The sequence below is a fragment of the Centruroides vittatus genome, unplaced genomic scaffold (genome assembly GCF_030686945.1).
Source record: "Centruroides vittatus isolate TY-2023 unplaced genomic scaffold, ASM3068694v2 contig_301, whole genome shotgun sequence".
In the NCBI taxonomy this organism is placed as follows: domain Eukaryota; kingdom Metazoa; phylum Arthropoda; class Arachnida; order Scorpiones; family Buthidae; genus Centruroides; species Centruroides vittatus.
The window spans coordinates 1826126-2072236 of record NW_027121927.1 but is presented as its reverse complement, the minus strand read 5'-3'; the positions used below and the strand labels follow the sequence as shown (position 1 = coordinate 2072236).

The 246111-nt window shown below is 32.7% G+C and overlaps 5 protein-coding genes and 1 pseudogene across 5 annotated transcripts; 3 read left to right on the top strand and 3 right to left on the bottom strand.

Annotated features, from left to right (window-relative positions):
• Positions 1–10219: 10219 nt before the first annotated feature.
• On the bottom strand, positions 10220–11026 carry LOC136972714 (uncharacterized). Its single transcript, XM_067267322.1, has one exon. The coding sequence runs from the start codon at positions 11024–11026 to the stop codon at positions 10220–10222; it is 807 nt and encodes a 268-aa protein (XP_067123423.1).
• A 489-nt stretch (positions 11027–11515) lies between these two features.
• Positions 11516–12322, top strand: LOC136972713 (uncharacterized). The gene has a single exon (XM_067267321.1). It carries the CDS (start codon positions 11516–11518, stop codon positions 12320–12322), a length of 807 nt encoding a protein of 268 aa, XP_067123422.1.
• A 6105-nt stretch (positions 12323–18427) lies between these two features.
• Positions 18428–49932, top strand: LOC136972767 (wee1-like protein kinase 2). The gene is made up of 10 exons (XM_067267404.1): positions 18428–19208; positions 27961–28048; positions 30308–30474; positions 30567–30688; positions 30769–30915; positions 38687–38788; positions 38944–39089; positions 41454–41561; positions 44246–44391; positions 49374–49932. Exons 1-10 carry the CDS (start codon positions 18676–18678, stop codon positions 49498–49500), a joined length of 1686 nt encoding a protein of 561 aa, XP_067123505.1. The 5' UTR covers positions 18428–18675; the 3' UTR covers positions 49501–49932.
• A 1833-nt stretch (positions 49933–51765) lies between these two features.
• On the bottom strand, positions 51766–232198 carry LOC136972759 (inositol 1,4,5-triphosphate receptor associated 2-like). Its single transcript, XM_067267386.1, has 26 exons — positions 232025–232198; positions 216047–216111; positions 211074–211238; positions 209196–209364; positions 205615–205749; positions 193397–193456; positions 188746–188810; positions 175105–175261; positions 174718–174824; positions 139323–139357; positions 139186–139232; positions 133584–133688; positions 131968–132073; positions 127358–127454; positions 123751–124371; positions 116209–116314; positions 112309–112462; positions 95642–95739; positions 92160–92395; positions 78779–78809; positions 76968–77108; positions 76725–76856; positions 70954–71166; positions 58779–59116; positions 52140–52235; positions 51766–52054 (listed from the first exon to the last, which is right to left on the bottom strand). Exons 2-26 carry the CDS (start codon positions 216100–216102, stop codon positions 51832–51834), a joined length of 3693 nt encoding a protein of 1230 aa, XP_067123487.1. The 5' UTR covers positions 216103–216111; positions 232025–232198; the 3' UTR covers positions 51766–51831.
• Positions 219372–221463, bottom strand: LOC136972746 (uncharacterized; annotated as a pseudogene).
• Positions 232199–238471: 6273 nt separating the features above from the next.
• LOC136972744 (G1/S-specific cyclin-D3-like) lies at positions 238472–241471 on the top strand. Its single transcript, XM_067267361.1, has 5 exons — positions 238472–238794; positions 239197–239412; positions 239488–239644; positions 240806–240951; positions 241189–241471. The coding sequence occupies exons 1-5, from the start codon at positions 238570–238572 to the stop codon at positions 241360–241362; spliced, it is 918 nt and encodes a 305-aa protein (XP_067123462.1). The 5' UTR covers positions 238472–238569; the 3' UTR covers positions 241363–241471.
• Positions 241472–246111: the final 4640 nt, after the last annotated feature.

The following is a 246111-nucleotide window of genomic DNA, read 5'->3' as shown; positions in this document are numbered from 1 at the left end:
TAGGATTTCTCTTTCCATAGCCATTTTATAAGTTCAAGTGAGGTTCCAGAAATAAATTGAAAATCTTGATGCACTGTTTTACCAATATACATATTTATTATTCCATTTATTGTTAAAATTTGCATTTTGGCTATAAATAGTTCTTTTCAGTTGTAACAAATAAAATGCATAAATTATGATTTACATAAAGCTTTAATAGAAACATTATAATTTCGAACTTGTATCATGTTCTTTTCATTACAGAAGTTCAAAACAATTTATCTGCCAAAAAACAACAATATTCATTAATAATCAGTTTGCACATTTATATTTATGAAACTATTGCAGCATTTCATTTTGCATGCCTGTATTTAGATTAATATTATTTACATTTTCTATAATTGCATGACATTCTTTAATTCTTCTTTTTACTATATTTATTTTTTTTTAGAAATTACGGAAATCTTGTAAATATCAAAAACTTGAAGTATCCCTAGTGAATATCTATTTAATATGGAAGTATTATTATATAAATAAGAAATTATATGATTCAACTTAGTCTGTAATGCTTCAGATCTGTGAAAAGTACTAAAAACAGATCTGAAGACTCAAAAAAAACTTAAAAATCAATTTAAATTCAGTCAGGACAAATTACAAGTAGAGTTTTGACTATCCAGGGTAATAATGAACTAAAAATACCTTGAATAATAAAATATTTTGATAAAATGGAATATTTGGTAATTTATTAAAATAAACTGGATTTGGATGCATTAACATACAATGTACTATATTTCTAGGTTAAATCTATTTATGAACATAATGACTTTTAAATTATAAAATAAATAAAATTAAGTATTTTTTTTAACTATATTAACCTTTCTTTAATATTTTTTAAAATTTATATTATTGTAAGAAGTCACCAGAGTAAATTTTTTTAAAACGTACTGAGTTTTTTAAGTACTAGACATTGCATGGGTAAGATTTTTTAAATGAACTATACTGTTCTGTGTTCTTTTTTATGGATCAAACATTTTTATAATTCACCCTAGATAAAAATAAGAATCTCAATTAAACAGTTCTAGGTTAATTGGGATTCTGTTTTAGTTTGAAGGCAATTATTTTTATATTCAAATATTTTTTGTGTCAATTTTTTTTACTGACTATAGATATAGAAATGTTCAAGTTAATTTTCAATTAAAACTATGATGATACTATTAATATTTTAGAAAGTTAGTTCTATAATAAGTTTTAAATTCTCAATTTTTACTATTTTAAATCATCATTGTATTTATGCCAATGGACTTTTGGGAATAAAATCCAACTAAAAGATTGTTTCTTTTTATTATTAATTAAAAATTTTTCAAACATAGAAAAGTTAATATTGTTTGATGATACTTATATTAATTGTTAATTATTATCTGAATTATACATTATATAAAAGTAGTATTCTGATTTTAGTATATATTTCAAATAGTAAAAATAATTTTTTGATGTTATATTTTTATATTCATTACATCTAAAAAGAGGTTTATCTTCATAACTTGAATTACCAGATTAAAGTAAAAAAAGGTAAAAATATTCAGTTAACCACTGAGAACAGTTACTTAAGATTTATCATTTAACTGTTCTCAGTGTTATTGTTCTAACAATACTCTTTTTAAATTATTTTTATTATAAATGGAATATATGAAATTATTGTGTGTAACAGAACATTAGCTTTTCGTTTATCTGATTAAAATTGTACAAAGGTAAGAAAATTTGAAGTTTTTGTATACTTATGTAGCTATATATTGTTTACTATTATTTTTGGACTTATCACTGTATGTTTTCTTAGGAATCTTGACTTGACTTTTCTCTCTTTATTTTTTAGTAACTTTAAACTCCAATATGTACTGTACATTCAGTCTTTTCTTTGCTTCAGTTGGAGCATTACATTTAGATAATAATTTAAAAGGTTTTTCTCATTAAATAAAACTTTCTTATTTTTTAAAACAGAAGCTTAACAGTTACATAGCCTTAAAAGTTATCTTTACTTTTTAAGAAAATACACTAGTGATAAAAATTATACTATATGTGGGAAAATTAAAGAAAAAATTTACAAGATTATATTTTTAAAAAAAGAAGAAAGTTTTATTTAATGAGGGAATGAATTTATATTAAAGTAGTTAATGTATTGAATGAAAGAAAGTAAGAAAGTGAATGAAAGAAGAATGAAAGAAAGTAAGAAAGTTAAAAAATGAAATAAATTTCATTTTTTAACTTTCTTACTTTCTTTCATTCTCTAAGACAGTGATTCTCAACCGCTGTGCCACGGCACTTTAGTGGGCTGCAAGATTTTTGAAGTGTGCCACCCTGCGAATACCCATACTTGAGCGACGTCAGACAAATAGTTCAATCGGTTCTCCCTTCCTAGGGTGCGTTTGGAAATTGTCATCAGTGTTACTGGTAATTGCCAATAGTTTCTAGGCGTTTAGAAAAGGTGACCTTTGTAATGCAATTTCATTTTATATTTCATTGAAAATTATTATCGTATTCTATTTTACAAAACATATTATAGATACCATCCCTCAATTAACCAAGTAAAATTCTTTTAAATTTATCTTATTGTTAGTGTGCCACCAAATTTTTAAATTATTAAAAGTTTACCATGACAAAAAAAAAGGTTGAGAATCACTGATCTAAGATTATCAATTCAGTCTTACTTAAAAAATCTTTTTTAAAGAAAAACATTAAGAGAAAAAATTAATTGTTCTTTTATAAAGAAAGACAAATGTAAAGAACTCCAAAAACGTATTATATATTTCTAAATATAATAGATTAAGTCTAAATTTTAGTAAAAATAGAAAAATTTTTGTTATATTGTTATATTTTTGAAGTAAAATTAAATTTTTTATTATATAATGTATATTTGATGTCATTCAGTATGTTTGATTTTTATAATTTTAAATAGTAAACATAATTATTATTATAATTTCTTTATTGTAATAAAGGCAAGCATTGTTACAGGGGAGAATACAATATTCTTTTATTACATGAATTACAATTTTATTTTTTTTTCTGTAATTTACACTAGATTTTACATATTTCCACTAACTAGTGGATCTACATTAATTATATTTAAATACATTTTAGCCATCTTACACAAACCACACACACACACACACACACACACATATATATGTTTTCAATTCAATATAAGGTAATGATGTTAGATCAATATTTACAGAACATATAATTGCTTGTAACTCAACTAAATAACAATATTAGTACTTTGACTAATTTTATACTTATTTAACTCACTAGTCATTTTTCTAAAAATATTATTTATATTATACATTTGATATTTTGTTAAACTGTTTAATTTTATTTGGTAATCTGAGTTTTGATCTAATTGTAATATTTCTATAATATAATTAGATCAAATATAGGTAATTCCGAAGGTAGACAATATATATCATATATTGTCAACCTTCGGAAAATTTTCCACAATCTTTTAAAAGGTGTATTAATGCAAATTCTTTTGTTATACCAATGACAGTGATCTATATATTCATTATTGTAAAACCTATATATTCATTATTAATAAATAATGAGAATTTATTTAATCTTAGTTGCACTATAATTTTTTACTTAGTACATTGTTTCCTGACTGACTGACTGACTAATTTCAAATGAGAATATAGAATTTACTTGATTTGTACTTCTACAGACTAGTAGAACTGACAATTTTAAAACCATATCATATTTCTTTACAAAACAAATGTCTTGTGTCCTGATAAGAAACTACATAAGACATCCCTGTTTATATATGAATTGGACTTTAAAATCATTATTAGTAATCATGTTGCTAATAGAACTAGTGACTAAAGTATTATTACAGAAATTGATTAGCAAAATCTTCACATGAAGATTCTGAACTTTCATCAAGTTTTCTTCTTTGCTGTAACTATAACAGCTATGATTTCTTTCTGTTTTTTCTTGTTGACTTCCTTTACATAGTCCAGTTTTACATTATAAATATCTTTTGGAGATAATGACTGTTACTTATAAAGTCCAAAAGATAATGGAACATCTGTATTATTTTAATCATTTCCTTATTTGATAGTCTGATGACTAGAACCTGAAGGTTTTTTTTAAATTTTTTTTCAGAGTGGTCAGTGTCAAGGCTCTTACTCAAACTGATATAGGATTATAATGCATCATAGTTGCAGTAAGCGAATAGTTTTTTCATCATATGAGAAAATACTTCTGCAAGTGCTATTTGATTAAAATATTAAAAACTTTTTATCACAGGCAGCATTTGATTTCTTTACATGACATTTAAAGGCTTAGATACATTTACCATACTTTCTCCTTTCTCAATTGTCTTTTCAAGCTGAAAATATTGCAGTTTGATGCTGGTGCTTTTTCTGGATAGTTTTTCATTTGTATGACTTTATTTTTTGTAAAATAAAAACAATGATAATGTAACAAATCTCAACAAAAATATTAGTAAGGACTACACCATTTCACACTACATGGTTAATTAATAACTAAAAATATAATGCAACTGGCTAGAAGATAATGTAGTAAAAATATGCTACTAGAACATCACTTTCAGCATAGTGTGTGTAAGCAATTTTTAATTATATACAGAATTAGAATATTGTAAATATTTGTCTTTATAATTATCTAGAGCAAATGTACAATCTAATTCCTCTTGAAATTCTTTTCTTAAAGCAAACATACAGCGATTTCAAAGTATAAGTTTTGACATTAATATAGAGAAAATAAATTCAAAATGTTCCATTCCTTCCGTGTTTTTCATCTATGGTAGATTAGTGTGTCATGGATACAGTTTGAAGTAGATATATATTGCATCTTTGTTTGGTTTTAAATTATAAGTAGCATAATCTGAGTTCATCTATTTAACAAAATTCTTCAGAAAATAGAACTTTGATAAAACAAGATTAACAGTTTAAAGAATCTTGGAGAAATTATTTCTGGATTCTGGTAAACTTTCAAAGGAAAAAAAGTGTCACAATATAGATTTGCAAATGACTAGTTTTATATTTCTGCTAATAAATTCTTCAAAATTGATAAAATTTTCTAAAATTTTTCTTCACTTAGACATTAAAAATTCAACTTAACATTTAAATGAAGAAAAAATTTTAGAAGAAAGAAAACCTTATATCGGATTTCAAACTACATTTATATATGAAAACAATACAATTTATTGTGTAAGTAAATATATTGAATTATAGAAATAATTCATACAATCAGTAATCTTTTACCTGTTCAATATATCTATCTAAACAAAATGTGTGTGTATGTAATAACTACATACAATCATGATCTATGCATACCATTATCATTAATTTAGAATTCTTGTAGACATACATCAACAAATACAATATTTGTAAGAGCTATGTGTCTGTTAAATAAATGACTTGCTACAGATCACAAGCTTAATGAAGCATTTGGCATTAATTTAAAATTCAGTCATTGTGATATTAATTTTTAAGATAAATTATAAAATTAAAAAATATTTATCATAGAAAATGTAATAGGGTTTAACATCAACAATCCTCTTTCTCGATTAAAACAAAATAAAATGATATATTTACATTAGCTATATCAAGTCTCTATTTAGTAATTAAGTTATTTTTGATGTAAGATTTATATATTGTTATTAAGAAATCAAAAGATATATTTTAATAATGTTTTGTATTTTATAAACAAAAATTTTGATTAAATAATTTAAATATTTTCCTATTTGTTATCGTACGGATTCATTCTTACTTAGGACGATGATTTGAAATCTTGTAATTGACCAGATTAAGCTTTTCTGGTCATATGCGTTGTTTTTTATTTGTTAAAAGTGCTTTTTGCTTGGAGAAGAAGAAATCGCTATTCTACGATTATAAAATGATTGGTAAATTGTAAGACGTAGGAGTTTTTGTCGTCTGAATTAAAATTCGTTCGATCGCTTACGTTATTAAATAAAATGTGACCCCTCCGGAAGGCCAACATGGACGAAAAGAAAAGTTGTAAGCACAATAATTCATACACTGCCTTTCTCGTCGTAATTTTCCCGATTACTATGTACTGTGTGTGTATATCACAAAGGAGTAGTCAAATGTTCGGTGGCAAAGAATGTTGTTGGATGACTGCCATTATCCTCTTTACTGGTAACACTTCTTTCTTGAAACTTTTGGATAGCGCCTCGAAAACTGTCGGACCGTGTCAATGGGCCATCGGCAAATTTGAATAAAAGAATTGGAATTTCGGGCAAGAATACTTCTGGACCAGCATTCAGAACTGTGTACGCGCGGTAAGAATTGTTTTCGATGCTTAGAATTAAGGATTCAGTTTGTGATTTCTATTCGAGATTTTCGAATATTGTATAATGTTAATTTTTGTTATTTCCGATAAATAAAGTGTTTATTCTGGTGGCATGGTCACGTCTATTTCAATCCATCTCCATACCTACTCTATTCATCATAATCCGTGTAGTTCGGTAAATGCAGAATTTAAATATATGTAGAGAGAATTAACGGAGTGACGTTCTAGCTGATTTTTGGCTCAAGGAAAGATTGCTGAAAATTTTTGAAGATTATATAAACAAGGTGAACGTAAATCAGGGAAACTTCGTTTTTTCTTTTTAATTTGGGTTGTTTTTTCACGTTGGGATTGCCCATATTCTGGTAGCTGGCTGTATTGTGTGTAAATAATTTTGAAAAATAAAGAAAATAGAAACATGAATTATGTTACCGCCTTGAGTTAGGTAGTGTTGGCCAAATTCGTTTCAACGGAAACAAAATTATCGAGACGTTTTAAATTGATCAATAATGACTATATTTCTACATTCGTAAAAACTGCTGCTCCGGGTATAGTTTTTTTTTTTAATTTTTGTTCAAACTCCGGCACTATAAGATGACCTTTTTTAAAAAGTGCATCCTGGGTTCGACAGTTTCATAGGCCAGGTGGTGAAGGAACGAGATTCCAATTTAAACGTATTTTGGGTCAATGGCATGGCTTTTGATCAATAGCAAGACGACTTGGACAGCGTCATAACTGACTTGTTAGAATATTTAGATTAGAATCATGCGAAGAAGAAAAATGACAGTAATGGCAGTAGACTACATGTAATACAAACTAAAATTTTAGAATACAAGTAAGTTAAGCAGTATTTTAGCAGGTAATCAGCGATACCCATCTGTTTTAGGGGCCTTTTTATGCTCTCTGAGCGGAAAAGGGCCTAAAACCACAAAAAAAAAATCCCATCTGTTTGAATTATTTAATAAGAGAGCCGTTTTAGGTAGAGACCCTAGCAGCAGGGCCAGATCATCGCATAGACAAATGTCTAGGGCTCAGTCAAACTATTTTGAAAAGATTTGTAAATAAGATATTTAAAAAATCAGAAAAGTAAACTAAAGTTTATTTATATACTTACTGTTTTTTAAACTATCTTGGCTTTTATTTAAATTATCGTTTTCAATGTTCAATTTACCTTTCATGGGTAAAATATATTATATTAAATATTAACCAAAAAGGTTAAATTAAACAATATTTTATGGTAATGTTATTGTATAACAACTTTTGTTAGGCATTTAATAAAATAAATTTCAATTTTTTAAAATTTATAAACAAACTGTTCAAACTTTTCTAGAAAAACTAAAATTTATTGTTGAATATTAAATATTTTTTATTAATAAAAATTTAAGATTTGTTTTAGTTTTTCACATTATTTAGTTTTATTTTATTTATTGTTATATATATATATATTTTTGCGTTCTGTTTCTTGTGGGAGAGCGAGGGGGCCCGGTAAGAAGAAAATGCCTAGGGCCCCAAAGTGGGTTAATCTGGCCCTGCCTAGCAGCACATAATATTGGGCCAATATTGGTTGAATATTGAATTACAGCATTGAAATATTGTTTCTAATTTGCTTTCAATATTGAGATGTTAATCTTTTGCGTTTTTGTACCAATATTGTATTGTACCGTGGTATTTGCATAATGATGTACTGTACAACGATATATTAAAATATTTTGTACTGATCTTCCTCAATTAAATGAGGTATCTATTTTATACTTGTTTTTATTTTCCCTTATGATTTTTTACAAAATACATTTCGGGTATATTAACTGTCCTCTTGAATTGTACTATCAGATCATGGAGTCGTGACATTAACAAATTTCCAAGATTCTCTTTAGAACAACTTTGTTATATTAATATTAAGAAGCGAAAAACAATATATGGATATTATATAGATTATTTCCTATGGGATTTTGAGTATATATCTGAACTCGGGGGGATCGAGACGAGTTCAACGATACTCTACTTTTGGACCGGAGGCGAAAAATAAGTAAGTTATCGTATTTACGATTTCTTGCCTTTTACAATGCATTCTACGCCATTTTAGAGTTTTCCAGTAGATGGCGCTACTTGTAGTTCAGTATACGTTTTTTTTTTTTTTTTTGTTCAAGAACTACCGTGAATCAATGAACAGTGACGTTAAACACTGGGCGAGGGAGCACGAACAGTCGAACGCCACCTAATGGAAAACTATAAAATGGCGTAGAATGCATTGTGAAAAGCAAGAAATCGTAAATACGATAACTTTCTTATTTTTGGTCTCCGGTCCAAAAGTAGGGTAGCGTTGAACTCGTCTCGGTGCAAAGTTCAGATTTATATTTAAAGTCCTGAAATTCCATAGGAAGTAATCTATATAACAGCCCAACATATGTATATAATATAAATAAAATATGTAATAAAATGAAAATTGCATTTACAGTAGAGCCGTTTATCCGAAAGCCGATCAACCGAAACGTCGGTTAACCGAAAGGTTTCCAGTCGGACTATGTCGTGCTGAATCGAACGTATTTGATACTAGATTAACTTCTAAAGTATAATTTTTTTGTTTTTATATTTTTCAATATATTTATTTTGTACAAACAAAATAAAGAAATAATTTTTAACGACACAATAGCCTCGATTATTATAAAAATTTTCGTTGGGCTTAAAATCGACGAAAATTCAACGCAAAGCGACACGCAACGGAGAAAAATTTCAACATGGGATAGGTTAAATAAATTTTATCGTACATAATCGGTTATCCGAAAATTAAGTTATCCGAACAATCCCAGTCTCCAATTGATTCGGATAAACGACCCTCTACTGTACTGATCTCTCACCGTCGACTTTGCATCTTAAATCTGGCCGCAAGTCCGCCACACGTCCTGCTTTTACGCTTCGCGATAAGTTCCTTTTTCTTCTGACTGGTCGATATGTTATAGACAAAGTGATTAATATGGGCATTATGAATAATGATCAACAAAATCGGGCATTGTAATAAATTTCGAAAAACAAAACAAGCATCTGATCATTCGCTGAGAGATATTTATTCTTAACACAAACGTTTTCAATCCAATCAATGGATCATCATCAGGCGAAATTCGAACATTACAAAAATAGAACAACAAGTTCAAAATACAAAGATATATAACGGCTAACCAAAACGTAACTAACAGCACAATATCATTTCTAAATACAGTCAAACCTGTTTTTATGCGGGGGATAGGGACCGCATTAAAAAAAACGCATTAAAAAAAATCTCACGAAACTTCACGAATGGCTGTAAATAATAGTTTTCGCAACACAATTAAAAAAATAATTTTTTTATGCGGTCAACAGGGACCGCATAAAAAAAGTCTCACATAGAAAATAACTCAAAACCGTACGAAATAGAATTTATTGACAACAGATGTCAGCACTTGACTGCATCGTCTGGTCTATCGTCTGTTTTACATATTTTTGTCCAGGTGGTGTTTTGTTGACTTAAAAAGTAAATTATTTCATTTTTCGCATATTCATGCAATAATATTACTATAATAAGTGCATTTATGCTATAATAAGTTTATTTAGCTATAATAAGTCAACGTGAGACATGACGAATCGCACGAGACTAGTCGCCAACTATACCGCACAAATTAAAAATTCGCATTCAAAAAAAAATCGCACAAATAAAAAATCGCACAAAAGAACGAGCGCATAAAACAGTTTGACTGTATCAACAAATTAATAAAAATTCTGCTAAAATTAAAATAAAATATTAATATATAACAAACAAAAAGTGTATACAAAATATTAATACCTCTGCCTTAAAAAACAGATAAATAACACTAAATAATACCACTGCTTAATAAGCTGTACAGAGTTTTTCATTAAACTGTACATATTAATAAAGCTACTGCTCTTATTAGAAGTTTATAACTGCATACTTCCATGCGGAAGGAAGCCCCTCGGCATCTCTTGCGTTGATGCAATTCCCTTTAAGCTTGCTTTTATAGATTTCTAATTTCTCGGCCGTTCTTGCCAAGGTCGGGGAGTGGATTTGTTTCAGTATATCTGCTTCATTCCATCTTACTACTGAGCCTTCCGCTTGTGCCATTTGTGACAATACTGTGGCATTAGAACCTTTTCTAACATCATATCTGTGCTCTTTTATCCTAACTCCTAGATTTCTGGTGGTAACCCCGACATAATCTTTACTTATTCCTAACATCTGATTCTCGTATGGAATCCTATAAACGCCGGACCTATCCTCTTTCTTAATTAACCCTTTATCATTTCTAAGAATACTGTACAGATTCGGAGCTCTTTTTAAGATAATCTTTGTATCCTTTATGTGTGCGATTTCTTTCATAATGCTTCCTAAGCGCTTGTTGTACGTAAATTTCGTGTATGAAGATGGACCACGCCCGCGACCAGGTGCTGCATCGGTACCGACTTCTAATTTATTGATAATCCCCTTTAAAACATTCCTCTTGTAGCCCAATGCTTCTGCTACCTGCGTGATTCTTTCTATTTCCGCATCCCTGTCTATAACATTTTCGCAGTATAAAAAAGCCCTCCTAATTAACGCTCTAAACGCTGCTAGTTTATACTTATAGGGATCATTAGAGCCAGCTGGAATATAAAGCGGGCTATGAGTTGGTTTAATAAATACCCCGGTAGATATACGTCCCTCTCTAAAAATAACCTTAATGTCCAAAAAATGTATCATAACAGAGCTTTTTTGCTCTAGTTTTAAGCTTAGGCCATCTTCATTATCATTGATCTTGTCAACGAAGTTGGGACTGTACTGGATTACGAAAATTTGTTCCCTTCTATCAAGATTGAATCTTGCGTAGAAGCACTTTCGGATTTTCTGACCAGAGTAAACCCTGCTTTAGCACATCATAGGAATGCGTTGGTAGAGATGGTTAATCTCGTTTGCTGCGAGTCTTTCTTTGCGTTTGAAGGACAAACGTATAAACAATGCCGAGGGGTCCCTATGGGAAGCCCAATTTCTGGGCTATTGTGTGAGCTTGTTGTCAGTAGGCTTGAGGTTAAAGTTTTGCGTAGTTTCAAGAACAGCATCGTATACTACAAAAGGTATGTCGATGATATATTCATAATTTGGAAAAGCAATCGATTAATTGCTAGATTTATTGACAAGATCAATGATAATGAAGATGGCCTAAGCTTAAAACTAGAGCAAAAAAGCTCTGTTATGATACATTTTTTGGACATTAAGGTTATTTTTAGAGAGGGACGTATATCTACCGGGGTATTTATTAAACCAACTCATAGCCCGCTTTATATTCCAGCTGGCTCTAACGATCCCTATAAGTATAAACTAGCAGCGTTTAGAGCGTTAATTAGGAGGGCTTTTTTATACTGCGAAAATGTTATAGACAGGGATGCGGAAATAGAAAGAATCACGCAGGTAGCAGAAGCATTGGGCTACAAGAGGAATGTTTTAAAGGGGATTATCAATAAATTAGAAGTCGGTACCGATGCAGCACCTGGTCGCGGGCGTGGTCCATCTTCATACACGAAATTTACGTACAACAAGCGCTTAGGAAGCATTATGAAAGAAATCGCACACATAAAGGATACAAAGATTATCTTAAAAAGAGCTCCGAATCTGTACAGTATTCTTAGAAATGATAAAGGGTTAATTAAGAAAGAGGATAGGTCCGGCGTTTATAGAATTCCATACGAGAATCAGATGTTAGGAATAAGTAAAGATTATGTCGGGGTTACCACCAGAAATCTAGGAGTTAGGATAAAAGAGCACAGATATGATGTTAGAAAAGGTTCTAATGCCACAGTATTGTCACAAATGGCACAAGCGGAAGGCTCAGTAGTAAGATGGAATGAAGCAGATATACTGAAACAAATCCACTCCCCGACCTTGGCAAGAACGGCCGAGAAATTAGAAATCTATAAAAGCAAGCTTAAAGGGAATTGCATCAACGCAAGAGATGCCGAGGGGCTTCCTTCCGCATGGAAGTATGCAGTTATAAACTTCTAATAAGAGCAGTAGCTTTATTAATATGTACAGTTTAATGAAAAACTCTGTACAGCTTATTAAGCAGTGGTATTATTTAGTGTTATTTATCTGTTTTTTAAGGCAGAGGTATTAATATTTTGTATACACTTTTTGTTTGTTATATATTAATATTTTATTTTTAATTTTAGCAGCATTTTTATTAATTTGTTGATATTTAGAAATGATATTGTGCTGTTAGTTACGTTTTGGTTAGCCGTTATATATTTTTGTATTTTGAACTTGTTGTTCTATTTTTGTAATGTTCGAATTTCGCCTGATGATGATCCATTGATTGGATTGAAAACGTTTGTGTTAAGAATAAATATCTCTCAGCGAATGATCAGGTGCTTGTTTTGTTTTTCGTATTATTTTCTGCTGAGCACACTGTATGTTGTAATAAATTTCAATAATTTATCAAATTGACTGATTATTATGAATACTGCTATCACCTAGTCAGGCAAAGTGAAAATAAGTTGAGGAGTGATCATACGACATATGCTAGCCAATCGGCACTCAGTTGCGCGTGCGTATTGCGTTTAGTACCGAATTTGACGGCAGTCGCGACTTTTGTGCTCTCGACAGATTCCTCCCGGAGGGGAGCCGCCGGCAGCCCGCCGATTGTTTAACATCACTAGTTATTTATTCACGGTAGTTCTTGAACACACGTATCAATAACTAGTATGTACCAATATATAGTAACGTTAAACAATCGGCGGCTCCCCTCCGGGAGAAATCCGTCGAGAGCACAAACAGTCGCGACCAACGCCAAGATGGTGCACATAGGTAAAAATTTGCCATTTAATTAATATAGTTAATAGTACTTAGTTTTAAAAGATTACATGTTCTTTTTAAAATACTTTGAAATAATTCACAAAAAATAAATATTACTAAATGAAATAAGTGGAGGTTTTTTTAATCAAATTTTAAATTCGGTACTAAACACGATACGCACACGCAACTGAGTGCCGATTAGCTAGCGTATGTCGGATGATCATTCCTCAACTTATTATTATCACTTTGCCCGACTAGGTGATAGCAGTATTCATAATGACCGGTCAATTTGATAAATTAATCAATATTTATTACACTGCCCGCCCTTTTTCGTCATTATTCATAATGCCCGATTAATCACTTTGTCCATAACAGATATAATCTTACTCTTAATAACTCACGATTCTACCCTAACTCGAACTCGTGTTGGTGAATACTGGGTTACTAAATGTAAATTTTAACACTTAAGTGTCATTAATATAATAAAAAATTGTTTTTGAATTAATTTAAAATAGAACATTTGAAAGTGCACGTACGCTATATTATGCTGTGGTGTTTAACTCGACAATAACGCTACGGAAATGACAAAAAAAGATTTGCAATGTCTACGGCAGTGGAGTAATTTCAGAGCAGTTCGAAAGTGGTTCACGAAATTACATTTTGGTAATTTGTCCTTAATAATTAATTAATTAATTAAATTATAATAATATAGGCTAAACCATTGTGGCCATGCCCTATCAAAGCATCTTTAAAATCCTAATGTCCTTCTGTGACAAAAAACATGGCGACTTTGAAAAAGAAAAAGACTTGAAGTTTCAAGTACTGAGTAGAAAATCATCAAGAAATTGTTAAATAATAATAAATGTTTAAAGCTGAGTTGGATATTTATTTAGCATAATATTGCACAATATTCTTAATTAATTAAATACAATCTTTTATAACAATTTTCCAAATCAGCGATCTTATATAATAAGGACAATAATGTAATTATTATTATATAATTTACTAATCAAAATAAACAAATATTATTTTTTAAATTTATAAGGTGAAAAGGCAGGATATATGTAGATTTTTTTAATATTTAGAAAATATACATTTAAAGAATAAAAGAAGTAAGTTTATTTAAAGATCATTTTTATAATAAATGGTTTTGTTAACAAAATAATCATTAAACAAATGTAATATGTGAAGTTGAAAAAATTTAATTTATTAATAATTTTCAATCAATTCATTTGATTATATTGGATTTTATCATTTGTCTTTCAGTCACACTTTAAAAAAAATTTTTTTTGAATAATAAATACAAGATAATTAAACTATAAAATATAAAGTTTGATTTTAATTTTAGCAAACTTCAAACATTTAACGAGTTTATTATATTAACTTAGTCTGTTTCAAGGACCAAATTGTTAGGCGCGAGGTGGCTAAAACAAAGCCACAAGTAGTTTTATCATATAATAAATTCATGGGTGGGTTGATACATCGGATATGATGTTATATACATATTTGAATGAAAGGAGGGCAAAGAAGTATTATTAGAAAATTCACGCCTCCGAGCTCCTATACGACGAATACCCTCACAAAGTCGAAATACCGTTTCACTCTCGTTCTCGAATTTTGATCGCGTCCAGACGAAAAATTTAAACATTTGCATACAATTTCTTCCGAAATACTGCTAATATATACATGCAATACTTTTAAGAATAAAAATGTGTATTATTGTATTTACATTTTAATATGAATAATTATTATTGATTAAAATAGATGTCATTGAAATATTTATATAGCCATAAAAATGATTTTCGAAACCAACTAATACAAAGTCAATTGAGCATTTTTAACATAAAAATGCAATTTCTATAAACGTAAAAAAAATAAAATAAAAAACTAAAATTCATTCAATTTTAAAATAATTTTTCTTTTAGTCTTCATTTTAAATCTTCCAAACGGCTGGTTATTAAAAAATTAAAACAATAAAATCTTTCTTTTCCTTAATTGTTTTAATTTAATTTTTATCAAATGTTTCTATGAAGTCAATAAGATTTTACAGGTTATAATGATATTTTTTAAAAATAATCTTATGATTATTATTTTTTTAAATACTGTGGACGCTTAACGAGCATAATTCGTTCCAGAGTCTTACTCCTAATGCGAAACACTCGTTAAGCGAAACAATTTTTCCCATAGAAATTAATGTGAAATACGATAATGCGTTCCCCGCCGAAAAAATATACTCAAATATTTTATGTATAATGTTTATTCAAGGAAAATTATACAATACACATTGTTATGGAGCATAAATCATCAGCTTTTCTTCTAGCGCGGAATGAATCAACCTGAAATGCAAATTCGATTTGCAGAAAACAAAAAAAAAAAAAAAAACCACAGATAATATGTTTGATAAACACACCAAATGATATGCCAAAATCTTTGGTTATGTAAAGGCTATAATTAAATAATACAAATTAATTAATTTGACTAGAGTTAGGCAGTTATGTTTTCATATCGTATTAAATTTAATAATTATAAATAGTTTTTAATTCAGACATTTCAAAAATTAATTTGGAATCGGTCATTAAATTTAATGACCCAAGAATTTGGCATATCGTTTGGCGTGTTTATTATATAACGGGTTATGGTTGTTGATCTTTATAAGTAATATATGTGAACACACGTTTGGAAAAATATGTGATTACGAGCGACACTAAGATGCTAGTGGAACGAGTGCTAAACACAGACTGATGGAACATGCCACATGCGCACAATTCGGGACTTCATCTCTCCTCATCACTCGTTATGCGAAACATCGCTCGTTAAGCGAGGCAGATTTTTATAAATTGTTTTGCTTGTTATGCGAAATACTCGTCGTGCGAGGTTTCACTGTATATGTCAGTGGTTCTTTACTCTTTTGGACTCGCAAAGCTTCGAAACGTAGACAAATGCAAACGGATGTTAGAATGTGTACCAACCGATTTAGTTCAACCATTTTCAAGCTTAATAACTCCTGTGTTAAACTATCCAACTCGGATTCAAAATCCTGCTTTCCATACAGTCTATCATTTCGTACATACAGAAAAAAAACCGAATTTTTTGCACATCTCGACATTTCGAGGTGCGCTGAGTCCAAAAATGCAAAAATTTGGATGGGGTCATTTTTTGAATGATCGCTACTCTTTTCCTGTTATATATAACAACAGAAAAGTAAAAATTATCATATTGACTCATTACTTAGATAGTATTTTAGCTTTGGAATAAAAAAGTTTCTACATTCTATCTTTATTAAAACTATATTTATTGATGCTAATATTCTGAGGTCACGTGATGAAGTCAGAATTTTCAGGCTTACTTTGTTAACAAGTCCGCCCCTGGTCGGAGTCAGAGTCGAATCGTGAGTCGGAGTCGTGTAAAAATCTACCGACTCCACTGCCTTGGTTAAAGAGTCAGCCTACAGGAGGCAAAATTAAAAAACATACAATTAAACTAAACGCTGAGCAATTTACATTGCGCACAATGTCGCTAACTTAAAATCCCTCTTATTCACTTCACAATATCTCTATCTTTCCTGATAATCTAGCCCCTCAAAATGACCTCCTTCACACACACACCATCACATCTCAATCGACGATTATGACTTCCAGTGCTTGAACTGCCCTAGCTAACTGCATCCGCCAATATTTCAATATCTGGCGCAGCCAATACTCTGCTCTCATCTTCATTGCCACCGATGGCCCCAAAAAACATGTGCGTCACTGCTAATGTGACCACCCGACCGGTTTTCACTCGGACAATCCGAGAATTGACTCACTGTCCGGGTGAACTATTAATTTTGTCCGGGAATTTCGTAGAAATTGTGAAATTATGATGAAACAAAGTTCTTGCAAATATTGTTATAAATTTACACCATTTGAACAACGAAGGACCTCACACTCACTGAAACTCATCTGCCATTCCGCCATGTTACTCTGTTTATGCTGACGTGTGACGCGAAACCTGCATCGCGACCATTTTTTGTTTGTTTGTATGTTACTCCTACGCAAGTCCCTAGTCTCTAACTGTAACCGATTTAGAACCAGCATGCACGTTATTCTTCGCATTGTAAAATGACATTGCGCATGCGTCAGGAAGTTCTGTTCGAACAAACCTGACCTGCCGTCCGGGTCAGCGATTTTGTAAAAATGGCAACATAGTCACTGCTAGTGTTGCCATTTTTACAAGCCGTAACATTGTGGGTGTCGTATATCGACGACACCCACAATGTTACGGCTCACTACACTCTTCACCCAGACTCCATCATCTTTACCGCTAAGGGCTCTTTCCTCCCTGTGGGCACTAAGATGGCCTCTTTTATCAAGCCCATTATGGATTCGGCCAGGCCCACAATGAGGCAGCCGGGTGATGAGGGACGGAGCCCGACATATCCGGACGGACCACCCAATAAAATTCCTGAAGATTTTTCGACCCGTCCGGATTCAATTCCGGGTCACCCAGAGCGGTAGGTTGCCCCCTTGACCGCTCGGCCATCCGGCTCGATGGGCCTGTATTTAGTATACATTCCTGGGTCCAGATTTGTTGCTAATCCGACATGTCGCATTCGTTTTTAAGCAGTTTCTAGCTTCAAAACTGTAAGAAGTTTTTTTTTTAAATCCCGAGACGTTCGAACTGGATTGCTGAAAATTACTTACGATTAGACTCGGACTTCTCTCTGAAGAGAAGTTATCGTCGTCTCGGATTCCAAATTCCCTCATGTGATGGCTAGATGGCCGAATGGTCAAGGTGGCAGCCTACCGCTCTGGGGACCCAGGATCGAATCCGGACAGGTAAAAAAATCGCCAGGAATTTTACGGGGGTGATCAGTCCGGATATGTCGTGCCCCGTCCTCATCACCCGGCCGCCCCATCGTGAGTTCGGCCGAATTTATAATGGGTTTGCTAAAAGAAGCCCTCTTAGTGCTCACAGGGCAGGAAAGTTTAAAAAAAAAACTTCACTCGTGACCTCTGTCCTTTCCGCAGGAGTCGTTTGAATGGCCGGCAGAAAAGACAGAGGATATGGAGATGACTTCTGGAGGTGATTTTCCAACTCGTCTATCGATTTTATTCCTCTCAAAAATTTTTTCCAAAGAAATATAATAGAAATGATTCAAACATTTGTCCTCTCCGTAGATCGAAAGAAGTCTCACTTTCCGCTTTTTTCTTTTTCACCAAAAGAACCAAGACGTAAAGAACGATCCGAAAATCTCGAGTCTTATTTACGGCGAAGACAAAGGAACGAAATTCTTCCGACGTATTTTTAATTTATTAGCGGTCGAAAATCCGAAAATTCTAATTTCGGCCGTTAAATTTCCTCCAGGTGGATACCCTAATTAATATTCCGAACGTCCTCTCTGACGCATTACGTGACGTCAAATATGACGTCAGCTTCGACGATTTCGATTTGTCCCAGTAACGGTCGTCACGTGCGCCTGAGCAAATGAGCGCCATTTTTGTTCGCGGTATTTGTCGACGATCGATGTTTTTCTTCGGTTATTTAATCGTTTCGATTAGTTTTAGTGAAATTCGGTCGGGAAAATGTCGTTGGTTTCTCAGCGAATGCCGATGAGACTGAACTGTTTGGACGAAGTCAGGAAAAGACTGGGTTTCGTCGACGACGACCGAGCTTTAGTCGACCATCCGGACGATGCTTTTAATATTTGGAAAGAAAACGTTTCGCGAGAAGAAGAAGAGAAGAAGGACGATTGCCGATCGGATTTGTGGTCGATGAAGCGTGTTTGTGATTCTCCCAAGAAGAATCGTTTTGTGGGAAGATCCAGGAGACAGAAATCGAAAGAGTCTCACAGTCCTCCGTACAAACCCGTAAGGGCTTTAAGACTATTCGAAGACCCTCAGACTCCCAGAACTCTGTTAGAAACGTCGGAAGCTACGTCGGAAGAGTTTAAGAAGAGATACAGGAGTCACATCGCAGAAGGAATTCGCAGGAACCGTTTAAAATATAAGAACAAGTATCGGAATGCAGAAGCTAACGTCAACCCTTTCACTCCTATGGGAATGCTGTTGAAACCATCCGAAAAACGAAGAAAGAACGATAATTACAGCGCCAATGGGTAAGTTGCGAATTAAATTTTGTTTTTTCTGGATAATTTTCTATTTCTAATACATTTTTCTGCATGACTCGATTGGCGATGACTCAAGAGTAAACAAACGTTTGGTCCCTGTTTGAGTCATCGAGTACCCGACAGATTGTCATGGGTAGTGTTTAAAGGCTCGTTTACAAACAATAAACTAATTTTAACAAAATTACAAAAGATTCTACTTGCGAATTTCGGCAGACAAATAAATTTAAAATATGAAGACTAACACCTTGGTTATCCCAGTTGATTTTGAGTTGTTATTTAAACTTTAATTAATGAAATTAGATTTCCATCAACCTGTGACTGAATTAATTAAACTAACTGAACTAAAGTGACTAAAATGAAATTAATAAAAACTATAATGCTGTCAGTTTTGAATTTGAAATTGTTAGTTATGTAGTGTGAGAGAACAAATATCAGGAGAAATGACAAAGATATCAGTTTATAGTGAGAAATTCTGAAAAGGTCTAAATTTAGTCAAAGCAGTTGTTTCTACAAAATCTTTTTTGGTCATTACTTTGCATTTTATTAAAGAATTGTTGCTTTTGAACCTCAATAAATACAGAATATGACTTTATTACAGTACATGTAAAGAGATTCTTATATAATTCTGCTTTAATAAAGGAGTATTTCATATTTATTCACAAATCATTCAATGAAAAATTTAATAACAAAATATCCTCATTCCCTTTAAAGTTTGGAGTTAAGAAAAAAACAGACTTTCTCTTTATCACTGTATAGCAACTAAAATCCAACTGCAAATGACATAAACAAACATTTAATAGAATTTTTAATATAATTGCAATGAAAATTACAATTTTAGTTTAAGCTAACCATACATTAAATTAGAACTATATTGATATAAAGTTAGTAAAAACCTCAATTATTGAAAAATATTAAATAAAAAGCATGGAAATTGGTTAATTGGTTTGCTATCATAGGTTACCTATGGTAGCGAACATGGCGGCTTGTCTCTGAAACAGTGGGGTCGCACATTCTTACCTAACCTAACCTAACCTATTCTAATAATTTGGTTGGCAATAATTATGGTAATTTATTAGAATAGGTTAGGTTAGGTTAGAACGTGCGTCCCCACTGTTTCAGAGACAAGCCGCCATGTTCGCTACCATAGGTAACATTAACCTGGAAATTAATAGACAAATTGAATATATCATATATTGTAGAGAAATTTTAAAAGTGAGATGTTTTCCATACATATATTCTAAAATGTTTATTTTAACTAAAATAATATGGAGGATATATGGTAAAATTAAAAAAAAACACATTAAAAATAATCAGATGCTATTTGTTAACTAAATAGAAAAATTACCGTATTGTTTCATTTGTAATGATATAAAATTAAAAAAAAAAATTAGAGAAATAATTTCACATTATGATATATTTTTCATTATTATTAAGTTCTGTTTGTAAGTTCTTCTTTTTACCATTATCTAACATGCTTTTTTGAAGAATTTTCTGCCAGATAGAAACTTTTATTTGTAAGTTACATAGTATAATATATGATTTACAAACTTGATGTATACATTGATTTAAGATGACAAAATTCTGAATCATTACATGTTTACAGAATAACAATCATTGTTTTTTTCATTTTTAAAAATGATTTAATAAGTTTCTACAAAATAATATATAATATTTTAAGGCTTATATAAAGTAATACGGTTTTAAGTTAAAAATTAGGAATAAAACTATACAATTTATTTGTATTTCCTGATGACAATATGTTTTACTTAATAAATACCTATTATTTAGCTACGTTTTATATTTACAAAAAATTGTTATATTATTATGTTAGAGATTGAGGTTATTTGTTCTTTTTTAATTTGTTTTATTTAGATTTCAGTTAAACCTTTTGTTTAATATTTTGTAAATAGTAACTGTACTAAATCTCCTTTTTTCTATATTTTAGCGGTACATTATTCAAGTTATTCATCAAAAATTTTTGAAAATTGCATATCTTTTTCTCCATTGATAATTTAATTGATTATTAGTTGTTTGTAATATATCATCTGTTTGTCCAAATTATGTTTGTATTATTCTGTTTTAATATTTCTAGTTTAAAATATTTTGGGTGGTGATAAAAAAATATGTATATATATGATGGATTAACAGACCAACACCCAAAATTTCTGGCATCTTAGGGTGTTTAACGTTGTTATATTTAACTTATACAATATAAATAAAATTTTAATATAAGAAATTATACCTTAATATAATTTGATATCTTTGAATTGTAAGTTATTAAAAATGCCATTTATATTTTTTAATAGTAATTATACCAAAAATTTATCAGGTATGTTTGTTAATAAAACATTATGCTGATTATAAAAATATATTTGTAGACAAAGTATGAGAGAAATTAGATTTATGATGAGAATGAATTCCTGAAGAAAAAAATTATATACAAAAATTGAAAGTATGTCAACAAGAAAGAAATAAAAAATAGTAAAAAACATGGCCGACAGTATTGCATTTAATTTAGAAATAAATATAAAAATACGTTTGTACAAAGATAAATACTTTGCTTCCATTTCTTTTCCGTCATTCGCTCCAGTGACAAGAAAAGAAATGGAAGCAAAGTATTTACCTGTGTACAAATATATTTTTATATTTATTTCTACAAGAAAGAATAGTTGTTCATTTTTTATATTTTATAATATTCATATTATATATAATACGAAATATTGTAATGTAATTATTAATCATTTTTGAGTTATAATGAACATTTTAAGATATTTCTTATATAGCTGTAATAGTGCAGGTATTGTTTGAGTTTAGAACAAATTTTTGAAGTGAGTATTTAAATTGGTAGATTTGTAATTGTCTCATCATTTGTTAACAATTAATGATTTCTATACAGATTTATGCATTTGTTTGGCATTTGTATTTGCATAGGTGCTTGTCATTTTTAAGTCACTCTCATTAAGAAGTGTCTATAAAACATGAATTTACATTTATGTCAGTTCAGATATTTAGGCATTCATTACATTTATGTCTTTCACTTTCAAGTTCATATTTGTCACCAAAACTTTTTTGAGGACGACTTTTGATACCGTCCGTCTGGGACCAAAGCGCAAGCTTAAGCAACTTTTCCGGATGGGCAAGTTTTTTGGCACAGTTTTGTCATGTGGATTTATTACATTTTAATACATTAAATGAAAAATATAAAATATTAGAGAAAAGAGAGAGGTGACAGATTACCAATGTTCCCTCTAATTTTTTTTTTTTGTAGCTGAGGGGAACATGTACTTCTCTGAGCAAAAAATTTTTCTGAGCAGATAGCAATAATCATGTTGCAGACAGAGTGAGAAATCAGTAAACAACAATTCAAATCGGTGTGCATGCTCACCTAAGTGGTGCACAAATTCTCATGAGCAGCAACAATTTGAGCAGTGCGCCGCCACGCAGTTTAGAGGGAACCTTGCAGATCACACAACTACAAATAAATTCTTAACTCTTAAAAATAGGTATTTACAATGTCTAAATAAAGATAATAAAGTTTTTGTTTTAAATATTCAGGAAATTTAAATGGTTTCATATAAAGATTTTCAAATATTTTTGGATTTATTAAAATATCTTTGAGACATCTTATACAATATTAAATTAAGCATTCAAAGATTATTTCTGTTTAATAATTGCATTATTAAATTAGAAAATTTTTTAATGAAAACAGAAAAATTAAGTATAATTTGACAATATGTTATATGTATTTGAATCTGTAGAGGTTTGAATTTTAAAAAATTAATGTGTAGTCATTCTCTAAAAGTATGAGAGAATGCATTTTAATGTGTAATTGAAAAAGATGAAAAACATATGTAAAGGATAAAACTTCAACCAAAAGTGCATCAGTAATAAGTTTTTCTTATTACAAATTAAAATACATTTTTTCATACTCTTTAAAGATCTTATATTTATCACTTACATATAAATGAGATATACAGTACATCTATATATATAGTAGCAAGAGTTAGCTAACACCTGTTGTAGGAAGTGATTGATAATTTTTCCTCTTAATAAGAGCAGGTGGACCAGGATTAATTACCGAACGAGGACTGTTGTTATTCTGTTCTACATAAAAATAAAATATGGCTTTTATTAAATCAAAAGAGAAGAAAAATAGCAGAAACGGTTAGAGGTGGTTATTTATTTAGGAAGCGATTAAAAGTCGTTATCTGGGTGAACGTTTAAACGCCGAGCTTGTAAACAAGCCAACAGATGACGTTTCCCAACGTTTCTTAGTCGACACGTTGTAAAATATCTTAATGGACGTCGACGGTCCGAGAGGATGCGCAGCTGTTCGTAGTCCTGCCCCAACCGATTTTCCCCATTTTGTTTAAGACGGGAGGGAAAATAGCAGCTGCCGTTGTTTTCGACTTTAAACGCGACTTAAAAGAAGAAACACGTAACGTATTTATGCATGGGGATAGCGAACTATTAGTGTCGGTAGGCGAAAGGCATCCTTTGTTTATTTTCCCGTTACGTAATTGAGCCGAATCACGCAAACCGGCACCGTCGGTATTCGGCCTTCTCGCAAATTACGCATCGCTTCCCGACTACTGGGACGGATGGTCCGAAACGATTTACGGCGGATAAATCGTCATAAATATATCAAAGATTAATTCGGCATCGATTCGGAATTTCTTTCAAAAATAAAGTGAAGGGAATAGTTTGCCACGTGTTGCGTCCCACAGACCAGCTGGAAGGTAGGAGCTATTGTCGACGGAAACAGCTGGTCGGATGCAGCTGTTCTCTCGAACCGCTCCACATACGGGATTCATAATAGACTTTAGCCGGAAGTAGCGCTCCGCAAACTTTTTGCAGCACCCGTTCCGGACCCCGAGCAACGACGGTACGGTTATGCGCCGCCCGCGAACTTAGGCACTTTTTAATGTACTCTCTTACCTAGATTTGGATGCTTTTTTTGCTGTCTACCACGAAAATAATGAAACTTTCCCTCCAGTAACTTACTATCGACTCAGAAAAAATCTTGAATCGACAGCCTGTTCCGATTCAAGATTTAATCATGTTTTAATCCGATTTAACTTGGTTCAATTAGGAATCTCTTTAATTATAGCTTGCTTACAAAATGTGCCGCTGGCTAACGTCGGGTACCATTAACGAAGTCCCATTGGTTATACGGAAGTGTTACATTTTGTTTCTGGAAAAAGGAGGGACGTGCCGAAACAAAGAAAAACACGCGACGTCAAAAAATTAATTGTTCTCTCGTTTATTTTTAATATTTCTTTTCTGACTTTTTCTGCCGTTTGATGTATTTTAATTTTATCCTGCTACGTTTAAAAATGGATTTCGAATTTTGAGGGAGACTGGCTGGAAATGGCTTTTTAAAGTAGGCGATTCCTCCCTCCCGGATATTTTTTTCTAAATTTTCTATCCTCTACTATAAAATTCGTCGAGTTTTTTTACTCTCACCTCGTCCGTTACGGATAATTTTTGAAACGCGCATTCCGGCGACAGCACAGAAAGGCTCTTCCCTGGGCCAGGTGCAAAGAGGTTAAATTTCCGGTTCGAGAGGAAGTTCCCGATTCCGTCATAAATAAATGACGAAAAGATATTGTATTGATCTTCCCGACAGCTCGACGCCCTCTATGAAAAAGTTCGTTTATTGGAATGGCGACATTTCACCTTTTCGTTTTACAATCAGAATAAAAAGAACCGATCGGGAAATGGTTTTTTAGTGGCGGCATTTTCCATCGCGAATGGAATTGCCCGTTTGCCGCGTAACACGTAAACGACGAATAGACAGAAGAAAAGAGAAACAGACTGACGATTTTTCCCCCTTCTTTTCAATTTATAAACATAATAAAAATCAACGGTATCCCGAACGCATCCGATTTAATTTGTCTACGGAATCGGCTTATGTAACGTTTTCGTGTTTATTGCTGATATTTAATAAAAGTTACGTTTTAAAAATATTCCAACTGAATTCTAATAAACTTCTATTATGTATAGAAGAAGGGCAATGATAACTTTCTTAGTTTTGTTATTAGAATTTTAATTTAAAAGGGTTCAGATGCAGGTTGTTAAATGTTTGATGTATTGTGTGTGCGTGTCTTATGATTTTACATTTTCAAAATTATGAAGTAATAGAAAGAAAATTTATTATTGTAAAATGTTTTAAAATTTTCCCGTTTACACGGTCTAAAACAGTGCAGAGATTCTTTATAACACAACAACAACAAATTTGAAGTTTAATTTCACCACTAGCGAGTAACACTCAGGCACCTGACAATTAAGTTAATAATCACAACACTGGTTGGTTACCAGCCATATAGCTGCACACTCTGGTCAACACTGACTTGACACACCAAAAAGAATGCACAATTTCTCCCTCTCTAGGCAGGAAGATCTCACCCCACATTCTTAAGTCTATAGTTACATAACACACCTGACACGTGATAGAGCTGTGGACTGTACATCAATGCTAGATAACATAAACATACGTGTTACAATTTTGTTGAATTGAATATCGAACTTAACAATTATTAATTAACAAAATACTATTAAAAATATGGTTGAACCTCGGGTTAAAAACACCCCTGTTTACGAACAAACTTTTGAATGTCGTATTTGCTTTGGTTGCCGTACAATAAGTCGATTTCCAAATAAGCTACTTGGCAGAGCTGGCCGTTGATGGTCAACTACCTATACTTTTTATGTCGAAGAAAGCCAATGGACTGACTGATCGACGATGGGACTGCCGATTCGGCAGTGTGCTGAGATTTGTCTCGTGTCGTTAGATGTCACTGCATGAATCATTGATAATGATATTCAAATTAGATTTCAATATGCATTTGGGTAAGATACTACTTTAAGTTTTCGGTATGTGACTCACAATTCAATTTAAGTCAAATTAATTAATAAAAACCTCAAAACATAAATGATGTCCATGAATTTGTGTTTAAAGGTGCTTAACTCTAAATAACAAAAATTTATTTATTTAGTATTATGTATTATAATATTAATATTTAATTTAATATTTATTAATACTAGGTAGCCAGTTAATTAAAACTAAAAATAATAAAATAATAATTAAATTCTGGTTTTTATACTGAAACTGAAACTAAAATTTAAAATAAAATCAAAATTAATTAATTAATTAAAATTAAAATTAAATCAGTTGAAACATAATATTTTGAAAAGTATGGATAAAATACTTGTTGCCTGTCTTCATTGATTTAGTTATACAGTGGGTGATCGGTTAACAAACATAATCCGTTTCGAGACTTTGTTCGCTATCTGAATTGTTTGTTAACCAATTATCGATTTACCATGGGTTTTTTGGGAATTTGATTAATTCGTTCTGGAGATCCCAAAAAATAAAAAATATATACTTTCTTACTTTGTTTATTTATATGTAATAATATACACAGTCTTGCATTTTTATTAGTCATTTGTTTGTGTGGGTTAAAGAATCTGTCTAATGTCGATTGCTTTTCTCTCTTCTTCAGGATTTTTCAGAAGTAATTAATAGTATTGTAATTGTAGAGATCCCTAAGCCTATTAACCTCAACCTGGATTGGATGCCATTCTAAGACTGTGTTCTGACATCCTCCCACTTCTTTAAAAGATCTTTTAATACCAGATATCGTCATTAATCCTTTTTTCAGAAGAAAACATATCTTGCCGAGTTTCTTGGTGTTCTTCATTTAAGAGTTCTTGGCATTCTTCTGTCATCAGATTCGTTTCAGGTTCTATTATGAGCTCTTCAATGTTCTTTATTTCTCAGATGGGATTTTTGTTACTCCTTTAGCTGCTTGAGCCTTCTTGTTTATACTATATATTTTTAGATAAGATTGAACTGTCCCCTACTGTAGACTTGTTCAAGCCATACTGCCTAGCAACATCAGACATCTTCTGTGTACTCTCTACCTCTGCTATTATACTCTCGCCTTTCAAAAATAAAAACCGACAGTCTTGCAAATCCTATAAAAGAATTGTTTCTGTCAGAAAAATAAAAGGCTGGAATTACAACGGAAAGTTTCAAAGGTTGGAGGAATACTATCCGATCGGTATATACTGTGTTGAGTGTCAATGTTGACGTCTCCCGTGCTCCGAAAAGTTTCTAATTGTTGCCTGAAGACAAGGGAAGCCCAATAGTAGACCAAGACAAGGGTATTCATTATTTTATGTTGCTTCTTTTTGTGTTTGTTCTGTGAGGTGTTCGTTATCCGAACATGTGTTTGTTGTCTGAACATAAAAATCTTTTGCAAAAGTGTTCTTTATCCAATTAGTTCATTAACCAAACTGTTTGTTAACTGATTACCCACTGTATTTCAGGCAAGCAATGCAGAGTCTCTATTTATGGCACTTTTTTTTTTATAAAGTGATGGTTTTGGTTTTGGTTGACAGTGATGGCACATTTTGCCATTAATATATACATATAAAATGGATACAGATACAGATATTATATTATATATAATATATTGCATTTTTATGCATGAAGTACAGGTAAAAGGTAAAAAAAAAGAGACTTTGTTTTGGGGGTCGGGAATGGATTAATCAATTTTACATTGTTTCTTATGAGAAAATTTGTTTAGGGTTGAGAATAAATTGGTTTCCAAACAAATTTTAGGAACGAATTATTCATAAACCAAGGTTTGACTGTATAAGAAAATAGAATTAATAAGTTTTATCATTAAAGGAAGAAACAAAGATGTAATTTTGATAAATTTGTGTTTTGCAGGAGCATTCTGAACACTAGCATAGAAGACCTGATGGATGAAGACAAGGATGATGATGATGATGATGAGATGGAAGACTCTTCACCTCCGGTAGGAAGTTCTGCCTGTCCCTAGAAAATTGTGGTCTAAGAATGACTTCTCTCTAGAGTGGTTTAAATTAAGACTCATGGATAGAAAGGCCTGGAAGACTTTCTGTCAATAGGCTCTAGCTCTTTCTGTCTTTGATCTGCTTTGAAATATGATTACGTGTCTTTAAGTGATGAGTTTTCACATTGATATTGTATTAATGGGCAAAGATGATATTCTAAATTAGGTGATCTCATGAGTTTAAATACAAAGAGATTTGGTTTCTGTTCTTTAAAATATATTAATTTACAAAATAATTGTTTCTTGAAATTAAATTTTAAGTCTTAGCATGGCAAAAATAAAAACTAAATTGAAAAATCAAAGAACAGATATAAATCTGTGGACTGTTTATTGTTTGTATTTTTTGTTCTCACCTGTCTGACTTCCTGTGTTACTTGTAAATTTAACATCCTTATTTGTAGTTCTAGTTTGTTTTCCTGCCTTTTTTATTGATGGTTTGTTCCTATGTCCTTGCTAGTACAGTCTGGATCTCTATTGATTCTTATGACTTTTTTTTTTTAATCTTTCTGTATTATCTTGGTTTTTTTAATAAATTTCCTTTTATGAAAATATATGATAATGATACATTTTCTATTTTAAATTTATTGCTGTATAATAATTTACTACATGTGAATTGATTATATAGAATAAAAAAACAGAATGTAATAACACTTGATCTATTCTAATATTTTTATGTAAAAAAAAAGTAAGCTTGTTTTGGTACACTTTCATAATTGGTAATTTTACAAAATCAACTAAAAGACAGTTATGAAGGAAACATTTATTCCAAAGTCATCACCAGATGAAAGATATTGTATTCAGCAGTATTCTTAGAAAAGCTGCAGAAATATTTACTTATGAATTAAATTTTTGAAATTCAAATTTACCCTAGAAACTGATTATTGAAATCAAAGAGAGACATTGAATAGTATCATCTAACAGCTTGTTGCATACCACAGAATATTCATTTCCAACTGTGTTGAATATTTCTTTGAAGATATTAGTAATATATTGTATTATCTTTGCTTTCAGATCTTAGACTTATGTTATCATTGTGATAACATTTAAATATAATATTCATAGAGATTTAAATGGACCAAATAATAGCCAAACTCTGTGAAATTATTTTCTGTAAAATCTGTAAAGCATAGTGGTATAAGGTAGATTTTGTCTCCATGAAAATTTTTTGAATAATCACATGTATCTTGTGCATAAAAGTTTTCCATTTCTCAAATTCTGTAACTGCAAAGATTGATGTCATTGTCAAGTGTAACTAGATTTTTATACATTCATAAAAACATATAAAAACTATTTTCCACATCCATTTGTATAATACAGGTGAAAATTTGTGAAAAGAAGTTTTAGTGTAGACTAAACTTCTACACTAAAACTTCTTATAGTTTAGAGTAATATAGAATAATGTAGAAGTTTAGTCTACACTAAAACTTCTACATTATTCTATATTACTCTAAACTATAAGAAAATTGAGCTTAGAGTATTTTAGGGAATGTTCTGGACAGTATTGGGAATATATCTAAATGGTATCATTATGTCCCTGTTTACCATTTATTATGTTTATTTTTTAAATTTTGCTATCATTTTACATTAAAAATAACTAACTAAAAATGAATTTCTTGAATTTTTATGATGTATGAAATAAATATTCTTCAATTTTAAGTCTTAAATTCTTAAATCTCTGTTCTTAATGAAACTAATACATATTTATTATTATTCTGATTAAAATAATATTGTATCATGTGGGACTAGATAATGTTTGTGTATTTAATGGAATATAAAATGGCAAATTAATCATGGCATATTAATCATAAATCAATTAATCATTGCATTAAAATGAATCATCAATATATGCATAGGCATATAGTGATGATTTATTTTATTTGTATGTTTACAGTTCATTCTATTTAGTATAATTGAAAGGTTTTTTGAAAATCATTAATGTTTGTGATGATTTTGAACATACAGGATTGATTTTTATAATTTCATGCTAATTCCTGTCACCTTTATGATTATTCTAGTGATAGTGTAATCTTTTTCTGGATCAACAATTGTTTTTATAAAATTGCAAAGTTTAAAATTTTTCTATAGGGATTTGGCGATCTGTATTATGTTTTGATAGTGATAATACAGTATTTAAATATATGAAATGCTTTAATTTAAAGTAATTTTTGCTTTTCTTACTTTAATAATTGTATTTTGTTTTAGATATATCTTAAAGAAAATAGCATATCCAGGTACAATACAGAATTTTTAGAGATCTGTCAGATTGGTTTTGGAGAATTTGGCAGTGTTTATAAATGCATTCACCGTTTAGATGGATGTATTTATGCATTGAAAAAGTTACATAAACCACTATATGGAAGTGTTAATGAGTGAGTATTAATGTAGTTAATGTTTTTAGATTGGATAGAAATGATAGAAATTTGTCTATTAAAAATAACTTCTTCATTTATTTAATTTGCAGAAGAACAGCTTTAAATGAAGTTTATGCACATGCCGTATTAGGACATCATCCTCACGTTGTTAGGTATTATTCAGCTTGGGCAGAAAATGATCACATGTTGATTCAGAATGAATACTGTAATGGTATGGATAGATTTAGTAGATATTTTTGTTTTGTAAATTAAAAAATAAATTGAAATAAAAGTACAATTCTGTATTTTTAGGTGGAAGTTTGGCTGACATGATAGAAGATAATAGCCAGTCTGGATGTACTTTTACAGAAACAGAATTAAAACAAATATTACTTCAAGTAGCTGAAGGACTGAAATATATTCATTCTTTAGGACTTATTCATATGGATGTAAAGCCAGGTATTTTATTTTTATATTGAGAATTAAGTATTCAGAATTGTAATTTTAATGAATTTTGTAATGAATTTGATATAATTGTGATTTAAACATAAAGTTTTGCTTTTTTACTATATTATGTGATTTAATCAGATATTCACATTTGTAAAACTTTAAAGCTAAATGTATTAATGAGTAAAAAATTGAATGATTTAGAAGTTTATTAAAAACAACTGTAGCTCAATGTAAGTTCTTTAATTTAACATATTTTTTCATCAGTCCCTTCAAATTGTCATAAACAACAATTTTAATGTTACTGCATTTATGATTTTGTGTGCTTTTCAGATTTAACGCATTTAAAATGTGGCTCCTAAATGAATTTTCACCTTAATTAGTTAACTTTTTTGAAAAACATAAATGTTTTGTGTTTCATGTTCAGATAGTCAAGAGAGTTGTAAAAGTTTAACAAATTATTGAGATTGTTTAACCAGCTTATGATAGTGAAGGACACTATGTTCTATAGTTTCGGCACTTTGGGAGCTATTGCTGGACTTGTAGATTGGTATAGCAAATAAAGTGCCATCACATCAGTTTTTGAAGTTTACTGTAGATTCTGCAGTCTGGATACAGTATTTATGTGCAGCTACAAACCCTGTCATTATGGCTACAAGTACTAAATGTAAAAATCAAAAATTAAAGCTCAAACAGATAACTTGTAAAATCAAAATCATTCACACTTTTCCAGTAAATGGGTTTAACAAACAAATTATAATCGTTCATTAAACCCATTTGCTGGAAAAGTGTGAATGGTTTTGATTTTACAAGAACTTAATCTATAATAGCAGTAATAACATTAATGAAAATATGTTTCTTTATGTTTCAAAATTGATAAAGAAATTTCAAATTTTCAACAAGACACGAACAAGTATTCTTGATTACTTTAAAAACACAGCTTGTCAGTTCATTATCATTGTTTAAAACAGACCTGGCCAACCCGCGGCCCGTCACGTTAAATTGTGTGGCTGTTAAGCGATATTATATATCTATTTCAACTTTTGTTTCCCGTTATATGTATATCAAAGCAATTAAATAAATGAAAATTTGCATGTGTCATTGTTATAATGTGCAAGTGCGAGTACGAACTCTTGGTATAACAATGAAATCTTATTCATTTTGTATTTGTTTTACTTTTTTAAAAGCATGTTTGCCTAAATTGTGGACCACCATAATGTTACGTGTGATCAAAGTGGCCCGCAAAACAATTTGGGTTGGTCAGGCCTGGTTTAAAACATGTCTAGAAATGACAATAATTCTATATTTAAACTACATTTGTGGCTAAATATATAAACATTTTTCATAAATGTGAAAAATTTTGAATTAATAGGGAGAGCTATTAGTATAAAAAGCATATTATGCAGTATATAGTATAATAGTATAAAAGCATATGTTTATGATATAATTAAAACTTAAATTTGTTACATGAAATTGAAAGAAAAATGTGTAAAAAGGAAAGCAAGATAATATTTGTAACTTGAAATGAAATATAATCTAAGAAAAACATAGTTTATATAGGATGTCAACTTATTTGAATAAACAGAAATAATATATTACTTTGCCTTGTGATTAACCAACATTTAAATTAAATTAAATGTTTATAAAAATGTGACCAACTCCTTATAACAGATTCCTATAGTATTTTTTTTCTGAAGTATTTGATAAAGAAAAATTAACTGTATAAATATAATTTTTTTATTTTTTAAAATTTAATATGAGAACTCGAGATGTCATTGTGTGTAATTCATATTAAACTTCGCATTTGACGAAAATCATAGATTTCATCTGGTAATATTTTTTTTTATAAAAGTCATTAGTTATGATTAAACAGTGGAATGTAATCATTTTAGAGCCAAGTTACTATTTAAATATATATTATTTTTAATATCTGTGTTTTGTGTAGTATTTAAGATTTTTGAAGTGTCATATAAATATTTACAAATATTATTGATAACATTTTAGTATAATGTTATGAAATTATTTTTGAATAGTAATTAAAACATCTGGTTTGGAAGTTTTTCATAGATTTAGAAATTGCATTCATATATGATTTTTGCCTTTATTGATATTAGATCTTTACTTTTCTTTAAAAACAAAAGGATCTTGGGTACATCATAAGGCTGAATGAGTTTGGATGAATTACTAATGAGATGATCATAAAGTACTAGTCATGATTAACAATTTAATGAGTAATTTATGAAGATTATTAGATACTATTGAGAATCATGTGAGAACATTGAGTGTGTTCCTGTCAATTAAATTTTATCAAAATAACCAAAAATCCAGCAGAAAATAAATACTTTAATCAAAACAAATCTTTTTAATCACTTTTAGCAATCATTTTCATGTTAACATCTGTTAAAGATACAGAATAGACTGAAGAACAAAACTTTACAAATTTGAATTAAACAGAACATTGATCTGATTGGCTGATGCATTCAGCCTAGGCAGCATGTACAGGTGTCCCTTGTGGAACATGGTTTTTCCCTAACACGCTTCAAGAATTAGGGGAACCCTCATACAACACAGTTCAAGAATTGGATATAATAAACTTCCTGAAGCCCGATACATTGATACTCAACCCAATGATTGCCATAATTAATTGGGCTATAAATTTGTTATTAATAATGATTAGGCACCATCTCTTACCTAAATTAATAATTATAATTTTTAATAATTTATTAAATTTAGAACAGTCTGGAAGGAAAGAATTATCCTAGAGCAGGACTTGAACCTACAACCTCCGCTTACCATGCAGTGTGCTAGCCAGTTATGCCATCCGGACCTCCTGAGCAATTCTTTGCTTCCAGACATATTTACACTTTAGATATAACCATATGCGGTTACTCACAGTGCTGGGTGTATACATACATGTGTTCAATGACCGAGGATGCTAGGCATGAGCTTGCCCTTGCTCTTAGCTAGAGGGGTATTAATTTGCCTTGTGATCTTCATGTCCTTCTTAAGGATAGTGACACTTACAAAGCATTCAAAAACTTGATTCGTAAGTATCACATATGCTCCGTCATTCATTAAGTTGGTCATGTCTGTCATCGGGCACTATCTTCATGTGCTCCCTGCCCATTAATGTACATATCATTACTTGTTCTGCTGCATCATATATCTGTGTAGTTTTTATTATTACTATTAGTATTGTCTATTTTATACTACTGTATATGTTATTCTACTCTCAAGCTATGTATCATATTGGTTGATTTGTATTGCTCATTTCACTATCTGTTCATACCTCTTCTCTATTGTCATGCTGTTTGTACGTTATCTCTCTGTTATTATGTATGTATTTACCTGTGCTTTGATAATCTCTGTATTTAATCTGATTATGCTCTGGCGGTATCAGGAATAAATACAGATAAAAAAATAAAAAAATAATAAGTGCTGGGTGGGGATGACGCCTATGCCCACAGTCTAAGAACACCTCCACTATAGTTTATTATAATATATATAATAAACTTCTAAATTATTTAATAATTAGATTAGAATTCTGTGCAGCTCTGTTATCATAACTCGTGATTAAGGGCAGTGACATTTATGCTTGAAGTAATTCAACAATTACTTTGCTTTAGATCAAGAGTTCATCTAGTTGTTGGAAGACTTGTAGCAAATAGACTGACTGAAATACAAGACAGTCTTCTTACTGATAAATGGAATCATGGCTAACTGTGCATCATGTGGAGTGCTTCATTCTTGCACTCATAAACTCAGAAATATGGTGGAAATGACCAAATTCTTAGATGATCATAGGTATTGGCCATGTCTAAATTCAACAGAAGTCAATAAACTAAAGGAGACTCTTGTTGTTTTCTTTACGATGAGAAATGAGATGTCATTGTTTAATGCTGTTTCAATATTAGGTATGTTGTAGCATATCACAGCATATTGTCAATATTTTATCTTCAACAATAGAACAAAACACATAAGTAGAAGATGACAAGATTCATTGATGATTACGGAAATAAATACAGCTTTGAACTTTTAGATGAAAAGAGATTATAGGGAGAATTTTAGAAGTTAATTACTTATATACAACAAGGAAAAGATAAACATCTATTCATTGGACATTTATTGACATGAATGGATTTATAACATTCATGTCAATAAATTAGACAAATTAGTGCTCAATTAGACATACAAGGAATATTGTATAATATGAAGTATCTGATTCTTCTTCTTAAACATCATCTTAATAATTGAAGTCTGTCATAAAAGACTGTTACATCCTGGAATGCAGTTATTATTAGCTATTCTATACCAGAAATATTTGAACTTAGACAGAAGATCAAATGTGAAAAAATATACAAGAATATGTCTGTGATGTTTCAGAGACAGCAAATATTATGCAACAATTAATGGGTAATTCACCTATTGCATGAGTACATTCTTATTGTCAATTTTTAAAGTAGAAATAGATTATGATTGTTCCTTAAATGCTTTCATTTGAAATGGACCAAGTTGTATATTATGGAAGGTTTACATAACATTATTCATTCGTTTTATCAACCAAAGCAGCACACTTAGTAAGTGATAAAAATCTCTGAAGCATTCGTTATTTATTTGTAGCAAAAAGAAATATCCTCAACAAATTATAAATGACAGTGGAACTAATTTTAGTATAAAATGCTTCTAGTTTGGATAACTATGTTAAATTTTCAATTGGCTATTAATATGTCTCAAAACCAAACTTATCGTAATGACTACAAATGACTAAGGTGATTGTTTTATCATTTTAATTTTATTGACTCCAACATGCATTTCGGACGTATACATTTGTCCCTCTTCACTTGGGTACAATATTATATAATATTTAGTTAACAGCTAAAATTCCACATTTTTTTAAAAAATAAAATCAGGTAAAATATAGATAAAATCTGAACTTCTATTATTTTCCATAATTCCAGGTCTTGAGTTTTTCATGTTGTTCTTGAATTGACGCCATTGAACTCACTGGTGTTACTATGACTCACATAATTGGTAGTCTCGAGTTAGACCCATCAAGCGAACTCAAAAGGAGAGTGGAAATATGTCATACTCACTTGGTTATGTATGTCGTTAAGCTTGATGGGATTATTTACAATGCATCTAGGTTTGCGACTGTAATGATTCGACCAATCAACTTAACTGTAACAAGTTGTAAACAAATCAACATGAATCAGTTTACAGATGTTACAGTTAAAAGTTTTGTCTTATTGCAATATAGTATGCAGAAACAAAGTGGGAAATCTCCAATATTTTATTTTAAAAAATAAGCAAAGAACAAAAAGAAATATTAGTAAGATATATAGGAAATAATAAGAAAATGAACAGTAGAAAATTCAACAACAAATTTACAAGAAAAAGACAATTTGATTTGTGGAGAAAAGTAGTTGAAAAATTAATTGCATGTACTGGAGCTAAAAAATCCGTTGTGTAATGGAAAAATAAAGTATTTTAATTTAATCCTTTCTTCATATAGTTTTCTTCCTTGATCTGTTTCTTAAATTGTTTTTCTATTAAGATTATTTATTAATCAGAACTTAACACTTCTGATTAATAAATAATCTTAATATGCTGTCTATGCTCTTAATAATTTATACATATAATTTACTATCATTTTAATTCTCTTTTTCGACAAATTAGATACTTTTTATTTTTGGAAAAATTTGCTGTATAATTTTATCAATTATGAATTAAAACTTTTTTATTAGTGTTGACTTGACATGAAAAGAAATGGCATCTACTCATGGTCAAAAAATTCGTTGCTTTCTTAAACAACTCTTTCAGCTCTTTCTAATGCTTCGATTGCGATCAGAATAGCATGCTTAACTCAAAGTGAGTAGGAACTCACATGGTGAGATGAGAAAGCATGTGAGTTATAACTCAAGACTACTAATTTGATGTCAGAGTGTGAGATGGACCATGTGACACCTTGTTCAACACATTGGGAGTTGTAACACAAAAAACTTGAGACTAAGGGCCCTGAACAGTTTTACAATTTTCAATGCATCCAAATGTTTTTCACCAATATCCAGTTCACTAACAATTGCATAACTGGCAGCCAGGAACTAATTTTGTTGAGCAGCTCAAACATTTGATTCAGTTAATTCAAAATGAAGGAATCACTTGGACATTCATTTCCCATGGTCACCTCATTTCAGAGACTTATGGGAAGTGTGGATAGAGATTTATTATTATTATTTTTAACTCTCTGCCCTGTGGGTACTAAGAAGGCCTCAATTAGCAAGCCCATTATGAGTTTGGCCAGGCCCACAATGGGGTGGCTGGATGGTGAGGGACAGGGGCTGACACATCTGGTTGGATTGCCCCATAAAAAATTCCTGGAAATTTTTTGACCCATCCAGATTTGATCCCAGGTCCCCAGAGTGGTCAGCTGCCACCTTAACCATTTGGCCAACCGGCTGTCTGTGGATAGAGATTATTAATCAACGTCTTTGAAAATTAGTCAATAAAAACCTTACATTGGAAGATGATAATTATTCAAATTGAAGCTTGTTTGAATTCAAGACTATTTTGTGCCATGTCATCACATCCAAATGATTTAGATGTTTTGACACCAGATCATTTCTCAATTGGGGAACCATTAACCACTGTGCCCAATTCCAGTCTATTAGAATTAAACACAAGTACACTTAACAGATGGCAGTTAGTTCAAAAAGCTACTCAAAGTATTTGGTGACAATGGCACACAGAATACAGTACTTAACTTCACTGGTATAGCAAATTGAGAATGGCACATCCTGATGTTCACACTGGTGCATTAGTGTTACTGGTAGAAGAGAATGCTCTGTTCATACACTGGCCCAGAAGACACTTTTAGTTTATCCCGGGAATGATGGTCGAATACAAGTAGTAACTGAAGACCAAAACTGAAACTTTTTATAATTTTTTCCATAAATTATTTACATTGGGTAAAATACTGAAAATTAAGATTATTAGATTTTTCCAGATGTATATTTTATAGATTGTTGACTTAAATATCCTTATCAAGATTATGATTGTGTTTTTAATTGAAAAAAGTGATATATAATTATTTGGCAATGAAAATATTTATTAAAAAGTACAACTCAGAAAAATCACAGAATTTATATCAAGATGGAATTTGGATTAATTCAAGCCTTAATAAGAAAACCATTTGGAAACATTGATCATTTCAGTTCTTTTGGCAAACTCAACTGAAAAATTTTCAAAGAAGGAAAATAAAGATTTTTGAAGTGATGGTGGATTTGTCAATGGTGCCAGTTAATAGTAATAAGCTTTAATGAAAATATTTCAAATGAGTATAGTAATGTAATTTGCAGAAACGCCAATTTTTAGTGATTTGTTAACTTTTTGAAATTTGTATAAATAAACATCATCATCAAACCCGATGTATTTTAAAGCAATCGTCCAACTAAAGCTGAATATTAATCGGGCTAGAAATTACTATAATATTAATAATTTATAAGACAATTTGGCACTAGCGTTAGGCGTTATCTCTTTTTGAAATTTGACTTATTTAAATGTCTTCAGACTTTGGTTATATGTTTTGTAGTATTGAATTTCAGTATTTTAGAAAAAAAAAGTTACTTAAGATTTGTAAACAATTCAATTCTATAAGTTAAACAATATTAAATTATATTTAACTGATTGAAAAAGAAAAAAGATATATTTATAATATATTGAAAATTTCAAAATAAATTTGTTATGCCTAAAAATTTCATAAGTAGTATAAATTATATTTTTAAAGGGAATATCTTCATTTGTTGCACTGAAAAATCTTGCAATGACTTATTTGATCCTGCAGCTGAAAAATTTTTGAATGAAACTGAACAAGTAATCTATAAAATAGGTAAATTTTATATTTCATTTTATTTCTATTTTTAAAATAGGATTAAGTTTTTACTCATTAAAATTAGATTCTAAATTAATTTAACACAACTAATTATTTTTAATTAACTACAAAGTTCAGAAAATATGATTTATTTAAACCATAATAAATTTTAGGTGATTTAGGACACGTTACGTCTGTCAGAAACCCTCAAGTGGAAGAAGGAGACTGTCGCTATTTACCTTTAGAAATACTACATGAAAACTACAGAGACCTTCCCAAAGCTGATATTTTTGCTCTGGGACTTACAGTATGGGAAGCAGTAAGTTCTAAACTATAACCAATTTAATCTAATTAAATATAGTTGATACAAAATATACAATAAATTTCAATTTCTAATAATAATTAAGTTTTAGAAGACATACATGTTGCATAAAATGTAGTAGAATAGTTTGATAACCCAAATTAGTGCAGTGTAATATATAAGATTGATAAATAATTTTAATTGAAGCATTTCATAAATTCATCAGTACACATAAATATCAAATATAACGAAACAATTATAAATGTATGTCATGCCTCACTTTTATGAGGCATGACATACATTTATAAAATTTGTTTCTTGATTTTTCCTTCATTTTAAAATATAAACAATAAAAACTGATAGAAAATTTTTGTGTACTCAAAAGATCTCATTAAGAAATAGCTTCCTTTTCTATACATATAATATGAAATACATAATATTTGCAATAATAAAACATGTAATAATGTTTTGTACTTGTTTTGTAAAAAAGCATCTCTGGTATATGTATACAGTGCAACCTTGCTTAATGAGCATAATTTGTTCCAGAATCTTACTCGTAATATGAAACAATTTTTCCCATATAAATTAATGTAAAATACAATAACGTGTTCCATGCCAAAAAAAATACTCAGATATTTTATGTATAATGTTTATTCAAAGAAAATTATATAATATACATTGTTAAGGAACGTAAATCATCATCATCCTTTCTTCTATCATGGAATGAACCAACCTGGAATGTGAATTCGATTTGCAGAAAACAAAAAAATAAAAATCACAGCTAATATGTTTGATAAACACACCAAACAATATGCCAAATTCTTGGGCTATGTAAAGGCTATAATTAAATTATGAATTAATTAATTTGACTAGAGGTAGACTGTTATGCTGCCATCTCATATTAAATTTAATAATTATAAATAGAAATGTCTAAATTAGACATTAATCTATTTATAATTATTAAATTTAATATGAGATGGCAGCATAACAGTCTACCTCTAGTCAAATTAATTAATTCATAATTTAATTATAGCCTTTACATAGCCCAAGAATTTGGCATATTGTTTGGTGTGTTTATTATATAATGGGCTATAGTTGTTGATGTTTATATGTAATATGTGTGAACACAAGTGACACTAAGATGCTAGTGGAATGAGATCTAAACACAGACTGATGGAGCATGCACACAATCCGGGACTTCCCTGTCTTGGTTGCTTGTTAAGCGAGTTAAATTTTTACAATTTGTTTTTCTCGTTATGCAAATTACTTGTTATGCAAGGTGTGGTTCTGCTGTAGTTTTTATTGAATACAGGATAAAGCTAAAATAAAAGATTTTGATACTTTTGATTTTAAAATGAAAAATTTAGCTAGGGTTCATTGGAAATATGATTAGGACTCAAACATCTTTCTGTTCTGTTATTTTTCGTGGTTATACTTTTATCAATAGATCTTTTTATTTTTCAAACTGCATCATAATAAATAAATAAATAAATATATACAGTGGTGATATTCGAAATATTTAACAAGGGGTTCGCTAGCAGAAAATTTTTCCCTGACAATCACCGACAAATGAAATGGAAGTTTTGAATAGAAATAAATACAATACCTTTTCTTGCAACCATATGTCTAACAATCAGTGGCGTACTTGCAACGTAACGAGTGATGGGTGAAGGGCAGGTAACGATAATACTTTAGGGCTGTAGACCTGTTTTCTTTTTTTTTTTCTTTTTTTTTTTTTTTTTTTTTTTTAGGCAGGGGTAATCTTTACCATGAAATGGCGCTTCTCGAAATTCACGTGTTATCATCTCTCGATATATTATACTTTTTCTTTCGCTGTCCATAACCCGACATGTGTTCGACAGCCATCTTGTATTATCTCATGCGCGTGGCATTCTGGGATCTCTCTTATGACTGGATCTACTTTTAAGAACTCTCTTGAATCGATCGCGATTACACCTTGATTGAAACCGTCGAGAGAGATCACACCAAGACAGACTCCCTGACCATGCTCACAATCTAGATTGAAATGCTCGGTACGAACGGGGTATAAGGCTCTAGATTAGTAGTATTACAGAGTATAATATGCATATTTTAATATATTTAAAAAAAAAAAAAAACAAACCCACTGAGAAATGTTCCGTGTGTTTAACAAGGTTCGGAAAACTGAAAATTTTAACAACGGGTTCGGCCGAACCTGTGCGAACCCGCCGAATATCACCACTGTATATATATAAGGAGTAATAAAAAGTATGCTCCTGAAAATGTATTTTAATTTATCAATTATAAATTGAAAAAAAAAAATGTAATAAGAAAATGTATATTATTAAAAATTGAAAGTTTATTGATAAAAAATGCATTAAATTGTTTATTTTTTTTTTAAAGGCAAGTGGGAACCCTTTACCAAAAAATGGTGATGAATGGCAATTATTTCGGTCTGAAACTCTACCTTATTTAGAAAATTATTCAGCTGACTTCAATAGTATTTTAGAAGTAAGTTTATCTAATTATATCAATTTAATATATATGTAGTAACTTATATAAGAAAATAACAATCCAATCTGTAAGCTATTTAACCCTTTTAGGTCAGACATAAATTGATTAATTTAAGATATTTCACCCTGCAATGCATTTTTTGATAATTTGTTAAATTGCAATATCTTGCTTCAAAATTGCATTAGATTCAATCTGTTTTCTGTTTTTAATCACAAACATACCACAGATTATGATTGTTTAATTTTCTGTACAATACAAGTTTAAAATAATATTTAAATCTTAAATTTTATAAAAAAAATCAACAAAAAATAATTAATTTAAGCAGATCCCATGTATTTTGTACTTTAGTCACTTACACACACCTGTTTCCTTCTAAACAAAAACAGCAGTCCTCTAGCTCAGTGGTTCTTAACCTTTTTATACTCAAGGCCCACCAAATATTTCATAATTTTTTTGTGACCCCCATTTTTTAATAATAATTTATATTTGTTAAATTATCTATAATAAATTGATTTTTTATTATTGCTTTATTTTTTATATAATAAATGTAAATCATATCTTTATTATTTCATTATCTATTTAAATAACATTCAAATTTCACAATTAAACATGAAAACTCATTAATTTTTAACAAAAAATAAAATAAGATACATGATAAATTGATCCAAAGTGGATGCTAAAACTAAAATACCCCAACTTGTCCTAAAGATTTTGCATATCTTTTGCAAAAATATTTAAATTTTCAAAGCCTACTACTAAGCCTACTATTTTTCATAATTATTTTTAAAATTCCAAGCGTTAATAGTTTCTTAGAATTACTTTGGAATAAAAGAAGTAAATACTGCGGTGTAAGTAGCATATTTGCATTCATTTCTTCTGTACTAATGAAGTTGTATGTAGGAAGAAATAAAAAATAAATAGGAAAACTTTATCTTTCTTATTTCATTTTTCAATAGGATATTAGGTTATACATCAATTTTCTTTTTATTATATTCTGAAGGAAATTTTGCATTATTTGGCAGCCCCTTGGCAAACTTCTTATGGACCCCCGGTGGGCCGTGGCTCCCCTGTTAAGAATCACTGCTCTAGCTAGATCAGGGGAGAAGTTATTGTCATTAATTACACTATGTCTGTAATTACTCTTCTGGGAGGGGAGTGGATGAGTCATCTGAGGGTCTAAGTTAATACAAGTTTTCTACCAGATAATGTTTATTATACATTATTTTTAATATTAAATCGACTATTTTTACAATATTTGACCATAATATGCAATTTTGCTTGCGATTATTTACATATTTTCTGGTATTATGTAACAGCGGGAGAGTCAACTTTGCTGGAAATTTATAGCTTGATGGTTCTAAAATGATGTTTACTTGCCTAAATACTAAGAACGTTAAATTAGTTAATTAGAGCTTAAAAAAAACGATTAAAAATGCGAATTTATAGCAATTATTTACATTTTACTTCAAAGATTGGGTTGGAGGAGGGGCTTTTCTAGTAATTTATAGCTTTCACAAGTCTGCGATTTGTTAAAGTAATGTCAACAAATACAGTATATAACCAATTAAAGCTTAGAAGGAGTTTAGTTTCCCTTTGATTATTTTGAGTCAATTTTACAGTTATATAGTTAACTGCAGCAATGTGCTGTATAATGTAAGAGGATGTATTTACCAAAATATTTATGGCCTAGGGGTGGTAACAAAACACTTATTGGCTAAAACAGTCATTCCACCTAGAGAAGAGGGAATCAGTGGTATGATTGCTGCAAACTGAAATATAATGCAAATTAATAGAATTGTTTGATTAATTTGTTGATTAATTTATGCCTAAAGGCATTTTCTCACATAACGAAATGATGATAAGTCACGTGATATATGCCTATTGGTGTATAATCACACAGAAGAGGCAAATATTTTTGATCATCATCATATCATCATGTTTGAAGACATTTTGATTAAACAATAAATTTTATTCTTTGATTGTGACACATTTAAATTTATGGAATGTTTAAATTGATGATGATCACTAAAAGTGATTAAAAATATTTGTTTTCCATTAAGTAGCTTGGTGGTCAGAATTTGATTGATTGATTATTTTATTGTTATGCTTAAATATATAAAATAATAAATGCACTAAATACTGGTTAATATTGAAAACACTTACACAACCAAAAATCTAGCTCATGAAACATGATGTTTGAGAAAAATGAACCTGAATTACCTGAAATGGTATATTTGAGGTAATTTTAATTCTAGTAAATTTTCATATTGTATTGTAGTGTATGTAATGTATGTAGTGTATTAAATAGATGTTATCCATGGGATTTATTATTTCATTTTACCAGATATGTATAAAATAAGGACTGATGGGGAGAATAGCCCAAAATGCATTTCCTTTTTTAATAATAGTGTTTAATCAATCATGTGCTAGAGTGCTTGCTTCTAACAAACTGTCTACTGTGTTTTTGCATTTATTTTTATTGCTGGTGAACTTTCTTTCAATTTTCCGTAAACCAAATGAGAATGGAAGTATGTTAAACTGTGCTGCTTTGTTACCATTTTCTCTCCCATTTTTCCAGTCTTATGAAATAGGAACAACACTTAACTTCTGAATTTTTCTCTAAATTTGAATTTAAATGTTTCAGTTAAATTTTTTAATGTTTTGTGTTTTTCTCTCATCAGAAAATGACCCATCCCGATCCGGATGTCCGTCCCTCGGCTGCATCACTCACTCAACACAAATTTTTGGTAAATTATGCTAATAAAAGTAAGGTCGAATTAACCAAAGAATTGAATGCAGAAAAATTGAAAAATCAATTATTGTCAAGGTAATTATGCAAATTTATAAATTTACTTAATTATATTTAATCTCATTAACAGCATGTTTTAGATAGTTTTCCATAGACAGTGATTAAATTTCACTGTAAATAGTCCTCTAAGAGTATCATATGATTACCTAGTGACTTCAGAATAACTTTAGATAAGACTGTTATATCTTTCACTCATTTCATGACATTAGTATTCTGTCAAAAAAAAGATTAATTATTTTTACCCTGTGGGCACTGAGAATCTTAATAACAGCACCATCTCATCAGTTTTGGCCAGGTCTGGTATATATATATATAGGCCAGACCATTAGCAAAAATTTCTGATGATTTGACTTGTTCTCAAACCTAGGTTCCCACATAGCAGACTGATGCACACAGGAAAATAAAGCATCAATGACTGTTCATCAATAATCAACAAAGATGATTGGTTGAGCCTGTTGTCATCTATATTTTGTTGCTTGTGTACATCAGCCTTTAGTTGCCTCTGCTATCTGTTTGGCATTACATGGATTCATCCCATAGATATGACATCAGTTATGTAGAATGGAATACTATTAGTATAAAGTGAGGATCAAAAATGTGATTGCACAGAGAGACCTAATGGCCGAGCCTGCCAGTTTAAGGATTTTGATGGAAATTTTTGAGTTAGCCTGGATAAGCCAGATCTTTTCTCTCGCTACTCAATTTGTCTCCATTATGGGCCTTGCCAAACTCTTAATAGTATCGATTAAAAAACCTTATGTATTTGGGGTAGAAAGAACTAAAAATGGAAAGAAAATGTGATCCCAGTACACTTCAGGATAAAGGGGGAAATGAGCCATAACTTTTGTCATATATTCTTAAATAGGAGTCTAGAGGCAGTATATGATCCCAGGACACTTGTAGATAATGTGCAAAACAGTTCTTGTATACAGTAGACTCATGCTAATCTGGCCATTCCCTGCACAGAGGAGTACCAGATTATTGAGAGATAAAAGACTAAATTTGATAAAGAATTAAACTGATCTGTACTATAGAAAGTAAAGATGTAACATATGTATTTGTATACAGTAAAAGAATATTAAAATGTAATACAGCACAATTGAAATGTTGCATCTTCTATTCACTTCAAAAAATGTCAGATTTTTATTTGCTTTAATGAAGATGCTCGTCAATGGTATGCTTTGTCACTCAATTACTTTATGAGCATTACATCAGTACTGCATGTGTCTGATTGTTGCATTATGTACTGAAGGAAAATGTTGGCAACTTTGGTGTCCTCTTCTTCATCGTGCTCATCTGTTAAAGCCTGATCTACTCTACAATATTCCTCATTCAACCAATTAGTATGTTCTCTTCATCCTCCTGGAAGCTTGTGGAACATGTCGAAGAACACAGCATCAGGAAATAATTCTGAATTGACTAATTCACTATCACTTAATACAGATTCTAATTCAATGTCAATATGCGATGCATTCAATTTATATCACAGCCAGAGACAAATTATTAACATTCTACTGAATTCTTAATACAATTTATTGTTGGGAAATAAAACAATAATTTCATCCTATAGATAGGAAGTTTAAATGGTCCATTTTGACATTTAACCAAGTGGCTCTATATATATAATAGCTAATTCCTAACTTACCAAAAGTAAGTAAATCAAACGAAACCTTTACAATCCAGTAAATAATTTTAATGTAAAATTTGACAAATGTTTTTAGTCATACACAAGATCTGCCTCAGATCAACAACATTGTAAATTGCAGTGTGCAGAACTAATTTCAAAATTTTTTAAATAACTGAAACAAAAATACGAAGATTTAAAATATAAAATTGTATACATAAAGATTCGGTGATGTATAAAATTAAAACATACGAATAATATTATTTTGTAATAAAAGTCTTATATTTGTATGTTTTAATTTTGTACATCACCGAATCTTTATGTATACAATTTTATATTTTAAATCTTTGTATTACTTTCCCAGCTGTTATAACAGAAGGAAAGTATGGTGATCTGGTAAAAAACAACCCCCAAATTTTTATATTTTGGGCTCAGAACACCTTGAAATGTGGAGAAATAGAAAACAATTTGGGAGTAATTTCTGTATGCATGGATGTTAGTGTGTGTTTGTATGTGGGGAGTATGATTTTGTTCATCCTATTTGAAGCTTAATAACTCCTGTGTTTTTGTCAAAAATTTCTAAAATTTTGTAGGGAGGTTAGTTTATTAGGGGGATTGAGGCTATTAAATTTTGGTGCTTAAATGTTGAGGGTGTGGAGAGAAAATGGGGTCGTGTATCTCTAGTAAGGTCGGACTTAATAACTATTTTACTCATTATTAGCATTTACAATTTTTTATAAAGTTTGTTCCTACTCTCAAAATTAAGCTTTTTGCAATTTTATAATAATTAAAAATATAAAAAGTTTTTTTAATAAAATATGACAACAGATAGTGCCACCAAAATTTTAAATCTGCTGGGAAAGTTGTGCAACTCGTTGCTGGATTTTGTTCCTGTTATTTTTAAAAAAATTGAAATTAGGTCTGCACATTCCAATTTAGAATGTTGTCGACCTGAGGAAGATCTTATGTAAGATCGAAAACCTTTGTCAAATTTCCATTTTGTCATGAATCCAGTTATCAAGGAGGTAATTTTGTTACCAATAGTACTATGCATGGAGACATTCTACCTAGATAGCAGTTCCATTATTTAACAAATTCTCTAGGTGCATAGTGCCTTCAGTGAAATTCTAGAACCCCTTTAGAAAGTTATTTAAAAACCCTATCAATACTTTTGGTCTATAAATCAGTTATATATTTGTATATTATTAATGTAAAAAAAAATTCAATTTATAGAAAACCACCTTCAAAGTAAGTACCTTCCACAGCTACACACTTTTGTCAAGATTTGTATTATTTATTAAATCTTGCAACCAATTCTGCATTGCTTGTTGAGCCTTTATGAGAGAGAGGAAAAGTGCTTCAGGTAATGCAGCACTTTTTCTCTCTTCTGCTGATTTGAAACTGTGATCCTTTAGTAGAGTTTTCATTTTAGTGAAAACATAAAAATCTGGAGAGCTGTCAGGTGATTAAGGAGGCTGTAGAAGTACAGATAACTGATGTTTTGCGGATTTTCACTAACTGTGAGAACATGATGCACTGTGACATCATAATGGAGAAACCAGGGGCCGTATTCTGGTCTCTCGTCTTTCACAAGCCGGTCACTGATTGGCTAATCGGCTTGTGAGAGACGAGAGATCAGAGAATGTGACCAGAATACGCCCCAGCTTTCTGTTCACCAGAGATGAGACTGTTTTGTCTATGGAGGTGACTCAGAATGTCAGTGTAGGATTCCTTGTTAATGGGCTTTGTTGAGAACAACTCACAATGCACCAGTTTATCACATCATAAAAATGCTGTGACTTTTGCATACTAAGAGGTAATATAATAGAATTAGTTTATTTTGAAGGTAGGCTATAGATATTTGCATTATTAATGTAATAAAAGTTGTGTCAGAGACCTCTGGTTATTTACATTGTTCATTAAGATAACTATGATAGCAAGTGATTACAAGAGCACTAAGACATCTGTTAAATTAGAACAATGCATGTATTTCATCTATAGTGAAGCAGCTGAATGAATGAAGTTCTATCAAGCTGTACCAAGTACAATATCTGAACAGGTGCCACCTAGTACATACAGCATTCCAAAGCATTCACTGGAAACTTGTGTTATATGCAAGAAACCAATTTTCCAGTCACTTAAGTTGTCCCCAACAGATTCAAACACTTACTGTTGATGGCCTGTGAGCAATGGCACACATGCTATTTCTTATATGGGAATTTCAAAAGTATTATGTGGCAAGTCTTGCATGATAACCAATTATACTCCTATCATCCACAGAAAGTGCATGGATTGTCTATTGGAGATTTCACGTAACAACTGACAATTTTACAGAGTTGTCTGAATGAGCCTTATTTTTTGAGAAGAGTGTTTTTCATAGATGAAGCATCATTCACTAGAATTGGCTTCTTCAATTTCAGTAACAGCCATGTTTGAGTAGAACCCAATTTACATCACATTGGTATTAGTGGTGATTAACTGATTGGCTTTAACCTGTACACATTTGAATGGGCAGTTTCACAGAACATTTTTGGAAGAAACTGTTCCTGAGCTATTAGAAGACTTACAGCTTATTGTATGTCAGCAAATGTGGATGCAACATGCTAGCATATCTACTTTCCACATACTGGAATTTCTAAATTGTATTGAGCAGTGAATTGAAAAAGGGAGATCTGCTCGAGAGGTCAGCTCACTCCCTTAGCTTGATTCCATTTTATTACTTCCTAAAGGGACATATAAAAAGCTTCATCTATGAGACATGGAAAACAATCCAAAAACACTTTTAGCCAGATTACTTGAAGTGTACAATGTGGCCCAGAAATGTCTGGAGTACTTAAAAGAGAGTGCACTAGGATGTTGTTTGATCCTGCATTGGATATGGTGGTCATCAATTAAAACCTTCGTCATAAGTAAATTTATTAGGGTTTTGAAGATTAAATTAAACCACTTGTTGGGCTACTTACACAACTGGCAGCCCTATGAATTCCTACCTATCAAGTTTGGTAGGAATTCATTTTTATATTCTGTATTGAAGTTAATGAGCGTTCTTTTTGCAATTCGTAATCTAAAAAGATTACAAATAGCTTTGATTTTGTTTTCGTTACTTCTAGAATTTTCTTGTCCAAAAGAGATACCATTTTCACTCTTCATTCAAAGTAAGAATTAGGTATTCAGGACAACTTGGTGGTTAATTAATCAAAGATGAGTGGAGAAATTTCAAAGAAAAAATGTTAATAAAAATATAGTGCCAGAAATTTAACAAGTAGAGAACAGAATTTTCCAAATATATTGGAGAGTGCACTTTTAGGACATTATTTAATTTATTTTGTATGCAACTCAAATTGGGTGGACATTTTATTTATTTTTGTTTTTTCAGGAAATTACAAGAAGCAGTGATGTATCTGAATAATTTGCCCAATCAAAAATTGACGGAAGGAGGAAGATCGACTAGATTGGTGGGACAGAATACAACTCGACGCAGTTTGAGTACCACCAATTTCTGAACAACGACGTTTTAGTCGGAAGTGTAAAATAATGTCAGCGTTCGTCGTGTACATTTTAATAATTCGGAAGGAGTTCTTCCAAAGCCGGTCGTTACTAGTTTTGTTGTTACAGTCATGACCCAGAGATTGGAGATTCCATATTTTTTCCTTCCCGCCTTCGTTCTTCCATTGTAATTAATTAAAATGTAATTAGATTTTCATACAAATCGTGATATTTTTTAAAACTCTCCACTTAAATGACATTCCAATTAAATTCTGCCGAATTCTTACTGCTAATATATTGGCAGCTTTTACTTTTTCTTTTTTATATGCACCGGGGTCATTTTTATTGAAAGTCGTGAGTTATGTATCGCATCAAAGAATGAAAAAAATTAGTGTGATAAAAGTTATTAAAAATTTTCCCAATGTGTTTTAATAAAGAAAATGTTTTTATTGGTGTGATCTTTTATTGACTTTTTTATTCACATAGTGTCAGTGTATTTCAAATTGACTGATATTCAGGGTATGTGGTTATAGGAAAAGATAAAATGTTCGAATTTTGGGGATGCAGCTTATTTCTTATCATCAGAATAAATGTATGCTAAACAGTTTGTTTTGCAACTAATTTTTTATATTGAAAAAAATTGCCAAGAGCCTCAACAAATTCCATATGGATAAAGCACCATTAACTGTTTCCAAGCTACAGTTAGTGTAGTTTTTTAAAAAACTTTCGTACAAGAAAAGTACTGTAGATTTGATGTCACAAACTGATTTAATTAAACGTGGTATCAAATGAAAGATAATTAATACTTGTATTCTGCAGATATTTTAGTGAGATTATATGAAAACTTTGATATGAGCCATAACTCCTTTATGGCTCATTAAAGTGTTCGTGTATATGTTATGGACTATACCCGAATAATGCCCGATTAATCACTGTCCATAACATACAAAAAAAAAAAAAACAGACGATAACTGTTCAGCATAATTGGTACAGTAGTGATGTTTAAGATTGAAATTTGGGTTGTCAATGAAGTGGTGAATAGAAAAATACAAACACCAACCTCAGCGAACACAAGAAATGCTCAATAAAAAACGCACTAGTTTTCAACTTGAAAATTTGTCGTGGTTCGAAGTTACCACTTATCAAAATTTGGCGTATGACATCAATCGAAAGGATTTTTAACGCTCTACATTATTACATTAGTTTTTGCGTACGTTGTGTGAGTCGTATGTTATGTTAATTTGTGTTTGGTAACAATTTAGGAAAATTCTAGAAGTAACTGTTTAACTTAATATGGGATTTTTATTCGCAGAATAGCTGCGAATAAAAATCCCCTATTAAGCTAATTAAGCCTTTTCAATTGACATTTGGTTTGTCAAAATCAGTTAGTGACATTAAGTGTACTTCCGTCTTACACTGCCTTACTGCGACCTTGCCGTCGAGAAAGAACAATGAAAAAAATTACACCACTGATGTAGATGTTTCTTCTTTTCTGAATTTATTTAACAGAAAGTTACTAATTAAAAAAATTTCTATTGGTAAAAGAATAATCATTTAACCTGATGGCACTTAGGCCTTTTATTAAACAAATTTCGCCGTGTAGCGTTATCCAGTAATGACACTGATTTCTGTTTTTTCGACTGGATCACGAGAGCTTTTCTTATGCCCATCCGTGGCGGGTTCCTGGAGCGGTGGAAGAGTAAGGTAGCCCTTATCACTCCAAGACTCGACCACCAAAGACTTACTTTCAAATTGTTTTTCTGGGCGAGGTTCTAGGCGCACTCGTTTATGATTTACATATTTTCTGCACCTTTGCATCGAAAATAAACTGAGTCGGGCCCAATCTTTACGTATAAACTGGAACTCACTGCTAATATTTTATTTCACATAATTTCATGGATAATTTGGGCATAGAACAATCGATGTTCGGATGAACATGTTCAGTGCATTGATATTTTGTTGTGAAAAAAATATCATTCCGATTTTTATTATTTTCTTTAATAGAAAAATCTAGTGTTTCTTTCACATTTAACAATATATAATTATATATCGAATATTTTGGCATAAAGGTAAAAACAATTTTAATTTTTCTCAAAACATGAAATATATATATTTTTAAATATGTTAAAATCTAATCTTTTGATCTTTAGATAATATATAATTAACGGATGATGGAATAATATATCACAGATCGATCACACGGAAAATACTTTTATCTTGGACATAGATTCTACGTCACAGTTTCTCTTATTAATTATTTCATTAGAAGCAGTGAGAATAAATATTTATTGATCGAGTTTAATCGTCCCATAAATATATATATCGATACATATATTTATTGTGCAGTCTCAGATCGGTGGTTTTCCCGGACGTCTCCAGACCATTTTCGACCAAGCTTTTTCCCATAATTCCGGCAACCAGAGGTCCGCGGACAGATCCTGCGGATAATTCTCGTCCAGAAACTTAATGGCCAACACCCACAGAGCGACGATCGTCGAAGCGGCCCAGGCGCCGGTACAAAAGAGTCGTTTGGCCAAACGACGCCGTCTCCGTCCGAAGATGGAAGATGTGCTGAAAACACATCTCCATTACCGCACAAATAATTCTTACCTCTATCAGCTAATCGAATAATCTAATAGAAAAAAAGATGTCTTACCTGTCGTTTGTGGCTTCTTCCAGGCCGTTCTGTCGTCTCTCGGGAATTTCTTTAATTTTTCTATTATTTATATTTTTGGTTGTTTCGTTTGCGCCGCTAAAAATCGATTTGTTTTAATATTTCGCTTTTATACAAATACGCAAATCATAATTGTAAATATACGATATCCGAAGTCAAAAAATAAATCTAATTTCTATAAAGTTAAGATAATGTCGAGTAACCAAAACGTTGTATTGTATTTAATATTTTAAAATACAGCTGGCAACGAAACAGGGTTTTTTTTTGTAACTCTTTCCGCCCAGTGGGCACTAAGAGGGCCTCTTATAGCAAGCCCATTATGGGTTCGGCCAAGCCCATAATGGGGCGGCTGGGTGGTGAGGGACGAGGACCGACATATCCGGACGGACCACCCCCGAAAAATTCCTGGAGATTTTTCGACCCGTCCAGATTCGATCCCGGGTCCCCCAGGGCGGCAGGTTGCTAACCTTGACCGCTCGGCCATCCGGCCGCTAACGAAACAGGGTTAGAATAGGCATAAAAGTGGTATCATTGTTAGTTTTTAAGTTCTTATTTAGATATTTCTTTTCAAACAATACAAACATTTCAGACTGTAGAGTATATATCGCTACTTTGGAAGAAAACCGGCACAACTCGAAATAACTAGTTTTGAGAAAATCCCATTCAAAGATTTTACTGAATATCACTTATCACTTATTCAACACTCACATAACTGCTTCCAAGTGGTCAAATACGCAAGTAACTTTTATGACACTTTTACACATCAAAATTTACTACATTTTCATTCTGATTATGACATAATCAAAAAATCGCACTTTTTTGAGTTGTGCCGGTGTTCTTCCAAAGTAGCGATATGTTACCGGCAAAACCCGATTTTACGCCAAACTAGTTTGGCGTGAAAGCGTGTCAGGTCAAACTAGTTTAGAATTATTATTCAAGTATATTAACGGTTAAATATATTAATGGTTAATTTAAGTTCATCAGAAAACACAAATAAGTTCATTTTTAATTTTAGTTTGATTTTAAAAGTTATTTTTATTATTTCGTTTGAATTTTTGAAAATATTTTCGAAAATTAATTACCTTTAAAAGTGCATGGCTTAATAATAATAATAATAAATACAAACTGATAAGTACTGATTAGCTTATTTTTATTTTATAGTTTTGTACAAGTGTTGTGTCACTTCTATCAATACCGTTTTTGGTTAATGTTACCCAAGGTATCGAAGATCGAAGGCGGCTCGTCTCCGATTCCAGCAATCAGAAGACAGGGAACAGTGGGGACGCACGTTCTAACTTATTCTAATAATTTGGTTGCTAATAATTATGGTAATTTACAGTGGCGTGCTGTCATTGAATGCGGTGGAAGCGCCGCTTTCCTTGTATTTTCTAAAATATAAATTTTCATATTTTAACGTAGTTTGAATTAATTAAAATTAATATTTTACTATAATTGCATTATGTATCTTATTACATTTCTATACTACATTTGAAATAAACGATAAGATTGTTATTGTATATTCAAATATCAGTGGCGGAATGGAAGCGCTGTATTGTCGAGACGGAGTCAGCTTCCAAGCAGCCAGATTATACTCATTCGCGCATGCGCTTTACAAAGCACCAACCTTACACGGTTTAACTGGTGGAAGCTACACACGTATAACGCTTCCAATGATTCTATTCCGGACCGGTTCTGGGCTGTTAGCTGCCCTCGTCCGATTATGTGAATCATAAGTACTGTGGGGAAGTATCTTGAGAGTATTCCCCGGGCAGGAACAAAACAAAAAGAAACAGAAATAAGTCATACACTCCATGACTCCAATGCAAGGAACTTAAGGTTTATTTTAGTCCTTCCAATCACTACTCTGTCCTTCCACTATAACAGACACAAAAACAAAGGAAACAACACACACACAAAAAAAACAATCTCGCGACTCTGTCGTCTACACGTCCTCACTCCCTTTCTTTCTTCCGAAAAAGTCCTTCTTCTCCTTTTGAGCATGCGCGATCCACCTCCTTTCCTCGTTGATCCGGGTTTTTCGGTTGTCATCGAGAATGCATGGTCCTTCTTTACCTTGTAGCCCACTCAAGGAGTTGGTTACGCAATAGAACACGTGATCTTCAGACCACATATCTCTCCTTCTCCCATTAACTTTTACAACAACAAACGGGGAACTTTTACACTATGAGGGCCTATCCCTCTTTTACTACGTGAACCAGCCAAGGGGCTGGTTACGAGCCAGTTACGCAACAGAACACGTGGTCTTCGGACCACAGTACATTTATAACTTAACCCAACCGATAGGAATTTACTAGCATGTTTTTATGATAGTTCTGTATAGTTGACAAAAGTTTAAAAAAATCCATTAAAATATTTGATATTTTTATTCTGCTCTCCCATCTTATATTACTTACGGATTTCAATGTTAAACCAGTGATATTACGATTTCGTATGTCCCATCTATAAGAGTATGTAGAAAAAAATGTGTGCAATTCTTGTACAATGTTAAAAAATTAACTGTTACTTTGGTAGCATCATTTACAACCAAATTTAATGAATGAGACGCACAAGGTACAAAAAAGCTCCAGAATTTATTTTCCTTAAATTTACGATTTATGTATCCGTTGTCATAAAAATTTGTCTTTCCACTTTTTTCCCACGACTACAAATATTCAAGTACAAAGTAACTGGTTTTGACTTATTTCTACTTAAGAAGTAATTAAATAATTAAGAGATTAGAGAATTGGGGACATAAATAAAACCCTGCCGAAAGAGCCAGAATTTTACTTAAACAAAAGCTTAACCGAACCAATCTCTAGCCGAGTACAGTGGGGACTGATTTCTTCGTAATATTAGATAATAAAGACAGAAATTTTTCCAGTTCAATGAGAGTGACTAAAAAAACTTTTTAGTCACTCTCAAAGAATATTTTATGTTAATTTTATGTACGTTTCTTTACAAAGCTACATTTAATTTTAATTTTCTTTAAAAGTATATTAATACAATTGAACAATATATTGTACACAGGTATGTATATCCACCGCACATTTTATTTCACCAAGTTTTTATAATTTATTTTTAATTTTAGCCTTTATATCGTGGCTAGCGATTCAGAATGTAGTTGTGATATTAAAAATACATTTAGAGAAATCTACAGTTTTTAGTGGCTTATCGAACAAATGAATACGAATGGACCCCCTGGACCAGGGATGGGCAACCTTTTTCTATGTAAGGACCACATTTTAAGACTTTTGAACTGATGCGGGCCGCATACAAGAGAAAGAGAGAAAAAAAATGTCGATAAATCAGAATTATTTATTCATATATACAGTAATTATAAATTAGCATAGGTATATAATTTAGCTTCTGGAACTGATGTAAACGTAATATATTGGAATTATTTAGTTAAATATTCGTCACTGCTACTTTTAAATTAGTTTCGATGTGTCTGTTAGCCGGTTTCTTGTTTTAATTTTTACTAAATTCATTGCGGGAAAAACTATTCACAAACATAAATTGTAAAAATAACGTTTGAATTTTTGCTGCATACTTCCTTAAGCTGAATTGATATATTTATTCACATTTTATGCGTCGCGGGCCGCAGGTTGCCCATCCCTACCCTAGACCACCACTGATGCGCAATTAACTGATTTACCCTGGAAATCGGCTTCTTACAGAAACACAGCTTCCTTGTCATCAAATGTCACAGCACGCCACTGCTTGGTATAACAATAAAATCTTATTCATTTTGTACTTGTTTTACTTGTTTAAAAGCATGTTTTCCTAAATTGTGGCCCATCGTAATATTACGCGTGATCAAAGTGGCCCGCGAAATAATTTGGGTTGGCCAGGCTTGTCCTAAAGCATACTATTTTGTACATAGTCTAAGTTTATTTTATGTTAAAATAAACGGTTTTTGTTAGATACTTGTCGTCTTTGTCTCCTCCGCCACCATTCACATACGAATGGACCCTACACCATCACTGACAAGCAATTAATTGATTACCGGCTGGAAGTAGGCTTCTTACAAAAACACAGCTTCCCTACCATCAAATGTCACGGCACGCCACTGGTAATTTATTAGAATAGGTTAGGTTAGGTTAGGTTAGAACGCGCGTCCCACTGTTCCCTGTCTTCTGATTGCTGAAATCGGAGACGAGCCACCACCTTCGATATCTAGGGTAGCATCAATCCCGTTTTTTATAATTAAGTAGATTATGTTTGAATAGATATTGTTCATCTAATTGATTACCTTTTAATTTTATTTTAACTATTAAAATAATAATTCTAAACTAGTTTAGCCTGACACGCTTATGCCAAACTAGTTTGGCCTAAGCAAAATTAGTCTGGCGTAAAATCGGGTTTTGCCGGTAACATATACACTACGTATTTTGAAGTAGTTATTTACGGTAGAATACAAGCTTATTTAAGTTTTTGTACTTAAATATTTTGATTAGTAATAATAATTAATGAATACAATAATAAAACATTGAATTCAGTAAATTAAAGCAATTTTGAAATGGATCTGAAACTGGTTTTTACCGAAACCAGTTAACTAAATTCGAAATTTCCAATTTTTGCTAGCATTACTTTAATGCCCGAAGCCAGTCAACTTACAATCCATTTATTTCCCAATTTTAGAAATAACCATAAAATTAAAAATACTTTTATTTTACTATTCTTGCATTCAAATTTAAGTGTAAAAATTTTAGTTATTACTGCTTTCTTTGAGAAACAAATAGTAAGAACGCTTAGTTATTTGGGAAAGAGGATGATAGTGTTTATCCGTCAATTTTTAGCTCACATAATATCTCTATTTCATCCACAATTAAAAACCTCCTTACTTTAGATAAAAAGTAGACAAACTATCCAACTGTACAAAAATACTGAATTTGATTTTTAAAAATGTAGTAAAAAGTGATGAATACGTTTAGAAATTATTCAACTCGAAAAGTCAAACTGGTAAATTTGGAAATAACATTTTCGATGCTCCTCAAATAAAATGTTTTAGAATCTTAAATTTTTCTCTTGGGCGATGTGGATAAATTTTAACTGTATAAATTTACTGTGAAAAAGTTGTCATAAAATAATTTCTTGATGTTAAATATATTAGTATAAAATATTGAAAAACGAGATACTTTATTTGGAAAACGACCTCTTTATACGGAAGTATTCTTTTCCGTTCACCCAATCCAAGAATATATTAACCGATAATCCCGAAAAATCTATTCGGAAAGTCAAGAAATTTACCTATTCCGAATTTATGCCCGAATTACTTTAATGCCCGTGATCAAAAAGTATCGGGAATGGTTCAATAAAACGCAAGATTTAAATTTATTCATCAAAATATATTTCGTCCCCTTCAAAGTTATTCCCTCCCATTGCAATGCATTTATATGTCAACGGTTTTTCAAATCCTCGAAAGATGCTTTATAGTAGTCTTCGTGAAACCCCTTCGAAAGTCGCAGCAAATTTTGTTTTACGGCGTCAATGTATTCAAAATGGTGCCACGATGAGAAAATTTTAGTCGAGGAAACAGGAAATAGTCACACGGTGCCATATCGGGTTAATACGGAGCTCGCGGAACTATATTCGTTGAGTTTTTGGCCAAAAATTCACGAACAAGAGCATTGTGAGCAGATGCAGTATCGTTGTGCAAAATCCACGAGTTTTTCGCCACGAATCGGGTCGTTTTCTACAAATTGCTTCACGCAAACGATGCAAAACGCCAAAATATTCTTTGTTGACAGTTTGGCTAGTCGGAAGGAGTTCGGAAGGAATGCCAGTCAAAGTCACAACACGATAATCGAAGAAAATAGTCAACGCGACTTTGATTTTTGACTGACTTTGACATGGTCTTTTCGGTCTCGCTTCACATTTCGAGCACCATTCACTCGATTATTGGTTAAGCCGTTTCGGTGTCAAAAACACAGATCCATGTTTCATCATCCGTAATGATGTGTTTTAAGAATGATTCGCCTCGAGAAAGCATTTCCTCGGCCACTCGAACTTTTGTTCTTGGAAAAGAAAATTCAAAGTTTTAGGGGCAACTCGAGAAGCGACGCGCCGCAAGCCCAAATGACCTTTTAAAATTGCTTGACAGGATCCAAATGATAATGGAACATGTTCGATAAATTGTTAAAACGACGATTTTTGAGAACCAAATCGCTGACTCGACGACGTTTTGTTAATCAGTTGAAGTGGATACTCTACCAGAGTGTGGTTCATCTTCCACGCGTTCTCTGTTTTCCTCGAATATCTTGTACCACTCGAAAACTCTTGTTTTTGATCGACTATCGTCACCAAAGGCTTTTTGCAATATTTCCAATGTTTTTGTAGCAATAATCACGTTGTGAAAATAAATTTTAATGAACAGTTTTTGCTCAATTACATTCGACGTTTTGAAAAATCGCCGGCACAAAAATTCTTTACACAGAAAACAAATGATGTTTACTTGCAAACGTAAACAGACGATGACGTACGGATTGCTGCTATATGCTGATGAAAGTCGTACCAAACCATGTCCGATACTTTTTGATTATTACAGTAATGTTTTAAATTATTGTCGGGTTAAAATTAAAATATTTCTTTTTATTAATATCAGAATATAAAAGTTTCTACCTTTTTATGAAGGGATTTGCATACATGGCAAAAATATTTGTATTTTTCATTCTTCTTTTTCTTAAAATCTTAAGGTTCAATTCCTTTCTTCTAAAGCAATTGCAATTCTCACTGCTGCTAAATAACGAGTCTGGATTTAAATGTTCTATGGTAACACTATGTAAAGATGAATTGATCGTCCCACTTTTAGGATAGTTTAACTCTGACCACTTGTAAGATAAGGATAATTTATTAGATATAGTTGTATTCTGGGAGTCTTGACATTCAATGTGTGCACTACTGCTACTCCAAATTGAACTATTTCTAGCCATCGAATTCTCCATAAGTAGTGTGGATTTCTGTAAAGAAAGTGGACTTAAAATGTTAAATATAATTAAGGAGTTCTATGGAATAAGGTAGCTAAGTGCAATCCGATACCTTTTTTGGTTAGGAGTTTTATTATGCATATCAAATAGGGTTTTACAGATATGGACAATTCCCCTTACTATAACATGAACTTTACTTACTTGAAAACATTAAAATTTACCTTATTCCACAGAACTCTTCAATTGTTGTTTGATGATAAAATACCGGACGATTGTAATTAAAGTACCTCTATTTAACGCTAAAAATATCCAGCAGTCTAAATTCAATCAAATTTGATATAGTGACATTTTAGGATATGTGGAAGACATTTCTATGAAAAGAAAATTAGTACCAAAATTCTCCATTTTGGCACGTTCAATGCTGCAAACAACTGTGAGGCCCTGGTCTGGGATGAAAAACTTTTTTAACCAAAATCAAAACAAAAACGAATCTTGATCTTCGCGATTAATTAAAATCAAGGGAACTAAATTATAAAGAAAAAGGGAAAAATAAAATTATTTTAATATTAAAACCACGCGAGAAAAAGAAAAACGAGTAAAAAAACATTTTTTAGACAAGACGAACAAAAAAGGAAATGTTAGTTAAGGTACTGTTCGTTCAACATCTAACGAAAAACGGTGTCGAATTGTATTCATAAACAATCGTCTTTCTCGGAACTAATCTGGTCCAATTTCACCTGGTAACAGAGAAAGACCAACCTGTGACCGAGAAGGGGATTAATAAAGTGACGATTTGCGAGACGAAAAGGTATTTAAGCCCAGGCTACAAGGACGCTTGGTTCTTTGCCGTGGCGTTTCGCGGGGCTATGTCCCTCGTTGGGGTGCTTCCCGCAAGGTTCCACGTTCGTCCTTTGCACATCCTCCGAAAGTTATAGACCTTCGTGAGAGAAACTTCGGACATTCCGATCCGCATTCACTGGACATCGTTTCCCGTTCAACAACTGGACTTAGAATATAACATCCGGTCAGCGAATGAAAACCACTTTCGTCGCCGGACTTTTCTTCTTTGAAGACTACATGCCGAAGTATACAAGGACTTAAACCCTTTGTGACTATGAACTTTATGTAAGTTAAATTGTCTAATAAACGGGTTGTTTTGTTTCGAGGCATCGATCTCTGACTCAACCGCTCCCACATGTTGATTGTTACTACTTGGCAGTCCAGAAGGCAATGGAGAGGATAACGATATCACATATAATCGTTATGTTTCGTTTTGAAATCCTTCCCCCCTCGGCCCCCTCACAACAAAAAAAGCAGTTTCCATTGCATAAGCACAAAAGCTGCATCCAAGTTCTGGTTATAAACGTGGATACAACTGTTGAATGTCATTCTTATTAGCTACAATTGCCAGCTTGCCAGAATGTGCATTTATTATATAAAGCTGTTTGATGCTTTCAGAAGAATGATTATTCAATTCAAGGACACTGGACATTTGCGAGTTCAACCCAGTCAAGGACACAAACCTATCACATTGTTTATTGAAGATGTTATCACAACAGTTGTTGAGCAGCAATGAATATTGCAGGCTCCAGTAGCATACATGCAGTATCACGGCAGTTGGGTATGTCCCATGGTAGCACTTCTCCAACTTTGTATTCATAAACCAGTTTTTTTTTCCATTCCAATCTTTACAGACCAGTATTTTTGTGATATTAAATAAAAATAATTATAAAACAGAGAGAATGGATTTCAATTGCATTTTTTTCTTATTTACTTTAATTGTTAGACTGAATTAGAAAGAAAAATACAATAAAAAAATTTGATTCTAATTTTGTTGTGAATAAATTGTTCAAAGGGAACACTTGGTAGAGCATGTGATTTTGGCACAGTTTAAAATCCTGTAAAAGAGGCCAAAAATGTTTGTTCCATTAAAGATAGTTGCTGGAAAATGTAAAGGTGTTGTGTTGCTTAATGTTGGTTCTAATTACTTTGAAAAATGGAAATTATAATAGGCTACAATATATTTTCTAAATTTTTAAAAATAGTTTTATTAATGTAATATATTAAATTATGAAATTTTAAGTGAAATCTTGATGCAAACCAGTAATAAATTGTTCATAGACCATACTTTAAGTAGCAATGTCCTACGGCACAGTATGGAAAGTAACATACTCAGAAAATGGTTTATTGTTATCTGTTTGAGACCAGCCACAACCAGCAGTTGCTTGCTGCTAACAGGTAAACCCTTTGCATTGATCTTCCTTTCCAGAATGGAAGTGGATGTATAAAGAAAATGGAAAATCTTGTGGAGTAAGGGACATTTTCACCTCAATTGAACAGTAAATACCTATAACTACTGCATTTTCCAATCCTCGAAAGATGCTTTATAGTAGTCTTCGTGAAACCCCTTCGAAAGTCACAGCAAATTTTGTTTGCTGCTAACAGGATCTGGATAACCCTAATGTTTTCCAGCAGACTTCCTATATCTGCCTAAAAGTAGTCTGATATAAACTCCACATTTCTCTTTGGACCATTCTTTTTGAAGAAGCTAGTCCAAACACATCTGTGTCATGCTCTGACAGCTGAGAGATACTGAGAGATGCTCAACACTTTTGTCATATTCCAACTGCAACAGCAACAATGTCTTGAGGCAACAGCTTTCATGCAAGATAGATATTCTCCAGATATAGAACACCACATTTAGCAGTTTCTGCAAAATTTCACTGATAACAGAGTGATAGCCCTTCATTTCCTACCGCCTGGCAACTATTCTATGGATCTTAATCTATGTGATTTTTGATTATGGGGGTACTTAATAAGTTTAATTTATTGAGGATAGGGTTTCTCCAACGGGATCGCGGGATCCCGGCTTTTTTTTTTAAGCCAGAAAATTCTTCTCATCCTGGGAAATCCCGCAAATTTCTTAAAAGTTCACTTTTTCTTATTTTGTGTTAAGGTTGAAGAAATTTTGCAAATATAAAGTATAATTAACCCATAAACTGTCAAAATACATTTGTATTTATTAATTTTACGCATGCTTATTAGTTTTTTAAATTTTTACTTTTTATGACATCTCACAGATTGTCAATACATACAGATTGTGTATTTGTGACAGGACTCTGAAAATTCTGTATTTGTGAGAACCTGTAATATCCGGAGTAATTGCGCCGATGCCGTCTTAATTTTAACCATCTCCAGTAGCTTCAATAACTGCATTATGCCGGGTTGTGCAAATTGGGCAAGGATAGAAACGAGTACGAAGTCTACAAGTATGAAGTTTTCCTTCATAAACCTGATTATTAAAGCCAAACGAACTGCCGAATTATCGGGCTATAAGCTTGATACCGCTATTAAAGCAGCCGAGGTAGACAAATCAAGAATACTTGAGAGCAAAAGAAGTACTGTAGCGTATCTGGGAAACAAACTAGAAATTTTCCAGGCTACAGGTGAAAAAACACGTAACGTTTGTCCTCTCTTAAATGCTTTAAAGACGATTTCACCCGCATCAATTGAATCGGAAAGGGCATTCTCGTAGCAGAATTTTTCAATACTAAAATAACCAGATTGAGTGATCGGAGTATTGACCATCTTTGGTTTTCAAAATCTTATAAAAATTTACAATAATATTTTATATTATGTTTTATTTAGAAAACGAAAATTACCTTCTAAGTTAGAAGTTTGATCTAAGTACATTTTTTCTTTAAATTTTCAACCCAATTCAAAATTTGAAAATTCATAGTAATTATAAATGACATAAATTTATTTATATTTTTGCCAAAATATAAAATAGAAATCAACCCAATCAGTTTTAACAATAATACAGTAGTAATTCGTTATATCGTGCTTGTCGAAAGACAAACAAAAAGCGCGATATAACCGAGTACTAAAAATTTTGGGCTTTTACTAAACAGATTGTACTGTACATGCTATTGAATTTCTATCCTCTATTCTTTCATCAGCAAGTGTTTGATATAAAATAAACTTATTTTGCAATATTGAATTTTATTCGTGGTTATATCGTATTAATTGACGATTACGTAAACATCGATAGCACGAACGGCCATTTAGCATTATTGTTTTTTTAAACAATGACATTTAGAGACAAATACTATCGATATAAAAACAAAATATCAGTTGCGATTTTATTATACAATACTGTATCTCACAATAAATTGTTATTAAAAATTCGTGTAATTTATATTTTACAATAAAAATTATAAAAACAATAATTGAAAATTTAAAAAACAAATATTGAACATAGAACAGAACATCAAAACTTCTAAAATTACAGAGTAAATATTCTCTAAAAGGTAAATTAAAGTTACTACTGTATAAACATTTTAGAACTTTCTGTTCAGAAATAAAGAATTCTTTTCCTTACATATTACGCAGTGATTTCGAATTCATGGCGTAATGGTATTGACGCAATTCACATAAAGATGTAAAATTTCGAAACCACAGAAACTTGTAAATGAGAAGACAGTACTTAAAACCAATAAACAAGCAACTTTTAACATGAAAAGAAAACGTAAATGATAACTGGTCTGTTTTGCTTATTTAGATCTTGACGAATTTATTGTTTCACCGCAGTGGCAGTTTCAAGGACAATGGTAGGAATAAAATACCGTATTTCGTTGCAAAAAGAAATTCAATGGTAATTGGTACTTTAAAATTTATTGGCTTAATTTAAAATTTGGGAATTAAATAAAAGCGCAATATAACGATGGGTTATTGTATTACCAAAAAAGCTGGAAAACTTTGCGTCTGCTATAATAGCTATACAGTATTTGGTTAATGCTGATTTCATGGTCATTAGCTTAAGATGACTGGCAAAATATGGCTTTTTTAATTATGTTCCTCTGTCCAGTCCACAACAGTACAGACCATACTAACCGAGATGACATTTGAGAAGATATATTGAAAGATTGTTTCAAAAAAGAAGATTGTTTCAAATATCTTTTCAAATGTCATCTCGGTTAGTACGGTACTTTTGGTGTATTCTACAACAGTACAGATCACTTTGCTATTATTGATAATAAATCCACTTTTGGCTTCATTTCTTTCTATAAAATATGGCTTAATGATCTGTTCCAACATATGCCCTTACACTCCTGCCAGCATTACTGTATAGTGTGTTAGAATTACTAAGCTTTCTCATTACGTTAAAAAAATACTATAAATTAATATTTAAAGTGAGAAAGTTAGTACAGTAAGACCCCGTTTAACGCTAATTCGATATAATGCGGTCTGCTCAAAACCTTAAAAAAAGCTCAAAGTTTATGCCGATTTCAATTATCGCGGCATTTCAGTGATTCGTATATAATACGATTATTATTTATGAACCAATCATAAAAAGGTGTTCTTTCTTTAAATCTATGTTTGTTTGGTGCAATTTTGGAAAAAATATAACATCTTGGATGCCATAGGCATTATCGGCTTCGCTTGGCAAGAATTAACTGATAAATGCACAAATGAAGTGTGAAAGAATTCTCAACGAGAAGAGCCTATCGCTGTATTGTTAGGTTGAACAAATTATCAACCTAATGGATACAGCAGGACTAGGAGATGTAGACAAGTAGGATGTTGAGGAGTTACTGCGGGTTTCTGGTGAGAACCTTACCGACGACAACCTTCAAGAACTGGCAAAACAAGAAATTCGTGTAGAACTGGAAAATAGAGATTCTGAAAACGAAGGACCCAAAAAAAAAAAGAAAATTCTCTACAGATTTCCTTAGTAAAAGTTTGGTAACGATAACCGAAATCGTTGATCAATTTGTGGCGAATGATCTAAATTTTGAAAGGAGTGCAAAAGCAAAACGAGACGTTTTGATGCGATCTCTTGGTACCGACATTTTGATCAAGGAAAGAAAAAGAAAGTGACAAATGAAACTACACGACTTTATTGCAAAAAAAAAAAAAAAAAAAAAAATGAATTTCAGAAAAGTCAGGACCTTGGTCACAAAAAATGAACTTTACATTTCTGTGTCCATATGTTTATGTGTTATTTAACATATTTTTATATTAATTTGTATAATAATATAACTTAAAATTATAGTAAAATCTGTTTATTTATGTACCCCTATCCCTATTTACTCAGTGTTAAAATTACCTCGTTTAATGCTGTATCTTTCAGCGTTTTGTTGTCTAGGAACGCATTCCCAGCGTTAAGCGGGGTCTTACTGTATTAATAGTCCCCATCTTATTAAATTCCTATTATTAGTTCACACTCTCCCTATATATATATATATATCTTGTTCAAATTTTCAATCGTTAATAAAATACTTTTTATTCATCCACTCAAGTTCAAATACATTTTTTAAACTTGTAGTGGATTACACTTGATGTTAATACAGATTTTTCAAATATTAATCCATTAATAAAATTTAATTATTGGTTAATATTACCTGTGGTATCGAAGATGGCGACGGGGAATTTTTCCCTACATACTAGACGGCGACGGGGAAATTTTTTTTCCCTACGTTCGAGATGGCCGCGTTTCCGGTAATCTCGAATCAGATTATCGAGTGATAATCTGGAAGCAGATTAACAATGGATAATCTCGAAGTAGAATACCGAGTGATCTAAACGTTAGGGGCAGTGGCGTAGCGTGGGTGTCAGCCGCCCGGGGCGGAGGAAAATTTCGCTCGCCCCCTTATTTAGGTATCTCAATTCAAAAGACTAAAATATACAGTAATTCTAAAGAACTTTTCGGCAAAAAACAATCAACATTATTGTGTATTGTACAGGTGTAATGTGTATTGTGTATTTATCGTGAAATTTTGCCGCTCCCTAAAAGTGCCGTCCGGGGCGGGCCGCCCCTGCCGCCCCCACTACGCTACGCCACTGGTTAGGGGGAGTACCCGTACTATCTGTCGCATTATGCAAATTAATAAATTTCCCCGTCGCCATCTTCGATACCACGGATAACATTAACCTAATTATTAATACTTTAAATAGAGTTTTAACAGTTTGTAATGAAAATTGAAATCAACAGGCAGTAACTCAATCAGTAAAATGCAAGGATTTCAGTATTTTTCACGTGAAGGTGAAGAATGCGAGTTCAATTCTTGCGAAAATCAATAATTTTTTGATAAATTTTTGAAAATTTTTGCTTTAAGTAGACGTTTTATCCAAATGATTTTCGAGAGTGAGTTAGCAGTTGTGGCTTAGTGGTTAGAATAAAGGATTTTTCTCAAAAAATAAAATTGAAGAAATTTTATGCTTTGGGTTCAATTCCAATTTCTCTTTCTATTTTGCCACTTAATATTGTGATTCTGTCATACGTATATACATATTTATATTAATTGTAATTATTTAATAAAAAGTAACTAAAATAAAATTTTTCTTTGTTGACCTAAGTAGGAATTGACTTTAAAAAAATTTTTTTTATATTACTTGTTATAGTGAAAATATTTTCTCAATTAAAAATGGCTGATGATATTTACACAATAAAATACATAGAAGAAACTAAAATATCATCGGCTATTTTTAATTAAAACTGTATTTTTATTTTTTGCCTCATCACCAGTGAACTTTTTAAACTGTTTTGAATATTTTTGCAGAGACATAGCCTCTAATAGAAGTCATCTCTGCAATGAAAGACTTGTTTATGATGTTTGGACATGACTGAAGAAACTAAAATGTCTTCCCTTTTTAAGTACTTTATTATAAAATGTTTTCTGAAATCCTTTAAATCATAATAATGTATCTCTCATTTCCAAACTACCAAAATATTTACTTATTCAATTTAATTAAATATTCTTGTTTAATAGTTCCAGAAACCACAATGGTGTCAAATTTCTTACAATGGATTTCTTTATTCAGTTATTTTTATTTATGTTATATTGTCTAATGCAGTGATTCTCAACCTGTTTTTTGTCATGGTACACTTTTAATAATTTAAAAATTTGGCGGCACACACAGTTACTTCGGTATCGCAGAATGTCATAACAGTGATTTTTAAACATGGTTGGTTATTGTCTAAATGCTTTGGTAACTACCAGCAGTTATTGGTAACACCGGTTACAATTTCCAAATGTGCCCTAGGAAGGTAGAACCTATTGAACTATTTGTCTGGCATCGCTTATGTACTGTACGGGTATTCGCAGTGGATGCATATTTCAAAAATCTTGCAGCACACTAAAGTGCCGTGGTACAGTGGTTGAGAATCACTGGTCTAATGTCTACTGAAATCAAGTTAATCTGAATTAACAAATGAGAAGAATTGTTTAGAGAAATCAAACTGTTTGGATTAATGAAAGATTATTTATACTGTAGTTTTTGATAGTATAAACCATATTATAATTATGACATATGACATTAATTTTTTTCTGTTACTTCTTTTGCATTTTATACATTCTGAGGAATAGTAATTTTAGATGATTTAGATTAGCAGATCACATTGTAATGACTATATTTTAAGATCAAATCAAAATCTAAATTCTTTAATAATTTGAATCAGATTATGTCTAAAATTTGAAAATTATATAAATGAAGAAATTTATGTAAATTTATTACAGATTGTTTCATATATCTTGGCCAGGTAATGCACAGTATTCAATTAGAGTTATGGAAGTTTTAAAAACAACCTTTTTGACACTGATAATGCACAGTGATTTTGTCACAGATTTGTCAAATAATTCATTTCCTTCACTAAGGTAAACAGACTGGTCCATGCTATTGCACATTTTTCAACTTGGCCAAGATTTGTGAAATGAGCTGTATAATACTTCTAAAAAATGTCATTAATAACAAACATATTTTGTTAGGTAACTCACCTTACTTACCAGAAACCTGTGCAAGTGTTTTCCGTACATGCTAGCATGCAAATAAATGTCATTTAAAATCAAAAAAATATTAATGAAGTAAAAATCCAATAAAACAAATCACTTAGTTTAATTTATATTACAGGTTGTTCTAAAATGAACTCTTACAGAACTGTTTAATTGTATATTTTTATTATGTGAAAATAATCTTGTATACTTATTATATATTATAAGACAAAAAACACCTTGATGCTGAGAACGTTTAAATTTAATCAAAAACAAACGTTTTCGGCCCACTCCATGAGCCATCGTCAGGCTAACTACATTCGAATACAATTTCGAACAAGCAATTTCAAATTGAAATAAACTACAAAAAAAAGAACTCACGCGCTACGCTGGATAACGTAAACTAAAACTAATATAAACAACATAGAAAATAATAAAATAAAATATGTCAATGTTACATGTGTACATTGTAAAAATCTATAGTCTATAGTTCTCTAGGCAATCCTTTTGCCGTATCTAATGTATTCCTGTGACTTTTTTAATTAAAAACTTCCAAGCTGATGGTAAAATCGCCGCATCCTTGTAATTTAAGCATTTTTTGGTTAAGCCGGACTTATAAATTTCACATTTTTCGGTTGTAGCCGCAAGTGTCGGCGAATGTATCGGTGTTAAGATCCTGGCTTCATCCCATTTCACCACGGACCCCTCAGTCTGCGCCATTTTTGCTAACGTTGTTGTGCATTTACCCTTCGCCACGTCATATCTGTGTTCCTTAATCCTTTTACTTAGGCTTCTCGTCGTGACCCCGATGTATTCTTTATCAATCTTTAACTGGTCGTTGCTGTACGGTATCGAGTACACACCTGGTTGTTCACTCGGTCTAATTGCATCTTTGTCGTTCCTTAGTAGCCTATATATCGAGGGAGCTCTTTTGTATACAATAGTGCTGTTCATGCGGCCCGCAATACCTTCCATGACCGATGATAGACGTTTATTATACGTGAATTTCGTGATACCGTTTGTCAGATCCCGTTTTTTCTTGTTTACTTTAAAATGTGAAATTTATAAGTCCGGCTTAACCAAAAAATGCTTAAATTACAAGGATGCGGCAATTTTACCATCAGCTTGGAAGTTTTTAATTAAAAAAGTCACAGGAATACATTAGATACGGCAAAAGGATTGCCTAGAGAACTATAGACTATAGATTTTTACAATGTACACATGTAACATTGACATATTTTATTTTATTATTTTCTATGTTGTTTATATTAGTTTTAGTTTACGTTATCCAGCGTAGCGCGTGAGTTCTTTTTTTTGTAGTTTATTTCAATTTGAAATTGCTTGTTCGAAATTGTATTCGAATGTAGTTAGCCTGACGATGGCTCATGGAGTGGGCCGAAAACGTTTGTTTTTGATTAAATTTAAACGTTCTCAGCATCAAGGTGTTTTTTGTCTTATGATTTAATAGAGTCTGAGTGAAGTTAGACGAATATTATATATTATTTATAAACAAATTCTCAATTATTCAAAGAACTAGTTTTCTCTTAAAATCTGTTAGATTAAGCATTTTTGGGACAGTTATGATAAATTATTTTCTGTTAAAAGAAATTGAATCATGGATATAAATAATGTAAGTTTGTTGATTTTGTTTCTTTTCTCCCTTGTAAAGGCAAAATTTAATAAATATTCCATAAATATACAAAACATAATGTATGTCTTATACTGAATATAAATACAATGAAAACATATATATAGTAGGGTATAAAAGTTTGGGGACTTGGCATATAGTTCCTTTCTTTGAATAATTCAAAACACTGATGCACAATCAACTTAAAAAGAATCCTCTTGAGCAATGATACACTTTTTCCAGCACTCATGCAGCTTCTGTAGCATTGCTGTAAGCCATCTTTTGCAACCACCTGTAATGCCTCTTGTAATGATGCTTTTATCTCATTTGATGACTCAAAACAATCTCAGGCAATTTATGATATATGGCATTTGACTAATTCCATCTATCATAAATGACCTGAGATTCAGAAAAAGAAACAGAACAACAAAGACCAACCTGTAAACATGTAACCATTGAATTCAACACTATATTATTCCAAATATATGCTAATATAGAAAACGAAATAAAAATAGATATAGCATTTAAACCACCAACAATATTCAGGATGATAACAAATGAGAAAGATGAAATAAATGAGATAAGGATCCTTAGGGTATACACTATACCTCTAGACAATCTAGATTCAGCAGATGCCTAACCTATATAGGTTTAACTATTAAATTGATAGTTGCCAGATTAAAAGAGCATAAATATAACATCCTTAAAGGCAATTGTAAAACTACCTTAACCCAATAAGCCAGCAAACTTGGTGTATCCCTATGTTGGGAAAAAGTCTAATATCTGATGTCTAAAAATTAAGAATAGAAGCCATCAACATCTAAAAGGCAGCAATCAAAGGGCTTTGAATCAAGAGTAGAGAAAGCATTAACCTATCCCAGTTAATGCTTTCTCTATTGTTGCAGTTATAACTCTGTTAGAATAAGGTTAGAGAGCAAAGTTTGGCAAGCTTTGCTCTCTGACCTTATTCTAACAGAAGATAAGAAATAATAAACTATTGATTTCCTTGTGTTAAGCTTTATATAATTTAAACAAAATCATATAATATTTATTATAATTTAATCTAATTTGTACTCATATAATTAGATAATCTAATTTTTGAATTTATTTATATATATATATATATAAATAATGAATTGCAAAATTTTAAATATCATCATGAAATATTTGAATTATTCTTCAAAATTCAATATAGCTGTTTCACCTTTCAAATGGCTTCTATCCTGAAGCAGGCATGTTAATTGCACCAAAATTTTTGTTCTGCTGGAAAGTATAAAAGGTGTGTGTTTTGTGATTTTATCTAAGAAATTTCATCTTTCAAGAGAAATTTGAAATACATTTTGTGTGATAATAAAAGTAATATCACCTAATAAAGACTGGATTGTATTTCTAAAAATTTGATTAAGAAAATATAAAACCCAATTTGCTTTATAAAAATTCAAGTATGATTAAACTATAATGATTCTATTTACCTGTTTTGCTGTGGAAGACATCATTATTGACCTTAAAGATCTTTTACTTTCATCTCCGGAACAAGTCTCACCACCACTATCATCATTATTAAATCCTTGTTCATTCCATAGATTACGCATTTCTTCTAATTCTAAATGTTCCTTTTTGTAAAGTCTCTTTAAATTCTCAACATGATTTATCATTATTTCAACTGCTTGGCTAATACGTTCTTCCTGTTCAATAAATATTACACTTTAATAATAATTTTAGTGGTGATTAAAAACTTGTCACCAAAATTAAGCAATTTATAATCAATTTGATAAAATGAAACAAAAAAATTTCATTTATAAACTTCATATGATATAAAAAATGATAATTATGTAACTATTAAAGTAATAGATTATATGGTAGTTATTTCAAAAGTAACTTTGACATCATAATTGTAAAAAAAATATCTAATAAACAGTACACTCTTGCTCATCTGGTTCTCGATAATCTGGCTATCCAGCATCCCTCCAGTGTGATTGCCTATACTGTATAACTCTTTCTCCATGAAAATGTTGGACATATCACACATCCTATTTTATTCTCTACTCTGGATTCATTTCTGTGTACAGTATTGCATGACAATGCACCATATTATTTGCCTGCCTGGCTGCCTTCAAAAAGAATCAGTACTGAAAGATGATAAACTGCCATTCATTGTCTTTAGGCCTATATATCCATATAATCCAGAACCTCCCTGTGCTAGGAATGGGCAGGGCAGATTAGCAAGAGTCTAGTTTACTTCAATTTTGAAAGAATAAATGTTATACAAATTTATGAAAAAGACATCATGCAATGATTTTTTATATTGAGTGAATTTGATGAGATCAATTGAATAAGAATTCAGTTCAACAAAAAAAAAATTCATTAAATAATAAATATATATGGTAATCAATTTATAAAACGATTAATTTCTCAAATTAAACTTGAAACTTGTGTTCAGAAGTACCTCTATAATTTTATAAGCAGTTAAGTTTGAAAACAATTTGGTTTCTCAATTAATTTGTTTGTTTGTCAGTGTTATGAATACACGGTAAGAATTGATTTCCTGTTTAGAACATTATTAAAAGGTTTCTATTTTGAGCAACCTCCTTAATACGAGTATGTAGTAAAATCACAATCAGGAGTCAAAATAAGATTAATCAATGAATGTATTCATTCTCCAGGTAATTGTCTCTCTGTTTTTGCTTGCTCTTTACCAATCAGAAATTTGGGGCATTTGTTGATTGACTTACTAAATTCATGCATCCATTGATTACTATGCCAGGAAAAAATCTTCCAAATTTTAGTTTGCAAATTCTAGGTTTAGGTTGCAAATTCTAGTATGTGTTGTGCAAAAACTGTTTTTTTATTTTTTTCTTCTTCTTTTTATAATGTATCCTTTTCTCTTTTACAATTGTTTTCTATAAAGAGAAACAAATTTTTTACAGCATAAAGTTTATTGCAGGAGAATGATTCCATATTCTGCAAAAACTATCAGATCTTATAAACTTATTTATTCCTTATTATTTCTAAGGTGAAAGTGTGTAGTTGAAGTATCATATTTTATAAAAGATTAGAACTGTTTTCAAAATTGAATGTGAAACAGACAGGAAAAAAATCACAACACTGAAAAATGTAAATATAGGCATGGATACAATTTCTTCATGTTGACAAGTGATAGAATTTCTGATTTAATTATCAAGGCTATTGGTCATCATGTGATATTGTACCACTCAAATCATTGTGCTATCTGTGCATATCATTGACACACGGTACAAGAAGATTTAACATGGTGTAACTTTTGTGTAATAGTGAAATACAAGCAGTTGTCATGCCAGGACAAGTGCATATGCGCCTTTTGTGCAATTATATCTGTTTGAGAGGGAGAGTATCATACACATTTGAGAGGCTGGGTGGGCATATTGGAAGATTTATGCATGTTGATGTGATGTTTTGATATTGTCAACTTGTGGTTAATTGAATATTCCCACACATGTAACTTGATTACATGTGTGGGAATATTCAATTAATAATATTCAAGGTTCTAGGTTGCCATATACTACAAATGCATACCAAAATCAATGCATTGTAAGAACAGTTGGAGGAGACTTCACAGCATCTGCAGTACTGTACATATCAGAGCAAAAGTGGAACCAGGAGTATCAATACAAACCATTGTAAATCATTTAGTTGCAGCAGGACTATGGGAACGAGTTTCTGACCAGACTTCCATTTACACTAGCATGAACAACTCCAGTAGTGTTGTGAGAGGATCACTTTGAGGATGAAATGATATTCTAGAGCAGGGATAATCAACCGGAGGCTCTGGGCTGCATTAATATTTTTTGCGACCCACGTGGCATAAAATGCGAATAAATATATCAATTTCCCAGCTTAAGGAAGTATGCAGCAAAAATTCAAATGTTATTTTCTACAACTTATGTATGTGAATAGTTTTTCCGCAATGAATTTAGTAAAAATTAAAACAAGAAACCGGCTAACAGACACATCAAAACTAATTTAAAAGTAGCAGTGACGAATATTTAACCAAATATTTCTGATATATTACATTTACATCAGTTCCAGAAGCTAAATTAAGTACACATATGCTAATTTATAATTATATATGAAAAAATAATTGTGATTTACAGACATCTTTTTTCTCTTTTCTCTTGTATGCGGCCTGCGTCAGTTCAAAAGTTTTAAAATATGGCCCTTACATAGAAAAAGGTTGCCCATCCATGCTCTAGAGTGCACTAGTGATTGGGAGTAGTTTCTGCATTCTTGCAAGCAAGATCAGCCTGAGCTATAGGCATACTAAGCAGTCACCTAGGGCTGAAAAATTTAGGAGTGCCACAGCCAGCATCAGTTAAAGAAAAATATTTGTCAATTATTTTAATTAGACATATTATGTATACATCCAGAGCTATTGCATGTAGATGTGCAGATGACTCAATGCACAAGGCATTTAATAAGTAAAAGCAAAGAGTGCAAAGATTGAAGTCTGCCTAGTGTGCCAAAACCTCTTGGGCTGACTCTGCACGCAAGTAATGGTCATGTACTGTACATAGGTGTGATCTTGAGTAAACAAACACAAACATTCTCAGCATGCTGCAAGTTTTTTCTTGTCAGTGTGTGTGTTGTGTATATATATATATATATATATATATATGGTATATTTTATATTATGTAATATATTATATATCTTAAGAATTAAGATTCCATTTGTAGACAAATAAGTAAAGCTGCCTTTCTAAGTATTAGTCATTGCAGAGCATAAACAACAAACTATATTCCAAGAATGATTTGTTAACTTAAAATTACTGTTCTGTGCTGGTGCATATTTTAAAAATAACTACAGGGTGGGCAAAAAGTCTGTAAAAAACTTTAAACATTCGTAGAAAATAGAAGAATGCTACCTAGCAGTGACTTTTGGAACTTATTTTTTCCCATCAACAAAAACACCTCCATGCTGACAATACCTACCATGCAAACTGCATTTCATTCTGATAATTCTTTCATATTTTAGGAATGCTTAAAACTTTTATGGACTTTTTGCCCACTTTGTAAAAGAAACACAACAGACACATTTTTGTTAATATAAGTCATTAATGGAATTAACCAGGGACAGAATTGAATACTTTTAAGAATCAAGAGCTTTCAAGAATTAGATTAGTTTCCCTGAATCAAGTTCTTTAGAACAAGCAATGAATGTAATTCATGTAAACAGTAAAAAAGAAGATGACACCAATCCTACTGTCCAAAGACAAAAGGTTTTATCTCCAAAAAATTTAAAATCATGTGGTGAACTTGTCATCATGCCAAATTAGTATTTTTCATTGACACTGCCCAATATTTCATGTGAAAATATGTTCTTTAATAATTATAGGATCAAGAAAGAATACTAATTCAGTATTCAGTATGATGACAAGTTCACAACATGTTAAATTTTTATGGAGATGGAGATCTTTGACTTTGAGTAGCACAATTTGACTTGTATGAAATAGTTAGTAACTAATTAGTTCCAAGTATTTGAAAAAAAATTGATTAACATGTTGGTAATTAGAGATTGATGTAATGATTAATTAGAGTATTAAATTTCTTCATGAAATCAGATCACAGAATAACTGTCATGAGATTAGAATTTCTGATGCAAGACACTACTGTTTGTTTGACATAACAACCAGAATTGGCTTATTTGCCATTGTGTGAGCTCATTTGAATACCTAGTACAAGTTCTTGGAAACAACAAGAACTTTTTGCAATAAAACAGTTCCCAATTCTTTCATTCAAATACTGTACTCCTATCTTCAGTTGGAATTAATTTGGATTAAGCCTAGTAACAAAATTTCTTTATATATGTAAGTGATTTTACTATAAAATATGAACATAACCAAGTGACATTTATCTGTTGTAGCTTAAAAAAAAAAGGAAAAGAACTAAAATGTGTTCAAAACAAAAATCTGCAACCCACAAAAAATATTTGGTACCATACATATCTGGTTTATACAAATTTTACGCATCAACATATATATATTCAGTTATCATTGTGGGTGTGTGCCATATGTCTGTTTTTACCTTTTTGTTCTTAATTTTCCCATTCTTTGTTCTTTCTAGAACAAGAAAACAAAGAATGGGAAAATTAAGAACAAACCTTCTAGAACTTTCTAATCTTAATTTTTCCTTCTTGGGGATGACAGCCACTTTCCAGAATAACCAATATAATGAGTGAGAGGTTATCTGAAGGCATATGAAGTGAAGAAGAGTAACTTTTGAGAAGGTACTCAGAGAGGATGAATTGAGGGCAGGTGTATGAAATTGTTTGATACCCAAGTAGATGGGTGAAGTCATAACTTTGAGAGGTAATCTTTGAAATTCCTGGGTCAATGTTAATGTGTTGGATTTGTATTAACTTGACCAGTTGCAAGTTTCAAATAAGTGACCAACAGATTGGTTATCAAAATCCTCAGAAAATATAGGATAAAAAGAAGAAAGTGTTAAATGATGCAAGAAGTTCCATATGGCTACTCATGACAAGGACTGAAGGATGTTCATATGACCTGGGTATCTTTATTCTGTCCTGTCTGTCATCTTTACTACTTCTCACCCCTATCTTCATTTTTCCATATTAGTGTAAGTTTAGTATTAGGGGTTAGATATAAGAATTTTATTTTTGTAATGATTATTCTTGTTGATTGTGTGGATTAGTATTATTGCAATTTGGTGTGTTATGGTCATTTATTAATTTTGTAATTGTTTTGCCAACAATCAGGTTTAAAGTTACTGCCAGAGCAACCATCCTAGGGTTGGCATCCTGAGTGAACCTGTATAAAGTTATGTCGTGCATAAATAAATAAATTTTTCTCCCATCTACATAAAGTCACATAAAATACTATATATGTGGCTTTATGTAGCACACAGTGCCTTTTTTTAAAAAAATTAATTTTTTTATATACACATGTTGTGTGTGTGTGTGTGTGTGTGTTTTTTTTTGCATTCCATTCAGCATTAATGCTATTGGAATATTGTTATATTTTACATATATTCAAATTTATATAAAGTAGAAATTTTGTTTTGCAAGATGATGTCTGGAACTTTACTATTCAACAAATCTTGAAGATGAAAAATACTCAGAAGGTAATGTTTTGCTTTTAACATTTTGTTTTAAACTAAAAGTGTCATTGAAATATTTTTTACTATTTTTTGTAATTAAAAATTCTTTTTAAGTATCATATATATTATAAAAACCATTATTAGATATTACCTGTTGTACAGCTCCAAAAATTTCTGAACGACAAGATATTCTGGAAGTTGACTGTTCAATGATATCAATATGATTTTGCATTTTGGAAATTAATTCTTTTGATTCTCCTTCATAACAATGATGACCTAATTCCTTAATTTATAATTATATAGGACATTAAAACTTTATAATCAATATAAATAAACTGTAATTTAATTAAAATTTAAATAATAAAATTTAAACATTAAATTTACAATTACTTACAGAAAGCAATGTTTTCAATGCATTCAACTCAGTCTCAACATTTTTTTCAGCAATATCTCTTTGTCTTTGATGCAATTCTAATCTTTTAGACAAAGTAAATTTATCTGTTTTGAAAGCTAAAGATAAACTATTAAATTTTGCCTGCAAAAATAAAAAATAGATATTATTAAATTAATATTATGTTCTCTAAATAAATATTTTAATTGAATATTATATTATTATTTGAGTGTTGGAGATGTACTACTCTACTCAGTTAATACCAATATCTAGTGTTCTGCTGGACCAAGATGGAATGCTGAGAATGGGCTAGTGCAGGGATTCTCAACCTTCTCAGCTCCGCCACCCTCCAAAGAGTAAATATGAATAAAATTAATATTTTGCGATCTCCACCCAAATAATAATAATACTAACAGTAAGCCTTACTATTACTAATTGAATTTTGACTGTAATTATAAATATGAATTTTTTAAAATATTATATAATCACATTGCACTAATTTTATACATTAAGAAAATACCGACAGTATAAAAATGTAATACAGCTATTCCTATTATTTTATGTCGCTGCATTTATAGCGACGGGTATGAACATGCATGTATGACGTGTATATACATGAGCAATTTACAAGTTCCAACTTGATGTGTATGTGCTGGAGGTCGCGACCCATCCCTTTAATAACACCGCGATCCCCAGGTTGAGAAATGCTGCCTTAAGCTAAGGAAAACATCGAGAAAGCTAACAGACGTAACGCAGATTACGGAAAAGCTGCCACCTTTAAATAAATCCCCATCTAAGTTAGACTCTACAGTTTAAAAAGTAATAAAATGTTGGATTTGCCACTTAGTCACTTAACACTAAAACACTCCGATCATAAAATTATAAACCAAAATATATCGACTGTCAAATTAGCACTTTATCCGTTAATCAAAGTTATTTCGAAGAAGACATAACACCGTATTGAAATTACGGAAAAGAAATACTATATTAGAATATAGAAAATTTTGTCAGATATTTGCAGCGGTCGAACGTTTTAAAAATGCGCAACGTCAAAGAACGTTTATTGAAACTGACTTTCACTTATAAAAATTATTTCGATCGAATATTTCTCCAGAACTCTACGATTACAAGAAAAAGAACACGGAATGTCAGAGGATGAAATCAAATCTTTTGATCGACGTGCGACGAAATTCGTTTGGTAAAAGCCAAGAATTATTTAAATAATTATCCTAATCCACTTTTTACACTTTCTTAATTCGACATATAATTGTATTAAAAATACTAATTTTATAATGAAGTTTCTGACGATCGTTTTTCGATTAGGAAACGTAAAAAAAATTAATAATTTTCTCTACGAACAAAAAGAGAGGCCAATTTTATACTACAACACTTTACAAGAAAAAACCGAAAAAGAAATTTTAACAATGCAAACGATATCGTAATGAAATTTGCCTAATCCTGACGTCGTTCTACTGAATGTCAATAGATTTGGACCTTTATACAAAAATGTTTTAATTTTCATTCGACAAAATATTAATTGTTTCACGAGAAAACAAAAATCATACGGCTATTTCTGTACCTAACAAAATAGGCTATATTAAATTTTAATTTTTTTTTTTCGAAACGCGTCGATGCCAAATTAAAGTACAACGAGTAGATTTAATTTTATTAAGGCAAATAAATAAAAAAATAAATAAACAGGTCAACGGTAAAATTTAGTTGAGAGATACTTTTGGCGCGTTCAATTTAATTTTACAATTATTCGATAATAATTTACAAATACAATAAGAGAAAATTATTTCAAAAAGACTCACTTCTATCTCTTGTTCACTCAGGGAATCGATGCTGTAAAAAAACAACATATATATATTTATATGTATGTATAGTAAAGAAAAAAGTGACAACCAAATATATTGATATTTATTAGAAAATATTCGATTAATTAATATACCAACCCGTTATTTTGTTTTACGGCTTTGACCAGTTCGTAGAAACTGGTAATTTGACTCATCCCGTTCGATACTTTTACTAATCTCTCGGAACCAGGATGAATTTATCGACCCGTGAGGACCTACCCCACTTCTACTCGTGGGTGTCGGATATTTCAGAGAAAGGTCGGCTGTGATCTTCCTGGTCTTAACGGAAGTTCGTTTCGCATCCTTATGAAATCGCAAATAAATGTTTAAAAAACGCATTCCGGTCTATTTAGAATTTATTCCAAAATATAGTCTCATCTAACGAATATGTTTTGCTCAGATGCTGAGAGAACGGTAAAAATAGCTTTTCAAAAATAATTTCTTCGTTACTTTTCCACTAAATCGAACCGACGATAGTTTAATAAAATATTTAATTAAACAACTAATGGTAATTCTTTGATTATGTAAACCAGATCCGAATCCGTAATATACTAATGGAAAAATTTTCTAAAATTAAGGTGTCCAACTATTTTTTGTTCAAAAAGAGTACACTTTGCCGTACATACTACGCATGCGTCAAGACTGTCAAGCATGCCGTACATACTGCACATCAAAGATCAGCCTGGGGATTACGTACACAAATATTGGAGAGATAGATATATCCATCTCTTTTCACAAATGTAATTTTGACGTTGTTAGAAAAAGAGGTCTGTAGTATCTATCTATCTCTCCAGGTACAGTACATAATACGGCCTCTCAATTGTGCCGGAAACGGCAGCCATATGTGCGCACGAAATTCAAATCACTGTCAAACTCGTGTCTGGTGTTTGCCCTGTCCTCTGACGTGCCGGAAACGGCAAGCAATATGCGCGCGTGAAATTCAAATCACTGTCAAAATAATTTTAAATATTTAATTAATAAAATTGAAATAAAATAATCTAAAAAAATGTTTTAGAAATACAAATGAGTATAAAATTACACAAATTAGTACTTTTAGAGTACAGGATTTGAAAAGAGTACGGTTTGCGAAAAAAGAGTACAAAACTCAGTAAATGAGTATAGTTGGTCACCTTACTAAAATAAACCTGTGAAGAATTCCTAATTTCCAGCCAACTTTATCGTATCAATTAGGATCACGCAGTCTCATAATTTCTATTTCTTATAAAATTAATATTTTTTTTTTTAGAAGTTTGATCAAAAAAGCACTTATTCACTCTTTCCTACTTACTAACAGAAACCTGGATTAAAAAAAAATTGTGACAGACATTAAGTATGGTTTGCCTAAGAATACTTTCTAAAGGAGTAATTTGTAACGTTTCTTGTAAAGTTTACAAATTAAAAATTAACTAACTTTATAGTTAGTTAAAGTTTCAATTGCAAGTAGAAATTTTAATGATAAAAAAAGCAGAATTTTAATAAACAAATAGTAGTTTAGGAGAAAAAAATATTAATATTATGAAACTTATATTTTAAAAAAATCCAGCAACAAGTTGCTTAACTTTCCCATCAACATTTGGTAGCACCATCTGTTATCACATTTTAATAAAAAATAATTTATTTTTTTAACTATTATAAAATGGCAAAAAGCTTAATTTTGAGAGTAACGATGGGTTTTATAAAAAATTGTAAATACAAATAATGAGTAAAATCGTCATTAAGTCCGACCCTACTGGAGAAACCCTTTTACCCTTTAACACCCACCCCTCGACCGTTAATTACGCATCAAAACTCAATAGCCTCAATCCCCTAATAAACAAACCTTCCTACAAAATTTCAGAAATTTTCGACAAAAAGCACAGGAGTTATTAAGCTTCAAACATGGTAAACAAAATCGTGCCACACACGCACACATATCCATACAAACAGAAATTACACCTGAATTTTTTTAGCATTACCCGAGGTTTCAAGTCCCAAGTCCAAAAATGTAAAAATCTTGGAGATAATTTTTTGACGGATCGCTATAGTTTCCCCTCTCTTATAAATAACAGAACCGGGATAGTGAAAAGAAAGTGGTTGTAGTTTTTTGAAATAAGCCCTTTTTAATTAATGAAATAAGACCTATAGTTCTAACTGGGATTTTAAAATAAATATATATTTTTAATTGTCACTACAATGTGATATACGAACTAAGCAAGATTTTCTAATAGATTGATTTCTTAATTAAAAAGCTTACTTTTAAATAGAAATTGCTTTTAAATCAATCTGTTTCAATCAAGTTAATCAAGAAATCAAACTATTATCATTAAACCCAGCAGAATATTTTACAAGTTTTCAAAAGTATTTCTATTGGAAATTTTGAAACCTTGTATTAATGTTGGAATATACTCAGCAGAGAAAAACTACTAAAGAATAGAGACTCCAGAGCCTTGTAACTAATTAATTCTGTATAAAAATTAGTAAAGCGTTGACTTAATGCGGGGACGTAATTTACCCGGAGTTATACAGTGGGTGATCAGTTAACGAACATAATCTGTTCCAAGACTTTGTTCGCTATCCGAATTGTTCGTTAACCGATTATCGATTTACCATAGGTTTTTATGAGAATTTGATTAATTCGTTTTGGAGACCCTAAAAAATAAAAAAAACCATACACTTTCTTACATATTATTACATATATATATGTTACAGTCAAAACACGTTTTTAGTTAGAACGCGTTTTAACTAGTTGAAACTAGTTTATACTGGATGTCTTTGTTAAAACCCGTTTTGTCTAGTTATAACTAGTTTTAACTCAAATTCATTTTTGACTAGCAGTAAATTCTAGTTTTAACTAGACAAAACGGGTTTTAACAAAGTATAGTCCAGTATAAACTAGTTAAAACGCATCCTAACTAAAAACTGGTTTTGACTGTAACATATAGAGTGATTTAGGGTAAGATGGTAAGCGGGGGAAGATGCCTACTTTTTGATATTTTCAAACGGTGACGTCAGATATTGTCGTGTTTGTATGATGAATCGTTGGGCCAATATTGAGTGCGGAAAGCTGTAGTTGGCTGCCGTTACCTCATTTTCTACATCCGGGAAGAATAAAAGCAAGATAAGAACGAAGTTTTTGTTGTGAAATGTTTCTAGAATCATTTTAAAACTAAAAGTTAAAATAGAATTTATTAAAAATTGCGGAATTAATGTGTGATGTACTTAAGGTTCTAAAGTTTCCATTGTGAGCTACCGCCGATCCCAATCAGACATGCTAGAATACGTATAACGTAGGCATCTTACCCTGACAAATGGAAAAGATGCCAAACTTTTCATGGGGTAACATGCCTATTTTTAATAAATTTTTGTTTTCGTTTTATTGCAGGATATGCATAGAAATTATATAAGGACTTTTCAAAAAGGTTTTTGGACTGAAAAAAGCTTTCAGCTAGCTATAGAGCATATTAGAACGGGCGGAAACTTAACAATACTTACCAGGTATACTGTGCTGTTATACTTACTATGAAGTACTTTGTACTACATATGCAATAAATTAAATTTGGTTAAGATATTCGAAAATTAATTTTATGCAATTATATTTGTTATCTTACCCTAATGGCATTTGGCATCTCACCCGGATACTTAGGGTGAGATGCCTAAAATGCCAGACAGTAAAAAAGTTGTCATTGCAAACACAATATGCGATTATTTTTCATATACTCCAAAGTTTTATTTGAAAAACATGCTCAAGAATATGATATTTTCGTTAGAGGCCTCCAAAACCCAAATTATCGCTATAATTTCCTTTATAACCATAATGTTAGGCATCTTCCCCCGAATCACTATACATAACTTTATTTCCCCCAAACATATTTATGTAGCTAAAATTATCTAAAATTATCTAAAATCAAAACATGTACAAATTAACTAGACAAAACCCGTTTTGTCTAGTTAATTTACTGCTAAACCTACTACTAGAATTTACTACTAGAATTTACTGCTTTGACTAGCAGTAAATTCTAGTTAAAACTAGAATTTACTGCTAGTCAAAAATAAATTTGAGTTAAAACTAGTTTTAACTAGGCAAAACGGGCTTTAACAAAGATATCCAGTATAAACTAGTTAAAACGCGTTCTAACTAAAAACGGATTTTGACTGTAACATATATACTACGTTTATTTATATGTAATAATAGAAATACATTAATAAAAATACAAGATTGTGTATATGTCATGTTTTTTTCGTTTGTGGGGGTTAAAGAATCTGTCTAATGTCGATTGCTTTTCTCTCTTCTTCAGGATTTTTCAGAAGTAATTAATAGCATTGTAATTGTAGAGATCCCAAAGCCTATTAACCTCAACCTGGTTTGGATGCCATTCTAAAATCGTTGTTCTGACATCCTCCTAATTCTTCAAGAGATTTTTAATAACAAATGTCGGCATTAATCCTCTTTCTCAGAAGAAAACATATCTCGCCGAGTTTCTTGATGTTTTTCATTCAAGAGTTCTTGGCGTTCTTCTGTTGTTAGATCAGTTTAAGGTTCCATTATGAGCACTTCAATGTTCTTTATTTCTCAGATGTGATTTTTGTTACTCCTTTAGATGTTCGAGTCTTCTTGATTATACAGTATCTTTCTTAGATAAGATTAAACTGCGGCCTACTGTAAACATGTTCAATCCATAACTCCCAGCAACATTAGACATCTTCTGCCTACTTTCTACCTTTATTATTATATTCTCATCTTTCGAAAATAAAAACCGACAGTCTCGCGAATCCTATAAAAGAATTGTTTCTGTCAGAAAAATAAAAGGCTGGAATTACAAGGGAAAGTTTCAAAGTTCGGAGTAATACTATCCGATCGGGGGACCTATTCTGAGTAGTATCGTTAAGCTAACGAATACGATAAAAACCAGTTTCTATCGAAGCCACGTGATTCGCGTTTAATCAACTGTGAAAATGCTATTCCCAGCCGTACGTTTCGTTTTTGGTTCCGATAGCCAAGTGCGATAACTAAGCTTTTGTTATCGATCACTCACGAGCTGCCGTTAGGAACGTAACGAAAGTAAAAAGAACATGGCCGCTTTAGGTGTAAGCATGATATTACTTCACCAGCAATTGGAGAGAGAGAAAATTAGGGCCACGAGTTTGAAGGGAGCTCAAAACTTTCTACAAAAAATCGAATTTTGATATAAATTATTATTATTTTTGTTTTTACAAATCAACAAACTATACTATACTTTTTATTTTTTGTAGTATTTAATTACATTAATTGCCAATATTGTTTATGTTACATTTCTAGTGATTTCTTCTTTTTACTACAAAATTTATTTGGTTTTTATCGGTAGCTTTTCTTAGCTTTTAGTAGCTTTTAGCGATCAAAAAGGTCGCGTTTCTTTATGCAGCGCTCGAGAAACGCTTTACAGCGAACACACTGAAACTAGTTTCTAATTGGCCAACACTGCTCGTGACGTCATTTCGCTGCACTCTCGCTGCATAAAGAAACGCGGCCAAAATGACAAACGAAAGTTTTTGTGTTTCCTTCTGTAAATTGTACTTTATTTTATAATATGTTGCAAATACTTTTTAACAACAAAACATTTATTATTAAAATTAATATGGTTATGTTAATTCTCTTTTTTATATGATTGACTTCTAGAATTGTAAAGGGTTGGTAAAGAGCCTCACACAGAGTTCGGCTTTGGGCCTGAAATGCCTAAATCCGGCCCCAGCTAGAACCGAAGTATTTTAACTAATATTTCGAACTGACAAGTTGTAGTTCGTTGGCTTTGTTGTCCCTTCTTTGATGACAATTTAACACAAAATTATTTGACTAGCGCTGGTAATCACAATACTAAAACCACGTGCTTCGCTTTTTTTTTTAACTCTTTCCTCCCTGTGGGCACTAAGAGGGCCTCTTTTAGTAGGCCCATTATGGGTTCGGCCAGGCCCACAATGGGGCGACCGAGTGGTGAGGGACGGGGCCCATCATATCCGAACGGACCACCTCCCGAAAAATTCCTGGGGATTATTTGACCCGTTCGGATTCGATCCCAGGTCCCCCAGAGCGGTAGGCTGCCACCTTGACCGCTCGGCCATCCGGCCGTCTACGTGCTTTGCTTAGAAAACGGCGGGTTGCAGTCACATGACAAAAATACAATGTTAACTAATCTGTGATTGGTTAAAACGTAACAGCTATCGATAGCATGGAACACAGACGCATCTCGGCCGATTACCCGTAGCGAAACTCACTTAACGTGGAACACAGAATAGTGATTTGTCTAAGGTTCGTTAACTGCCTTTCGGTAAGGTGACTTATCGAATGTCCCGTGTATCGCTCTCGTTGAGTTATCGGAAGAGCTCGGAATAGGTCCCCGGGTTAGGCGTCGACGTCTCCCGCGCTCCAAAAAGTTTCGAATTGTTGTCTGAAGACAAGGAAAGACCAATCGGTATTCGTTATTTTACGTCGCTTCTTCTTGTGTTTGTTCTGTGAAGTGTTCGTTGTCCGAACATAAAAATCTTTCGCGAAAGTGTTCGTTAACCAATCACCCACTGTATTCGACACAAACGAGTTGAATAAACGAGAATTTGTGCAACGTTGAAATATTTTAAAATCCTTGAAATAACCAACTTAAACAATTTTTCGATTTATGTCAAGTATAAAGAACTGATTTATTGACTTAAATAAGGTAAAATCGATAAAATTTGTAACTTAAACTTATGATATATATTGCACGAAAAATATTTTAAAAATCGACTGGAAGTTATTTGTATAGTACAGTTGAGTTCGCTTAGAGAGAGCAATCTCGGAATCGCCGCGTTAGTTAAGCTCTCTTATTAGGACTACTCTCTTATCCGAAGTGACAAGATTCCCTGGAGGAGTTGTTAATGCTATTCAATTCTCTCTACTTTTCATGTCTAAAGAGCTCTTTGTAAGTTATAACATGCTTGGAAACGTTAACATTCATCATCACATACTTTTACTATAGTTGCATATTGTTTTCTATTTTTATATCATCAATTTTATTGTTCTATCGAACAATCAGTAAATACCAGTCACATCACTTTCACTTCTTCCCAGAAATATAGCAAGAAGCCTAGTTGAAAAAATACTAAAAATGGCTAACGAGAATTTATATAGTAAAAATATATTGAAGAATACAAAAAATGTGTGTTCACAATTCATCGTTACAAACCAACAAACACACAATCTTAATTTACAGAAATGACGTTTTATTTGAGGCTATGCCTTTGAAAAAAAAAATGCAAATTGATATTAAAATATGTATTTTTATCGGTAAACAAATATAAACACAAATCGGAGCACAGGCTTGTAATGAGGTTGTAACTTTACACGGTTGAAAAAGGAGTTCTACAGATTCATTAGATCTCACACTAACGATATACGTCATAGTATGCCTTTTACTTTTCCGGCTGTTATACATAACAGTGGCCCAGTTAAGAATTAACCCCCAAGATTTTTACATTTTGGACTGAGAGAACCTTAAAATGTCGAGAAATGCAGAAATTAGGTTTTTTTTTTTTTTTAATTTTTTTTATACATGTTAGTGTATGTGTGTGGATGAGTGGACGATTTTGTTCACTCAATTTGATGTTTAATATCTCCTGTATTTTTTTGGCAAAATTTCTGAAATTTTGAAGGACGGTTTGTTTATTAGGCGGATTGATGCTATTAATGCGATTATTTTGGTGGTTAAAGATCGAGGGTGGGTCATGTGTCATATCGCAAGTGGAGTCGGGCTTAATATTTTACTCGTTATTAGAATTTACAATTTTATTTATTTATTTATTTTCTTTATAAAATTCATTTTTACCCTCAAATTAAGCTTTTTGCTATTTTATAATAATTAATAATATAAAAGTTATTTTTAATATAAATATTGTGGCAATACGCCATATTAATGTTTATACAGTGGAACCTCGCTTAACGAGCATAATTCGTTCCAAATCTTACTCGTAATGCGAAACACTGGTTAAGCGAAACAATTTTCCCATAGAAATTAATGTAAAATACGATAATGCGTTCCACGCCGAAAAATGCTCAAATGTTTTATGTATAACGCTTATTCAAAAAAAAAAATTGTACAATATACATTAAGGAGCGTGAATTATCATCATCTTTTCTTCTAGTGCAGAATGAACCATCCTGGAATGAGAATTTGATTTGCAGAAACAAAAAAAAAAAAATGTGTTTGATAAACACTCCAAACGATATGCCAAATTCTTGGGTTATGTAAAGGCTATAATTAAATATTAGAAATTAATTAATTTGACTAGAGGTAGGCAATTATGTTTCCATCTCGTATTAAATTTAGATAATTATAAATAGTTAATTTTTAATTCAGACATTTCTAAAATTTAATTTGGAATCAGTCATTAAATTTAATGACCCAAGAATTTGGCATATCGTTTGGCGTGTTTATTATATAACGGCTATGGTTGTTGATGTTTATAAGTAATGTGTGTGAACACAAGAGACAAGTTTCCTCTAGCATCTTGTAAGATGCTAGAGGAAGGAGTGCTAAACACAGACTGATGGAACATGCTGCATGCGCACAATTCGGGATTTTCCCTTTTTCCCTCTCCTCATCACTCATTATGCGAAACATCGCTTATTAAGCGGGCAAATTTTTACAATTTGTTTGCTCGTTATGTGAAATACTAGTTGTGCGAGGTGCTCATTAAACAAGGTTCCATTATATTAGATATAAGTTTAGTTTTAAGTTTTCTTTCTTCTTCCTTTTGTTTTTTCTCGAATTTTCTATTAACATTCTGTGAAAATTCGAACCCGCCGGAACCAAGCCGTTAATAATAAAATTATTTTATTGCTTGGTTCCTACGGAGAAAATATGAATCAGGAGGAACAACAGTCGGAAAAGGCTGGTTGGTGAAACTGAATAACGTGACCAAGAGGATAAAAGGGCGACGAGGGAAGAGGGGCCGGTTACGTTCTGTCACTTTGACTGTGTGTGCGCGCAATATCGAGGGAAACACCCGAAATCCACGGAAAACGTTGACCAGGAGGACCGACCCGGATCACGAGGTATGACCCGAATTTATGTAAACTCTCCCTCCGTGGATCCGAAAAGAGGCGACCGTCGCGCGCCTCTTCTGTAATTATATCGTTAGCTTAAATAAATTTTTGTTGTTGTTATTATCTGTTGGCTATGTCTTTTATTCGAGTATCGTCACCGCCGCTCTATCGTCGGACCCATCCACTTCCTCCACTCGCCTAAAAACGTGGAACGCGTAACCCTTCAGAACCGCCATCTTGACGTGGGCAGGTCTCACGGACCTGTTAGCCGACAAAAAGGAGGAACGAGACTCCGTCCGCCTCCCGGCACCCACAATTCCTTCCTGTGGGTGGAGTAACCCTTTCCACGAACCACATTAACAATGGGAAGTGAAGGCCCTGAGGTGACTAGAACTATAAGAAGGTTCATTCTTGGATCGGACTCTCGGTGAAGGTAGATGTGCGAAAGTTACGCTCCTACTCATCATCTTGGAGGACAAAGGGGAGGAAGGTGGCCTACAGAAAGAGAAAAGACCCTGCTAACGTAAAGAGAGAGAGACAACGTCCCTTGTACAAAGTGAATCTTTGAAGAAATCTGAAAAAGATCAGCAAGAAATGATTTAGAGTAGTTCCCAACCAGAAGAGCGTCAATACCAAACAGAGAACCCAAGTATTCCTTATAACCTCCTCTATCATACTAAAACTTCTTGCTATTCTTCCTTTGCTTTTTAGTTTATAATTTAGTGCAAGTTAGTCGTAAGATCACAAGTTGTCTTTTCTTATTTGTCGCAAGCGCATTCTTTTGTTTTGTATTCAGTTGATTCCTTGCCCCAGTTTGGGATATTGTATAACATTAAGAGTTGGAATCCGAAAAAATCCTGTAAATTGTTAATCGCGTGAAAAAATAAATAAATAATTGTTGTTATTTTTTTTGTGTACTGCCTCTCATGGACTATTGTACACTTGCAATATCATAACAGATGGCATCAGACACAATTTTAACCTTTTTTATAGGAAAGTTAGGCAACCCATTGCTGGACTTTTTAATACGTAATTGTTTCTCACGTGTCCAATAAAACCTGTTCAATTTGGTTAAAAATCTTTTGACAGCCAGTGTTTTAAAAATGGAAGGTATCAACAAATTTTCACATAACGTATAGGCTATCATAGTGCAGAGCCTTGTCGCCATGTGTCATGTACCGTAAGGTTAAAGATAACTTATGTAATAAATCTCCCTTACAAATCTTCCTTGGAATATTGCTTCCTTTTGTAGAGTACTGCTCTAAAAATGCACGGTGCTCATTTAAATGGACCACTTTGCTATCCGGTGCACTGTTAATAGAAGTTGTGCTAATGTTTTACATTAGCGCTACTCCAAGGGGAGAAAATTGAAAATGTGAAGAGTAAGCAAACTGTTGTCTTATGTAGCACCCTGTAAGTGGACTCAATTGTAATATGCAAGTGACTAGTGATTGTTTTCATTAGAGACTATGTATATTACCTCGTACTTTTGAATCTTTCACAAACGTACAGTGGTGGCCAATTGTTTAGGACCAAACATGATTGTGGCAAAAATCATTGATTAAATACAAAAAAAAAAAAACTGGAAATAAATAAACAATTATGCAAAAATCAATTGTTTGTGTTTGTATAAGACATTTGTAGAACATGAAGTAATTTGCATAATTTGTTGCAGAAATATTACGAGTTGTTTGACAGTACAACCACAAGCATCTGGTCATTAGTTTAGGACCAGTAACAATAAATCCTACAAACAAAGTAAGTACATTCCAGAAACTTACTAAAACATATCAAAACATTAAAATGTAATTAAAGTAATATACCTGTGTGGCTGTACGCCTTTTATTTCTGTATAGTTTTAGGTTCAATTTGTATTCTATTTCTATAAATTTATCCTTCCTTCCAATTATCTTTGTCCCTTTGTCTCGAACTTCCGAGAACTCGAACTTACCCCTAGCCCACCAGGAGGTAGGGGAGAGACAATAGACGGCAATGAGCATGGAGGGGAAAAAGAGATTTGAGTGGACATTCTTGGGCCGGACACAAGAGGTGACGGACGTGTGGTGGCAAAGCTCGTGAGTAGAATCTGACGAGACTGTAAGAAAGGAGACTGTAGAAAACGGATCAAGAAGGAAGTATATTGATATATTGGGAGAAGAACCCTCAGACAGCCGATTTGAAAGAAAACATAACGTTCAAGACTTGGAAGTCGAGGCGAAGCAATACTGGGACTACTCACCAAAAAAATTGGGTACCCCTATCCTATTACTCTTCTTACTTCCCCTTCTTCTATCTACCTTCTATTAGATTAAGTTAGATTAAGAATCACGTGAGAGACTATTAGATACGAATCATTGTCGGTTTGGAGTTGGGATAAGACCAACTACCTGGATTGCCTGTAATGCCGAAACCATCATCGAGGACAATTGTAAACGAGTAAAAGAACAGCGGGAATCCAAAAAGAATCTTCTGTGTATATATATATATCTACATATATTGTGAAATTAAATTTGTTTTTATTGGTAAACATGTGTATGTGTTTTTCCTTTCGCATTGTACTTATAACACCTGTATATTTTCTGCTTCAAGATGGGCAGTGGAAAGAATTTGAGTCCTAAACTTTGTCAAAAAATTGTAAGTTTTCGTAGTAAATATATCAACTATACCAAAATTGCAACAACATTGGGGTGCAGCAAATCATGTATTCGTGCAGTCAAGAAACTGGATGTCTTTTGGATCGGTCTAAACTTGAAAGACAGAAAAACCACTAAATGCACAGATCGTAGAATTCATAGAATAGCAACAAAAAAAAAAAAAAAAAAAATTCACACACTAACATCAACTGATCTCAAATTTAAAATGATAAAACATGAGATGCCCGAACTTAGTACCTGTACCATTAGGCATCGATTAAATGAATTTAATCTATTTGGGCAAGTTGCAAGGAAGAAGCCACTTGTATCACTGAAAAATAGACAAGCTCGTCTGAAGTTTGCTCATGAACACTTGACATGAACAAGTCAAAACTGGCGGAGTGTGCTGTGGTCGAATGAAATGAGGATAAATATTTAGGAGTGATGGTCACAAATACATAAGAGAACAAAAAGCTGAGAAATTTCATCCTAATTGTATTCAACCCACTGTAAAGTTTGGAGGTGGAAATGCAATTGTGTGGGAATGTTTTTCTTTGTATGGAATTGGACCCATTCACCTCATAAATGGGATAATGGACCAATTTCAATATAAACAAATTCTGGAAGACATAATGCTGCCATTTACTGATGACAATTTGCCTCTGAAGTGGATTTTCCAATGAGGCAATGATCCAAAGCACACCAGTAAACATGTCAAAAACGGTTTCAGGACAACCATCTTAGGGTAATGAAATAGCCAGCCCGATCACCAGATTTAAACCCTATTGAAATGTTATGGGGTAATGTAAAATCTGCTTTAAAACAAAAAATACCAGAATAGAAATGAGCTATTTGTGGCAATTCAAGAAGTTTAGAAAAACATCCCAGCTGAGTGTTTGCAACGATTGGTGGACTCCATGCCCTGTCATTGCTTATCTGTAATAAAAAATTTTGGTTGTCCAACAAAATATTAGTTTTATTTCCTAAATTTTGTTATAGGTCCTAAACATTTGTCCAGGGACAAATTGATCTTGTTGCACATCATCCATTGCTTGAGTAAAAAGTAATGTTTTGTTTATGAAATAAAGGTTATAATTTGAAATGAAAACAAAGTTAATATTTTTCCTAAATTTTAGTTTCACTTGTTTGGTTTTAGATTCCACAGAACTCGGTTTTGAAAATAATCGTTAATGATCCTAAACAATTGGCCACCACTGTATCCAGTGCATTTGTAATAATAATTATTTATTGTTCTTTTGCACTAGAAGATTGTATTATTTTAGAATCACTTAAAATTAGACTGTATAAACAACACATACACACAGTGATCACACTATTTTTTCTATTTATATTCCCACAATTAATGACAGCTTGATAAAATTAATACATAGTACACATTTTAACACATTTAAAATTTTTTTAACTTTTATGCACCAAATACAGTACAGTATATCTATTTGTGTTATTGTTTTTGACTTACTCTTTCTTTTTAAGTTATATAACCTAATTATAAACTTTTCACTGAACTGAACAACCCCACACAATAATTAGCAAGAGCAATAATAAAAGCAAACAAGTGCATTGCATATATTATTGCCATCAGTACATGCCATGGTAATCTGATTACTTAAGGAAGATTTTATAAATTAAACAAAAACATTCAAACATTCAATCTTACCTGTTACTATCTTTGTGCGCTCCAATTCTTTTCAAAAATGATTCAGGTAGACTAGGAAATGAAGAATCATTTCCTGTATAAGGATATATTATTTCCTGATTAATGATAGTTTCTCCCGATTCTAATTCGAAACTTCCATTTGCACTTCCTTTTGCTGATTCTGTTTCAGAATTTTCTTTTAAGTCTGGCATCTGCATTTTTCCTTTATTCACCAACTCCCGTTTCTTTGAATTTGGCTTAAAATAATAATTTTCAAATATTTGTAAAAACAAGTTTAATTACTATGAAAATAATTATTTTTATTTAAAGATTTTTGTTAGATAAAATTTTAATTTTATTTTTAATATACATATATACATTTTTAAACTCTTTCTGCCGTGGGCACTAAGAGGACCTCTTTTAGAAAGTCCATTATGGGCTTGGCCCACAATAGAGCGAGGGACAGGGCCCGACATGTCCAGACAGACCAACTCCCTGAAAAATGCCTGGGAATTTTTGACCCGTCCAGATTTGATCCCAGGTCCCCCAAAATGGTAAGCTGCCACTTTGAGCACTGGGCCATCAGGCCATCGACATACAAGTATGATATGAAGGATAGTCCAAAAAAGTTTTTCAGGTCTTATATTAACAGAAATTTTTGTTCTGTAGTCCAAGTATATCAGGGATAGGAAAGACATTCTCAACTTATTTTTTGACATACTGCACACTCATATTGATCAGGGTTTGTCCTTTTCCCCAACTGTTAAATTTCCTGACTCTTCCAGGTTTTCCTTGACTTTCCCAATATGATGTTTCATGAAATGATGTTTCAGGAGATTGCACCGCCACTTAATTATTTCAGAGGTCATTTTGAGAAAAACGAGTTTCATAAATTTGATTCCTATTCTCAACAGTTGCAGAGTAATTCACTGAGTAATTCAGCCACGTAACTTCAGCTAATAAGGAAAATGCATGAGAATGATCATTTTACTGCATCATATTTCTCGTCGTTGTTTGTCTGCTCTGTTCAAGATCAATCTTCTTTGCCATCTGGTGGGCTTTTTAAAACTTATTATCTTATATTTTTGGTTTTGATTCATGCAGTTCAGATAGTTGTCTATATGCTTTGTTTATATTGTCTTGGTTGTTCATTTCTTATAATAATACTCTTCCAGATAGAACTATAAGAAACAAATTTACTTCCTGATATGAAACTAAACTTTTGTAAGTAGGCCAATAGTATTTTTGTATGTTCATTGGGCTACAATTTGAAAAACATTAGACTTATAAACTTCCACTGTCGTCCATCTGTCTTTCCTTAATCTCAAGAATGAAGTTAAACAGATGAAAGATAAGATCAGATATGGAAACCTTAGGGCAGGAAGCCAGATCAACTGTATATGAACTTCTGTTGTAAACCAAAAGTCATGTTATTTCAATTCAAAACTTCCTCATGAAAAGAGTTAAATAGATGACCAGCACGACTTATATTGTTAAAGAAAAAGTATGATGTACAGGGGTAAGATACTACTAATTTGAAGTGGAAAGCATATATTTTAAATTAAATAAATTAAAAATATGATTAAAAATTGCAGCCTGGCATAGTGACAATGACACAATAAATTGCTCGTTATTTTATACTTTATTTTTTACATTGTTTTGGTTATTATCTATATTATTTCTTAATAATAAACGACGCTTTTAACTCATGACTTTACTTTAGATAGAATTAGTTTTTTTATAATTCATATTTATTAAAAAAATTGAAATTCGTATATTTTGCCAATATTTAAATATTCGCAAAGTAAAAAGCTCCGAACTTATTTATCAAACAACTTTAGTTTGTTAAACTAAGTTACTAAATTGTTAGATTCTACTAAAAATTTCTATTATTATTAAAACTATTAAATTTCTAAATTATCCATAATTTTGTACATTTTAAAGAAACTAAACTTTGATAAACAATATAAATATAAAAGTAAAAAAAAAACATTTTTGTCAATACTAAATATAATATGATAAAAATAAATTTAGCAACAAGTTGCTCAACTTTCCTGACAACATTTAAAATTTTGATGGCACCATCTGTTATCATATTTTATTAAAAAACTTTTTATATTTTTAATTATTATAAAACTGCAAAAAGCTTAATATTGAGGGCAGGGAAAGGTTTTATAAAAATTGTAAATGCTAACAACAAGTAAAATTGTCATTTAGTCCAACCCTACTGGAGATACACACAACCCCTATTATCTCCCCACATCCTTGACTGTTAAGCACCAAAATTTAATAGCTTCAATTCCCCTAACAAATAAACCTCTCTGCAAAATTTCAGAAATTTTTGACAAAAAACACAGGCATTATTAAGCTTCAAACAGGATGAACAAAATCATGCCCCCCCCACACACAGAAATTACCAATTACCCTCAAACCTTTTTTGCATTTTTCGACATTTCAAGATGTCCTAAGTCCAAAAATGTAAAAATCTGGGGTGTCATTTTTTGCTGGATTGTCATACTTTCCCTCTGTATAACATCTGGAAAAGTAAAACTTTTATATTATTAAGCAAAATATAAAATTATATTTGGTGCCATCTGTTATCAGATTTTGTTATAAAAAGTTTTTATATTTTTAATTACTATGAAATGACAAAAAGCTTAATTTTAAGGGTAGAGATGAGTTTTATGACAAAGTGCAAATGTTTATAAATAAAATCTTCAATAAGTCCTAGTCCTCTAGAGATAATGACCACCTCTCAACCTTTAATCATGAAAATTTAATAGCATCAATGCCTCTCATATACAAACCATCATGCCAAATTTTGTTTCTTTACTTTCACCCTATCTTGAGATATTAAGTGAAATAGATGCCAACACACACACATGGAATTTTTTGACTTTTTTTGGTTCAGAAAGTCTGAAAATGTGGCGATTGGCAAAAAACTCAGAGGGTCAAATTTGACATGATTCCAATACTTTCCCTTGTTATGTATACATAACAACCAGGAAAGTAATGGAAAGTTTCCCTATTCTTTAAAATAAACAAACCTAACCTAAACACCACCTCACAAATTATCAAACCATCATCTAAATTTGGATCTAAATTATATCTTGAATCATCAAAATGTAATCATCTTATATAGAAAGATATAGGGAATGCAAAACTAGAAATACAGTTGTTATTATGGAAAAAACAACATTTTTAGGAAAAATCATTTATTTTTATGTATAAATTAAATCACAAATAAGAAATAAATTTAAATAATAAGAGATAAAAATAATAATGAACACTAATCATTTCTGTTTATCAGTTTCTAACTGTATATCTACTTTTGCATCCCTATATGTAAAACAAAATTACATATAATCAGGTATTGTTTTCTATATTTTAATCAATGCAGGCGATAACAGACAAAACAGGTATAGAATTAACTAGATCTAGCCTTTATTTATTTTTAAAATTAAATTCTATTAAATTGTAAATTAATGCTTAGCTAAACATACCACATTTGAACTTGAAATAATTGAAATTTCATCTTCTTGCTCACTGAAATCAAAAGCAGGACAACGAACTATTCCTGGGCTTGAATTATGAGACTGTCCTTTAAATATAAAAAAAAAACAAATTTTTTAAAAAGTTGCAAATAGTCTAAAAATTACACAAATACAATTATAAATATCATAAGATTGTTTTCTTTGTTTTAAAATCCATTAAAAAGTTCTTTGTAGGCAATAAATTAATTTATTCAATGTAATGTGGCACTTTTTAAATACAGTTATCTTCTAAAAGCTGGAATTTCTTGGATAAAATCATACATACACACCTTTTGTACATTTGCAGTATTAACTTTACACACCAAACAAACATTTTTGGCCTGATGTATAAGCCTACTTCAGATTAGAAGCCATTCCAAAGATGAAGTTGTTATGTTAATTAAATTCTAAAGCTGAACAATTTGATTTCCTGATGTTATTTAAAATTCTTATATTGTAATTTGGTATTTATACATTTAAATAAAATTAAAAATACATTATTATAATTTATTTTAAATTATTATCCAAATATTAAACACATGGAAGCAGAAAGTTAATGAAATATTGTTTGTTAGAAGTGTTTTGAGAGAAAATCTTGCCAAGCTTGTGATATATTAATACTTTCTCTATTGTTAATGCAAAGAGCTCTTGGCTTCCTGCCTTACAGATGTCAATAGTTTCAATTAGTTTTAATTTTTGTACCTCAAATATTTTTCTTAACAATTTGGATTCTCCCAAACACAGGGACACTCAATGCTTGCTTGCATATTGAGTTAAGGCAGTGTCATAATTGCCTTTAAAGATGCCATACTTGTATTCTTTTAATCTGGCCTCTTTCAGTCTGTTAGTTGAGTCTATAAAGAATAGGGATCTGCTAAATCTACAATCTTCTAGAAGTATAGTATACAGTATACCCCAGGGCTTCTTTCTCATTTATTTGATCTTTTCCAAATTAGCAAAACCAAATTACACTATCTAGACCTAGAAGTAGAACTCTCTGAAAAACAAAATACTCACAATAGTTTATCACAAACCAGATGATTATCCAACAATATTCAGGTTGTTAACCAATGGAAAAGATCAAATAAATGAGAAAGAAGCCCCTGGTATATACTATACCTCTAGAAGATTGTAGATTTAGCAGATACCTAATTAGCCTTTATAGGCTCAACTAACAGACTGACAGATTGATAGTACGACATCCTTAAATTACAGTGGCGTGCCATGACATTTGATGATAGGGAAGCTGTGTTTCTGTGAGAAGCCGACTTCCAGGGGCAATCAATTAATTGCACGTCAGTGATGATCTTGGTTCCACTCGTATTGTTTGTTCGATAAGCCAGTAAAAACCGTAGACTTCTCTAAATGTATTTTTAATATCACAATTACATTCCGAATCGCTAGCCACGATATAAGGGCTAAAATTATATATAAAATAATAAAAACTTACTTGGTGAAATAAAATGTGTGGTGGATATACATACCTGGTACAATATATTGTTCAATTGTGTTAATACACTTTTAAAGAAAATTATAATTAAATATAGCTTTGTAAAGAAATGTACATAAAATCTTCTTTACTTTTTAAATCTTAAAACAATCCACTTAGTCAAATAGCTCCCTATGAGATGGAAGCAGAGACAGAATCTAATGGATGCAATCAGAGATGGTCCCAGTAGGTGCATGCATGCAAGCTGCCAAATCCTGAGGGTGCAGATACTGGTCAATGTCAAATGCCTCTTTTGTCGCATCACTCACATACCTCAAAGGAGGCGACAAAGTTGTACATTTTAAACGTTTCTGGCCATAGCTGTAAAAATCTAAATAGGTTAAACTTAATAGATTGCCTGTCATTTGTTTTCTAACTAATTCGTTTTAAAACCAGGGTCCACGAAAATTTCCAAAATTTACAACTTTTTGGTCACTCTCATTGAACTGGAAAAATTTCTGTCTTTATTACATCTAATATTATGAAGAGATCAGTCCCCACTGTACTCGGCAAGAGATTGGTTCGGTAAAGCTTTTGTTTAAGTAAAATTCTGGCTTTTTCGGCAGGGTTTTATTTATGTCCCCAATTCCCTAATCTCTTAATTGTTTAATTACTTCTTAAGTAGAAATAAGTCAAAACCGGTTACTTTGTACCTGAATATTTGTAGTCGTGGGAGAAAAAGTGGAAAGACAAATTTTTATGACAACGGATGCATAAATCATAAATTTAAGGAAAATAAATTCTGGAGCGTTTTTGTACCTTATGCATCATTCATTAAATTTAGTTGTAAATGATGCTGCCACAGTAATAGTTAATTTTTTAACATTGTACAATATTTGTACACATTTTTTCTACATTTCCTTATAGATAAAACATAGAAAATCATAATATCACTGGTTTAACATTGAAATCCGTAAGTAATATAAGATGGGAGAGCGGAATAAAAATATCAAATATTTTAATGGATTTTTTTTAAACTCCTGTCAACTATACAGAACTATCATAAAAACATCATACCAGTAAATTCTTATCAGTTGGGTTAAGTTATAAATCTACTCGTGATTCCCATAATGGGGCGAGGGTGACCAAATATCTAACAGGCAGGTGGCTAACAGCCTAGAACCGGTCCTGGATAGAATTGGAAGCATTATATGTGTGTAGCTTCTACCAGTTGAACTGTGCAAGGTTGGTGCTCTGTAAAGCACATGCGAGAATGCATATAATCTGGCTGCTTGGAAGCTGATTTGATTTTGACAATACAGCACTTCAATTCCGCCACTGATATTCGAATGTACTGTACAATAGCAATCTTATCGTTTTTTTCACATGTAGTATAGAAATTTGTAATAAGATACATAATGCAATTATAATAAAATATTAATTTTAATTATATGAAAATAATTGCACAATATGTATTTATTTTTTAGAAAATACAAGGGAAGCGACGCTTCCACTGCTTCCAACGATGGCACACCACTGTTAAATTACTACACTGCCTTAGCTCACTATACAAGCAAGCCTTGGGTGTCCCAGTATTGGGGAGAAGCCAAATTGTTAAGAAAAATATTTGAGGTACAAAAATTAAGAATAATTGAAGCTATTGACATCTATAAGGTGGCAAGCCAAGGGTTTTGCATTAACAATAGAGAAAGAATTAACATATCACAAGCTTTTCTCTCTACAACATACTTCTAACAAACAATAATATTTCTTTAACTGTCCACATCCATGTGCTTAATCTTATAACATAATCAAGATGGGTTGATAATGATGATAATAATAATAATAATAATAATAATAATAATAATAATAATAACTCTTCCGTGGTCACCACCTGGTCGTGGTGGGAGAGCCCAGTAATTTTACTGATCCATAGGGCAATGCAGGCTGGAGCATAAGCTCCTGGTAGGGACACCCATGCCAGTAAGGTCTATGGGGAGAAATGAAGCTAAGAGTGACCACACCCACATTCTGTGGAGATATTTATTATGGTAATAACTAGATCAAAGTGTGATACCGGCTCGGACGTCGCCCGGGTTAACAAGGTCCGCGTTCGTGGGTTAGGCAGAGGCTCACGTTCGAAAAATAGGCCACAGTCTCCCTTGGTTACCGGTGGCGAAAGCAGCACCGGCCCAAGCATGGCTACTGCAATGCCCTCAACAGATGTGAGGAACAAACCCAGCCTTGGTGTTTCTGTGGCAATGCATCCACAGACCACAAAGACTGGAAAACCACGCCAACGGATGAAATGGACAGTAGAAATGAACAAGTTTATCATCCGTAGTTACTACACCATCACAAAACTCGAAACAAACATGACAGCATACAGACAACAACTACACCATAGATTCACACAACAGTATCCTCACCTCACTGTCACCGAACAAAGGGTTGTTGATCAAAAAAGAACAATTATACACAACAACCTTATTCCACAAACAACACTTGAACTTATCAAACAACAGGTTGCTGATCAAATACATCAACAGACAGAAACATCTAACATTAATGAAGATCATGTAACCTGTCAGGATAATCCAGCAACAAGCATTGATAATAACACACATACAACAATTACCACTAATGATACTACAGACACTTCCTCATCCATCACTGATAACATAGACATGGATTTAGTTAATACACTCTCACATATATTTCAGGAAACACTCACTAAATATACAGGCACAGATCCCACACAACGACCACGAATACCAAAAATCAACACGTCAAAGGAAGTAGGAAAAACACTAAATTACGTAAACACTCACTTACTACCACACTACATTCATTCAATTTCTACACTCGCAGACATTCATACATTAGTTTATGCTGGAGCAGTCACAGTAGTGACACACCATGGGCTGAAAGTACAATCACAGACAAACACACAGAAAACAAAATTCTATCACAAGCCTGCCTGGCAGAGAAGAATAGAAATACAAATAAATGACATTAGACAGCAATTAGGCAAGCTGACACAATACGCTAAAAACAACATAACACCCAAATTAAGGAAACAGCTCAAAAACATTTTCAAGAAAATAAAAACACACACAAAACACGAACATCACAACACACACATTACAGAATACATTGATACACTAAAACAAAAACTTGCTGCCAAAGCACGTAGACTCAAACGATACAAAACATGTACACTACGAAAACAACAAAATAAATTATTTACAAACAATGAAAAACTCTTTTACAGACAAATTAATAACAAAGCAAACACTGATACACAGCACAGTGGCACACCAACAGAAGAAGAACTCACAACATATTGGTCTTCTCTTTGGTCCAGTGCTGTCACGCACAATGCTGATGTAGGCTGGATCGAGGAGGAGAACAGAAACTTGCACAACATACCAACTATGCCCTGTGCTGAAATAAACATACATGATTTCCAATACACTGTTAACAGAGCACACAACTGGAAGACACCTGGTGTAGACAACATTCACAATTTCTGGTACAAAAAGTTTACATCACTGCACCAGGAACTAGCTAAACACCTAACACACATCATCATCAATCCACAAGACATGCCAAATTTTCTTACTCAGGGCATCACCTACATGAAACCCAAAAACAACAATACCACAGACCCCACACAATACAGACCAATTACCTGTCTTCCAACACTCTACAAATTATTGACATCCTGTATTGCAAACAAAATATACAAACATATTGAAGAACACGACATTCTAACGGAACAACAAAAAGGTTGCCGTAGAAATCACAGGGGATGCAAAGAACAGTTACTCATAGATTCAGTCATTCTACGGCAAGCACACAAACAACACAGAAACATACACATGGCATATATAGACTACAGAAAAGCATTCGACAGTGTTCCACACAGTTGGCTGCTACATATTCTACACATGTACAAAATACATCCATCACTCATTGCATTCTTTCAAAACACTATGCAGCACTGGAGAACAACACTACATCTGAGGGTTAGTAACACTTCCATACAAACAAACCAAATTTTTATTAGGCGAGGAATTTTTCAAGGAGATTCCTTGAGTCCTCTCTGGTTCTGCCTAGCCCTGAACCCATTATCCAACATGTTAAACAACACGCAATATGGTTACAATATTAGACACGAAAAAACAACACAGTCTACACTGTCACATCTCATGTACATGGATGACATAAAACTTTATGCATCCACACAAAAACAACTTCATCAACTCCTACAAATCACACATTCATACACCAAGGACATACAAATGGAATTTGGCCTAGATAAATGCAAAACACTTCACATAGAAAAAGGAATCCTGAAGAAAGAAGATTTTGCACTTGGAAATGGAGACGTTATTGAATCCATGGAAGAGAGTGAGTTCTACAAGTATTTAGGATTCCAACAGGCCAAACTAACAGAACATGCACAAATAAAGCAAAGATTAATTAAAGAATACCAAAGTAGGTTAAATGCTATTCTCAGAACAGAGTTAAATGCAAAACACACAGTTAAAGCAATAAACACATATGTCATCCCAGTACTCACATATTCTTTTGGAGTTATACATTGGACTCACACAGATCTTGAGCAACTCCAAAGGAAAACAAGAACTACACTTACTAAGCATAAACAACATCATCCTAAATCTGCTATAGAAAGACTAACCCTTCCACGTAAAGATGGCGGACGTGGCCTGATTGACATAGTTAACCTTCACTACAAACAAATACAGTCACTGCGAGAGTTTTTCTACAAAAAACAAGAAACATCACAATTACATAAAGCAGTAACTCTAGCAGACTCGAATAACACACCATTAAACTTACACTCACATCATATGGACACAACACAACATATAAAAAGCATAGACACCATTAAGCAATTGTGGGCTCAAAAGGCACTCCATGGCAGGCATCCTTATGATCTGGCCCAGGATTTTGTTGACAAAACTGCGTCAAACAGCTGGTTAGCTCAGAGATGCCTCTATGGGGAAACCGAAGGATTCATGATTGCCATACAGGATCAGGTCATAAATACTAAAAACTACAGAAAACACATACTCAAAGATGCAACACTCACAAATGACACATGCAGAAAATGTCACATCATGCCAGAAACTATACAACACATCACTTCTGGTTGCAAGCTCTTGGCACAGACAGATTATTTACACAGACATAATCAAGTAGCAAATATAATACACCAAGAGCTTGCAAAGAAACACAAATTAGTAGACATCCACGAACCATACTACAAATACATTCCACAGACAGTATTGGAAAACAACACGCACAAAATGTACTACGACAGAGCCATAATCACAGATAAAACAATTTACCACAACAGACCAGACATCACACTCATTGACAAACACAATAAAATCACATACATTATAGACATATCCATTCCAAACACTCACAATATACAAAATGCATGCACTGAAAAAATTAGCAAGTACACAGAACTCGCCCAGGAAATAAGGCATCTGTGGAGGATGGATAGGGTGCTTATTGTACCTGTTGTTCTCTCCTCTACAGGTGTCATACCACACACACTACACAAAAGCCTGGGCACATTACAATTGAATAGAAACACATACATCACACTACAGAAGGCCACTATATTGAATACATGTCATATTGTGAGAAAATTCCTGAATACAGACACACACACTGATACACTTCTTTAATTTCTGTTTTGGTTACTATGCCTTGACTTTGGTCCGGCATAGTACACAGCCACCGGTGTTAACCGAGTATCTCTTACTTAACCCAACATAATAATAATAATAATAAGCGCAAAGCCCAATGGTTAGGAGTTGAAAGGTTAAATTTGATACATAGGGTATGCCATGAGTATGCACACTAAGAAGAGAAATTTGAAAATTCTCCCCCTGTAGGGGGGGAGAGGGTTAAAGATTACCCTGAAAAACTTGGCTTCTACTGTACTATTTTATATTTGGTTTTTTTGTGTTTTTGTGGAAATTTGAACATATTTTTAGACCCATCTAAAAATTCTATAATTAGCCTCGAAAGTGGGGGGACCTAATTTTTGCACCCTGTGGAAACAGGTAAGATCGGCTATGTAAGATAACCTTTGTAGTTATATAAACCAAATTCCATAATATAAGACAATAGAAGGGTTAGAAGTATGAAATTAACTAATCTTAACATTTGTTCTTATTTTTTTGCCTGGGCAATGTTGGGCTTACCTGCTAGTATTAATTATAATTTATTTTATACCATTTTCTAATATACTTTTAAATAACATCACAGAATATTTGAATTGTTCAGTTTTAAAATTCAATGTAACTCCATCTTTGGAACAGCTTCTTACCTGAGGCAGGCCTGTAAATTAGGGCAAAAATGTTAGTTTGATGTATAAAGTAATGCTGGAAATGTATGAAAGGTGAGTTTGTATCATTTTTTAAATTTATTAAATACCAGACCTCCCTCTAAAAATATTAAATAACAAGAAAAAAATTCATTTTTAATTCAAATTCAATAAAGTTTACTCTAAGTAATTATGTAGAACTTTGCACCATATTCAAATATCAACAAATTAACCACTAAATTAAAGCAACAAAATATTTACTATAATTGAAGCGGAATGTTAGCAAAGTCTCTTCTATGTGGCTTACAGAATTTTGCAGGAGAAATCCAGACGGTAAATACTCGTCTGGATTTCTCCTTCCCAGCAAGCGATCGTTATGCCCATGAAATTAACTTTTTAGCGGCGCAACATGGTTACCTGAGAAAGGTTATCAAAGGGCTAATTATGAGAATGCAAAAACATAGCCGGCAACCTTGCGAGAATGAACAACAGAAAAGCATGGTACTAAACTATGTTCTGTTTCTAAATAAAATTGTTAAGAGGCTAGCCAGGGATAGGAATCTGCATGTAATTTATAGATGCAATCCAACAATTTACCATCTGTTAAGAAATGATAAGAGAAAAGAGAAGCCTAATGAAATGACGGGAGTATATTCGATACCAATAAAGGACCATTGTTTTAACTCTGACCTTGTGTATGTTGGCGCCACTTTACGTAACCTAGAACAAAGATAAATGAACATAGACAGTCGGTAAACAGGAGCATTGACAGTACGGTTCTGGCAGCCTTTGCTAAACAACAGGGTATCTCAGTGTACTGGGATAAAGCTGATATCATAAAAGCTACAAGATCTAGACAGGCGATTAAGCATATAGAAAAAATGGAAATACATAAAGCAGAATTAACAACACAGTGCATCAATCATAGAGATGCAGACAGTCTGTCATCTGCTTGGAAATCCTTTTTTGAATGACGTAAAGCAAGCGGATGCTTCTTCACCGACAACATCATTCTTTATTTTATTTTTATTTTGTTACCTATTTTGAATTGTTTATTAATTTGTTTTATATTTTACCTTTATATTCATTGTACGTTTGCATGACACACAAGGCATATTACCGTTAAAGCGCACAACCGCAGTTGGATTTTTGTGTTTTTATATTTCATAAATTTGAATTCTTAGTTCTTTTTCATTTGTACGAATAACTGAAGAAGACTGATCAAGTCAGTTGAAAACGTTCTTAAACGATTAAATATTGTGCTGGAACAGTGAAAGTTATTGTTTTATTTTAGTTTATCAATTCCAGTAAGCATTTTGATTTATAACTGGAGAATAATAAGCCCTTTTCTATAAGCACAGATGCTTCTAATAAAGAAAACATAAAAACTTTTCCTTTGGTTGTCAGATATTTTGACCAAATCCATGGTGTAAAAACTGGTTTGATATCATTCATTTCATTAGAAGCAGAAGATACTAAAACTATTTGAAATGCACTCATCCAACAGCTTATATTTAATGAATTATCTCCCAAAAACATTACTGCATATGGCGCAGGTAGTGCCAATATTAATCTTGGCAAGGAAAATAGCATTTTTGTAACATTAGAAAAATTTAATGAAAATATATTTCCTCTGGTTGCAATTTGCACATTCTGCATAACATTACTAAGAGAGCTTGCAATTGTTTGAATATTGATATAGAATCTATTGTTATTAAAATATTTAATAATTTTAGCTCTTCAACAAAAAAGAGGACTGAAGTTAAAAGATTTTTTTGAATGGACAGAAACAGATTGGAATGAAATATACCAACAAGGTGGCTGATTCTGAAATGCTTACAAAAATTCAGTTTATTAATCTCCTAGGAACAGACTCAGTTTGTAATATTGGTGTTAACTGAGTCCAGAGAGAGTCTGAATGTCACTAGTTCAAGTCCCTTGAAGATCAATGGCCTCAGTTGAATGGCTTTGTCTTGTTGAATCTCAGATCAGGTGAGAACTTGAAGTCAGCTGAAGTACATGTCCAACAGTTGGATACTCAGAAAGTACAGAACAGAGAACTTAAAAATTTTGGTCTAGCTCTTGAGAGAAACTGCTCAGGTAGAGCGAATGGATCATGGAATGAGAACTTTTTGTATGTAAGGTTTAAATCCTTGTGAAAAGAACCTTAGGTCTTTGAGACCCAAGTTTTTACAGGGTTTTCTCCCTGATTCCACATTCCAACTGATCAACAATATCTCTTATCACTTTCCAATTGATCCATCCTTGTCTACCAGTGACAATTCTAACTCTTTCAGCTGAGGAGAGATCAACATTGACATTCAATGTGATGCCATTTCCTGATGCTAATCAGATAGTATTTACTGAATTTTGAAACCTTTTCTCATAAATCAAACCTTTTGTGTTTACCTTTTTGACACCAAGAATTTATAATCATCTCCAAGAGACATTATTTAATTAAGTAAATAATTTCACTATATCGTTGTTTAACTTTATATCATTTTTTTGTTCAAAAGGTGAAAGTTTAACTGCCCTGTTGGATACTCATTAACATTCTAGCACATAATTTCAAATTCTGTCTGGGGCCTCACAATTTATTTGTATTTTGATTATTCTTTGCCAGGCAAGTTTATGAAATGTCCATGTTTTGATTGTTTCTTCTTGAAATTACAAGCATATATAATCAACACAACTTTATCTACAACTTTAAATCATGGTAGATCAGGGGTCAGCAACCCTTGGCTCCGGAGCTGCATGTGGTACTTTCATCCATCTGCTGCAGTTCCTTGTGGCTTTATAAAATAAATAGTGAATATTTAATTTGAATTTATTTAATTTTAGTTTTTTAAATGTAATTCTAAATTTGAAGATTATTGTGCTCTTGTAACATTAAAATAAAGCATGTTTAATTTTTTTTGTTACTCAAAAAATGTGTGTCACAACTGACAAAATGAGACAACCAGTGGCACACAATTTGTCAAGCTTTAAAACTCCAGGTAGGCAAACCATAGATAAATCCAAGAATGAGAAAATTTCTGAAGAAAACATTTAATGCTATGTGGGCAGGTTCATTTGCTTTTAACTACTGATGACAGTGGCTCACTAGTATGCTTGATATGTGGTGAAAGTTGTCAAACAACAAAAAAACAAATACTTGCAAGACATTTCCACAATAAACACACAGCCTTTGCCAAAAAATATCCATGTGAAGATGAGAGAAAAAAAGGCCATTCCGGAAATGATGCGGAAGATTTATCAAAGTAAAAATCATTTCAGAAAGTGGATCCAGTCTGCAAATTCAACTACATATGCCAGTTTTGTGGCCCATCAGGAAATAGTTAGACATGGGAAGCAGTTTACAGATGGAGAATATACAAAAGAATCATTCATCAATATTTCAGAACATCTATTCACTAACTTTAAAAACAAGAGTCTTTGCAGAGATATGCCTCTCCATGAAAAGACTCAAAGATAGAACCATAAAAATGGCAGAAAATTAAAGACATCAATTCAGCTGTGGTGTACTCAATCACCTGTGATGAGTCAAAAGACAAAGCTGATATTGAACAAATAGCGCTATTCTGCTGATATGTGAACCCTACTGAGCCACAGGAAGAAACAATTCAGTTGATACCACTAAAAGGTCAGACATGGAAAGCACATCTGTGAGGTTGTCTTGGATTGTTTGAGAACCAGAGAAATAAACACCACCCACCTGGTGTCAGTGGCTACTGATGGAGCACTGAGTATGACAGGAGTGCAAAAGAGCTTTGTGACTGAATGGATGGAAAGCTTCTGACGTTTCACTGCATCCTATACCAAGAAGCAGTGTGCTCAAACATTTCCTCCCGAATGTACATAAATAATGAATGTTGTCATTCAAATTGTCAATAAACTAATGGCAAAAGGCTTAAATTGCCATCAGTTCTGTTTGTTACTGAACAAGGTGGAAAGCACATATTCTGATCTACTGCTGCATAATAAAATCTGGTGGCTGTCCAGAGGGGAGGTGCTGAAATGCTTTGCCGTATGCCTGGAAGAAATGAAAACTTTCCTGGGCAGTAAAGGGCTCATCTTTCCTGAGGTGGAACAGCTCAGAGTGGCTGGAAAAGCTACACTTCATGGTAGATATGACAGTACACCTGAACACACTGAACCCAACTCTTCAGGGGAAAGGAGGCACAGTGCTGCACATGTGGAGGAGGTTTTGGCATTCAAGCACAAGTTGCAAGTGTTTGCCAGAGACTTACATACAGGTACACTGTCTCACTTTCCCTCTCTGAGAGTGTTCAAACAAGACCATGGTTTGAAAAATTTGGAGTATTTGCAGTCTGCAATCACCGTAATGCAAACATCTTTGGGAAACGATTCTGTGAATTCAGAGAGGAAAAGAACATATTATCCTTTCCTGTCACTCCTCTGATCATCGATCCATCCCTATTGAATATGACTGCATTTGTAGGAATAAGTCAACCTAACCTTGAGATGAAACTGGCCAATATAGCCGACAAAGATATATGAATGTCCAAGTTCAAATGCTTGACATAGTATGACAATAAAATATTATTTTTCTTTATTCAGGTTGATAGCTGACTGCAAGCTCACGCAATAAAAGAATGATGGCACATAAATGCAAACTGCATTTTTTGTTTGCTACAGGTGGATAATTTAAGTTTGTTTTTTATTTCATAAATATGACATGGACTCAAATAAACATAGAAGATTTGAAAGTAACCTTCAACCCAGCATCTTTTTTCAAAGTTCAAATTGTTCAAAATGTTTTATTGCATACAGAAATAAAATTTTATTTTCTCTTTAGCAATTTATTTCATAAATGCAGCACACAATAGTTTTTTAAAATAATGGTATAAAAGTAAAAAAAGAGATATAAAATGTTATCATTTTAGATGTCAAAAGAGTTTTGACTCCCAGTGTTTTCTTTTAAATGGAAAATGGTCCAAATGGCTCTTTGAATATTTAAGGTTGCCAACCACTGTGGTAAGTCAATACAGTGACTTCACCAGCATACACAAATACAGTAAGATCCCGCTTAACACGGGGGATGCATTACTAGACGACAAAACGCTACGCGAAACAGCTTTAAATGAGATCATTTTAACATACAGTAAATAGGGAAAGGGGAACATGTAACCAAAAGTAAACAAATTTTACTATAATGTTAAGTTATTTTAATATTAATTTGCATAATAATGTATGTTAAATAACACATAAACATATGCATACAGAAATGTAAAGTACATTTTTTGTTATGAAGGTCCTGGCTTTTCTGAAATTCTTGTTTTTTGCAATGAAGTTGTGTAGTTTCATTTATTGCTTTTTTCTTTCCTTAAGCAAATGTTGGTAGCAGAAGATTTCATCCAAAATGCCTCATTTTGTTTTCACAGTTCTTTCAAAATCTGGATCATTTGCTACAATTTGATCAACAATTTCGGTTATTGTTATCAAACTTTTACTAAGGAAATCTGTAGAGAAATTCTTTGGGTTCTTCGTTTTCAGAATCTCTATTTTCCAGTTCTACATGAATTCCTTGTTCTGCCAGTTCTTGATGGTCATCATAGGTAAGGCTCTCACCAGAAACCTGCAGTAACTCCTCAATATCCTGCTTGTCTACATCTAGTCCTGCTGTATCAATTAGGTTGACAGTTTTGTCAACCTATTGATACAGCAATAGGTTCTTGTTGAAAATTCTTGGATATCTTCAGCCATAACTTCTTCCACACTCAGCTCATGCATTTATCAGTAAATTCTTGCTAAGTGAAGTTGATATTTCCTATGACATCCATGATGTTATATTTTTTCAAAACTGCACAAAACAAACATAGATTTAAGGAAAGTACACCACTACAACAAATTACACCTTCTGCTAATTGATTTGTGTTCGTAAATAATTGTATTACATACTAATCAATGAAATGCCGCGATAATTTGAATCAGCATAAATTTTGAGTTTTTTTTTGGCTTTGAACAGACTGCGTTATATTGAATTAGCATTAATTGAGGCAGCGTTTAGCAGGGTCTTACTGTATATGTATCTGAAAATATTTATCTGACTAAATATACTTAGATAGTATTGAGTATTTTACATAGTCTAATAGTTTTCAAATTTAGTAAATATATTATTTACATAAAATAAAATTGCCAAATATATTTAAACACATATTTAACAATTTAATTTAAAAAAGATTATTACTATCTCATCATCAGGAATACTTACTTAGTAAAGCATAATGAAAAATGAAAATTAGAACATTAACAATTTATAGTTTATAAAAACTATAAATTGTGAAACTAGCATCACCTTTCTCTCAAATTCAAAAATAAGGATTTTATAATGGCTTATAGTATCTCTTTTCAATCTCTTCTCATTGTTTTATAAAACAATGAGAAGAGATTGAAGAGTTATGCAGCCATAAAAAAGATCTTTAATGCATTTTTAAATATCAACAGTCATTATAAAAAATATTTTTAAAGCTTTAAAATTTAAATGTTTTAAGCACTATTTGAAGAAATAAAAATTATGAGTGTCCATGCTTTAATTTCTGGTTGCATAATACCAAAAACACTGTAAAGGCTTAAAAAATTATTATTTTTTACTTTTTAGTGCATTTATGTGAATAAAATGCATTTCTTTAAAATTTTTTATATGTCTACTCTAATAACCTTAAATAGCTTTGCAAAGTATTGTGGTGGGTGAAGCCCCCCCATGTAATTATGTATGTATTATCGTATTTTATAAGTTAACATTAACATTGTTCCACTAACCCCATCGTCTATGACTTTTCACTAATTTTCTAAAATATTTTTCTCGTGGCGAGTTTTGGGCGAGTGCGAGGTCACTCACCCCTTGTCAAAGGAGAGGGGGACAATTTGCGGCATTGGCGAGGGAACGGCGGGAAGAAGAACACATGTAGAGAGGGAGCAGATTGCCGATGAAGAAAAGAACAAGAGAGGGAAATCCAGAGTTGTGTGAAAGGACTGTGTTATCAAGAAGTGAAGTTAGTTCTTTATGTTTTGTCCCACCGGAAAAGTCCCAAGTAGTCAGGTTTCGTCTTTCATTAATCCTAATAGGCCTCTTAAACTCGCCAAACAAAGAAAGGGGTGGTCTTCTTAAAATATAACCATCTTATATTTCCTTTCTTAATCTAACTAACATTAGTTATAACCTAGTTTAAGTAGATTTAATTAGTATAGTAGCGCGATTAAAACCGATTGTAAACCAACCGCCTTCGCGTTTGAATGTTCAATCCGGACTACCCGCATTGTACACAAAGGAAAAATTAATCAGCTTAGATTTTTGTAATCCGCGTCAATAAACGAATAAAATTGTCTTTACTGTTACTTATTTGTAATACGTGTGCAATCCGTGAGATTATTCACATAACGTGGTTTTTTTTAACCTGTCACACCACAGTATAGTTATCCACAAACGTTTTCTGTCCCTTAGGACCTTCCTCAGGTGGGATCTGAGTAGAGAGTGACCCTACGTTCTAAACTCCCATTACGGATGCATTCCAACCCCCACTCCAGATGTGTACTATAAACAAACATTGTTGCGCATGCGTCGGCGGCTATAACGCCGGGTCTTACATCACTTGCCACGCCTTCGAAAGTTGTTTTAAAGATGAAAAGCAACTTTTGAAGGCGTGGCAAGCGATGTACGACCCGGCGTTATAGCCACCAACGCATGCGCAACAATGTTTGTTTATAGTACACATCTGGAGTGGGGGTTGGAATGCATCCGTAACGGGAGTTTAGAATGTAGGGTCACTCTCTACTCAGATCCCACCTGAGGAAGGTCCTAAGGAACCGAAAACGTTTGTGGATAACTATACTTTGCGAAGCTATTTAAGGTTATTAGAGTAGACATATTTGTTATTGCTTCGTTTCTTAAGATGGATTTTATTTTTTATAATGTTTATTTTCTACTTTTTAGTTTTATAATTGGAACACTAAATTATTAAAATTTGTTTTGATTTAATATTTAATTGGAAAGTAGATAAAATTGAGTTATATGGTTTTATCTAGACTGAGACTAAAAAGGGGCATCTGTTATCAGAATTTACTTACAAATTTCAATTTTTGATAATTGCTAAAACTGTTTGCAAAGTCTAAAAAAAAGTGTATTGTCATCAGGAATACATATGCATGCAGTTTCAACTAGATCAGAAATTGAACTTGGATGAAAACCGAGTTACTTTATCTGCACAGATAGAAGGACAGACAAATAGAGTAAGTTAATAAAAGGCATATAAAAAGAAAATTAATAAGTATTAATTAATATACAAAAAATGTTATTTGGTTTTATAAAAAATTTGTTGTTACTATTATAGAATCAGTTAAAATGTGGTGCAACAATTCATTAAAATTACATTAGAAAACTCCTTTCAACAAGCTGGTAACTAATAAGAGAGAGTTATCATTGTCCTTACCATCAATTGTCAATCATCATTGTTGTTTTCATTGTCCCATTAATATAATACCCTTCTAGAAAAAGGCTAGTTCAACCTTTACAGAATTACATGGTAGATAAATCTTTCAAAAAATTAAATTAAAACTGGATTGTATTAAAATTTTAAAATTTTGATTAAAAGAGAACAAAACACTAGCAACTGAAAGTATTAAAACAATCATGAAAAACTGAGTTTCTATTAGAAAACTGAACAAAATGAAAAACAATAACAAAGTTTTCTTTTCATTTTAAACTAATGATTTAACATTTTCAATTCTAGAAAACTTACATTGCAAAAAAAAAAAAAAAAATTAAAAATTATACTATTCTAAATACGACTGATGCTTAAAATATACAAATACCTGATCCAGAAAATCTTCTTTTTACATTTCTACTTATTCTATTTTTTTCAGCTATATTATTATCTTTTTTATTTTTAGCTCTTGATGTTTTATCTTCTACAGAATCATCACCTATTGTTAATTGTAATTCACATTTTTCTTTTTGTTCATTTTTCTGAAAATAATTTTATTTCATTAAAATATCTCTCATAAATTTATTTATTTATTTTTACAAATAGATAGAAAAGTCCTGAAGGACAGTTGATATCTACTACAAAAAATTAACAAATATACAAAAAAACAAAGACAACAATTACATAAAATTAAAAATTGTATCACATGATATTATATTTTAACTTAAAACATGAAAAATTAAAAAATAAAAAATTGTCAAAATTATTTAAATTTTAAGAAATATAAAAAAAAGGACCTTTGAGATTCACAGAAATGAAAATACAGAGTGAACACATGAGATGAATGTAGTAGGTTTTTTTTTTCAAAGGGACATGTAAAAACAGCTTATCATAAAAAATAAATCCATTAAAAAATTTTAAATAAAGTAAGCGATCAAAATATTTGACACAATCAAAAAATAAAGTAAAACCTAACCTAATCCTTGGAAAGCTAGGATTCTGAATATAATGTATTAAAATATAAGCAAATTTTATTAAGAGCCATATCAAATTTTCCAAAAGGGAAGGCATAGCCATAGACCAAATGAGCATAATCAATGAAAGACTGAAAATTAAATATATAATAGTACATGATGTAAAATTATAATCACAGATATCTTAGTTATTAATTAAACCAACTTTAATAATTTGTCGAAGCTATACTGTTTTTACTGTTTATTAATTAATTTAATTATTAAAGACTTTACATCTTAATAAATGTTTTGACATCTAAATTGGAATTAGTTTTTCTTTTTATTTTATTTACAAATCATAATTTGTAAAGCCAAACAACTACTGGATTACATTAGGTTACTTTTGCAATTATAAATTATTTTAATAAATATTAATTGCATGGGTGAGCAGTAAGTGAGCTCAGGCTTCTGGGATGACTTTTACAATTTCATTTCAGAGTTTTAAAAAAAAATTCTCACATTAGATTTGATGATTTTTATGTCAAAATGCTCCATGGAGTTCTGGCATATGTATAAAATAATTTCTGGAAAATATAATTAACTCAGAGATAAGATATAATCAAGAAATGAATATGTCGACTTTTGCCTCTTTGACACTTAATAACAAAAAAGTATTTTGACATTTTTGGGTGCTGTTTTTTGGAATATAAAGCGAGAGAGTTGCTTCATATTTTTGAAGAGTTTGGAGAAATTTAGATTAAACTATGGAAAAGTTTTCCAATTTCAAAAACAAGGAACTAAGTTTACGTACAATGTAGATGAGCCCCCATGTGCTGCAATTGCTCTCGCTGTTACAGTGGCTGTAGTGGCAGTAGTACTGTCTCATCCCCACTAGATAGCATCTTTCACTAGCTCTAATTAGGAGGGGAACTTTCCACAATTTTCTATAATCAAAATATTCTGAAACTTTCTGGAATATCTTGCTAGCAGTTTGTGGTAGTGGCATTGTTCTAGAACCTTCTGCAACTGGAGCACAAGATTGGATCTGTCCAGGATTGTTGAAGATTGAGGGAGACATAGTTCCTTCAGTTGAGACAGGACAAAATCTCAAACGTGGCTGGTTTTAACAAGCGACTCCAATTTTCAAAGACTTTTCCCACTTAAATGTGAAATGATTTTATTTTATTTTATTGTGTTTTTAGTATTACATTTTATTTTTTTATCTGTACTTTTCATCATATATTTTTCTTTTATCAACAATAAATCACTTAATCTTTTATTTTTGTGACATATTACTGCTCAAACTGCTCACCCAGGCTATCTACATTGAGAAACATTGTTTCCAGTTTCTTGATGTAACTTATAATTGATTATAAGTTACATCAAGAATTCTGATTATAATTGTTAAATTTAATATGAGATGGCACCTAAAGCCTGCCTCTAGTGAAAAATTATTTAGTAATTAAACTCATTCCTACCTTTAAAATTAAGCTTTTTGCCATTTTATAATAATTAAAAATGTAAAAAATTTTTTAGAGTAAAATATCATAACAGATGGCACCACCAAATGTTGCCAGGAAAGTTAAGCCTGCTGGATTTTTAGAAATGTTAAATAAGTTAGTGCATTTAATGTAATCATAACAAAAACCATTAACATTTGAAAAACTTTATGTTAAATTTACAACATTTTGAAAAGAGAGTGCATAGTTCCTTTTGAACTGTATTCAGATTTGAATAATAATGATGATAAAATAGAATGAAATTTTACAAAATAATCATCTGAAGTTAAAGTACAGAAGCTGTAGAAACATTTACCAACAATATTTATTCTTCAAATAAACTAAATACGATTTTAAGATTACAAATTATTTGTTAATAGCCAAATTGTATTTTTTGGTTATAAATAAATGTGCATAAATACACATTTTAAAATTATAGCTTATAATAGTCCTCTTAAGTATATTTCAGAGAATTCAAATTTATTTATTTATTAGCAAAAAATGCCCAGTGTTGCCTGGGAACTCAAGGAGAGGGTTGAGCTGTCCTTGTTATAAGATATGATGTAGCATATGTTTCCTGCATGATGGCAAAGAGTAATTATGCAAAGTTTGGTGTAAATCAGTCAAAACGTTTTGAAATTTGTGGAAAATGAAATCAGGGGAAGGAATGAGGGTCTGGGTTTTAAAGTAGTGTATATTTTTTGGAGGATTGTAAAGAATAACTATGCAGAATTTGGTCCAGATTGGTCAAAGAGTTTGGAGTTTGTTGGGGAGATAAAATCAGTAAGAAGGAATGAGAAGTCTGAGTGGAAAATGAAATCAGGGGAAGGAATGAGGGTCTGGGTTTTAAAGTAGTGTATATTTTTTGGAGGATTGTAAAGAATAACTATGCAGAATTTGGTCCAGATTGGTCAAAGAGTTTGGAGTTTGTTGGGGAGATAAAATCAGTAAGAAGGAATGAGAAGTCTGAGTTTTAAGGTAACTATGTACTTTGAAAAGTAATAAGCTTTCCAAAGGAGAAAGAACTAATAAAAATTGGTTCAGTATATTCTGAAATTGCCTTGAAGTAAGAAACAAACAATCTTGCTTTATATATAACAAGACTAATTCTTATTTTTAAATAATGATACGGTAGGATTAATATTAAAATAATGAACACACAAAAATACTACAGGCTAACATACAAAAGCTTAGTTTCATCTAAATGAAGTAAATTTGCTCCTTATAGTTGTATCTGATAATAAAAGAGTATCATTATAAAAAACAAATGGCCAAGACAATATAAACAAAGTATATACACAACTGCCTGAACTGCGCATTAACCAAAACTGATATTGAATGGATAAGATAATAGCGAGGTTGAGGCCAAAGTTTTAAATGTGAAAACACGTACATTGGACATTCAGCGTCACTTTCCTGTAAGACTAGAAGTTTGACAATGGTGTTTGGAATGTCAAGCATTATTCCACTGACTACCCAAACACCATTGTCGAACTTCAAGGCTTACAGGAAAGTGGTGTAGAACATCCAATGTACACGTTTTCAAGTTGAAAAATTCAGCCTCAACCTCACTAATAAAGCTTAAAATGCCCCGCTAGGTGTTAAAGGGAATTGACCTTTAATGGAGCTACAACTTGATAAGACTATGCAAGACAAATACTGCAGTAAAAACATCTTTTTTAATATGAAAATAGTATGTAGCCTTTGTTCATTTGGAAGGAATAAGTTTTCCAATACTGAAAGAATTTTAAAAATTGATTCAGCAGATTCTGAGATTACTCCAGCAAACAAACAAACAAACATTCTTGTTTTATATATTATAGATAAATTTCATACCTTCTTATCATTTTTAGATATTTCTTTAGATAACTCCACATTAGGTAATACTGTTTGTAATGGTTGAGATGAAGAATTAATGTTATTTTTCATATTTATAAATGGCCTAATGAAAAATTAAATCAGTATTTATCAAAATATTTAATTCAATATAAAAATACAATTTAAATATATATACTACTTTACAAATTAAAAATTAGTTTGACACATTCACATTCAGTGATCTTGTTATAATGCAACATATCAACAAATAGATACTTTATCTGATTATCTGAATGTAAATGTATCAAACAGTATAATAAATTTTAAAAATTTAAAGTATTTAGGTTCTAAATAAGTTATTAAATTATCTAAATATTGTGAGAAATGTTTAATTTTATAATTTTATTTGTATACTAATTTAATTTAAAATAAGAAATACTATTGAATAAACAAACATAACAGCAATATTAGTTATTGCTACAATTCATTATTTCAATGAATTATAATTAAATCAATACATCAATACTACTATTAATATACTCATTGATAAACAGTTATACATCCAAATAGAATGCATAATTAATACATATAGCTATGTCTTGGACAAGTATGTAAATTATTACAGTTGAAGCCTGACTGCATGTTAAGTAGTGCCACCAGAGTATCTTAAAACCGTTATCCCAGTAATACATAAAAAACTCATAGAAGTTCACTATATTCAGAATTTCCAGCCTAACTGTTGTTTGGAGGTCTTTAACTACTTAGGGCAGTGATGGCAAACCTTTTTGAGATGTGGGTCAAATTTTGTCCATGATTTTTTTTAGTACTAGCTCGTGGGTCACTAAGTCAGTGGCATCACTTGGAAAGGGGGAGGGGAGGATGATTAAAAACTACTTTGTTTTGGTTCTCACTTTTAAAATCCTCTAAAAAGTTTATGTTTTCTTTTTGTTTTACAACTTTTACTTTTACAAGAGCAAAGAATAAAGGTCAACGTCAAAAAATTGATATCAATGGGGTGATACCATGAATTACCGCACCAGGTGACACCATGGCCAGTCAGCAGTCGCCCCTGCACTGAGTATTTGAATAAACAAGGAATAAAGAAAATCACATATATATTATGAAATATTATTTATTAATAGATATAGTTACAGGTATGTGTATGTGTAATAAAATTATTAATAAAGTTGAAGTATATTTAATGAGAAATCTGTTGTTTATTTTCAGATGGTTTCTTAATTTTAGGTTCATATTCATTAGTTTAACGTATTTTGCAGTCAATTCATTTCAAAGTTTATTTCTATTGGTAGATTTTATAAACTTCATTGAAGAAAACAATTTTCCACACGAATATGTGGACCCAAACATCATTTAAAAGAGCATAGGCAAGTTTCTTCATTGATATAAAATTACTTGGTAAAGAATCCCATACGTTTAATATAATCTTTTCAATTTTTAGTGTGGGATCATTATTATTTGTACTGCTTTCAGACATTTTTCTTTCTACTTCGAAAATCAAGTTTTCAAATTTATTTTTCCACCCTGCTGCTTCGAAATTCAACTAATTCCATTTCTAAATCATGGGTACCTAGGCACAAATTCGGTTAACTCCATTGTTTCGAATTCCGTTTTGTATGGATATAAAATAAAGTGAAATGTATTTTCCAAACTTTTAAATTGATTAAATCGCTCCTCAAAAGCTTGTTTTATTTCCTGTATAATCATTAAATATTCTTTAATTGCATTTTCTTGAATTTCAAGTGTATTTTCAAAAATTATTGTGTTTTGAAAATGTTTTTGTAATTGAGGAAAATATTTCATGATTTTCATTTCCAAATCCTTAGTAAAGATGTCAAGTTTCATCATAAATATTTTCAATCATCATTAAACAGATTTGTCCATTTCTTTGAAGTTTTTTTATTCAGTTCATTAAAATGCTGAGTGATGTCTCATAAAAACATTAAATCATTTAACCAATCTATATTTGAAAATTCGTCAAAACTATTGTTTTTTTTCATTCAAAAAGAGCTTAATTTCTTCTAATAAAATGACCAACTGATTAAGAAGTTGACCACAACTGAGCCATCAAACATTGTTGTATGTCAAAATCCTTGAATACTAGCACTCAATTTCCTCTAATATTTGTGCAAATTGTCGTTTATTAAGACTTCTTGTGTTTATAAAGTTGATGACTTTCATTACAACTGGCATTACATTGGAAAATGTTTTTAAACCTTGCTTCGCACATAGAACTTGCTGGTGTATTATACAATGAAATTCAATCAGAGAATGTGTAATGTTTTGCTTAAGATACTGAATAAAACCAATGTTTTTCCACACCATATTGGGTGCACTGTCTGTTGTTACAGAAACAATTTTCTGTAGCTCAATATCCATTTCTTTAAATGCAATATCAAATTCTTTAAAAATATGAAGACCAGTACACTTCCCTTTCAACGTTATTAGTTTCATTAGCTCTTCTTTCATTATATTGCCTGATTTATATCAAGCAAAAACTGCTAATTGTGCATAACCATTTACATCATTACTCTCATCTAAAGAAATTGAATACATTTCTGCATAATTTAAGTAGTTATCTATTTGTGAAAAAATATTTCTTTCTAATTCTATTACTCGATCTTTAATTGTATTGTGACTTATTGGTAACTCATTTATATGCTTTATAATCAAGTCTTTTTCTTTAAAGTCTGCAAACAAAGTAGCACTACATTCTAAAAACACTTGTTTTACAAACCCTCCTTCTGAAAGAAGTTTCCAATGGTGAGCAATGCAATGGGCAACTTGAAAAATAACAGCTGTAATGTTATTTTTTGGAAATCAAAAAGTTTTTAAAACACTGGTTTGTGAATGATTTTCTTTTTTCTTTTGTAAAAAGTATGTTATTTCTTCATCTGTTGAAAGGCCAAGATTAGAATGCAATGTTTCAAAATGTCTTTTTACATTGTATATATGAGAAGTGACTTTTTCGTTACAAATTACACACAAAGTCATTTTATTCTTTTCAATCACACAATATTTATCATACCATTCTGTTTGATATGGTCTGGAACTTGTATCGTTTGTTTTTATTTTTTTAACTGCTGACATAGTACAGACCTATAACTAAAAATATTTATATTTAGAATACAATAATTTAAAAAGATATTTCTTATTAATGTACTTGATAAACATACATATGTAGATGAGAAGCTTTAATAATCCTTCCTACATCACAAGGCGTCTGTGAGACACCTGGTGACTTTATTTTAGTCATATTTTTCCCGAAATTTTTCAAAAAATTTCGAAAAATTAAAGTTTTAATTTTTTCAAGCCATGAAAAATGCGATAAATAATGTTTTTATTGCACGCCAAGTTTATGACTAACTGTCATGAGTCCATACACAGGTGCAGTGATACAATTGAAAATCAGCTAGCCAATGTCCACTTGGAAATATTTTTTTTATAAATTTGACATTAGATATATATATATATACTTTATTTTTTTAATATTTTTGATTGTCTGTTCTCTCTTTTATGATATAAAAAATAAGTTTATAAAAATCAACGCATGGGTCATTTGAAAAGCCTGTGTCTGTCAGTGTCTGACCTACGGGTCGTAGGTTCGCCACCACTGACTTAGGGCATTAGAAATGCAAAAAATCCAAAATAAGATTTTTGTAGAAAGATGAAATAAAGCTGATAATGATTCACATTCACATTCATTGATCTTGTTATTTTAATATTTAGTTGTTATTGTTTTCTGCTGATGTGAAAATGCAGTTCTTGCATAGAAAGTATGAAATTTTTCCTGTGTCATGCAAAGGTTTTAAAAAAAAAAATTGGTATTGGTTCTTGTCATGTATATAACCAGATGACTCTGAGTTGTGGCATGTTCATAAATAAATATGTCAGTTCTTTGTTGTAAATCCTGGCATGTTTAATTCTCTATAAGTGAATCATTATTATTGCCAGTGATATAACAGTATGCCAGACATCACTTTGGTCCCAACCAAAGAAAAAGGAATCTGAAATAACCAAAGATCAGAGGCTACCATTAGTTGAAAAAACATTAATCCAAGACTGCCAGTTCTGTTAACTCAAGTAAGTGAAACTACCAATAAAGCATGGAGAGACCAACACCAACAGTTTGTATAATATGCAATACTTATAGAACTAGAAAGGAAGCCAGCTAAGGTACAAATTGCTGCATTTATGTCTGCAATTAGCCAAGAAGCAGTAAATATTTTCAATACTTTTTCAGAAGAACAAAAGAATACCTTGAAAACATTAGTAGGAGTATTTATGGGTTATTCCATGCGAGGTGACACCTGTCTCCCACGAGAGGATCGATGGCGCCGATGTGCTAGTAAGCCCTAATAGAAAGGGACAAGTACCTATACGTCTCCGTAACACTACTAGTAAAACGATTAAGTTAGAGAAAGGCACAAAGGTCGGATTATTTTTCGACGCAAAGTAAACATCATATATGAAAGATTTGTATTTAACAAAATTGTTCAACATGAAAACAAAAAGTCTGATGATTTCTTAACTGCATTGTTGAATAAGAGCAAAACTTACAAATTTGGTACCTTGCATGATAGCCTGGTCACAGACAGAATAGTACTCATATCTTTGGTGATGCTGATAGAAAAAAGCTCCTTACTGAGGAAAATTTAATGTTGGCAAAAGCTGTTAAAATATGCAGAACAAGTGAACAAACTCAAAGTTAGTTAATCACTATGAAGAGCAAATTACTAAAAGTCAAAACTGTACAAATGATAAATAGAAAGAACGCATATAACCATAAATCCATATGTTTGAGGTGTGGAAGTACACACTGTCATGGTTCAGGTATTGCTTATAATAAGAAACATCATACAGTAGATCCCCCTATAACATGGTAGATACGTTCCATGTTATATGAATCCATGTTGTATGAGTCACCTAAATACATGAGCCAATCACAGCCCAGCACGTGTGCAGTTTAGGGGCTACGGCTGTTTGAAAGGTTTTCTTCCATAAAATTAATTGATTCTAGACTAATTTGACTCAACATTTCCAAATCACGTATAATTTTTTGGGAATAATCCGTATAAACTATGCTATAAACAAAAAATTGTAGGATTACTTACCGATGTGCACCGTTTGATGACACCATTGCTTAAGCTTGTTTTGTCATGGAGCGGCTCATCAAACAGCGGGCGTGTGTTTCCTGATAAGTTATTTTTCTGCGAAAAATTTGCTGAACTTTGGAAACATCATTAATATAAATATAATTTTTATGGCCATTAAATAATAAATGGTTTTTAGTAGGTCTGCTGCTTGTTTAAACTCAACGGTTCGTACAATATCCGCTATTGGTCCAGATTCGACCAATCCGCTCATGACACGAGTCGGCAATGATGTTTTACCATGTTATACGAGTCTCTTTTAGTGTGTTATACAAACACAATCAAAATTTTTTCGCCGTGTTATATGAACCCATGTTATGTACAGTACATGCCATAAATTGAGACATTTTGCTAAGTTTGCAAATCATGTAAGAAGAGGACCTGATGTTTGGGTCTCTTGATTTGAATGAAACTTGGCGAGCATGCAGCCGTAAATCCAAACAGCTCCTTGTCCAAATAATAAGACCCATTTCTCAAGAACTTCCGAAAACTGAGCCTCTGAAAATTGAGTGTTGAGCTTTTAAGTCTATTAGTTTCACTTCTTCTTGTAATGGCATTAGCCAAGTGGATAAGATACTGGGCACTGGAATTACACAATATAGGTTCGAACCTTTGCAATTTTATTATTTTTTTTTATATGTAACAAAATTATTCTATTATTTTAATGTTTTACATATTGAGGCAGACAAGTAACCTCAAATGAAATGTCAATTTTGAACTATTATTGTCTTTGTGTGCATGCAAAAGGACAAGTGAGAAGACAATTTTATGTATTGTCTCCTTTAAGAATTTTCTTAAATTTTGTAAATTTAAAAACACACACAATTTTTTTTTAAATTCAAACAATTTAATTCTACCAAATCTCAAGAAGGAGAAACAAGTTAACAACATTAGATCATCAACTGTGACCAGAGGGAAAGTTTGGCAGTTAGGAATGGACTATTAGAGCTCTGTGTCAATGATCTTTTTATAACTAATACATTCTTCAAGCACAGGAATTCTCAAATACGCATGTGGTACAAGGTGGCACAAGTTAAATATTAAGAGTCAAATAGATTACATTATAGCTCGAAACTAAAGAAAGCCTATGATTCCAAATGTATTGACAAATATAGATCACAAAATGATAACAATAACTATCAAAGAAATGAAAAAAAAACTAGAGTTGGAATACAAAAGAAAGAATCAAAATTTGGAAAGCTTGAAGATTAAATTACATTAATTCACAATATCAGAATTCTACATATTTGTCTTGTTAAGAATAACAATTGATGATTTATTATATTGTAGCAGTATGCCATATTTTTTTTGTATAATTTTAATTTCATATTTTCTCTCTTTTAATCCTCTCTCTCTCTGTCCATTTTTTCTTTGTTCTATTGTTTCCATACTTCTAAGAAATTCTGACCCAACCCTTTCCCACCAGGGTGTTGGAAGTTAACAATAGGTTACAGGAAGTCCTGAGGGCAAAACCTCATTTCAGGAGGACATTCTTTGACTGAACGGAAGCAAGTCATGTACCAGTAAGACTGAGTTTTTCGAGAGGGACCAGAGCTGGTGAGTTGGGCCTCAGAGTAGGAGACTTATGAGAAAATAAGCCAGACTTTGAGATAAATCTTCCTCGGAGAAATCATATTTGTTAAGAGACAAAAGGGTTCAGAAGAGAACATCCATCAGGATGTGGAAGTTGGAAACGAGCAATCACACCAAGTTATTCACCGAGAATTTGGGTACTCCCTGTCCTATCAATTCTTCCTCCTTCCCCTTCTATCTATACAACTATCTTTCATTTAGTTTTTAAGTAAGTTAAGAATTGATCTGCGATTGTAGGATATGTATTATTGTACGTTAATAGTATTGAATTGGTAATTGTAACAGAATCAATTATGCGAAGAATTCATTTGTTTGTATTGTTATCATAGAGAAACCTGGGAAGTGTATAAAGATCGAGACCTGTAAATAATCTGTTCTACTGCGAAATTAAAGTTGTTCCTTGGATATCATGCTTTAATATAATTCCTTTTGCATTGAACATCTTACAATATATTGCCTTCATAAGAAGAAAGTAGATTTAGAGCCAGAAGAAGACTACAAAAAATAGCAGTTAGATGGCATTCTCAACATTCCAAAGAAGACAAACACCAGCTATCAAGAAGTGACACAGTTGGCACATGCTCATAAACATTAGTTTCCATTGACATCACAAGATAAAAAAGGACAGGGGAAAAGAAATTATATTGATAGTAAGCAAGCTTTACATTTTGGGAGATCATCCAGTACTTTACATATTGGTCAATACATTGTGGCAAGTTACTAAATTGAGAGTTGCTATAAAGTGACTTTACTGTATTTTATTATAGAAAATATACAAGAAAATTAATATTCTCACCTATTATATTCCTTATCTTCATTTGGACACGGTTTTATTTGTGGACTATATTCTTTTCCAATATTACTGTATGAATTATAATAAGAAACATTTGGCACTTCAGAATGGACATTATCTTTAGTTAAAGAATCTGTAGCAGACTGTGAAAACTTTTCTTCTATGTTTGTACAATAATAACTATCTGTTGCATCTATTAAATGTGGATTCCCTTTTTTAATAGCAGTTACAAAACTAAAACTTCTGTTTCTTGGGAAACTAGGAGAGATTGGTGAATCTATTCTTTCTTGGAAACAAAATGCATTTGGCACAGCAAGCAGACATGTTTTAAGACTTTGAGCAGCACAGGCCACTTTATAATCAGGAATACTATTTCCAACAGTTCTATCATCAGTGTTCAATGCATTTGTTCTATTTAAAGTTTTACAATAACTGTTTGATCTGAGATTTTCAAAAAGATGTTCACCATTTGAAGTCTTAAATGAGCTGAAAGTTGAATCAATTGGATCAGTTTGAGTTGCTCTTGTAATAAATGATGTATGACTAGGAAGTACAGGACAGGAAAATGCAAAATGAGCTCTGTGTAAAGGCATAGGCTTTGGGTTTGTTGATGAACTGTTACTCCTAAAGAAGAAAGAAAGCAGCTTTTTAAAAAAATAATGTTAAAATTAATTATTATATAAGACTTTTTGATTACAATAAATTAGTACAGAGTAAATTTTAAGCTTAATTTATCATTTACAACATTTAATACTTGTTTGGAAATAGCTCAAAGTATTTTCTAATACAGTAAATGCACACTAACTCAGACTAATAAGGTTGTCTGAGTTAGTTGAGGTTTTTCTCTAAAAACATAAAATATGAAAAGATGGATATACAGTACAGTAATTTATTACAATCAGTTCTAAACCCTATTTTAGTGATTTAATAGGTTATATTGCTTGGTGGAAATCTTCAGGTCTGCATATTCAATGATAAAATGCATGTATTAAACAATGCCTTTTTCAAAAATTAAATAAAATAATTCTTGAATACTTAAAAAGTTTTTATTCTAAAATTGTGAAACTGTCATCATTACATAAAAAACTATGATTATACATTTACCGTATATCTCGGCAGATAAAACAATAGTTGAATCATAAAAAAACTCCAAAATCCAGGGCTGTCTTATAGGACAGATACAAAAAAAATTAGATTGAAATTTATATAAATTAAAACCATTATAAAAAATGGACAAACTGTAATTATTTACTAGTAGAGAGTAGGATATGTGCACAAAATAGAATAGCCCATACGACGTTTTTGTGAATAGTCAAGGTAATTACCTGAATGCCGAATCAGTGCGAATGTTTGCAACTAACGCAAGGCAGTGCTGCCAGATGCAAGAAAATAAAATTTGTGCATTTGAAAAATTACAAATAGGACATAATTCCGTTTACACTATACAGTATTATTATTCAAATGATGATCTCTGATCTAAACTAAATTCATAGGCCGTTGATAGTTTGGGGGTCATCTTATAGGACAGATATATGCTAAAACTATAAAACGTTGATGAAAATTTATACCTCGTCTTATCTGAAGGTCGTCTTATCTGCCGAGATATAAGGTAATATCTGCATTAAGTATTCTTTTCAATGATGTAAAATAATCATCATAACAACAACACAACAACACGTCACATTAACCTGATAAATATAAATTAATACACAACCAACCATCAACCATAATAATCAGGCAGATTACAAGCAACAAATATTAAATTTGGAAATTATATGATAAGGTATTAGGCACCATCTACTGACGATAGTAGTAACTATGATTTTAGATTTTAAATTTAGAATTTAGTGTAGTCTGGAAGAAAAAATTGGCCTAGAGTGGAAGTCAAACCTGCAACCTTCGCTTACTATGCGGTGTGCTGACCAGTTATGCCACTGGATCTCTGAATGACTCCTATCCTCCAGATACTTTTGAACTTTTAGATATAACCATCCAACCATCAAACGGTTATCCAAGGCACCATCTGGGGACCTATGACACCTAATGCCTTATCATATAATTTCTACATTTTATATTTGTTGCTTGTAATCTGCCCGATTATTATGGTTGATGGTTAATTGTGTATTAATACTCATCATGATACCAATAATGCTTTTTTATGTTCATTTTATTTGATCCAAAAATGCAAAAATAAAAATATCGAATTTCAGAAACTCACTGTAAATTATCTCAACTTATACCATAAACATTTGCTTTGTGTGCTTTGAAATTTGAGAGGAAGGTGTTTTCTTTTACCATCAGGATAGTACTGGTAAAACTTTATTACTTTTGTGCCATATTGTCAGTGAAACCTACACTGACTAAGCACTACTACTAACATCAATAAGCTGCTAATTGTTTTATTATCCTGTAAATGAAAACTCTCTTCCTGGTTATAAGTCAGTCAATTTCAATGTTATTATTTTACTGTTAGTGTTACCACCCCTCCGGTTTTCACCTGGACAGTCCGAGAATTGACTCACTGTCTGGGTGAACTATTAATTTCGTCTGGAAATTTCGTAGAAATTGTGAAATTACAATGAAACAAAGTTCTTGTAAATTTACACTATTTTAACAGCGGAAGACCTCACACTGACTGAAACTCATCTGCCATTTCACCATGTTACTCTGTTTACACTGACGTGTGGCACGCAACATACCTCCTGTCAACCGTTTCTTTTTTTATTTGCTTGTACGCCTGTACATGTCTTGTATAAAACTGAGTTGTCTGTTCTTTCTTTCCTAATTTAGATTACTTACGTTACTACTTAAGTCCCTAGTTCCTAACTGTAACTGATTTAGAAGCTGCATGAACATTATTCTTTGCATTGCAAAATGACATTGCACATGCGTCAGGAACTTTTGTTCCAACAAGCCTGACTTGCCATCTGGGTCAGCGAGTTTGAAAAGGTGACAACACTATTTACTGTACTCAGAAGAATGTTTTCTTTAACATTTATTTAACAACTAGTTTTGTTAGATCTAATTAATTTTATTTTTTAGTCACAGTTTAACCAACATGCTGGTAACCTCACAGTTTCTGGCATGCTGGTCATCCCAGGTCATATGCAACATGCTGGTCAATCTGAAAAAATACAGTAAGTGTACAGGTAGAAAAGTTTATTAGAGTTTGGACATCAAAATTTTATTTATAGCAATGGATGGTTCAACCATTTTAAAAACAGATATATTAATTATTATATACAGTAAAATATTGTATTAAAATCTCAGATGGCATTTTTAAGAAAAGGAAGAAATGACATAAATCAAATGGCAGTAAACAATTTAGAAAGTTTTTTATTATATTTTAAAATTTTATTGTATTAAGTCAAATAAAAAAGCTTTGGCAAAAGTATGAGTTACATATTAATCAATACTTGCTATATCCACTGCTAGTGATACAGGTTAAATCTTTAAAACTTGGTATAGCAAGTAATGGTATAAGAAGCAAATGTACTTGATCTTTTTTGTTCATTTTAACTGATTTCAACTGTATATCTAGATCTCATAATTTCATAAAATATTAATTATTATTAATTACAATTACAATACTTTTTAAAATTGAGTTTACCTGTTTGGAGGATGCTTGATTTGATCGAACTTTTGTTCCAATTTAAATGATTGTGAGTGTTCATAATATGTATTTCTAATATCTCGATGTATATCATCTGAGAAACAAACATTAAGTAATTTTTATTACATCTTTAAAATAAATAATTAAATTAATTTAAATAATAGTATTTAAATTATCTTATTTTTATAATTGATAAAAGCATTTTCAAATTAAACTATGTGCTATTTATTCAAAATACTAATGAGCGTCTTATACTAATGTCAGATGGTAATACTATGCTTTTTAACCTCACAAAAACATAAGCAAATGAAATAATAAAGCTTTCAAGTTTAACAGTATATAATGTTCATATCATTATTATATTAAACTTGTTTAATGTAACAATGATATAAACATTATACAAGTAATATATTAACATAAGAATAAAATAAATTAAAAACTTTGATGAAATAAAAAAAATAATAAATGATAGAATTAATAACTTATCAGCATAAGAACTAACTCTGGCTAAGATTTTTTGATCTTACAAGTTAGTCAGTTCAAAAGACATTGATAAAATGAATATTCATATTTCAGTCATCTCCAGAGACTTTAATTTCAATAAAATCTACTTGGCATAGTGAATTTATTCTCATGTCTTGCAGATTTTAATTATGACTTATTGTTGAAAAAGAGAGAATAATATATTCTGAAGAAGTGAAAAATTATAAAACTCACAAAGCTGGAATAATAGTCAATAACACACAAAACCTCAGTATCTACTCTAGCACTTAATTTACTAATCACACAAATGTTTTTGACCCCATTTAGATCTTCACATTTCTTCTGTATACAGCCATTTCATTAAACACAATGTACACAGAATAAATTAAAAGTAAAAAGTGTTTGGCAGAGTGATATAAATATTTAAATCAAACATTTCTGTACAGATTCTCAAACATGAAATTAAAAAGTGATCTATCTACAAAAACACTCCATCAACAAAGTGATGTAAATTTAAAATGAACATTTCTGTATAGATTTTCAAAAAAAAAAATTAAAATTACATAAAATCTCTTAAAATTTTTGTATGATTAATAAATCAAGTACTAGAGTAGGTACTGATGTTTCTGTGTGAGTTAGTGAAAAAATTATTTCTGTAGTGTTATTAAAAACGTTATGAACATAACATAATACAGTAGAGAGTCGTTAATTGGAACACTGATAATCGGAATTGCCGGTAATCGGCACGATTTTCAGTCGGACTGTGTCAAGCTGAATCGAACGTTTTTGATACTAAATTTACTTCTAAAGTATAATTTTCATGTTTTTATATTCTTCAATATATTTATTTTGTTTGTACAAAATGCAGAAATAATTTTTAACAATACAATAGCCTCGATTATTATTATAAAAATTTTTGTTTGGCTTAAAATCGACGAAAATTCAACACGAGGCGACATGCAATGGAGAAAAATTTGAACATTGGACAGGTTAATGTATTTTTTGGTACATAATGGGTAATTGGAACAAATGACTAATTGGAACAACCCCAGTCCCCAATTGATTCCGATTTTTGACTCTCTACTGTACTGAAATGTATTATAATACCAAATGGTAACATCTGATGGCATTATATAGTTAAATACTGGGAAAGAGCATCAAATCTTCACAGACATAATTCAATAAAATTACGTGACCAAGATAAAGCTACAAAGAAGTCTTCTTGCTAATATTTATAACAGGAAAAGTGTTCATTATTCAAATATAAATTAGAAAAGATGTTAGTGCAGGCTCACATTTTTATTGTTAATGCTAGTGAGGTTACAGAAAGGATTAAAAAAAATAACAAATCTTTATGCACAGAATATTCAACCATGTTTCAGACATTTGGCACTATATTCATAAAATAATTCTTTATTATTGCTTCTTTAAGAAAGTAAAATATTTACAAAAGAGGATCATTTTTGTTTTATCATCAGCTTTACTAGTGACACTTAGAATGTGAGAAGCATTCTAAAAATTGAATTCAACATTAAACTCATTTAAACAACAGTGATGCAAGTACAGTATGCAACAGATATCAAATACCTGCCAGCATGAAGATGTGATGCAAACAAAATTACAGACAGTAAAAGGTAAAGTACCATTAGTTATATAAAAGTGCTCTTAAGGGTAGTGCATAGAATTTATGTTTGTCTGTTGCAGTTCTTTAATTATATTCTCTCAATTCTATGTGCTTAAGGGTCTGTCCATCTGTCATCATGGGAAACCAAATCTTGGTAATTAAGTATTTACATTGAAGTATTTACCTAAAATACTCATATAAATAATGTAAATAATGTTTAGTAATCCAGGTTGTATGCAAATTCTGTCCAATTACTAAGCACAATGAGCATGTTTCAACTTACTGTAACAGTGACATCTTTTATTAATGCCCACTGAGTGAATGCAATGGTGTTATGAGAGTACAGAAGTCTAACCATGTTACCAAGTCTAGTGTTCTCTAACCATTGAGAAAATTAATCTATATGTTAAATCTATATAGAAGAAATCCTTGTCTTCTTTGCTAAGTGCAATTGCATATTCTCCACTGCTTTGGTTTTTTTCTCTAAGCTCTTTATCCAATTTGAGACTTCACCTAACCTAACCTAATGGTAGGTAGCTTCATGACTGTAATCTGCATATCATTATATCTTGCATAAGATGAAACTAATGCAGCTAAGGTTTTTTCTGTAACTAGCCTAAAAATTTCATAGTCATTTTATGAACAGTGGGCCACGCGTTACAGGGTACTGAAGGTGATTACTACCAATCAGGGTAAACAGTTCAAATTGCACCTGTTCTGAGCTTTGACCAATTGTTGGGCAGCAGTCACACCCATACCACATTGTTTCACCCTATGGCAAACAGCCTGGTAGAGAACAGCCACTGCATGCTGAAATCTGCATTCAAAGCTTGCTTGGCTGAATGTTGGATGGAGGTCTTACCAAGTGTTGTTAGGGATGCAAGCTGTTTTAAGGAGGACATTAAGGAAACAACTGCTGAATTCGTCTATGAGACAACTCTATGACTACCCAGCAAATTCCCACCTTACATGGACACAAACACAGCAGTTTTCACTTAGCAGCTCAAGGAACTGATGCACTAGATAACACCAATGCCAACAAGATGCCACAGTGCAAGGAAAATATTTGTCCCTCAGGACCTGCATTGGTGCACCCATGTTTTTGTGCAGCATGATGCTGTACAGCCATTGCTATAACTGCCATACGATGTACCTTTCCCCATACTATAGTGAATGGACAAGATGTTCAAAATCTGAATATGCCAAAAAGAGATGTTTATCTCCATAGATAAACTTAAACCTGCATACTGTCTGATAGAATGCCAACAGAGGTTAACCAAAAGACAGGTACAGAGCAAGTTTCCTGTACAACAATAGGTGTATGTGACCCTAAGTCAATGATCACCACAAACTTGAAACAAGAAACATCAGAAACCAAGCTGACAATGCACTCAGGAAGAAGCATCCAATTCCCAGCATATTTTTGTTAATTGCATGTATTATTGCACTAGGTGGGGGTCAAGTGCAATGGTTGGCACCATGGCACATGCCCACCATTCCCAACCTATGTGATGTCAGACTGAGGCTAACCTCACTTTACTGGTCAATGTGCTTTTGCTTCGTTGTGTCTTCACCTTGTACCGCAAACATTGTCTCAAGGTTGACATACAATTTTAAATTTTGTATATAGACTTAGAAATAAATTCTCGGCAAATGCCAAGGAAACATATCATCTTGTCTGAATTGTTTATCTATCATGATGACAACACTATGTGTAGATACAATCAGATTGCAAGTGATGATTAAAACCCTAGTCCACTTGTTTTGATACTCAGCATGAAATTGAATCACAAATCACACTTTGGGAAAAACAACAAGCTTCTGTACAATGGGAGTCCCATGCACCCCACACCTAAGGTGCTTATACTTTTTGAATCAAACTAACCCAAGATTATTCTAATCATTCAAATCCTGTATACAAATGAATTATAGCAATTTGATCAATCTCTATCCATGTATACAAACACCATCTAGGATCAACTGAATTGTGATCAAATGGTAATGTTTACCATTTTATTTTATTTTAACATTTACCATTATGTTCATAAAAAGGTGATCCTTTTTATGAACATAATGGTAAAACTTTTCAATCAATTTAAATGTTAATTAATTATGGATAGGTGGAAAGCAATAGTTAATAATGATATATTTGTAAGAGGATATTTATTAACAAGACAATACTAAATTGTTTAAATGACTCATGAGAAACCTGAGGCCTGCAAAGTTCTAATATGTGGCTGCTGAGACTTTGGTAATGTAACTTTATTTTCCTATTTTCTGCCTCATGACCTAATTGAGCAAATATTGTGACAAAGAACATTGAAACTAAATTTGACCAGTGAAAAGAAAAGATTAGAATAAACTATATATTACTACCTCATAGTTTGCATATCATTAGCAAATATTAGCAAAAACCTACTGGTGGTTATGGAGTATGGAGCTAATCCATATTACATAAGAAATTATGGTAATTATATTATTAGAATTATATCAAAAATACCTTCTATAATGTTATCCTGACTTTTTGAGGCTTCAGAATTTTTAAAACACTTTTCAGAATTGGAATGTTCTATTACTTCTTGTGATACACTAGAACCTTTAGATTGCTAAAATAATAATAAATATATTTGTAAAAATTTCAACAATGAAATCAGTATATTTTATAAGTTAAAAATTTATATTTTAAAAAGGGTAAAAGTTAAAAAAATCTTTAAAAAACTTCTCAAAAAACAATCATGAGAAAATATCCTTCTCTGTCTTTACCAATTTTCAAGAAGACTTAATTAAAAACTATAGACTACAACTTTCTTCTAAAAAGGAATAAGCTTTATTTAATATTACCTCTGAATGCATTTTGCCCTGGCTATAACAGGGCTCCTTTTTAGAAGAAAGTTGTAGCCTATAGTTTTTAATTAAGTCTTCTTGAAAATTGGTAAAGACTGAGAAGGATATTTTCTCATGGTTGTTTTTTGAGAAGATTTTAAAGATTTTTTAACTTTTACCCTTTTTAAAATATAATCTTTTAATTTATAATAATAAATAATTGAAATTAGTATATAAACAATATTACTTAAGCCTAGATGCTAAGGTTATATTTAAACTAATATTTAATTAATCAAATCTTGTAATTTAGCCTAAAGTAGGATATGCTATCATTTAAAGTTAAGATTAATCATCAGCAATTACGGTAATTTTAATTAAAAAATGTAGAAAATTCTGGAAGAAAAACTCAGAGCAAGACTCAAACTTGTATCTTTGGTTTATCATATAGATATATTACCAGCTATGCTACTCAGACCTTCATATCATTTTTCTTCCAGACATTGACATATTAATTTAAACTATATAACATTACAGTTTAATTGCTGCAGGTCGATTACAATATATACACAGGATGATTATAAAGTCTCAATCTATTTTTGTGAAAATGATAAGAAAATCACTTATTTGCTGGTTATGTGAAATATGCTGAACTCAAGAGAGAATCACTAGTTTGAGCATGTTTCAGTGGATTAACATTCATGGAAGTATCAACAAACTTGACCTAGAAATTCAGGAAGCCTCTCCCATGAGGGTCAATATAAGACTATTGGTTAATAAATTTAGGCAAGTGGAAATGTACAGGAGACCCACATACTGCACAAAATGGTTGATTGTGTAGAAACTACAACAACACAGAGCCTATGTCATCAACGAGAAAATTAAGCTAGATGCTCACTATGACACAACCAATAGTGTGAAGATCCTTCATTATAAATTCATGAAATGTACAGAGCATATCCTATGTATTGCAAATGCTGGAGGAGGACTATGCCACAAGCCAAGCCATATCTCATGATCTCTTGAAGGTCATGGAACAAGAAAATCTGATGGTATTTTTGTATATGTTAATCCACTCAAACATGTACAAACCAAATCAATTCTCTTTTTTTGGGTCATCATGCTTTACACAACTTGCAAACAATTGATTTTATTATCATTTTCAGAAAAATAAATTGAGACTTTATAATTACCCTCTATATATACCGAGCTCCAGCAGAGTGTTTGATTATTTGATAAAATTTTAAAATAATCATAATAATTTATAGCCTTATTTATCAAAAACTTATTATTTACCAGAAAGGCAAGAACTGCTTGGCTTTTTGCAATTTGAATCCTTAAAGCTTTTAATTCTGCATTTATTTGTTCTTGTATACTTTCATCAAGCAAATCATCTTCAGCCTAATAATAATAACAAAATATTATAGTTAATATTTTAAATGAATATTTTTATCATTATTTATTCAAATGGACAATTTTTTAAATAAGACTTTTCAACTACATAATGTATATGCTCTATTGTACAATTTAAAACTCTAAAAAACTTATAAATGATAAATGAAAATAAAAGGTATTCTAATATAATTATCTTAGACTGTAAAACTAAAGCAGTGATTCCCAAACTTTTCGATCCACTGCCCCCTTTGTTCCATAAAGTTATACCCAACGCCCCCTAACCCATTTTCTCTTGTGTGAGAAAGGATTGGAAATATTCTTAGGAAAACTTTTCTATGAATCTCACACTTTGTGCCCTTACTGTACATTGTTCTCAACATCTGGAAACCATTAAATGCAATGTTTCCTCTTATCCGTTTAACAGAGGAAAGGGAAGGGCTGTCAGTGACCCCAACTTTTGCCTCTGGTCACCATTCAGCAGTGCCATAACTAGGCAGGTGCAACAGGTGCACCCACACAGGGCCCACTTGAAAGGGGGGCCCAAAATGCATATATTTATTTTATTAATTTCCCAAACCTAATTAGTTAAGGGGCTTAAATGTGAATTCTTGCACAGGGCACAGGAATGGCTAGTTATGGCACTGCCGTTCAGTGCCCTGCCTCCAGCGCCCCTAGATTTAATGACCACCCACAGGGGGGCAGTAGCAACCACTTTCAGAACCACTGAACTAAAGTAACGATATTTGTTCTATTTTAACTTAATCTATTTGCAAATTATAGGTCCACAAGAGTATATAAATGAGGTAGGCAGCAGTTGTTATGTTGTATAAATTGACTAAGGGCTATAGAGTATTTTTGTGGTGGTCTTGCCAATTGAGAAAATTTTTGTCAAATATTGTTATACAGTAGACTTTTGTTAATCCAGCAGCTATTCCTTGCACAAATGAATGCTGGATTAATGAGTGTGTTGGATATCTTAGAGATAAAAGATGTCAGTTTAAATTTTTATTAAATTTAATATTACATGTTTGCTGTCTGTAGTACATACATGTATTTAAAAAACAAATAAGAGACATGTATTTGTATAAAGTAAAAGAAATTTAAAATGTAATTCAGCCCAATTGAAATGTCACATCTTCTACTGAATGTAGTCACTTCTGAAAATGTCAGATTTTTATTTGCTTTAATGCTCATCGACAGCATGCTTTGTCATGCAATCACTTTATGAGCATCACATCAGTACTGCAAATGTTGAATTATATACTGCAGGAAAAATGTTGGTAGCTTTGGCACCAATAGTGTAAGAAAACTTCATTCTCTCTGCTTCTGGTGTCCTTTTCCTTATCACTTTCATACTGTGCACTTTTGATAATTTCTTAATCTGTTAAAGCTTAGTCCACTCCACAATATTCCTCATTCAACCAATTAGTAATGTTCTCTTCTTCAACTACTTCTTCTCCTAGAACATATCAATGAACACAGCATACAGAAATGATTCTGAATAGACTGTCTCACTATCCCTTGATGCAGACTCCAACTCAGTGTCAATCGAAGGCCATGAACTTTTATTTCACTATTGTAGTACTCTCCATAATGTCCCATGCTTCTGCAGTTTGAAAATAACATCACAAACGTTGATTGCTTTCCAAATCTGTATCATAGCTTTGGTGGAATTGTTTTCACATTCATCAATAGGGAGATGAGAATTGCATGCCAATAGCAATGCTTAATTGATTCCAAAATTTCCTGATCCATAGGTTGAATTACAGCTGTCACATTTGGTGGGAGAAAGATAGCTCATATATCACCTGATTTCAGAGACAAATCAGAGGGATAACTGACAGCATTATCAATTAGAAAAATGGCTTTTAATGGAAATTTCTTTTTCTTCAGTTCTTCCTTCATAGCTGATATAAATTTATCATGAAACCAAAAGAAAAATTTCTGAGTCCATCTGTGCTTTCTTTCAAGCATGATAATCTATTGGTAATGGACTCATCTTGCTGTGCTGAAAACATCATGACTGTTGGACTTTTCCAATCACCAGGAAAGGAATTTTATGACTCCCATTGGTATTGCAACACATCATCACTGTGACATGTTGTTTTTGTTGTTTACACCCACAAGTTTCCTTGTCATTCTTGGCAACAAAGGTTTTTGAAGTGAGCATTTTAAAAAACAAACCAGTTTCATTAGCATTATACAGTGCAGGAGTTAGATCTTCTTCCTTTATCCTGTTCTCCAGCTATGTTTTTAATAAAGTTTTTAATAAAGATACTGTGCAAGAGATAAACTTTATTAAAAACATAGCCACAAAGCATGATTATACAACACAAGATGCATCACAAAATTAGCTAGAAAAATAGAACTGAATATAGTCAATAATACATTAACTGATAAGCAGCATTTAACCCACAATCAGATATACCTAACCCCAGAGTATGATCCCAGGCTACACAAGATATACTCTAGAATAGCTAGGGAGGTAAACAAAAATATTGCATATAATCAAAACCTGTCAGTCTTTCATTTACTTACCAATGAAAAAGACTTTATAGACAGCAGACAAGCCCTAGGTGTATATAAAATTCCATTACTAGATACTAGGTTTGACTGAAATCTTGACTACATAGGCTCGACTAAAAGATCATTACTGATCAGAATAAAGGAGCATGTGCATGATATCTCAAAAATGAATTATAACATTGCTGTGGCCCAATCTGTTAGGAATCCCAGCGTATCGGGACAAGTCTAGGCTCCTACACAACACTTTCAGTTATTCTTAGCTGTTATATATTGAAACTATTGAAATTTATAAAGCAATACTTAAGAAAATATTAATCTAGTGCAAATGTGACAAGCAATGTTATGTTACTTCCAACAGTAGTGAACCTTAACACAATGCTGTAAATTTTGTCATCTAAATCACTAGACATTTATAGGTGTGTCACAACTTTTTTAACAAAATTTTTCTAGTCTATCTCCAATCGTATTATGGAAAGTTATGTAAATATTTAAACTTTTACTATATCATATCATCATCATTATGTACCATGCATCACATTTATGTTTTGAATTTGAACATCGTCACAGTGAATGTTTCATTTTTTTTTTTAACTGCTGGAATAAGATTTGATTTATGGAACAATATATTAACCTGGCATAAAACTGAAAGTGATCGAAAAATGTTTGTTTGTTTTTTTTACATTAAATTTATTTGCTGGAGCCAACACTTAAGGTGTCTGTGAGTATTTATAAAATATTTATTCATTAACTCTAAAAATATTATTGACAACAAAGATCATTTAGCTCACTGTGGAAAAAATTTATTTAATAGTGTTAATCGTTAATCCCATTAAATACTTTTTTTATTATTGTTCTTATTAATATCGTTTTTTGACACATGATTTACTTTCTACAGCACAACCAGATCTTCCCATTCCAGACCCTGATGCAAAGATTTGTCAAGAGATATGAGTCATGGTGTTCTTGTATGAAAAACTAATCTTTACAAAAAGAATGTAAGGTTCAGGAGTTGAAAAACTAATTTCATTTCTGAGAGAAGTTGCAATCATGGAGTATTTAAGAAGTGTGGAGAAATTTACAAAAGAAGGACTTGTTTGAAAAGCACTGAATATAAGAGATAGTGATCTCTTTCTACCTAGAAGCAGTTGTCAAATACATTAAAAAGTTTATCAGATTTTAATAATAATTTCATGTTTATTTAAACCATAATTTAAAATTATTATTGTGAAGTAATATATTTCTTTTGTAATTGTACCAATGTATATTCTTTTTTATTATTGGGTGTTATTATTTTAACTTTACAAATTCAAGTTAAAAATCAGAATAATATTTTTTTTTAAATGTTTGAAAGAAAAATACTTAAATTGTACCTACTGTTTTTTTTTTTTTTGTTTATATTAATAATAGTAATTATCCGTTTACTAATATGACTGAGTATTGTAGTGAGTGTTTCCGCTGTATTCCATACGTGTTGGTGCAGAATAGGTGAATAGAACACTTAGGCGGAGGAGAAGTTAAGATAGATTTTAAGTGATTGCGTCGTATGATTAGTCATGTATTTTCATGATTTCGGGTCGTTCTAACGTGTAATTGCATTGAAGCGTATGTGATATTTAAATGTATTGTTGTTGTCTTCTTTTATATCTGGCTCATTTTGTGAGATATTTGTTAACCTCGCTTCGTCGTTTGAGGATTCGAACTAGAATATTGTACATACACGTCAGGCTTGTGTAGCTGATGGTTTTTAATACTTTCCGCTATTTTATGTGAGATTCTACTGGCAGGGATAGTTATTTGGTTCAGTATTTCGTGCTGCTTTATTTAATCTGTTTCTTCTCTCTACCGTATTATTTGTTACCTTTTATTTTATATGTAGTGTTTGCTTTGTGATTTAAGGCTCTGGATATTGCCACGCGTTGGGTTAAGAATTTATGTGTGATCAGATGTATATGTTGTATTCTCGGGATGTCTATGATATGTTGTTGATGACGCGATTCTATTTTTCTTTGTGTTATTCTTGAATAAGCAGGGGGCTGTTAAGACCACCTTTCATACGTGGTACGTGCAGCGTGGTTCTTGTTAGTATCAGAGCAGCGGTGTGATTGTTGTGTTGCTAGTGTTTCCTACAGTATTGTCTATCTCTCTCGGTGCACCTCTTGGCCGCTACTGCCCCACGGCCTATCGTTAACCATCTCAGCATCTTTATTCTTATGAGACTATATCGTTGACAACAATATCTCATAATTTATTATTAATATATACAAAAAAAAAAACAGTAGTACAATGTTAAGTATTTTCTTATCAAACATGTACATAAAAAGAATATTATTCAGAATTTTTTAACTTGAATTTTGTAAGTTCAAGTGATCTCTTTCTACCTAGAAGCAGTTGTCAAATACATTAAAAAGTTTATCAGATTTTAATAATAATTTCATGTTTATTTAAACCATAATTTAAAATTATTATTGTGAAGTAATATATTTCTTTTGTAATTGTACCAATGTATATTCTTTTTTATTATTGGGTGTTATTATTTTAACTTTACAAATTCAAGTTAAAAATCAGAATAATATTTTTTTTTAAATGTTTGAAAGAAAAATACTTAAATTGTACCTACTGTTTTTTTTTTTTTTGTTTATATTAATAATAGTAATTATGGATATGTTGTTTAACGATTGTAAGTTGTTTCTATAGTTAAAGATTTTGATTGTGTTTGGAATCGTTTAATGCTGGTTTTGAATAGTAAAATCAATAATAGTTTTAGTTATCTTTTTAAGTAAGCCAACTCTTAAAGACTCCGTTTGTTCAAAAATGCTTGATTAATTTAATTTTCAGGTAATTTTATAAAGGTGTTTGATTAAACTTTGTTAATCATAGTCTTAATATAAAAACTATTTTAAGCCATTATCATAATTTCTTTGAATTTCTATTATGTTATTTCTTTCAAATACTTTAAATTTTACTAAACATCAGTTACCCTTATTTCAACAATTTCTTTTGAAACTTCTTTTTCTTCTTTATTTTCTGTATTAATATATGAAAATATTTGTTATATTTTAAATAATAGCAATTTTACATTAAAACATTTTATTCTCAGAGAAAAAAAATACTTACCTAGTTGTAAAATATCTGCTGTTTGAGAGTTAACTCTATAAAAAACAAATAAATACAGAAATTTTAAAAAACTTGCATATTAACTTAAAAACTGTTCAAATACTTTAAACATTCAAAACTTAATAAAGAAAAAATTATAAAACAACACAAACATTAACATAGGTATATGAAAAAGACTATGCCTCAATGAAAACTATTTCTGATAGTTCACTGAATATTTTATTGGTTCCATATTTTGGCTGCTGATATAAAAACTTCGTCAAAAATAAAATAGATCTAAGCCAAACTAATTTATAAAAAATTCTAAGAGAGTTACTATAGAAAAATTTTATTAAATGTGTTTAGAATATACCAGAATATATTCAGGTATCTCTCGTACAATGCGGTACTTTCTATAACATGGTTTCGCTCTAACACAGTTTTGGAAATCCTCCATACAAAATTTCACATTTTGAAGTGTAAACATCATTATTTCAATATTTTTTTTTATTCAAGCAAGCATGTATGTTGTCTGAAATTTGCCCATGGAGTTTAGAATCTTGAAATTTTCAAATTATTTTGTGCTTTTAGTCAGGTTTACTTTAATGAAAAGTGATAGGACAAGGAAGAAAAAAATTGCATTAACTTTTCTATCAACCAGGTGTCATTGTCATTGTTTTCAGACTGTGATTTCTTTTAATAGATTAAAATGTGACTCACATCAACTATTAACCAATGTGAATATGATTAACATTTGAGTGATGAATGTTTTCGTAACCCCTTCTGTTAACCCCTATTCACACAGGTTAATGGTTGATGTGAGTTGCATTTTATATTCATCCTGATGTGTTGTGCAGTTAAGTATTTTATAGATTAATCTTTGTATTTAGTAAAGTTTATTTAAACATTTTTAAATAAGTGTTATTACACTTTTTTTAAACTGTAGATAAGTAATCATTTGTAAAATAACGAACAAAATGCAGTGATGTCTCAGTACTTGAACAATTCAATATTTGAACACAACTTTTCGAAAAAAGTCACTTGGTACTCAACTGAACAAATGCGACTTGCTAGAATAAATTTCCGATTAATAACACATTTTTATTTTGTCATCCATAAAAATTGATTATGATAAAATAAAAAATATGAAAATGTTGCTGATACTTCTGATAAAGATTAACAAAAAAGCTGAGACAACAATGACACTTTGTAAAAAGAAAGTGCCTTGGTTTAACTAAAATTAATATTAATGCATAATACAGTACTTTTAACTGTGATTGTCAATTGGAATTAATTGGAAATAAATTATTGATTGCTCTAATAAACAAATTTCTCCTAGTAACAAATAACAATAGTGTATTTTTGCTAACTTCCGGGGCCTTAACTCTATGTTTTGCATTACTTTGTTTTGTATAGCATGGATTGCACTTTTTTGGAACATATCTACCATCTACTATGTTATATGAGGGATATATATAGGAAAAGTTTGGGAAAAGTTTCTAAAATTAAAATTTCATTTTTAGAATATGAGTAAATTTTAAAATTTAATTTTATCAAGAAATGAAAAAAGCTCATTTTACAATATTTTTACAAAATATTATAAAATCTAAATATTCTTGAAACCGTGTTTTCTTATATGTTGAGCATCAAACACAAGACCGTGTTATTTATTAAACACTTGGCACTTTTCCACCTCTATACTAATAAAGGTGGAAAAGTGCCAAGTGTTTAATAAATAACACGGTCTTGTGTTTGATGCTCAAATTATAAAATCTGTAGAAAATATTTCAGGAGGAAAAAATAATCAAAAAAGAATGCAATAAAAAGAAAAAAATGTATATTTAATGTATAATATTTGCCCAATGTAAGTATATTTTTATACAGTGTAGCAAAATCAAAAATTCTGTACATATAGATGTACTATAATTTAAACATCAACATCAACAACATATCAACACCGGAGATGAAAATCAACACCTTATCCAGAACCTGTTATTAGTGTGTTCTGTGAATAATACAGTTTATCACTAACATTTTCGAACTGTTAAATAATTCTTCCTAAGATGAAATATGCAGAATAACTAATGGAACACAAAAAAAGAATGTGAATATTCATATTAAATTGAATGTTTGTTTGATGAAAGTAAGTCGTTATGATAGGCATGCGCATTTTGTGCATGGATGGTGGCAATTAAAGGTCGGCGTTCATAAGGGCCTGCCAGGCAACAGATAAACTTAGCTCCTCCTTTTGGTTGATGCAGGTGGCATTGTGGCTCACTCTATAAATGGATATGGCCTCTATCTTAGATGTTCGTGGTGAGACATAGTGAGGGTGACCTTGGCTTGATCAAATGCTGTCTCGATATCAGGGTCAGATGCATAAGTAGCAAGGACTGTGGTGTGTCGTTCATGCTGAAGGTTTGCACAGTGTTTGTGTATTCTTGTTCCTAAGGAGCATTTGGTGGAGCCAATATAAATAAGGTCCCTGTCACATCTGTTGTCCCTAAGAGCGATGGAGTAAACACCAGGGAGTCTGTTATGGTCAGGAGAGTCTTATATAATAGGATGTTTGGAAGGAATCATAGAAGGATCTTGTGTTCTAACTGTCTAATAACCATTTCGCATAGGTCCCCAGATACTGGGCTACCCTTAGGTATCCCCTTTTTGCATGTAGACCATTCCATCAAGCATAAAAATAGAATTGTAACAGATCAGATGGGCCATCTCCAGCACCTGTGTTGGTGTAGAGTGTGGCTAAATGCCATTATTGTACAGTTGTATTTAATTTTATATTAGAATATATTTCCCTTTACATTCTTCTTCCTATTACTATTATCTCCTCTTCCTGGAATTTTCTCCCAACCGGTGCTTAACAATGTAACAGCAGGCGGTCTCTTAAGGACAATGGGATGGAATGTAGCCCTCAGAGTAGAATGGAGACCAAGAGCTCATTCTTTCGAGAGGACTGGACAAGGAAAGACACGCAAAAGGGAGCTCTCCACCACGTTTTTGGAACTGCGTGGAGACAACAAAGGACATTTTTGGAACCGTGTGGAGACAACAAAGAGGTCCGAAAGAAAGGAATGAAAATCCCGATCATGAAAACGTACAAGAGTGATTTTTTCGTCCAAGTCTGTTAAGTAATCCACATTTTGGAAAAGGGGTTAACATTTTTCGTGATTAGGAAGTGATCTGTCCAACTTATATATATCACACCATGAATAACATCAAAATTCTTGGGTACCCCTTTCTTTTTCTTTCTATTCCTTACTTTGTTGTTCTAAATTTATCTATCGTCCTACATTAATTATAATTAGTTATAAGTTTAGTAGTAAGGTGTACATATATTTTAATTACCCTTAGTAGAATAGTTATTTTTGTAAAGAAAGAATCGTTGCAAGATTTAAACTTATGTCGGTATGCTCTTTATATTGTCATCACTATACTAATATATATAGTCAGGGATAGAGATTTTATAGCTGGCATCCCACAAAATTTCTTGTATCTTCTTATGCGAATTAAAGATTCTGGTTTTAAAAATTTTTAGTTTCTTTGTATATGGTATTTGCACACTTCACAAGGGTATGATCCTGGACAAAAGCCAGTAAAAGGTCCCTGAGGAAGCAAAAGGCTGAAGGGAACTCCATGGAAGGGTAAAGGGATTTAAAGTCCAAAACAGTAATAAATCGAGGTGATGAGGAGAGTTCCTTTAAAAGGGAGATGAAGTCAACTGGGTTAGTGATGGTGTAAGGATAGTTTTCAAGGTGGGGAGACAGCAGGATGTGAGCAGCCCTCTCAAGTTTATGCATAGGTGTTCTGGCTTTATCTACAACTGGATGTAGTTGCTGACCTTGTTTGTGGATTTTGGCAAATGCAAAGAGCCTAGGTATGTCCAGGGAGTCAACAACTATGTTACCCAATGCCAGGCATTTAACTAACTTGGAATTGGCGAATCGCTTGACCCTAAATTGTAGTTTGTCGACATGAGCTTTGTCCATCCTATCACATTGGATTATATTGACGTAATCTATTGTACTATAATTATGGTTTTTTTCTTTTTTAAAAGTAATGTGGCTATAAAGGAATTTGTAATCCAAAAAGTATCTACTGTGCTGTATGTCATAATTTTAAGTTAGAATATTATAGTTTGTAGCTTCTGTCTTTGCTTTTTGTCTTTTCCCACTTCTGGAATCTTCTTGTCCACTTCACTTGGTTGATGATTGTTGTTCTGAACTGTCCCATGGGGAAAAAAAAATTGCCTAAGTGGCTAAAAGGGGAGAAGGATTGTTCAGACTGGGAAAGGAAAGACAAAAAGAGAGAGTGGCAAGAGGAGTTATATCCTGACTATGGCAAGGGAGTGAAGAAGTTCTTGAAAGCCTCGTGTAATAAAAACCCCAAGATGTCTATGTATTCATCATATCTATGAATTAGTCTTATGAAGTGATTTGAAAGAAAAATATGTAAGGTAATAAGTAGTCCTGACATACCTCTCTTCACACAATTAAAAGAAAGTTGGGGAAATGTTAATGCTAGTAATTTTCAAAGCAGTAAAGATTACATGGAGTTTTTCAGTAAGCTAGAACTTCAAGAATTATTTGACTTTTATAAAGCTGAAATACAGAAAAAAAATGCCAAGAAGTGATTACCATGAACTTATAGAACTATTTTTGGGAGGTGACACAGAGAAGAAACTAAAAGTCTGTCCTGGGCTAGGCATTAAACTTGATGGATGGCAACTTATTCCCTAAAAATGTTTCTCCTCAGGTCAAAACTTAAACTAACTATCAGAGAAAAAGAAGCTTTGCATGATATATATTTATCTGTTTGTTGTAACAGTTTATGTTAAACCATGATTTATGTGCAAAGCATTGTAAAAGCCCCTAATCAAGATCTTTGCTTCTTGAAGTCCATAAAATCATACAACCATTTCTACAGCAGCTTTGAAGAAGAATAGCAAAAACTTGTGGTATGTATTTGAAGAACTACTTTATTGCTAGGTATTTCTTAGTAATTGATTTTTTACTGTTGCTTAATATCCTCAAGTCAATCATTCCTCATATTCAAGCTCAAGTTGGCACAATCTAATATCATCCTATCAAGATGAAACTTCATATTTGAGTAATTTGACCAAATACAAAAATTTTAGGGGCTGGGTACAAACATTTTGACAAAAAAATTTTTTTTGTCACAACAAGACACCCTAATGAGCATAACTTTAGCTTTTTTGGCCTTTACCAAGGCCTTCTTCAGGTGCAGGTAAACACTGGTAAAAAGGTTTTGTTTGTGACTGTTTATTACTCACTCCAGCATTAGTAGTTAGATGTTTATTTTGTGTTATAACTTTAGCTTTTGGTCTTGTTGATTTGATGTGGAATGACTCAAATTTAAAATACTCTCGGTGTTCTTGGTGCTTGTACGACAGAGTTTTGCATACATAACTTGCGAGCTAATAGAGTTGAAACGAATTTTTTAACTCTCTGTTGTAGTGATCACACCTTCCAATTGTCTGTTGGAAGCATTAAAATACGGACCACTGTTTGCTCCTGCTCCTCAACCAACCCCTGATATCATTGTGCCTAATGTTGAAATGATTATTAAGGAAATGAATCCTACAAGTCAAGAATACGTACGATGGAAAACAAGATTTCGCACAACTAAAGAAAGAATTTCCAAGAACACTCATTTCCACAATTGCATTAAAAATGCCAAAGAATGGCTACATACAAATAAGGTAGTGCTTATCAAGGCTGATAAGTCCAAAGGAGTAGTGCTCCTTAAAAGAGATTCCTACAACCATAAACTGCAGGATTACATCAGGGACACCGAATGCCAACGTGCTCCTGACAAATATTTAGAATCACTACAACAGAGAGTTAAAAAATTCGTTTCAACTCCCTTAGCTCGCAAGTTATGTATGCAAAACTCTGTCGTACAAGCACCAAGAACACCGAGAATCTTCACCTTTGGCAAAATCCATAAACCTAACTGTCAGATACGACCTGTTATAGAAAAATGTGGCTCCCCTACATTTGAACTTGAGAAACAACTGGTTAGATTTATCCAGCCACGACTTCAAGATCACCCGTATACTATTAATAACTCTATTCAACTGGTGGATATGCTCAGAAATATTAGCCTAGAAGACAATGAATTTATGACCGTAATGGATTTTAAAGCATTATTTCCATCTATAAAATTACCACCTTGTTTTTGCGAGATAAGAGATTTCCTTTTTACGAATGTTAATAATGCTACAAAATTTCATGAACACATATTAGAACTCGCACACCTAATTTGTTATACTTCGTTTTTTGCATTTGAAGGCAACACATATTTACAACAACGAGGAGTTCCAATGGGGAGCCCAATATCCCCAGTTTTATGTGAACTAGTATTACGACGTTTAGAAAATAAAGTACTGCCTATCTTCAACAACGACATAATTTTATATGCAAGATATGTGGATGATGTGTTCATCATTTGGAGGAATATTAATAACGCTAGCGAGTTCCTTAACAAAATGAATAACAACCCATATGGTTTGACGCTATCATTGGAACAAAAAAGTGACCTGAATGTAAACTTCCTGGATCTATCCATCACTTGTAAATTTGGTGAAATATGGACGAACATTTATCGAAAGCCTAGCTATCTTCCTATTATTATTCCAAAGAATTCTTTCGATCCCAGCAACTTTAAACATGCAGCCTTTAGATCTTGGATAAAACGGGCCTATACCCACTGTACAAGTATTTATGACACATATAGAGAGCTAAATTACATACGCACAATAGCTGTACAACAAGGATATCATTTACGGGAGATTAACGCTCTTATTGATAAATTTTGTAACCCAACAAATAAACATCCTACTACCACCAGCCAAGACCGAAAAGTAGTTCTCAACTATATTCCTTTCCTACATTCCATCTTTAAGAAAATAGCTCGCAAGAACAATGTTAAAATGATCTATCGACGTAATCCTACGATTTACAGAATTCTACGGAACGATAAGTTGAAACTAAATCGAAACAACACATCAGGAGTATATTCAATCCCATTAACTGACTGCCGTTTTAATTCAGAGTTAGTTTATGTTGGTGCTACCATGAGGTCTTTAAAACAGAGGTTGCAGGAGCATAAATATTCAATTACTAAACACTTGGACAGTACTGTACTAGCAGCCTTTGCAAAAGAACAAGATATCAATATTTATTGGGATAAAGCTTCCATAATTAAGACTGCCACTAACAAACATTTTATTAAATACATTGAAAAACTCGAGATTTACAAGGCACATAATACCAAAGGTTGCATCAACCATAGAGATGCTGATAGTCTTTCTAGTGCATGGAAATCTTTTTACTACAATTAATTATATTAATACTTTGTTTTATTTTACTGTTTAATTTGTACTATTTTTATGTTACTTTTATTTCATGTTATTTTTATTTTATTTTTTAAATTTAAATGATGTTATTGCTGGCATTCTATTTTTTGTTCTAATTCTGTTTAAAGAAGTGTTCCATTTTCAATTTAAAGAGTAACTGAAGAGGACGTTTATATTAAAAATAGTCGAAAACGTTTTTCTTTTATTAAATTTTACTTGTTTGCTGGAAATACCAAGATGTTTTGTTTTCATTCTTTCTATAGTGTGAGGTATGTGCTGTTGTAAAGCCTTAATGTTTCAAGACTTTTGTGCAGTGTGTGTGGTATGATGCCTGTACAAGAAATGACTATAGACATGATAAGTACCTCATCCATTCTCCACAAATATTTTATTTCATAGGTGAGTTCTGAGTATTTACTAATTTTTTCAGTATATGTGTTTTATATGTTGTGAATGTTTAATACAGCTATGTCTATGATATATGTCATTTTGTTTTGTTTGTTAATGAATCTGATGTCTAGTCTGTTGTGATGTATTGTTTTTTCTGTGGTTATATGATTTGGTCATAGTATATTTTGTGCATGCTGTTTTCTGTCTGAGGAGTGTATTTAAAGTATAGTTTGGATATGTAGAAGTTTGTTTGTGTGCAAGCTTTTGAGTTATTATATTTGCTATATATCAATGCAGGTAGTCAGTTTGTGCTAAAAGTTTAAATTAAACAGAAAAATTGAGTATTTAGTTTGTAACCCAATATGATATGTTGTATAGTCTCATGCATAATGTGGAATTAGCTACAAATACCTACAAAAAAAATGTAACTACTAAACACAAATACTACAAAGAATACTACATATTTAATAAATTAAATTGATGCATTTTGTATTTAAAATAAATGAATTATAACAAAATAAAAAAACATTTTAAAAAATTAATAAATATATAATAAATTTTCTTTCATTTAAATAAAAAAAACTAAAGTAAATTTAAAATGCAGGAGTCTGAGTCAACACATTTTTTCTGACTCTGACTCCTCTGGACAAAAATCCTTCTGACCCCGACTCCACAGCCCTGGTCTAGTGTCAATCATCCCTCAAAGACACATTCATGAGTCGGCAGTTTGACACACTTCTGTCAATGTGATTCTGGCTGAAATCACTAGGATAGGCACCTAACTATCTCATCATTTCAAATAAATCTTTAAAAATATGAATAAGAATCCACATTTAATTATATCAGAAGTATATACAAAAATTTGCCTTATATTTATACATTTATCGTTTAATATGGAATTAGATTTTCAATACAGCTTCAATATAATAACTGTCATTTAAAAAAAAGTCAATGTTTTTATCATTTTCAGTCTAACTTGAAAAGTTTCATAAAGAATTTACATATTCTTTAAATATAAATATATATTATATATAATACTATATATTATTTTCTAATCATAAATATTCAAAAATTGCTAACCTTATTATTTGTCGATCTACAGATAATCGAGAACACTGAGAAACACAGCTTCCCATTTCTCATTTTTAATTTTATAATCATCTGAAGACTTATTTCCTCAATAAATTTTTAAAATATAAAATGTTTAAATAAATTTAACACATTTTTTTCCATGTGTTTAGCATTAATAGAATGTTAGTTAAGAAAATCAAAAAAATTAATTAATTAAATTATCATATTTTCTAAAATTAATAAATCTTAATACCACCAGTGTAAATACCAGATTTTTTATACAGTAAACTCCCAATTATCTGTGTGCAGATTATCTGGTTTGTGGATTATCTGTGCCTGAATTTAATTTTTTTTAAATGTAATGAAGGTAATGATTTAATTAAATTTTGGAAAAAAATGACAATACCGGATGCAATACATGGTGTAAATCAATCTTGGAATAAAATAAAGCCAATAACACTTGTTTGATAACATGGAGGAAAATTCTACCAAATGTAGAAGGTGATTTTTTGAATTCTATCAAGCCCGAGACAAGTGAAACAGTATCTGAAATAAGTGAGCTAAGTGCAAATTTACATAGTTTGAAAATGTTGATAGAGAAAATATTGAGGAGTGGTTAGAACATGATTCATATGATGGAGGTTTTCAAATAATGAGTGATGCGGATATTATTTTCAATCTCATACAACCAGAAGAGCAAGAGAATGAGGCTGAAAGTAGAGAAGAAGAAATTATCAATCGCATTAGTCACAACACGGCCCTAAATTCTGTTCACACTTTGTTGGAATACATCAACCAATGGAAATTCGAGTATAACGACATAATAGCTCTTAGAAAAATTTGAACTGATATTAAAAAATCATTAAAAGATTCCAGCAAACAAACCAAAATCACAAATTTTCTTAATAATGAACATTAAACATGTTAAAATAATTGTCTGCCTTAGAAATGTATATGTTGTATTTTAGAAATAAATAATTATAGTTTGGATTATCCGTGTTTTTGGATTATCTATGCCACCTTTCCCCACCATTAGCCTTGATAATCAGGAGTTTACTGTATTTTCATTATTAAGAAAATTTAAATATTCTATAATTCTTAATTTCAAAAATATATATACAGTATTTAAGTTTTTAATCATTACCGTATTTTACGGACTATAAGACGCTACGGACTATAAGACGCACCTTAATTTTTAAGCAATTTTTTTAAAAAATACCTATAAGATGCTACAGACTATAAGACGCACCTGAATTTTGGAGGCAATTTTTCGAAGAAAAAGGTGCGTCTTATAGTCTGTAAAATACGGTACATGTTAAGAATTAAGCTTATTTATAAATATTATATTAGAAATACTGAGATATGAAATAATGAATAAACATCACTGCTAAACCTTTACTTCCAGTAAGATATAATACATAAAACAAACAAACATTTTTGATCTTATCCAAGGTCTACCTCAGGTTCTTGGACCAATTGAGTTCCAATTATGAAATGCTAAGGTTGACAAGTTTAGAATTAAGAACATGGATTTGAAATAACATAATAAATTAACATATACAAAAATTCCAAACTTGTTAAATAATTTGAATTTCAAAATGCTTGAACCTTAGCATTCCATAACTGGAACCCAATTGATCCAAGAACCTGAGGCAGATCTTGGATAAGATCAAAAACGTTTGTTCATTTTATGTATTATATCTTACTGGAAGTAAAGGTTTAGCAATGGTGTATGCATGTACCGGTAATTGGTCTAGAAGTTCCATGACATCTTGTATTTTATTCCTTGATTTATCAAGGCCTTCATATTTGTACTTCAAGCCCAAAGTATCTTATTTCCCTTCTTTCATGTCCTCAAATTCTAGACCCATCTGTGTTTTGAGTTTCATGACCCAGGTCTGTTGCTCATCAAAGTGGAATAAAATGGCTTGTGAGAACTGTAGTTCTGCTCCACTCTCACATATCTTTTTTCTAATATTAGGCAGCTTATTTTTCAAGTCAGTGATGCCATAAAAATCACTCTATACCATTGCATTCACACAATTTTTATCCCACAATCTTGACTGATCTTCCAACCTGTAGGATAAAATGTGAGTGGATGGCACCTTTGGTACTTTTCAATCTTGGCAAAATTGCAGTCATTTGGTAGAAATACAGAAGTATTGTTCAATCTCAGAAAAATGTTTTGTATAAATCAGATAATGCCAAAGAGTTATAAATATTAAAGTGTTGAGGAAAAAAATTAATAGTTGAGTTTTGTATATTTGGGAAAAACAGTGCCAAGCCACATTACTTTTATTTTGTTTGCATACTTAATATTAACCTAATCACAAAAAATAACTCATTTCCATGCAAAACAATCATGATTACTTCAATTACAATAGAAAATCAATTTCATTTGTGAAAAAAAATGACCACATACTGACAAAACATGGAAAGTCATAATTTAGGATAAAGTTAATGCCAAGCAACACTAACCTCAGTTTCACTCTCCGTGATAGAAACATCAATGCCTGGCAGTTGATAATCAGAATTCATGTTGTTGTTGACTGACAAATCATGTGATTCATTATTCAAGTGAATTCATGGCTTGCCTGCCATAGTACTGCCTCTAATAAGTGATGCTTGACACTGTCATGCTGCTACAAACTTCCAGAATTGTTCAGGACAACACAAAGTTCTATGGCATATATTGCCATCCACTGGCATTTTCAGGAAATTCTCAAAACTACATTCTAGTGTTTATAAGCAGATGGTGTGAATAATTCTATCTGACCAAAAATGTGGCTTGGCATTATCTTGCCCCCAATCCTCTCAATTAAGAAATTAGTTCTTTCTCTAAGATATTGTCCTCTTATTAAAATTCAACAGGTTACATAAAATAAAACAGTTTACAAACATACAGTTAATAAAACAATCTAAAAATATCATATGCTTAATGGCCAAATTTGTAATATGCCTTGTATTGGAGATTTGGCTGTTCACTATTTCCTCCATTCATCATAATCATAGCAGGTGACATTCATACTTGCAGATAGACATGAGTAGATTTGTAGACATGAGTGATATATTTGAGATTATATATTTTGCCTGCAAGTAATGATGTTGCCACATGAATTAAGACAAATTTAATTTGGCCACTATGTAAAACAATTACATTTTGATGTTAAATCACAAACCCTGCATGATTTACACATGACCAATCCATCTCTTAAGCAGCTCTGTATAGGTGAAACTAATACTCATTTAATTTCATTTAATTAAGAGAAAGCATTATAAAACATCACCACCTTTAGTACAAAAACAAATGACATAACCACTTTCTTATATCTATTGATGGAATAAGATACAATGAAATTATCTTTCCAGAAGTACTGATTACACTCCATTAATTATAATATCATTTACTTCTTTTTAGCTTAATATTTATCAAGGCTTTGCAATAAATCCATAATTTTAAAAATACTTTCATAATTAAACAAGATTATTTTAATAATTTAAATAAACTAATTTGATTATAAAAATGCAAATGTTTATTCATGAAATAAAATAAACTAGCATTGTATATATTAATAGGATAAATATTCTATAATAATATTCATTTTACTATTAAATGTCTAATAACATGTATTATGAATTGATATTTTAATAATAATGCAGTTATTTTAGAATTAAAATGTTCATTTAATATTAATTTGATGTCATTTTGAAATGTTAACTGATATTAACTGATATCAATTGATTTCATGAAACATCAAATAAGGATTATTTGAATGTTAATATAAAAAGCCACATCATTTTGATAGTATGAAATAGTCATTTAAAGTTACTCACATCAATGATGTCAGTTGAATATCAATCAGTATTTCAAATGACAACTGAAATACAGTAATCTCAATTCAGTTAATTCAACTGCCAACATTTAAATGAAATGAATTTAGATTATTTCAGTTTTAATGATATTAGTTTCTGCTACTTTAAGCAATAGTAAATGATATTTTTTGCCAAGAATTGATATTTAAAATAGAGTTTAGGAAAAAATACTTAGAAAAAAAAATACAAAATACTTCTTACTAAGTTAGATACAAGTTCTACATCATATAATATAATGAAACAACATAAACTAAGTTTATAACTTTTATCTTTCCTAACTTCATATTGCATAATAACTATGAATGACAAAAATAAAAAAATATCTATGTGAATTTTATTTCTTATGTAATAATTTAATCATTTTAGTCAAAGAATAAAATACATACATTATATGAAGATTGAAAAAAAACATAAATATGATATTTTAAAAACAAAGTAATTAGCTATCCAAAACAATTAATAGAGAAAATTTATTTTAGATTATAATTCTGTTACATTTATTTATTCATATAAAAATATAAATTTAACATTTTTATGTAATAAAACAAAAGTAATATACTAATAATTCAATACAAAAAGAAATAAACATTAAATAATCAAAAATTTTAAAATTATTAGTATTACATTTTATAAAAGCAAAGAAATATGTAATATTAATTATTTTTATTTGAACAGAGTACATAAATTAGATTTATTTATTATACATATATAGGAATGTATGTGATTTCAAAGAGTGTGTATATGTGGGGGGTGTGTGTGCGTGGGTGTGTTTCAAAATCCTTTTCCTAAAAGGATTCTGAAACACTAACAGATTATTTCTATCCAATAACTTTAATCAAATTATTACTGTAAATAATAACCATCATTGAGAACTATAAAATTTTAAATCATAAAATTAATTTATTTATTTATATTAAATTACTTCTAATATTGATTAAATATTAAGTAAACTAATATTATTTAAAAGATAACAGAATAATTTCATTCATCTTAACAAGGAAAAGTTTCTCTATCTTATTTTAGATCAATATATAGAAACACTTAAAACAATCATTTCAATAAGAAATTTTTAATTATATTAAATCATAAATAATATATATTTATAACTATAAAAATTATTTAAACTAAATAAATAAATATTATAATAGGATACAACTTTTATATTATTCAATATGCCTTTTAAGCATTAAAAAATAAAAAAACTGAAATTAAGAAATATTCTAAAAGATTTCTATAAACTAGATAGCTACTTGGAGCATGACATGTTGAAATGAAGAGAAAAATCAATATGGAGGAAGGAGATGCTGGAAGACAGATGAAAATCAATATTACACAAACACTACTATTTATATCAAAAGTGTTTGCAATAAATAATTGCTATTTTATAATTTATTTATTTTATTTTACATGTAATTAAATAATAGATAATATTTTGATTTGGAATTTTATTTTAAAATTATAGTTTTAAAACTTTTTAATATAAAATATTCTGTGGGTGGAAATTCTTAAAAATATTTAAATACCATGTTAATATATTTCATATTGCATGAATAATTAAAACAAATAAAAAATAAAAAGAATTTTGAAAATTTCAGAAAAATAAAAATCATTTAAATTGATATTGTTTCAATGATATTTACATTTTTTACACAAATATAATATGCATATAATCTATAAATTTATTATATAAATTATAATTGTATAATGGTTAAATTTAATAATTGAATTAAATAAATAATTACAGTCTCTGAAAATTATTATTCTGTTAGAAATAAATAAGCAGTGAAGTTTCTAGATCTAAAAACTAGAACAGAACAGGAAAAAACTAGACACTTTTATGATATTTATAATTCAAAAATTACAATAAATATCTATTGTTACTGGCAATCTCCTCAGTATAAGTCTAATTACAAATTAAGTAATTATGAAATGTTATATAATAATTTTTATATTGTTAAGTAATGAGTAAAACAATTATTTACAGTAGTTATTTTCATATTTACTGAAAATATTACTTTAATTACTTCAGAATTTATAAAGTTAATTTGAACTGCCTGTGCATGTAAATTGTTATTGTCTGTATTATACAAGTTCCTTTTTATTCCCTAAAAATTAAAAAAATAATTTATAACAACTTGCAGGATCCATTATCACTAAAAATATTATTTTAATCGTCTGAAGATGGTTCAACCATTAGCTTTATTTTCATTTTATTCCTGAATTTGCTTCATTGATTTCCAATTAATGAAATTCTGCTATTATGTTCTTACTGTAATCAAAAATATAATATATGCATCAAAAAATTTTTTAAATTTAAATATATCTCAGATAACTTGTATATATTAAATATATTAACCCTTGTCGGGATATGCTACTTTACTGTCAGCTGATATACTGAGTCCACTAAACTCATGGAACTTAAAAACTTATATTTAATGACAGTTTTATCCTTTCTGGGTTGCAATTTGAAAGAACTGTAGACCTATAAATTCCTACTGTCATCCGTCTGTCAGTCTGTCTATTCTTCCTTAATCTCAAGAACAGAGTTAGATAGGTGAAAGTCTAGACCAGATATAGAAAGCTTAGGGGCAAGAGGCCCCAATTAACTTTATACGAACTTCCAGTTTGTACCAGAAGTCATGTTATTTCAATTCAAAATATTTCTCTGAAAGGATTTATATAGATGACTGGCATGAGTGTATTGCTTAAAAAAGTATGATGTACAGAGGCAAGACACTAGAGTACTAATTTGAGGTGGAGAGCGTATATTTTAAATTAAATAGACCAGCATTGTGATGAGGTCACAATAGATAATTGCTCCTCAACATCTGCTGTAATACCAGACTTACTATACACAGGATTAGAATTATTGCTGGATTAGGAAATCATCAACATTATTGGTACATATTATAAAAGGAATGCATTTCAGACCATCTTGTCCCTCATCAGCCCCTACACAAGTTATACATTGTCAGAAACCATCAAGCAATAATTCCTATCCTGTGTATAGTAAATCTGATATTACAGCAGATGTTGATGACCATTAACAAAACTAAGGAACAACCAGGTATGAAGTAAATACAAGAAATAATTGCTCATTGTTATTATGTGTTTATAAATATGAAGTTGAATATATTTTAAACTTTATTTATTATACTAAGCTACAAAAAGTGAAAAATCTAATTTTTTCAACAATTTATACATGCATGATATGAATGCTCATTGCATACATGATTTTTACACATATTACAAGTTTGACATTGCATTCTTCCTTTCTTTCTGAGAAATACAGTAGGCAACATTTTTTTGTAGGCAGCTGTATATAAATGTCATCAGTTTGCACTTGTTGGATAATTCCTCTACATTGGTTGCTTATGGTTATTGTTGCTTTCTAGCCCAGCTTTTCATTTTTCAATATGTAGTCTTTCTAGTCCTTCAGCAACTTGTAAAAAATTCCTTCTTTTACATTTTTTATTTTCATTTTCGTGCAGAAACTTGTTGAGCCATATTTTATTGACTGTCACTCTGTGAATTACAATTCACCCAGATTATGACTAATTATTACACATGTATCATTGTAAGTTTGTGTAAGCAACAACAAAAGCCAGTTGAACCTACTGTACAGGGATGCAACCATAACATTTTCAAGTGGGTTTAGTTTTAGAGTAACAACTTTTTTTGCTGTAATTTATAAATTAAGTCAAAATCATTTAAATAAAAAATGTAATCTTTGAATAAAAAACATATATATAAAAAATTTTTGAAGTAATGGAAAAAAGTATTCTGGCTTTCAAAAATAAAACATTTAGTTCAGTTAAAATAAATCTATGGAGATTTCCAACTGTGGTCATCTGTCTGATTTCTGGGGACAGTTTCAGTTTTTTCCCCTCTGCCCTGGCAAGGAAGCATCCCTAGTTTTGTTCCTGGAAAGGAGTGTTGTCCTCATTTTTTTGCTTTGGTGGATACTGTAATATCGTCACTGCAACAGGTTTTCCACCAGAGAAGTGTTTATGTTTCTAATGTTGCTAGGTAATTTTTTTATGAAGTAACCAATTTTTTGAGGAAATGCCAAAACGGAGCCAAATTTTAAAATGAGAACAAAAAAATACAACTTATAAAGCATCTAAAGTAAATAGCTTTAAACCTTATTGGAAGAGAGCTTTTTGATAGAAGTGAATGAGCCAATCAGCATGTCTCCAACCATGCAAACCTGATTCTCACAAGATTTACCATTTTTCCTAGAAATCCACACAAACACTTCTTAGAACTGGTGTAATCCAAGTAGAGAAATGATAGATGGCATGTGTAAGGAATTAGAGACATAGAAAATCTGTTTCATCAATCATATTAAGAAAAAAGCTAAATATGCTACAGATAGCTTAGTAGCCTAAAAGTAGCCAATCAGTTGAAGGCTTATTTTTGTTGACAAAAATTTGACAAAAAGTAGCCCAAATTGGCACAAAGTAGCCAAACCTGGTAAAGTTGCATGTCTCTGACACAGATAACTGCCAAAACCAGAATTCTGCAAAACTGTTTGAAGAACATGCTTGTAGTTGCAAATGGCATCACTGTCAGTATTTTGGTGGTACTGTAATTGTTACCTTCTCATTCGAATAGACACCATGATCAATTCATAAGTTCAATGATCTGTTACTGGAAGGAGTGATTTGCTGCTGTCCTGTCTTTGCTGTTCCTTCCTCCATGTATGCGTGTTCTGCCACTACTCAATGAAGTGATTGATGAAACAGGTGTTGTATCTGATGAGTCTTTCTTCAGCTTTGGATGAGTGTGTCTGACTGTGAGGCCTCTCCTTATATTTCACTTCCTGGCACATTTTTTGTTACAGTGTGTTGGCATGATTGGGACTTCAAAGAATTGGAAATGTTACTTCAATGAACAACTGCTAAAAGGTTATTCATATTTGTATCCAACAAGAATTAACTAAAGTACTGTTCGATGTATTGCATGTGATAGTACTTCCTCCATTTGCAATGGAGGGCAAACATCCATAAAAGAATACAAAAAAATGGAGAAGCACAAAAGAGAGTTTTGAAACAGTGCAAGTAATCCTCAGTCTGTCACAGGCTGTTTTTGCAAGGTTCAACATTCAGATGATGAAGTTTGCCTTGTAGTGCTTAAATGTTAAGGTTAATCATATCAGTCATTGTAAACCGCGCTTTAGTCAGTCGCTATCCACTTATTTTGTGTGTCCGACCGTCAAAGAACCATTCGGGATCAAGTTACGTATATACAAGCTAAGTTTTTGTTTATTGTCTGGTCAATGTACACTTCCGTTTGTCAATTGTTCACGATAGGAGGCGTCCTTTTCGTGTAAGATCCAAGTCGGATGTATGTGAGTTAATAAATGTTCTTGTTGCCTTTGCCTCGCCCTGTTTTTGATTCGTTCGCGGTTATAGGAAATCACCACATTAAAGGTATATTTGCTTTCCATACTGTACATCACATTCACAGCTTTCACTCATGGATTGTACAAGTCATCTCTTACGGAAATTTGGGAGCAAAAAATTTTCATGTGCAAGAAAGAAATGTGAAGCAATTATAACAAATGTGTTTGCTCTCTGGGCAAAAAGTGAACTTATATTAGACTTAAAAGAATATACAATTTGTGAGTGTCAACCCATAAGAGTACAAAATTACTTCACTGAAATTCATGCTTAAGAACACAACTAAGTTTAAACTTGCTTGAGTTTGTTGATGTTGATGACCTGGAGAAACTGCAGCAATAATTTCTGAAGAACCTAAGAAAATATGGACTAGACAAAAAAATTATCACATTATCTGCTGATAATACTAACACATATTTCAGTAGCTTGCACTGAAGAGGAAAAAAATGTCTTTACTAAAGTCAAAACTAATTTGCTATGCAAGATTTTTGTACTGGACTGCAGTGGCGTGCCATGACATTTGATGATAGAGAAGCTGTGTTTCTATAAGAAGCCGACTTACAGGGGCAATCAATTAATTGCGTGTCAGGGCCCGTTCGTATTTGTTTGTTCGATAAGCCAGTAAAAACTGTATACTTCTTTAAATGTATTTTTAATAGATTATCTGACGTACTTAATAAATAAGAGAGTTCAATATAGATTCAATAAATTCTTATTAGATTCAATAAATTCCCTATGCCCTCTAAATGCCAATTCTTGCTTTGAGAAAAAACATATAGCATCTATTAATTTAGATATATCTATTAATCGTAATTATCTTGTTACAATTTTCAATATTTATTTTATATTGTCTACCAATGTTAAATTCTATTCTATTTTGATTTCCAAATTGCTTCAATTTTACAAAAGAATTGTCATTCATCATAAATTTTATCGTCAAAACGTCAAAATTTTTTTCTTGACGTATTTATATTTAACTTAGGCATTTTTCCAATTTAATAATCTATTAAAGATCTCGCGGGCCAGATAGAAACTTTTCGCGAGCCGTAGCTGGCCCGCGGGCCGAGGGTTGCCCGCCGTTGATCTAGTCTGCTCATGGTTCACATAATCGGGTGAGGGTGGCCGAATATCTAGCAGGCGGCTAACAGCTCAGAACCGGTCCGGGATATAAAATTGGACGCTTTACGCGTGTGTCGCTTCTACCAGCTAAACTGGGTGAGGTTGGTGCTCTGTAAACCGCATATGCCAATGTTTATATAATCTGGCTGATTGGAAACTGACCTGGTTTCCACATTCCTTCCGCCACTGAATTATTCGAATATACAATAGCAATCTTATAATTTTTTTCACATGTAGTATAGAAATTTGTAAAAGATACATAATGCAGTTATAATAAAATATTAATTTTAATTAATTCAAAGTACGTTAAAATATGAAAATTTATATTTTATAAAATACAAGGGAAGGTCATTGGAAGGTGGAATCGGCGCTTCCATCGCTTCCAATGACGGCACGCCACTGCTGGACTATGATGCATACATTCTGCATAACTGTGTTCAGTGTTAGATGCTATTCCAGTTGATGTTGAAGGAATTGTACAGAAAATTTTTAGATATTTTTATATTTACCTTGTTTGTGTTGAGAGACTCAAGAATTTTTGTACTTTCATAGCAGAGAACTATCAGAGGTACTAGGATATTCAAACGTTTTGTTGGTTGTCATTAATGCCTGCTAAAGCCTACTTCCAAGCAATATAAAGAGTCACACTGTGTGCTCCACTAAACCTATTATGTGTTTAACAGTCGGTACATCATGGTGATCAGACAAGCTAATGATATTCATCAGTAAAGAGTAAAGAAAAGTCTGACATGCAACCCTTTGCCAGATATTTGCATCCAAATGTTGGGAATCCAACAGCAATCATTCCAGTTGTCATCTTGCTTGCAAACAAGTTAAGTTATAGGCATGGCAATTTGTGCATGTAACAAATAAATGCATTAACTTCTTCTGACCAAAAACAGTATTTACCTTGAACCAGTATTACAGCCTATTCTCTATCTTCTGTGTCAGTCAAGGCTCACTATTGCTTGCCTTGACCAATGCTCTGCATATAGTCGTGCGCTTCAGTGCCTACTATCGCTTGTACCTAAGCATCTGTGTGGGGTAACCCTCACACCCATAAAATTATATCATCAAGTACTCCACAAACAGTGGAGTACTTGATGATATAATTTTATGCATGGGTAAATAGTTAAACAATAATTTTAGCAAAGCACGTCATGACTCCCTATTGCATGTGACTGATATAGGGAAACTATATCTCACAAAGGGTCACATATAGAGATATGGTTCCTTTCACTTTTTTGCTCTCATGGGCATGCTTTATGGCTCTTTTAAGGTCCCAACAGTATCACATCTGCAATTGTACCCAGTTTAGAATGTTCAGTTTGTTGTCATTTATCTTGTCTGCAGTTCTGCACCGATCTTGCTTTTCTTTGTTATCTGCAGATCTAACATCCAAAGAATTACTTTTACAATTTGGTGTCACACAATAATCCATTCTTACACTTTGAGAACTTAAATATAGCCAAACTCATATAGAAACCTTGTGTAGGAAATACTCTATCAATAAGCCCCAAAATGGTCACTGCTGCAAAGAATCAAGATATTGTGTCCAGACTTATTAATACAGACTTTGCTTTTGAAAATCCATGAATATTTTATATTGCTAGAAAAAAGACAAAATGCAGAAATTAAACATATAATTGTAGTTATTATCTTATTTTGTCCACTCGTACGTATCTATTAACAGGACTTATTAAACTGGCTTTAAGGATACTGCAACTCAGTTTCACAGATTATAAAATTATTGTTTTATTTAATTTACCTGTGGTAAATTAAATAAATGTAACCACGTAATGTGACTTGTTTCTTTTTTTTACAGCGCACCAAAAAAAAAACAAATTACATTATGATTACCTCTGGAGAGGAATGTATAACTTCACAAAATGACATTTCTCAGGATAAACCAGCATTCTGGTATTACCATACAGAAATATCTGATTTCATTATCTCCCCAGATAACCTGACCAGCATGTCAGACAATCTGCAAAAATATGATAGCAGTTTATTGACCTTAAAAGTGGGGGATGTGACTGGGTCTATTACTTTACTGGAGAGAATAAACAAAGCTTTACTAACCTGATCTTAAAAGATAATACATCTTCCTGTGAAATTTAACATAAACCCAATATCAATTGGTGTAACTTGAGATAATTTATGGGGAATTGAAATTTGATATGTTTATGTTTTGCGTTTACAGATCAAATTACAAAAAATTAACATAAAAATCTAATTTTTTTCAATCTATAAGTATTTTAAATTCTTAGATAGTAGACAAACTCCAGAAATGAAGATATAATCATAGTTTTTGATGCAATGCTTGTTTTTATACAAATTAAAAAAATTAATGGCATCTGTTAGATGCCTCACAAATAAACTCATTCTGATGGAACACATGCAACAAATAGTCAATAAAAACACTATCCACACTGGCATTACAATTAAATCATAAAGTTTCTAAAAATTGTGAAAAGCCATTTAGTAATTGGAGTTGATAGTTCTGTCTCCAGCAGACAGCAAGAAAAATGAAACATTTTTTGTAAAAAAAGTTTTTTGAGGCTGAATTAATAAAAAGTTCAGTAGAGAGTTGCTTAACTTACCTGGAAACATTTAAAAGTGTTATGTCTAACAGAGATGAAAAAATAAGGGCCAAGCCAGAATATTGAACCATATGCTTTGTAGAAATATGTAAATTGTAAGGATTTGTGTGATAGTTTATCAGATGCAAGGATTACAAGATTATATATTATTACTAGAAGATGAGCCCGGCATTGCCCAGGCAAAAAATAACAACAACAAAGATTAAAATTATTAGATTATTTTGTATTTCTAATCGTTCTATATATTTAATCATATATTTAAACTCCACACCCTCAGAAACTATTTAAAACTTATTTTATGCTGTGGTTGTTCGTTGAGAAGGGCTTGTAAACCCGTGAATGCACGTTACAAGTATGAACACAGAGACTGATACACAATTAAAAGTCTTTTTATTTCCCTTCCGGAACACGGTTCTTTCCTTTTCTAATTTACAAATGATCCCAACTGGAATAACTTCACTGAGGAAGGGGTCGCCACGTACAAAGAATCACACCCGCGCTCGTAACACAAACTTTTTACACCCGACTTAAAACTAAACTTATATCTACCTTAAAACTAAAAAGGAAAGGGGAAACAGATAGATTTAGGAAAGAACGAAAGTAGATAGAATTAGATGGAAGGTACCCGGGTCTACGATGATCGGTGTTTTCGCTGGAGTGTATTTTCGCAATGGCAGTCGTTTTTCTCTCTTTTTCCTTGTTCGGCTGTCTGCCCTCGACGTCTTTCGATTCCCTCGGTTTTGTGTCTATTTTCCCTTGGCCTCGACGGTCCTGTAGCCTTCTTTCGACTTTTCCCGTTCCTGGTCGATCGCTGGCTCACACTTCCGTCCTTCTCGAGGTCCAGTAGAAAAGTGTCCCTTGTTCACCACTTAGCCTTCAGGGCGTCCTCGCCTTCTTTTGTTCTTACTTAGGAGGGGTAATCCTGCCCTCCAGCAATAACGGTCAGGTTGTTTAGACAAAGGAGAAAGGAACGGAAATAAGAGAATGGAATGAAGGAAGAAGGAAGATAGAAAAAATATATATATATATGTATTTACAACTTATGAATTAAACAAAAATATACAAGAAAACAATATGGCTGACGGCCACATACGCCCCCCTTTTAGAATTACACTCCGTAGTGTAGCCTACGGTAGTTGACCTTATGGCCACGTGTGTTGTACGGGTGGTGGTGCTTAACGCTCTCTCCCTCTTCATTATGATTCTCGTGGTTATCGCTTTCGCATACCTCCTGTTGTCTTTCGGTAGGGCTTAACTTTGGTTGTTCTCTCGGCATCCTTGCCCATATGTGTTCAGAGTACTCGTCCTCCTCCAAAATCTCATCTGCGGGCGGAGTTTCCTTTCTTTTCTGCTGTCTTTGGGCAGTCTTCCTCCATTCCTTACATACGGGAGAGTAGCACGGTTTTATTCGATCAGTGTGTACCACCCACTCTTCACCTTGCTTGTTACTGCCGAGTTCTACCGTGACTGGTCCCATTACTCGTGTGATTCGGTATGGGCCTAAATATTTCGGGCAGAACTTACCTATACCTTTCGTTCTCCCTTTTCTGAGCAGCCAAACCCTCTGGCCCTCCTTCCATACGTTTGTCTTCCTATCCTTATTCTCCCTACCCCTGTTCCTCGAATTATGCTTTCTGCCTAATTCGTAAGCAGTCCGCCTTGTTATGTTCAGTCTATTCACAAATTCATGATTGCGATCCGGATTTTCAATATTTCTTATATCGTCCTCAGGGAACGCATTTGGAAAATGGGGTTCGAACCCATATAACAAGAACGCAGGGGACTCATGGGTAGCAGTATGCGACGTGTTGTTATAGGCGAACAATGCCGGTTGTATGAAATCATCCCAAATTTCGTTATTACCTTCAGATATTCTTGCTATAATCCCACATATCGTCTTATTGAATCGCTCACAGGTGCCATTAGCACACGGCCGGTAAGCGGTTGTAACATTATGTTTAATATTCAACTCGTCGCACATTTCACGAAATATATTAGAGGTGAAGTTAGCCCCTCTATCAGATACCACGACCTCGGGACAACCGTATCTACATACTAGATTATTAAAGAAGCTGTCAGCTATTTCCTGGGCCGATTGGTTTGGGATCGGAAAGGCTTCAGCATAACGAGTGAAAATATCTATTATGGTTAATATATACCTATTCCCTCTTCGTGACGTTTTCAATGGGCCTATGATGTCAACGGCTACTTTCTGTAATGGAAATTCAGCCACCTCCGTCTCCTGGAACGGCGCACGACCTCTATGCATGTTGAACCTTTGGCAAGTCTTACAACCCTTAATCACGCGTTTCACATGTCTCTTGAGATTTTTTATGTAATAGTACCTGTCAATTATGTTGCATGTTTTCTCAAGACCCAGGTGACCTAACATCGACGAATTGTGAAACGACCATATTACTTTGTCGACCATGTCTTTCCCCACGCATACACGCGTCCATTTCCTCAATCCCATTGTTCCGGGCCTCACGTTTACCACAATGTCACCATCCAGCCTGTGCTCAGGCTGAATTCCGGTGGTTACGCCTTGTTGACCTATCCTCTCTAGATTTTCACGTATCCTCTTTATCTCGTCGTCCCTCTTCTGGGACTCCACTACCTTTTCCCATAACTCCCTATTCTCCATCATGTTATTACTAACCTCCTTATCCCTTTCCTTAGCGTTGACATTTGGTCGCGACAAGCAATCGGCCACCCCGTTACGTTTTCCTTTTATGTAATTTATGGTCACGTCATAGTCAGCAATCTCCGTAGACCACCTTATCAGTTTCTTATTATGATTTTTTAAGTTGCTGATGAATATGAGGGGCTTATGGTCCGTGTGTAGCTCGATCTTATAACCTAATATTATTGATTTGAAATGGCGCAATGATAAAACTATTGACAGGCACTCCTTTTCAATGGTGGAGTAATTCTTTTCCGCGCCTACGAATTTCCGACTGAAGTACCCCACAGGATAGAATTTCCCATCTTCCTTCTGACCTAGCACTGCACCTGAGCACTCGTCCGATGCGTCAGAGTATAAATGGAAAGGGGCCTCAAAATTCGGATGTTTTAACAAAGGGGGTCTTGATAGTAAACCCTTAAACCTATCGAAGCTATCTTGACACTCCTTATTCCAAGAAAATTTTACGCTCTTTTTGGTTAATTTCGTCAGGGGTAGAGCGATGCCAGAAAATCTAGGTATGAAGTTTCTAAAGAACCCTACCATTCCCAAAAATCCTCTCACACCCCTCACGTTACAAGGAGGTTTCAATTCGAGAATCGCACGCACGTTGTCCATATCGGGGAGTATTCCCTCTCGACTTATCACGTGACCCAAGTACTTTACTTCTTTAACAATGAACGAACTTTTAGTTGGGTGCAGTTTTAAGTTAGCTTTATCTAATGTTTCTATGACTTCGCTCAGCAACACTATGTGGTCATCAAGGGACTTCGAAAAAAGGACTATATCGTCCTGAAAAACGTAACTATTTATACCTATAAAACGAGCCAACACCTTCGACATAACCGCCTGAAAGAACCTACCGCTGTTCTTCGCACCTTGAGGGAGGCGGCACATTTGGAACTTACCCCACGGTGTCGAAAACGCGAAAACGTGCCTAACAGACCGCTCTAAATCTATTTGAAAATATCCCAATTTCAAGTCAAGTACCGAAAAGTATTTGCTGCCATGGAACTTGCTCAAAATCTCATCCACCCGAGCTATAGGGAATTCCTGCGTAGTTGTAAGATCATTAACCCTTCTAAGGTCAAGGGTCATTCTTATTTCCCCGTTCTCCTTCTCCACGACATGAATAGGAGAATTCCAGGCAGAAGAACTCTCTTCTATTATCCCTGCTTTTAATTAGGCGTCTATTAGTGCTTTTAATTTCGGGAGGTGGCATTCAGGGATGCGATACTGTCGCGTGTTTACAGGTTTATCTTGATTTACAATAGGGTCATGGGATTCACCTATCATGCCGGTAAGCTCCTCGATGGACTCGGCAAAGCAACTAGGGTGCTTTCTAAATATCTCATCATAGACTCTCTCCTTCTCTTCTAAACTCAACCCATCTAACCCTTTAATTGCTACATCAGAGATATTCAGAGATTCATCGCAGATGTCTTGACGTTCTCTCTTACGGTATACATCCCCTTCCATAGATACCCTTACACTGTCTATGATCTCATGGATTCTTCCGATTACATCCATTCCGAGGATCCCCTCATATTCCACATGCTCCGGTAATGTCATACATGCAATTTTTTCTTCGCATTTTTGACCTCTATATCCTACCTCTGCGCGTAGCAACTTATCGCATTCAGTGACTTCGCCATTGATACCCCTGATTCCCAATCCTTCACCTTCCACAATCGCTCTCATTATGCTCTTGCTTGATATGTCCCTCATTATTTTGGAATTCAGAACAGATTTTTCCGCCCCCGTGTCTATGAGAAAACAACATTTTATTCCTTCAATCTTCCCTAGTACTAGAGGGAGACCTCTTTGTGATCGAAAGACCCTTTCGGCCAGGCTGATATTTATGAGAGGAGCGTTATGCTGACCGTTATGACACTCCCTCACAAGTTTAAATGATGTTTCCTACGCTCGGGGCAACCGCGGGCAAAGTGACCTGCCTCACCGCATGCATAACATCTCTTACGCGTCACCCTGCTCTCTTGGTCGCTCTTAGTTAACAGCTTACCCACAGCCTCTACTTTCTGCTCTAAACCCCTAATTCTATCATTATTCCTATTATCCCGAGTCGTTATGTCTTCACTTCTCGCCACTAAGGCATCTGATCTTTCTTCCATACCCACATTTACCCCCTTGAGCTCAAAATAATTATTACATTCTAAATCTATCGATTCTTCTACTTCTGCGAAATCGAAAGCTTCATCAAGGGTTTTGGGAGCCCTTCTTGGCACTTCTCCTCTCAACCTCCCTTTTAACCCCTTAATAAATCGCTCCTTAATAATGTCATCCCTCAGTGAGTCCAACCTGTTGTTATCTCTAACGGCTCTTGCCAGTAGTGTCTTGGTACGGATAGAGAATTCCGTTACGGACTCACTTTGCCCTTGTTTTAGATTCAAAAGCTGATCGATTATATCCTTACCTCCAATGTCCCTCTTACTAAAACATTTTACCAAGTCGCGTTTTATGTCTTCGTAAGATCCGGGATATTGATCCAAGAGACACATAAAAGTTACTAAGGGCTCGCCCTTCAACCTCGCTTGTAGTACTGCTATTTTAACCTCATTGCTCCATCCTGCAAGGTGAGCAATGTTTTCTATTGTCCTGAAGAATTGCTTTATGTTCACAGTGTCCCCCTGCGCTCCCGAAAATATGGGGATCATCCCCAGAAAGCCCGTCACCACTAACGGTTGAGTAGGGGTGGCCCCATTACCGTTGCTTGAGCTCTCGACCTGGACATCCATTTTTGTTACACGCGCTACAATATTATACAAATAAATTATTATCAGGATATAAACAAAAAAAGAACTTTACGTGAGACGTCACCAATGCGCCCCTTCACAGTTGGGATCCTGTCGCGGACGCCATTGTGGTTGTTCGTTGAGAAGGGCTTGTAAACCCGTGAATGCACGTTACAAGTATGAACACAGAGACTGATACACAATTAAAAGTCTTTTTATTTCCCTTCCGGAACACGGTTCTTTCCTTTTCTAATTTACAAATGATCCCAACTGGAATAACTTCACTGAGGAAGGGGTCGCCACGTACAAAGAATCACACCCGCGCTCGTAACACAAACTTTTTACACCCGACTTAAAACTAAACTTATATCTACCTTAAAACTAAAAAGGAAAGGGGAAACAGATAGATTTAGGAAAGAACGAAAGTAGATAGAATTAGATGGAAGGTACCCGGGTCTACGATGATCGGTGTTTTCGCTGGAGTGTATTTTCGCAATGGCAGTCGTTTTTCTCTCTTTTTCCTTGTTCGGCTGTCTGCCCTCGACGTCTTTCGATTCCCTCGGTTTTGTGTCTATTTTCCCTTGGCCTCGATGGTCCTGTAGCCTTCTTTCGACTTTTCCCGTTCCTGGTCGATCGCTGGCTCACACTTCCGTCCTTCTCGAGGTCCAGTAGAAAAGTGTCCCTTGTTCACCACTTAGCCTTCAGGGCGTCCTCGCCTTCTTTTGTTCTTACTTAGGAGGGGTAATCCTGCCCTCCAGCAATAACGGTCAGGTTGTTTAGACAAAGGAGAAAGGAACGGAAATAAGAGAATGGAATGAAGGAAGAAGGAAGATAGAAAATATATATATATATGTATTTACAACTTATGAATTAAACAAAAATATACAAGAAAACAATATGGCTGACGGCCACAATGTTCATCAGTAACTGTATTATACAATTTTCCTATTCAAATGCCACCATACTGCTGGTCCAACAGAAAGGAAACTGATGCAGAAGGGGGTTGAAGTAATTCAACCAAAAGTAGTCATTGACCACCTCCAGGAAGAGACAATGTTCAACAACTATTAATTAATACTAGTCTACAATTAATAATTGAAAAGTGATCTGTGTTGGATAGGTTGTGATGTTCGTGCATGTAATCGAAGTTGTTAACCTTAATGTCCGAAAGACTTCATATAATTTGTTCAAATAAAAAAAAATCTTATAAAGGAATTTTTATTGCATTTTTACATGATAATAAAGTGTTTACATTTTTGCAACAAACTATACAAACTACGTGGGAAGTATGTTTTTGTAAATATCACATTTATAGAAAAATTACTGGGCTGCGAATTGAAAAAATTGTAAACCTATAAATTCCGGTTAATGTCCCTTGTCTATCTGTGTGTCTGTCTGTTTTTCCTTAATCTCGAGAAAAGTGTTACATAGACAAAAATCAAGACCAGATAATCTGGACCTCCTGCTCCTTAGCATAAATATATAAGAACTTCCGGTTACAACCGGAAGTCATGTGACATCAATTCAAAATTTTTTCCTGAACAAAGCTAGATAGATAACCGGCACAACTCTATCACTAACAGGAAAACTATGAAGTACAGGAGCAAGACACCACTAAAGGAATTGAGAACATTGTGATGAAAAGTTGCAGCCTGGTATTGTGATGATGTCACAATAAATAATCACTTGTTAGAATTAGTTTGGTTTATTTGGTTAGGGCAGGGGGTCGGCAACCTGCGGCTCGCGAGCCACATGCGGCTCTTTGGATGTGAAGCTGCGGCTCTTTAGTTCCATACGCAAATATTATTTATATGACCTCCTTCTTCACAATAAACTGCGATGGCTTTCGAAAGGTAAGGTGTTGAAACGTTTCGCTTTGTGCTTGAATGAAATAAATACATTCCTAAATGAAAAAGGCATTAATCACCCTGAATTAGAGAACAACAAATGGTTGCAAAAATTTTACTTTATGATGGATATCACAGCAAAATTAAATGAGCTGAATCTAAAACTGCAAAGAAAGGGAAACCCAGCCTATTTTTTGGTAGAAGAATTGGTTTGTTTTGAAGAAAAATTAATTTTTTTTGCAGAAGATATTCAGAGCGGTAAATTACTTCATTTTCAATTTCTAAAGCAATATCGTGATAAAACCAGTGCAACTGTTGACACGAATTACTTCAGCACAGTTATAAAAAAAATTAAAGATGAATTTGCTGACAGATTTGAGCAATTCAAAACCAACAAAACCACTCTAGCATTCATAGTAAATCCTCTTAACACAAATAGTAACGAAATCCACATTGAGCCATTTGGAATTGATACTGGATCTCTAGAAATGCAATTGATCAATTTAAAAAGTAAAGCTTTGTGGAGTGGAAAATTTACAGAGTTGAAAAGCAAGTTGGAAGAGTTGGAGATCCAGAAATGTATGTACGTAACGCAACAAAAGTGGACAGCTTTAAAAGAAATGCCGCGACTTGAGGCACTTATATTCGACGCATGGAATAGTCTTCCAGATTGCTACAGTGAGGTGAAGAAGTTGGCATTTGGAGTGCTGACTATCTTCGGATCGACATATTCGTGCGAGCAAGCGTTCTCTTGCATGAATATAATTAAAAGTAAAGTAAGAAGCCAACTAACAAATGAAAATTTAGAATCGTGTCTGAAACTTAAAACAACAAGTTTTAAGTTGTTTAAAGTGAGCCAGATTTATCGAAACTTTCTAAAACCATGCAAAGCCAATGCTCCCATTGAATTTGTTTGCTCAATTGTTTGTTATTCAAGTACAAGTTAGTGTTGTAAGTAAATGTTTAATTAATAATAAAGACCTTTAATGACAAATTAAAAAAAGCAGAAGAAAAAAAACACAGAACACCAGGTTTTGGGTTACACCCCAGCATACTTAAGTAAATGTTTAATTGTTTTAATTTTTTACTTAAATAATAAGTAATTATCTAATAATGCCATATATATATATATATTATCTAATTTGTTGTGAAAAACACTACTTATATATGAATAAATAGATTAGTTTTTTTTAATCAAAAAACTTTATTTATGCGAGTACTAATTATTGTTGGCAAGAAAAAATTTTGTGGTTTTTTAAAAACTTTGAAATTTTGTAAATTGTAATTTTTGACTCTTCCGACTCAAAAGGTTGCCGACCCCTGGGTTAGGGCAACACGACATGTGAGCGATATCCTAAGGGGGATGCATCCCGGAAAGACTTTTATGGAAAGTGGACTCTATTTAGGTGTTACTAACGTGAAAAAACCCAGAAAACTCCAGCCCCTTCGCCATGCTCAAACCCCATACTAACTAACTACCAGAGTTTGGTAGTTTTATCCACTCAGCTACTGGAAGGCGCTTATTAGAATTCAAGAAGTACCGTTTAGAAATGAAAAAACTCAAGTTGTTAGATGTGAAAAATTAAATTTTCGTAGACTTTTCACAAGATAATACTTTCGATTCCATGCAGTCAACAACATTACCAGGAAATGACATCAAATAAGATGAATTCAAACTTATGAGAGTTTTCTTTATTATTACTGTATTTTATAATATTTTCTTGCAATTTACATGTAGCATAAGAAATTTAAGAAAATGTAATTACTGATTTCCATTTGATTCAAACATTCCATTTGCTCCAAGGTCTGTATAAGAAGGTCAGGACATGCAAGACCTACTTCTTGAGCCGCCATTTTGGGGTATTTTGAGTCACATGTTTTAAGCAAACTTGTACGAGCAGTCAGTTTTATACAACATTAATTAAACTAAAATTGCATAAATCCAGTGATTTCCAGTCAAAATTATAATAATAATTTCGGATGATTATGCATCCCCAATTTTATGTAACTTTTCGATCAAATAGTTTAAAAGAAACAATCATCCACATCATTTTCTGTCGTGAATGAAACTAATTAAATAGGTGCTAAAACTGATGCAATTACTTTGTAAAGTAATGCAATAACATAAGTTATCCAAAATTTTATTTGAAAGCATTTACCAATACAATATTAATGCATTAAAAAATAAATACTGGACTAACATTTAATTAATGAACATTTTTGGCTTTACAAAGGCTTAAACGTCATATTTTCCTAATTATATAAAATTTAATCAAAAAGGATAATATTAAACACAATTTGATGATATTTTTAACAGAGCTTATCTGAGACATAACTTCTTTCTCTGTAAACACACAAGATACAAATATAATAATATACCATTTTCGGAAGTCAGCAGAAGTACGCATAAATGAGCTTTTGCTTCCATACAGTTTTTTTACATTCAAAGTACTGTTCATATCTCTGGCAAAAATATGTAATCTCACTGACAGAAAAGTTGAGATTAACAGTTCTAACTGAGATTCTTCGAAATGAAGCTGAACAACAAATAATTTAATGTGAGCTCATGTATACACTGAAACCTGTTTTTGTGCGGTCTTTTTCTGTGCGATTTTTTATTTGTGCAATTTGTTTTGTGCCCTATATGAAAATTTCAATCAAATTGGAACATAATTGACTCCTGTAAAATTTTTTAAAACTCTATTGGATGTTTTCTTTGACATCAGCAGGTTTTTCATTTTTTATTCAGTAAAATTTTTTTCTCATACGTTTTTTCGGTCCCCTCTCATTTTAATAGCATAAAAATCATAAATATTATGTTATATTTGAACAAATGAGGTAAGTTAGCTCCCCTCCAGCTTTAGACTGCAGTTGTGAAATTTCACACCTTGTTAAATGAAATAACACTTTCTGCAGCTATATTTATGAAATAAAATCATGTTTTAACGATTATTTTTAACTTTTTAATGTTAGATTGGTATTTAAGTGGAAATAATTAATTAATATAAAAAGTAAAATTCTTAGAGGATTTTTTTTCCCCATTAGGGATTGCAGAAAAAGGCCCAAGGAGTTAAAAAAGCAATTCCTAGTTATTTCGTACGGTTTCGAGTTATTTTCTACGTGAGACTTTTTTATGCGGTTCCTATTCACCGCATAAAAAAAAATATTTTTTTAATTGTTTTGCGAAAACTATTTTTTATAGCTACTCATGAAGTTTTGTACGATTTTTTTATGCGGTCCCTATCCACCGCACAAAAACAGGTTTGAGTGTACATCTCAAAGACAGTACCTATAGAAAAATACATAATATACACTACTCTCACATAGTTTAGAATGTTCAGTTGGCTGCCACTTATCCCGTCTGCAGTTCTGCACCCATTTCGCTTTCCTCTGTTTATCTGCAGGAAATCTAAACAATCGAAGATCGGTAGACTTACTTTTACAATTAGGTGCCACAGAATAACCCATTGTTTAACATTCTGAGTACATATATACATAATAATAGTCGACTCACGCAGGGACCATGTATGGTGATCTCTATCGATATGCCCCAACATGGCCGCTGCCACATAGAATCACGAGAGCATATCCTGACCTTCTTATACAGACCTTGATTTGCTCATTTACAGGTAGCACCATCTATTGGCGCTACGTGTGAATCAGCAAATCAAATGTTTTACATTTCCTTAAATATTTTGCCAATAGATGATGCTATGTTAAACCAGCAAATTGTATGGAGATAGAAATTAATTGATTTAGAGAAATCCAATAGATATTTTGGTGTGGTAGGTACTACATTACCCAAGTTTGGTGTATATAAATGTTAACTGCCAAGTTTTGTAGCAATTGCTTGAACGGTCTAGGTGTGTATAGCAAACAAACATCCGAACAAGCATTCTCATTTGTATATATAGATATAGTTAATTAAATTAGTAATTTAGATATAACCTGATAAAGCCAATAATTAGATATTTGGTTTAAATCAGTTAGATGCTTGCTTATGTTTATGAATATATTTTTCTCTTTCTACTGATATTTTCCTCCATATTTTCTTCAAATATGACCATAAATGAATCAAGTAAAAACAGCACTAACTAATATTGTTTGCTATAATGCCAGAAGTATTATTGAAAAATCATCTAAGCAAATAAACAAAGGAATTAGAAATAGCTTATAAACAGGTTTAAAATGAATGTTTTAAAAAATGAGTATAATGTAAAACATTCAAAGTAACTATTATTACAAGAAACTTGTATGTGTTCTTTTATGAAAAGCTTTCATTTAATACTTGAACAATAAAAATTAGGATTTTTCTTGTAATATTATAAGATAATATTTCATTACTTTTCATTTTGTTAAATGTCTTGATAAGTTTTTAAGCATATGCTTGAAAAATATTAAGGTTGTAATTCATTTTAGGATCTAACATAGCTTTGAAAAAATAAACCATTTCAAAACATTTCTAACAATGTACAATGAAAAAATATAATTAAAAAACTTTTAAAACATTTGAATGTATGTGGTACATCTTTATTATCATATTTGAAACGTAGGCTTTTTAAGTTTAATCCTTTATATTTAACAACAAAAGAGAAAAATGTATAAATGAACAAGTATACAATGGTTTCTTGTACTTCCCACAACTGTAACTTTGAACACTTCAGAATTGAATGCTAAATTTGACTAAAATTTGCTTTGGAGTTTAACTAATGCTTCAAACTTTGAACTGCATGAACAGTGAAAAATTCCACTCAAAGTGTATCAATCTGCTGTGACCCAATTCATCACTCACTCTCATTCTTTCATTAGGCTCATATGTTTTTGGTGCTTTTTTCACTTTATTTTTGGTGTGCTTGATTATATGTATTGTGTTATTCATCAATCCTTAGTAATTTTTTACTGCAATTTTTCTTTGTAGACAGCTTTTTGTTCCCTGTACCTTTTGTATCCTTTAGTTTAAAATTTCCTGAACAAAATTTTTTAAACCACATTTGACACATTTGAAGTCTAGAAGCATCTTTCCCATACATATTACGAATTTCTTTTACTGTTTATATGGAATTATATCCTTTCTGAAACTCATATAGTATAATATGCCTGACATGCTATTTATCTGAACACATTTCAAATTTATTTTACTCAAACAAAATGTAAAGTATGAAGTTTAAAATAAGCATTTATGCAAAGAATACAATTCCACATTAGCAAAAATATATTAAACTGTTATAATTAAATCACACATCTATGTTAAGTAATGGCAGCTGTTAAAAATATGCAAAAACTTTCTGTTCAACCCAATATATATTTGTTTGTTTGTTTATTAAGTTACAGCAATGCAAAACTTGGGTGATCTGCCTAGGGAATGCCTTTTAGGAGGTCTCTTTAAGGGTAGCTGGCCCCTATTCAGGTGTTACAGATGTAGAAAAAACCCAGAAAACTCCATGTGGCCAGCCAGTCCTGGCAAGCCATGAACATATGACTGAACTCCGAGTGTTCAGGGAACAGAACTGCTTGGCCACTGGTGACCAAATGTGGTTTAAAAAATTCTGTTCAGGAAATTTTAAACTAAAGGATACAAAAGGAACAGGGAACAAGGTGGACCTTGACTGAACATAACCTTCACTACATAACTGTGGCCCCTGAGAAGTGTGTGGAGGTAATGAAGTCTAAAAGGAAGGTTGTAGTATTGATGATTAAGATGAAAAAGGAACTTATAGCCAAGCATAAAAGCAGTACACGTGGCAGTTTTGGAGGCCATGTTTACGATGCTGAAGTCAATGGTGTGTGACCAGTAAAAGCAATTTTCACTTTATTATATAGTATTTATGTATTTTATTTATTGTTTTCATGTTTTAATTTATTGTTAGGGCATTTAGATGTGTTACTTTTACATTAAATTATGTGTATTTGCTGTTTTATGTTTATCAAAATGGGTGTTGTTTAGGATCTGAAAATGGATTAATTTCCACTATTTCTAAGTGAAAAATTAATTCAGACTTCAAACAGTTTGGAGTTTGAATGGCCTTCTGTAATGAATTATTAATAAATTCATAGTACAAGATCCCACTTATTAATTATTAGAATTCATAAAGTTTTCACATTATTAACATACAGTATCATTTTGTATTATTTTTGTGTACTTGAATATCATTCTTGAAGTAAATAATTAAAATATTGTTAGAGGTTTCTCTATGTTTTTGAAAATACTGAGAAATATTCAATTATACAAAAATATATATTTGGCAACAAATAAAAATAAAATACATAAATTTATGTACATACTCAGCAAGATCAGCTACATTTTCTTTCAATTTGTAAGATATGTTTAGAATGACATTTTGTAATATCAATGATTCTGACAAAAGTGGAGATTTTCCATTTTTATAGTTCTGAAATAAAAATAAATCATTATCATTACAATAGTAAAAATACATAAGCATATTAAAACTGTAAGGCTATTTCATTATAATGTACAGTACTGTTAAATTTTTTGCACATTGTAAAAATTGACATTATTAAACATTTAGCAACTGTAAAACATAAGGAAATATTTAAGTGCTGTAAGCATTCTTATATTTATTTCTAATTTTCTATATATATATTGTTACATAATAATTTTTCACTTGACTGTTAATAATCTATAAATCTAACTAAATTTATAAAATATACCACTTCTTCCAGTTCTTGCTTTAAATTTTGATGTTTGCAATTGTTGAGAGTTGGAATGTCTAGATCCAACAAATGTAAATTTGCAAAATTTAATGGTTTATAATCAACATCTGATACACTATCATCATCCAAGTCTTTAGTTTCTTCGCTAATTTGGCTGTAAAGAAAAAAATTCAAATTCACTAAAAATCTGCATTTATAATTAAAATATCTGTAAAATTTCCTGTACTTCCCATTTAAAGCTCAAGTTTCAATCCCATATATATAACATTATATTTTTGAGAACAACATATCTAAAAATTATTTATAATTTCAATAATTTAATTATTTTTTAAATCTTGAATTCTTTCTTAAAATAAATTTTATACAGAATCTCTCTTAAAAACTTTATTGTAATAAGACTGGTAAAAATATTTAATACACAAAAAATATTTGGATAAAAGCTCCAATTAAGGTGTGGCCATCAGCCATATTGTTATATATTTTATTATTTTTTTTAAGATAGTTCTAGATAGACTGAGAACAAAGGGAATAAGGAACTATTAAAACTTTCTTTTATTTCCCTTTGGATGACACCACTGATTCCAAGAACTAAAGACGATGGGTTACCAGTTCCAAGAACTTGAAACAATGGGTTACCAGTTCCAAGAACTTGAAACAATGGGTTACCAGTTCCAAGAACTTGAAACAATGGGAAAGCCAAGACCTGAGGGCCAATTGGAATAAGGAATGAGTTAGTCTGGACTGGACCTTTGTTGTAGTCAGAAGCGAGAGAGAGGAGTGCTCTAGATCAGAAGTGACTTGTGGCTGAATAATTCTGAGGGAAGGACATGTTTGTTGCTTTAGATGAATAGAAAACTCTGTTAGGTCACGCGAGTGTATGGCCAACGAAAGGACAAAAATTACAATAAAACAAAACTTTAATTCTAATGTAATAGAATTAAAACAATTATCTACAAAACACTTTTTCTTCTCGCGTGATGATACACAGGATTCTTTCACGACTCCGACTCGGGACCTCACACGTGCGTAGGCAAGGAGTAGTAGACAAAGAAAAACAAAAAAAAACACGTGGTTCACACAAACGAAGTGCGACTCGCTGATAGCGAGTTACAATGGAATATTAACCCCAAAATGTTATAAACTAAGACTAAAACTAACTTACAAACTATATAGAGAAAAAGGAAGAGTTAGATAGATATAGAGAAGTATATGAAAGTATAGGGGGTACCCAGGATAATGATGCGTCCTTTGAAATCTTCGGGTCGAGGAATTATATTTAGACCCTGGCTACTATTCTTCGTCTTTTTCGGTCGTATCTCTCTCCCGCTGAACTAGAGCCGTTCGGATCCTCTCTCCACATCTGCTCCGTCTCAGCTCCAAACCAAGAATGACCGTTACTCCCGTTCTTGTGCCTCAGGGTCTTTTTACACCTTTGTCCTTCCCCTTACTTCCTGGAAAAGGACTGCCCCACCCGCAAGGAGAGTGAAAATAGAAAGATCGAGAAATAAGGGAAATAAAGAACAAAGAATTGAAGGATTAATATTAGGCTTATGACTATCGCGTATATACAAAATTATGACGTACCGTCACAACTCTAGGATCAGCGTTGGATTGATGTCCTGACATTAGAAAGAGAGAGATCTATGTCGATATATATAACCATAGAATCTGAGGTGGTGATCATCCAGTGACCACAAGATAAAGTAAACCCTGGGTATTTTGATCTTTTCTCTTTTCTGTCTACTGTCTCATAGAATCTGCTACTTTTAGATTTAAGTTCCTAAGAGTTAGATTTAAGTTCCCGCACGCATACTATTGTCACAAATTTATTGTGGTATTAAACAACCAATTTACTGTATATAGTGTAAATTTCGTGGAGTGGGATCCAATAAGAACCTAGTTCATGAGCAACAATAAAATACTTGTGATTAAAGAACTTTGCTAAGTATTCTTTGTGCTAGTCTATTCAATTGCTCACAAACATCACAAAGGAAACTTTTAAGCAGTTTTTATAACAATAATCTCAAAGCTATCAATATTCACACTTCTCATTTCAATTAATTTATTATAATTTATTCTTAACCAGAAAATCAAAAACTTATTTTAGAAAATTTTTCAATTTAGAGGTAAACAAAAAAGACAAATTCCAATTTTGTATGTATCAAATCGGTGGTCTGTTTGTATAGTTATAAAATTCAAAATACTGTAAAATATATCAAATCAAATCAAAATAGGCCTATTACTAATACAAAAGCCATCATCTGTGTATGTGTGTGTGAATTCCTTATAACTCCTGCAATTTTTGTATAATCATAATGAAATTTTGATCATATGTATTTTATGTTCTGACAGAAAATATAGGCTACTTATTTTACAGAAATATTAGCTATAAAATAAACATTTTATCAATTTCACATTAGTGATCACACTTACGTTGGAGTGTCATTGGTGACCATGTGACATTCATGCCCAAGAAGAAAATTCCTTTAAATTGCATTATTACATATTTTGGCAAATGAGGTATTTTAAACTTACTTCATTAAATTTAAATTTTAAAAATGATAGCTGCATCATGTCACTTCTATAACAAATTTTAAAAAAAAATCTTTCCATAGTGATCACGTGATGTTCTATTATCCAATTGGAAATAATGATTTAACAAGCCGTTATTTAGAAGTGTTATCACTCATCTAACTAATGTACACACAATTCATCTTTCTTTTATCAATGTGGAATTAAAAAGACACACTAATTTGTCAAAAAAAAAAAAAATGCCTAAGGGAAAGTGTAAAAGTAAAATTGGTCAGATAAATTCTAGATCTAAAAGAATAAGAACAACTGAGACCCCCGAAGGCTGTGAAGTTCAACTTCAGCAATATCAAGTAAGAATGGCTTTGTCAAGGGGTGCAGAAACAGCATCACAATGTCAAGCTCAACTTGAAGCTCTTCTCAATTCTTCAATCTCTACTTTCTCATAAACAGATATTCTGTCATGCTTGACAGGAGAATTTCTAGTAGTTTAATAGTTTGAAATACCAAACCAAATACCAAAATACAGCCTAAAATGTCAAACTAAATAAATGCACATACCTGGATGCTTAACTACAATATACACAAAATACCAAAAAATCCAGCAATATTTATTGAAGAAAACTAATGTTTTTAACCGACTTCAACTAACATTTCAAATGAATGTATTATAACCTGAGGATGATTGTTGGAATCAACGAGCGAAATTATTGTCAAATGTTATACAACATCGTTATGTACAACGCATTGTGTCATGATGTTTTGTAAACGATCTTCCATTATGTAATAAAAGGTTGGTGGCACTGTTGACCCCTCGGAGACAGTGACCTTGTTTCACACTCCCCTTTTCAGCACTGACCTTCCATAAGTCAAGACAGTGTAATCTTTGTGTATTCTTTGTTATATAACCAGTTACATGAATCTAACAAGCTTTTACTAATCTCTCCGACAAGCGACATCAAGTCTAACAACAATAACTAAAAGTCAGGTTATAATAAAAGAACACAAATTGAATTGCAAATTTCAAACATATTGATTTGTTTAAAAGTATGAAAATTCACTAATAAAAGTTAATAATATTTTAATTTTAATAAAGAATTATTTTATAATTATTTTACATAAATAATGTTTGTAAGATTTGCTGACTTTAAAGGGGGATACAATTAATCCCGCGTCACTGACACCAGTGTAAGATTTGGACTGGTGTAGACTGGGCTTGAATATCCCGCATCAGGATGAGCTTAAGGGAACCCGTGTATGTGGGCGATTGCGAAGGAGGCCAATGATGACAAGTGTTTACATGCGGAAAACCGTTTATTTGGACGAATTCATGCTTACATCGGTTTGATTGTTCCAAATCTCAGCGATCTTCAGTAACGTGAAAGTTCGGCAGGTAGATCTATCCAGTCCCGGGCGGACGAGAAGGGCTGTTGGACGATGGTGACGAGCGGTGACACACTTAAAGTTCTGAGTGACGACACTACACACACTCTCTTAATCAACAAGAGGCATGTCCGTCCTTCCGGAAAAACTCCTTTTGACCTTGAAGTCCCAGTTTTTATACGTTTTTCTCGTATACTATCCACCTTGCGGATTGGTCCCTCGTCCCTTTCCTCGCTTCCCGATTGGTCTCCCCTTTGTTTTCAAGCGCAAAACGAGACCATGTTGGGTCACGGGAAAGGTCCGATTCGAGGTGTCTATTTGACACCCTTTGTCGACTATGCTCCAAGATTGTCGATAGAACCACAACACCTGCACTCATAATTGTTTGCAATTGATGTCATTTTGGAATTCTAACGATCATGCAATATTTTCCTATCTCTTCAATTTTTCCCCTTTTCTGAAATTGTTTTCCTAAGTTCAAATTTTTCTTTGAATACTTGTTTCAAACTTATACCTCTTTATGAGTGCGTGTGTCAGAGTTCTACCTTTGGATTGAACATTAACAGGTCGTTTAACACGCGTTGACGTCATCCCGAGACTCGTTGTTTACATTTTTCGTTATGTTGTTTTGATTAAGAGTTTTTTCTCTCTCTCTTACACAATTTATCGCCATTCCCCTCACAACAGAACTCCGCACTCTTGCGACCTCGGACCTCGTCTGGGTCCTTACATGTTTATTATTAAAATAAGTAAGAAGTTATAAATTAAAAATTAAGAACATTTTTGAAAACAGTGATATAACGAAGATGAAGAAATGAAGAAAAATCTTAATGAGATGGAGGGATGATATCATTTAGATTTACAGGTTCACGGACAAACCAAGTTCTATAGTTATTAGGAGCAAGTGCATAAAAAAGGTGCCATGACACACACAAACAATTTTAAACTTATTACACATAATATTTTGTGTTTAAAATCAAAACACAAAGATGATACAGTCTTAAAAGAAATATATATTTGTTAGTTGTATTTCAAATCAAATCACAATAAAAAAAAGTTTTACAGTAAGCACATAAATCTCAATACATAACGAAAGCGTGTGTGTTATTTAATTATCTTAATTTTAAATGTAAAATAAAAACAAAATGAAGCAATGTGCAAAATGTTTGAAGGGATACAATAGTCTCTTGGAAGTAAGCACAAAATTACTATGGAGAACTTATACAGGAACACAGTTGATTGATTCATAGAAATTCTGTGTTTACTTCAAGTGCTAAACAGAGAGAACAAAAAGCAATTAAGTACTATATAACAATTTTTTTCATCTAAGCTTTGTACAAGCAAAGTTAGCTATTACTTTTTTATAACCATCTCAATCTCAAACTCTCTTTCATGAACAGCAAAGCTAACCCAGGCAATCTATCCTCACCCATTGTAGAACAAAGGGAGGATTTTGTATTTCAGCTGACTAAAGGATCATTTTGCAACTCCACTATTTACTGGTAAGATCAGAAAAATGTGGTATAATGTGAGCAGGTTAGAATAAGTGTAACACATCATTGGCAATCATAAATTTAAGTACATTGTTGATGGTCAGTTTCTCTATACTTGAATTTACCTTACTCCTAGTGCTCATTATTTCTTTGTAAATGTCTTTTAACAAAAAAAAATAACTTGTACAATTTCAGTTTGACTGTCAATGATGACTAAATATGTCTTAAGAATTCTAATTTGTTCAAATTATCTGCATTGTAAAAATGCTTTGGATCTAAAACACAAATTTGGAAGTCATGTTTTTAAAATGCTAAAATCTTTTACCTGTGCTATTTATGCTAGAAACTAAGGAGTTCAATCAATGTTTCCTCTAAGCTGCGTGACTGCATGGCTGCACAGCCACGCAGCTTAGAGGGAACATCTGAGAGAACATTTGCTGCTCAAATTGTTGCCGCACACGAGAATTTATGTGCCGCGGAGGCAAGCATGCACACTGATTTGAATTGTTGTTTACTTATTTCTCACTCTGTCTGCAACATGATTATTGCTACATATATTTTGATTAAATACATTAAATCATTGACAAAAGATAATATTTTGTATGGAAGTACGTTTTAAAATGAATTTTAATCTCTACTTTATAATTAATTATTTATTTTAATTTTTACAGGAAAAAATAAGATTTTATATATATATATATATATGCTCAGAAAAATGTTTTGCTCAGAATCTGCTCATCAAAAATATTTTTTGCTCAGAGAAGTACATGTTCCACTCATCTACAAAAAAAAATTAGAGGGAACATTGAGTTCAACCATAAATTTCTTTTGAGAATTAAATATTCAAATTCATTCTCTACAATTTCATCATAGAATCTTTTTCTTTTGCATTCTCTACACTACTTATATTCCATATTAATATCACATTTTTAAATGAATTCAGTTCTTCATTTTCAACCTGTTTGAATTAAGATTTGTGTTCATTTCATTTATTTTTCATAAAACTTTTTAAAAAACTGAAACCAGAACTAAATTAATTTTCTGTAAATATGTAGATAAATTGAAAAAGAAGGCAATTTAAAATGACTGAAAACATTTGTTCTCCTATCTAATGGACTTAAGAAACTGCTAGAGAAAGAGTGAAGAATGAAAGGTTTTTGTGAAATTTAGATAAATTGAAAGCCTTGTCTAGCACTTTAATCCAGAACATAAAAACTACTAAGAATTCATAAGTACTGAGAGTTTTCAGTATATCCTTTACCTGAGCAAGCTGTTTAGGAGTACAGTTTTTTATCTCACCTTCCAGAATTCTTTGTAGAGCAACTACTAGTAATGATAAAGTATGCAAGACTGTCTTGAGTGCTGACTTTCTGGACAATCATCTAGAATCACAAAGCTTCTTTAGAGTCAGTGCAAAAGATTTGATCTGAATGCATTGTTCTTTTTTTAGTACTAAGATAATCTTCCAGAAAAAGGTATAGGCACTTTCTGAAGTTCCAAAAAACAACTTGGTTTAAATGTTGGAGCTTACTGCATTAATTAGGATCAAATTTAAATTACTGCACAGCAGTGTGTAGTGCATTTGGAGCAACTTCACTAATCTCTGTTTAGAGACCATATTTCATCTAATTTTCACTAATTTATATTTCATCCAACATGATACTTGCTCCATCATAAGACTGATCATAACATATTATTGGCAGTCCTTAGTTTTTGATTTCTGAAAAGAGAATGTTGAAAAAATTTTCAGCCCTTGCTTCAGACTATTTGCTGAATTATATAAATCATTCAATTGCATCACTGTGTATAATTAAATATCACAAGGACAAAAAAATACTTATCAGTTCTGCTTATGTCAATAGTAGAGTCAATAATTACTGCACATTGATTTCAGCTATTATCTTTCATAAAATTTGGGCTGGCAAAGATTGTATAAAATTATTGTGTATATCAGGGCTTAGATATGTTGCATTTCAATCACTCAGTAATAAATGTTGTGCCAAAAATGATACTAATCAAAATGGTATAACACCATTTTGATTAGTATTATCATTGTTTTTTTTGTTTGCAACGGTTGTGTTCCACGGTAGGGGAGCCACTGTGGAGGAGTATCTAAGGTGTCCCCCCTTTGTTCTTAGCACTTTGGGTTGTGCGATTCGTCAGGAGAGACAGAAGTGGACAAGCAAGTCAGAACTACAAAAGGAAAGTGTGTAGAACTTTATATTTTTTTTTCATCCGTTTGCATCAGCGTTTTAGAGCCAACGCTTCCATACGAACTACATCAGGACTGTTATATTAGTTGGATTGTACCGGGTGAAGTAATTAGTTTTGTGCCAAAACCAGAAGATCGGTAAAATTTTGTAATAGTAAATTCACGTGCTCATTATTGTAGTCTAGCCATTTTGTTGTACAAATTACATCGAGAAAACTTTGTAATATTACCTTCACGCGCTTAATATTGTGATCTGGCCATTTTTCATTATAAAATTAAATCGGATTTCCCTTAGTCTAAGACTACCAGGAATTACACAAGGCTATCCATAACAGTTCTGTTGTTGAAAAAACAAAGTAAAATAAGATCTTTCTCCACTTTTTCGTGGGTTTCACTTTTTCATGTTTTTTAACTTTATGTATACCTTTAACAAAAGTTTTGCAACCAGTTTTTGAGTCATTTCAACCATCCAAACAATTTACAAGAAGCCAACAAACAAAACAAAGCATAGTGTTTGCCCTTGGTGAATAAACTAAAACCAATGCCTGTTCATTTCAAAACCACTTTTAAATTTTTTCATGTATCAAGTTGCATTGAACTTCATCATGCTTCATCTTTTGGAAAAAACCAAAATTATCTTTAAGACTTGGCTGACAAGAGCCTAACTCAAGAAGAGCACATATGAGATCAGATGTTACAGGTGTGGATCTGGTGGGTATTCCATTTGCATGTCAATGATGGCACATAGTTTAACTTTGTCATCATCTACCTTTAGACAATAGTTTGCTGAAGTGGTCATGCCTTCTAGGAGGTCCACTTTCACCACCTGTGCAACTGCTGCATCTGAAATGCTGTCACCAGCCCAAAGGTTGAAAGTAGATATTAGCAAGTCTTTACAGAGTTCCACTTCAGGAATAACCACAACAGCTTGGATATTGTTTCTATCTCTTGGGCTGTAGATAGTAATAAGTCTTTGGACAGTTCTACCTTTGGCACAGATGTATGCTAGCCAAATGAAAAATCCATCCAATCTCTGACATTTTGATGATTCTTTTTCTTGATTTGCAACTTTCATCTACTTTCTGTCCCATCTAGATAGTTTTTTCTTTTTAGTGTTTTACACCATGGCATTCCTCATTTTAAAAAAATCTATATTGTTTTTCTAGACATCTTAACATTAGACATGATATAACATCCTAATAAAATGGAAAATAACAACTTAAACTAAAAGCAACTATAATATAAATAATCATATTCTACATTCATTAATATCATGTTTAAGCTAATAATGTCATTATGTATGAAAATTACCAGTGTAGTTGTGACTCGACATCAGAAAGATAAAACTCTTCCAGCATCAGAGAGGAGGTTATAGTTTGTTTTGGTTCTCCAGATGTCTGTGGCAACCAATGCATCACGGGAGATTAAACATAGTTCAAAAGACTGGAAGGTTGGTCAAAGTAATGATTCTAGAAAGTTCTTCCAAGTCCAAAAGATTAAAAAAAAAAACAATGAAAAATAATGAGATTCAACTTTTCTTGTGTAAGTGAACTAAAAAGTTGAAAAAGCACCACTTTTCAAAAATATGCTTTAGAGGAGTGGTCATTCCCCTTGCTGCCATTAGCTTTTCCACTGGAGAGACTGAGGTTTTCCTGGCTAAGAACTTCAGTAAGGATTTCTATTGTCCCTTTTTCTTTCTCCTCCAACATTTTATAATATGGTTTCAGAGCATTTGTTACAGGTCTTTGGATAGAATACAAGTGTTTCCAGTTATGATCATTAATCTAGTAAGGAAATTTACAGGCAGTTTGTATTTATGTTAAAGCTTCTATAAGTATTTTTGTAGTAAGAGTCCAGAGTGGTACCATCTTCTCAACTTACTATACTTCTTTCTCCTTTTTTTCTGTTCCCTTTAGTAAGTTGTGTTGCAGCTTGGTAGAGCATCTTTCTTTAAAAGTATCTCTCCATGACTTTCTAGCAACTCATTGACATCATCAACATCAAAATTCCCAATATCAACATTTTAGCTATTTCACACACATCATCTGCTAGATCTGAAATAGACTCAGACCCAGAAAAGTCAAACTGCAAATATCTGCAGTTATTTTGTTATTTTGAAACTATAAAATTATTTAAACTCAGAAATTTTACATCAAGAAAAAAGTAGTTTAATTTATAAATAGCTAGCAGATGGGTCAGCACTGCCTGGACAATGGTAATAACAAAAAACATTAAAATGAAAACAATATTAAGAATTTAGTTATTTTAGCCTGTCATTGTTATGTTTATCATAAAGTTTTAAATAAATTATAATAAAAAACTTTAACAAAACTGAATAAAAATGACAAAAATCGAAGTAGATTTTTCGTAGTGAAGAAGTAGTTAGATTAGTGAGATAAACAAAATTTATCTCATTTAAATTTGTAACAAAAATAAAAACAAATGAACAATCACATTTCGAGGCAAATAGACCAAATATTCATACTTGACACCATGAAAATCCTAGTACATGTTTTGTGCTTTCTAAGAATGCAATATTCAGATGGTATGAAACAATGCAATTTCTATGATCAGATAGACAGGAATTGCTGTTTTTCAACAGGAAATAGTTATTGACTTTTGCCTGCACGAGAAGATAATTCAAGACAGCCAAATTTTTTTCTAATGTTAACTCTAACATATAATTCACAGCTGAATATTAAATGGTTATCAGCCAATCAATCAAATATTTCATTAAAAATGGACCAATATTTAAACTTGATACACTTTAAAACCCTTAAAATTTGTGCTTGCTGATAACTTTTGTATTAAATAATTTTTCTATTTGATTTGATTTGATTTGATTTGATGTTAAAGATAAGAAGGGCTATCCGTTATAACACAGACTTAACCCTGTAGGAAACGAAAAAAAGAAATTAGGAAAGTAAGAAGTTAGATAGAAGAGGAAACACAGGGAGATAGGAACATGTGAAAAGAAGCTACCGGGGGCCCCCACGAGACAAATGAGAACATTATGTACAGTGTTGCCGAGCATGCTACGGGGCACTTCCCCGTCCACATATCGGTTTTGCAGTCTTAACTCTTAACGAATACAATTAGTAAGTGCGAATACAATGAGATAAAGTGTATATCAGTATACAGGAGGACTTATCCTGTTCATAAAGCTTTTCTGATTAATACCAGTATTCAATAAACACATGGAAATTAATGGTTGGAAGCAGGATACAGTTTACATTATATGGTAGTCGGGAGAGCTTATCCCGATCACAATGTAAAGCGTTAACAATGAATATATACAAATTGACAGTTGCAAAGCAAATAACAGCAGTATCTGTTTATATACAAAGCAGAGTAAAAGCACCCTTGCACCAGGGGACTAGGCTGCAGGATACATGGACATAAACAATGTGGAAGTGTTGATGGTCAGATCACTGCTTTCAAAGTCAATTTCATTTTCAATGTGGAGGGAGAGAGGGACAGAGTTGTACCCCAACTGCTAGGCCCCTCCTCCTACCCATCGGGTTAACCTAGAACCCCTCCAGAAAACGATTTCGTAGAAGCTGTACTTTCCCAGCCGAAGACATAACAACAGGGGTGATCGATGATTAATTGTGGAAGACACTGGTAAAACAGTTTAAATAGTCTAAGTATAGGAGGACTTGTCTTTTCACACTTGTTGGTTTCCTTGGGTGCTTCGGTTGGCGCTAAGTTGCTCGCTTGTAGGTGGGGCAAGTGCTCTGCTGTCTTTGATGAATGTTGTCAGGGCTTTCAGTAGATTGGTGTCTGCAAAGAATTGTTGATCTCCAGGTGGCCAATTGTAGCCTTCTTGTAGACAAGTCCTGATGAGTTTCAGTCTTTGTTCGCTGTACTTGGAACAGTCGTAAATCAAGTGGTTTACATTGTCTTTTTCGTGTATGTCTATTTCACAATAATCCGAATCTGTTTTGTTGAAACGTTTTAAATAAGTGTTAAATGCCCCATGTCCAGTAAGGCATTGCGTAAGCTCTTAGCTTGGTTGGAAAGTCTTGATTTTTTGACGTCCCTCAATCGAAGGGATGAAGCTATAGCATTGCCTCCCGGTGTTTGAGCTGTCCCAGTCTCGTTGCCACAGTATTCTAACTTCTTCTTTAATATATTGCTGAACATAGCTGATCGAGTATTTTGTGTAGGTGACTATAGTATTGGTTCTTGCCCTCTTCGCCAATCTGTCTGCAAGCTCGTTGCCCTCATGTCCGCTGTGGCTCGGTATCCAATTGAAAGATATATTTGTTTGTTGGCCGATCTCATTTGCTAGGGCTATTAGGTCTGAGGCCAGGGAAAAGCTGTTCTTCTCATTTTTAAGTATGTAAAGAGCTTCACCAATCCATGAAGACAGTTAGGTTTCTCGTTTCCAGTTGTAGTTGTTTTACATATGAGATGGCCCTATAAATTCCCCATAACTCTGCCTGGGTTATGGTGCATTCATTTGCCAATCTTAGTCTTGCTCAAACATCAGCATTCTATTGGTCAAATATAAAGGGAGCCTATTGCAAGTGGGGGATTGAAGTTAATTTGACTAAAAGTAGTTGTTGACCTCCTCCTGAATGAGAGGATGGTCCCTGAAAAGTTTCATTACATTTGCTCAAACCATGTCAAAATATATAAAAAAACAAACAAATAAACTTTATTCTTTATATATTACATAAAATAACTTTCTGTTAATTTTTGTTATCTTAAACTTGAGATTGTATGGCAAACTCCACCTTCTATTTTATAAATACTGATACCACATAACACTCCTTATTATGGCTCCTCCAGCATACTGTATACAAAACTTTTCCATGATTCATGTATAATTTTTCATTGACCACCTTTATAACGTTATTAATATTACTTACTATTTTAATGTGTTCTAATAACTGATGTTTAAATAAATTATCTTCTTTTTTAAGTATTCTATTTAATTTTACATCCTTGGGTATTGCAATGTCTTGCCATTGCAAAGTGCACATAATTTTTTGAATAGATTTAATATGTTCATTGATTCTGACTTTTAATTTTATTTTAGTTTTACCTATATAAACGTTAGGGGTTTCACTATAACTACGATTAAATGTATAAACTACACCAACTAACTAAATGTATAAACCAAATAAAATTATGGAGACTACCTCCATAATTTTATTTAATTGTTTATATTTATTTTTGGTACTGTATCATCTTTTGTATTGATTTGTTTGTTCATCCACTATGCCAATACCAACCATTTTTCTGTAATATTATTCTTACCCTTTCAAATATATTCTTTATATAGATAAGTTTAACATAAGAATTCAGTTTGTTATTTTTATTTGTCATTTAATTTAAAAAAGGGCACAAGCAGACAAAGAATACTTTAAAACAATTTAATTAAGGACAAGAAGCTAACTTTACAAATTATTAATTTCACTTTTATTGAGAATTGGTTTAATTTGTAACCATTATTTAAATTAATTTATTCAAAAATTTTTGTTCTAAAGAATCTTCATTCTAATAAATTGTTCTAAACAAATTCTGTTTCATTTTATTCAGTTATTTGTAAGCTGATGATAGTAAAATTATGACTATGTTCAATTTTTTAAAATTTTTAGGCCATCTTTAAATAATGAATTCATTATGTAAAAAAATAGGTTGATTCAAATTTTGCTTAATAAAAAAATTTATCCTTTATGTTAAATATTTTTTGTGTCAGTCTGTTTATTTATTTCAGATGTAAAGCTGTTAATTTAATGGTTTCAAGTTTTGTGTTTCCAAAATGGCAACCCACATGTTGTTATAAATGAAAATCAGATTAAACCTTTGTGTTTGAGTAAAAAGTGTAGTTTTCTCAACACTTATACACTAACTGAATTGAAGAAAAAGTATTTACAATACTGTACAATATATCAATGAACAGAACAGTTTGTATGGATTTTGCAATAGTGGCTATTGCAAAACCTGCACAAATGTTTTTGATCACTTACTATTTCAAATACATAATACTTTCATAAATAATAAACTCACCTAAATATTTGTTTTTCTGTTAATACATTATCAAAATTAAATATTGTTTTTTCAGCTCTTAAATTCTGTAAATGAAAATAAAATTATAAAATAAAAAATTCTAATAAATGCATTAATAAAGTAATATAAACAATAATAATCTGAATAAAAAAATAAAGTATAATTAAAAAAAGCATCTAAATTTTGAATGAAAATTGTGTAATTTTAGATTTACAAAATTTATATCATTTTAAGTAGTAAAGATTAACAAGAGATTAAGTTATAAAAGACAGGATAAAATAAATAAAATCATTAGAGATAGATTAGAGAATAAAAGTTTAAAAATTAAAAATATTTTAAACTAATAAAGACAGCAAGTTGTCAGAAATAGAGGAAAATTTTGATATGATAGAAAAATTGGTAGATTCAAGTATTTATGATCACATATATATATAGGCAGAATGAAAATTAGACATGGATGTAGCAAATAGAATAAATATACAGAAAAAGTGGAAACAGACTAATAAATTTCTTTACAATAGGAGAATTCAAATTAGATTAAAAACTAATTTTATAAAATGACAGTTTTAGCAACTATGGTATTCAGAGTTAACAGTGAAATGCAGAATAAGTAATTAATTCATATTAATGAATTAATATATTATACATTAAAAGTTTGGTTTATTTTTATTTTAAATTTTATTGTATTAATAGTATAAATGTTTACAGAAGACTTACCTACAAAGTAAGCATGTTCTGCAGCATCCATGCCATTTGTCATGGTATCATGATGATCAGAGCAAAGTGATCAGTGGTTTTATTGAAATAAACAAAAAAAGTATAAAGTCAAAAACATTGAAATTTTACAATAATTAAATATAATTTCTCTCTTGTGTAATTACTCATTCCCATTGCTCTGATAACATTTTAACACCTTGATAGAGGCCTTGTGTCAAACCATATAGCACTACATTATTCAATAGAGTTTTGACTTCATCCCAATTTTAATATAAATTATCCTTTGTAGCAGCTTTTAGAGGACCAAAACAGTTAAAATATAAGGCTAAAGATAGGGTAAATAGGTGAATTGAATCCAAAATGAAATTCTTTATCCATGAAGTACAATTGAACCAATTTAGCAGTATGGAGTAGGGCATCGTCACAACCAATATTGTACATTGCTTTTACTTTTCCATTCTTTGATGAGGTAGTTTAAAAAGTCCTTATAGATTTCAACAGTCACAGTGGTTTTTTCAAGCAGGATCCACCAAAAAGCAATTCCATGAAAATCTACAGTTATTAAGAGCTTCCTCTTCTTTTGCCAAAAGCCTCCCTTAACTTGAATTTTCCATGTAGTGTAGCCAAACTTTGGATGTACAGTACATGAAAATCCACATCATGTCAATTAATAGTATATGCTCAAAAGCTTTGTCTTATGAAATTAGCAAATTAGCAAATTTTTTTGACATACTGCAATTCAGTTCAATTTCTGATCCACCATCAATTCATATGGATCCTAGGTTTTGTGCACTTCATTCAGACCAATTTTTCCTTTATTATAAACTGAACAGTTTTGCATGGAATGCTAGTTGTTGCTTTGATAGTTTGCAGACTCATCACTAGATTCCCTCAGAAATTCATTGGTCTTTTTGATGCAATTTTCTTCCTGTCAATGGTAACTTCTGTCCCTCCTCATGCCTCTTCATTGGGAATACATTGGAGCAATAGCTACAAGTAGCTTAATTCCTTGGCATAGAAATCACTATTTGAAGTCTCCTCAAGAAAATTCAATACTTAATATAGATTTTACTAATTTTCATTTCTGTGGAATCTATTTGTGTTTTCTAACTGCATATGTAGTCACCTTCATTTGTATGGTAAGTGTCCAATCACATGCAGGATTCTTCATTTTCAAAATATATGTACTAATTTGTGTTCTTTTTTTAGAGTGTATTAACCTGACAATGATTATTGAAAATAGCCGAAAATGTTCATGTAATCATTAAGTGATCCTTGCTGGATTTTTGATGTTTTGTTATCTATTCTAATGCTTTTCTTAGGTTTCCATCAATATCAGCTATTGACCAGTTGAGCAGGACACCAAACTACACAACTTGTTATTGATCATCATCGAGTTCTGAATCTCTAGATGGTCTATTTTTTTCACTATTTAGATCAGGGGTGTCCAACCTTTTTGTTTCTCTGGACCACATTGGAAGAAGTTATGGAGTTTTGGGCCACAAGTATATTATATATACTTGTGGCCCAAGTATATTGTGGCCAATCCTTAAATATACAAGTTTATTTAAGGATTAACATGTATAGATTATAGTAATAAGTATTAAAACTTTATCACAAAAAAGGATATTTTAAAAAAATTACTTCTACAGACACTTTCAGTTTTTACTTAGATTTCTAAGTAAAAAAAAATAATAAATTCATTTATTATAACAGAGAGAAAAATTTATTTGAAAAACACAAATATTTGTTTTATTTTGGTTTCTAATTAATAAAAAACGACAAAACACCATTTTAAAGTGCATTTTTATTCAACTAATATATTTATAAATAATATGTAGCCCAAAAAGTAGCCAATGTACCAAATGATATTTTTTACGTCAAACTAAAAAAAGGATAGCCAAATCTTGCAACTCTGGAAGGAATACTAAATAAAGCTGGAATTGGGAATCAAAGGACTATATATCCAAATGCAGGGAAAGGAGAGAAAGGACAAAAGATAAAGAAGTGAGGAAGGTTGGAAAATTAAGGGTCAAAATTTGCATAACAGAAGGTCTATTTAACCTTTCTCACTACTTTTTATCTTTTGGCCTTTCTCTCCTTTCCCGAATTTGGGTCTATAATTCTTTGAGTCCCAACTCCAGCTTTATTTAGTATTCCTTCTTCATTCACACATTTCCAAGTATTTGAAAATATTTCCTTTCCACTCAAAATAAAATATGTATAAAGGTTTACGGCTTTGTAAAACTTCTCTTTTTGAGTTTATGCCATTGAAATAAATAAATAAAAAAATAAATAAAATTGTTGGTTTTGATTACTCGTTTATTGGGCCACATTGGAACTTGCCTTGGACACCCTTGGTTTAGATACTTTAACTAATTTGCACACACTATAAGCTATATTTCAAAATGCACACAAAATTTGACTGTTATAATAAAAGACGACACCTAAACGCTGGATATATTATTCAATCACCCTACTCAATAACCTAAACTCCAGAAAAAAATTCTTTTACTTATGAAAATCCTTTACTGTTTGAAAATTAAATTTTCAAACAGTAAAGGATTTTCATAAGTAAAGGAATTTTTTACTGCAATGTTAGAAAATTAAATTTTCAAACATTGCAGCTCCATTTTCCAATTCTACAGCCTGATGATATCCAATGGAATGTGGATGAAAACATTTGTGTAAATAAAAGATTTTTTGCTAGAGTTAAGGCTATTGAGTAAGGTAATTGAATGTTAAAATAAAGTCACAGAACTGCTATTGGAGTGCTCTCTTTGCTCTGATCACCGTAATAGTACTGAAAACAACTTGTTATGTCGTTTCTAAGGGCTCTAGTCACTGACCTCTACCTTGTCTTCAATCTGTTGTTAATGATTAGCAAATATCTGAAAATGAGGGACATAATCATGCTTTTCCCAATCTCCTCTTATTCCTTGATTTTGCCCTTGAAAACTTTTATCTGTTCCTTAAAACAAAAAGAAGTTAAGGATACAGACTAATAAGCAGCAGAGGAGAAGCTGCAATGGTAAAAGTCATTAAAGACATCCCAAACAATTATTTCCAGGACTGTTTTGACAAGTGGTAGATGCTGGCAGATGTGTTTAAATGCAATAGGAACTTTGAAGGTAATGTGGTATAAGAATTAGTGTGTTGTATATTAAAACTTGTGCCAAAAGTTCAGTTTATTTTTGACTCTATTATCATCTATTAACCACTTATTGCAATTTAATTCCTTCAAAATAATTACTAATATTTCCTTTGCAATAAGCAAGTATTTGAAATGTTTAATTATACTGCTATATTAGTCAGTATGCATCTTTTAATATTATTTTTTAAAATTATTATTACAAAATATGTTGTGGAAAAATCAAAAATGATAATAGGAATGGATATCTATTGAAAACTTTTGTTGTCATGAGACATATGAAATAATACTCTTTATTTTAAACTTTAAACACACTTTTTTATTTTTTGTGTTTAAAGTTTATATATAATAGTTTATGTATAAAGTTTATTATAAAGAATAATAATTAAGCACTTGTCAAAGTTATTGTTCGCAAAAAAAAACTAAATTTTGTGACTTAAAATGTTTTTTTCAAGAAATCATTCATTGAAAACATGAATGATTTGTTTGATCAGTCTAAATGTCATAATAAGCATATCAATGGTAATTCACAGTTTAGCATTGAAACAAACCCATATAATTGAGATAATCTAAAATACCTGAAAACTAACAATGACTGAATTCTGATGACAAGTTTTGTAAGTATACAGTATTTTAATTTATGTGTTTTAGGACATGCTAAACTTGGTAACTTTAAATAAATGATAGTAATATCAGTGATTACAGTTTTATATAACATAACTTACTTTATTCAACATAATTTCAATTTCATAGTTACATTGTAATATTAAAAATAAAACTAACCTCAATAATTTGTTTATATTCTATTACATTTTCTTCTAGCTCATAATTTTTTTCCTCTCCCTAAATAAAAAGTAATAAATTCTGATGTATTTTATGATATACTTATAGCACATGACACAAAACATGTATTAAAATTTATAAAATAGCATTAAAAACTAAATATTTCCTGTATGGTAAATAAAAGCCGTTTATTAAGGAAATGATTCAAATTCGAAATTTCTGCAGAATAGTGATTTTCCTGCCCTTAAGATCTGTGAACTAAAGTCCCAAGCTTTGAGTTATGCGAGCAGCAGCAACATGACCGTATTGACAATATCACATGACAAACTATAGTAACAATTTACTAGATGAACGCGCTAGACTAGATAAGCAAGAGTTTATTCCTCCAGTGGCGTGCCGTCATTGGAAGCGATGGAAGCGCCGATTCCACCTTCCAATGACCTTCCCTTGAATTTTATAAAATATAAATTTTCATATTTTAACGTACTTTGAATTAATTAAAATTAATATTTTATTATAACTGCATTATGTATCTTTTACAAATTTCTATACTACATGTGAAAAAAACGATAAGATTGCTATTGTATATTCGAATAATTCGGTGGCGGAAGGAATGTCGAAACCGGGTCAGTCTCCAATCAGCCAGATTATATAGGCATTAGCACATGCGGTTTACAGTGCACCAACCTTACCCGGTTTAGCTGGTAGAAGCGACACACTCGTAAAGAGTACAGCTTTATATCCCGGAGCGGTTGTGGGCTGTTATCCGCCTGCCTGTCAACTTCCAAGCAGCCAGATTATAGGCATTGGCGCATGCGCTTTACATAGCACAAACGTCACGGTTTAGCTGGTAGAAGCGACACACGCGTAAAGAGTACGCGACTTTATATCCCGGAGCGGTTGTGGGCTGTTAGCCGCCTGCTAGATATTCGACCACCCTCGCCCGATTATGTGAAACACGAGCAGACTAGATCAACGGCGGGCAACCCGCGGGCCAGCTACGGCTGGCGAAAAGTTTCTATCCGGCCCGCGAGATCTTTAATAGATTATTAAATTGGAAAAATAACTAATTAATAGTTATTAATAGTTATTTTTCCAATTCTTTGTAATTTTCGAAAACGATAAGAGAAATAAATGTAGTAATTAACTTTTTATTTATTTATTTCATATTTGCAGACTAAAAAAATTACGAGTCACAAGAAGGCGTCAATTAACTACTACGGCGCGGAAAAAAACGTAAAATTTATTCTGGCCCATGTTATAAAAAAGGTTGCCCACCCTAGACTAGATTTATAACAACCCAACCGATAGGAGTTTACTGGCACGTTTTTATGATAGTTCTGTATAGTTGACAGGAGTTTAAAAAAACTCCATTAAAATATTTGATATATTTATTCTGCGTTTATTCCGCTCTCCCATCTTATATTACTTACGGATTTCGATGTTAAACCGGTGATATTACGATTTAGTATGTCTCATCTGTAAGGGGATGCAGAAAAAACGTGTACAATTCTAGTACAGCGTTAAAAATTAACTGTTACTTTGGCAGCATCATTTACAACTAAATTTAATGAATGAGACGTACAGTACATACAATGGTACAAAAAAAGCTCTAGAATTTATTTTCCTTAAATTTACGATTTATATATCCGTTGTCATAAAAATTTGTCTTTCCACTGTTTTCCCAAGACTACAGATATTCAGGTACAAAGTAACCGGTTTCGACTTATTTCTACTTAAGAAGTGACTAAATAATTAAGAGATTAGGGAATGGGGACATAAATAAAACCCTGTTGAAAGAGCCAGAATTTTACTTCAACAAAAGCTTAACAGAACCAATCACTCGCTCAGTACAGTGGGAAACTGATTTCCGTGTACACCTGGTATTAAAACGAATTAGTTAGAAAACGAATGACTATTAAGTTTAACATAGTTAGATTTTTACAGCTACGGTGAGAAACGTTTAAAATTTACAACAGCCCTGTGGCGTCCTTTGAGATATACTAGTGATGCGACAAAAGAGGCATTTGACATTGACCGGTATCGGCACCCTCGGGATTTGGCACGCACACACTCACTACACACCTACCTGGACCGGCACTAGTTCCATCCATTAGCTACTCGTATCAAGATATTTGACTAAGTGGATTGTTTTAAGATTTAAAAAGTAAAGACTATTTTATGTTATTTTTATGTACGTTTCTTTACAAAGCTATATTTTAATTATAATTTTCTTTAAAAGTATATTAATACAATCGAACAATACATTGTACCAGGTATGTATATCCACCGCACATTTTATTTCACCGAGTAAGTTTTTATAATTTATTTTTAATTTTAGCCCTTATATCGTGGCTAGCGATTCAGAATGTAATTGTGATATTAAAAATACATTTAGAGAAGTCTACAGTTTTTACTGGCTTATCGAACAAATGAATACGAATGGACCCTAGACCAGTGATTCTTAACAGGGGGCCGCGGCCCCTGGGGGTCCATAAGAAGTTTGCCGGGGGCCGCCAAATTATGCAAAATTTCCTTCAGAATATAATAAAAAGAAAATTGATGTATAATCCGAATATCGTATCGAAAAGTGAAATAAGAAAGATAAAGTTTTCCTATTTAGTTTTTATTTATTTATTTTGTATTTCTTCCTACATACAACTTTGTTAGTACAGAAGAAATAAATGTAAATATGCTACTTACACCGCAGTATTTACTTCTTTTATTCCAAAGCAATTTTAAGAAACTATTAATGCTTGGAATTTTAAAAATAATTAGGAAAAATAGTAGGCTTTGAAAATTTAAATATTTTTGCAAAAGTTATGCAAAATCCTTACGACAAGTGGGCGTTTTAGTTTTAGTTTAGTTTTAGCATCGACATTGGATCGATTTATCGACATGTTTCTTATTTTATTTTCTGTTAAAAATTAATGAGTTTTCATGTTTAATTGTGAAGTTTGAATGTTATTTAAATAGATAATGAAATAATAAAGTTATGATTTACATTTATTATATAAAAAATAAAGCAATAATAAAAAATCAATTTATTATAGATAAATTATCAAATTATCAAATATAAATTATTATTAAAAAATGGGGGTCCCAAAAAAATTATGAAATATTTGGTGGGCGGCGAGTATAAAAAGGTTAAGAACCACTGCCCTAGACCATCACTGACGCGCAATTAACTGATTGCCCCTGGAAGTCGGCTTCTTACAGAAACACAGCTTCCCTATTATCAAATGTCACGGCACGCCACTGTATTCCTCAATCTCATTTATACATTTCATTTAGCTCAAATCTCACTTCCTCAATTCCCTTGCTTCAATCTTACTTGTCCAAAGTTTATTTATTCATATATCGAAACAGCAAGGGAAAACTATTTTGAGATTTTAACGTCATTTTAAAAGACGCACTATCATCGCTATAATTTTTCAATTATGAGTGTTATCAAATACGAATTAAAATATTTTTAAAATAATTATATAAGATGTAAACTTTTATCATAATTTTGCAGTTTATTTAAATTAAAACATTTTTCGAATTTCATAATACAATATGACTCATTTAAACATGTCACTGCCATTATAAACAATGTTACGTTCAGGTATTGGAATACGCTACATTAAGTGTTAAATGCATGCTATAAAAAACGATCACAATTAACGAGAAAGTTGTTCTGCCATCTAGTGAGAGAAAATAAAATAAAATTCACTTACTGTCTGACATATTAAGCGACAAATAATGGCATCGTTTGCGACATCCTACGTGACGTTACTCACAAGTCGATAATTTCTAAAGACAGGTTTTAATGCTCATGACTTTTCGTAATTTTAATAAATATTTTGCATGTTCTGTAGTAAATTTGTTAACTTGAAAGATATACAGTGGTGCCTCATATAACGTACTTAATCCGTTCCAGGTGCACATCCGTTAAGTGAAACGTCCGTTATACGAAACGCATTTTCCCATAGAAATACATGTTAAAACATCTAATTCGTTCCGCAGCATAAAATAACCGTATTGTATCATAAAAAAATGAACACGGGGTGCGTTCTTTTATTCCTCCGCGTAACTCTGCGCGAGCGACATCCGTTTAAAAATTCCTGCGGAACGCGTTCCTAAATTCTGGTGGGAGTGCGCGCCGTCGAACGGCAAAAACGGCCGCTTGTAGCAGTAGTTTACAGTAAAAAGCAACATGGCGTCTTCCGTGGCTCAGATAGTTTCGTTTCCGGGTCCATTATGTGGTTTTATGAGTGAAAATTTAAAAATTGTGAAAGCGCAAGTTAGTGCACGCGGTGATGTAAGTGTCTTTACGAATTTTTTTCGAATGGTAGCCGGCATTCTAATTTTTTTCGTGGCTATTTTGAATGCTCTTTCAACAAATAATCCATTTTATGGTTAAATTTTACAATTGGGACTCTTCTTTTGCCTTTAAAGGCTCATATTTTAGAATTATAGATTCCTCCATCACGATACTATCGATAGTGCGAGCGCTGCCATCTTTCTTTCACCGTCGTTCCTAAATGCCTACAAACAGCAGCGCACTCCCGTAGTAACGGAGACGTAGTAGCGGAGACGCAGAGCTCCGCTACTACGTCTCCGGTTACGTTTATTTAGTATGTTAGGATTATTTAAATAACAGAACAACATTCGTAGAATATGCTGACATAAAAATTGAAAAAACAATGACAATAGGATGCCCACAAGGATCGTGTTCAGGCCCCATATTCTGGTCCATCCTACTAAATGGCCTTTTAAATACTGAGACAATAATAGGAACGAAAATAACAGCGTTTGCGGATGATATATTGGTGGTTTGCTCAGCAAACAGTCTGATGCAAATCGAGAAAAAATGTAATAACATATTGGAGAGGATAGCGAACTGGGGAAAGAGAAACAAATTACAGTTTAATCCCGATAAAACTACGGCCATCGCGTTTACGACTTGCAAAGTGGATAAAAGACAGCCAACGATAAAATTGCAAAACAAAAACATAAAATGTTCTAATCAAATAATATACTTAGGTATGACAATAGACAACAAATTGTCATGGAATGCCCACCTTGAATCTGTCAAAAAGAAAGTTGGCAATCTTTTTCAAGAAATTACCAAAGTGGCAAAAAAAGAATGGAGTACAGGAGGCACTGCACTAACTCAAATATACAAAGGCGTAGTGATACCAATAACTACATATGGCGCTCAAGTATGGGGAAATAGAGCAGAAATGATCTATATGAAAAGAAAGATAATAAGCTTCCAACGTAAATTGCTCCTACGAATAACAGGTGCATATAGAACCACGTCTAATGATGCATTATGTGTAATGGCAGGCCTCCTACCAATGGACTTAGAAATAAGTCAAAGGAAGGATATTCGAAAAATTTTAAAAGAAAAAATAACATATGGTGCAATACTAACAGAGAAAGACGAAATAGAATATCAAATCAAAAGATATCAACAATTGAAAAGATATGAGTGGAAAAAGATACAAATAAAAGAATATAGTCCATTAACTAAAAATAGAATTTATACGGATGGCTCGAGAACCCCAGAAGGAGTAGGAGCTGCATACATATATATATCAAATAATAGAGAACAATACAACAGGAAAATCAAACTAGATAAAAGATGCAATAACTATCAGGCAGAACTCGTAGCCTTAGAACAGGCTGTAAGCTGGATTAGCAACAACATGAAAAATATAACAATCACAATCTGTACAGATAGTCTTTCCGTATTAAAAGCATTGAATGACGACGAAAACAAACACGAACTCATCGACAACATTAGAAAATATATCTTAGCAAATAAAAACAATATATCTTTCAGCTGGGTAAAAGCACATATGGGCGACCCTGGAAACGAACGAGTAGACAGCCTAGCAAAAGAGGCAAGCAGCTCAAACATGAAAGTAGTATACAAGAAATTATCTGAAAGATATATAAAAAGGGAAATAAAGAACAAATATATAATAAAATGGCAAAAGAGATGGACAGAATCAACAAAAGGAAGAGAACTTTTTGAGTATCTACCTGATGTTCACCAGCGAATAAAAAATAAGAACTTTATAATAAATTATAAATTTACAAGATTCATGACTGCACATGGTGACTTTGCAGAGTACCACAATAGATTCCATCATAATAACGATGGCACTTGTGAAATATGCGGAGACAGAGAAACTCCGACACATCTTTTATTTGAGTGTATTAAATATGAAAATATTAGAAACGAGCTACGAACAATAAGCAATAAAGAAGGTTATACTTGGCCAATAAAAAAGAGTAGTCTTATCAATAACGTCACTCTTTATACATACTTTATAAACTTTATAAGAATATGTTATAAAACCAGAATATAATCGTCCCATATACCATCACGAAGAAGTAATGAAACGTGGAAATACGACGACAGTGCTAGTAACAATAGTACAACTAACAGAAACAACAGGCAATAGTACTACAAGTACTACAAGTGTATCTAATTTTACCCACAAAACGAAAAGGAAGTGATAATGAAATAAGTGGTATGAATGAGATGATATCATGAAAAACAAAATAATCTTGGAAGTACTACAAGTGCTACAAATAATAGGGAAATACGACGGAGGAGCAAGAGGAATGGTTGTACAGTGATTTAAGAAACTACACGTGAAAGTACTACAAGAAAGTGATACTTTTTGTGTTATAAGTGAAAGTTCTACAAATTAAAGTGTTAAATTGTGGAGGTACCTACTCAGTGACAGTGACAGTGACACTAGTACAGGTAAAGAAACGTTTCGATACTATAGTGGTAATATGAAAATACGATGATAATAGGAAGTGCCAATATACGACAAGCAAACATAGCGGTTATCTCTGAAACCTTAATTAAAATATCTCAAGTACTTTTAAATAAAACATAAAACATATGTAGACTCTTTAATACTATCATTAACTTTAAAAAAAAAAACTCCACATATATTTTACATTTTGTATTTGTATTTATTTTTATTTATAATGTTTGTACAAAAAGTACAAAACAGCCAACATGGAACTATAAAAAATCTACATATTATATTAATTGTTTCAATAATATGTAATTTAAATATATAAAATGTAATATGCTGAATGTAACAAAATACGAATATATGTCGGTAAAAAAAAAATGTAGCGGCTACGACCGCAATAGTGTATCCAACTCTCTGTAAAGCATTGAGCGAAACAGAGAACGTCTGAAAATAAAGTGGAGCACCGGAAGCCTGACATTTATTGCCAGGTAGAAGGTCTGCTCTATTACTATTGTAAAGTATGTTAGGAAAACACTAATGCACCCATGGAGCAGTCGCCAATTATGCCGGAAAGTCCGTTGTTCGAGTTACGTAACGGCCAAACAGAAAATCCGTTGTTCGCAGCGTCCGTTATTCGAGGCGTACGTTATACGAGGCACCACTGTATTTATCTTTCAAGTTAAATATAACTTCTGTTGAGAGAAATATTTAAGTTATCCACAAAAATAATATTTATTTACAAGCCATTTATTTTTAAAATGCTTTGAACGAATATGCGATAACAAATTCAAATTTAAAACGGTTCGAACATCGTTAAAATACCAAAATATAAAAAAAAATAACTAATCTTATAAATACATAAAACTGAACGAATCAAAATAAATAGAATAGAACAAAATAAAATAAAATAAAAATACATATATAAATAATAGCATAACATATAGAATTACATCGACCGCGTGCTATGTATCAGATTTTAACGAGCCATACCTGAGCATACACTTCCAGGCTGATGGCAACACTGTGACACCCTTGTAATTTAAACATTTGCCAGTAAGGCTGAATTTATATACTGTATTTCAAACTTTTCTAAACTCAATGCCAGAGTCGTGAACGCACCAGTGTAACGATCATGGCCTCAGCCCTCAATCACCGAACCATCAGTTCGCGCCACTCTGGATAGTGCTATTGAATAGTGCCCCTTGTTTACATCGTACATAGCTCCTTAAGCCTTTTGTTGAGGTTTCTGGTGGTCCACCTACATACTCTTTGTTCAGACTCAATTGATCATTTTTATACGGTGTCTTGTATACCCCAAGTTGTTGTTCTTTCTTGATCATATCTTTGTCATTCTAAACAAGTTACAAACGGTGGGAGCCGTTTTGTACAGTAATCTTGTGTTCTTGTAATCCGCAATTTCTTTCATAATATTGGACATGTTCTGTTGTAACATTGTTGTTCACAGTTGTCTTCGTCTTCTTTTTGGTAGGATCTGAGTAAGAATTTATTAATCGTTCAATGACTTTTGCTCCAATTCCCAACGTCCTAGCAACGGCTCTAATCCTATCCAACTCTTGCAACCCGTCATACACGTTGGAGCAATAATGGAGCAAAGATACCATTGATACAAATTTAACAAGTTAATAGATACAAATTTAACAAAATTAGTATTTCTGGGTAGTTACAAAAAAGCCTTCTAGTTTATGCTACTAAAAAGACATATCAATTGTTTTATATATAAAAACAAAATTCATATCTTTGAGAATGTTCTTTTGAAGAAACAAAACTGTAAGGATTTCTTAATTGAATTATAAATTCTGATTTTTAAATTCAGAAAATTCATTTTAAAGAATGTCATAATATTAAAAGAAAAATAATGAAACGTTTTATAACATTTAGACTTAAACTTTTTGGTTTAAAAAAGAAAAATGTCAAGTACAGTCAAACCTGTTTTTGTGCGGTGGATAGGAACCGCATAAAAGAAAACGCACTAAAAAAAATCGCACGAAACTTTACGAGTGGCTATAAAAAATAGTTTTCGCAACACAATTAAAAATATATTTTTTTATGCGGTGAATAAGGACCGCATAAAAAAGTCTCACATAACTAGTAATTGCTTTTTTAACTCCTTGGGCCTTTTTCTGCAATCCCTAATGGGGGGAAAAATCCTCTAAGAATTTTATTGTTTTATATTAATTAATTATTTCTACTTAAATACGAACCTAACATTAAAAAGTTAAAAATAATCATTAAAACATGATTTTATTTGATAAATATAGCTGCAGGAAGTGTTATTTCATTTAACGAGGCATGAAATTTCACACCTGCAGTCTAAAGCTGAAGGGGAGCTAACTTACCGCATATGTTCAAATATTACATAATATTTATGATTTTTATGCTATTAAAATAAGAGGGGACCGAAAAAATATATGAGAAAAAAATTTTACTGAATAAAAAATGAAAAAACTTGCTGATGTCATAGAAAACATCCAATAGTTTTAAAAAATTTTACAGGAGTCAATTATGTTCCAATTTGATTGAAATTTTCATATACGGCACAAAACAAATCGCACAAATAAAAAAATCGCACAAAACAAATTGCACAAAAAAAGACCGCACAAAAACAGGTTTGACTGTATAGTTAAAAAGTGCTCTTTCAAGTAAAAGTGCAACAATGTGCAAATTATCTAAAAATGTGAAATCATTTTTAGATAATATGCACATTGCACTGAAATAATGTTAATTAGCATTTTTCAAAATATAATTTGTGTTTTAATAATTACTACAATGATATAACTAACTTATATACAGGGTGTATCAAAATTTACCATCTATTACAAAAATAATTGGAATTTTGAACAGGTTTTAATTTGAGAAAAAGCTTTACTCAAAGTACGCTCCACATGGCGACCATCAATGGCTCTACATAGCTCAAAGCGATAGGAAACCTTTTCAGCATTTGTGGTGTTATCTTTTGAACTGCATCAGTAATAAGATTTCTAAGTTCAGCAACATCGCTAATCAGGGCCGGATTAAGCCTCTAGCGGGCCATAGACAAAATTTAAATTGGGGCCCCATTTAAATAAGTTGCTTTTAAACAAATCTTATATAATGTGACATTAGCGTAGCTAACATGGATGACACCCGGTGCGGATATCGTGGTGTCACCCTACGGTGTGACTTGGGTGGACGCCAAGTCACACCGTAGTGTCATCCTTTTTAATCTTTTATAAAACACTATTCAATTGTAATATCTTCGCACTCGAGCAACTTGAACGCTTTACCGAATATGCGATGTCGCGACGTATAAGTTTAGATTTAGAAAATAAATCATAACCATATATCAGGAATATTTCTAGATGGTGCGAGAGATCTCATAGCGTACATTACTTCTGACGCACGGGTTGCTGTCGACCTTTTTTTTTATTATTATTATTTTAAATAATGGCTAGTCGGGCGGAGCTTAGTAGGAATTCTTAAATACAGCCTTTTCTGTCCTATCGAATTTCTTAAATAATTTTAACTCGTTTTGAAACAGAGAAATCTTCTGCACTGAAGCCGGGCCCCTCCGAATTACGGGCCCTAGACATTTGTCTACTTTGCCTATTCGATAATCCGGCCCTGTCGCTAATTATCCTACTATTGTACACTTTAGACTTAATGAAACCCCAAGCATAAAAATCTGAAGGTGTTAAATTGGGGAAGCGTGCTGCCCATAATCGTGGTCTGCCACGACAAATCCAGCGATTCATATCTACAAGTGTGTCGGCAGCGATATTCCAGTCCTTATTACTAAAAGTAAAATAAAATATGTAAATCCTTTCTCATAATTCAAATTAGTTCTCGTAATAGATAGTGACTTTTGATACACCCTGTATTATAGATAAATTATGAGTTTTTAAAGTTTAGAAAATAAAATCAAATTTTTATTTTTCTTCAAATCTTTATTACTTATATTTCTACACAAATAAAAATTATATAAGAGGTAACGAATTAAATGGAAACTAATTTTAAAAATAAATGGCATTAGTTTACCTGGTGAACGACCACGGGATATATACTTTTGTCTCCGAGACGTTTCGTATAATTTTATCACGTTTATTTAATCTATTTTTAGAGCACAACTTACTTTAGTTGTTTACAAAACAACTTTAATTATTAACATTCGGAATATTAAAAAAAAAAAAAAAGAATTGGCTCGTCACTCATCGCGTTGGGTAAATGTTCATCATAAACAAATTCCAAAAATTATTAAATAGTATATTAAATGAACAAATAATAATAATGAAGATTAACTCTAAAAATCGAAAACGACATTTATTTTCTTCTGCCCGAATTTCATTTCCCAAGTAAGCATAGTATGTAGTTGCGACTAAATAAGCAGTTTGGAAAAGACATGTTGGCAGATATCCGTATGACCACTCTCATTATAGGTCTCTAGCTAAATGCAGCCAATGACGCCATCAATAGGGTGCAATTTCCCTAACCATTAGAACAGGGGTCCCCAACCCTATGCCCGCGGGCACCATGGCGCCCGCCAATCGTTTTACGTGTGCCCGCCGCTGTGCGACCACGATAAAAATAAAAATATTTCAGTTTTCAATAAAATGCTATGTAAAAGTTTTTTCGTTTTTAATGATTAACCACTCAAAAGTAGAAATGACATCCAACACAGATAAAAGAACAAAGCAAAATGCGACCGATCTCTTTTTCCTTTCGCGCCAAATCTTCACCAACCAAATTTCCCATACTTGAAATGAAATAAACCGGTCCGTTCTGAATATCATAAAATCAAAGTACAGATCACGACTTACAGATGAACACCTTGACGATTGCTTACGAGCAGGAATATCATCATACTCTCGTAATTACGAAGCAATGGCCAATGAAATGCAATGCCAAAAATCACATTTACTTTCAGATTTATATTTTTTATAAAGAATTTTTATACTTTGTAGATTTTGTATGCATTGTTTAGTAATTACTTGTTTTGTAAAAATTATTGTTAATAGTCTTGTGTATGTTTTATCACATTTTTGGAATTAAATGTTTTCTGTACATTATGTGTATGTATTATTAACTATGACCAAATATAAATTTACCTTGAAAGAATAAATGGTGCCCGCCGTCCGGCCGGTAGTCTAGAATGTGCTCTTCGGTACAAAAAGGTTGGGGACCCCTGCATTAGAAGATAGGGAATGCAGTGACCAGTCTATTTAATGACCCTGTTTCCACTGCGTTTTCACGGTCACTTAAATACTACAGGCTCAACTATAACGGCGAAAAAAGTATTTATTTTTCGCCACCAGAGTGCACCACGTTCATGACACAGGGCAGGGGAAAAAACTACAAATCAGTTAAGTTTATCCCAAAGATATTAATGAGTGTTTTTCTTATATTATAGTCTTATCATATTATATTGTAATTATTAAAATACAAAATTACCATTTTTATTTCTTCTTTCAATTTTAATTTGGAATCTTCAGCTTCTGAGAGAAATTTTTCTTGTTCAGCAATTATAAAAAGTAATCGTTCTTGTTCTTCCTTTAAATATTTAGCATATTCTTCCGCCTGTTGTAACTAATTTAAATAAATCAAATTTTAGAACATGTTATTTTTAACATATTATTTCACCAATAAGTAAAACTATACAATTTTTAAAAGCTAGATATCAACAATATATGCAGCCTACACAAAGTGAGAATTTATAAATACAGTATAGTTTTCCATTTCGAAATAGTTTAGAACAGCGTATATATAACTTCTCTGATTTATTTCGATTATATTTGGAACTACTTAATAGAGAAAAATGAAACAATAAAGTACTGTTTTATTGGTTTTTCCAATTATTTGGGCAAAATCTCTTAATAAAATAAGTAAAATTATGGAAATGTCGGTTACGATTTAAACAATGTCTAAACTCTATAAGATAGATGGTAATTGCGATTCAATAATGGTGACCATAGAATTGCTTTATTTCCTACTAAAACTCTATATCTGGGAAACGTAACAAATGAAAAACCTACGATTGTCATTATTATATTGAAATTATTGCTATCCTTAATTTGATCTAAATATTATGGTTAATGCTAACTTTATCTTTCGGTTAAAGCAGGTATCAATTTATTTTGAACTTTATCCGATTAAAGAGCGCTTTATCTAAGTCATAAGCAGAAAACGCTGATATTATCCAAAAACATAGGAGCAGAACAATGTTGTCAGGTCTGAAACTATCATCAGATTTCAACCAATTAGTGATGACAACGATTATTCATCTGGAAAATTTTAATGCTTATAATAAATGTCTTTAAAAAACACTTGTAAACTCTAGGGCAACTTTATACTAACAAATATAACCGGGGATAAATACAAAAACATGTGTCTTAAAAATTCCTTCGAACACACTCATAATCAGGTAAAAACGTAATCTCAAATATCAATAAAAAGTGGTATTAAAGTAATGTCGCAAAAAATGCAAAAACATTGAAAGCTTCACCAGGAATTTTCTCTTTTATAAATTATATTTATTACGATGATATTTAACGCCATTTAATATCTACGTACTATAGCCTACATGTCTCCAAATCAAAGTACTTTTTATTTGTAAAATAGGGCTGGCGGAAATGCAGTATTAACAACGTGGACATGGCGAGTAGAGAGGATATTTTTAGTATCTGTTTATTAATAACGTTAAAACACGTAAAGTACTTTTTATTGTTACTTTAAAGCTACGAATTTTTAGCTAGGTATGACGATAATTTGGTGAAATAACTGGCAACGTTTTATTCACATCATTTTTATGCAATATAGTAATAATAAATTCTAGTTAATTTAAAAAACAAAATTCCTTCTTTATTCATCTATCTTGCATCGGAAAGATTGCAGATTATCCAAATAAAATAAAACCTTACATTTTCTCTTTACTTTGTTCAAAATGGAGTGAATAACTATATAATTTTAAGTTTTGCTCTTGATTTATCCATCCGTTTTTGGATAATGCCAGCTTTATCTGCTTATAACTTGAATAAAGAGCACTTTATACAAATAAAGTTAAAAATTAATAAATTGTTACTTGCTTTAACCAAAATACTTGGATAAAATCAGCATTAACAGCATTAAGAATTACAACTCGTTTGATCATAATTTTTTTAATGTATTAAATGATTAAATGGCAATTCTGTTGTAATTGCATTTCTATTATTAAATTTATTTCTTTTTATTAAGTATAATAAAAGTAAATAAATACACTCCTCAAAAGTGAAATTGCAACACCACGAAGAAATACGCGTAGCTACATACACATTACGGGATCGGTAAAAGTGAGAGAGAAGCAAATATATGCAACAGACACCTGTTTATTCAGTAACGAATATGGCTCCCAAGGGCGGCTTTCAGGCCGCTATACAGCGAGGCATACTATGAATGAGGCGATTAATGGTATCTCTTGCCAAGCTGCGTCCACTGCGGCGCACAAGTTGTCTACGGTATGTGATGGTGGTCTCCCCTGGTGCATCTCACATCGGAAGAGATACGAGATACCATAAGTGTTCGAAGGGAGAGAGATCCGGCCAGGGAAGGATGTGAATTTCATTCAGGCTGGTGAGAGTTTTCCGTGCAATGTGCGGTCTGGCATTTTTTTGCTAAAACACGGTGTCGGGTGCGGCCTGTAACAATGGCCGAACCACGGGCTCACAATTCGTGTGATGTACTGGTCTTCTGTCAAGGTACGTGAAATGTGCACGAGGGCTGTCCGCTGATCGAACATGATGCCTCCCCAAACCATGGTGTTCAGTGTGGGACTGGTGTGACACTCGGCGAAAACTAGCATGTAGCGTTAACCGGGATACCGTCACATCCGTCCATGGCCGTCATTCCTCCACAGACAGAAGCGGAATACATCCGTAAACAATGCCCGATACCATTCAGTGGTCTAGTTGCGATGACGACGACACTACTCCAGGCGTGCAGCCTTGTGTCGAGCGGTAATGGCACTCCCGTTGCTGATTGCCGTGCATGCAGTCCGACTTCATGCAACCTGTTGCGAATGGTTTGGGTAGACATCGATGCACCCGTTGACGGCGACAGGCGGCTTCGGATGTCACGTGGCGAACGAGTCCCGACGGGCCGTTCAGTGAATCTGTCGTGCGCTGGTGTGATCCATTCCCTCTTCAGCGTGTTTGCAGGTGTTCCCGCGTCTATCGTGTCACAATCACTGGATGGTACTCACGTCGTGTCCAACAAGCGTGACAACCGCCCGCATCGACAAACCGAGGTCGCGCAGTTCTAGGATACTCTCTCGTTCCCCAGCCGTCAACTGATGGTATTCAGCTCCCTGTCGTCTCCGAGGAGTTTTCTACGGTTTTTCGGCTGCCGAGAACCGTCGCTGATAGTATTTATGGTCCGAGCCAGCTGCTGGTCTTTCTAACCCGAAAGTGGGTACCACATGACCAGATGCATACGCAAACTTAATCATTTGCATAACTTGTTACCTTTTCCAGTCCTGCAATTTGCATGTGGCTACGTGCATTTCTTCGTGGTGTTGCAATTTTACTTTGAGGAGTGTAAAACCTTTATTCACAAAATTATTCCAGATTTATTGAAATAGCTTTCAGAAAAGTTGAACAATTTGGAATTGAATCTAAAGTAGAATATTATTTTTAACTGCCTTTATCTTTTCAATTTAATTATATATTTTAGTTCAGTTAAACGGAAGCTTTAAAAATTATCAAAATAATCTCAAAATATGATTTTAGTGATCCGCAATGGGTGATATGGTTGAGATGAACAGATATCATCTCGATGAGCAACAAAAATTTAATTGATTTGATCTTTGAAAAAAGACTTTATAAAGTGTAAAAAACACCACGATGATACATTTATACATACAATATAAAAACTATTTTAAAAAGCTATCATTTCAGTGACCGTTTGTGTTGAAATTCAATAAGCTGGACATTTACCGAAAATGTAATTGTAAAACTTAAAATAAATAATTGTAAAATATAAAATAATATTTGAAAGATTACTTTTTTTTCAAATTTTTCCGATTCCATTTTAAAAAGTATTCGTTCTTTTTCACTTTCCGACAAATTTAATTTTAAATCTTTATTCTCTTCCTTTGTTACTTGAAGTAATTCCTTCATATCATCATAATCAGACTGAAGTTCCTTGATATTGAAATCGAGTAAATGTGCGCTGTAATTATAAATAATCTTAATCATCCATAATATTATACTGAGAACTTAGAAAATAATTATTAGTAAACTATCATTACGATATTTATGACAGGAACGCCATAACGCATTATGCAACTCAGGCATTGTCTAAGGGCGGCAAAAATCGAAAATTAATATATAGCCTATTATATATATGGCATGTTTTATTTTTATACTAACTTCAATTCTATATGAACGTTATACTTATCGGATACCAAATAAGTACAGGGTGATTCAAAAGTCACAGAAATTTTTAAAAATTAATAACTCACAACAAACTATTTACAGTAAGATGATGCAGTTTTCACAGAAATGCTTAGAAAAAAGCGGGATTTTTTTATGCGTAATAAAAATTTTAGTACCAAAATAGTTACAATTCTTACCATAGATGGCGCGGTAGCATTTGTAAATTTGTTAAAATAAGAATTAAAAAGTTATTAGTGTAACAAATTTACAAATGCTACTGCGCCATCTATGGTAAGAAATGTAACTATTTCGGTACTAAAATTTTTATTACGCATAAAAAAATCCCAATTCTTTCCAGTGCCGTAACTAGGGCGGTGCCAGCGGTGTCCAGGCACAGGGCGCAGACCCTTGGGGCGTAGAAATGACCTGGACCAAGTTTTATATCATAGTTTTGGAGCGTAGTTACAGAAGCTCGCACCGGGCGCATAAAAGACTAGTTACGACGCTGCTTCTTTCTAAGCATTTCTGTGAAAACCGCATCATCTTACTGTAAATAGTTTGTGAGTTATTAATTTTTTAAAATTTCTGTAACTTTTGAATCACCCTATACTTATTTACATTTATATCTATTTCTTCTCTTTTAAAGAATTGAAAAACAGATGCACACCATCCATAAGAATAAGTCGGATGATGCGATGACCCAACCTTACCATCCTTTGATACATTTCAATATAAGATATTATGATACAAGGATAAATATATTGTATATCCTTTTTCTTTATGTTCATAACATTATTATATTGAAATAAATTATTTGTTTTATTTGTGTAAAGATGTTTGAAACATTGTTTAATTTTGTTTGGGGGTGGCAAAATATTATTCTACTGAAGATGGCATGCACCCTTTCGGAGACCCTGTTGGTGGAGTATATCCTACACGACGTGGCCTATATAACGCTATGCCATGGTCAAGTCATGGCTACAGAACAAGCTATTATTTTTTACGTGTTGTTCGTTTATGTATCCGTGTTTAAGAATTTCCTGACTAACATTTGTTTAGTATGGCAACTTTCTGTAATGTGATGTATGTGGTGCTGTAAAGACTATTTCTAGAATTTTGTGTAGTGTATATGGTAGGACGACTGTGCAAAAAAGGAGTACAAGCACTGCAAGAGTTTTAGTTTTAGTGGCTAATTGCCACTAAAACTCTTTCGCAGTGCTCTCTCTCTCTTTCTCTCATATCTTATGAATAAAATTAACGGTTCTTCAGTTCATTTTTTAAATTAATACGTTCATAGTAATTTCATTTAAAATAGTGACGCGTAACCTAACTGCGTCACTATTTAAACAACTAATCTAGCGTCGTTTTTCTCTGCATCTGCTATATTTACAGATTGAAAATGCAAAACCAGAAGTGCTTAATTTACGTTATGTGCTTGTAATTTTAACGCTTCAAACACTATAATGTATAAATCAATAATTATATAAGATCATTTATACATACCTTTCGATCTTTCTTTTTAGTAATTCATTTTCTTTAGCTATTACATTTTGGATATCATCGGCATGACTAATTTGTAACGAAAGTCTTTCGTTTTCTTCTTGTAATTTTTTATTAAAATATTTCAGTTCCTCTATTTTTTCACAATAGTCAGAATTATCCTTACGTCTGTAATAAAATTTGTAATTTTATTCTAAGAAAAATAAATAATAGAAAATTAAGACATAAATATACGTGACAAGCTATATAGCTTGCCATCTATATTAACAAATAAACATGTTTATATTTATTTGTATAGTATATATACCACATGAATATATAAATAACATATAAATAAATATACTATATCTACTTGAAATAATTTTTGACTTACGCATTTATAACGAAAACACCGAAATTTTGATTTAGATATATTACGAACAAAATCCAATTCAATTTGTAACAATGTGCTAAAACCATAAAGTTGAAAACTTATAAAGTTAAATACAAAAATAAAAGTTATGGATTTTCAAGTGTCAAAGTAGTGTATTTCTTTAAATACTTTTTCAATTAGAATGGCTTGCAAATACAGTGGAACCTCGAATAACGAGTAAATCATTTTTTAATGACTCGCTTAATTAACGAGCAACGTTTCGCATAACGAGTGACCAGGAGAGAGGAAGTCCCAGATTGTGCGCATGCTCCATCATGCTATTATCTGTGATTTTTTTGTTTTCTGCAAATCGAATTTGTATTCCAGATTGGTTCATTCCGTGCTAGAAGAAAAGATGATGATGATGATTTACGCTCTTTAACAATGTATATTGTATAATTTTCTTTAGATAAACGTTATACTTAAAATACAGTCAAACCTGTTTTTGTGCGGTCTTTTTCTGTGCGATTTTTATTTGTGCCATTTGTTTTGTGCGATTTTTTTTGTGCGGTATATGAAAATTTCAATCAAATTGGAACATAATTGACTCCTGTAAAATTTTTAAAAACTCTATTGGTTGTTTTCTATGACATCAGCAGGTTTTTTCATTTTTTATTCAGTAAAATTTTTTTCTCATACGTTTATTTCGGTCCCCTCTTATTTTAATAGCATAAAAACCATAAATATTATGTTATATTTGAACAGATGCGGTAAGTTAGCTTCCCTCCAGCTTTAGACTGCAGGTGTGAAATTTCATGCCTTGTTAAATGAAATAACACTTCCTGCAGCTATATTTATCAAATAAAATCATTATTTAACGATTATTTTTAACTTTTTAATGTTAGATTGGTATTTAAGTGGAAATAATTAATTAATATAAAAATGAAAATTCTTAGAGGATTTTTTCCCCATTAGGTGTTGCAGAAAAAGGCCCAAGGAGTTAAAAAAGCAATTCCTAGTTATTTCGTACGGTTTCGAGTTATTTTCTACGTGAGACTTTTTTATGCGGTTCCTATTCACCGCATAAAAAAAATATATTTTTAATTGTGTTGCGAAAACTATTTTTTATAGCCACTCGTGAAGTTTCGCGCGATTTTTTTTATGCATTTTCTTTTATGCGGTCCCTATCCCCCGCATAAAAACAGGTTTGTACAGTATTTACTCGCGTATAAGACGATCTCGCATGTAGGACGAGATGTGACTTGAAAGATCAAAAGAAAGAAAATTCAATTTATTAAATCAATTCTAATTCATCTGGGATTAAACGAAATAAAATTATCATAAAATGCACATATGAAGGCAAACAACCATGTTTTCTTGACGCTATCACCTTTTTTCTACTCGGACTCGCTCTCCGAAGCTTCGTTTCAATTCCCCTCTTTTTCACTCTTACTCCACAAAGCATCGTCCTCTGATTCGTCGAGTGAATTTAAAATGCAGTATTTCCTGAATGACTGCTATTAGCTTTTAAAGAATGCTTTTCCACGCACCTGATACCCACGTAGAAAACCAAAAGATTATAATGCACGTGACAGGAAAAAGTTTATTTTTAATGATTCAGAATGTACAAATAATCATTAAAAATACCAATTTAACAAATATGATATAACTACATTTATAATCATTGCTAAGTGACCAGCTATTTTCGGATCATCTCTTTAAAAGTTACATTCATCTTGACCTCGATAGCACTCTGCTATAATGGCAGAATAAACTATACACAGTTCAAAAAAAATATTGCAAAAACGCAAAGAATCCTTCGCTCGTGTAAGACGACCTAGGTTTTTGAAGCAGTAAAAAATGAATAAAAACCTCGTCTTATACGCAAGTAAATACGGTATTTGAGTATTTTTTCGGAATGGAATGCATTACAGTATTTTACATTAATTTTTATGAAAAATCTTGTTTCACTTAACGAGTGCTTCGCATTACGAGCAAGGTTCTGGAACGAATTATGCTCGTTAAGCGAGGATCAACTGTAATTGAATTGTATAATATCAATGAAATGTAATTTATACAAATACAGTATTTTGAAAGAAAAATTCCAATCAATCTATTAATACAGACCGTTTTTATGTTTTACATTCATATAACGTTTCCGTTATTCCCAAAATATTCCTATTCCTTTCAGTGGTGAAATATTTTGTTTTATACGTCCAAATTCATTATGGAGTTTCATCTATACGTAGTTTCCTTTCTCAAAAAAATAACAAATATCGCGTTATTCTTTTAGAAAGGTACTCAAAATTTATAGAGTATATTCTTGATTCTATACCCATATTTAATCTAAGAATATGATGAGTGGTTATCATAAAATTGATTCCATAAAGTATATTTTCATACGTGGAAGATTAGTAGTATTGGTAAATGAAATGGAAGATTAGAAAGTTATAGGTAAATGAGTATGAAGCAATTATGTATAAAAAATGTACTCATTTGTAATAATACATAAAAACAACAAAATGCGTAAGTAACTAAAGAATGTTCTTTTAACAAACAAACAGGTTTTTTTCAGGAACTATTCCAAATGTGAAATTCTTGACGATTCTAACGGTTCTTAACGGATATTCTAAAATGTAAAAAAGAATACACTCATTCAGAGATTTTTGTAAAGCTCGTAAAGTTGGCTGTTACGTGTCTGTAGCAATTAAAACTTTGTGTCATTCGATTGTTCCGTAAAAATTTTTGTTTGAACTACAATAGTTTTTAATCTTCTGAAACCGTATTTCCTTAATTTCTTTGATTCACTAACACAAGGTGTGTTACCATTTCAACACTTGGCTGAAAGCCAAGTGTTACCATTTCACTTCACCAATTCACTAATTACACTTCACCAATTCAATAGCAAATAGTTGAATAGAATCAAATGCAATAGTTTTGTTAAAAAATCGAAAAGCATTTGGGGTGCTAAACTTCATGCTAGCCCTCCACAACTACGTAACCTACCCTTTCGAAAAAGGTGTCAACAGATTGTTTTACATTTGTATCGTATTGTTCCGTAAAATTTTTGTTTGTACTGTAATATTTTAGAAATTGATCTATATTTATCAGTTGCAAATTTGGATCCCAGGCAAAGCCGTCAAGAGCTCGTATGGGGCTCGGGGATAGTGGACACCTTTAGCCATTCATTTTTGGACAAATGAAATATATAGAATGTTTCTTTATTAATAAAAAGCAGTCTAAAAGATTTTATTTTCTGTTAGTATAGTGTTCATTTTATGTGGGGGTTTGGAATCACAACGGGCCCGAGGAAAATCTCCAATTCACTCCCAACGACTCTGATTACAGGTGCTTATACCAAGTAAAAAGAGATGGCAATCGATAATTATTCGTTTTGATTTATGCTGCTTTATATCTTTATTAAAATTAAGATTACTATTACTCACGAGTTCGCAAAACTTTTACACCAAATATACGATATAGTGGAACCTGATTAACTCGAATCGATCAGAGAAAATAAATTCTGAATTAGTATTAAAAAGTTTCGAGTTACAGAGGTTAAGCTAAAAATCAAAATTTTGTGCATTGGTTTTTCGGTGACTCAATAAATTATCTATACGATTTTTCCGCGGGTCTCATTACATAGAATCCGCCGTGTCAATCTAAACCTCTCGATGTTGTGCAGAAACTTGAAAATACTAAACCAAATGGTTAAATAAGCTACTGAGAAATGTTTTCCCGAATGGTTGATCCGATCACTCTTAAGAGTTTAGTAAAAATTTATTTTAATTGCGATATTTTGCGCCTAAAATTGATCTATTTCTTTAAATTTTTTTATAACAAGCATAGCATTCTTTACTATTGCTATATTTTTTAAATTTTTCCACACAGTTGGCAGTTGCAATATCAAAGTGACACACGCTGTCTGGAAGTCCATCAACCCCGCCAAAACCTGCACGATGTTTATTTTTAGTCGTACGTGGTCCCCGCGTTTTACAGAAAATTTCTGATTAGTTTATTCGATAGATTAACGTTAATTATTTTATTTCAGCTAAAATTCCGAAAAGTTAATGAAAATACTGTACCATACCGAATTCGAGTTAACCAGTTTGATTTAACATGTTACCTATGCTAGAAAATTGGGGATAGAAAATGACTTCGCGTAAACGCGATTTCCAGGTTATCTCCGTTCAAGTTATCCAGGTCCAACTGTATACTCAACAAAAGAAAAGTTAGGCAGCAGTCTAACTACCTAGTAATAAATGATTTTTTTTTTCAAAAAGTTTAGCGCTGTTCTCCGTAAATTAGTTCATTCTCTGACAATATGATACTTCATTATATGAGAACGGCCAAACTCAAAGTCATCAGTACATCAATAATGAAATGCATATCTGATACATTAGAAAGAGTGTCAAGCACGTTTTCAATCACATGACTTTTAGTCTCGAACTCAGCAAGATGAATAGACTAAATACATCCGATGCCGTGCTATGTTTCTTAGCGATCGATCGAACTCTAACAGTCGACCGGGAAAGAGATCGAAGCGAACTGAGTCCTTTATTAAAATCATATTTTGATCTAATGCCTAAAATCCTTAATGCCAAGATAAAAATCAATCACTTACTGAGGATTAAATTCTCCTCCGATTCCTTCGAAATCAGCGGAAATAACCTCCGACATGACGAGAGTCTGTAAAATAATAAAAATTCGAAATTAATTAATAATTAAGAAACATACCAAACTTAATGATGCAATTATATATAATCTCATTATATATATTAAAAGGACTTCTTTATCAAGACCATCGTGGTTCGTTCGACCAAGTCCACAATGGGACTGCCGGGTAATGATATGGTGCCCACATAATAGGGACGGATCATCTCCGAAAAATTACTAAGATTTTTTGACCCGTCCGGATTCTCTAGATCGGTAGGCTAACACCTTAACCGCTCGCCCATCTGATCGTTGCCATTTTTATATTCGAACCATTGGCTACTCAGGAAAAGCAATTTTCTGCAGTAAATTGTTTCAACCAGATTCGGGATGGCGAATCCTTACCGTCTATTTTTCGATTCTCTGCGTGATCTTGCTTTCTGTGCGGACTTCGGTCTCTCCCAGAGTGATTTCTTTCAATGCATGTGCAGAGCGGAAGATATAAAAAAATATATAATGCAGTTCCTTTACATGACCGAGTCGGTAAAGTCTGCCTTTCTAGAAAACCGAAATCAATTCTAGGCAGGCAAAAAACCCCAAATAGGTAACTGTCCCAGATATGTCGGACCCTACTACCCAGCCCTATTGTGAGCATTGATGAACCCACGATAGACCTGATAAAGTCACTTTAAAGCCCACAGAGAGGAAAGAGTAAACAATAAAGCTTAGTTCACACACTGAGCGAATAGCGAAAGCGAATGAGAAAAGCGAAAAACGAGTTTTATTCGCTTAGCGAACCATACAACCAAAAGCGAAAAGCGATTGCGAATTTTATGCAGCCAATCATTTTTAAGCAAGCGAAAACGTCATCTCAAAAAACAAAATGGCCGCTTCCGATATTCCGTCGTTAACCACATTTGTTTATTTATTGAGAAAAAAAATAAGTCAAAAATAAAACAATGCTGGGTGAGAGAAATATTAAAAATTCATAATTACAACATGTACTCTATTGTGTGAGAAAGTTTCTGTAGCCATCTTGAAAACAACAAGAACCATGTGACAACTAGTGGGAATACGATTGATGAGTTCCAAACTTCGAAGCGATTCGCAAAATGGTAAAATTCGCCCGAAACGACGTCATGTCTGACCTGTTATTCGCTTTGTTTTTCGCTTTCGCCAGCGAATCGCGCTCAGTTGAATTAAGCTCAGGGAACCTGAAATCAAATCCGAGTGATCAACTCCAGGAATTTTTTACGAGCAATTCGTTTCGGATATATCAGCATCGGGTCCCTCTCCACTTTGCAGTCTCCATTTTGGCCTGGCCGAACTCAAAATGGACTTTAAAAAAGACTCTCTTGGTGCCCACAGAACAAAAAGAAATAAAAATAAAACAAACGCAAACTAACGGAATGAACTGTTCATGTTTCAGAAAATTTCCGAACAGTTTCCATTTCCTGAATACTTTTTTAAAAAGTAAATGAAATTCCATACAGTACGGAACCGTTAGAGTTGCATTTGATCATTATTCAGAACACGATTAAATATTCTTATTGAGGAAATAATTAATACTAGCTAATCAAAAAGTACGTTTTGTATAAATCTTCATAAATCGTATATTTTTGCATAAAAATTTATAAGACGCATGTTAGAATCGAGAAATGATCCTATAGAATTCGGACCATGGTTACTAGATAATATGGTTTTAGAGCTGCTAATGTTATCACCCCTCGTTTTCGTTTTATGGGCAACTGCTTCCGATAGGGTGGCATTCAATTGTTGGTAGGAGAAATTGGTGAGAGTTGCGTTAGCACGTGTTTATTTTTATAGTTTCTTTTAGTTATTTCAATTTTATTTTATTTATTTTTGAGGTTTTTGTAATATACGATTGTTGATTCGACTTTAAATCGTCTGTTTTAAGAAAGACGAGACGGAAATTGCCGGATTTTACGAGCTACGTGAATTTAGAATCGGTGGATTTCTAGAAAGTGGGATGTGAAAATGTCAGGAACAAAGTTGCTATAACAGCAAAAGTTGTACATTTTTACATCACTTACAGACTGCACTTTTTTGCAAGAGAGAAACGAGATATTTGCTTCAAAGTATAGGTTACACTAAATTGATATTGAAGTATATAGTCTAGTATATTTATTTATTTATTACTATTCTGAGACGAAAGCGCGTTATTTCGAGAAGAAGCGACATCGATCCGGGAATACAGAAATCTAAGATGGTCTGTTTAAGACAGTCGCCATTTTCGACTCGAGAAGGGTGATGCTCGGGCTGTCCAGAGCTTATATGAAGATAGACTGGGCCTTTTCACCTCTTAGAGAGCCTCTTTTCCGCTTTTTTTAGAACAAATAAAACACAAAGAATGTTTCTTTATTAATAAAAAGTAGTCTTAAAGATTTTATTTTCTGTCAATAAAAATAATATTAATTTTATAGGAGTAGGAACCACTAAGGGCGCCTAAGTTTTCTTCCGGCTGGGGAAAATTTCCAGTTCTTTCCCCTCTCAAAGACCCTGGTGACATCCTCGACGAAAATATCTGTAGTGATAGACAACAGGGAGCGAATAGTATAAGATGTAAGTAGCAATCATTCGTGTGTTTAGTCGTAGGCTCCCATCGGCACTTTCTCAAATCATTCTTCTAATTTAAAATCATGTGCCATACTCTCCATACATCGTCCATACACCCGACCCAGCGCCGGATTAAGCCTCTAGCGGGCCCTAGACAAAATTTAAATTGGGGCCCTATTTAAATAAGTTGCTTCTAAACAAATCTTATATAATGTGACATTAGCGTAGCTAGCATGGGTGACACCCGGTGCAGATATCGTGGTGTCACCCCAAGTCACACCGTAGTGTCACCCTTTTTAACTGTTGTGTGGCTGCAGCCGTCTGTCATATGTATAATATATATATATTTTTATTTTTGTATTTTTTTTTGGGCTATTTTCGGTTGTGGGGGTATGATGGTTGGCAACCCGTCGTGTACATGAAAAAGGGGTATTTAAGGCGGCACCAACCGGTTATTGGGCTTTTTGTCCTTCCTTGGGAAGACTGGTGAATCATACGGACCCGTGCGGTAAGCTTTTTCACGAGGACTGTTTTTACAGGCGAATAGAGTCCGAGCGCAAGTTACTCGCGCGCCCCCTGGTGGCAAATATTTACATAACATATAGGAGTTCGCTAAAGAATGCATATGCGTTATATCAGAGACATAAGAGAAAAATCCGAAGGGTTTCTTATCCATTTGAACCCTTAACAAAGAAAGAAAGAAAGAAACAGTTCTCCCTGGATTTGTGCAAGCCCTGATGGTATATGCAAAAAAGGAAATAAAATAAGCTTACTCGAAATTAAATGCCCTTACACGTGTAAAGATAAAAAAATTGTTAATTTCAAGACAAATGAGACATTTGTAAAATATTTAGAGTTTAAAAATTCTAAACTTTATTTAAAAGAAAATAGCATGTATTATACACAAATACAATTAGCTTTATATGTAACAAATATTCAATTTTCTTATTTATTTATCTATAGTGATGTACAAAATGTAATACTTAAAGTGGAAAAAAATGAGACATTCATTTATTCACTATTAGAGAAGATGCAAATGTTCTACTTTAATTATTATTTACCTGCAATTGTAAATAGTATTTAAGTATTAAGTGTATATAGTATTAAGTTTCATAGTGTTTTCACAATAAAAAATTTCATTCATTTAAAATTGGTGGCTGCAGATTTACTAATACTGCACAAACAAACATTATTTTATCTACATATGGAAGAAGTGAAATGGGTAATCTGCGGTTCAATATTTCAAAAATTTTAATTCTACCAATGACTCTCTCAACGTGAATTCTTACACGAGCAATTTTGTATGTTTCGTCTATTTCATTAGCACTAAACTGCTCTTGATTTGGTTTTGAAAAAGGAGGCATAATTAAAATAGAATTTTTATTTTCGACACCCGATTTAATTTGAGGAAACCCTCTATCAGCTATAACAATATCTCCCTCCTCCAGTTTTTGCAGAATACCACAATCATTTGTTATAAACGAATCTGTACTTCTCCCTCCATACCCACTAGAAAGAAACGTTATAAGTCCTGATGGGGCAATTCCAATTAAATATTTTACGTTATAAGCAGATTTATAGTGTGAATAAAACTGAATTTGATGTTAAACTGATGATGGTTTCTCAGTTTTAATTTCTGTACAGTCAATAATTACTCTTGTTTCAGGATAATTTTCTTTAAATGATTGAGGTAATGTAGCCTTAATAGATAATTTTGTTGGCCAAATAATCCAATCTTGTGTTGCAACAAAAATAATTTCTAAAATTTGTAAAAAATATGTTTTAATGGTGGTTCTATGAATTCCAAACAATGCACCTAATGCTGAATAGCACAAACCCAACTTTAACTTCATTAGAAAACTTAGTAACTTATTTTCCCAAGACAATTCATAAACTCTAACAGGACTGTTTGGAAGCATATCTAAAAGTAAATTGAAAACATCGAATCCTACTGATGTTAGATCTTTTAGAGATTGATCATCATAAAAATTTTCTACACCACTAAAATGACATGACCTATGATTTTCTCCACATTCTTTTGAAATCATTTTAACATGGGAAACTTGAGTTTCAGAAACATTGTTACTAGTCATGCAAATAAAAATTTTTACGTCTCCAAACCGTTCATTTGTAACCTCTGTTTGAGTTCCAAAGTCACGTTTTTGTTTTACTTTAGGGTCTAAAAAATTGTCTTCAATCGCTACATCAACGTGTCTTCCTGCTTCTTCTTTAAATAAAATATTCCTTCTGTTCATTAGGCGTTTATATCTCTTCATTAACTGTTCGTGTCGACAATTTTCTTCATTGCTTCTTTTTTCGGGATAGATTGTTGGATTATAATTTGGACATCTTGGATCTTCACTTTTTTCCCCATCTATAAAATGCATACTGCATATCCGTGCTGATTTAGAGGGTAGCCACTGTGATCCGTTTTTACTAAATTTACAAGGATATTTTTAGAAAATTATTCGTGTCAATTTTTAAAAAAATAACAATAAATTTTGTATTTCTTACTTTTGTCTTTTAGCAAAATTTATCCAAATTTGGCGCCTCTGTTTAAGGTGTGGACGTGCTGGAAAACAATAAAATGAAACTTTCGGCGTTACATGTTGAGTGTTTGCTAGTGTATTAGAACAGCCAAACACAGAACAATTTACATTTGATTTACCCATTTTTAATATTATAACTCAAATACAAATTAAAAAACAATAAGCGATTTACTGAACTAGGTACGGTTTTCGAAATGTCTCAGATATAACGCATATGCATTCTTTAGCGAACTCCTATATGTTATGTAAATATTTGCCACTAGGGGGCGCGCGAGTAACTTGCGCTCGGACTCTATAAGGGACAATTCGTAATCGTGATCCATCGACCATTCTACGCCTCGGACAAGTACGTGTGCTCCATATGTGTGTTATCCCCCAAGTGTCGTGTGTCACTCAATATTTATAGACAAACGTTAATATATATTGTGAAATATTCATCTTTACTGTGATTTCTTTGTTCCCAGGACGAACTGAGTTACGGCAGGTTGAACCATCTATACTATAACTTTGTAACGGTGAGACTTCAGGTGCTCGTAAAATCGTATTTTTGTAAACCTAACCATATATATATATATATATCTTTAATTGTATCATCATCTCTAATATATACAGTCAAACCTGTTTTTATGCGCGATTTTTATTTGTACGATTTTTTAATGCGAATTTTTAATTTGTGCGGTATAGTTGGCGACTAGTCTCGTGCGATTCGTCATGTCTTACGTTGACTTATTATAGCTAAATAAACTTATTATAGCATAAATGCACTTATTATAGTAATATTATTGCATGAATATGCGAAAAATGAAATAATTTACTTTTTAAGTCAACAAAACACCACCTGGACAAAAATATGTAAAACAGACGATAGATCAGACGATGCAGTCAAGTGCTGACATCTGTTGTCAATAAATTCTATTTCGTACGGTTTTGAGTTATTTTCTATGTGAGACTTTTTTTATGCGGTCCCTGTTGACCGCATAAAAAAAATATTTTTTAATTGTGTCGCGAAAACTATTATTTACAGCCATTCGTGAAGTTTCGTGAGATTTTTTTAATGCGTTTTTTTTAATGCGGTCCCTATCCCCCGCATAAAAACAGGTTTGACTGTATATATAAACTTATTGTTAACTTGTCTCTTTGTCTCTCTTCCCCACGTGGTAATTCACCTACATTCACAAATAGCGTGAACACTTGTTCCTGCAATTTTCCACACTGTTTTATAAAACACTATTGAATTGTAATAACTACGCACTCGAGCAACTTGAACGCTACATCGAATATGCGATGTCGCGATGTATAAGTATAAATGTAGAAAATGAATCATAACCATACATCAGTATTACTATGAGAGGCGGCCCTAGGAATATTTGTAGATGGTGCGAGAGATCTCGTGGGAGAGATTACTTCTGACGCACGGATGGCTGTTGGCCTTTTTTAATTTTTTTTTTAGGCAATGGCTAATGGAGCCGGGCCCCTCCGAATTACGGGCCCTAGACATTTGCCTACTTTGCCTATTCGATAATCCGGCCCTGACCCGACCTATAGTATTTTCTTGATAGTGTCGAGTAGCGCAACTAGGGTAGGGACAAAGAATGAGTGTCCCTAAAGAAAAGTAAAAAAAAAAAATTGTCAAATTTAAAAACAAACAGCAGCGAGTTGCGTGAATTTTCCGGAAAACACTAAGACACATTACTACAAAGCTAAAATGTAACGCTATATGTTATAAACGTTCTAAATCTAGATTCTAAATCTCATATTATTAATTATTATAAACTGATAAAAAGTTTAATTTTTAGGACAGAGATGAGTTTTATTTTTTTTTTAAATTGTAAATGCTAATAACAAATAAAATCTTCATTAAGTTCGATCTCTCTCAAGATAAGACACGTGACCACTCACTATTCCCACCCCCTGAACCGTTAACCGTCAAACTTCAATAGCATCAATGCCGCTTAAACACGAGCTATCATGCCAATTTTCCTTTTTAAATCTTTACTACTAAACGAAATAGATGCCAAACACACGCGTTCACGGATTTCCCTTTATTGACTTTTTTATGTTCACGGGCCTCAAAAAGTGGAGACTTGCAAAAAATTCGAATGGTCAAATTTGATACCTTCAAATACTTTCCCGTGTTATTCTATATAAATGAGGATGTTTGCTGGGTCGCGTTTCTTTTTGTGCAGTGCATCGAGAAGAACTCCGAACCCGTTTCTAAATGCAGCGCTGCAATGTAAGGAACCGTTTCTAAACGTTTGCTGCAGGAGGTCACAGCAGCAAAGATGAAGTAGCTTTTACGTGTAAAGCAAAATGGACGCTTGTGTGTATAACACGATATTAGAGTGTAAAAATAAAAAAGGAAGAGTGACCGTTGATAAAAATATTATGTAAAGATTAAGAAGAATTAAATTTTATAAAATGACTCTGAAAGTTATCTAAAGAATAAGAAAATACTATATTTTAAATATAATTATCTATCTCCTATCTCTTTACTTTGTTCACATTTTTGGAAAGAGAAATTCTCAATTCTTTATATCTCTTTATTTAAATACTGTAGTCCTTAACTAAAGCACTAATTTCGGACATAACTGGAATTAAAGGACAGATTACGACGTCCATGTTTCTCTCGAGCGGAAAGCGTTTCTAAACTAAGATGCAGCGATGTATATCGCTACATCATAGTTTAGTGCTAGTGACGGCATTTTCACTATACACTCGCTACATAAAGAAACGGGGCCTTTGTTTGTTTGCTACACAATCTTAGGCCTTTCGACCGATTGCTACGAAAATCGGCAGTTACGGTTTACATACATCTGACATAGATAATGTATATCCCAATCCAAAATATTGATGGAATTCCTACCAATCAATTAATTTCTATCTACATTGGATTTGCTGGCTTCACATGTAGCGCCATCTATTGGCAAAACATTTAATAAAATAATAAACTAAATATAATTCTTATAAAAAGGATATAATTTTAAAAATATACATTATATTCTCTTAATTACTACGATAATCATATAGTACGATAGCAGTATATGATATTTCGCGTTATATCATATACTGCAATAGTTAGCATATAGCATTTGCCTGCATGGAATCGAAAGCGTTTAAGTCTATGAAAATCCTGTATTTAATTTTCCACATCTAACAACTCTGATTTTTTTTATTTTTGAATTTATTACCGTCTTAATTCTAATAAGTGTCCTCCAATATCCGAGTGGGTACAACTACCGAACACTGGTAGTTATTTAGTCCTAGGTTCGGACAGAGCGAATGGGCTGGCCACATGGAGTTTTCCGTATTTCCTTCACGTTAGTAACACCTAAATAGGGTCCAGCTTCCCATAAGTCTTCCTGGGATGCATCCCCTGGCAGATCGCTCCCTTGTCGCGTTACCGTAACCAAATAAACCAAAACTAATTCTAACCAGCGATTACTTATTGTGGCATGTCACAAAGCCGGGCTGCAATTTTTCGTCACAATGCTCTCAATTCTTTTAGTGGTGTCTTGCTCCTGTACATCGTATTTTTCCTGTTAGCAATAGAGTTGCGCCAGTTAGCTAACTAACTCTGTTCAGTGGAAAATTTTGAATTGAAGTAACGTGACTTCCGTTCTGTAACGGAAGTTTGTATATAGATAATGTGTATCTCCTGCCAAAGCTTTCAGTATCTGGTCTCGACTTTTATATATCTAACTCCTTTCTCGAAATTAAGGAAGGACAGACAGACAACGGACCACACTTTTTCTAGTTCTAGGTCTAGTTTTTTTCAAATTGCAGCCCAATAATTTTTCCATAAACGCAATATTTACGAGGACATACTTCACACGTACATTATACAATATGTTGCAAAAATATAAACATTTTATTATCACATAAAAATAATTATTCTCACATTTTTACAAGATTTTTTTTTATTTAAACAAGTCATACGAAGTCTTTCGAACGTTAAAATTAGCAACTTCGATCACATGCGAGGCCATCACAACCTATCCAACACGGATCACTTTTCAAATATTAATAGTAAATCAGTATTAATCAGAAGTCGTTGACCATCTTTTCTTCCGGGTGGAGGTCAACCACTATACTTCTTTTTGTCGAATTACCAGGGCCGGATTTAACAATCAGAGGCCTGTGGGCACAAATACAGCGGGGCCCCCCTTTAAGAGTAGGCAAAATTTGATGATTTAGAAAATTTACACAAAATACTGTACTTTCAACTAGATTTTAACTAGGAAATTGTAAATTTCACTTAAAAATAAGGTTATTGTAAACATACATATATTTTATTGTGTAAAACTAATTATTTTAATTTAATTGAAAAATACCTATGTAAAATTTTTCCCGAAATTTTTCGATATGTTTCATAGGTTTTTTCCCGGAATTGGTTCTCTCTGCCTCTGGCCCTCATGATTAAACCACACTAGGCTGTCGCGGTAATAGAAAAAAAAAAATTATGTTTAAACATAGTTTTGTGGGGGCCCTGAGCACCGGCCCCAAATACCCTTATGTAAATCCGGCCCTGACTTCAACCCCCTTCCGTAACAATTCCTTCTTCCTATCGGACTAGCGGTATAGTGACATTCGAATAGGAAAATTACACAATACAACATTACCGGCAGCACAAGAAATGTTTTAAGTGGTTTTCGAGGATGCCGAGTTTAAATATTTGGTCCGTGTTTTGCGAAATTTGATTCGTTGGCAGATTACTGTTTGATATTCGGCTGTTAATGGTACAGTTTCTTAGAGTTAACATTAAGAAAAAATATAACATCTTAATTTTTTTAAGATATATTTTCAATTGGTATCTACATGTCCAATGAAACTGTGCCATTTCGTACCATCCGAGTGTCGCGATAAACATGAAATGGTAGGCTGAAATAACCAAACTTTTTATAAGGTTTTTGTTTTAATGTTTGTTATATTATAGTATTTGATTTCTATAACTACAAAGGTTGTAAGATAACCTTTGTATCATACCAAATGACCAATCTAACACATTTAAAAAATTACATTTTAATTACATTTTTTAAAATGTAATTAAAATGTAATTTTTTAAATGTGTTAGATTGGTCATTTGGTATGATACAAAGGTTATCTTACAACCTTTGTAGTTATAGAAATCAAATACTATAATATAATATGATAGAAGAGTTAGAAGTATGAAATGATCTAGTAATCTTAATCTTTGTTACTGTTATTTTTTGCATGGGTAACGCCGGGCTCATTTGTAAGTATAGATATACACACGGGAATACATAACATACCGGGAAAGTAACATAAAAAATATATTACATGCTTGCTTACTTTTTTATAATGTTTAAATACGTAGCTTTATAAAATTTTAATTATAATTATATAAATTTTATAATAAAAAACAGTAAAACTTTTTGCTGTTATTACGACCAAAATTAGAGAAAAATATTCGAAATTGAGAGAAAGGACTCTTCGAAGGTATCCGCCATCGTTTTACTTCATCCCCAAAAATCGTCGGAAAAAAAAGAGCGCGCCATTACGTCATTGACTTGAACGCAGAAGAAACGCTCCCGCCGGAATATTCCTAAATACTCTTCAGAGTTTCGTTCTCGAAGAAACACTCGAATGCGTATAGAAAGGCTATCCACGGTCAAGCACTTCCGGGAAGAATTAGGGCGGCCACAGAGCTCGCTGTATTTGGGAGGTGCTTGACAAAAACGTTTATATTCGCCAAAAGTTTAAATTTTTACAAATGTAAATTGCACATTTCGAAATTTTTTAAGTAATAAAGTAATTTTGCTTACCGAGACGCGTCCGTATAAATGATTAACGATAACCCGCCAATTTCCGAGCTAATTAATAAAGCATTAATAAAATGTCATCATCTAACACCGAACTGTTTCGGACGTATTCAATGAATCGCAGCAGATACAGTACAATTATTTGTACTTGTTACGAATCTTTCTTTGATCCTGTTACGTAATGTACTGTACTGTACCTGATATGCACTATTGTATTACTGCTATTGAACTGAATTTTTGTTATGATAGGGCCCACCAGTGGCGGAGTGGATAAAACCACTAAACACTGCTGGTTGGTTGTGGGTCGAAGCTCGCCAATGGACTGGCCATGTGGAATTTTTCGGGTTTTTTCACGTTACTAATGGTCCCTTTCCTTAATGGTTCTACGCCACACGTAGTCGTCATGCGCGTAAGATGATTATTATTATTTTTTTAATGACCGGAAAATTATCGATTATTTACGTCGGCAGTTTCTTAACCTCTCGAAATATTTCATGAGAATATGAAAGCCCTATATAAATAATGCTAATGCATAGGCTATTTACGTTGAATACATCCCATTGAAAATAGGCGAACTCAACATCGTGTCGTTTTGTTTGTAAATGATAGAACATATAAAGGCATTAAATAGGCATCTTGAATCTTGCTATTCGGGGACGAAACAAAACGTTACCAACATCCGGGAATTGGTTATTGTAATAATGAATTAGTCGGAGTATAAACACCCGGAGGCTGTTATTCTAATCGAACACGCCAACCCAAGGTCGTCGCCTGGAGACCAAAGAATTATTTTTGTTGGTAAACAAAAACTGACCAAAGATTTGGACTTTAAACGATACTCTTTTAACACCGAGATAGAAACAACACAGACAGACCGATAAATCGCTCTTCGATTTATCCTACGAAACCGTCCATTTCGTAACTTAAAACAATCAACAATACAAAAACTTAAAAAATATTACGATTCGGCCCTCCATCACCGGAAAATCTGAAAAATAAAATCTATTTTCAGTTAGACAAATGCCACCAAGCCTAACTAACATTTTATCAAATGAAAAGACGATATCCGTCTTAATAATCCGAGATCGTACAAATTTTAAATCCCTTCTGTCTAATACGTGCATTTCTCTAAGATAAATTTACACAAAGACACAAGATGTCATCGATCACCGTTAAACTGCGAAATTCGATATACAGTCAGCACTAAACATTCAGATAACAATTGATAAAGTAAAAATTAAATTTATTTAAGCGCTAAAACTCTTCTAAACTTTCGTATAAAGTATAAAAACGAATTAACCCATATAAAAGTCGGACGCCAATCGACCGTCCATTATTTCTCGAATTATCAAACTTAGAGATGAGCGAATATCACTTTCCCGAATTCGAATATTAACCAGATCTTGAATATTCGAGTATTTAGAATAGGCCTACCTCGAATACTTAATGGCCTTATTACTATACCTTATAATAACTTTACAATTTACAATAACTTTAGTTAATAATTTCATTTAATATTTATAAAACTTCGTTTTATTTATTTCTATATATTAATAAATTACTAAAGAAAAATGGAAGTAAAAAAATTACTAAATTATAAGAAATGAAACTTTAAACTTTTTATTTTGACTTAAATCTTACAGTATTGTCTGTACTTTCTTTTTAATTTCATCATTAGTACTGTTATCTTAACTACTACTCAGACACCTTATACCTCTGAGAAATTATTAATTTAATTATGCAAACGTTTTCCACCTGTTCCACAGGTCATCTTTAAGCAATTTCTTACTTCTGGAATGTTATCTCGTGCAGGTTCGAATATATATGCGCACGATATTTCAAAATTTTTAAAAAAACCGTTGGAACATATGATTTGAGTATAGAAATGGCATCACCGGCCGCATTGTATAGGAGCTACAGGAAGATAGCAGTTAAAATGATAAGAATGGATACCAAGTTGGAATTCCTGATATTTTATATTTTACATGGAATGTTCCAACGGTTTTTTTAAAAATTTTGAAATATCGTGCGCATATATATTCGAACCTGCACGAGATAACATTCCAGAAGTAAGAAATTGCTTGAAGATGACCTGAGGAACAGGTGGAAAACGTTTGCATAATTAAATTAATAATTTCTCAGAGGTATAAGGTGTCTGAGTAGTAATGTTTTAAAACTCTGAGCATTTTATTCGAGTTATCTTAACTATTGATACAAAAGATTAATCAATTATTATTCTCATTTTCGCCAACTGCAGACTTTTACTTAAGAAAAAATAAATAAACATTCGAACACTTTCAGGATCTAATTTGCTTCTTTTCCTGTCGCAAATTAAACCAGAGGTGCTGAAGAGGCGCTGTCTTGCACTACGTATGACGCAATACTGCAGATATTCGTGGTATTCGCATTTATTTTTTCCAACGTTGTATTCGAAATATCGAATACTCTAATACTGTCTAATATTCGACTATTCGTACGTAATATTCGCCTACCTCTAATCGAAATGATTCTCGATACCGAAGGGGGGAAAGCGATCCCTCCAATCGTCCTTCGTTTTACCATTTAATCCGACATAAATCCGATTGGCGACTAAACAATCCGTAAATGATAAACGAGTCACATTTAATTAAACTTGAAGGAACCGGTATCTTGTTAACGGAGTGACGCAGGAAGAAGAGAATTAAACAAAAGCGTTATTAAACGGCGAAAGAAACTTATAAGCCTACTGTACGTACAGTACGTTTATTCTTCCGCGTGTTCATCCATAACGGCGTCATTATTACAATTACAATTATCGTGAAACGTATTCGGTATTTGGTCGCCACCCATTAAAAAAATGTCTTCGTAACGATCCAATTAGACTAATTTGACGAGAGGGCCAACGCTTTTCCGATATCGAACGGTATATGTCGTTCGTCGGTCCTGCTTATCGTGGCATTCCACGTCTTTTCCAGACGAACAGTCCTTATCATCCGCAAATTTTCAGAAGGACCTAAGGAAATATCCGAACACTTGAATCTTACTTTTAAATATACAACCGAATTGTTTATAAAGACATGGCGTATCTACCCGGAAAAGTTCCTGAGCTATTGAAGAAAAGGAGTGTTAAAATGCTGTCTGATACCTAAATGTTTTGCAGTTCTTTAACACCAAATTTTTACTTTGATTAAAAATAATTTATTCGGAAAGATATTGGATTTGTTTTTTTTTTAAATAATAAATACTATAAAAATTATACAACCACGAATTTCAGAACGAAAATATTTTCTCCTTCCACAAAATACAAAATTCTATATGTAATAAATAATGCTCTTTAGTTATTTAAATAAAATAGGTCTACACTTTCGCCGTATTCGGGACTATCTTAGTATAGATTACTTTATAGGCCTACATCATACGTTCCTATTAGATTATACGCAGTATAAAATGTATTACGCAATTACAAACCTAACTAAATTGGAATAGGCGATGTTTAGTAAAGCAGAATTTACTGTCAAATTAACAGATTGTTATTTCTGGTTCGTTTACGTAACAGGAACCAAATAAGAATCAAATCGATAACAGTATACAGAGGTATGGCATCTGAAAAAAGTTTACCGCACTTTAAATCGTACGATGACATCCAGTATTTCAGAAAATATTGAATGCCTTTGTAGATATTATTTTTTAACTAAAACTTCCTTTTATCAAATTAACCTGTTTGAAAAATTCGAAGTAAATAATATTAAGAAAGCGCGTTTTTCTAGGACAATACAAACTCGTTCATCGGCCGATACCATTTAATTAAGGAGCATCAGTTTTTACAGAACAGAATATGCTTTTACGTCATTTTGACTTCGTTCTTATATTCTCCTAACGTGAAAACGTGAAGAAAATCGCTTTCAAATCGACGTAAACGTTTAACGTACATTTTAACAAAACGAATACGCCATTAATCAAGGCCATCTCGTTCCAACATAATAGTCACCTAAAATATTTTATAGATAGAAGTTAAACTGAACAGATTACGCTGGGATAAAACGACTACGGAAAACACGGTTCTTTTCACAAAGAAGAACGTGGACGGTCGAAGACACCTGTGCATCCCGGTTTGTAAAAGCAGGTGAATATTCTATATCGTCTCCATTAATTAGATAGAGAAGATTCGCATCGCCGGTCGCTTAACAATACCTACCAATCAGATTAAAAGCCGATGCTCGGGTGAAAACGTTTCCTAAAAGTCATTCAGATGCGTTAAAAAAATGATTTGATGGCACGCGTGAATACGTCACACACTTATGAAATATGTATACGATGGTCGGCATCAAATACAAGTTTCACGTTAAGCCAAAAAGCCGAAATCTTTGCGTCTACGCCACCGACGACCGAGACGATCTCGATTTCTGCCGGATGAGAACGAGAGTGACGTCGTAACAAAAGTAAAGACGAAGGTGCGGCGCATCGTTCTGTCAAACAACAAAAGGAATAACGGGACGGAAAACGGTGAAGGAAGGGAGTGGCATGGTCGGTTTAAGTGTCTCGAATAATAGAAAAGAAAACAATTTAAATATCCGCACGAAAGACGATAAGTAGTGGCGGGCGATTAATTGGACGTCCCGGGGAGACAGGAAACTGGACGGAACCGTTCCCACCGACGCGACGCGGCACCGGACGAATCGGGGTTAATGAAAAGATAAAAGAAGGTGAGAGAGTCGGGTCACGCACGAAAGGGCGCGTTCCACCTGCCAGAATAGCGACAATGACCCTCCGCCCGAGGGAGCCGCGGCCGCTTAATTATCGGAAACCTCGTATCCAATGGGTAACGGTGCGGATCCGGGACGGCGGGACGGCTCTGAGAACGCCTCTTCTCTCACGCGGTCGGCGACGTCTTCGCGCGATTCTCTATTTGTCCGCCGCGTCCTCCCGTAGAGACGGGAGGGACTCTTCCTTCTCTTTCCTCGTCTTCTTTCTCCAATGCGCTTCCGGCATTTCCAACCGAGCGACGGGCGTATCTGGACACCGAACTTCCCGATTTTCAAGGGACAAAATAACAAAAATACGTACCGACTGCCGAAAGAGAGGAGAAAAACCCTGGATTCTCAAGTTCCGACGACAATTTTCAACCTTCCGTAAAAACTACGACCTCCGTTCAGGCGCTGGTCACTCCGCCGTTCGGAAGTTTCCAGAAAATAAAGAAATTAACGTTTCGAGGCTAGACTAAATATGGCTGGACATTTTAAACGAATTATTTAAATTTCGTTCTTAATTATTATTATTATTTTAAATTAAGTAGTCGGGAACGAAATGGGACGAGGCCCGGCAGATGGCTCTGCAAAAATCGCATTCTTCTCGAACGACGTCGCCACATTTTTTCTCCTCAGTTTCATCCGACGAGATTCCCGGGGGGGAAGGAAGCCAAAAAGTAGCCGCTGTCGATGGTGGCTCTGCCTTATTTTTTAATTTCGGAAATCTAATTTTAAAATGAGTTAAGAAAAGTTAAAGCCTTAAAAACGCCGTTGGCCCATTTACTTTCGAAACGTGTCTTCGAAAGTAACGAAGTGGCCGAATTGTGATTGACAAGCGAAGAGCGAAAAGAGGATGCTGTTGCCTGTTTTATCCAAAAAATATTATCATCATTTTTATGTAATTTTATTATTTGTTTTGCATCTACAACACATGGAGTCATGGCATAGCTTCTTCCTATTGTCCAAATGTTAATAATTAAAAAAACGAAAGAACAAAAATATTTACAACGTTATAAATGTCTAGATCATATTATACAATAATTGAAGATTGTAACTTTTACGTCATAATATTTTAGTCGATTTATAACTATTTTTGTTCTTTATTTCTAAACAGGTGTTCCATATTATCACATAAGAGCTTAATCACGATAGAACATTATTCATCTTATATTCAGTTATATTATTCAGTATTTATTACGGAGTGATCAGAAGAAGTAACGAGCAATTTTTTATAGTGACATCGTCACAATGCCGGAATTTTTTAATCATCATTTAATTTTAAAAAATCACTTGAGTTCTGGTTCGGACCGAAAGTTCGTATATAGTTAATCGGAGTCTTTAGCTCTTTTCATATTTGGTCCCTATTTTCATCTATCTAACTCCGTTCTCCATATTAACGTATAACAGTTGGACAGACAACGGACGACAGTGGGAATATATAGACCTGCAATTAAAAAATTGCAGCCCAATAAGTAGCCTTTATCATCAGCAAAATAAATACTGTAACTTGCATTGATTGTCGATGTTCGTTTTGAAGAATGCCATTGATATATAAATCAAATACAATAGATAAGAAATAAATAATAAATAACAGATTCATAGAAAATAAATACTGGAGAGAAGTGTATAGAACTGGGAATAGAAATAAATACTAATCTCTCAGCCTTTTCCATCCAAAACGAAGACTCTGGTTTCGAATTCCCTCCAAAGAGCGCAGCGGAAAGAAAGCGAAGGAAAAGTCTTAAAATGGGCAGTGGAAAAAATTTTCGGTCAAATCTGGTTTCGAGATTTCTCATCGAATTTACGGTGAGTGGTTGAAATGGGTAGGGAAAAATTATAACAATTTTCTTTCCGTCTAATCTGGATGATAGCACACTGCGTTATCCTGCCATTATTGAGCTAATGTAGTTTGAACCATTGATACGGAAGTTATGACTTCACTCTCAATATAAATTAAATATCAATCATATAAATTATTTGTGTTCTAAATTTGCTTTGTTCATAGTTATCATTAGAAGTATAAAACCCTATTTAAAAATCAATATCTAAAAAAAAAAAAAAAAAATTATATATAACTAACATACAGTCAAAAATGAAATATACGTTCAAATTTTGGAGAGCTGCACCGAAATATTTACTAAATAGATTGCAAATTGTGTTAAACAGATTTATACGTTTAGTTCTAGATATGAAGATAGTTTTTCTCACAATTTCAATATTTTACAGATAATTCACTTATTGTAAGTAAAATCTATACTGCTGTTCTTTCATAAATTTATACGTAACCGTTGCTCTAGTGCTTCTGGTATAATACATATGTATTATATAGACGAAATAGCCAGAAAAAGAAATAAAATCCGGTAGATTATACCTTTTATCTCGACTAGATATATTAATAAGTTAAAGGTTGGCAAAACACTGAATTTTTTAAAAGTATAAAACTCTGAAAATGTTTATTTACTGATCTTTGTTATTGAAAATAGCGTTATATTTAATTTCTTTTTTTTTAATTTCAACTAATCATTTAGTTCACAATATGTTAAATTAACCTTTTATATTATTACCGATTTTTTAGATTGGCAGCTGTCTTAATTTTGTATGTGTATGTTTGTTTGTTTTATCGTATTTTTGTTAAAAATCTGTTGCCATGCTCCGCCTATTAATTTAAATTATAATTGTAAATTATTCACTCCTCCAAATACAAAAAACGGCACCGATAATTGTCTGAAGAAGTTCAGACTCGTGAGATCTTCCGTTCCTTTATTCGTTGGAATTTTATGGCACAAAAACCATATAGGCTAAGGTGCGCCATGAGATCTTCCACTCTCGCATAAACAGTCATTCAAAATTAACTTCGATCCATTCTTATCTCTATTATTTTCCCGACACGATCTTGCCAATAATTCTCACTATAAGTAATAACTCTTATCTCTCTTCGCTCTTTTATACAACTATTCAGAAATATTTTATCCAAAACCTCTGTCCAGTCCATCCTTTTTTCAATCGGGGTTTCCCTCCGTCTCTTTTAAAAGAAAGGCCCTTATTTTCGTTAACGCCTTTCTCCTTTCGAAATTATTTAAAAAGAGGTAAGCAGCGACTATCCCGTCGATCTTTACACAGGACATTCGGATAGAGACACAGAAGAGAAAAGCTGATGCTGGAATTTGTTTTGGACTTTCACAAAGCGAAGAAAAAAGTTTACAATAGAAAGAAGTTTTAAAGATAAGCCGGAAAGAAAATCGATTGTCAAAATTTTTTCCGACTTTCAGAGCGATTAAAGTCCGAATCGTGATGGTTCTCGAACTGTGAGGTGCAAATAAAGTTTATGATTTCGATGTCAGTCATTACATCATCAAAATTTGATTTCATTTAACAATATCTCCGTATTCTGTTTTACTATTGTTTCGTTCGAAATATAATTATGTACAGTACTACAGTAAGAAAATTTTACCTGTAGTTTTAGTACAATAAAATAGATTCTTAAAAAACTATATTGTCAATATGCTTATCCGGAAACTGTAGAGGACACAAGAATTTTTACAAAAACAGGTTTGTTTGTTTAAAATCACTGCTCAAGAACCGCTAAACACGGGAGAAAATCCAATATTTTAAAAGTAAGAAAAGAAACGGAAAGATAGCGCGGTCAAAAAGAGAAATAATTTCTTTTCTGGACATACGACAGGTCCTAAGCTTCTTATCGCTTTAGTCGTAAGTAGCCAGGCGGAGCGTATCGTCCAAGTAAATACGCTACCGACTGATACCGCGAGCCCATCACTTTAGTTGGTGTCGATTAAAGAGAGCCGGAGCAGACGATTGAGGTAATCCCAGATTTAGGAGGAGAATTAGAGAATTTTCTATTGACCGATCGAAGCTTCTGTACCTCTCTCGTTATAAGAATTCCTTACGCGTTTGATTAGACCAGTCCAACGTGTAATTACGTTTAACTTTAGTGTATGGCGTCCCTTTCGTTGCTTCAGTCATCCCACTTACGAAAGTTTTAGATAAACTGATTTTAAATGGTGTCGACACAAAAACATTCGATTCTTTGCCGAATAATCCATTGACGTCCGGGTTTAGGCATTTATTTCGGACCTTCTAAACAATAGCCTCTCCTGCGCTTTTTTCAAACGTTGCATCTATCTGTAACTCTTAAACATCTTAAGTACTGCTTTAAATAATCGTCATTTCCGGCATTTCGATCTCGTCCCTTCTCTTAAATCAGGCTACATAAATGATAACTATTTATGTAGGCTACTATTTCTTACGCTTATTTCCTATATGTAGCTTTTATACATAGTCTATAGCAGGGGTGGCCAACTTTTGTGTACATAAGATCTACTTTTTATCTTAAAAATGTGTTGCGATCGACTTGTCATAAGCATAGTCTAAGTGGGGAGGAGAAGTGTGAAATACATACTATGTTTATACACTGTGTTTCAGTACGAGGTGCACTGCTTATGAGTCGAGTCATAGCTGCATGCATACTGTTACGTTTAGTTACAAATATAATACATTAAGTCAAGACATCGCTAGCGATCGACTAAAGTTGGCTTGGCGATCGACTTGTTGGCCACCGCTGGTCTATAGCATATAACTCGTATATATATAGGCTATATATCCTGTATGCGTATGAATAAACAAAGATTTGTATTTGTGTTATAATAAAGGGTTAGACTCGATAGGATATATTTAAGTATAGATTCAATATAATGAAAGAGTCGACATTCACCACTTGGATGGCAAAAGAACAAAAAGCAATTAAATTAAATTTTAGTTTATTTATCATTAGATAAGAGAATACCAAGCTTTTTAAAATCTCCTCTCTTACAGAAGATTATATTATTAAAATATTTTGATGGCTCTCTACAATTTATATGCCTAACTTAGTTAATATTTAAAGCAGTAATGAGTAACCTTTTCCGAATGCGAGCCGCAAGTGATCTTTGTAGGCTTCTGGCAAGCAGCGCGCATTTTTCGTACAAAGTTGTCAACATTAGTCGGCGGGATTTAAGCCTTCTGAGTACCAGTATACTCCATCACCTCATGTACTAGGTTTTAAAATAATATTTTCTAATGATATGCAAACTAATAATATATAATTTGTTTTCATCTTTTCACTGGCAAAGTTTAGTTTGAACTAAACTGAACGTCACTAATCATCATAATTAGAGTTCAGTAGTAGCACAAGACAAAACAAGGAAATAAAATATGTTGACAAAGTCTCGGGCCACAAATTAAGACCTCGCAGGGCCCGAGTTGCTCATGATTGATTTAAAATAATGATAAGTAATAACAGACAAAACCCACTACATTAATACGCAAATACGCAATGACCGAGATTTCTTTATTTAAAAATTATAAAATTGAGATATTCTTCCGAATTGAATTTTGATTAATAATCTGTAATCTGCGTCAAATGTATAACACGACAATTTTTAGACCCTGTTTAAAGTCCTTCGAAAAGATCCGGTGCTTACCAGGGCCACGCCTTCCTTCTCCCGCCGGCGCTCCTCGGCCACGCTCGACGGTATGCTTCCACGTGCCAACCGTCTGTGGCCAGGTGATGGTTAGATTACGCCTAGGATCCCTATCGATCCGGACCAGTAGCGTAACTATAACTGATATTGGAGAGCCGAATTGGAACGTGCAAAGTTTCATTGACCCCTGTACCACTGTGGATATCGCCACTTGCGTCATAGATAAAGAGTAAATTTAAAGATTTTGTATATACTGTACACGTGTATAAGTGCTTTTGTCACATTCAAATCTTTTACCTGTAAATATTTGCGAAAGTAAGGAGGATCCGGTCCCTTCGACCTTCGTGTTTATGGTATTGGTCCGGATAGTCTTGTTTATCTTGTCAGATCTGGTTAAGGGCCACACACGTAACTATGTTTTTTAACAAAACCAAAAAATTTCGTCCGACTTCCGTTTTGTTTCACCGACGAACGGAATGTCGGGAACGAAATTACATAAAGCTTCGAAAGAGGAATTCCCGGTTTGAGAAAACTTGTATGAAGTCGCGCCGTTGAAAAAAACGTTTCGTCCGCCGAAGTACAAAGTCGCGCGGTGACAATTTCGTACCTTTAGACAAAGTCGGCGAAATTCGCCGAGCGTATTCGCGCAAAGTGCCATTATTACGTAGTTTTTGTATTCTTAACTTTTTTTCATTCATTTTACGAAACAGAAATTTCCGATAACTTCGTTCACTAGTTTTTAGGCAAAACTCCTTGGAAAACGTTTCTATATACGTACGACCTCGTTCTCGATTCCGTTTAGGGTTTAGATCGAATCGCCTGACTCGGTCGTCGTGAGCTGCGCGCGGCGACACGTCTTCATAAAAGAGTCCGGCACGAGGCCGAAAATAGATGAGAAATATCCATCGAGGAAACCTTTCTTTCCGAAATGCAAAGTTTTTCCTCGATGGCCGTCTTCTGCCTCGGCATCCAATAAAATTTTCGGCGAGACGCGGCTACAACTTTCTCTTCCCTTCCCTCTCTTCCCATCTGTTGTCGGTCGGGACGTCGCGTCTTTTCTCATTGCTTCTCCGCTAATTCCTCGTCGCTCACTTAGCATCGATTTCCACCCTCCGGAAGATCGTCCTTCCGCTCCGCAGGCCGCGCTTCCTACTTCGCCGCGGCGCAGCAAAACGAGATGAAAACCGGAAAGATCGGAAGCCGTTCGACGAGAAGCCGGCGGCGCGCCGCCGTGGCGGAGCCGGACGAGCCGAAGGCCGTCGACCAATGAGAGGCGGCTGGGCAGGAGGAGCGACGGGATTGGAGGAAGTGAATATGACGCCGAACGGAACGGCGGAGGTCCGAGGAGAGGCAATTGGGAAGGAAGAGGTCGGACGGGACGGAGCGAATGGAGTCGGCGGAACTTCTGTGTAACGAGAAGATTCTTCCCTCTTGGAACGATTCGTCGCCCACTAGAGCGGCTCCGGATCCGGCGTTGCAGAGAGATAGCCGAGTATTAGAGAGGCTTTTGTCATTGGAAACGAAGCACGTGACTGGTCGGCGTCGTTTGTTGTCTTCGCAGGTGGAGATCGACGCTGGAATGAGAAAGATCGTGGCTCGTTGGATGTCCGAGGTCAGTCCTTTCTCTTTCTTTAAACAAAGCCCCACGCGCCTCCTCTTTTTTCTCTCCTCGACGTGTACGTGTACGCGTCTCCCGATGTAGATGTACAAAGCGGTCTCGCCGGTCTCCTTTTTGTTTTTCCTTCCGCCGTCGGTACTTCGCGGCTGGACCTCCTCGTCCGCTGCGCCGTGGCCGCGCCGCGCCGCACCCTCCGCCTTTAAATCCACGGCGTCCGGATATCTAAAGCAACGGCACGGCGCTTCCGAGCGAGCGACTAAACATCGGTACGTCGGCTCTTCGTCTCTTCTAAGCAACGGCCTCTTTCTGGTCGGCCGCGTGTCGGCGCTTCTCCACCGCGCGGACGGGGAGCAGATCGACTAGAATCTAAGCAGATTGATTTGTCTTATCGTTCAGGTGTGCGACGAGAGATGCTGCGAAGATGTGGTTTTTCCGTTGGCCATGAATTACCTGGACAGGTTTCTGTCGGTCGTCACTATCCGCAAGTCTCAACTGCAGCTGGTGGGAGCCGTCTGCTTACTCATCGCCTCAAAACTGAGGCAGAGTTTGCCCTTCACCTCCGAGTTGTTGGTCTACTATACCGACTACAGCGTCGGCGTCGATGAGATCAGAGTGAGTTTATTTTCTCTTCCTCTCCTGTTGTCTGTCGCTCCGGTCGCGTTCTGATGCCTTTTTCGTGCCCTTTAGGCCTGGGAGCTGCTGATACTGACTACGCTCAAGTGGGACGTGGCACCGGTGGTGGCCACCGACTTCGTCGATCATCTGTTGATCCGTCTTCCGGTCGACAAAAACCGCGCCACCGTCAGGAGACACGCCAACACTTTCATCGCCCTATGTTCCATCGGTGAGTTCCTCGAGCCGCCTGTCGCCAACCGGGGGCGGCCGCGCCCGCGTCCCTCTTCCGGCCGCCGGCTGGGGTGGCGGACAGCGGCAGATGCGCCGCCAGATGTCGCGGGGGGAAGGGGGGACCGACGGCACGCGCCACGCGGTGGCCCGGTGTCGGCTAAGAGGACGCCAGCCGCTCCTTCCGAGGGGAAGGGACGGAAGACGATGACTTTTCCGAAAGCCTCCGACCACCACGCGACTCTGCCCGTCTCTTCCAGGCTGACGGAAAGAAGCATCGGATTTCAGCTCTCGGGGACGCGATTTCCAGATTCTTTACGTCGACGGAAGTCTCTTTACCGCTTCCGTTGGCTACCCCTTCCGAGACGTTTCCGGTTCCGGCGGATCGGCGTCGTTTCGGGGGGGGGTCGATCCCGTGATGGGGGAGGCCATCGACTCTGTCGCGTGCCATCTGCGCGGTCCCGTACGGACACGGACATCTGTTCGATTGCGCCATCTGCTCCGTCGGTCGGGTCCACTGGGAGGAAACGACCCCCCAACAGCCGTAACTTATCGGTCGACCGGCGTCCGTCAGATTATCTTCGTTGTTCGAAACGATGTTTGGCCGGGGAAGTAGAGAGACTGACAAATTATCGAACGCCACCGCGCTTCTCTTACATTCCGAAACGCTTTATTTCCTGCGTACGGGACTTCGGTCTCTTAACAATATAATTACATTAGTGGGAGAGAGAATTTAAAAAAAAAAATTTCGGGAAGAGATTTTCCGTTCGGAAATCGTGTAAAGGAAATAAGTTTTTATTTTCGAGTTTATGAACGGAGAAGATGCGTAATTTTCCCACGCGATGTGTCTTTCTCTCGGCACTTTTACTGTCCACTTTTGGCACAAATAATTGAAAAAAAAATCTTCGGGAAACGGCCACAAGCATTCGGACGCAAATAAGCACGTTAACGGGCAGATGACGAAAAAAAAGGCAGGAAGCCGTCCAAGGAGGCCTTTTAAAAATGGCCGACGGCAGCTGGCACGGGAAGTCATCCATTGTTCGCTCCCTCCCTTTCTCTCCGACTTCCGTCGTTCGACTCGTTCCCGACGCCGTTTGTTCTTTGGCGCGTCGCGCGCCACGCGCCGAACGCGCGCAGGCTGACCGTCTTCTTTCTCTTTCAGACGACCAATTCGCCTCCTATCCTCCGTCACTGATCGCCACGGCCAGCGTGGCGGCCGCGGCCGACGGACTGGAGGGGATACACAAACCTTGGAGCGATTTGGACGAGTTACTCTCACTCCTCCAACAGATTACCGGGATCGAAGCGGTAAGTCTCTCTCTCTTCGTTACTCTAGTGTCCTTCTGCTTCTCTTTCCTCTGATTTTTTTTCTTAGCTCTCAATTACTGTTATATTCCAGTTATTTCAGGGGTTATCACACAGAGACTTGAACCCGTTATTTTATTATAAAACTACCCAATATAATATAATTGAGAACTAATTAATAGAAACAGGGAATAAGAAGCCAGTCGGTAGACATATAGTAATCTTTTTTTTCTCTTTTAGACATCGGTGGGATGCGTCGTGCGCAGGATCGAGCGGGCCGTCCGATCCGAAATGGCGGCGGCGCTGGAGTCGGATCCGACGCCTCCGGACGGAGGAGGAAAAACATGCGGAAAAGAAGTGGCGGAAAGACCCGAGACTCCAGTCGAAACGCATCTGCGAGGAGCGTCCTTCTAAGTCTTGGAGCATTACACTGTAAATAAGAAAGAGGGAACAATCTTCCCATGTAAATAGTATTTATGACTTTTTCCTTCGTCTTCCAATAAAAGCCTTTCGCTTTTCTTAATCCGGCGTTTGGTTTTCTTAATGTTCTCGTTTCTCCGAAAAGCGTCACCGGTGAGCGACGGACGAGCGTTTACCACGACAACGGCGAGAATCCACTTAAAGGTGGTTTCAAGTTAGCCGGCGATTTGTCAGAAAAATATTGCCATAACTATTATACTATTAATTCGTTCTAGCTGAGGAGTGATCGAAGTAAAGCCACGTGGAAAGATAAGTTAATCTCGATCGCCAAAATCTTTACTTATTTCCGCTATCATTAAATACACTCACAAACACGCAAAAGAAAGCAACCAAAGACGAGAAGTCTGTGCCAATCTCTGTTATTTCTCTTATTAAAATATACGAAATTAATTACGTACTAGTATCTATCATCGAGTAAAGAATAATGAATTGTGGAATGTTTCATTTTTCGAATAATACTAAGTGGGATGAACAAATTTTTCTTTTCGCTTGCATGTAATATCAATGTTTAAAATGTAACGATTTACATCTTAATAAGAGTTGGACCGATCGCCAGTTTTATAGGTCTATTTGTGGTACAAGACCCGCGTGAAGGATTTTAAAAAAGCACAATATTTTTTCATTATTTAGTTTATTAACTATTACAATATACGCGTATAGAAAAACAGAATACAGTAGACTAACGAGAAACTGAACGGGTACAAAATAAATTTAATGGTTATCAAGCTTATATATTGGCTTCTAGTCTGAGGACTTATCACACCTTTTGGAGTATAAGTCCTCAGAGTAGAAGCCAGTATATAAGCTTGATAACCATTACATTTCAATAGGACAAGAAGCAATTTTTTTTACAAAATAAATGTTTAATTAACAGTATTAACAGTATATTAACAATGTTTTGTTATCATTGACAATTCAAATAAAAATGTTACTAAGAGGGAGGGTTTAAACCCCATACCTCCCGTGTACACATACACAGCCTTGGTGGCCGGCAACATTTATGGCTATTTTTTTTTCTCCCGCAATTACTGATTCGCTATTTATTTCGTTGGACAAATCGCCGTCAAAATCCACGTAAAATAGTCCTTAAAGTTAATCGATAAAACTGATGGCTTCTGTACCTGTTTGGAGATGAAAAGAGCCACTTTTCTAGAAATCGGACCTTGTTCAGAAGGGCGCGTCCTTTCGATAAAGGAAAGGAGGTCGGGCGGAATCTCGATTATCCGTAGCGGCGAAAAGAAAAGCAAGAGAGCGAAAATCGGTGAAATAAATAGAGCGTGTCTCATTATAACCATTAAAGTCCGGTAAGGACGATTTTGACGGTCGAAACGTTAGAGCCCACCAGTGCTCGAGTGGATAAAGGCATTGAAGCATTGGTAGTTGGTCACGTGTTCGCGTCGTCAACGGACTGGTCACGTGAAGTTTTCCAAATTTTCTTCACGTTAATAACACCTAAATAGCAGCCAGTTTTCCATAGAAAATTTATCCTCTCTAGGCAGATCGTCAACGTTTTGCCGCAAATAAACCAAAACGTTAGAAACAGCAAAAGTGAGAGATGATGCCGGATACTGACCGATTAGCCGATAGACAAGGAACAAACGATTCTATAGTTCGACTGATGTTCGAAAGGCAGAAAATTACTTTTCGTCTGTCTTCTAACGATTTCTATGCAAAGGCGGAACTAAATCCTAAAATCTTATTAGAAAAATGCCCGCAAGATAAACGGAATTCAACTGGCATAGTGAAAAGGAAAGCGACTGGAAAGAAGCCTTGCTGTTTCCTCACCCTTTCCTGTTACTAATGGAATCGAAGAAGTGGAAAGCGTCGAACCGAGCCTCGGGCGAAGCGCCCCTTCTTCGCATTGCCGACGGAGGAAATACCTCTTCCTTTTAACTTTACTCTTTTGTGGTAAGCTGTCTAATTAACACTTTCCAATCCTAACCGTTCTCCGTTTTACAAAAAAGTGGAACGAAGCGAAACAACAGACAGAAAAAGACTTCCGACTTACTCTGGACGCCGGGTCTCTGTATTGCCAGCTACCTAACTCTAGACACGCGCCGAAAGAACAAACGTCTAGACTCCGAGCGAGCATTAATGTCGATTTCTTCCGCACCGTGGCGCATATGCAACGTCATCTTTTTCGCCCGATCCGAAGAGTAAAACTAGTGCGTTTATCATTAGCGAAATTGAGGCCAAAGTTTTAAACGTGAAAACGTGTACGTCGGACGTTCAGCGCCGCTTTCCTGTAAGCCTAGAAGTTTGACAATGGCATTTGGAATGTCGAGCATGATTCCACTGACTTTCCAAATACTATTGTCAAACTTCTAGGCTTACAGGAAAGCGGCGCTGAACGTCCGACGTACACGTTTTCGCGTTTAAAACTTCGTCCTCAACCTCACTATTGTTTATCATACTGTCAACGTCGAGGAACTCGTTATACGTTAAATAAAATGGAATGTAGCGAGTGTGGTTTAAAATATAGTCATTAAACAGGCGTATTAAGGCAAGCTAGCACAGCAGTGAGACAAATATAAACTAAGTGCAGGTTATCTTTACCTACGTATCACAAAAAGAATAGTTTTTTTAATATTGATGTTTCCGATATCTTTACATATTGTTCTATTAGAGACATACGTAGCATATATAATTAAAATATGGGGTGTAATAATATATGTATAATATATTATTTATCTTTTCGGCTATAAAAATATCATTTTAATTGAATTCTAAATAGCAAATAGATTGGACCCTTTAAATGACATAAAAACGTAAATACTCGTACATTGATTAATTATTAATTCATTAAAAAAACCGACGTGGGCAGAAGAACGACAAGAAAAACAAAACTTGTTATAAACGGAAAGGTAGACGAAGGTCGGTTTAGTTCAAATGTCGTGTTGCGAAGGAGATTTACTAGCCGCTTCGAGGGTTGGGAAACGTGTTCGATATTCTTGCTTTTATAACACCATTTATGATTTAAGCGACTAATAAAAATCGATGTAGGATTTTGTCTGCCTATCAAGTAGGTGTAATTTTTCGAACCTTTATGTACTTTTTTTCCAATTCATTTTATTTTTACTTTCATAATACCTTTATTTACAAAGACCTCTGCCCCGCAGAGGTTAAAATACAACTATAAATGAGATAATAAAACAAAAGGGTTCCATAATTAGTGATACATACATACAGTTATTAAATAGAAAATATATACAGGAACGTCACAGCGCACTATATACACAACTGATACAATTCAATAATACTAGCAAAATAAAATATACATACACAGGAGAGGTAGATTTACCAAAGTAATGTAAAATAAAACAAGAATTAACAGGTGAAATACGTGGCAAGGCACATAATACATTACATAACCTAAGAGTGAAAGATAAAACGTAGAAATACAATAATAATCTTCCGAATTAATTAGTGGAGGGACATTAGAACAAAGATTAACACATATGGCTATCGATAAGACAGAATAAATGTATACATATATAGACGAAGGTAATCTGTATGTTTTGTTATAGATGAAGGTAATATGTAATCTGTATGTTTTGTTAGTAGCACCATAGTGCTACTAACAAAACATACAGATTACATATATACTTTTGACAATGTGATGAGGCTAGAAAACACAGCACCTTTATAGAGGCCTTCTATTATTGCCCATACGCTTAAAATAGTCTTTGATAAGGCTTTTGAGCTCCTGAAACTGTATGCCAGCCGCATCAGTAAGAAGTTGGAGCTTCAGCCTATTGCTTTCAGTCACTGGGCACTGGTAGATGTAGTGCAGTGGCCCATCTTCCACATTGCAAATGGTGCGGTTACCTTCTTGAATTTTGAATCTTCGCAGGTAGCTGGCAAACGACTCATGCCCAGTCAGAAACTGGGCTTTCTCTCATGGGTGAAGAAACGTCTGCTTTGGCTTATGTTGCCGAAGATACTTGGGAAAAAAGGTAAGTAGAGTTGCACCTGTGTTTTCGTTGTTCCAGTTGTGTTCCCAAGTGCGGTTACGCTCTCTCCTGAAAATAGCTCTAGCACTATTCTTTGTTATTGCATTGTGAGCATAAATACCTTTACTGTCCTTTACTGTTTTCCAATAAATGATTAATAAAATAAAATTATACCTAAGCCACACAGCTGTTAAGATAAATGCCAGAATACCGAATATCTTACCCTTTAAATTGGCCGGCAAATCTTCCTTTAAACGCTCTGACAACAGCGTTTAAAAGATTAACCGTTTTAAGTTTCTTTTTCGTTACTACTGTTCTTGTTCTGTTCTTGTCGAATGAATGAATAACTCGGGAAAAGTTTGTGGATTCTTGGTATCGTAAGCTTAATTCCAACAATAAGACAGAAGTTTAACGAGCAATTATTTATTGTGACATCGTCACAAAACCGGGCTGCAATTTTTAATCATATTTTAAATTTATTTCATTTAAAATATATGCTCTCCATCTCAAATTAGTAATAGCTTGCCCCTGTACATCATGCTTTTCCTTTCACAACATAGTCATGCCGGTCATATATTTAACACCTTTCGGAGATAATTTTTGAATTGAAATAACGTTACTTCCGGTTTTCATCGGAGTTCGTGTATAGTTAATCGGAGCCTCCTGTCCCCAAGGTTTCCATATCTGGTATCGTCTTTCATCTATCTAACTCCGTTCTCGAGAATAAGAA

Bases quoted from the DNA above. Each gene is read 5' to 3' on its own strand.
- LOC136972714 (XM_067267322.1), bottom strand. From the start codon at position 11,026: ATGATACATTTTTTGGACATTAAGGTTATTTTTAGAGAGGGACGTATA.
- LOC136972713 (XM_067267321.1), top strand. From the start codon at position 11,516: ATGATACATTTTTTGGACATTAAGGTTATTTTTAGAGAGGGACGTATA.
- LOC136972767 (XM_067267404.1), top strand. From the start codon at position 18,676: ATGTCGTTGGTTTCTCAGCGAATGCCGATGAGACTGAACTGTTTGGAC. The intron at 19,209-27,960 runs GTAAGTTGCGAA...TGTGTTTTGCAG, and splicing joins GATAATTACAGCGCCAATGG to GAGCATTCTGAACACTAGCA. The intron at 41,562-44,245 runs GTAAGTTTATCT...TTCTCTCATCAG, and splicing joins ACTTCAATAGTATTTTAGAA to AAAATGACCCATCCCGATCC.
- LOC136972759 (XM_067267386.1), bottom strand. From the start codon at position 216,102: ATGTCGGAGGTTATTTCCGCTGATTTCGAAGGAATCGGAGGAGAATTT. The intron at 92,396-95,641 runs GTATGTTTAGCT...TATTATTTTAAG, and splicing joins TTATTTCAAGTTCAAATGTG to CCAAATTCAAAGAAACGGGA. The intron at 52,055-52,139 runs GTAAGACATCTT...ATGTGTTTTCAG, and splicing joins GAAGAAGCCACAAACGACAG to CACATCTTCCATCTTCGGAC.
- LOC136972744 (XM_067267361.1), top strand. From the start codon at position 238,570: ATGGAGTCGGCGGAACTTCTGTGTAACGAGAAGATTCTTCCCTCTTGG. The intron at 239,413-239,487 runs GTGAGTTTATTT...CGTGCCCTTTAG, and splicing joins TCGGCGTCGATGAGATCAGA to GCCTGGGAGCTGCTGATACT. The intron at 239,645-240,805 runs GTGAGTTCCTCG...TTTCTCTTTCAG, and splicing joins CATCGCCCTATGTTCCATCG to ACGACCAATTCGCCTCCTAT.